The sequence below is a fragment of the Drosophila ficusphila genome, unplaced genomic scaffold (genome assembly GCF_018152265.1).
Source record: "Drosophila ficusphila isolate 14025-0441.05 unplaced genomic scaffold, ASM1815226v1 contig_106, whole genome shotgun sequence".
Lineage (NCBI taxonomy): Eukaryota > Metazoa > Arthropoda > Insecta > Diptera > Drosophilidae > Drosophila > Drosophila ficusphila.
This window is the reverse complement of record NW_025063993.1, coordinates 11,594,225-11,833,987: the sequence shown is the minus strand read 5'-3', so window position 1 is coordinate 11,833,987 and position 239,763 is coordinate 11,594,225. Positions and strand designations below refer to the sequence as shown.

The 239,763-nt window shown below is 41.6% G+C and overlaps 11 protein-coding genes and 1 long non-coding RNA gene across 18 annotated transcripts; 6 read left to right on the top strand and 6 right to left on the bottom strand.

Annotated features, from left to right (window-relative positions):
- The first annotated feature begins 37,342 nt into the window (after positions 1–37,342).
- Positions 37,343–97,889, top strand: LOC108093097. Its single transcript, XM_017193033.2, has 7 exons — positions 37,343–37,971; positions 60,431–60,452; positions 73,313–73,815; positions 88,104–88,206; positions 91,827–91,849; positions 96,116–96,447; positions 96,653–97,889. Exons 3-7 carry the CDS (start codon positions 73,431–73,433, stop codon positions 97,010–97,012), a joined length of 1,203 nt encoding a protein of 400 aa, XP_017048522.1. The 5' UTR covers positions 37,343–37,971; positions 60,431–60,452; positions 73,313–73,430; the 3' UTR covers positions 97,013–97,889.
- Positions 72,299–72,884, bottom strand: LOC108093098. Its single transcript, XR_001771465.2, has 2 exons — positions 72,587–72,884; positions 72,299–72,520 (listed from the first exon to the last, which is right to left on the bottom strand). It is a non-coding gene; the product is annotated as an uncharacterized LOC108093098 (long non-coding RNA).
- On the bottom strand, positions 97,869–99,997 carry LOC108093096 (zinc finger protein OZF). Its single transcript, XM_017193032.2, has 2 exons — positions 99,423–99,997; positions 97,869–99,323 (listed from the first exon to the last, which is right to left on the bottom strand). The coding sequence occupies exons 1-2, from the start codon at positions 99,930–99,932 to the stop codon at positions 98,460–98,462; spliced, it is 1,374 nt and encodes a 457-aa protein (XP_017048521.1). The 5' UTR covers positions 99,933–99,997; the 3' UTR covers positions 97,869–98,459.
- Positions 99,998–100,325: 328 nt separating this feature from the next.
- Positions 100,326–102,757, top strand: LOC108093182 (regulator of MON1-CCZ1 complex). The gene is made up of 7 exons (XM_017193137.1): positions 100,326–100,483; positions 100,542–101,025; positions 101,092–101,484; positions 101,540–101,798; positions 101,866–102,265; positions 102,322–102,526; positions 102,592–102,757. Exons 1-7 carry the CDS (start codon positions 100,376–100,378, stop codon positions 102,669–102,671), a joined length of 1,929 nt encoding a protein of 642 aa, XP_017048626.1. The 5' UTR covers positions 100,326–100,375; the 3' UTR covers positions 102,672–102,757.
- A 111-nt stretch (positions 102,758–102,868) lies between these two features.
- LOC108093181 (vacuolar protein sorting-associated protein 8 homolog) lies at positions 102,869–106,937 on the bottom strand. Its single transcript, XM_017193136.1, has 4 exons — positions 106,728–106,937; positions 105,357–106,664; positions 104,446–105,303; positions 102,869–104,387 (listed from the first exon to the last, which is right to left on the bottom strand). The coding sequence occupies exons 1-4, from the start codon at positions 106,827–106,829 to the stop codon at positions 102,966–102,968; spliced, it is 3,690 nt and encodes a 1,229-aa protein (XP_017048625.1). The 5' UTR covers positions 106,830–106,937; the 3' UTR covers positions 102,869–102,965.
- A 588-nt stretch (positions 106,938–107,525) lies between these two features.
- LOC108093108 (bifunctional heparan sulfate N-deacetylase/N-sulfotransferase) lies at positions 107,526–162,149 on the top strand. The gene is made up of 7 exons (XM_017193049.1): positions 107,526–108,326; positions 116,475–116,511; positions 135,315–136,415; positions 145,697–145,906; positions 156,278–158,162; positions 159,360–159,712; positions 160,738–162,149. The coding sequence occupies exons 3-7, from the start codon at positions 135,790–135,792 to the stop codon at positions 160,838–160,840; spliced, it is 3,177 nt and encodes a 1,058-aa protein (XP_017048538.1). The 5' UTR covers positions 107,526–108,326; positions 116,475–116,511; positions 135,315–135,789; the 3' UTR covers positions 160,841–162,149.
- Positions 162,150–163,125: 976 nt separating this feature from the next.
- Positions 163,126–206,636, top strand: LOC108093088 (calcium uniporter protein, mitochondrial). Of its 7 annotated transcripts, none has more exons than XM_017193017.1 (10): positions 163,126–163,189; positions 164,060–164,329; positions 175,220–175,334; positions 175,470–175,796; positions 175,856–175,951; positions 205,076–205,307; positions 205,364–205,469; positions 205,535–205,636; positions 205,692–205,895; positions 205,961–206,636. In XM_017193017.1, exons 2-10 carry the CDS (start codon positions 164,219–164,221, stop codon positions 206,195–206,197), a joined length of 1,530 nt encoding a protein of 509 aa, XP_017048506.1. In that variant the 5' UTR covers positions 163,126–163,189; positions 164,060–164,218; the 3' UTR covers positions 206,198–206,636. The 7 variants fall into 7 exon arrangements, with proteins under 7 accessions (XP_017048506.1, XP_017048507.1, XP_017048505.1 ...); XM_017193018.1 differs by having other exon boundaries at positions 163,133–163,261; XM_017193016.2 differs by having other exon boundaries at positions 163,133–163,294.
- LOC108093019 (protein javelin) lies at positions 176,351–193,394 on the bottom strand. The gene is made up of 6 exons (XM_017192923.1): positions 193,390–193,394; positions 184,774–185,282; positions 184,108–184,435; positions 178,562–182,219; positions 177,876–178,122; positions 176,351–177,502 (listed from the first exon to the last, which is right to left on the bottom strand). Exons 1-6 carry the CDS (start codon positions 193,392–193,394, stop codon positions 176,601–176,603), a joined length of 5,649 nt encoding a protein of 1,882 aa, XP_017048412.1. The 3' UTR covers positions 176,351–176,600.
- Positions 206,637–208,526: 1,890 nt separating the features above from the next.
- On the bottom strand, positions 208,527–218,193 carry LOC108093087 (serine protease nudel). The gene is given in 17 exon segments (XM_017193015.1): positions 208,527–209,043; positions 209,104–209,247; positions 209,303–209,410; positions 209,479–209,770; positions 209,827–210,296; positions 210,350–211,334; positions 211,398–211,511; positions 211,572–211,741; positions 211,816–212,213; positions 212,313–213,187; positions 213,249–213,582; positions 213,646–214,137; positions 214,197–215,260; positions 215,320–216,963; positions 216,966–217,124; positions 217,185–217,328; positions 217,884–218,193. Coding segments are annotated over 17 exon segments (7,830 nt in total). The 5' UTR covers positions 217,903–218,193; the 3' UTR covers positions 208,527–208,625.
- Positions 218,194–218,507: 314 nt separating this feature from the next.
- LOC108093183 (small RNA degrading nuclease 5) lies at positions 218,508–223,905 on the top strand. Its single transcript, XM_017193138.2, has 4 exons — positions 218,508–218,741; positions 218,812–219,042; positions 221,469–222,279; positions 222,342–223,905. Exons 2-4 carry the CDS (start codon positions 218,993–218,995, stop codon positions 223,632–223,634), a joined length of 2,154 nt encoding a protein of 717 aa, XP_017048627.1. The 5' UTR covers positions 218,508–218,741; positions 218,812–218,992; the 3' UTR covers positions 223,635–223,905.
- LOC108093184 (innexin inx4) lies at positions 219,232–221,044 on the bottom strand. Its single transcript, XM_017193140.2, has 3 exons — positions 220,644–221,044; positions 220,283–220,584; positions 219,232–220,206 (listed from the first exon to the last, which is right to left on the bottom strand). The coding sequence occupies exons 1-3, from the start codon at positions 220,918–220,920 to the stop codon at positions 219,682–219,684; spliced, it is 1,104 nt and encodes a 367-aa protein (XP_017048629.1). The 5' UTR covers positions 220,921–221,044; the 3' UTR covers positions 219,232–219,681.
- A 760-nt stretch (positions 223,906–224,665) lies between the features above and the next one.
- On the top strand, positions 224,666–234,464 carry LOC108093219. The gene is made up of 4 exons (XM_017193187.1): positions 224,666–224,838; positions 231,731–232,465; positions 232,723–233,371; positions 233,866–234,464. Exons 1-4 carry the CDS (start codon positions 224,800–224,802, stop codon positions 234,090–234,092), a joined length of 1,650 nt encoding a protein of 549 aa, XP_017048676.1. The 5' UTR covers positions 224,666–224,799; the 3' UTR covers positions 234,093–234,464.
- Positions 234,465–239,763: the final 5,299 nt, after the last annotated feature.

The window sequence follows — 239,763 nt, the reverse complement described above, 5'->3', positions numbered from 1 at the left end:
AGGAGTGCGCAAAAAAGGATGCTAAAGGATGCAGCACTTTAAGCTTAATCCTACCTGGAGCTAAGTCTGGCCTCTGACCTTAAGTTTAAGCTTGACCTCAGACGTTATTTGAACCACAAAGGTTCTTAATGAATTCAAAACCAATGATTCCCCTTTATTTGAGCAAGGAATTCAATAGTATTGGGAAATATCTCTCATTTAGCTTAGCAAAGTGTTAACATGAACTTTAAGGCTTAATTTCAGAGCTCATGTGTCATCATCTTGGTCATTTGTTGGCTCATTATATGGGCCAAAACCCATGGAACATTCACCAAGGGGCTGACCCAAATAAACGGACAAAACTGCCGCCGAAATGTGTCGCATTTAAATCGCATTCGCTTATGACAGCTTTAATGAAGTTTTTAGCATGGCTTTTATCGGCTCACTGCCAGAGGAGGAGGAACCACATAACCGAAAATTATAAAAAATGTTTTTATTTTAAAGCAACCAAAAAGTGCCGCCGTGCGGTTGCCTCATGTGGTGCATTTCAGCTTAATTTGTTCGCAGAAAAACCAAAGCGAAGCGTCCGTCGAAAAATATGGAAAAATCAAAGGGAGAAAACAAAAAATGAAATATGAAATATTCGTTAATGAAGTCATTTCGCGGCTAAGCCGATGCCCGCATCGCCTGCAGTTCACCCACGAAAATATTTAAGCCGAAATATGAAGATAAATAAATTCTGCCCCGATAATGTACGAAAATCAGCTTGCGGCACCTACGCACTGTGAGAAATTGTTATAATGTGAAAATTGATTGAAATTACCGCCGCTCTCCGTCGCTCGGCCCACATCAAATGGCTTAGATTCTTAAACTCTTTAAATACGTTAAAAACAATAAGAGTGCGCTATCGTCTGGAGGGTTTCCTGAAGCTTACGCCCACGCACCGAAAACTGATACGGAGAAACCCGCTTTGGAATCGAGTTCGGCATGGGCCAATAAATTACGAGTTTAAACAATTAATTTCCCTCGAAATGGGAGTCTGGGGGGGAACCGGAAGCCAAGTCGACAAACTTGGGCCCACGCTCTTGCTGGGGAAACTTTCGCCAGGTAACTGGGGTGCCACTAATTAAGTGTAAATAACTTGTAAATAGCTGGTTAATTAATAAATCTTGCTTAATCGGTTTTTCTTCTGCCGGGTGAAGCTACGGGAGGAGCTTGACCTTTGACCCCCGGGCGAAGTGTCTACTACAGCGATAAGCATCGCATTTTGGTCTTCTTCTGTTTTGGCCACGTGACCATTTTTGGCCAGCGTATTGGCCAAGCACACTCTCCTTGTTTCTAATCAAATGCAGTTGCTCCCGAAAAATTCAATCAACATATTTCAGCAGCACTAACGAATTTACAAAATAGGCAAGCCAAAGGATGCGCCGCCGCCTCGGCCAACATGGCCCAAAGATGATGATGGGGCCAAGAGTCTTCCCCCTTTCGATTCCTGTGCATACGCTGATTTTGTTCATTTTTGGAGCATCTGCAGACCGCAGCCGCCAGGCAAATCCGCTGACCAGTTGACCACCAGCCACCAACCGCTGATGGCCAACAGCCAAGGCAGCCAACGTCCAGCCAGCAGAGCCACACATCCCATCCACATACCCACACTGCGCCGCTCGTCTGCCAGTCTCGTGCAATTTGTAAACATTTCCATATTTGGCGTTTTCGCTTTTGCCGGTAAATTTTCTACCTTTCTTTTTTTCCCCTCTTCTTTTTTTCCTGTTAGCCAACAGCAGCAGCTTCAGCAGCTTCCTGGTGGAAAAGTTTACTGATTAGAAGCAGAAGTTTTCCCCAAGTCTGACCCGGCCATCGGGACTTATGGGAAAGTGACGAATATGAGACTGACAGAAGCTTCTTGGCCATTCAGGCGCACTTAATAAAATATGCATACAGCTGCGGTCAAAGGAAAGAATTCCCCCAAAGAGCTTTGTAAAGTTTTGCGTTTGGAAAGTGAATAGATACTTTTTCTGATCGAAGGAAATTATATTTGAATACCAAGAATTAAAGATTTAAAGTAAAAAAAGTACGAACCATTTTATAAAAAATACGACAATTTTATATCAGAATTAAATGCCAGTGAATCTTTTCAAAATAATTAAGAGCGTCATCCACCACTTTGACCGTTAATTAAAGGAGCTTTTAAATTCCTTCTTTATGTTATAATAATTATATATTATATATTCATATTCTATACTATTATTTTAACCCCGATTGTTCCAGGCGACGATTACCCAGTTCCCTCGCCATTATCTTTCATTCGGACGACATTAGCGAACCGGAGCGGGCTCGTTAGCAGATCATGGGCCATTTAACTATCCGGGCCCGCTCACCACGGGCCGAAAGACCATGGGCCTGGTCAGAAACCGAAGGCGAAATAAAATACACGCATTTTACATGCTCGTAAACGTGTGTTACATATGCATAGGACCGACGCACTCGCCAGGAGGGCTGCAGATAGATACTCCTTGCTGGCGGGGATTGGCGGGGATTGTCGGAGATCGGCGGGAATCGGGCTGGGGTCTGGCTGGCAAATATATAACATCAACTACTTTATGCATAAATTCAGCAAGATTGCGAAGCTACCCCATGGCGAGCTAATGTTGTAAATTATAAATATGACACCTACTCCTAGTCCGAAAAGGAGAGAGTGAGTTGCGAAAGCCGTGGGCAGAAGGCTTTGGACCAAGTTGCGCCTTGGGTTTCGCACACAGCTGCCTGACTGAATTTATATACCCTTCGTGTGGATACTGTGCAGCACGCACACACACCCAAAGCGGCATATCCTGGACTCCAGCCTCCTTCTGCCTCCTTGCGTCTCCTTGCGGGCCTCAAAATGGGTCTGGGAGCCAACTTAATTGGTTGCCAAGCAGCGGGAAATCGCCGTCGGAACGCGCCTAATTAACCGAAATGCATTTCGACTTTGGCATCGGAATCACAGTTTCCAAATTGTAATTTGGCATTCTACATTTGGTTTTCGTTTTGCCGAATTTCAACATTATCAAACGCCTATACACTTGGCTGGATGTGTTCATTGGCAAGAAAATGCAAATCAGAAATGCTTTAGGGTTACCAATACTCTGTAGAAAGTGTAAAAAATCTTTTGAAATCCTTTGAAAGGCATAAACAAAAAATATAGAAATACCTCCTAGATTTTTGGGATTATAAGTTACAAACAATTTTGAAAATTCTTCAAAATTAATATGATTTTTCCTTATTAATAAATAAATAATATATATTTATAAATGATATTTTGAACTAGTGTTTTCAAAGGGACCTAGGCCCAAAACCGAAAATTGTGCAGCTAGCTAGCCGAAGGCCTCTGCCATATCCACTTCCTTATCCATGGCCAACTGGCCAGCTACGCATGAGCCTGGGCCGAAAGTTGGCCCAAAGCATTGTTTGTTTGTTAGCGGAAGAAGAATGTAACGGGGCTTTATGGTAAGTTGGTCGATCGCTGCTCCTTTGGCCCGCTGAAAGGCGATGCGTGTGTGTGGATCGAACGAACGAGGCTCGTTTGAGTTTGTTTTCGGTAGCGAAAAACAAAGGCCAATTTCCAGGCAGATTTAATCACGCGCTAGCTGCCAGGCCGGCAACAATGGGTTAAGCGAGTGTGTGTATTGGTAAGTGGCAAACGCATTAGAAAGAAGCGCGGCGGGTTAAAAAAAAAAAAAAGAAGAAAAAAGGAAAAAAACTTACAAACTGCATTCTCTGTGGCATTTCATTTTTCCGCTTCGGCGTTTTCCAATGAAAAATAATAATAATTGACAGGCGGCCAGCGCAGGGGCAATGTGGGAATTTGGATTATTAACGAATTGTTTGCTGGCCGGGCCAACATCGAACACTGGACATCGAACAACATCGATGTTGGCCAGTAGCCGAAGTATTTGCAAGCAGACGCATAAAATTTATGCCCTAGCCTAGGAGAATCGCGGGGTCCTTGGCTCGAATGCTTCGATCACGTACGCGGCGCAATTAAATGACAATTCTTTAGCTACTTGCCAATTGGCATGCGCTGCCCCCAGATCCTCCAGATCCCCGAGATCAAAGGGGGGAATCCACAGAGGGGCAAAGTAAGGCATAAGAATGATGCCAACTATTTAGCGCATCCAGCAGATACAGTAGCTGCCTTCGCCGAGCGGCCCAGGCAATTAAATCTTTGCAGTTGTTTCAGTTTTGCCTCCGAGATTCCGCGACTGCCTCTGATTAAGGGCTTGTTGGCCATAGATTGTGAGCCGAGAACCCGGGACCCAGGAACCCGGCCAGGTCGGTATTTCTATGGCTTTTGGATTGTTGTCATCGGCGGCGGCGGAGGAGGAGGAGGAGGAGCTGGTGGAGATATACAAACACAAAGAAATTGTCAACTACAGCGAGCAGAACAACAGCTTTTGGCATATTTGAGCTGCCTGTGTGGAGCTGCCACTGCGTTTCCACAATGGAAAATGGGGATGAAGGAGCGAGGAGTGGGGAGTGGAGTATCCCGGTGCCAAAGAGATCCCAGCTGGGAATTATAGCCAAATAGGGCGGCGATCGCTGTTAAGCCAACTTTCCTTCCAGCGGATAACAAATCAAACTGATTCATATCTGCAGGCCTGCAACACTGTCAATTAAAACAGGCGAAAAGGCGAACCCAAAAAAAAAAACCAAGGAAGAAACATTCAACACAATTTGTAATTGAAACTTATCTCTGCCGGGAATGCGTTAAGTGCAGCGGAATGTCGAGATCCCAGAAACCCGAAAAGCGAAGTTCATTTAAAACCAAGTTCGAGGCGAGTCATTTGGCCCAATCCCAATCTCAACGACGGCCCCTTCCAGCGGCGTTTGCTTAACGGTTTTAAGTGGCAATCACTGGCACCAAGTCGCGCATTGATAACGTTAAGAGAGCCCCCAAAAAAGGCCGAAAAAGGAGGCAAAACCAGAAGGCGGCCGTGGCAATGCCAGAAAGCCAAAAAATCAGCAGAAGATCAGCAAACAAACCGCAAGGCCCCTTCGCAAGTCCAAGTCCAAGTCCAACTCGAACTGCAACTCCAGGAAAGACTCGAGAGCCGGCAATTACCAAATTCCGAAAAATGAAGAAATTTTCAAATAAACGAAGCCAAGTTGGCAATACACAAAGTGAGAACTTAACTGGCAAAGCTGGCAACTTTTCTCAGGTCGGCACTTAAAGAATAAGTATCAAATAAAATAATAACTTTTAATCCAAATTTAAGTGAAATGTCAAAGCAATTATATCACATTACATTATTATCACCTAAATTCATTTTTTAGTTCTAGAGATTAACAAATGATTTAAACCTTCAATTTATTTTATAGGCTTTTATTACACATTTTGCTTTTTTTTAAAAATTTTTTTCTTAAGCTTAATTTCTTTGAAAGGACTTTCTTGATTTTAATTACCAACATTTTTGTTTCAAGTGTGCTGTTGTCTGTTGTTTTGTGTGGGACCCGCGACCCAGACTCTCACACTGACAGAACCCAGACCAAACCTGGCCCAAACTGAGGCCAGCAATTACAGTCAAGTGAATAAACGAAACCAAACCGAGCCCAAAACTGCGAGGCACCTCCACCCGCTCCTCCTCCTCCACCTCCTCCGCCTCCGCCGGTTTCTTGCCTTTTACTTAGCCTTTTTTCGCTGGAATTCATCATCATGCGAATTATCCAGCCCCGGCCAAAAGGGTTTTTCGGCAATAGGTTTGGCCGGCAGGGTCTGCGAGTTGGCTGGAACTCGGGCCCCTGAGCTTATACACCGTATTATACCGGGTCCGGTCTGGTCAAATACGGCCATGGCAATTTAGTTGTCATAGCAGTGGAAGAATTATCGCTTGTGGCGGGCGGTCCACCAAAAATTTTGTTGTCAACTGGCCAATTGGCCGACCGTATGCAACGTCCAAAAACGAGGAAACGAGGGGGAGAATCGCTCCCAGACACGCAGGCAAGGTCGGATCGGGTGAGTTTATTATAAAGCACTGCAGGAAGGAAGCGTATTCGCAGGTATGACGGCTAAGGTGTTGGCGGTTAGCACTTTACATAAATTAGAAATATGACTCCTAGCCTTCCAGAAATAACTTAATTATAATTCGCATAGCACACCTATGTTCGCCGGGATTACTAGAAATATATAAATCTGATGTATATAGTGGTAATAGCTTACTAAATTAAAGGTAGAATAATCTGTAAGTATATATTATGTAAATATCTTAAGGAACTCCACTTTAAAAAAAAAAAATTAATATTGCAAAGATGATTTCCAAAATTAATAAGTGCCCAGAAGTTTAAACTCTTTTTATTTACAATTATCATATAATTAAAGAGCTACTTTAAAGTCCCAACGTCACTTAAAATTTACCAAGAGCATTTCAATTTCGATCTTTATTTTTTGTGTCCCTCTCCTTTTTGGCAACTTGACTTTGTCCGATATGTCCATCGGCTGAACAAATCCCGTCCGTATATTCTGCCATGTGTTTAAGTAATTTGCCACAGGAAAGGGCCGGGAATCCGTAGGTGTTGTTATTGGTCCTGCCAGCTTTCACAAATGATTATGTTTGATGTGCAGTTAATTTGTGGTCTTTGCATTGTGAATCGAACTCGAATTGAGGCGACAGAAGTGCGAAACCAACGACGCATTAGAGGCAAAAGGACCACGGATCCGATCCCAAACTCGCGATGAGTGGCCCTAAATAGCCGTTATACTGGATTATTGCGCCATATTTCATTAAGCGAGTTCTGGCCAGAACTCAGAACCGAACAGAACAGAACAGACTCTCTTTCCGACCAGTCCAGTCTGCAGTCGGACTTCGAGTTTGCGGCCTGTCCGCGCTGGATGGCATAATCTCTATAGGCCACATTTATTTCCATGGGTCACTGATAGTGCGGCTATCAAAACACGGGAACACTTTTAAAATCGCAATGAAAAGCGGCAAATGGGATGCACGCGCTAATAAAATGCCGATATTTTATGGCCAACTGAGGGACGAGCGGTTTGAGGGGTGGCAAGTGTGAATCTGCATACGGGAATGCAGATTCCCAACGAAGGTGGAGCGGTTCCAGAATCGTAGCTACACAGTGGGAAAAAAGTTCCTATTTCTTACAGGAACTTAATTTTAAAAACCAGCACTTAAAATCCCATAACTTTAATCTTTGTCATTTTTCCACCAGTCAACTAAAAATATGACTAATATTTCGATCTTTTTTTCTTCACTTTTAGATAATTCTAACACAATTTTTACATGGTTACAGTGCCAGGTTTATTTTTCTCTGTGCAGCTCTCAGCTCTCCCCTGTTTTTCGGCGCCAGTCGAGACTTCAGCTTGTGCCCACACATCCGCAGTCCAGATGAGGGAGAAATCCGACGAGGACGGACCTCCGAAAATGAATTGCAAGTCATTGGGAGTCGGGCCATATCCAGAACACACGTCACTCTGTCTAGGATAAAGCCCGGATGGTACAGGATGCACTGCGCTCGCTTAAGTGCACATTACTCGCATCATTTGTAATGCTAATCAAAGCCAGTCGCAGTCGCAGTCGCAGTTTGGGTCCCTCGAATGGACGCAGTTGGAGCAGTGCCACATCGCGTTGCGAGTATCTTGAGTTGTGCGCGGAGTTAACCTACATATAATGCAGATGCAGATGTGGCCGAGAGTGACCCGCCCAGCTTGACAAATCTCCTACGCCCACGCTGATTAACAATCGCAGCCGCAACAAACAACTGATAATGAGCGATTGACTCTACAAATGTGACTGAAGGGGGGGCATTGCACAGGATAGTGCTCCACTTGGTGGGTGCCTTCAATTAGGGCGGTGCTCTTAAGTGCGGTCACTGATTGGAGTGGATACTAGCTACAAGGCGGGTAATGGAGGAATATTTCACGTTATTTGAATTATAAATCCTTGAACTAAAACGTTTCCTTAAATGTTGCATTAGCTGTATTAGCTATTAAATACAATCACATATATTTTATACCTGAGATCAGAGCTATGATTTATCGATAAAACAATTGCTTAGCAAGGGGAAAAGAAAATGTAAATATCTCATTCGGAGCAATTACGATTGTAACAAAATTGCGTTGCCAAAAACTTGGTCATCATTCTCTAAATAAGCAATAATTCTTTGAAAATTCTTTGAAATTCAACACTAAGCTAAAATAGTTTAATTTGTCATTTGTGCCTCCCAAAAGCATTATTTTTAACACACCCATTGCCTTTTCACACACCCAAATTAAACTTTCCCTTTCAGTTCCCCTGTCCAGCGATAGAATCGATTTAGTAAATCAAACAAAAATCCCCACTGCCGACTACCTACCTACATGTGAAGTCATAACAGCAAATGTACCGTAAAGCAAACATGTTTCAGCCAAATGCCATATAAGCCAAACAAAACACTTTGTACAAACTCCGGCGGAAAGGCAAGAACAACAACAATGCCAGCGAACAATCGCGTCATAATCGTTTGTAGCGACTAATTTATGATCTTAATGGCGGCTAATTAACACCATTTTCCACAATTGAAAGATTTTCCATTAAATAAAACACTTTATGGAATGGCCCAGCAGCACGCAGTTCCCGTTCTCGTCTGCCGTTCGCCGTTCTCCGTCGAGGTTCCCGGCCAAAGAAAGCAGTCAACTCATCCACGTCCACATCGACTGCTCCTCGCTTCACTAACCTTAACCCCCCACAGGCCCCTGTCCCTCCATCGGCACTTTCTGTGGCGGAAGTCGAGCGGCAGTTGGATGCGTTTGCAGCTCAAATGGAGCAAAACACACAGAACTCCAGGAGGAGAAGTGCAAACAAAGCAGACCCCAAATGAAGGGCTACTAGCTGAAAGGGCATGGTCTGCAGGGGCGTAGATTGGGAAGGGGTAGCAGGGAAGGGAGCAGAGTAAAGGGGTGGGGATCTGGGCAGAAGGGTGAGGCAGCAAATTGACGGCGCTGCAAATCGACAAAAAGTCACTGGCGATTCTTAACGCATGAATGCCAAACTCAGCCCATAGAAAATACAAAATAGAAATAGAAACAAAAAAGTAGTCCCTTTATTCCATACCCTTACTGTGCATAAAAACCAATAGAACTCTTGGCAATAAATATAATAAAAAAAAATAGTAAAATATATACATACATTAAAATCCTTTCAAAAAATATATTACTTTCGTGTGAAATAATACAAAATATTTACTTTTAATCTCTTGTCCATTAACTTTCGATCTTTTGCTGTTTGTAAGTAACTTATAGGTATTAAAAACATTTTTATAAATACCCATTCGGCATTGAATTTTCTTTGTTCCAAAGGGTTAGCTTATGTGAATTCCGGAATTCCCTGAAATCAAGAATGCAAGCCACTTGTTCTGGAGCACACACTGAATGAAAACCCAAAGTCAAAGTCAAAGTTGAGTTATTGCCTGTGCCGAAAATTCCAGGAAAAAGAAAAAGTGTCGAGCAGGGAGGGCATTTGAAGTGCACTTCACTTTGGGTTCGATTCGGTGAGCTTGGTTGGTCGCCTGTCGCCGCCCGTTTGGCTGGCCAGGCCAGAATTGAAAATCCATTGGGGCAACGGAACTGGGCAATGGCAATAGCAATAGCAATGGGATTGGGACTGGGACTTCGATTGGAAATGGCATTGGGAACGGGTGTCCGATCGCCTGTGACGAACGATGCGATCTCCGAGGCGGCGGCAAAGTCACAGGCCCAAAGTCTCAAGCCGAAGTCACAGTCACAGCTGACAACTCACTGAGCGCGCAATGATTAATCGCACAATTGTGCGCCAACAGCCAAGGGGTTCTCTGCTCTTCTGCTTAGTTCTTTTCGGATCGGATCGCTTTGGTTTGGTTAGGTTAGGTTCTTCGATACAGATACATGACGGCGATAGAGAACCAACCGACTGCACTCGTCGGCGATCTCCTCTGTGCCCTTTTTCTGCTAGTTTTCCGTTTTTAATTGCGATCAAGAGTGTTGCCCGAAGCCATTTACAAAAGCTGTCACCAGACTGCGGCCACCACTTTTATCGGAATCAATCAAGGGTGCCCCGCCGAACACTTTACGCTCTGATTGAAGAGCCAAAGAGCCAAAGAGCCAAAGAGCCAGACGACGCATTAACCCACGCAAGTGTGGGGACCCCTAGCTTAACCCTCAACTCGAGCGTGGCATGTAATTGAATTAAATACCGACGGAGGCCTGATTAAAATTCCAGCACATCTGCCCCGCTGGCGTACAAAACTATGCTGGGGAATTCGCGGCATGTCCAAAATGTGGCCACGATCCGTGGCTGTGTGGCACCTGCAGCTAAGCCACGATCTTCGGGGCCGCAGCCAGTTGGCTTTGGCTTTGGCTTTGGCTTAGGCCAATCTTGTGGCTTATCAGCCGCATTGCAATCTATGTAATGCGCTCCCAATTGCCATGCCGAGTCGGGCCAAGGAAAAGCGAAGAGCGAAGAGCAGCTGATCTACGATCAGCAATCGACCGTGGATCGATCGATCGCTCCCATCGATCTAACCTTAAACGAAGCCAGTCAGCCAAAGAAAGTGATGGGACAAAAACAAAAAGCCAGAGACAGAGGAAAAAAACGATCGACCATCGAACGACGACTGCAAAATGTTGCTCGACAAGGACGCAACATGCCAGGCAACATTCTAGCCTCGATCCTCGCCGTTTTCCTCTTCTCGGATCGCCGGCGGTGACATCTTGTCAACTCAAAAATCATGATCAACAAAATGTTCGCAGAGTTTGGTCGCTGGACGCCGTTGGCCACGTTCCTCCGCCAAGAACATTTCTATTGGCAGGCGACAGGAGGACAGGAGGACGGCCTCATCGAGCGGCGGACGAGATCATCTTTATCGATCGGAGCAAACAGGCAGCGGCAGATATTGACAGCCGCCCGGTAGGTTCACACATAAGTGAGGCATCATTCGAGACGTCATTGGAAGCGATTAAAAGGCGCACACACTTTTTAAGGAGCTCCTGTCACCTGGTGGTCGTCGGTCAGCCAAACGAAATGGTTCACCTGTCAGCGGCGATAATCAGGGCAGTTATCTAGAATTGGGGTAGGTCTTCGAAAGGATCTTGGATCGAATAGCTGCAGGCGATAAATCAAGGTTATTTTCTATAAAAGTACAAGGAATAAACTCAAAGATAATCAACAGCAATAAATGCTTGTAGTTTCTGTTCTGTTTCTTTGCACAATATATATATGTATAATATAGCAATTAAGCTTAGGAATCCTAAAGAAAAAGTCAGATAAAAGAGAAGAAATTTTATTTCACAACAGGGAGAGCCATGAGCACTTCCCTTAGACTTAAATTATGTTATTAAAAACCAATTTTAAAGGAAATGATATGATATATTTAAACTCACTCAAGATTATTTTATTCACCAAGTTAATTAAAACATAAAGATATAAATAAGAACTAGCCCAAGTGCTTTTTTTATAGAAGGTCAATTAAAGGTAATGCATGCTTGTTCGCTCTAAATACACAAAATAAAGATATAAATTGCCGCGATAAATGCACTTCCGCGATTCGTTAAGCCCACAATAAAAATTGTACAACGGTTAGCATTTAATTTTAAGAGCGTATCACATAAAACGCCACAAGCCGGCCACCGAACTTGATCCCGCTCCCGATCCCGATCCCGATCTCGATCCTGATTTGGATCCAATCGGATGGCATCTCGATCCGGACTGATCTCCCTCTTGCTGTGCTCTTCAACGGTTATAAACCAGCTGGCAGGCTAGTTACCGATTTATTGATTTTAATTGCAACCCGAGACGTTTATTTGCAATAAGAATGCGCAAAAGGCCCCGAAACGGCGCAGCTGGTGGGGGAATCGAATGGCAGGATTGCAGTAGGATTGTGCCCATGACAGTGGCCATAGTTTTGGACAAGTTGAAAACAAATACAAATAGCCAGCCAAGCGGTGCTTGGCTGTTCAGCCATCCTGAGCTGAACCTGGGGTCCCCACCGAGCGTGGGGCATATCATGACATTTTATTGTGTTGTCAGACGGAAAAGTGCTTATTACGCATGCGCAACGGCGTCCAGCGAGTTGGCTTTAATTGTGGGGTGCCACTGCCTTGCAACGTGGAGGATTGCAGCAGTTGCAGCAGTTGCAGAGTTGCAGAGAGACTTACCAGCTTGCCAGTTGGCCAGTTCGGTTGTCGTTGTTGTTTACGCCGGCGATTGTTTTACAAATTAATATTATTTTATGATATCGCGTTTGTTTTGCTAATTGTTGCATGTGTGGCGTAGATTGCATTTACAAGCCGCCGCCAGCTCAGTTTGGATCCCATGGTACGCCGGTAGCAGCGGCCGGTGCATTTTGACAGTTTTACGAGCTCGGCCAGCGTTGAAATGAATACCTGCTAGGAGCTGGCAGTTGCCAGTTTGAAGTTGCGAGTTGCAAGTTGGGAGTTGCGAGTTGGGAGAGCTCAGGCCGCAAGATGGCACACCGTGTGAGTTGTGGCCATGTCCGCGGCCAGGAATGCGGCAAGCCACCCAAACATAGGAAGCACCTAATGAATGCCTAGGCAGGGCATCATAAATTCCCAAGGAGGGAATACCTAGAAGAACATACTATGCTATGTGCTTGGAACTATACAATTTACATATTAATGGTTTTCATATTTCTAATTTCTGAACTTATATTTTAAATATTTATTTCGAAGAAGAAAAAGTAATACTTTAACATCAAAACTATTTCATGCAATGATTTACTTTTCTGCTCATGATTGGAGTTTATTAAAACTCATATCTATCCTTTTACCCACTTCTGAAACCCATAAAATACATTTTCAAGTACATCGAACAATGGAAACCCCCATTTTCGGGTTAGTCACAAACATATGTCGCCTGGAAATTACTGATAACCCTCAGCCAGAACTCCCTGGGTCCCTTCTCAATCATTTGGCGAGGCGTCTCGCCCGTTTCATTGGCAGCTCTGTGGCGATAAGGTGCCACACTTTGTTTTGCTTTAATTGTCAAACGCTGGCCGTTTATCTTTATGGCAACAACGTTGCCACGTTGCCTTGGCAGACAGCTTGGCTCGGATCGAAGTTATGGTCCCAGTCCCATGGCAGGCCATCTCCCGCTCAGAGTTTGAGTTCCCTGGTCGTCCCTCGCTGAACTGTCAACTGTCATTCAGTCAGTCAGTCAGCCAGTCAGTGAGTCTGTTGGGCTGGCCGCTCCGTTCTGTGGAACATCAATATGTGACCAAGGGCCCTCGTCCATCGCCCATCGTCCATCGTCCCTCGTCGAATGAGCCGTGTTCTCGGTGTTTGCAGCATGTTGCTCCGCCTGCTGATAACTGATATTTGACAACTTTTGATCCACTGACAGTGACGGCGGCCCAATGTCTGGTCCTGGACATTTAAGAAATTGGACAGCTGCTTGGCAAAAAAAGCTACAGAATGGAAGGCCATTGGCATGTCCCTCGTCTATGCAAAAGAGTTTTGGCGCTTGATTTCCTTTTTTTTCCTCTCCATCCAACTGACAGGAAACGTTTAGTTGATAATACAAGTGGGCCGCTGTTCGACTTTAAGCACCGCCATATCCTTCCCTCGATTCGCGCAGATATTCTCACATCTTTCAGCGGTTTCCCTTATGCGAACGCAACTCCTCCCGGACGGTTTCACGCTCGGTAAGTACAACAATTCTGCGGGAATTCGCCGTGAAACATTTCAATAAACCCAGTTCACTGTTCACTGTTCGCTGTGTGTTCGCTGCGTGATCATTTCAATAACAAGCTCTCACCGAAGGAAGCCACAAAAAATGAAATGAAAACGGGGCCGAGGAGGAATCGCCTTCCGGTAATGGTTATGGCCAGGGAACCGCCGTAATGTGAGTGGAAAAAACACTTTATTGAAATGAGCCCCGATCGAATTGTGGTCTAAATGAACTCGTTTTCAATGACCGAGGAGCCAGCGATCTTTGGATCCAAAGCGGCAACGTGCAATTTCACCGGGATTGATACTTTGAAAGCCACCGCCTGTCCATCAATTTATGAGGTGGTCAAGATTGTGCCAAAAAACGAAGGTTAAAGAAAAATGTCCGATTGGGTAATTACATGCAAGAAGCTCACTTGGCTGCCATCAGCTTGATGAATATGAATTTTGATTTCACGAAAATTAGTCATTACGCACCGAGTTTCATTTGCACACGGGAAAAAAACTTATACTTTAACTTAAATCCGGGTTAAGAGGACTGAATCTCTTAGGAACGGCAAGCCATTTGTGTATGCCACAGAAAACTTGAAAATCTAAGAAAATTCCTTTTTCAATTATGTAAAATTCAGCAGTTTTTTTTTCTGTGCATGAAACTATTTTAGTAGTTGGAAAGTTTTCTAATTACCAGAGACACCCGGCAGCGGGCGCATGTTAATTGCCCCCGAAGAGTCAACCTAATTATTAATAAGCGCCAACGTGGATGTCATTGTCAGAGGGCCTCAAAAGGCTGTCATCATTTTAATGCCAACTCGTTATTTTATTTATCATCAACATCATTTCAAGCTCCGCCGCTGACAAGCTGCCAGTAGCTCAAAAGCAGTATCTGAAGCTGCAACTCCAGCAGGCCGCATAGAGGAGCCACCGCTGGAAAGTGGATAGAGAGGGGGGTTGGGAAAGGGAGGCAGAGGGGGTTGAGGGGATTTCCCGGGGATGGTAGGGAATAGGGAGCGCTGCCGTAACATCGACTACGGCGCAGATAAAAGCCTTTCCATGTCGCTTCAAATTTAAGTTTTCAATTAAAAAAGACATAAAATGTACAAGTATGAGTAGCTGTCGGTGCCTGTATATCAACGGGTGTGCGAGTGTATCTGTGAGTGACGTAGCTGCTGCCGACCGGCGACTTCATCAAGCGAGTAACAAATATTGTAAAGTAGTTTGACTTTGACAGAGACGTCATAACTGTTCAAGTATCCGACAGGGGTTAAGTGGGAGCTCAAAAGGGGAAGGAGAACCGCTCATAAACGGGGGTAAATCTTCTTTTAATTATGAGAACACTTATTGCACTTATGGAGGAAATAAAACGTTTTAAGATCTAAACATTTTTATATCAAAAAAAGAAACTATCACAAGAACAATCACTATTAAACCGTTAAAGCAAATGCGAACAATTGAAACATTTTTTTGGTGTTGAATTTCCATTACAGAATAATTTTATTTCCCTCAAACTTTTCCCCATAATTAACACATTACGAATACGCTTCCAACCACTCTCCACAAATTAAACTTGTAAACTTGGTTTTCATGATTATTCCCCTCGAAAAGCTAATGCGATCAATTTAAATGCGAGAAAAGTCTAGCGCTTAGGAAAGTTCACCGAAATGTGGAGCATTTATCAATTTTTATGGCTCTATTTGCTCGACGCGCTGATGTTGCCTTTGTCCGCCAGCACTCGCTTGATATGCAAATAACTGAATTTCTGTTTTTCAACACATATTTTTGAAAAGTTTATTGCCTCACGCTTTTCACACAAAATTAATGCAAACTGGACACCATTGAAATGGTCGTTACGAGCCTCCGCCCCTCGCTCTCTTTCTCTCCAGAGCCATTGTGGCCCATTGTGCGGGTCAGGCATTGGGAAAGTGTGGCACTCAACTTGGCAGTTCTATGGCCTTCATTGTTGTTGGCCGGTCCGCTGTTAAACGGAATGGAACGAATTCAACCGGGCCCCGGGCCGTCTTTTGAGCTAAAAAGATAAAGACAATTATTATCGCCATTATCGCCAGCATCTGTTCTTATTGTGGCCGTGGCCACTTCCTACGTTTGAAAATGATATGCTGGCACCGCACCGACTGCGTCTGTCTGTCTGCTCTTCTGTCCCCGGCCGAATACAAATTGGCAATAACCATCAATTGGCGGCCGAAAAGCGGCACTCGGCTTTCGGCTCTCGGCCAAAAGGTGTTTTCAGCCAGTGTTTGCATTAGAATGAGCTATTCCGGGCCAACAACAACAACAACAACGAGCCGAGCAGGAATGCCGATTACAGTTTGCTGATCGCTTGCTGCTCTCCTTGATTCGCTTTCTTTTTATTGCGGCATTGTCTCTGCTTTTGGCCATACTCTAAATCGAAGATGTTTTCTCGACCGGGGCAAACAGGTTCGGCTGTGCCACTTAGCAAATTTGTGGATACTTGAAATAAACAAATACATAATTTACTGAGCACACAAGAGAAAAGGTTCCCACGAGTCGTTGTTTACATTCGCAATAATTTTGTATTGTGTTTAATGTTTTGTAGATAAATATTAAATGAGTCAATACAAACATAAAATAATGTATATTATTGAATAAAAATCTCGAAATAAACTTTCCCAAATACCTTAAGAAAGGGTAGAGAAGTTCGGCTTTTATTATTTAATATGGAATTTTAAATTGCAATTTCTAGAGGAGATCGTGTAGCGATCAGCGGCCATAATTGTATTTTCGGCATTCGATTCCGGGCAACAAATGCGAATACGAATCCGATTACATGTCTTCGCAGTTCAGACAAATGGCACTCACACACTCGGCCAGAATCCGAGTCCGAATCCGAATCCGCATCTCGGCATCAGCTGGAGTTCGTAAGTGGTATTTGGTAAGATGCGGTCCATTGTTCCGGCCAAATGTACATTTGTTGCCGGCTGCCAGCGGCTTCTGTTGCCGCTTTTATTGAATGTGTAGCATTCCAGCTAGCGCATAATTGCAGCCTCTGGTATGATAATTTTCGTGGCATCGCATCGGATTGTATCGGGGCGCATTGATGTTGCAGAATGTTAAGCGAAATGTTAAATATCCCCCCAAATGGGGCGGGTTGAGGTGAAGTGAAGCGAAGCGGACATCTGCATGGAACACACAGCACAGGTTAAAGCGAGAGAGGATGTGCCATTAATTAGAGGCTCCAGCTCGGTTTGGCGCCTGTTTGCCAGCGGATATTTACCCGAAATAGACAATTCATCAATTCGGCGCCCTGTTGCCAAACCCCCTGGAACCATTCAGACTTTCAGACTGTCAACTGCAGTTGAGATGGGGACCCTACCAAGTGTCTCCCAGCCCCCCGGTGCACCTCGCTCCATTCGATTTCTGGCTCTCCGTTCTAGGCCCTCGATAATTGCACTGTCACTTGGCTGAAGACATGGCAATTTGTGGCCATAAAAGCGCGCAAATTTGTTATGAGTTCGCCATCTCGCTCTGACATAAAACACTTTGAAAAATTTGAATAATTTATCAGAAATTCATTCCGACGACAGCAAAAGTCTGTAATACCAAACAAAAATTAAACAGTTCAAGAAAATTTTTGAATTTCCAATGATTTTACATATTATTTTCTCAAACTAAGATTTTAGATAGAATGAAAACTATTATTATTATTGGTTTAGTTTATTTAATTTATTTATCATTTATACATTTTCGAATTATTATGTTTACCTTTTAAAACGTCATTGGTTCCACACTTTCCATTCGCATTTTTGGTTTAATTACTGAAGTCTCAGTCCTACTTTCGCTGACTGCATCTGTCTCCGTCTTTAAAGGACCGTTGATGAAATGGAAATGCAAAATACTCAGGACCGAGAGCTAGAGCCAGTCGCAGTCCGCATTGAAATCCATTTAATCGAGCCATCATTCTCTGGTTGCCTTCGTCGGCCGCTGTTGATTTATGAAATATTTTGCGCCGCGCTCTCGCAAATGAAAATCCATTGCCCATCGTCCGATTTCACGGAGACGGGCACGCGTTCTGCGTACGTTTATCTGAGTATCTGAGAGATACTTTGGCTTATGGATGAGTTGGCCAAGATCCCGATCCCGAAGCTCGTTCATTGCTAAGCAGCTAAGAGGCGTTGCACATAATTTGCTTTGATCTGTTTCGCATTTGGCCAGCTGTCAACTGGGCGATCCTCCGGGGAAAGGGAACCGGGGTTTATCCCCGATCCAAACTTGATGGCTGACAATGGGAGCCAGGAACTTCAGGGGATTGGATTATGGAGGGCCTGCTGTTTAGGCGTAGGTTTTTAATGCCAATTGGACAGATTTTTTGCAATCAACTTGCATGTCCGCATTAATTTGTTGCAATAACAAATGTTAAGTGCTTGGAATATTTTACGCCAACCCCACATATGAACGGAAATTACGATTTATATTTAGAATTTCCCAAACCAATTGCATTACCATAAAACCTTCGGAAGAACCTTCGAGTTTGAAACGAAATGTATGGTAATTCGAAGTGACTCTTCAAAATTGCTTCTAATAATGCTGCTCCTCTCCGTACTTAAGATCATCGATAAGGCCTAAAACAAACACTCAAAAAAAAAAAAAAACAAAAAAAATACGAAAGCGCGTCACGTTTTTTAACCCCAAAAAATTTGAGTTTTAAGTGCTCCTTGGAAGTGTAACAGTCTCGCTGGAAATATGTTAAGAAAACAAAAAGGGCATCTTGAGACTCGGATGTGTAACAAATTGAGGTTTGAAGCAAGACCAAGCCCACATTATCACTGTGATAAGGCCATCGATCGAGGAGAGTTGCCAGTTCTTGGCCTCCATTCCATCTGGATGTGGATCTCGGATCGCACAGCTGTCAGTGGGGATACTCCGAATCCGAATGCACTTGAGACATTTCTCTTGAACTTCAACGCCTGCCAGCCCGCTGTCAAAATATTTCAATGGGTCCCCGTTTCCCCGATCTCCGTTCGCTTTTTTTTATGGCCCCAGATCGAAACGACGCGCTGTGCGGTCTTTTGATGAGATCTCAATATGACGGCTGTCCAGGGCGATTGTCTGTGTTTGTTAGACAAATTAAATCTGCTGTTTTCAGTTTTCAATACAAACACCCAAAGGCAGAGAGTCAAGCTAGATGGGATTGGGATTGGGATCGGGATTGGGATTGGGAATCGGTTCGCTTCTGCCGACTTCTAAGTTAGTGAAACTTGTTCTAAGAGACCTTCCCAATTTGCCACAGAGCCGCATTCCCATGTCGCGTTTTGTAACCGCAGATGATCGGATCGGGGAGATCGGATGATCGCTGGATAGTCGGATGGTCGGATGGTCGGTTGGCCGGATCGCCGGATTGCTGGAGCGTCGCTTTCTGGCCATCGCGGCACTCGCATTTTCTTGTATTTATAAGGTTTCTGTCATTTCTGTTAAGGATTGAGTTATTTGCTTGCCGGTGTGTTCAGTCCTCAGTGCTCAGTGTTCAGGCTCACGGGTTTAGTTTTTTTTTTGTGCCTGCAGTGCCTTTGGGGATCTCCGCTCGAGTGTTCGCATGCAGAAAATGTGGTTGTTTGTTTTTGTAAGGCGATACTTTTTGCCGTCGATCGCACCGATAAAGATTGTCGCACTTCATTCCGACTACATAAAGCGATGAAATATTTGAATAAATCATAGATGGCATCGGAGTTTCATATCTTTAACAACCCTTCGAAGCAAACAAGGAAAAGGTATTTTAATCAATAACGCAAATTCCATCTAAACAGCTTAGAAGTCATTAAAAGCTAATAAATGGTATTGCGGATCCATTTCTGATAACTCAAATCCATGTTTGCAATAATTTCTAAAGAAGAGCGAAGCGTAAAAAAAAAAATTCATTTTTGCAAAGCAATTTAATCAACTAGACGCTTTTCGTAATTTAATTTAATTTTTTAAATTTCTGTATAGCCATAGCCTTTATTGCCTACAGAGCTTTACCTTTCCCAAAGGTACTTGTTTTCATTCCTATGCTCTCTAATTATTTTCCATACAAAACGAACAGCTCAGCAAATTTGCCTGGCAATTGCAGTTTCCTTGCCGACTCTTAATAGCATTAATTTTCAATGGATGACAAAGGCCTTTTGTTTGCATGCAATTGCAGTTTGTAAGCCATTAACTTTGGTCCTCCACAGAAATTCCCACAGCAATCAAAACTAATTTAATTCTGATAAATGACAGCTGCAGTCAACAATATTGTTATTACTGAACTTTGCCAAAGCTTAGAGAAGACAAACAATAAAATTGCAATTAAAGCAGCAGCCATAAACATTTGATTGCTATTATTATTTACCAATAACAAGGACAACTAGCCAATACAAACACACACGAGCCTTCATAAACACACAATGTACACACACACAAACACAAACACACACTGGAACAGGGAAATGGGAGAATTGTTTGCCAGCAAATTGATAAAATTGCAATAAAGTTAATTTTACATGGAGCAGCAGGAGCAGCCTCGCATCGATATCTAAATCTGAATTTGCCTTTATTGACAGTGTCTTATCATAACTAAAATCATTTGCATGCAAAGAGGGGAGGAACCGAAAGAAGGTGGGATGTCGCCCAGAATGAGGCAAACATGAAAATTCAATAAGCATAAGACTATCGAATTTACGAGGAAATTAAGAATAATATTGCAGTTGCTGAGGGCGCAACACGAAAACTGCCATCTGATGGGGGACACTTCTATCTGTCTCACCGCCGGTTTGCCCCCCCATTGAGAGGAGGTGGATCCATGGCCGCCGGACCAGGGGGGGTCAATAAAAAGAAAGGCACACGTCCAAGTGGGAACTTTTTTGATAAGAGTCTACGCAATATTTGGGTTAATTTGCTAGCCTATCAAAAAATGAAGCATAAGCTAGAATAGTTTCAAAATTTATGTTCCGTAGAATTTGCATCTGTAGTAATTGCTTTATTTAATTTTTGGTTAATTAAAATATGGAATACGATTTAAGTAAATTTATTTTTAAGTTATTTAAATTTATTCTTGTTAGGATTTTGATTTCAAATTCATTTCGTCTTGCTTCAAAATTAATGTGATCTGAAAGTGACAGCTAACAAGAGCATCCATTTTTCGAATTCCCAGACTGCAGCGCCCGTAGCTTCCTTTCTTATGGTTTAATGCATTTATTTAATAAATCCATATAGAATTCCGCACAACGCCGTCGGGCTGAGGCGAGTTGGCCACGGACACCGGGTTCCCATCACGCACACAAAAAGTGGCACTTGAATGGCTTTGCCCTGCCATTGAGGACCCCACCTACCGAACATCCAGGCCATCGACCATCGATTGTAAACAATTTTACGAGCTCGCTTGCAATAATCTACGCAATTTTATTGACACTCGGCTCTTTGTGGAACGAGTAATTCATGCGTTTGTCTGTGTGCTTATCTCGCCGCGGGACATCTCAAGTTAGCCGCCGGAGAAAGGGGGAAAATCGACGGGGGGAATGGGGTTAAGGAGGCCCTTAGACAAAGCTACGACTTTCTCCGGAGATAAGGCGACCCACTTGACTCGGGGAATGCGCCAGCTTACAGGTTGTCCCATTTCGGGAAAGGTCTCCCATGACCTATCTGATTGTCACCTAGCGGCTGACTAATGAACTGCTAGATTGGATTTGGATTCGGATTGAGATTAAATGGCAGCTGGATTTCGTTTGTCGCCTGTCTCCGGGAGCTGTCTCTCTCGGCCTTATCTTCCAAATAGGTAGCCAACTATCTGGCGATGGCATCTGTGTGCCACTTAAATGAGGCACTAAAACCACCAAATACCCTCGACCATTTAGCATTCTGCCCCTTCTTCCCGCGGCTCGTTTATTACATTTAATCGCTTGTCATAAACTGCAATCGTATTAATTTCCCGCTCAGCCTGACATGCAATTATATGTAAATAAATATTTATTTAAATGCTTACTTATTTATGGTTTTTATGCTTGTTTTTTTATTTATGCGTTTTGAGCACTGACTGGATTTTATGGATATCACATTCTATGCGAATGGGAACTCCCCCATTGAACTTAAATTCTTTAATAACGTACCTTTCTTTTTCACTTCTCTAGCTTTCCAATCAGCATTTTTGGGTAAACAAGCCATTTAAGACTCAATTAACCAACAGAAACATTCACCAAAAATAAACTGAAAAAAAATCCCAAAGTATTTTATCGATTTTTTCGACACACATCGACTTTCTGGTGTTTTCAAATTAAACAGCATAATTATTAACCTTTAACATTTTCACGCTTGAGCGTTGTGGGAAACGTAGAAAAAACACATCGCCCAAACGAGTATGAAAAATGTGCCGAAAATGAGCTCAGCATAGGGAGTAGCCAAAGAGTTTTTTTTCCTATATGTTTCTGGATATTATTTATGGGTGTCTATTTGTCAGCTGCGGATGCGGATGCGCAGGCAGCCGTGACTAATCAGGCCGCTCTGCTCGTCGGCATTCCGGGATACGGCTCTACGGAAAGTTCCGCCGGTTGCTAATTGCCGTGAAGGCGCCGCCAACTGGAGGGGGAATCCCCCGGTCCACGAGGCATGCAAATTGCGGCAACAAGTGCAAGAAATCCCGGCATTGTCCTCGCACTCTCGGAATCTCTTGGCCAGGCGATTCCAGCTTAATTATCATAGCCCATTCGGACAATCGGCATACACCGAAAGAAATATATTATATTAAATTTTAAAGTAAGTTCCTTAGTATATGAACTTAGAACCATCTGTTTAATTTAGTACAATGATAATACTAGTGGCATAAAAGTAGTGTTTATTGATATTTATAGTTTAAACTTCTACAAACTTCTTAGTATAAATTACTCAACAAACAGGTTGAAAAGTAAGTAGGCCGTTTTGATATATTCAAACAGTATAAAATGATTTGTTTTTTCCAAAGTGTGGGTTGTAGGATTAGCAAGTTCCCGATTTGAGTGTGTACAACCAATCAGCAGCTGCAAGTCGCCAAATGAGCAACCCGAGTCAGAGTCGGAGTCAGATTCAGATTCAGAGGCAGAGCCTCATGCCTCATGTGTCACCCGAAGGCTGGCTGCAACGTGTTGCGCTAATTTTATATGCAAATTATGGCAAAAGCGCGACTTGTATGCTAATTTAACTCCTCTTGTTCGGCAAGACCCCTCCCCCACCCCCGCTATCCAACTCTGCCGCCCCTGGTTAGCACTCCTTTATTTTAATGATCTTCGCAGGCTGGCAAATATTTGGGGAATGCGCCTTTGCCTTCGCGTCGACTGTTTGCGTTTTTATCTGGCGAAAAAGTGTGAAATTTTGACGCGACGTCAAGCCAATTTCCCGCTTCAGTTTGCCGCGATATGTGGATCAGACTTGGGGCTCAGACTTTTGGTTGGGAATCGCGGGAATCGAGAATCGAGAGTTGGGAACTGGGAACTGGGGAGCACTCCTTTCACCGCATCAGGGCCGTTAATGATTTTTGAATACATCATGCTGGGCCTCATTTTGGCACACTCGTGCATCCAGTATTCCGATGCTCTTATTTGCTTGTCGGACTTTTGCCACTTTACACTTGGCAGCTTGTCAGATATGTGTGTGTTGTTTTCTTTTTTGGTGCTGCTTGTAAGTCTTCTCAGCTGTGTCTTAATTAGATGTGCCAGCGGACAACAACGGCCAACGAGGCGAATGATAAACCCTTGCCTTTTGGCGATTTCATTTTTATAAAACAGCAAATACCAGTGGCTCTTTTTTTAAGGCCCAAAGACCCAAAAACAACAGTAGTAGTAAAAAGCCAATTAAACTACCAACTGGGTCAGTCTGAGTTATTTACCCTGCAGCCGAAACTTTGTGCAATCAGGCAATCTAAAACATATTTTTGGCCAACATATGGCGCGGGCAGCGAAATAGAAAACAATTTATGAAAATTTATAGGAAACGCCGAACGCAAATCAAGTGTTACTAAATTGTGAATAATGACTCCATCGCGGCCAAAAGCGACCCGATCTGGCTGCCCAATTTCTGAGCGCTACAAAAGACCAATACAAAGTCTAACGAATCTAATCAAAAGATAAACTCACGCGCATCGACGAGGAAAGCCTCCTAACGAGTATTTTAAAGTTTCAATCAAAAATTCGTTACACTTTGCATGGGGATTTTTGGTCTTCGAGATGGCAGCTCGTGCAGCTAATAAGCTGCGGCTTACAGAAATGCGGCAATAATCATCATTTATTTTCGGCTTCTCCCCACCGATTTTCATATACATACTTCGGTTTTTTTCTTTCGTTTTTTGGTTTTGTTTCGCTGGCCGCAAACATGAAATTATGATTTTTATTGAAGAATTCGCACAGCGGGCGGTGTAATTAATCAGCGGTCGATGGAATGGGAGGCGGCAGCGTGAAACGGGCGAGGTCGAGTGTCAGCAGAGGCGGCAACAAGCAAGATGCCCCAATCCCCCTTCTCCCCTTTTCATCTACCTTTGAATATGAAACCCCCCTCCAAGACAGTGGCTGCTGCAGCTTTGGGGTCAGCCACGTTGCGTATGAGTAATTTTTGTCGGTGCCGAAATCCCGCTGCGAAAGTGAGTTTAACGGTAGTTTCGACCGCCTAACAATTCCATCACGTTTAATTTGAATCGTTGCTATTGTTGGCCAACTGCCGCCGCTTTTGGGCCACACACAAAAAGACAGGGGGAAATAGGTTACTTAATATAGAAATGGCCTTTGGTAAAAGTAAGAGAGTTTTCTCTGAAAAAAAAAATTTAAACCTTGTGATGACCTATGAAAATATGATATATTATTGGAAATAATGTATTACTTTTTTATTTATTTAACAACTTTTAAGCTTAACGTTTTCTATCTATTTTGGCACTTAATATTAGAAACCATTTCTACCTTTGGCAAAGTTAAGCCCCAAAATTTGTCAATTTCAAACTCCATTGCATACTCCACGGCGCCTGGTTGCTACAATTCGATCCAGATTGTCCCGAACTTGGCCCAATCAAATTTGCCAGCGACCGGCGAAGTTTCTCGCTGGCTTGTTAGTCCGAGCCACTTAAGCCAAACCTAAATTACGCCAAAATCGATTGCAATTGCGTTGATTATCGCTGTCCAAGCTGCCCGTTGCCGAATTTATCGCCCGCAAATGCATTTCACGCGGAATTTATGTAGTTTGCTCTGGGTCCCCCCGAAAATACTGCTGCCTATATACACGCGTATGTACATACCTATACCATATATACGGGATTGGAAGCTGGATCCGAGTGGTGGCTATTTGGCCACCGGTTTTAGCCGACGGTGGCAGTCGCAGCCGGCGCTCTTTTCGGACTTGCAGCTTATCGTGGCAATTACAACGAGAGATTTATATGGGCCGAGGGGTAGGGGCAAAGGGGCGGGGCAAAGGGGCGGCTTAAGGGGGGCAAACACCCGCACGGAGTTCAAACGAACGCAGCCGGCAGCCAAAAACGATCCAACTAATCGCCAAGTGTTTCGCCTGTTGTGTTTTTTTTTTCCTTTATTTTCATTTTCGGGCCACAAAATGTCGAATTAAATGGATTTTTATTGAAATCAAGTTGCTGGGCGGCTAACTCCGGGGCGCGGAGTCGGTGGCTGAGGCGGCAAACAGCCGCTGATTGGATCTTAAAGGATCTAATTGGTCTCCGCCGAGTCGAGACAAGGCTAAATCACTGAGCCGCGGCGGTCGTGAGGGGTCAATTGAACTGGCCTGATCTACGACAATTGCAACGAGCTCTTGGTACCGAGAATTCGCGGTTAGAACGGCCGAGATATGATCGCTAAGGCTTCATAAAGTTCCAGCAGCCAAAGTCTGAGAGATTGCGAGATAATCATTTAAAGTGTATTGAGTAATTGAACCGAAACTGCAAATTAAATGCAAACCACTTTAAAGATTGCTATGGATACAACCTTTTCAAAAAGAACGATTCACTTTTAGATAATTTAACCATATGCATAATTATTTTTGAATATTTTTCAATCTTTAATTTTTACTTAAATGTTGCCAAAGAAATGATATTGTATCGAAAACAAGCTGAATATAGGAACTCAGCAAATCATCTTCTCTCATAATTTTTTTTTTTTAATCTGAGTACTTTTTTCTTTGATTCCAGGAATCAAAAGCCCGAAGGCTTTAGAGATTGGCGAATAGAGTCATAAGCATATTAGACGCCATCGTTTGCCATATAGAGTTATTCACGGCCAAGTGCATTACTAATTGGCAGCAGATTTTTATCTAATCCAGCGCCATGAATTACAATTTCAACTAATTACAGTGGTACCTGTGAGGAGTGGAACTTAGCAGGTGAAGGATGCACCGTGTGGGCAGAGCCACCGACTGCAGTGTTCAGAATGCAGAGCGCGGTCTCCTCGAGTGGCGGTATTCAATGATTTATTGGTTTGTAATTTCCATTCGAGCCCACGAGCTGAACACCAATGAGCTGGCTTTGCAGCTATGGAGCTCCACAAGTCTACAACTCTAGAACTCTAGAGCTCTGGAGCTGCAGAGCCTCAGAGCTGCTCCGGTTGAACATGAACATGCGACAGGAAAGGCAAACACGGACACCGTCTTAAAGACCCGCCAGCGGTTCTCCAAACTGGGCCTAAAAACGATGATGGCCAAGAAGTATCTGCTGGCCACGGTCGCCATCCGCCATCCGCCGGTTGACATCGGAGCAGCGTCAACTAATGAAGATGCGCGATGCATCATGCACTTCCTCCACGTCTCGAGTGCTGCAACTCGCTGCAACTTGGTGTGTGGATGGGGTGTGTGGTGTGGTGTGCCGAGGAGTCAAAGCCCAGAAGCAATTTTCGTAATCAGAGAAATTCATAAAAATTAAAAGAGTCATTTGCATGTTGTTGGCCGACGAGGCTGGGAAGCTGTGACCACTTTAAAAACAGTGGTATTCAAATAAAAAGAAAATATATAGATAGTAATAATATAAACTAATGTTGTGGAACATATTTGAAAAATATTTATTAATGAGAAAAAGTATTGCTCATAACACGATCTTAAGATAATTAAGACTGCACAATATTTTTCCAACAGAAAAGGGTGATTGATATAAAGTTAGTTTTCAACTTTATTACACGAAATATTAGTCATGAAATTTATATGCGCTTTCTGTAACACACAGAAATGTTTGTACAAAGCGAATATTAATCTTTACAAAGCGACTACCGCGCAGTCTCCCATTTAGCCACGTCCCACTGTACCGCAGTCAAGTAATGCAAGAAGGATTTGCCAAGCAGTGGCCATAGTCTTGGCCTCTCCTCAACTGGTTTGCGCCAAGAGCTCTCGGCATTTGGGTGTAAAATAAAGGAATGACTAATTTTTCAACGTTTCGACGAATGATAAATGTGGCATGTGGCGAGCCCGAGAGCAATCATGTTGCACTGTCACTTGGGGCACACACACTGTACACCGTACACCGTACACCGTAGACCGTACATTGGGGCACAAACCAACCCAGACACTTGCAATCACAATCGCAATCCCAGAACACGTCTCCTAAGCTCTGGCTGCCACGCTGGAATTGTTGCAACGTCATAATTATCCACCCAGAGCCACAACCCCATCCCCCATCCCCAATTCCGCACCCATTCCCATTCCCATTCCCATATGCAATCCCAACTCCAGTCTCATCCACATACTCGCCATCGTCCTCGGTCCTGAGAATGAGTAACGACTGTGCCAGTAAATGGACAACGACGACACGGACTTCTGCGGACCTTACAGAGAAGAAAAGTCCCGACGAAATTAAGGCAAGATGATTTATAAGATTATCTATTACATGGGAAAGTTAATTACAAATAATGATGAAACTATCTGATCAAGGGAGCTCGTAAAGGTTGATCAAGATCTAATTGATATAAATCCTTCGTATACCTATACTGTAATCTTTCACTTACTAATGAAAAGAATTATATATTTATTTTTAAATCAAACCCAAGACTTTTATATTTAGTTAAATTTATTACGCCACTTACATCTTTAAATCATGTTTACTCACTTTATATTTTCTTTCTCTGCATCCTAGACTTCTAGATGATATCCTGTCCCTCGAAACTCATCAGGCGGCTTACAGGAAAATTTACATTTTACGAGAGTGACGATCATCGCAAGTAGAAGGTTCTAGTCATTAAGCCAGTGGTCAGTGGGATCAGCTAAGTGTTGTCGAGGAGATTTAGGACTCTCGTCCCGTTGAGTTATGCGAAGAAGGATTCGATGTGAACGCCATAGGGAGCGACATGTAACCAAGGTGGTCTGAAAAATATGGCCCACAACCAAAACACCGGGCCACTGCAAGTGCCAAGTAACTGAAGAATGCCCGCGAGGAATCATTTTATAGTCATCATCGGAAGTTGTCCAAGGCCCAAGGAGCCAGGCAGCCAGGCAGCAGAACAAGTCGCGGTAAACTAGTTTCGAGCATTTAATGAAGTCATTAAAGGCCGCGCGTGTGGCGCGATCTCAAATTACTTCGCATAACCGAAAATTACATGCAAGTTGGGGGGAAACAGAGAGGGGACTTGAGGTACTGCAGGACCAGATACCTAGCCCTCGAATAGGACGCGCCCAGAAGTGCTTAAAATAAACCCAGGAAGGGGTCGCAGGCGCAGAAGGGCATTACTATGCAACTTACAAGCGAGGGGCAACTAATGGAGCTGCAAGCTGGACGCGGTCTCTGGGACAGAAAACTGGCAACCGAGAACTGGGTATTGGGTACTGAACACTGGATACTGAATACTTGGGTACTGGGTACTGGGAACGGGACTGGAACTGCGACTGAGCGACTGTCAAACCGGTAGACAAGAAGAACAACAAGAGGAACAACCTTCAGTCGGCACTGCATCCGCGAACTAATGGACTGTGCAAAAATGAGTGACGCAGCATCGGACGAGCATTGCACTGGCCAAAAAAAAATATAAAAATAGTTTAATAAATACCTAAGAAAATTATGGAATTCCTAATTAAGTAACAAAATCTAAAAACTTTCCAAAGATAATATTTATTTCTTTAAATTGGAAAGCAACCTTTGTATGCATTTTTCTTTATCGTTAAAATCGTCTTTCCTCTCGTTTATTTACTAAATATCATACAATCCGTAAATAATAAAATAATTATTTTATTTTGTTGTATATTGTGTATCTCCTTATTATTTTTCAGTGAAACCCAAGACAAGTAGACAGAAATCCTGCGGTGAACAGCTGCCCGAATGGATGGCGCGTCTTTATATGCAATGGCCATATTTAGATAAGGTAACGACAAAATTTTTACAATATAAATGCTAAGTCCGCGCCGCGTTCCTTTCATAAGAATGATGTAAAACGCATTGGGAATGAAGTGCAGTCAAGTGGAGTGAAATGAAGTGAGGAGCGGGCACGATGAGAGTTAAATTCGTGTTGAAATAAATTAATTGCGCTAACTTGCAACTCATGCGGCACCCGGCTTCAGGTTGCTCGAACTCCTCATCCTTCCCCTTATAAACTTCTCCCTCGCCTCGAAGATTCCTGGGCAACTGGGTACTAGGCCAAGGCATTCCCAACTTGAATTTGTCGTCGGAACTGGGGGAGATTGGCGGTGGATCTTGGTGGCTCTCGGTGGCTCTCGGTGGCTTTTGGTGGAAGCTCGCCTGCAGCATCATGAGTGCCATCGATCAAAGTCTGCGTGCAGTTTGAGTTTGAGAGGGTCTTGGAGGAGCCCCGTAAAAAACCCGAAGATGGCTCCGTATATGAGGTTGGTGTTTCTTCTTCGCTTTTTTTTTTTGCCGTTGTATTTTGTGTCTCGCCTCGAGTCAAATGTCCACAAATTAATTTTCTTTATTAAATTTCAGCATGAAAAATGACGCGAGAAACGCTTCCGCATGCGCACCGAAAAAATCTGCGACTCAGACTCAGACTCAGGTGTCGCGGCTACTGACCGACTGGGCCAGCTGACCAGCGAAAGATGGCCATTTTAATTTGGCTAAGACAATGTGCCGTTCTGGGAGATTCCACGCGATGGTGCCTGCCTGTTTAATTGATGGGAAAAGCTTAGATATAAGTGCCACACAGCTGAATTCCTCATTTCGTGTTGATTAATTCCTCGGCCGTCAGAAGCATCTGGCCATCTAGCTTCCTTAACGGGTTACGAAACGCCTCGTGGACTATTGATGAGCTGCATTGGATGCCGGATGGTTAATAAATAGGGGGGCTGAACCCCATTGATCTCGCACTAAGGCTGACAAACAAGTCTTCGAATAGATCTCGAGATCGTTTAACCGATCCAGCAGATCAACTAAAATGGCTACCAATTCGGGTCAGTTTAGTTAATTAACAGAACCAATTACCAAGCTCCGCTTAAGAACAGCACAGAGCACAAAGCGAACAAAGTCAAATAAAGAGAAGACAACGAATTGAAACCAAATTAAGCCTGAGTGAATACTTATAATGAAGAGATTAGAGAAAAAGGTCCAAGTCATTTCCACACACATACTATGCCATGCTGTTCAACTTCAATTAGGCCGAGTTGAATGCAAAAGGGGCCAGGGACTCCGGACTCCGAAAAGGAATTGGAAATAATAAGGCGTAACTAAATGGGCGCTTTAGTCTATAATCATGACACAATTTCCGCCGGAGTCTCGGGCTCACTCCAACTGCTATTGGTATATTTCCCGCCCGCGTTTGTCAGGAAGTTCTCAGACACATGACTCTTTGCTTTATGACTGCTCCGATGAGTCGGCACAAAAGCGGACTACTTACATGTGGAGCATCGAATTCCGCGTCACAGTTGAGAGTTCAACATGAAGGGAAGCGACTCGACGACTCGACAACTCCGCTCCGGACTCCGTAAGTAGCAGCCTAAATGAAGGCGATGATGATTTGTAATAAATTGAATATTAACCAGCATTTGTTCGGGCACTGGCAAATTGCCAGCCATATGAGCTGCACAGTCGTAATGGTAACACAGGGAAAAAATTATAGAACGTCTTTCAATTGAAATAAAATGAAGATTGAATTTTTGAACTCAAGCTCAAGAGGTTTACTCAATATGAAAAGTACAGATATAAGTATATAAGTGATAAACAATAATTAGAAGAATTAACTTTTTTAATTTATATTCTGAAAGTGCTAAAAATCTTATACCCTATGGATAACCTGTTTCATCCGAACATTGTGAAAATATTTAGTCAATAAAATAAATATTGTTGTAATAAAATTGTTTAGTAAAGTCTCGGAAGTAAAAAACTTCTGTAAGCTACAATATTTTTCCTTGTGCCATAAATTGAAAAAATATTATGGTAATTTCTATTGGTCGTGGAGAAGGAAGCTCGAGGAATGCCAGCCGCGAGTGTCACTCATTTGCACTCGTTTTCTGGACCGGAGCAGCCAGATATGACAGGTGCACCAGGTTGGCCCCTCGCCGATCCCGAAGTCACCTCTTTGTGGTGTGGCACACCTAGGCCTATAATTAAGATACCAAAGTGGTGTAATGCGCACATTGTTTCGGTGGTGCCGGGACAGAAAAAAAATACAGAAAGGGTATAGTATATAGGAAGTTCCCCGCTCTCCTGTATAATTTGTGAACAATTACGCTTTGTAATAGCATTTAATGACTTCATTTTCCGAAATAGCGGCGTCTGGCATTCCATTGCGATCTTATCGCACATCGTATCGCGTCTGCTTTGGCTATATGGAAAGCTTTCAAGTTATGTGGGAAAAGAGAAATTTTCCTGCAGCACAACTCAATTGAGAAGGGTAAGTTATTACACACCGCTTAATTCTACTGCGCCTGGGTGTTAAGTGCAAAATAACTTTGTTCAAATCGAGCCGGGCTCCAAAACAAATTTGTAGTGCAAATTGCAAAAAGCTTTTAGTATTATCAGTGCGGTAATCTGATCCGATTATCATAGGCAGTGCACATTATGGAGACCCCGCCTAGACAAACTTGTCGGATCAACTTTAGCCGGACCGGGCCCTAATCCCGGCCAGTGTCATTAAGACTATTTAGAGCCAATCCAAACTGGAATTGAAAAGGAAAAGGAAAGGAAACTGGTACTCGGCGACTGGGCGACTCAGATACTCGGACTGGGACAAGGATCCTCCGGCCCATAATCGTAAACATCACTTTGCATAATAAGAATGCTCCATCAATTTATGCACTATCTAAAGTGATATTAATTAAAAGATCATTTATATCGGTGTGCATAAAATAGCAAAATGTTCATCCTGCTGACGGACTGGGCCTCATCACTGCCAAATGGAATCAGGCTCTTCGCGTAGCAGACTGCATCGCATCGAAAAGAAGTTGTCGCTCGGCGCGTTGATATTTATTGGTACTGACAATGGAGCCTCTTCCTCTTCCTCGGCGGATGGTACGGGGATGACAAGTTATGCAAATCGCGGAGACACCAAGATCAAAATAAACTTTACGCATGCGAATGATGCTCGGTTCGGGCTCAGGTGAGTGGGCAGAACGCACGACAACAACAACAACAACTAGAGGATACAACAACCACAACAACAACTACCTGGACAAGGTCATCTTCGGGCTGGACACTTGCCATTCCTCAAACTAAGTGACTCAGGCAGATGACCAAGAGCGGCGACTCCGTCCGAAACGAGTGCAAAAGTGAAAGATTGATGGCGAAATTACTTTAAATGTTTGCGAAATGCCAGGAAGGTGGAGCAGCGATCAGGAGCGGATTAAAACTGCGAGGGAACTCAAATCATTGGAAGCTTTGATATTATAAAAAAATTATTTAATTTAAAAATGGAAGGAAAATTCAGAATTTATTATAATATTAACTCCTTTAAGTAAGATGCTTTTTGTACAATTATTTGAATATTAAGGTACCTAAAGACTTAGTAAATTCCGACCATAAGATCCACATCCCCTTATTATAATACAATATAGGCTAAACCCTCCCTGTAACTATCTTTACTATTCCATGACAGTGCAAACCCTAAAACGTAAACAAGGCAGGCCAAGTCTTAGGCAAACGTCCTGCTCTGTTGATCAATCTGCGCGACGCCTACCCAAAAACGAAGAATCCTCTTCGTCCGGCTAAGTCTCGGCCGGCTTTAGCTCCAACTTTAGCCCGAGCTGCATCCAGAAGTCCAACTCCAGATCCGCTCCCATCTCCTCCGCTCCGTTGTTGGTGTCTCGATTGGCGACAGGCGACAAACCTGTCTGGATGCGAAGAGTTCTTTGGGAGTCGATGCTTGGCCACTTGCCTACATTGTAGGCCGACTTTGGCTGCGGCTTTGACTTTGGCTTTGGCCATCAACTTGTCGCTCTTCATGGCTGAGCGATGGCGATGGACTGCACAGGGAAAATAATCTATTTCAGCTTGGCTTTCAAAGATTAAAATCTTTTAATATCGGTTCGAATTAACAAAATATTATTTCATAAAATTTCCGTTAACTGCCTTTCAAAAAGGTTAACTTTGATATCAAAGGAACTATTTTATTTAAAGCGATCCAATAAAAAAGTATTGAAAGAGGAATAATTTAAATGAATACCATTTTTTACAAGCCTTTTCTTCAGAGAGTTGCATGAGGTTTATCATTATGAATATCTGTTGAAAAAGTACACTTCTTTGTGACTTCCAAAAGCAGCTTTGTTTTTTATACAAGAATTTTTTTGAATATATATTTTGATCGATAAAAACCCATTAAAAACTGTCAAGGCATTTTTTCCTGTGTGCAATGGGATGCTATGGGATCGGATAGGAAAGGATGGGATAGGATGGGCTCTGCCTGGCTGGCTGCCTTCAATCAGTCGAACGCAATTCGAGTTGACAACATGTCGCAAATGCGTGAGTCTTCCTGGGGAGTGCGGGGGGAGGGATGTTACAACATGGTACACTCTTATGATTATATAGATTATATTGCCCGCCATCCCAGGCAGCCGCTCCTCTGCCAACCGCCATCCGCCTGAATCATTCATCCATCCTTTGGTCCAGTCAGCCGCATGTAATCCACATTACCTTCCCCCGATTCCTCCGTGAGTTGTTGGCGTGATTGAAAGATTGAGTGCCAGGCACAATTAAAGTGCTGCATGATGATGTATGTATGGCAATTGTCACAAGTCCTAATTTGGCTTCGATTGCTTAAGCCAAATGCAATGGAACAGGTGGGAGCAGGTGGCAAAAAAAAGGGACAAAGGATCATTCAAATGAATCAGAAGGGGATAATCCATTGAACAAAATCTGGAGAGCTTAAAGGTTTCCTCTTCGTCAGATATCGCCTAACATGCTTTAAGTGAAAAGCTAAAGGAATCAATTTCGAACTACAGAGAGAGGCATTTGTAACTAACAAAATGCTTAGCAAGTTTTCCTATTTAAAAACTTTTATAAAACCTTTGAAAGATACTTCTAAGTTCCCCTCAGAATCAAGTTCTGATTTCCGGATTTTCCATCGCCAATAAACTGTTTACTAAATTCGATCTGCCATTTTCCGCGTGTAACAGGAAAACTTTTGCCAACTCATCCAGCGTGTTTATGGCTAGAAGAAACCTTCATTATTTATACGCTTATCTCCGTGATAAACTCGCTTCAACGGCATTTGCCTGTGGTGGCCGGGCACTTCCCCTCGAATCCATTTTTTTTTTCTCTCCAGCGACTTAAACAAATCATTAAATACATCGCTTTGGCATCAGGTGGAGAAAGGGGTGACTCAATCAAACGCCCATTCTACGGACCATTTGTGCACCTGTCGCCGCAGCCAAAGGCGCCTGGAAATTGCGGAAATGCGCTTCTGCCGCGGCCAGAAGCATCGGTTATTGGTAGCAGCATAAAGGCAGATTATTGACACAACAATAAAACTGCACAACAATCAAAATAATACAAGATTTACAACGAACCAACGGCCAGTGAAATGAGATGGAGCTGGAGTTGCAGTTGGAGATGGAGATTCCGCTGGGAATATGGGTGTGTGTTGGGCTGGCACAAAAAGTGCAATGAAAATGCACAATAAAATAAATAAGCGCATAAAAGGTGAGCGGCGAAAATTTGCAGTAATTTGAGATTACGTTGGCATTATGAGCCGTTGGCTTGGTGGCGGCTTGGTGGAAAGCGGGAAGAATCGCCACGAGACCTGCCAGCGAAACGTTGCCAACTTTTACTGCGGCGACAGCAGAAACTCAAAAGAAACCCAGGTCCACAAAGCCGCAGCTGTTAATGAATGGCAATGGCTTTGTTGGTAATGAAGTGTTGGCCATAATGCCGCCATGACGATGACGACCACGACAAGACAAAGTCTTCCAGCAAGCAATGACGACTTTGGCACTGGCAGCGATACGCCAAGATAAGGAGGGTCCTTGCGCAGTCAGTGGTTTAGTTGGGTTTTAGTTTCGGCTTGTCTTAGTCTTGATTTTCAGGGTGGCAATTAACCTTGGCAAAGTTACGAAATAGTAAACAAAGTGGCAAGAAAAAAGATGTTTTCCATCAGGTCCAGGAAGAAAGTTAATAGAAGAATCATACAATAACTTAAAAAATAAATAAATAAAGTAAAAATATATTTTTTCTAAAAACTTCTTCTGCCATTCAATAAAAAATTTAGTATTTACAAACGTATGGAGAATTTCTCATAAAAAACCGGAATCACTGCCATAAATGGAATTTCCGTTCACTGAGGTAATGCAAAATACATAATGCATCCCATGCAACACATTCGGCCATTCCAGTAGTAAGCATAAATTATAAACATTTAGCCTAATGGAAAACTTTGATATGGGCATAAAAATATGACATAAAATACTTTACAACCCAACATGGTCATAAAGCGCAACTGCGCAGACAGTAGAAGGCCAGCAAAATAAATATGAATAAAGAAAGGCATGCAAAACGGCGAAGAAAGGCTTGCACTAATCGGACTTTTCTTTTTTTTCGGGTAGTAAAATTCACAGAAAATTCAATGTTCAAACTTAGGAGGGGGAAAGCCGAGGGAGCCACTGCTGTCCGTTTGCTGTTAAATATTTGTCTTTGATTTAAGCCGGAGTTTGGGACTTTAAGCGACACTTCTCCACTTCTCCATCTGCAGCCCCCATCTCCATCTCCATCTCGAACTCAGTTTCCATTTCCATCACCCTTTCTGACCATTTGCATTGTCTTGGCCTGTTGTTTTTACCAATAGCACGGAGATGTTGGAGGCTTGGCCATGCCAAACTGACATGCAAGACACAAATCATGATTTGCTGGCAATGTGGCTGGTGGCATCCAACTCGTTTACAGCTGCGCCTGCCGAGACGTCAACAATGAAATTGTCAAGTGTTGACAAATAAATTTGAGGATTTCGAGGAGATTTACTTATGCTAATGAAAGACACTTGTCACAGATACTCGTCGTATGAGTACGAGTACGAGTACGAGTACAAGGCGGCATCGCCTTGAAGTGCGAGGCCACGTTGGCTCGCATAAATATGTTTGCTCTTCGGGGTTTTCTTTTTTCTCACCCATGAGGTTGGAGTTTGGTTCTGGGAGCTGGCCAGTTTGGCTTAGAGCCGGAAAAAGTACCGTAACAAATTTGCAAAGCGAAAGAATTTGAGTAGAAACACTAAATTAGCCAAAGGAGAGAGAGGATGGGGATTTTCCTGGAATGGTAGGACTCCAGTTCGTCACATAAATATTTATGGATGTTAATGCTGTGAAGTGAATTGCCCACTGAACATTGCAGTTTTTTCCGAGGAGACTATGCGGAAGAAAAGTTTTCCTAAAAATACACCAGACAAAACCGTATTCCATTCAAAATTAAATAAAACATATAGTCCAACCACTGATTTAAAATAAAGTTGCCGTGGTTAACATTATTTTGTAAAGCATTTTACTAGATAAATTTTAATTGAATAATTTTTAACGTGTTAGCTTGTTTGAGAATTTTTTTCTTGTGAAGTTACTGCACACGGTAAGCCACTTAAGCATTTCAGGTTGATCGGAGGTCATATCCGTAGCTCAACCTAATTAGAGTCCACCTGCCCGACGGGATCCATCCATCGCGTCTATCCCTTTCGGATCCCAGCACTTCACACGCTCATCAAATTGACGCCTCGGCCATAAATCCAGCGCCAAAACATTGTAAAGAAATGAAAAATCTCAATTGCCATCTACCTGTGAACTCTGGCCGATAAAAAACAATAAATTTCTAAAATACAACCACTAAATTGCATATCTCGCACACATACTGGCCACATATCAAGTGCCTATTTTGGGGTACACCTAAAAAAAAGTCATAAAAACTAAAAGTTCAAATAATTCTTTTTAAGTATGGCATAAGAAATGGAAGAATGTTTTTTTTTTTAATACTTATGCACATCAATAAATTAATACAATTGTGAAACTATGCCTGCAAATTATATTTCCTAAACCAGACCAAGCAAATTATCTATTTATTATGCACACATATTTCTTTGAGTGCATTGCAGCATAATTGAGTAATTAACTCCGAAAGTCACTCGAAACGAAACCAGTTCTCCACTCCAATCGTTCCGCTGCCACTCAAACATGCGCAAGCCGGTTTGGGGAACGAGTGGGGCGGAACGGGACGGAAACTTGTGTCCATTGCCAAACGTTCCTCCATGGCGATGTTGTTGTCGACGCTGACGTCGGCAGCGCTGCCGCCGCTTATGCTGGCAAAAGATTCAGATACGTTCGGTTCGAGATACTTTTGGGTTCAGTTCAAGTTGAGCGCTTTCTGACGTTCGTACAACGCATTTCCGCGGCCGTCTGCAACTCGCATCTGCGGCGAGAATTTCGCGAAAATCCAACAGCGAATTTTCCCATCACTCGGTGTACAAATATTTAAAACCCATTGGGAAAATCGTGTTTTATTGAAAAACCCATTTGTTGTTTCGCGCGAAAGTGTGCTATCAAGTGCCTGCATTTACCGAATTAAATATATACACATCTATCTAACACACATGCAACATAGGATGCAATGTATTTGTTTTTAAAACCCCTGCAAGTGCCAAAGAGAAAAGTTTTATGCAAATAAAGTATATCGCAATAGCAGTAAATTAAATATTAAAATCCATCTGTCTGTATAAAATCCATCGGATGAAAAATTCACAACAAGTGCAACACAGCAAATTGAAAAATCTCTGCACCGTTGGAGAGGTTGTGGCAAAAGTTTGGCATTTGTTTTTGGCCAGCATTTTTCCCCGCCATTTTCCCCCCTTTTCGCGGTGACGCCTGCGCAGCTGTTAGAAAAATCTAATTGGATACTTTTCTGCCAAACGGACACCGGAAACGGAAGTGGGCTGCCATTCGCAATAGACTAACTACTACTAACTAGCGCGGCCTCTGTGAAGGTAAGTTCAACAGGATAATTAGCCGCTGCAGCAGGAAGAATCTTTTGTTAGATGAAAATAAATAGAAGCAAGTCATTATGAAAGAATTTCACACGATAATGACACTGACACCGATAAAGAAACTCAAGCTGGCGTTTGTCATAAGCCTCAAAACATGCCAAAATAATGTCAGTCAGTCAGCCAGCTTTTGTTTGCCTCTGCTTTGCATCTCGTATCTTGTATCTCGTAGCTCGCTTTTTATAGCCTGCGTTTTATAGTCTGATTAAATTTGACAGTTGACAGCATTTTGGCCTTATCTGAATGGCTCAAATCGCTCCACTTCCTCTCGCGTGTGTGTGTTTGTTAAATGTTAATTGTTGACAATTTCGTATAAATTGACAATTCAACTGGCGTTTTACATGGCTCGTAACAAACATATCGGCATTGGGCCGGCGATGAGTGTCTGATGTTTGGCCTAATGTATTATTAACTAGGCCAACAACTGAATGACTACGCACACATTAGGCCCACTTTACAAGGGCGTGATTTAATGGCCCAGTTGTTTATTTTCTTGGCGTTTTTTAGTGCAGATTTGGTTGTAATATCAGGCTTAATGAGCGGAAAACCTAGCAGGTGATTTACATTGACATTAGTTACTCTATTTGCGGTTATAATAAAGCAAACTTGTATATTTACTTGGCATTGAACCCAAGACAATTGAACTGACTTTAAGAGGTATTTTTGTGAATATCTCATCCATTTCAATATCAACAAGTGCTGACTTTTTAGAGGTACAATACGTTCTTAAATCCTATCTAAACTCTTCCCATAATTGTTTATCTAGCAACCACAGATTATACTGAGAGCCCTTAGTTTAAACGTGCTAGAATGTCCAAGAAGAGCTCCAAAGTGACAAAACTTTTTCTTTGGCAAACTTGGCTTTTTGCACATAAACACTTGCCCACAAAAAGTAAGCCAAAACAAATTTTCTTTTTTGCCACATTTGTGTGCCCGAGTCATGCAATGTTTCTTGCTGCAACAAGCATAAACATAAAAACAAAACTACCAAAAAAAAAAAAAAAAAAGATTGGGCAAAAGAAAAAGCGGCACAAGGTCAGAAAGAGGCACACCTCGATAAGCAGCTGCCCTTAGCCACCAGTTCTCAACTTTTAACTCGGTGCCCTAAGCTCACGAACGTGGCGACTTCCGTCCGACAAATTTTTAGATTTCGAAAACAAATTTGCAACACGTACTCTCTCGGCCAATCAAAGGTTTTTTTTTTTTGTTTTGTTGCCCCGACTCCGAGTCTAAATTTATATAAGCGAGAAAATGTCTTTGTCGGCCTGAGGTTTAATTTATGAAGCCTACAGCTATTATAATTCGCACTGTTCAAGGCATTTTGCATAAACAAATGTGTCTTTCATGTTTCGTTCTTTCTTTCTTTCTTTCTCTAATGTTTATTCAAATTCGTTGGCCGATTGTCTTAGCCGCTTGTCTGTGTCTGGTTTTGTGTCTGGAAGTCTAGACTCCAGCAGGAAGGAAGCCCAAGATGGAGACTGCACTTGAACTTGAGACCCTCACAAGTATTTGTTCCCCGGGATTCTGTGTGGGTTCGGTGGTTGGTGGCAACCCTTTTTTTTTTGCATACCATATTTCTTCCCTCGCATGTGTGTAGCTACTAAAAAACGAAAAAAAAAAAAGAAATGGGAAAACAAAAACATGCCACAGCCCATGAATGAAATAAGCCCGGTCGAGGGTGATATATCAGTAGACCGAATGCGACTCCCCCTAGAGCTAACCAGACCAGACAGCCATCATCCCGCTCCCAGACACCTTTGTTTGCCCAGATCTTGATGTCTGGGGCAAGAGTGAGCCGCTTAGTGGCTGGCTTCCCAGCAGTCCAAGTCCCCGGCTCTTGTCAACTATTGTCAAGGCTTTAATTAGAGATTTCTATTGCCATCCTGCCATCGCTATCTCTGCCGCCCATTATGCTGATGGATTCAGCTGAGCTTGCTCATTTATATTATAATTAATATATGTGTGGCAGACAGCTGCTGTAAGGGAATTGAACTTTGCCACTTAATTGAAACTTTTTCCTTGCCTCCTCTTATGGCCCGCATGGCGTATGCGTGATATAATTGCAGCTGCCAAAAAGTTATGCCAAGCAGTTAGTCTCTGAAACTTACTCAAGGCACACTTGAGTTAAATATTAATTACACGTGCTCATTGGCAAATTACATTAACCCAACCAGCTATCATGATGAGTTTTTGGGTAGAGGATCCGAAACCAATTAGGATTTATTACTCGCCTGCGCAAAGCATAGTTTTCTGGGTTCGTATCGGGAATGTTAGGGAGCTGTTTTACTAATACAATATCGATAATATCTACAAACTACAATAAAAAGCTTCCCATTTGTTAAAAAACGAATCTAAGGAATATTTATGGTATGTGGTAGCCCTAACTAACTAATTATGTAAAAGAATGAAAATTATATTCCTTGATATTATCTTTACTTTGCAAATATATTCCACAAGCAGAGATCATAAAATATTTAAGTGGGTGGGAAATGATTCATGTTATTTAAAATCGTTTGAAGTAATAAACTACTTGATCTCCATAAACAACAATCAAATAATTAAAGATGGTACACATTTAGTGTCATTTTATCTATGATTTATTTTAAGAATTATAAAAGGAGTGAAAGAATAGTTTTTTATAGATTTAAGGTTTTTCTAATGAGCACCATAAACATAGAGAATTTATGGGATCTGTCTAATCAATGCCATTTCAATCGACGCAATAAAAATTTCGTATAATCAAAGGAATGCAAATTTTGCTAATCCCATCTTATCTGATATATTTCAATATATACAAAGTATACTTTGTTTAGATAAGGTTAAAGGAGGAGCCAAAGAGTTGGCAGCCGAAAAGGGGCGACTGTCTTTTCTATATCTCCCAAGACACACAATAAAGAATACGCCGACGCCAAACGACGACTTTGATATGGGGTGATGATGAGCTCTAATTTCGAAATTATACAAGATTGGCTGTGAGAAGAAGAACTGGAGCTGAGGATGGAGATCTGAAGAGGCTGTCAGCTTGGAGGCCCGAGTTTCGGTTTCAGTTCAGCTCCTCGTCGCTTTTCTTGTTGTTTCTGTTGTTGGCCACATAACAAGTTAATTTTGATGTAAATTTCTGTTTTGGTACCCGAACGAACGAATGGCAAAAACCGAGACAACCAAAACGAAAAAGAAAAAATCGAACCGGTTAACATAATCACTTAATTTTGTGATTGTGTATCTGTATCTCAGATTCGGCATCTGTGTCTGTGTCCCAGCCATCGTTTTCAGCTCGTAATCGTCTTTTGGAACTCTATACCCATCGTTTGGTTTGGTGGGCTTTGTATAGAAGTGTCAATATTATTAAGTGATGATGTCCCCATCTGAGGCTCAAGCTTTGATAAACGAGCCGATGCTGTAAATAAAACAGAGCAACAAAAAGCCGGGGTAAAAAAAAAAAAAACGTACAAAAGATAAATAAACAGAGGCCCGCTAAGCTCTAACTCATCCGAGTTGATAAATTGTATCTATATTTATGTATGTTGCTACCAGCAAATAATTTACAATGTTTGAACGGGCAAACTAAAACCGGCAAGGGCAAAAAATGTGTAGAATACAAAAAAAGAAAATTGAAACAGCAAAGCCGGCAAAAGCAAAAACACACGAGCAAACACAAAAAGAAGTAGCTAAAAACAAGCGCAACATAGAGCCACAAAAAAAGTCACTACTAACAAAAGAAAAAATTCGAAACAAATGCTGAATTATTAGCACACAAATCGCCGGCAGCAATGGAAGAAGAAGAAGCAGGGTCAGTGGGTGGGGTTTTTGTTTATATTTTTATTTTTGCTGCTTATTCATGGCAGCAGTAGTCACAACAAAAACAAGAACAAATTGCCAAGAAAAAAACTTGCAGAATAGCAACACGTGAAAACCGCAACAAAAACCTGGCACTGCAAAAAGTAAAAAAAAAAAAAAAAAAACAAAAAGGGGGGTTAAAAACAAAACAGAACAGAACAAACTAAAGAAAAACCAGCCACAAAAACGCCACTCGAATATGACGAAAATAAAAACTAAAACACATAAACTCGCTTGCATTTGGCTCCACTTGAATGAGACAGATTGTTGGGGGGTGTATGCGAAAGTTCTGCCAGATTACCAGCAGATTGAGACTTATATGCGATCCTTGAGATTGCCGCCGCCGAGCGTGAACTTGTGGAGCGACCCTCGCAGATGCAATTACCCTGCATCGTCTGCATCCTCCGTGTGTTTTGTACATTTCGCCCGTGTGCTGCTCGTGTGTGGGTAACCATGCATTTATGACGATTTTAAGCTCGCAGGCATCATCAGCAATGCGATGCAGAGATGCGCCAAGCCAACCCAAGCAAGCCAAACAGGCGAGCGCTAAAACCAAACTAACTATAAATAATACCAAAAGCCAACAATAGCAAAAAAAAAAAATCAACAGGAACCGAGGTGAACCCGGCTGCAAAAAGGGGCTGGGAAAGGGGAGTTTCCTCCCCATTTACCACACAGCAAATGCACACAAAAGTAAATTATTTTCCAGATGATAAAAGATTAACATTCTAATGCCAAAGTCAAAGCCAACACAAAAGTGTATGAAATACAGAAGTATTTCCCAGTAAATACAAAACAATTATTTTAGGCTCTTTAATTTTTTCACCAAAACAATTGTGTTTCAAAATAGCAGTTTAATGGTTTTTTATGCTAATATAGTCTATTAAACATATAAATTTGGAAAGAAAATAGGTATGTGAAGCATTAACCAAATTCATTAAAATTTTTTTTTTTATTGTGGATAGATCTGAAATTAATTTTTATAGCTAATTTCGAATAATATTTCTTTCTCTGTAGGCAGCTGAGAAAACGAATGCTGGGCGAGAGAAAACAAAGCAAAATAATAATACAAATAACTATAGATGCATAGATAGGAGGATAGTTAGATGGACGAGCGGAGGATGTGCCATAGCCAATCGAGCTCCTGCCTCCCTCGTATATATCCCCGGAACATATATATCTCCCCATCTCCCTGCTCCAGTCTCTCCACACTCATCATCGTCGTCGTCCCCAACGTTGTTGTCTTCTTGGTTGTCGTTGTTGTCGCTGGGCGATCGCGTAGCCGTTGCCATAATTGTTTAGTTAGCCCAAGCGGCCAAAAGCGTCCCGCCCCAGTCGAGACTTTGGCCCACCTGAGAGCTATGCTATCGGCGGATAAGTCACTGTGGGCCAGAAAAGAAATTAAATACAACAAAAAGATAGGCTAAAATATAGAAAACATATCAATCATATAATGAGGTGTTATTTACCAATTTTAGAAACTGTTTTTATTTAGATCAGATGTACAGAAAATGCTTTTTTTAATTAGATTAATATTATTTTACTCACTTTCATAACAAACGTTAAGTTTTTACTAAGCACTCTTAAACGAACCCCTTTCCTTACTTAATATTTTCTAAAAAAATATTGAAAAAATGTTAATTAAGATTAAGGCAATCATTTCTGTTGAGTATTCAGGCCACTGTGCCTTGTGGCCGCTGCTCTTTTGTGCAATCATGCGCAGGCAATAAGCTCTGGAGCCGCCGACGCTGTTCGGCTATTCGATGTTGTGGTCGATGCTCGCAGCTTACTCTACTCCCTTTATTCAGGGGCCACGGATCCGGGCAAGAAGGCTCAGTTCGTGGCTAAAACCTGATTATGAGTGGCCCCAACTGTTTTGTTGGCTTACATGTTGTGTATTCTAACACGCTGCGGACGTCCTCATCATCATCGTCGCCGTCGTCGTCTTCGTCTTTGGATCTGCTGGATCTGCTGGGCAAACAAAATGCGTCTTTAATGCAAACATGCAGCAGCAGCAGCAACAGCAGCTTCCTTTGAAGTTGGCTGGGGAGGATTGGGATGAGGGCCAGGAGGAAGCTGGCGAGGCCATTGCATGTGCGTACAAAACTTTAAACAGGAATTTTAACAACTTGCTTTGTACTTTGCTTGTACTGCTTGGCTGCTTGGCTGCTTTGCTGCTTTTCAGCGAGCCGGCGAGCGATGAACGTTCGAACAACCGCAAACAACATTCAACTTGCAGCTACAACAACTGATTTATAAAGAAAATTTCTATGCGTCGTCGGCCGATGAGCCCAAAAAGGAAGTGCATGCCGTCGGCGGACGGATTATGGAGGGGTCAGGTGCGAAGTGGGGGGGATGGTGAGGGGGGGAAAGGGGTACAGGGGGGAGTCCGATCGAATGCAGGTAACTGCATGCCAGACAACGTGCCAGCAGCAGCAGCAACAGCAGCAACTGCCAGCAAAAAGCTGAAAGCCGTGGCAGCGGCGATCGCAGCCAATTAGAAGATTTCATATTTATGCCACTATGCATTTCAATTAGTCGCGAAAAGCGAAAAAAGTGTGCGAAAAGGTCAAAGTTGAAAGGCGGATGAGGGGTTACGAAAGCCTAACAGGTGCTGAAGGAATTTCTTATTTAAGTAGGCAAACTACAAAAAAAATACTACATGATAAAAAACTTTCATGCTATGAATGTTTACATTTTTAAATAATTAAAAGAAATGAAAAATTCATTCGTTTACTGATATTACTATGCAGAAAAGCATTTCTGTACTATTTAGCTTTCTCTTTCATTTTTGCATTTAAGTTTCTTGTTGCCCACAGTTAAATTCTTTGAACAAACTTGTAAATATATACGTAGGCACACATGTCTTTGTTTTCTATCCATTGAGTTCAAATAATAAAGTAAACCACAAATAAACAAGTTTTAAGGTAAACACTAAACAAAGCCATCAATAGTTGTTAAATGTGCATATTAATATTTAATTGCGTCCATTAAAGATTGCATTTTCTTAATCGAGGTCGTTAGATTAAAGTTTTAAATCAACTTTTTTCCAATAAACAATCAGTTTCAATGTAAACATCTTTATGGCTTCACCATCAATCATCCCACAGATTCCATCGCTGTGCATTTCAATTAGCCATCACTGGGGTTAAAGTTGAAGCCGAACCGGCACATCAAAGACAGCACCATCGATACGAGAAAAAAAAGCACATAAAAAATAAACAAAAAATATTATTAAACAGGGGCAGCTGGTATCAAAGATCTCCGGCAGTTCCAACTGTAGCGGCGAAGACTTGTTGCCTTATCGCGATAATTAACAAAAGTTTAATAGTCGCCCCCGGCGATCCTCACCTGCTACCTCGTTTTTATTTTCGATGGATCCACGCCGGGTGGTCAGACCTTTTTTTTCTTGCTTCAAACTACGACGGTTGTGAAAGAGTTTATCTGCTGTAATTAAAAATTGCCACTTGCCGCACACACATTTTAATTATGGATGCGAAAATGGCAGACGCACGCAACGATGAACGATGGAAAACGAGAGTCTCGGCCCAAAAAGAAGGTCAGGGCCAAAAGAGTGTTTTTGGCGGCTATTAAAACTGCATTACGAGCAGCCATCGATAGATGTCGAAGCCCGGCACTTGTGACAGCTGTTCCACATTGGGGCTTCTGTCAGCTCCCAAGCTGTCTGGCGCATCAACATCAAAGTCACGTCTGCTACACATTTCTCATAATCGTTGAACTCGAGTGGCTGGCGCAAAATGCGTTCGGCTGCCTTTTTGGCGAGCGTTCCGGCGCAGAACAGCATTGAGATGTTGAGCTGTTCGCCTTTCGGCTCCTAGTGCCGCTCTCGAGTGATGACACATCAAGGTGGCCACGGATATTCGCCAAGAGCAGCCCGTCTGCATCTGAAGCCGAAGCTGACGCTGAAGCTGAAGTGCATCGCGCCGAGCTTTCCTTTTACTTTGAGACGAGCACGTCCTAGATGGAGTGCTCAAAGTTGGCAGTTCAACGCAGCGGAGATAGTCTTGAGGGGATTCCCATCTTGGAAACTAAAAAGAGATTATTTTTTAGGATCAAATTTCTCTACGCATGTTTTAAAAGTTGCAAAAACCAACGATATAAAAATACAAATAGGAAAACTTAAACAGTTTGTACTAAGAAACGAAAACTATTATTTTATTTAACTCCCTAACTTACCAAAAGTTTTTTTATGACCTTAGCTTTGTGGATTTTATTAGTATATAACTAACTTTACCGTCAACATAAATATAATATTGTTAAGTCTTTTTAATACTTGTAAGATTATTTTTGTATCAGTTACTATGCTTTGTAGTTCTTTAAAAAACTGAAGGTTAAAATGCAAATTAAATGTTAATCATTTTTAATCAGTTTCAAATGAACAATTCTTAATTTAATAATAGATTTCAAGTGTGTTATTAAAGACAATAGGTTGTTATTACTATAAACCTCGATTGAATTCAATGGTAATTTATTGACAGCTTGGAATTATTGCTTGTGTTGTATTTTACGACACTATTTTCATTGCTATTTTCTGGTGTCCTTGACATCGCGATTCGCACAACAGAGCTTTTACAATGTTTGCCTTACATCGACGAATATCTGGTTACAACCCTGTGGAAACAATCTCACGCCAGCCCACACGAATCTATATGTTTATATATAGCATAGCTTGGTATGTTCGTGCCTGGGTGAAGTCTCTTCGACGGGCATTTAGCAACAATAAACAATAAACGTACACCAATAAATGACATCAGTTTTATTAAAAATAAATCCGAAAACGCCAGCCAGCTTTGACAGGCGACAGCGGCTAAAAGCCAATCATCGACGAGCCGGGTTTTGGTCAGTGAAATAGAAATAGGGGTCCACCGTAAAGCCAAGACACCTGTGCGCCAATCGGCGAGCGAAACGTGTTCGCACGCTGGCGACTTGGAGCGCTGGATCGCTGGAGCGGCGTGACGCCAACAATAGGCGATACAACAACCTGACCTTTCTGCAAAGAAAAAAAGAGAATAAATAAAATGAAATAGGAAAAGCTACGGTGGAGTGGAGTGGAGACCCACGAGATGAGAGGAGAACCCATGAACACACCCACCCAAGAGACTCCACATTCGTCATGCCCAAGGGAGTGCGAGGCCTGAATGGTGGGGAAATGGGTTCTCGGATGGAGCTGCGAATGGAGCTGGGGGACTGCCGAGCTCATCAAACTCTCGCATGTTGCCCTGTCAAACTGCAGCAGTGACAACGCCATCTGCAGCTGCTGTTCGCGCTGCAATTCCTTTGAAAAATTCCACCAGTTGCAGTTTCACTGAGGGAAACAATTACGAAAGGAGGTTAACACCATACAGAATGGTAAACAGTCAGGCATTCTACATACAACATTTTTGGAAGTGCTTTATAAATACTTTGCAATCTTTAGAAACTTTAATTCTTTGCAGAAAATATCTTAATCCCCTCAATTAATTGTTTGGATTTTATTTGCTCATTGTTCTGCAAGTTTGTAGTTTGATTAAATTTCTTGTGATAATTTATTTCAATTGCTTCAACATTTGCTGCAATAAACCTCTTTATCTCCCATAAAACTCAACCATTTTCCGTTTAATAAAATGGTAAGTAGGCTCTTTGCTTTCTCTTGGAATATCTTATTTCCTTCGGTGTAGTTTTCCTGCTTTTGTTTGTTTTTGCGCGCCTCCCCATAATGTTTTTATGATGACCCACGGCGCAACATTCTCCGCACAGCCTCTGTGCCCCAAGCCCCTTATTCCCCGATCCACCGAGTGCATTCTTCCAACTCCTGCCTTAATCCGCTGCTGTCTTTATTTTTGCAACTGGCTGCAATTAGCTGCAGTTGCCTGCAACTATTCTTGCCACACACGGACACACACGAGAGATATTACAGTCTATATGGGCCCAACCATGCCAGACTGGATGGCGTTAAGACGACCAAGCGTAAAATTAATTTTTAAAAATACATATATACTTATGCTTTTTTTATGAGAAATACCAGCAAAAGTGAACGGGGAAAATGCAATGAAATTTGAGCATCGATTGTGGGTCAGATCCATTGACAGGCCAAGCACAGCTGGCCACAAGCTCTGCAACTCCCTCGAAAAAGTCCATACAAAACTGAAACTGAACGTATATAAAACTGGCTCGGGCTCGGGAGACGCCACTTGGCAGCTGCCGAGCTTCTCCAGGTAGCCAAAGCCAAACGCGAAGACACCGCAATCCATTTCAATTGCCGCGCCGCGTTTAAGATTACGCAACCGATTAGCCGGGCAGCTGGAAAATGCTGGCCAAGGAGAGCGAAAAAGAGTTAAGAGCTAATGGGGCGAGCACGCGTTCCTTGGCCAGCAAACTTGTTTATTAGATGGCCAGTTAGGTGCGATTTTTCCGGCACGTGCCCGTCCATAACTCACGTACTTTTCGCTGGCTTCTCAAATGACAAAATCCACCGTCCGATCTTGACTCGGCAAAATCGAAAAATGCATAACTTGTTCAAAATTCGTGGCTTAGCCATTCTTCTATGCGGCAATTAAAAATCAATGTTACAAAAATTTCATTGCCAACAAAAAACTTGAAGTTCTGGCACATTTTGCGGAAAAGTTAAAGTCAGCAAGAATTTTGTGCTTCTTGGGTAAAAGTTTTCATTTATTAATCAGTGGCATAAAACGACAAGTTTGTCAATAAAAGTGCAGTTGGGTGGTGCTAGTGGTGCAAGGGTTGGCTGGTGGTGGTGCAATCAACTCGGAGACACAGACATCGTGCAAACAAACTGCAAAATGCTAAAAGTGAAGCTAAAACTGCATAGCAACCGGAGAAAGTGCGCAAATGAGGAATCGACGGAGGGATACTGAATCTGTTTTAAGTCATTATTATTAAATCATTGTTACAATATTTACTCTTTAAACTCCACCAAAGAAACATATTTGTGAGTCCTTATAATCGTTTTATTTTTAGAGAAAAATGTTTTCGACAATTTAAAAATAAATTGTCAAATATTTTCAATTTTTAAAATAAGTACTGCACTTTTATACATAACATACCTACATATATTTTCTAGGGTTTTTAACGTAATAGTTCTAGAATATTTTTAACCTCTTAAGTATAAATCATTTCAATTCCCTTCCTTATCCCCTCGAAATCCATTCTTATATACCTCATTGTCAATCCTTTCTCTATAGGGTATCACAACAACTCAAACAACATCCCATTGCAGTTTGCAGTCAAAGTTGACTCTTTTACGCATTTTTAAGCGCTCCTCTCCTCCGTGCCACCCCCAACCCACCCGATCACCCCTTCGCACACACGCCCCCTTCCCTCCTTCCATGCCTGGCTATATAGTGTGGGAAAAGTAGGCGTGGCCATTGGGCATTAAACGGTATATTTCAACTTTAGCTTAAGCTTTTGCTTTTGTTGCCGTCCTGGGTTCGTTGATTTCATTTGGTTTTACTTGTGTGTTTACTCGTTTTTGTTTTATTTTTTTGTGTGTTTCGGCTTGTGTTTTATTTTGCCTTGCTGCAATTAATTGAGGAACGACGACTAAAAAGAAGAGATTTGAGGGGAGAGGCAGAGAACAAACAAACAGAGACGTCATGTGAACTGTCTGGGACAGTCTTTGTATCCCATATCCTGTGAGCTTGTCCATTAATGGGCTCCCCTAATCAACTCAACTTAGTTCGCAGACCGAAATGGAGAACGAGGGGTATATAATCAGACAGTCATGCCTGCTCATCGGGGATAAGGAACTTCATCATTGAGTTAGTTGGCGGGCCCGGCAAATTGATTCATTAGTCAAAGTGACTCTTAGTTAGCAAAGTCTGAACTGCATTCTATGCGATTCGATTTGCGTGCGCCTTAGCATTCATTTATTTATCAAATTGCCTTTGATTTGTCAATTAAGTATGCTATTTATGCTTATTAAAGCTGGCGCCACAACAAAAAAAAAAAAGAAAAATACGAACAAAAATCGAAATGCAAAACACGCCCAGTGGCCGGTAAGTTATTCCGTGACCAACCGGTTGTTGGCCAATCTCGTCGGCCTCTGGCCAATAGACGTTCTGGCCAACTGGTTGATTGGTCTCCAACTGTTATCAATAAATGAGCCGCTTGCCGTTTTGATTGTGTCACATTTTGTGTTTATTAGCCTGCCCATATTTATGGCAACAAACTCTAGTTTTATTGCCGAATTAATGTTGTTTTAGATCGCTGGCAAATCAACAGGCGGTCTTTTGGCCAAATGAAACCAGTTATCCCTTTAACGGTCGCTCTCCCACACAATTTCCAAGCCTTTGGCCATTGGTTTTTCAACTAATTCCCACAGCGATTTCGCTATTTGGGTTGGTCAACACAATACAAGACTGCACCCTACGCAATAAACGGCGGCATCGCTAGGCTCACATTTATATGGCCATTTTTGGCCGAGTTGCGTGCAAATTGATGAAGAGATTTCCTGTTTTTTCCATGGAGTAGAAGTTAATTAGAGAGCTACAAAAGAGGATTTTTATAGCGGGTGAAAGTTTCCCCAGGGGGCTGTGTATCAGATTATTTATTCTGCCTATTAGTGGTTTTAATTAAAAGAGGTACTTGGAGATTTATTTGTGCCGCTATTAAGAAATACTTGTTGAGACATTGGGAAATTGCAAATATTTGCCATTTTATGGAAAGCGAAAAGACTGATATTTAATTGTTTAATTATTAAACACACTCCATAAAAAACTGAAGTGTTGCAACTTTTTGCAGTTTTGCGAACATCCCGAAACTTTCGGCAATTGAAGAATTCGCATCAGTGCACCTCGATAGCCGAAATGAAAACAACCAGCTACTTATTCCCCATACTTTTACTTTCCACCCCGGCAAAAAGCCAAAGAGTCAGCCAGAGATCAGCAACTGTACGATATCTATATGTAATCTATATATAGTGACAGCGACAGGGGAGCGGCCCAAACCATCGGAGTGTCACCTTTTGCGGTTCTCAGTTCAGTTCAGCTCCGATCCCCGATCTGCGATCCCCGGAACCCCCGATCAACATATCCCCGGATCGCCAGATCCCGCCATATAACCGCTCTGCGTCCGCTGTCAGGCGTAATTTTATACGATCAGCTTTCGATTTGGCTGAAGCCTGAGGTTAAAAATTAACATGACCAGAGCCGGCGATAAGTTGAGATTGGGATTGGGCTGTGGGCTTTTGGCTTTCAGCTCTCGGCTCTCAGCTTTGGGCTTTGGGCCACTACCACCGGCAGCCGCCGCTCCAACTCAATGTAATTTTGTGGTTTTCGTACCGAAAAAATATAAAAAAATAAAGGTAAAAAAGAGTATTCGGATGGGGGAGAATGCCAAACGTTGTCGGTCGGTCGGTCGGACGAAGTGCAATTGATATGGCCAAGGGACGCGAACGATGAAGCGGATTCGGATTCGATTGTCAAAGCCATGTAAAAATATACGTTTCTCTGTCCGTATGTGTGTGTTTGTGTGTGTGAATTTGTGTTTGTGTTGGTGGGTATCTGTGTGTGTCAGTTGCCTTGCGGTTATGCCACCCCCTCTCCCTTTCGCCAGCCTCTGATGAGCTGTCTTTCCCTTGGCTTTATGCGATATGAATTACACAAGTTTCCTGGCACTTTTGTGCGAGCGTTTTATGGTCGTTTTCCTCTTTATTATTATGCAGCTGTATGAGTGAGTGTGTACACCAGGATGTAGAAGTGTGCGTTATAATATAATAATTAAATGAATTGCCAAAGTGTGTCCGTAGCAGACGTGCGTCGTTCGTCAGGAGCGGAGAATGCAAGCTAGGGATGGGAAATATTCGTCTTTTTTTGGCAGGAAGTGACTGTTTAAAAACTTTAACAAGGAAGAAAAGTTAATGGAAAAATTCTACCTTAATACAGATATTAAATATTTATAGTTGTTGTATCATTCAAAACTTCTTTGGGAAAAATAGATGTTTTAAAACATTCTCATTCTGTTTTTAAGTTACCAACTTTAAATTTCTTAATGCTGATATTTGTAATAAAAACTTAATAATATATTTCGAGCCATTTAAACCTTTTGAGTACTTGAAGAATGTTATATTCCCCTCATGTTCTCATCTCTAGCTTTAGTACAGGAGTGTGAATATTTCGCTGAACTTTTTAGAAAGCCAGCAGGACGCACCGACCAAGTTCGCCTGTCGAAAAAGGGTTTTTATTTCAGCGGCCTTTATTTGTTTTCTCTTCTCTCGCCTTTTTCCCTCGGCTCTGTTCTTTTACACTCGAGGTGTCAATTTCAACGCCCTTCTTTTGTTTGGCAAGCCTGCGGATCTACATATATAATCATGTATATGCATATGGATATTATATGGCGAGTACATGGTTATGTATATGGATATTACCCTCGTTTTTAATTTCTGCCAAATTATGCAGAATGTTCGCTTGGCCTCTCGGGGGTTAACAAATAAACTCTGCACTGCGAGAAATAGGTGGGGGAAATAAATCTGAAAAGCTTAACACACCCACTTAAAGAACGTGGGAGAGGTAGACGCCCACCAGCATGTTTGCGAATAAATATTGGTACATATTGTGAATTAAAAACGAAAACGTTTTGTGGGAGGATATGGAGAGCAGGATACACAGGAAACAAGAATGATTTATTAGCTATTAACACGTTCAAATTAAAAGTTTTATTCTTAATGAAAGCCAATTAAAAGCAATTAAAACTTCAAATAAAGTGCTAATGGTTAATTTCGCTATTAAAAGCGGTTTTAAAACATTGATTTATTCATTTCAGTTGTCTGGCTTGAATTGATATTCATTTTTTGTCGTGTTTCCCATAAAGCTAGGCTGCTCTGTGGGGCGTTGCAGTATCAGCACCTCATCCTTCAGCTCACACACATGTGTCGCCTGTGCTCCTTTGCATGAATTATTTTCTTTTTTGGCTTCGCAGTTTATTTTCCTTTTGGTTTTTTTAATTTTTTGGGTGTGTTCTGCTAGTGGGCCGACAAAACGGGCTTGGGGGAGGCCAATGGGGGCGTGGCCTGTTGCATTTGCATGTGCTCCGTGCAACTGACAACTCAATAAAATGTCGCTATTTTAATTTCGCCTTGATGTCGTCACGCGGATGTGACATAAGGCCGCTCCGTAGCTTCCACTTTTGCTGATTCAGTCGCAGCTGCAGCGTTTTCGCAGATGATGATGATGTGTGCGAGTATATTACCATGGAGCATTATAAGTTTTATGGCTTTGATACCAGGAAAATGCAACAGAGTTGAAAATGTGGGGAAGCGGTTCATTAAATGAAAACCGCAGAATGGAATGAGGTACTAAACGAGAAACAAACTTAAGATGGTGAAGCTCTTAAAACGTTCGCCAAAACTTTATGCAATCTAAATTGTTGAGTAGTTTAGGGGGAACTGGCCAAACTTAAAAAGAAGCCCGTCAAGCGAAAATCTTAAGAATTAATAATGAATTTATAAGTACCGTGAAGATTCTAAATATCAAATTATAAAGTTCAGGCTCTAATCAGAAAAGCTAAAAAAGAGAAACTTGTGTAAGGAGTATGCGCTCTCTGATAATTATATTTAATATAATTCTGCCATAGAATATACTAAATTATATATCTGCAATCCCGCCATGATTATGTTTACTTACCTGACAGAAAACCTAGCACTAAGCCGACATGATTGTAATTAATATTAAATACATTCGCCGCTCCCCTCGATGATCAGGTGTGTAATTCCCCAAACGCTTCGTTTCCTCACTGATTTACCGCTTGGGTTTCGAATTAATTTTAATTACACCACCTAGTCGGCGGGACAGAGAGGCAGCTATTGTTGCTGTCTCATCAATTTGCGTCCCCAGCGGAAATGGCGGCAACAACAAGAATCGCAGGAGGTGGAGAAACTTGAATCGCAGCAAGTGAAGCATTTCGGTTTGGCTTTTTGGCACTCCGGCAATTGAGCGCGAACTTCTTGTCGACGGACTCTTTTTTGCATTTGCCATTTCCTTTGGCCTGCTTTGCTGACTGCACTTTTCCCTTTCCCCCGACGAGAGTTGCACTGTGTTTTACTCAATATTAATGAAGTCATTAAGACGACATCTTCCTCGAGATCGGCGCGTAATGCGAGCGAATTATTAACAACGTTCTCCGCACGAAAACAAGCTCAAAGCCCCAGCTTCGGCTTAAACTTCCAGCTCCACCGACTTCTTCTTCGGCTGAAGTGGCGTGTCCGCCGCCGTCCCGCCAACGGCATCAATAAACTACAACAACACAAGCAGCGGCGGCATCAGCGGCAGCGGCAGCGGCACAAAAATTAATACACGAGCACAACAAAAACCACAGAGGAAAGGAACACAAGCGGCTTTCATAAATTTGCATGTCGCTGTCACAGCCAAGGGATCGCTAGAGGGGGCCAGGTTATGAGGGGGCGTGACAACAAGTCAATTCGGCTCTCTGCGAACCCAAAATGTAGCACAGAAATCTGTTTTCGGCAAGCCAGGGAAGTGAAAAATCTTTAGCAGACAAGACAGCAGAAGGAAATTCAATAACGAAAACAGAGATACCCTTTTTATTAAATATATGTGTTACATAAACCGATAAACTTATTAAGATTATCTGAAAATAACATATACTTACATACTCTTCAAAATAATTTTAGAATTTATTTTACATTTTATATCTGAAATATTGTTTTAGCTGATATGCTTATTAATTTAACTAGTATTTCTGAACAGTCTTACAAAGTATGGTTGCACCTTGACTAAACCAACTTACTGAAGCCCCCATTTCAGTCATACCCCTTATCAAAAAGGGTACTCCCCACATTAAATGTAAACACCGAAAAACGCCAAAGTGGAAGAGGCAAAATTAACATTGGGGCATAAAGAACTGCTGGAACAGCGCAAAAAATTGTTGAACGCATTAGAAGATTGATGCTGGCGGCTGTTTGCTCAGGGTGGAGACTGTGGACTTGGCCGAAAGTGATTGCAATTTTTGCTCTCTTATTTCGCCATGTTTACTTTGTGCATGAGCAGATTTCCTTCTACTTGTCCGTTTTTTTTTTTCGTATTTCGGGTGGCGGGTTAAAAGAAAAGGAAACGAAAATCTGGCAGGAAGGAATGCAAATGCAAACACAAGACGTATTCAAGTTGCTGGAGATGTTGATTTTGGTGCTTCCTTTTGGCCATATTTTAGGTAGTCGCCAGGGAACTGGGTTAATAAGATCGCCGGACCGTGGGGCCACCGCTCTATCCGGCTTTTTTGAGCCGGCGCATTTAATAAATAGCTGCTTTTAGCCAACCAAAGCGACTCATTTATTATGCATCAAAGATAAACCTAACTGAGATTAATGTCTCACTTCGGCAGCGGCGACATGGGCAATAGATAGTTGGCAGCCACTGTTTGCCACTGTCAGTCAAACGGAGCTAATCATCTCACCTGGCCAGCAAAAAGGGGTAATTGATAGCGAAAGGGTGAGAATCGGACTGGGGATCAACCCGGGCAACCTGTGCCAATTATGTCCACAGGTTATAATAAAATAAGCTGCACGTTTCATTATTCAGATTACCGATCAAGCCGGGATCTCGGGCTCAGGCAAATCCAATTACCCGTCGTTGTTCTCGGTTATTGTTGTTACATGCTCTGGGTACTTTAATTTTAATTTGCCGGGCAGCTGCAAAAATGAAAAGAGAAAAGCTGGCCAACACGCAAAGTCAGAGCTGTTGAAATTGTGCTAACCTTGGATATCTCGAGCTGGTTCGTTTTATTCACTCTGCTAATTTGAATTAATTTTGTTGTCAACACGTAGTCATATAAGGATGTGAACAGTTAGCAGGCAATCAAAGGTGTAATTGGCAGGCCCAAGGAAGTTGGCAAAGCAGGTGATCTGAGCATGGGAAAGTAGCTGCCCTCAGATGGGTTAAAACAGATTTTTCGGAGATTGTGTAACCACTGGAAAATTCGATGGGGGGACCACTTTGAAAAAGGGAACCACAAAAGGAGGGAAAGTAAAAGAGGTACAATAAACCAAAAAATAAACAATGCAAGAATGGTACCCCTAGATTGTCAAAGGAAGTCAAAAAACTTGCTAACTCTATTTTAACAAATTTGTTGAAAAGGTTTTGTAACTATTAAGAATATATAACTGCAAAAATGTTATAAACAACAGTTCACCAAAGCAATCAAGGTCAAAGAAAATTGTATAATCTAAATAAGATAATATCCAACATTTGCAGATGGCCAGAAACTTTCCTTACTTTCCAATAACACTTTCGCAGCCCGCCTCTAACGGAACCCATTGAGCTGTACCCAATTTAAAGATCTCTGCCACAGATGCAACCAAAAATCTATTAACGATTGATAGTGCGGTTGTGCAGATTGGAGGAGTCCACCTCCCAGGTCTCTATGTAGGTTGCCTAGGAACGCCCAAAGATCTCGGCGAGCTCGTTGGGAATCGGTACCGCCGTTAAATACAGACCGCAGATTCTATAAATCAGGCGTATTTCTCAACACCTCGGTCGCGCAGTCGAACGAACACTTTCAACCCGCTCATTAAAAACCATTAAGGAAAATATTTCGCTTGGGAAAAATTATGGCGTAAATGATACCCAGGCCCGCCTCCAGCCAAACGGCCACCCCCTTTGGGCCAACGACAATAAACGACCTCCAAGCCTCGAGCCCGGCTCGCAATTCGGCTTAAACGCGTTCCGCGACTTAACTCGGTTTCTGTGTCATTTTCTTGTCTGCAGCTCGGGTTTAAGCGTCAAATAAATTTAAGTTTACACCTAAACAGCCGGCCGACCAAAATAAAATAAAGCACTAGGAAAACTAAAAGGAAAAACTTTTGCGTTGCTGTTCTTAGGCATTTTTTTCTTTTTTTTTCGTGTTTTTTTTTTTGGTTTTGTACTCTCAGCTTGCAACGAACATTTGCAACAATTTGTTATTGGCCATTTAAGCCGTTTGTTGTTGGCCGTTTGTTGCTTTTGGCCGTTGGCGCACCAGAAATCTGTTGAGTGTTAATGACATTTTTATGTTTTAACGCTTGAAAAGCTGCGGCCGCGTCCATTTTGGTGGTCTGGCTGGCCCCCTGGGAAATGTTTGGGCCAAACGGGGGGGTGGTGGAAAAGTCCGGTTGGAATTCCCGCACCTGGCTATGCTCCATTTTTTGCGTTTTCCATTCTTTGTTTTTGGATCGAGAGAGGTCTGGTTAACATTCGTAGCTGGTTTGAATTATTGACTCTGTCTCTGCTCATCCAGCTTTAATGGGGATCTGTTGTTGGTCAGCCTATTTCTGGTCGAAATGACAGGTGACCTGGCCGGCAAATGGTTGTATCAGCTTTTTAACAAATGGTTAACAAATTGAAAGCAACAAGCTAAAAAAAATGAATCAAATATATGTTATATGTCATACAAAAACAAACATATATTTATGTTTTTTATAACACTTTATATTTAAACAAACAACATTATTTTTAGACAATCTTAACCACCGATCAGAAGTGTGTTCACATTTTTTTTCAACCAATTTATCACCACAAAGGCCGGCATCTCAATCAGCCATCCGGCTTTCTCCTTTCTCCCCTCCTCGCCAAAGCAAATTCAATTCCGTTCAGTTTTGGTCTCAACTTGTGTCAACATTAATTAAATTTTCTGCGCGCATTTGCAAAACTTTTTGAGCAGCTAATTGGATTTTGGTTGCTGCATCGCCAGCAACAAAACAAAAATAAAGCAAATTCGCGTGCAGCCGCCGACTAATAACCGCCGAAGCAAAGCCGCCAAAGTCGCGGAGAAAAAAAGTACGAAATACAGAAAAACCAGTCGCCTGCTGCAAGTTTCCTGCCTTGGCTCCTTCCAACTCCTGCCTGCCTTTCCGCTCCTGGGGAAGTTTTTCAAGCGAAAAAATGTGTATAAAAAAAGGAAATACTCCTATTAAATGTATTCCTTTGTTTCAGGCTTCACTGGTGCCTGAAATTTCGCCAAATGTTTTCTGTGCCGGCCATTCGGCATTTAATGATTTACGTGGTCCAAACAATTCAAGGGAAACACGTAGAGAAAATTGGGTTTTCAATGTCAGTATTTAATTTTGCGAATAAACAATTTTTTGAAAATAATGTTTTCACAACTGTTTGAAAAAAAAAATTAAAAGTACTTACTCCAAGAACTTGAACAATTTTATAAGTACAATCACTACATTTTTTACCCGGAATATAACTTGATAATTTTTTCTAAGTGCAGGCCAAGCAGGTGGTCTCGGGCCGAGGACAAAACTGTTTGACTTTGGCCGGCGCGGAATGCGTTTGCGGGTGGAAAAAGTCTGGTGCGGCAATTAACAAGTGCAACGACTCCGCCGCTTCCTCATCCACATCCTCGTCCTGATCCTCATCCTGCGCCGCTTCCTTGGCAACTTCCTTCCCCGCCACTTCCGCCAACCAAAACCCGGCGATACAATGGCCAAAAAAGAAACGCTCCAACTAATAACACTTAACCGAAGCTTGGGCCTAAGCCAAAAGCCAAGTCTTAATTATGGCAAACAACTCTTTGTTTTTAGTTCGCTGCTAAAACGCTTCCTGCAAGACAAAAAGCTGCCAGCTACTGAATTTGCGTTGCACTCGGCTGGGCTGAGGTTTCCCCACCCGCCTCTCTTTTCCCCCCTTCTGAATTTTCCGTGAAAACTGCACTGTGCATGTCGCTACATATCAACAAAAGATGCAGCAGCCAACACCAGACTGCAGCAGCCACCTCCACACACTTGCCGTTTTGGCTCGGTTTCGGTTGCTTTTCTTTTTTTCGGTTTCTGCATTTTCATTTTTTTCAGACTTCAGTCAATGCACTCTCTATGACGTCGTCGTCGTCTGACTGCACAAAATGAAAAAGTTTCGCAAAAAAAATAATGAAATCCAAGGCCCAAAAGGATAAACTTGAAACAGAAAAAAAAAACCATGCATTTGGGAAGTTGTGTTAGGACTTAAAAAATATCCTTTAGTTAAATAAAATGTATGAAACATGTTTTCTGAATTAAGAACAGTAAACAGTTATAATAAATAAAGATCTGAATCTGAGAACAGATAGTCAATTAAATAAAGTTAATAGAAATTGTTTCTACTATTTAGAAGGGTATATTTTATGTTTTTTAAAATTCTCTTGAAAATCACATATCTAACTTATAAATTTTGTTGATCTATACAACCCAACCGCATTCATAGTTCCCAGGGTATGAAGAACAGCAGTTCCACAACCAGCAAAACAACACAAAAAGTTGAAAAAAAACACTCGTTGCATTTTGCTTGTTTTGTTTTTCTTTTACTTTTTTTTTGTTGCACAAAAAGCGAAAAACAAGAATGATTATTAACGCCTGTTGGGTATGCCACAGGACGATGTCTGCAGCGGGTCCAACTGCAGCCACAGCCACCGCCACAGCTACAGCTCCATCTCCAGTTCTGGATTCTGATTTCTGAGTTCTGGATGTTGGATACTGGCTGCTGGCTGCTGAATGCTGGGGCTCCCACTCAGACTCCTCGAAACCAAAGTCAGGCTACTGTGCAAACACTGGGCCGCATGGCTGTGTGTTGCTTTTTTGGTGCATTCGCCTGCAGGTTGGATGCAAAATGCAACCGGGCAAAAACACAACAGCCTCGGCAAGAACATGTCACAGACCCGCGGGCGGGAAAAGTTGGGGACTCACCGCCGTGACAGAGCCCCCGATTCCCTCACTCATTAGGCTTCGCTCGCTGCACTTGTGTCTGCACTGTATCCTGGCAAAGTCGGGAGTCGGGATTCGGAGCCCTGCATCCTGGACTTGGACTCCGTCTCAGGCAGTTGCAAATTACGCTCTCAGACTCAATTGTCTTGAGCCTTCGGAGACTTGGCTGGAGAACGGGGACCCGAAACGACAACAATGCCTGCATTTAAACGCAATCTTCGCAATGGCTAGACAGACAGACTCAAACTCCAACTCAAGCTCAGACACACATTCCCTTGGGGCGATACGAAGCACAACACAAAAAAATTGCATTGGGGCGTAAGGGCAGCTGGGGGCGTGGCCAAGGTGGCAAAAGCGTCGCGTCATCGTCGCGTCTGGCACTTGAGATTTTTGTATATGTTCATTAGAATGTTCCTCCTCATAACGATGAGGATGGGTGCTTGAACGCCCTGAAGTAGGCAACACTTTTGGCATGCACTTCTTTGATGCATGTGCAATTTCTGTGTGAGGTACAGTTGTGCGTGCAGAATTTTGTGCAAACGTTTACGCAATGCAAATTGTGAAGGATAGATGAAGATATTTAGTAAATTCATAAGCCTTCTTGTGTGAAAACTTGTTCAGTTTTATAAAAATTGTTATTGATTCAGGAAATAAAAGATTTACAGCCGAATAAAGAAAACTAAAATACAATTGCAATAAATCAAACATAGTTTTTTCCAAATGCAGATTGAATAACGACAATTTTCTTAAATGAATGACATTATCAGACTTGTAATAAATTGCCAACGCTGACTTTATTGCATTCAAACATAAATGCAATTCCATTTACTGCAATAAATATTATATCAAATTAATGTGTGGTATTTTTTTTTATTTCAGAACCTGTCCATGGATTTATGAGGTACGTAAAGCCCTCACCACCGCATTTAGCATTTAAATCTGTTCATGGGCACAAAAGCCGCTTACGATTAATGCTCGTGTGGCAAGCCCAGCCGAAAACAACCTGCATAAAAAATTTACAAAAAGTCGAAAAAAAAATCCAAAGCAAATAAAATTATAAACGAATCTATTATGACAAGTGCGTGGGCCGTACAAAGTATTTTTTTTCCGTCCGCATTTATTTTTTATATTTCCCATTTCGACAAAGGCCCCAGAATACGGGGGCTGCTGGCTGTCCAAATCATGTTGAAGTGTGTTTAAAGCTGAGGGAGACCCATCATCGTGTCAAACGGCAGCCGTGGCAGCGGCAGACAAGAAAACCTAACGATCAAATTAATAACGCCAACAAAAGAGACCCGATACCTGTGCCTCTGCCACGCCCGGCCAAGAAATGAAAAAAAAAAGATTGTTGGAGAAACAACAATGGGATACAACAACAGCGACAGCTGTGATTGACAACTATGTTGAAATATCAAATTATAATTTCATAAATAGATGGGAAATAAAAGAAGCTAAGAGGCTTTAAAATCGGGTAATTGCCTGATCTATTAGGGCTGGGTGTGGATGTGTATCCGCCGCAGAGATCTGTTGGCCCAGATTGAAGGTCAATGACAACACGTACAAGCATAATTGATTATTAAACTGACAACGGTCCCTAAACAGTACTTATAGGGTGCGGTGAACCGCGGAGCATGGAAATTCATTAACCAAGATTAAGAAAACATGTTTTAATTTCATGCCTCGGATATCGGGCATTAAAAGCGAAAGAATTTTAATTGCCACTTGGCCGGTGGCAGCCTTGAAATCGCTCGACTCGTGAACTAGAAAATAAAAACAGCAACCGCAATTGGCTTTGGCATTCACATGCTTCGTTATGGCCATATGAAAGTGCCACATAATTCTGTATATCTCCCAAAGGCCCGGGGCAAAACAATTTTCACACCGCACAACCTGCAATGGTAATATATATATATGTATATATCGATATATACACGAGTATATCCATCCGTGGGTTAGCTCTTCACCATTTTGGGGGCAGCGAAAATGAAAAACCAATCAATGCCCGACTGCAATATCCATTGCGGTTAATGCTGTTTTCTGGTGTCGGCTGTTTGGTGTCTGGTGTTTGGTGTTTGGTGTGTTTGCTGTTCGGGGCGTAGTTCTAGTTTAAGAGCGTCGCATTCGTATGTGGGCTGCCTTTTTTTTGGCCAGGGGTTCCGACCACGTTTCCCTCCAAACTTGAAAAGAAAGTGGCTAGGATTTTCGGTCAAAGCCTACGCTTTTTTCGGACTCAGTTTTAATGCTTGCCGATTTTTACGACTATTGAACTTGGGGTTATAGAAAACATTCTTGTTTAATTGATTCTTCCTCAAGGATTTCTGCGGGTGATCGTCAACAGTTAAGCGATATCTTTTTATTCTATCTTGGGGGTTCAAACTTTGTGGCTTATTTCCTTGGGGTTAGACATGAATAGATACCGTGATCTTTTAAATCACTTCGGATGCATCACCTGCAGGTGGCCATTAAAATGTGAGTCATATTTATATGTGAATTTTATGAAGGTTACTATTTATGGTTTTATTTTATTATATTTTGATTTTGTATTTATGTAGGAAATCTATGATAAATTGTAAAACTTTATAGTCAGGCAAACATTTGGTCGTGACTACAAGTAATTTTCTTAACTTGTTAAAGATTCACTTCACCTGACACTTGTTACATTGATCTATGATCCTTTTACTGCCCTAAGAAAAATAATAACCATTTCAGCAAAAAGCCATAGCATTTTTAGTACTCAATAAATATAAACCTAAGTATGTCCCCCGATAAATCTCAAGATATTTAAGCTCTTTCCAATCTTAGCTGGAAGCTTCGACTCGAAGGAACCTTTCTCCAGAGTTCTAGGAGGAAATTAATTTTAGATTAGTTTTCCTTAACAGCTCCGGAAGCGGTTTCATTAAAGATTTGTACTATATTTTTGCCCCATAAATCAGGAAGTGTATAAAATACAACCCATGACAGACCCACTCCACTAAGTGGCCGCTCCCACCGATGAGGCACATTCATACGAGTATACGAGTATATGATGCGGCATGTAGGGTAGCCAACCTCTTGGGCTTATAATTATTGTGAGGCAACCCGGTTTGCAAGCTGTGCAGAATTTTTAGTTTACGAGCACATAAATGTAATTGGATGCGCAAAAAATATTACAGTATCCAGAGGAGAGTGTTTATGAATTTGCACACTCGCACATACACTCGCACACACTGGATGACTAGTCTGCAATTTGCGGCCAGCTGCAGTTGCACAAGGCTCTTGCGCATGGGCAAAAGCCGAAACGTGTCATCATCGATTATATGGCCAGGAATAAAATGGAGGAGGAGAGGGGGGAGGGGCGCGGGGCTAAATCGGGAGCTGGGCAAACAAGTGGCTGTTACTATCGCTTTGTGTTATCGCTGACGCTGGCAGTCCCCTGGGCGCGTAACTCAAAGCGACAACACTTGACACTAATTAATACATACGCACCGACCTGGGAGCATTCTCTCCAGCCATTTTCCAACAACCAACTAACATCTACCATTCCATTCTCCGTTTTCCATTTCCCGCCTGCCACCCACTCGGCTTGTCGACGCGCTCGTCGCATTTCAATCAAGACCACGTCAGTCATTCACTCAGTCAGTCAGTCAGCCAGTCAGTCATTCAGTCAGTTGAGATTCTGGCTTGATAAAGTTGTTTGAAAGTGTTGCAGGTTGCACACACAGAGACACGCATAGTTGACTGCCTAACTGGCACATTGACTGCAGCAGCAGCAGCAGCAGTTGCAGTAGCAACATCAGCAGCAGCAGCAGCAACACTTGCTACAACAGCAACATTCAGGAGTAGGAAGCAGCCGGCTTGAAGAGGGTTCCCCATTGTACTGGGCGATGCTTATCAGCTTGTCGTCGTCGCGGTCTCCTGGCTCACGCAGCCCCTCCTCCCCGTTGGCACCACCCACTCAGTAACGCCCCTTTGCAGAACCACCCACCGCCCAACGAGGCGCTACTTGATAATGTTTACCGTTGCACTTCCTACGCCGATTAAGGTTAGCGCACTTTAAGTCAGAGATTCAGAGGCGACGGGGTGGCCAAAGTTCAATTAACACTTGCATGTTTGAGAGAGGGTGAAAAAGGGGATTAATTATCAGTTAATTAAAAAATATTACAACCTGCTTGAAAAAATTCAAAAGTTATTGCAATTACGGTTAGGAATCCCAACACAAATTGTTCGAGATATGGAATATGAAAGTGGTGTCACCTTTTTGAAAACCGTCGGAAACTTGGAAAATCCGGAAGAACAGGCGTAAAAAAGTCCACCATTAGGAAATGGAAAAATTTAAATGCATTTCGTGTACGAATCCCAGCACAAATATTTAGAAGTGAGCCACTTTGGAATTCGATAAAAATTGTTTGAGCTATTTATAAATAACTTCCCCAACGAATTGTTTGCCCAAAAACCAAACTTACCAGAAAAAGCAATACACAAGTGTTTTCCTTTATTCTCTTCTTAAGTCCAACCCTCGCCGTTTAAAGCTGTAACCTAAACCCTTAAGAAAATTCAAATCAGGCCCATAAATAGTTCCAAAATAAAAACTTATTAAGTAATTTGAGCAACATTCCCATTCAGGTTCGCGCTGATTTGACTTTAATATGAAATTTTACACACCAATAAGCCACATTTAACTGTCAAATTTCCAAAGCGAAATATGCAAATTAAATGCGGTAATTCTGGCATTTCCTCTGTTATTATGGCCAACGTGCCGCTTTTTATTGACCAATTAAAAATGCTTGGGATTTTGGGCCGTAGGCTGGCTGAAGGAGTGAGACGGGAAATGATTCATCTAAGTCGAGAGCTGTCTCTCAAGTCATCAAGGAAGGCATATCAACCATTTTGGGCCTCTGGCATTTTATTTGTGTATGCTTTTTTGACAATGCCACAGACAATGATCGATGAAGTTGCGCCTTGGACTTTAGCTTTATGGCCGAAATCGAAATCAGGCAGAGAATGAAATCGAAAATAAATTTTCAATTGATAACAAAGGAAAATCGACACAAACTGGCATTAATTTTCGGCTCTTTAGAGCCAACTTTGACACCCAATGCTGAATAAATGCTTAATTAACACTCAATGGCGCGCCTAAAGCGAATTTTGGGTGGGGGTTTTGGGGTAAAGGGGGTTAAGGGGGTGTTTCCAGCTAAATTGCGGCAATTGAAGGCGCAACGAATGCAACTCAAAAGTCCAAAGCTGAAATTAAAGGTTTTTTTGGGACAAAAAGTAAACAACGCCAAATTGACATTTCGCCTCTCGACAGGCAGCGAAAAATGTAGTTTTTTTTTTGGCTATTTCGTATGGTTAGTTGTGGTGGAAAACCGCAGCCAGAAGAAGGCAAGCCCAGCAGGTCGCCGCAGAAATTCGCGAATAGAAAATGACAGTTGCAGTTATTCGGTACGCCAATCGTTGGAATCAACAAAAGCCGCAGTCGTCGAGTCACTAAAAATGACTGACTTGACTGACTTTGTTTGGCCAATTGCCGATTGCCGATCCGATCGCCATTTGGAACGGGCGGGCGGAAAGTGAAAAGCGGCACCTGAGGGCAAAAGGAGTTGCGGCATTGCATCATGCCCCGCGGCCTTTCAGTGTAGTCGTGAGTGTCTGTGTGGGTGCACGAGCAATCGATGATCGGATCGCGTTGAAATCTACTCGCATGTAACGTTTAAATTTGTTGGAAAGTCCACCGATACCAACTGAGCTGTGGCTTTTCATGCCTGCTTCTCGTTTTATTTTTCCACAGAAAGAAATGCAAATCGAAATGGCAAACGAATATTACTCCAATATAAATCATAACCCTGCTGATATATAAATATATGAATCACATAAGGTTGTTCCAAAGAATCACTTTCATTCATCACAAATTTATTGACCTTTGTCACCTTAAAGTTTAACATTTAAAAATCTTTTAACACTACCACTTTTATATCTGTGTACTTTTTTGTCGCTCTCTCGGAGAGCAAACAAGAGTTGCACGATTTTCTTGTAATTTTCCGGCAATTTCCAAGTACGAAGAAACCTCGCCAAGTGCCGGGCCATATAAATCCTCAATGTTTGTTTAATTTCGTGTATTTTTTTCCAGCCCTCCTCTGTTTGTTTTTCATTTTGTTTTAATTTGTCCCAAAAAAATAAACTTGCCAGAATGCAGGCACAACAACAGCGAAATTTGGCTAATTGTGCGGCGATCATTGCTCATTACGGCTCATTATTTGTTGCGGCTTGTTGTTTCGGCTACAGGTTCTTGTTCCCAATTTTTTCGAGGGAGTAAAACCCATTTTATTGTCAATGATCTTGTAGCCAGATTAGCATAGATACTGTTTCCCATTCGCGATTAGATGGCCGGGCACGATTTTGTCGGGACAATTGGAATGTATGTAATGCGCTTGTTCCTAACGTGGAACTTAACAACTTTGCAACATTGTTACCGGCAGTAAAAGTTTTCCCTCCGCTTTAAACAGGAAGCGTCGTTGGCTCGGAATGCCCCGAAAACCAGTAGAGATTCCTATAAATTCCGTATTCGATCAGCTTATGATCAATTTACATATTTTTTCGATATATTTCAGAGGCTTTTTGGGGTGTGTTTATGACTGTAGAAGAGGCGCAGAAAGCCTTTAAATATATTTACATTTATTAGCAGATAAAAAAACTTTTGTGTGCCCAAAGTGATTTTTAAAAAACATAAAAGTTATGGTTTTTCTATGTAACCTACGCATTTGTATAATTTCTTAGCAGCTTTTAATTTAAAACTTATGTTTTCAACCAGATATTACATTTTAAATAAATTCTTGAACATGAAACTTATGTCTTAGCTATGATCTAATTTCTTGGTTATATTCATGTTAAACAGCCAACTCATTATGTGATACATACATCATTAAAGCCATGCCTAAATCATCTGTCATTCGATTCATGAGACAAGATTCCAAAGTTGGCATGATTTCATTGGCAATCAACAGGGCTCATAAAGACCATCACTAAATGGGGACATAAAAGCCTGGCCAATAAAAAGCCAAGCTATCTTCTTTGTTTCTCTGGCAATTTGGTAACTTTTTTCTAAAAGATTATAAGTATAAACAGGCAGAAACTTGATTTGGCATTGGAAAAGCGAAACTGGCCCATTCATCCGTCATAAACATTTCAGCGTATTTCCAACGTAATTCCTTTCGCGTGATTGGAAGATGCTATAAAATTTTTAGCCGGTCTCCAACGAGCATTTGGTTTGTGTTTTACGAGTCTGAGTGAGCGTTTCAAATGCCCGGCCATTGTTTCAAATGGCAGTGAGTAAATAAAATTAAGCAGCCCGAAGTTGGCTTTTCGAAAATTGTGTTGATTTTGCATATGAGCAGCGGACATAAACCGACCGTTTTTTTTACGACTTTCGCTTTTAATGGCCAACGGGCCCGGAAAGTTGGTCTGCTGTAGGTCGCGTCGCCAAGACTCAGGTTCAAATCCCAATCCTCAGTCCCACTTATTATGAAATATTCGATAGCCCGGTCAGTGCAAGGCGACGCCACTCGGACCTCAAATCATTGGAAAATCTATGAGGCACGCGGCACGGAACAACTAAATAAAATCAGTGCACAATGAAAGCGAGAAGAATGGGGTGCACTGAAAGAAACCCAGACTTTCCTGGCACAAAAAAATATTCTTCACATTATTATTTAGAAAATCATATCAAAATAAGTTATCGAAGACAATTTTTCTTGCATAATTTTATACTATGGGTAATGCTACTACATATCTTCAAGTGATTATTATTGCCTTTATACAATTTCTCCCAGTGCATTTGGAGGGGTCAGGGATTGAGAGATTGAGGCAATGCAAAGCGATACAAATCGAAGCGGGACGATCATCGACTGCCTCACTGCACTCGCCCGATCAAGTTGCACTTTCTGGCTGCCGATGTTGCTGCCGTGGCTGTTGATGTTGCTGTTGCTGTTGCTGTTGCCGTTGCAGTTGCTGCCGCTGCCGCTGCTGCAGCAGCATTTCGAATGGCAGGCAGGTCCTCTCCCCATGCAATCGTGTGTAGTTTGGAGTGTGCTGCCAGCGGCACAAAATGCTCAACATAAAGGGCAAGAGTTCAGGAAATTGTGACTGTGGCAAAATATTTTCGCTATTCTTCACAGTTTTCCTTTTTTTCGCTTTTGCCGGGTGAAACTGTAGCCGATGCCAAAGCAGCAGATGGAGATGCAGATGAAGCCGGCTTTGCATCACATCGCCCAAGGAGACTGCAGTCGAGAGTGAGATGAACATTTTATTATTTCTTTTCAAACTTATTTCTTTACATGCCGACCGGGGCTTTGGGTATGCTTGAAAGTTGGCGGAAAATTGAAAGTAATTGTCACCTTTTGAGTATTTTCATTTCGTTTTCCTTTTGTCGGTCGGTAGTGGCGTGGAAAGTGTGCCTTTTGTGATGAAAAAGAGAATGAGGTTGCTTTGGGGTGAAGGTGAGCTTCACTTAAAGATGAAAGTGTGACAAATGTTTAGAAAAGAGGTTTCTGGGTAGGAAATTTTATTGACAGATATATAACTTTCAGGTTGAGTTGGTAAATTGGAAGTTAAGAGGAAGAAATGTTGGTTAAACTAAGGCAATTTTTCATTTTAGTTTAAAAATAAAATATAATAATAATTTTTTCTCTGCTTAAATGGTTATAATGTTGAAATCTACTGCAAGGGAAGTTCAAATACTGAATGCATAATGAAAAGCACGTCCCACCTCTTTTCTGCTCCGTGTTCAGATAATTTGTAGGCTTCATCTTCCATTTAATGACTTCATTCCCGACTCCTCCGTCTTAGACACTCCATTTCATCTGGCAGATGCATCTCTAATCAGCAATTGTGGCTAAGAATCTCCGTACATGACACAACCAATTAATTTTCAGATGCCTTATGCAAGCTTATGTGTGCATGTAGGAAATCAACTCGACTGTGATTCCAGTTTTGTTTATTTTCCGCACAACCAATCTGCCGCTCTAATAGAGACCTGAAAGTCGTAGGCACCCCCCGCAAAGAAACACTCGACACAGTCACTCAGCTAGTCAGTTTCTCAGTCGTTCAGTCCGTCGTTCAGTCAGTCATTCAGTCAGTCATTCACTCAGTGAGTCAGTCAGTCGAACAGCAGGCGGGGAAATGGATTTACCACGCGGAAAGTTGCAAGTTAACATGGCTGCACATTTTGCCAACGGGATGCATGCGACTTGCAATAGCAACAGCAACATGAGCAACATTGGCAGCAGCAACAGCAACATCGTCGTGCATGCAACACTTACTGGCAAACAAAATTAAAGGCAAATCGCAACCAATCACAAAGATTACCCCCACACACAGGCAAACAACAAAATGGCTTAAGCCACACAAACCAACCAAGAAAAACGAAAAAAAAAAAAAACGTGGCCCCAAAGGCGCCGTTGCATTGGTATTTTAAACACTGCCAAGGCGCATAATCAAAACGCTTAAATTATAATAACTTTATTAAGTCTCGACTTGAGCAGCGATCCACCCGCGCCCTTGTTGCCTAGATCCAAACGAAAAAAAAACAGGTGTATTGCAGGAAGAAAGCAAAAACAAAAACCAAACAGCAACAAACAAATGGCAAACAGGTAAAAAGCAACAAAAAAAAAAAAAAGACTATCTGCTGGGCGCTTTTATTATTTCTTACGAGTGGATTTTACTCTGTACACACTCGAAGCATTGTTGGCAGAGCTTGCTGCCTGCTGTTTATGATTGTTTTTTCATTTTCTCAAGTGATGAGTAGGATATCTGTCTGCCGTGGCCACAGAGAATCGAGCAACAAGCTATTTGCGACTCACGACTTTTCATGCAATTTTGAATTTAAAATTCTTCACACACTCTTTTCATTATGTGGCTTCATTCCAGCTCCTCCAGATAGATCCCCTTCCCCCAAACAATCTCCCCCCCCCATTCCCTTTCGGAAATCCCCTTCTAGGGTAAAATCAACGGCCCGCCATCGAAGTCGAAGGCAGCGCAAAATAAGATGCTACTCTTGTGGCCATCTTTGAAGTGGTTGTTGTAATGGGTGTAGGTATGCCGGTGTGTACGTGTGTGCGAGTGGGTTAGGAGTGTGTGTGTGTGTGCTTGGAGTGTGTGCGAGAGTGTGGAACCGCTGAAGGAAGACGCCTCACAATCACGCGCCATTCAAGTTTGGATTGTCGCTCCAGAAACAATCACAGTGGTTACTTCAAGTTAGGCTAAAAATAAGAACAATTATACTGACAACACCTAAAAATTAGTATTTTAAGAAAATTAATTAGTTTCCAAGTCCTTTTAGTTTATATATTTTGCCTAAATTCGAGTTGAATGATTTCCTAGTCTAGTATTTTTTGTTACATTGAATCATAAGCTTAAAAAAGCCTTATGAAGTGTTTGAAAAAAGTTCCTTTTCTCAGTCTTTCATCTTGATTTCCCACGGCCAACCACTGTGCATCTTCTGGAGCTCGGTATTACTGCCAGTGCAACTGGCCAAGACAGCACTTGCGATGACGATGACTGGCCGCTTGGCCGCCTCAGTGAGTTGGCCGCGGCTCTGGATCTGGCTTTAGCCCTAAGTCTTGCTCTCGGCTCAGCCGCTCATGATGACTTCGAGCTGGCCTCGGGTCTCGGATTCGAGGGAACGAACGAACGGACCGCCGCCACTTGGTGGTCCAATTCAACGAATTGACTATAATCAGTCTAGTGCCAAGTACGTTTCAAGTGTCTACTCATGCACTTCTGTGTAGCGTGTGGTGGGCAACGCCAAGAGCCAAGAGCCCATGGCCAAGAGCTGAGTACTGAGAGCCAAGAGCCGATAGCCAAGAGGTGCAGCCGCGGATGCCGGCCGGCAGAGTTGGCTAAGCAAAGTTGGCCAGCGACTCGGCAAGTTCCAAGTGGTTTGCTCTCGTATGCAAATGGGGCTCCCGCTCCCGTTCCCGATCCCAATCCTCATCCTCAACCCACTCCACATCCCGCCACTCGACGCAGCTCTCACGAGTGCCGCGGCGCACAAAATTAATTTATTACAATGCAACAAATTACAACACTCATTAATATTTTAGCCAAGTTCTGTGAGTGCACGGAGAAAAAAAAAACCTGAATATTAACTCATCAGAGATTTTTGTTATTAATTCCCACATTTGTATTTAAAACAAATAAATAAATTCCAAGCCTTAGGAAGAAAAGGATAATTAAATTTTTACCTACATAAACGTTTACAATGCAATTTGTTGATATATAAAAAATTTCTTATAAAGGCTACTTGTTTTCTCGCAGTGTTTATTGCGTAGTTGGTCGAGAGTTGTAACATGTGACTGGTCTGGAATTTAATTCGCCGACAGGTCCAAGGAAGCTTGTAACCTGCATGTTGACTGGCCCGGCAAAAATGCCCACAAAGGAAAGGGGAAAAAGGGCGTGTAGTCGGCGTCTGGGACCGCGAGTCTCATACCTAATAAATCTGTAATTTGTAATTAATGTGAAAAATTGCCGCCCGAGACGGGGAACAAGCCTAAATTGTTACTATATGGCCGCAGTCCAAGTTCCAGTCTCAATCGAGTGTGGGTCAGACTCATAACTCTTCCACAAGTTCGCCAGTATGTGTTTCATAAATATAAATTAAGTCACTTGACTAACGCACAACGCGTGTTCAAGTTCCAGTCTGTGCCAGCCAAAAAAAGTGAAAACTTGGTCAACCGATTTACTTTGCCAAAAAAAAAAAAAAACAAGAGACAAGACATACACGAAAACCAGAAAAGATTTTTTATTGCACTTTCCGCCGACTCGCAGGTCGCTTAGATGGCCCCAAGATGATGGCACTTAGCTCCATTGTCTGCCGAAAGCAACTCATGCGGTGTGATTAATATGGAAGGTGGCCAAAATAAAGAGGAAGCGACTGGGCAACTAGATAAAAATACATCCAAGAAATAGTTATTTATAGAAGGAGAAACAACTCAATCAGGGAAGTAAATCACAAAGAGATTAGGGTTAATATGATTAAATGTAAGAAACTTCTTTGTACGTTTTAATAGCGATATGTTCTAGAAGTTGTTTTAAGTTAAAATTCTTTCGACAAAACTCCAGGGAATCCTATTCGAAGTAAACAATTTTCTACTCCCAAGTATTTTCTGTTCTCTATTTTCCTTTTTCAAGAGTTCTTCAAAGCAGTTTGCTTTGATCTTTCTAATTTTAGAGCACAGCTCTGCCAGGCTAAACCAGCATCTGGAACACAATTCATCCATTAGGTAAAAAACAATCAAATTGCGTTAAGGTCGCCTGACAGCGAATCGGGCGTAAAAATGTCTGCATGATTGATAATATTCGAAAGTCGCAAAACAACGAGACCGCAACGGGAACTTAGAAAATTCGAATATGTAACCATATTTGCGATATAAACCCCATTGCCCCCGCCGATTCGATGCGGATCGAGCAGCGGGGGCAGTTCAATTGGCTACCCGGTCAGTCACCGAAATAAAACAATTTTGAGATTTTTTATTTGGCCAAAAGGTAACGCAGCTGAGTGAGTGATTCAATGGAGCAAAACGTGAGCTAAAGACGTGATCCAACAACAACAACAACAGCAACAATTGTGGCAACAACCAAAAGCGTTTATACGCCTGATGAGCGAAACTGTGGGGCGGTCGAATGCTCGATACGGTCGGCCTTTTGAAACGATATAACAATTTTTGTTATTCACTTGTGATATTTTATTTTTTCCCCACGAATCAATCACAATGATTATGATAAATGATTTCGGCGTTTTTTATTTATTCACTATTTTCTTTCAAATTCCCATTGTCTGAATGGTATTTATATCTTTCAAAGTTTTTCGGTGTATGATTTTTTCATTTTTTTTTTTTTTTTGCATTATTAAGCCGGATAATGGACGATCAGTGAGCTGAGCTTGTAATTGCCGGCTTATAAATCACGGTGAAAAGATATAATTTTGGCTCCGATGATCTGTTGGCCGTTGGCCGACTCTTTGATTAGCACATTTGTCTGGGGTTTCACTTTTAACGTACTCACCGCTGACCCATTGAACTACAAATACTTTTGGATTTTGTTTTTTCAGGCCAGCTAAAGTTTAATGCTGATTTATTTCTGACGTTCTTTTATCAGCCGTTTTTAATCTTGTTAGGAAACTTCATTAGTGTCAACTGGCAGTTTTCCTAGGCTGATTAATGTGTGTCAGCCGGGAGGGAAACTTTTTGGTAGCCTAGGTGGAAAAACCTGTCTGCCACCCAGGAAAACTCTGCCTCAACGGTTACGCCTCTTTTGTGTTAGTCAGCGGCATTAAGTCTTTATTGTGTGGAATTATTAATTGGGGTGGACGTTGGGGGTGTGCATAGTAATAAGTTGGGCTTGTACAAATAAAATAATAAGGATAACCAAACACCGCAAATGGGCATTCCACAGTTTTGGTAAAAACTACTTTCAAAATACAGTAAGCAATCGAGAGATTGAATGATTAGAAAATTGTAGTTACCCAAAAGAATTAAACACAAATATCAGATATATTCTCTCTTCCGTATTTGTAAAATGTAGTTTTTTTTTGTATATAAAAATTCCTTTTTAGCTTTTTATTAAAGCAATTTTCCAGTGTCTGCTAACTAGCTCAACTTGCCGACCAGTTTTGGTCACCAAATTTGACAACATTTGCCAATATTTATGAATTATTTCGACTGACTTTATTTTTCATACAAATGACTTGTCTTGGGCAACCAGTTAACGAGTTTAACCGCTTCATTGCAGACTCGCCCAGACGCACACGACGATCCAGATCCAGATCCAGATCCATATCCAGATCCCGATCGAGATCGAGATCGATGTGGCCGGAGCCCACCGACTGAGGTCCGCCAGAAGGTAGAAAATGGTGGACATTTACCAGGATGCCAGCAGTACGCTGCGCTCCGTGTTCCCGAACTCCCGCCTGGATTCGCTGGCCGGAGCGGATCGCCGGATGGAGAGTCAACTGCCGGGACCTCCGGATCCGGATGCAGTCACCACGCCCTCGAGCATCGGCTACAATCCGCTGAACGACGACGACTGGTGGGCCAATGCCATCGAGGTGGACACCTTCGATTCGCCGCTGGCCTTCGATGCCAGCGAAAATGGTCTGTGGAACGGACACTTTGTACCGCCGCCGCCCCGCCCGCCCTTCCTGGATGAAAGCGTCGCCGCCGACGGCCTGACCACCTGTGATCTCTGCACGTGGGCCTGGCAGCGGAATGCCTACTCCCTGGATGGTTCCATAGGTGAGTGCACAGCATTAGTACCCATCCCTTCCCGGCTCCCCGAAAAGGGCGCTCCTGCTCTCCTGCTCCTGTCGTTTTTCAATTAAAAATCCTTGCCAAGACAATAATCTGGCGGCCGTGCATCGATCGCTGATATCAATTTATCAAACTGATGTTGGGCGTGCGTGGCTCGATTGCTTTTCGGCAAGCGAGATGGAGAGACTCCTCCTTCGCCGTCTTTTACACTAAAAAAAAAGAATAATAATAGTATAAGAAAAAACTAAATTTATGTGCATCAATGCATTAAAATCTGAATCAATCCTATATCACATGTTTTTTTTTTTTTAATTTAAAAGTTCCTTATTTGTAATATATTTAAAAAAAAACTTTTTTTGTACTTCATCTCATCTTTTTTTTTTTTTTTGCTGTGTGCACTTGCGTTTGCAAATTTAATTTGCACACATAACTCTTTGTGGCAGCTTTTGGCTTAGGCGTTGTTTCGCCAAAGTTACAACCCGCGATCCGGGGATCCACCAGCACTATCGCCCCGGCTCATCGCCAGTAATTTGTCTCTGCGCTTGTAAAAGAAATCGGGCGGGGAAAAGCGGGGAGAAGGCGGCGGCTTAGACGCGGAAAAATTTATGAAAATATGAAGCAGTGGGCGTGGGCAGCTATAGATGGGTTAGATAAGATATATCCAGCGCGCTTTTTAATTTATCCAAGAACAAATGGAGCTAGGCGAAGGACTGAACTACGGAAATTCGGGGAAATGCACAGCCAAACTAAAACTACTCAAACTCCACATTAAAAGCCGGCTTTCATTAACGTTAAATGCAAATTTCGCCCTGCGGTGGAAAACCTGTTAGAACTCACCCCATAACCCAAATAATATTCGTAACAGCACAAAGCGAATGCCAAATGACCGCTGTCCATACATTTCGTGGTAGAGGTGGCCGCGTGAGAGGATTTTTATTAAAGGAGTATAGAGTTATAAAGTTAACAAGCTTGAAATTTTGGTTTTTATAAGAAAAAATAAGTGTCAAAAAATACCTTGCATACCATTATTTTTAATTTTACACCAAAGACTTAAATAACAACAACATTTGAGTACATTTAACACCTAAAATATTATAGCTATAACATAAAATTTTTCACAGCACGCCCAAATTTACTTCACGAGCGAATCTCAAATAAACAGTCCGCACTGTGGGATGGGATATGGCATGGCATTTAGCCGTTTGCCGTATTTGATTTCCAGGAATCGCTTTCAGGGCAAATTGAAGTCATTATACATAGTAAAACTTCGCCGAGCCGGAGTTCGAGGTCCAAAACGCAGGCTGCGATGGTTGCCTGGCGTTATTAGGCTAATTATAGAGGCGGACTGGAGCTAGTGGCGAAACATTTCAGCTTTTCAGTATATACATACATATATATAAATGACTTTATTCATGCCGACTGGGCGACTGTTTGTCGCGCCGAATGTCTGGGATTTCCTGCAGCCCCAAACGACGTGTCAACTAATTTGCAACACTCACCTGGACGTGGGGCAGCACTTCCATGGAAGTACCTGCGGCAGCCTTTGGCAAATATTTTATTTTATTTTTGATTTTTTTTGGCGAAGGGATTAAGCCCGCTCTGAGAAGAACCGCAACACAACAAAAAATTTGACTAATGTCTTAATTTTGTGCTTAGGTGTTTGCTGCGGTTCGTTTCGGTTTTTTCACCGGGGTCCAGTCATATCGGCTATGGTGGTACACTACACTATAGTTTATACTCCCTGAAAAAGCGGAAAAGTCGTGCCTGGACTGCAGCGAATGCCATTCACTTCGCTTCATCTCGTCGGGTCTCTAAATTGAGTTTTTGCATGTCGTGCCCATGTCTGGGGACTTTGCTTTGTTTCTGCCCAGGTTACTGCGGCTCTCTGTTTCTGTTTCGGTTCTCTGCCGCACAATTGACAGCTGAATAAAATGTTATTATATTTACACCATAATTTGCATGGCAATTAATCAAATGGCATGCGAAATTCGACAACGGCAACGGAATGGTAAAGGCAATCCCAGGCGACACATTTAGTTGGTGGGTGCCGAGGTATTTCTGGGAATTATTCTAACAAAGTTCGCAAACGAAATAACAAAAAGCGAACCGAAAAGTTTCGACCCGCCTAAATGTCTTTATTAGGAGTTCAGCTGGCTGAAATGGAGCTCGTTAGGGTTAGCAAAAAATAAGGTATGAGACTTATTTCAAAAATAGTAGCCCCTCAGGAATTTGTTGTTTCAGAGAACCTTTTTGGGAAAAACATAAGAAGCTTACACACGTTTTGGATGTTGATTAAATGGCTTATTAATTAATGGATTGATACTGCCTCGTTTCCATGTTTTCAGAAGGAAACAATTATTTAAGTCTTCAAAGAAATGAGGAAACTATTTATTTTCAACCCCGCTGGTTTTTCCTTTCCCCAACAGACACTTCCATTTATCGAACCATTTCAATAATAGGATATCCCTATTTTTATGGTACTTCCTGCTAGCTTAAAGCACTCGTTTGGCCATTCTAGTCTCACATGTTTTTTGCTTTATGGCAGATTAACCTAACCGCTTGATTATTTCAACAACATATTTTGTATAATTTATGCCCCACTTTATGCCTCCCGTCGCACCCATAACAATAACAAAACGAAAAAAGAACGCATAAAGGGTAACAATTCTATATTCTGCAAATATTTACAGCAATTTGTGGCACAATAATAAAAAGGAAAGGTCTCAGAGTCCGAAGCCAAAGTCAGAGCAAGCCAAACCAAACGAAACCCAAAAAAGGACTCGTGTTTGACTTTGTGCGGCTGTTGAATAAATGTTTTATAGCAATAACAACGATATCAACAACATCGGGGGAACAATGAGTAAAGGCCAGGTCCGTCCAACAAAAACAGCAGCTGTTGAAGTCGACGGCTCCTTCCGCTTATTTTGATATTTTTATTGTGGTGGTGGAATAAATTCAAATAAATAAATTTAAGTTGCTGACTTTCGTCGCATAAAGCATTACATGGCAACGAAACGAATTCTGAAGTTCTCGCCGTCCTTTTCTGGTCCATTAGAGCCTTTGTCCTCCGGCTACATCATAAATATTGAAGGACCATAGACGAAAGCATTTATGGCCAGATTTATGCTAGCTCAACGCAATTCGAAAAGTTATTTCCCTACAATAACAAGATTAGTAAAACATATGATGCGATAAAAGCTGGAGTGGGAATAAGAGGCTTACAACTTTAACAGTTCCTTAAATGTTGATAAAGATCTGCATACTATTTGGCTAAAATACTAATATAAGCATGAAAAATTTATTTCAATTGGAATTCAACTCGCCATTGTTTAAAGCATTTCCCAATAGTTTTCGATCAACTTCCCATTTAAACTTTAATCCATCTTCTTTTATTTGCTAACAAATAGTTCAACATTTTCCGCTCCGGCTGTGTTCATTGACCATTGGATACCACTCGTAAACGCCAAGCTTTCGTCCAAATACATGACTAATCTGAAGATTATAAAGCTTATGCAAAACCGCAAGAGACGTGATTCGTTTTTTTTTTTCGGCATCTGTTGCGAGATATTCGAAATGTAAGCGGAAATGAGTGAATTTTTTTAGAGTTTTATTATTCGTTCTTGCCACTTTTTGTGATGTACTACCTCGCGGTTCCTTCTGTGTGCTCTGAGTCGTATAATTGTTGCAGCGAACGCACTGTGGCCTGAAGCCATAAAAAGTAAACATAACACACAGCCCCGAGGAGCTGAATGGGGAAGTGAGAAAACTTATTTGCTATTTTCATGGAATTTTCCATAATTTCTGCTTCGCTTGTTGTTGGAGTTTCCTCCTAGATTTGTTCGCTTTTTTGTGGCTTTCCCCCCACCCAGCCATGCAAAAATGTTTTAAAAAGATAAACAAGAACCGCTCGGGAAAGAGATCGAAAAATTATTATTACTGCCAGTGCATCAGAAAGATTATGACGGTACTGGCTGGCTCTTTTCTTCTGTTTCTGTCTTTTTGTGTGTGGGATTTTTTTCCACAATATTTTTAACTTTGTTTACATTTTGCATTTTTATTGTGGCGTCGTCGTGGACTCGCTCCCTTGCTCAGTTTTGCTCCGCTTTTGTTCCTTTTTTAATCAATTAGGGCGAGTCTTGCGTAGGGGGAAGAATCGGAGTCCCCGGGCAGAAAAATGAGATCACAGCCCCGAGAAACGTGCTGGACCACACACACTCTGTATAAGAAACTAAAAAATGCGGGCGCAGAACTAATAGAATTGCTGAAATGCTGATTAAAATAGTTTTCACTTTTTAATTACAATTTATGGGCTTAATTTCGTGCCATTATTCTTGGGGCTTCGTCTGAAACGCTTTAATGCAGTAAGAAAAATTTATTGAAAACCAAAAAACATAAAGTTTACTTTCCAAAAGTTTGATCTATGAACATCATACGTTATATGCTACAACATATAACATGCAATATAAGAGACAACTATGTGAAAGCACCAGTTGTTAACTTGAACAAATATTTTATTTAGAATAAACATATTATTTTTTTAGGTGTACTAATTATTAGTGAAACGATATCCGACTCCTCTTTTCAAGATCAAAGAGCCATCTCGCAAAACGTCAGACAAACATTGTCTCGTTCTCTGGCGACAACTTCAAAGGAAACCGTAGACTCACTTTTCCAGCGCCCAAACATAAACACTTCAGAAGGAGGAGTACACTATATTCGTTGGCGTTGAAAAATAAAAATTAAAAATCAATTTTTCCTAGACTTCTCCCCCACATAAAAAAAAACATACAGCTCATTAGCAAAGGGGGAGGTGGAGCAAAAAAATAAAAGAAAACCAAAACTAAATGGGAAACTTACGAAATTTTGCACCGAGGCGACAAATTCTGTCTGGTATATTTTTAGGGACTGAAAATCTAATTTACTAATGAGCCGTGAGCATTCGAGAAATGCACATAAATTTCGCCTAATTGAAAATCCATGCGCGGATAATTATGTGCGTCAGTCGGCATTAAATTTTCACCCGCTTGGATGGAATTTTGGGGAAAACTTTGTTTTGTTTCTCTGGGGAAATCCAGTTGGTGAGTGGTCGAGGTCAGTGTGATTGACACGATGGGTTGGGTGGCCGAAATGTAAGCCAGCGAAATTATTTACTGCCCCCTTGAAGATGCACTCAACACAACATTTTGCCCCAGCGGCAAGATTTAGGAGAAATTCAATCAGCATTTCGCCGGGAGGCAATTTAATTAGCTTCCCGCTTTAATGGCCATTCATCTAAGCCGTCAGCCCCCAGATGCAAGGCTAAACTCTCCACTTAGCGGCTCCGACTAGTGACCCCCAACTGTCATTCAAGTTGGCGCAAATTAAATTAAAATGTAGGTAAACTGAGGCCATTAAAGGCGAGACAAAAAGATCAGCGAGCCTGGCAATCAAATGGGTTATAAATTACGATCAAATGCGGTCCGGTTCTGCGGGAAAACAATTTACAAGGCAGGTGGGAGTGTGTACTGGCCTCTATTCATTAAAGAAAACCTCGCCAGATCAGAGCTCATAAAATTTTTATGAACTGACAACGACAGCAACGACACTCGTCGCTCCTGTCCCCCCGAAGCAATGTTTACTGTAACACCTAATGTTTAACTAATTTCAAATATGTTTTTACGACACACAGCCTACCTGGTCAGCCCTCAGAAATAAGCCAGAGTTGTTCCGTTTTATGAGGGAACGTTGCCTGTTCTACTGTTTAAATTTTGATTAGACGATTTGTGGCGTAGATAAGCTCCATGTAACTGTTGACTTTTTTTGGGTCGGACCCCGAGTCGTATATAGTGATCGTGCCATGATATCAATCCACACTAGGAGAAAATATGGGATATAAATGTAGATATCAACACTCAGTTGAAGTAAAAAGTATACCTACAATATGTTTAACAACTTATAAATTACTAATTTTAAAGGTATAACTGAGGAGTTTTTAGAAACTAAAAAGTATGTTAAATTTTTTTCAGTGCAGGCCCCATTCGCTCTGTAACATTTTGCATTTGCATAGGCGAGCGATATGAATCAACGAAAAACAGTAAAATGTCTCTCTTTTCGTCTCGTTTTCTACGTTTTTTTACGATTTGCCCCTTGTTTGTTTAATTGTCTTTTACTGTGGCATTTAAGGTTGACTTTCGTTTTATTATTTACGGCGTTGTGTCAACAGTTCTTTTTTTTACCCACGGAGATATCATATACAGAAGAACTTTTATACTTGCCACGATGACGATCCAAATACTTGAGATAGTTTTTTATCAGAAAGGGGGAAACAGTCTGATGGGAAAATAATCTATTGGTCACATGAATTGATCCTTACATAAGCCATAAAATGCCAGCAAAGTTTTCTTGCGGGGCTTACCACACCTCAGGCCCTTTGAAAACTATTAAAAGAACTTTAGACTATATACATATTTGAGATTAACCTAATGCGCCGTATAAATAATCAGCTATCTGAAGGAACCAGCGTTTTCCATTTGCCTTAAAAGAGTGGGTGTGTTTTTATGAAGTTTCGGAATGGCATTCCAAAAATAAAGAATATTCTTGCCGGCTCATAAATAAAACATCTCATTTTTATAAGCTCTGGGGGCGCATAAAAAATATTTCAAACAATAAAAAGAGCTTTCTGCACCAATTAACATAGCTCCTCGGGAAATGAGGCATTTATATGTCGCCGTTTCTTGGTAAATTAAAATTTGGCTTACGCTTCATTAAATCACAAATTTGAATTTGTTTACTTTGGTTCCATCATAACCAAATATTTTTCCTTTGGGCTAAAGTTTAGGGCCTAATTGACTTTGCCTATAAAGTTCGCGGCTCACAAAAACGCACACAAATATATGCCGACAAGATTTATATTTGCCTCAAAGTTTTCGTGGAATTGCAAAGGAGGCGAATATACAAAACTAATTAAAATTCAACTTGGCAAAAAGTTTTCGCCTAAGCAATAAATATTGTAAAATATGTACTCTGACACGCCCACGCCCCTCGTTTCACATCCGTTTCCTGGGAATGGTCGCATTCCTTCTTGGCTTTGCCATGCTGTTCCATTTGTCATTCGAGTGCCAAAGTTTTTTGGTGGCAACTGGGAAAACTGCCATCGATAGGTTCGTTCCCATTTGAAAGTTGCCAAATGTTGCCAGGGTTAAGACTCAACGAAAACTTGGTAAGCTCTCGCTAAGAATAAAGTAATACGATTAATCAGCCTTTGGGTTAACAGAAACTAATGAGAAGTCTGCGGGGAGAGCATTAAGTTTGATAAATTGCGTTCATTTGAATAGAAGGCTGTGCTGAGTTCGACCGCGAAGGATCCTATATCACAGAACAATTAAAATCGCTGTCCATAAAACTCATTTCAAGAAGCGACAACAAAACACCTGAGCATTACACAGACATTTATCATGCGGCACTAAAAGTCAAACAGGAACTGGAATTTTATTTACCTGTCTAGCCATGGGTATTACCTGGTCTTAGCCACGGGGTGCCCCCGCTGGAAAGGACAAACTAAAGAGGGAAGGTGAAATGTTTGCCCCAGAACGCGTGTGATAAACCTAATGAGCAAAGGGCACTTGGGAAACTCACGATAACGATCGGAAAACGCTTGCCTTTTTGGAGACACCGAACCCAGCCGAGAAAATCGTGTGCCGTGTGGCATATAAAAACTGTTGTCACTTCATTGCCATGACATTTAAATATTTCAATTTGTGATACAGCGAATCGAATGCCTAAAAGGTTTCCTCTTTCTAAAGAAACACACCACGAGATATAAAATTCAATTAAGACATTTCAACATTAAATGAGCCGCCAAAAGAGCTACGAATGAAGTGGCCCAGTGAAATATCTGAGAAATATGCAGACGAGATTCTCGGACATAATTCTGCTTCTAAATAATTACATGAATGTTTAGTAGATAATTTGTTGGCATTGTTATGCAAATTCGGTTCGGCACGAAAAGGAGCGAAGAGTTGCAGCTATAATTGAGACATTTGATTGTATGGAAATGCCATCTACATTCTGGATGCCTCCGCATATTAAATGAGAATTAAAAAAGCCACGGCTTTCGCTTCTCCTTATTAATAATGATAACTCTTATGTAGATTTTATGTCTGCCTTTTTTTTGTCGGTTTCAGTTTTCTGTCGGCCAGCTTGACAAATGGCGGAGGCCGAAAAAATTCCCTTCTGCTTCTGGTTAATTTGCCTGGTTTCTCTGCGATCCGATCGCTATCAAGTCGCGGGTAATGCCTAATTTATGTGGCAACTCTATTCGAGTTTAATTTATGCCTGCCACCAGTTTTCTTATATCACTCTTTTTCGGTGGTTTTTCACAAGCGTGTTAATGCACTAATTGTTTTTGGCAATTAATCAATGTTTATGTGGGAGAAAAGTTTCCGTCTCTCGTGCCGCAAACAAATAAATAATAATTTACGTTGACATTACATTAATCCAATGCAATGTCTAGGCCCAGAAACACCACCCCATTGTAGCATTTCCCATACAGATCCCAGTTGTTAAATTGAATTTCCTTGCTCTTTTGCATAATTGAATTTACTCTCGCCGGGCTTGGCCCGTTTCTATCTTCTGTGACAGTCAACAGATTTCGGCTTTTACTTGCCAAGTCAAAGGCATTTAATGGCATTATGCCAATATATCTGCATTGGGTGCCAAACGGCAGGAGGGGGCTCCATTTGCCTGGCTAAAATGTAACCAACAGCAGCGAAAAAAAATGGGAGTAATCAAGACAGGCAAAAAACTTGGCAGACAGCTGGGTTGGCAGCTTTTTTTAAGTTACAAGTTGCGTTTCCAAGTTTTTTGCTGAGAGAGGTTCAATTTAAGGTGGCTTTTAGGGAAATACTGCAGAGTATTGATTACTAATTCAGCTTATCCTGGAGAAGATGTCCTTTACTTAATGGATACCAGATTTTATGTATTCTACTACTAAATTCTAATACTAACTTATTAAAAGGTTTTTTGAAATAATATAATAATTATTAAGGGTAGCTCCCACTTTTTTTCAATTGCCATAGTTCTTTCATAAGACTAACAATATTTACTGAAGCTTGGACAAATAACTAAACGAAAAACACCCCCGCAAACGAAAAAATCCATGTGCAGTTCACTAAATTACCAACAATACCACTTGCCACTGCGGTAAAATTAAGTCATTAAATACACAAAAAAACGGCCACTGAAAACTCTGAATAAACAATGGCTAATGATGGCCACAGTAGCCAGTTTCTCTCACCTGCCACGAAAAAAATGAAAAAAAAAAAACAACTCGGAGAGGTAATTTTCCAACATGGTAGCAACTGAAATATCGTGTGGTATTGACCACAAATTAACAGTTGTAACCAAGCCGCGTTCCCCCCGCGCTCCGCTAGAAACGCAAAAACGCTGGCCATAAAAAAATGTTACCAACTCGTCTGCAGTGCGTAATTACGGTGCACATTACCAGCACACGGGGATACACATTTGCACTTAATTGTGGCGCTTAATTAGACCAAAAAGGTGCAGACTCAGGGAGACGAAACAGACGAAACCCAAAACCCAGACAATGGCCCAGAGCAACTGACGAGTGTCGAGTGCTGTTTGAAGAGTGTTTCACATGCAATTCAATTCAAATGTATTTACATGACATCCCATCCCACTCACCACTCCGCACTCCGATTGACAACTCAATTTCGCTTTAATTGTTTGTGCTCGTAATTGTTGTTATCGCTGGTAGCGAAAAGGGAAAAAGGATTTTCATTGCGCTAATGATACTTTTAAGCCCCCCAAGTCAACTGCAATTAAGTTGGTTACGAGAAAAAGCAAAAGAAAAGGAAACAAAACGAGAAACCTGAAAATTTGCTGAAATTGTATGCGAAATTCCTGTGAGCCGAACTTCTGTTGAAAATTTTCGGCATATGTCGCATCTTTGCCTTCATTCCCAATCCCAATCCACATTTCGTATCTGTATCTTGTATCTGGTGGCGCCGCCGCTGGGGGTCCTGTCAGTCCCCCGATTTCCCCCCGCTCTCGATGTCTCTGCGCCTGCGCATTCAGTTTAATTTTTATTTCATTTTCGCTGACAATTTGCAGCCGCTGACCAGAAAAAAATACTGCATATATATATATATAAATATATATATACATGCAGGGCAGGGAAAAAACATTTTTTCAGTGCGTTTTATTTAACGACTTTCGGTCGGGACGCATGTTGCACTTTGCTGTTGTTGCTGTTGTTCATTTGATTATCGCCACTGTCGCCATGTAATTTATTATATTGGCTTAACCGAGTACGCAACCTGGCCCTCTTTTTTATGGCTTTAACCTTTGGGCAACCGCCGCGTTGCTGACATTATTTAATTTGTCATTTAATTTTTGTACGCTTTTTTTCGTGCTTTCTTTCTTTTCGGGAATCGAGTTTATTCAGCCATATGTTCTTCTTGACAATTTGTAAGAAAGTTGGCAAAAGAAATATCTGCGCATATGCAGTGACAGATATATGTGCTTATTCGAGGTGTGTTTGACTTTTGACACACATCTGTTATTTCCTTAAAAAGATATGGCTTTAATTTAAGGGTTTTAATTAAATCTTGGAGGGTTTTTAATATCCATATCACTTATGTTTCCTCATCTTAAGTTATTTATTAAGAAACGGTTTAAGAGGAATGATTTCAGATAAATAAACTTTCATTTTTTGTTTGTTATATTTGATTTACTGAGCAAATTTCTCTTACCGTTTTAATTATCGCCTAATTAATCATCTCGAATTTAATTTAACTCGACGTATCGCCCACCGTCGTCGCTCGAAAATTCCAATGCCAAAAAAGTCGCTAAATCATTTCTTAATTGCTCAATTTGAAAACAAATGCGACCATTTAATTTAATTGTGTGGACTGTTAATTGAGTCGTAGTTTGGCCAGCCGATGCCTTTTATTTCTGCACGAATTTCCAGGCCCCTCGGCCACGCCCCCTGCCGCCCCCTGATACGTTGTTAGATAATGCCGGGGAAACTTGTTGTCTGTAAGCCCGCCTGTTCATTTTCGGCATTTTTGGCCATGCAATTAAATCCAAAAAAAAAATAAACGGGGGAAAAATGAAACTGCGACAGTTTTCGGTGCCCAAATGCTCAGCTGCATTGCCGTGGGCTGCCGATTTTAATGATTTACAGCAGTAGCTGGACTTTGCCGGCTCTCCCACTTTGGCAGGTGGGCTAAGCGGTGTCGAAATTTGCATATGGTATACATGCATTATGCGATAATGTGCAATAAACGTCGGGGAATCGAAATTATGTCGCTGGCTTTCGGCATTTGAGATACAAGCCTGTTAACTCACTGAGATAACTTGGCGATGGTGGAACCATAAATCTTGAGAGCATTTGGCCGAAACGCATCATCAATCATCTCGGCATGCAGATCGATTATTACAATTGCCGACAGACAGACAAACAGACGCGAGTTGCCAGTTGTGAGTTGGCGGCGGTTGCATCTGCGGGCCCTCATTTGTATCTGATGGATGTATCTGCGGCAACCTCCTGCTGCTGCTGCTGTTGCATGCACAGTTTCGCGGAAAACTTCGGCACAGCTGCAGCAACATTTGCTCGTGTCAAGTCCTAAAAGTTCCAAGAAAAGCTAAAACCACTGGCCATGTTCTATGCCAAAAATACAAAAAAAAAAAAAGGAAAAACAGAAAACAAAACTGAGGCATTACAGACTCCACTGTCCATTGTCCGGCACGAAATTATTTTAATGAGTTGCCAATTAGGTTCGAAAGACCATCGAAATAGATCAGTCAGGGAGAGGGTCTGCTAATAAATACCTGAGAGCAAATACCTGAAATCAGACCGATTGCGTAGAGCGGTGAGCTGCGCACACCTGTTGACTGCCAGCGAGTGGCATAAATACGAGCTCGACTGGCCGGATAAAAGGGTCCCCATCTTGTCCTCGGACGGAGCTTGATGTTTTAGCTATTTACGAGTCTTTTGTGGGATTACGTTCGGATCGGCCCCTGACAGCATCCGACAGGCCAAAAGTCCTTGTTCCAAAAGCTGGGGGAAATGCCGCGAGCTGGAATGCAGATGGTGCAAGCAACCAAGACAGCTCTTCCTGAACCGCAAACTCTTCCAATTTTATTCCGATTTTAAAATAGCACACCTTTAAATTTTAATTGATTTGCTGTAACTCTTTTTTGTCTCAAAATTCCATTTCTGGTTCTTAGTCATAAATTTTAGAAAACCATGCCAAAGGTATTAAACTATACTTTAATTAAAGGAAACCCGCCTTTGGCTTAACATTTTCCAGCTGTTAATTTTAATGCAAATCTGCAAAGTCATTTATTTTCCCTGGAGATTGACTCACGCATAGAAGTCATGTGGCGATGCTCAACCATAAGTCAGTAAAATGCTTTATTTCTTTTCTCTCAACTCGTTAGTTCAATTAACAACTGGAGCTCGTTATTCCCATCTAATTTTCCCAGTCTTTGTTTTTTTTTTTCATTTTTTTGTTTAACACTTTCTGAGGCGCCGCTTATTAACGCGTTTCCTGCTGGCCACGCCCACATCCTCAATTCAAGCGAAAATTGCTTTTCACTCGCTCCCATTCTGTTTGTTATTAATTACCCAGTTTTCAAAGACGTTACGCAGTTACCAGTTTTCGAGGTACTCAGTTCAGGGCTGCCTCTTTTTTTGGCCAATTGAATTATGCCGAAGCGAAGACAATAAGAGGGGGGATTCACCGAAAGATGCCGCGGGGAGTGGAGCACAGAAAAAACATAATGGCGTTTGCTTTCATTATAGCACCGGGCATAGTATAAATATTTAAGCAACTGGCAATGAGATAACAAACGACGGGGCGAAAGGGTCGTTGAGCAAGAAAATTTATAAGCGCGAAAATGAGGTCAAAGGCAAAAGGAGGAGGCGTGACCCACGAGTACCAGGCAAATGTTGATAGTCCATTCATCAGTTAGTAGCGGCTAAATTAGGTTCATTTTGCTGGCCACCCTACTGTTTTTGTTTGTTTGCTCCCTAGGTAAAAGTTCACGAAGTTACAGGTGAAATATGATACAAAATCAAACAATAAATTAAGAAATTAGTATTATAAATTTAAAAAATATTTAAAAAAATGTAGAAATGATCTAAAATTTAATCCTGATACTTTTTATTAATTATTAATTAAAATAATTAAATTAATATAATACTTTGCTTCTATTATTTTTGTTCTTTTGAATACCAATGTAGAGTATAAATATTTCGACCTTCCCCCTCTTTTGGCAATCTGTTTGTTTCATCTTCAATTTCGCTTCGGCTTTTATCAAAAGGATATAAAACATAGCGTAGAAAGGCTAAAGGCGGGCTGAAATATTTATATGCGTGTTGATTTCTGTTTGCTGAATTTAACCTTTTTCCCCTTTATATGGCCGACCGATGCCCACTTAGAGATAACGGACTAGGCGAAAAAGGGTCAAAAACGCAGCCGCATATGTTGGGCGGTCAGAAAGAGATACGAATACGGTGGATGGTGCTGATGTGGATGTGGATGAGAAGGAAGTGCCCCCAACTTTTGCCGCCACTTCACTCCCATTGCGCGCCTCATTTAACTGCGGCCATAAATATTCTAAATCACCAGCGGGGGCAGCGACGTTAACGGCGACGTCAGGCTCAAGTTGTTAAGATAATAAAGTTTGTAATTAATTTTGCATCGTTAAATGCGCCGCACATATGTAAGTGAGCATTTAAGAAAAGTTATACCGCTCTCCAGTTTAATTCAAGTTCAGGTATTTTCGAGGGCGAATTTAATATCCTACCGCAAGCCTAATTGACTTCACTCACGAATTAAAGAGTTCCGTCATTTTATAGAACCAAACATCTTTAAATAAGTTGGGGAAAAATTAGTTTTACACAGGGTTTTCGAAGATAAGCATAAATGTATAAAAAAATATTAATAAATTGCAAAAAAAATTTAAGTTAAAATTTAATTATAATCGTAATGCGTGCCACCACTGTTCCCTAATTTATATACATAATTTAGCGTTATATATATGTACATATTTCATACGCCACTACGCATTCATATTCATAACTTTTTATGAATTCATCATCTTTATCGCCATCGCTCCATAAAAATTGCATAATCATAAACGTAGTTTATACAATGTCGGCCAGGCCGATCATCCAAATTTATTATGCTCATTACACACACATGCTTTAGATATATCTACGCTTATTTTTACTAACTACTTTTTTTCCGGCTTCCTCTTTGCAGAAACCGCCGGCGAACTTGGATGGGCATTCACCCTAATCATAGTTTCAATCATATCGGCTCTCATAGGTGCTATTGTAATGGTCATAGTTCTAAGATGTAGAAGGTAAGTCGCCACTTTTAGATTATTTAGTATATATTATAATACATATATTTTTATATAATACAAAATTTGAAATATAAATTTCAAAATTTTTGTACCTCACCAATTGCCTGAATACGGAAATTAGCTTTATATAAAATATTACAGATAATCGTAAGCTTGAACGGCTTTTATTATTTATGGAACCGCTAGTCATAGAAGGCAATTTCCATAAAACATTTTTGGCTTTTCTCAAACATGTTCAATTGCGGACAATAAATAAATTTGACTCTTCCCCAACGGACCTCATAAATTGACCGTTCAAAGTTAATTGGCCAAAACAAGCGGCGAATAAATAAAAACGCAAATAATAAATAAACAGTCACATTTTGGCATTTAGCTAGAAAAATACCACAATTATTCATGATAAAAACGGCAAATTACACACATGAGAGTTGGGAAGACGCGAGAAGAGGACGTTCAACTCAACTCTTAACCCGTTGACGACCCCAGCGATCCGTCATGTTCAGGCGACGGCGACATTTACAACGCCAGACAAATTGAATATAGACACTCGTACGAGCAGGCGACTTGGGCCAACTCTCATATTTGCGCGAATATCTGTGCTGTGGGATCTGTGTAACTATAAAGATTTACAATGCATTGCCCACACGGGCGGCACGAAGCGGCAACACCAGCAATTCAATTAAACGCCCACCAAAAAGTAAATAAAACCTCTTAAGTGAGTCAACGGCGGCGCAAAGGCAACAACGGCTGAGAATAATCGATGCCGAAAACAAAGGAACATGAAATTGCTTTATTACTTAATTGCTCTTTAAGCGAAATACAAGCCGAAACACAGAGCTTTGGCCGCAGGCGTTCCTATATGGCCAAAATCGTAGTTTTTGGAGTCTATCAAAAGGCCGTGGAGAGTGGGTCACACACTCCGATCGCCAGATATTTGCGATTTTGAGTACATTTAAATGGCCATTCGATCGAAAGGTTTCTTTTTTTTCTAGAGGTAGGGAGGGAGGGGGAGGGGGAGCGGTACAGAACAACACACGCGAGTGCCAAATTAACAGAAATCTTTGTCCAATTCGAATTGGCGGTTGCGCAGGCGCCGCGCTTGTTATTCAACTGCTGCCGTGGGCTTCCAGTTTGAAGTGGAAACGCTGGCCACATGTCGCGTCCAATTAAATTGTCATGTCGTCTTATTTGGCGGCATGTTTGCATAAAATTAATTTTGCAAATTATCCGCCCAAGACAAAACAAACAAATGCGCAAAGCAAGTCCAAACAGGAGTTCGAATGGAGTTGTTTGGATTGATGACTAAATGGATACGCCATGAGAAGGGAAGAGAAACTTTTAAATTATATGATTGAAACATAACATAAGCGAAAGTGTAATATAATTATAGTTATTATAACATTTAAATTTAATGCAGCATATTTAAGTTATACCTTTCAGAATAGTTTAATGAATGCCATAACTATCAATCCCTTTTGCTGCTACCAATCTCAGCTTTCCTCTAGCTTGTTGACTCAATCAACTTGCAGTTAGACTGCTATTCTCACGCTTTTTAGACCAAATTTGATTTTGCATTAATCACCTGTGGACCCCCCCCTCACCTGTACCCCTTGTCGGCCCGAATGTCACGGTGTTTGCCTTGCCGTCAGCCTTAGTCACTCATTTTGGGACTTGTTTTCGCAACCGTTTTCAGTTTCTCAGTTTTCCAGTCCGTCGGTGTGTGGAGCATGTCACGTCGTGGTCGGACGTGTTGGCTGCCAAATTAGCAGCAATTACATGTAATATCGGTTACACTTATTTGCATATTGATGCAATTCTCGATCTGGTCGTAATGGTGCTATAAATTTGCTTGGCACATGTCCCCACCAAGTCACCATGCTTTGCATTTGTTTCTGTATTTCTCTTGGCTCGACTTGATTTGTTTGGCTCGGCCACCTTATTGAGCTTAAGTCTTAAGTGGCACCTGCCATTCGGATTTCGTGTGCTTTTTTTGACAATGTTTGCTCAACGTCTAGACGAGGTAATGTCTTTCCAATAGTCACAGGGGCTTGTCGGAAAATTTCAAAGTCCCACTGCAATTGAGTCTTGTTTTTGACACTTGGATAATTTAAAGGATTGGTAAAACTGGAGTGGATTTTAATTAGGAGAGCTGGGCTTACACAACATTCATTTTACATAAATTTTAATGGATGGATTTTGGACGGTTATGATCAAAGTCTTAGCCTATATAAGTCCATGTTTCATTTTATTTGTATTACTTTTTGAATTACCAAATTTTATGATCTTTAATTGTATTGTAATAATACTTTCATAATAATAAACTAAATTGATTGATTACACAGTTACACTTAAACTAATGATATGTATACACAACAATATCCTTTTAAAGATATTCTTCACAAATTGACTAAATTAAGGTAATTGTGGGTAATAACCTTTTTAATAGCGCTGACCCTTTTAATTTAATCTCTACTATAAATACTCCACCTTTCTATATCGAATCCATTTAAAAAAACAAAACCAAGGCCCGCTCCTTTAAAATTATTTTAAGTTGGTCTCTTAGCTGCAAAAACAAAAGTCAAGTTTAAACCGCTTAATGCATTTAAGACACAAAAAGGCGTGTTCAATTAGCATGCAAAAAACTCGATCAACTACGAAAAAAGATTATAAAAAAAATCGAAACTACAAGCGCAGAAAATTGAACATAACGCGACGATGGAAAATCGTAGGAAAATAAGCTGAAAAACCCGAGCTAGGAAAATTAGCGCATAGCCAAGGCCCCCGAGACTGCTTGTTCAATTTAATTGAATTGAGGAGAACAAAAACTGCAACTGAAACTAACACTAACACTAAAAAAAAAAAAGAAAGAGAAAAACGAATTGGCAGTTGGGGCTGGAGTTGAGTTAACATTATAATCGATCAAGGCAAAGCGAGGGGAAAATGCAGCTCATGCCGCACTGCACTCAATCAATTCGGACAGACGGTTAATTGATACGCACAGATCGAATATATACGAGTACGAGTATATCGAGAGGTATATGGCCATTTAGGCCCCAGGTTCGTGCCGTTCGATGTGACCCAGAAAAGCGGAGTCAGCAAGTGCAAATATGTAGTTTGGCGAGGGAAAATGAAACGGATTGGAAAATGTGCTCCAGAAAAAAGACATAGAAAGCTATGGCTAGCACCTGCCGATTCTTAGATTCAGACACAAATCACTCAGGTCCAAATTCAGTTTTCGAGGCAAAATCTTCCTCACTGTAATTTTTTAGTTTTAATCTAATCGCAACAAATGGCGAATATGTTCCCTGGCTGCTGGATAATGCGATTCCGTTGTTGCCGGTGGTTTTTTTTATCGGCCCGAACAGATACTTTATATTAGCTTTATCGGTGTGTCAGTTCGCGTCACACGCAACTAGCTTTTAAAGCACTTGCGTGGCTCAAGTTTGTGTCTTGAGTCATTCGTTTGCCCAAGTTTGTGTCCTAAGTCATTCGTTTTGGCATTTGCCATTTTGTCGCTCGACAAGTTTGACATTTACTTTATACAAATTTATGCCCGACAGTCTATTAAAATTCTGTTTATTAATTGGTACACATTTTTTCTTTTCTTATCTTTTCAGAATTAAATCAGCGAATGCCAATGGTAAGTGAACAAATGTTTTCCCTGCTTCGAGTCAATATTTAAATGAGGGAAATGATTTGTTGGGGGCGATTAAATGTGTATTAGCAGTTTATATGAATAATGTTTGCTTTTATGGTCAATTATCTTCTAAGTTAAATACTCATTATTTAAAGTAGTCGATTAGTAGAATAGGATATTAAGTTTCTATCAATAAAAACAGCTTATGTCGGTATATAATTTACCAATAAATGTTGTATAGTATTAAGCTAAGTAATTTTAGTTCCTGTGCTTAGTTTTCTTCCATAAGCTCAGTTAGAACTTTTTAATTTAATCATTTCCTTTCCCATTTGCTCTCCACATCCATTGATGTTATGCCTTCAATCTCACTTCCTCAAAGAAACCTGATCACTTTGGCGTTTTTTGCCAGTCTTGATTAATTAGCCAAGCCAAGTCAGGTCAGGTTTTTTGTTACCTCTGCTCATCATCGAGGGTCTTGCCTTCTTTTTGCATTTTCATTTCCATTTTTAATTGCATAATTCTGCCGTTGCATGCAATTCAAAGAAATCTTTCGTTTCGTTCTGGACTCACCGATTCCCCTTTTATTTTTTGTTGTGTGGCAACATTTTAATTTGTTTTCTGCGACTGCGGCAGAAGGAAGGCAACTAACAAAATGAAGACAAATTTTTGACGACAATGCATGAACTTCACGTTCGTGCCACAAATCAGAGATGCTGCTGCTCCTCCTGCGGCAGTTGAAACCGAAACCGAGAGCTGAGAGCCGAGGGGATTATATTGCCCCGGGCTACGTGCTGGCTAAAACTTTCGAGTAAAAGAAAATTTGTAGACAAATTAAGGCAAAGGCAAAACAATTGTCATGGCCGCAGACTTCGTCAAACACGTTTAAAAATCGTGCAAAATGGGGAGAGGAAAAAATACTTTTTTTTTTGTTTGCTATTTTGATTTAGTTGCTCTCGACTCTGTGATTCTGGCCCGACTTTCAGCAGTAGGCGAATTATTGACAATCGATCCCTTTTCGAGTCGGAGTCTTTCCCTTTCTTCAGCCCACTCTCTCTCTCGAAGGCTTGGCGCCAATTTCACTGTCCGTCTTGTGGGCCTGACAATCGACATGCAGGACAAATTGTTGACGGCATTTAATGTCACAGCAGCCAATTAGCTGTCCCCATGAAAATGCTCGTTTCTTGTTGGTTTCCGTTTTTTTTTTTTTTGCCAAAAACTTTTTGTTGCTCACTTGTTGTTTGTGTTGTTTTTTTTCGGCAGTTTTCGTTGGTGGTACGCACGGTTGCATGTTGAGCAAAAAGAGAAAAAAAGAAACAACCAGAGAAACAAACAATCGCCACAAATCGTTAAACTGTCAGCAGCTTTTAAAGCGCGTGATTATGTCCAAGTCAAAGTCGGACTGAGTTGAGAGTTGAGAGACAAGCGCCAGTTGCCAAACAGTTTTTTTGCGGATTTTTTCCGAGTCTTTTTGTGCCGAAAGAGAAAATTTTCAATTGCCCAAAAATGCACATTTAAGTGGTGTTTATTTGTTGCAACATTTCTCGCAAAGGTGAAAAAGTTTTTCAATTCAAATGTTGCCTGTAAATTGTACGAATTGGGGTTTTTAAGTTTTTAAGCATTTCATTTATTTTTATATGGAACCGTAAGGTGTGGCGTTGTAATATTTTGTTAAATTAAAAACTGAAGTGTTCATTAGAGGTACTAATAACGCTTCGGCACTTAAAATATAACTAAAAGCTATTTGTTGTTGTTAAAAACGTTAAACGTAACGTCTACGGATTTCCTAATTTACATATTTTAGCAATCATCGCAAACAATCCCAACAAATAGGAATTGCACCATTCGTAGGTGTCAATTTCATAGGAATTCTTTGCAATTATCTTTGAACAGCAGCCAACGTGTCGTATGCGTAACATGATTTTAATTATGCATACAAAAAACTCACGATAATCAAGCAACAGACAAAAAATATATATATAAATAAGTGAAAAATGCTTTGACATTTGTGTGCATTGAACGGGCAAGAAATCGTACTGCGATTGGCATTATCTGGCCGACTATTAAGACTTCATTACACATGTCATATTTGCCATTTGCCCAGCTACAAAAAAGCAAAAGTTGAGGATAAAATAAAAATCCACATACCACAAATTAAATTCCGAAACCGAAAAGCTCGTTATTTTTCGTTTATTTATTTTTTGATTTTGTACGCTTTTCATTTGAACAAAAGTTGACTGCGAAATATTTTGTTAACAACAATTTGCCGTTTGCAGTTTCGGCTGCTGCCGTTCTGGTAACTGCGATAAGCAGGCAAAGATAAGAGTTCTGCAGTGGCTGTTATAAGGCACTAAAATACAGTGAGGACTACAGAGGAAAAACATAAATGAAAACCCTAAGAAAATATGAAAGACTTTATCATACTATTTCATTTCAAAGTTCAAACATAATTTGAAGAGCTTAAAATGTTTTTCTTAAATTTATAGCCACAATTAGTACATTTTTAAGTGGGCTTAGCATGTTTTGTGGCAATGAGAGCCCCCCCAAAAAAATCGTAAGTGCATTGTGGTTTCAGCTCAGTTCAACTTGCCGCGGCTCGATTCAGCTGAGTTAGCTGTGCAGTAGCCGCGGCAACATCGTTAACACGGCGCAAAAACAGCCATTAAAGCCAAGTTCCAGTTGGAGCTCGGTCTTGAAGCCATGGACTCTTGGAGTCTTGGAGTGGGTCTCGGAGTCTGGGACTTGTGTTTGTGGCATTGGTGACATGCACAAAATGCATGTATATGAGCACCTACGTACGATAACTTCGGTTTGGGGGTAATAATCGCCGCAGTCAAAGCCATTGCTGCTGGACATTCGCTTAGTCGGAGTACGTAAATCATAAGCATAAAACAGACTTCGACTGCAACTTCACAAAGCAAAATGCACAGGGAAAAATTGTTAGCTCTGCTGATATAAAATTTTAATTCTAAAAAGCTTAGCAGTATATCAAAAAAATTTTTAAATAATGATCCAATTTATCTCATGAAATAAGAAAATATATTTAATTACTCATTTAAATACCAATAGTAATATTATATATCATAGAAAAAAGTAATATTCTGACAAGCTTGTCATGCTTACAGTATCTGGTATATTTTCTCAGTGCATGGGGAACTGCATTATGCATGTGCATAACTTGGGAAACCTTCGGTCCCACTGTCGCTGCAGTTGCGTATGCACAACGCTAATTAGCTGAATCGCCCCAAGTGGCTCCATCTTTGCCGAGTTAATGAGAGTGAAAGGCGAGTTAAAATATATATAAAAAATATATATATGCACATTTTTGCGAACAGCTCTAGGCAAATTAGCTGGGGATGAGTTGGAAATTCGAGACCGTGGCGGATGTTCGGATGTTGAGAACAGGTCTACTTCGTTTACGACCAGCAATTATACTTGTTTGCGTACTGCGCTTCTCAATGAGAGTTCGGCGTTAGTTGTCTATAAATTATGAGCTTAATGACGGGAGAGGTTTTATGGAATACCGGCGCTATTTGAGATTTTGAGTGCTTTTCCGTTGGTTGAGTCACTCACACACACCGAACTCCCATTAACCTTCCCATACCCACTTGGGCAATATGAGATCACATGTGCTGATATCGGAAAGGAGAAACATTTGGCATTTTCGGCCACTTGGTGGCAAACCAAAGACCACAAGCCACTCGGTGGTGCAGCGGTGCAGTGGTGCAGTTTGTTTGCCACCTCGCTGCCAGTTGACAGCCGTTTAATTTACGCTTTGTTTGTTTGTTTGTTTCTGTCTTTTGTTCGCGTCCTGAGGTGAATGTTTGATTTATCGCCCGATTATAAAGCGAAATGTCATAGATTTCTGCTGCGTTGGATTCGATTCGGATTCCGTGGACTCACCGCCCTCAAAAAAAATTCACAAACATTTATCTACTCAACGGTGTCCCTACTTTCAACAGGTGTTTTAAAGCAACCAATAAAAGACTTTGATATATATGTATAAAAATTATTTTTACTGATTTTTTTCAACGAATCTATTTATTTTCGATATACACAATTCCTGCAAAAAGATTTTGCGATATTTTTTAATGAAGCAAGTGCCAAAGATAAGTCACACAAATGGCAAACGTAATTCCTGTTGAATATTCAGCTTTTGCAATTATCTCCAAACAGCGGACAACGTGTCGTATGAGTAACATGATTTTAATTAAGCAAACAAAAGATAGCGAACTCGTGGCTCACCCCCCTGTTTATGATCTCCCCTTGCAGGTGGTCGCCCGCAGCCGTGGTGGTGTCGCAATAACCGAAACGGTGGCCAAAACCGATCGCCCATCTCGATCAAGCACTCGGCGGACAGCATCCGGCGGCCCACGAGCAACTCCGGCGTCTGGACCTGGCTGGGAGGCAGTCGCCGCTCGTCCGCCGGCCCCGACCAGATCGGTCCACCGTCCACGTCGCCGGCGGAGAACCACTACACCCACATGGACGACGCCTACAGTCCGGTGGGCGTGAGCGAGGCCCTCTACGCGGAACTGGATCGCGAGTCCGTGCGATCCGCCAATCCCTCGTATCAGAATACGGCGTACAGTCAGTGTGGCGAGGTGAGTATTCGAAATTATTTATAATTCCCAAGTGTAAACTTAAACCAGCACTTGAAAGTTCATAACTTTTTATAAGAGTGTCCGATTTTGAATTGGTATACTTCTAAATGATTCTGTCAAAGTCAATTGTTTATTGCTCAGTACTTTAAATAAAAACCATAAGCCCATAATTTACCCTGGAATCTAACTCTTCTCTCTGTTGCAGAAATATAACTACCAGGGCCACGAGCAGGACATTCCCATGGTCTCCTCGGCGCCGAGCAGTGCCTACTATTCGGACCTCTCGGTGACCGCGATGCCCGGCGGAGCGAGTGGCAGTAATCAGGGCGCCTACGAGATTGTCGGACTGAACGTGATGTCCCAGCCGCTGCCCAACTGGGATCACCACGGAGGAGGTGGAGGCGGCAGTGGAGCTGCCGGAGCAGCGGCCGCCATCCTCGGAGGAGGAGGTGGGGGTAATGGAATAACGCCCGGCGAGGCGGCGGCGATGACGCAACGGCGAGGTCCTCGACTGGCGGCCATCAATGAAACGAGCACCAGCACTGTGCCCTCGGACTATGTCTAAAAAAATTAAGAAACAAGGAGTTTAAAAACAAATTATGTGAAATGTTCAGCGAGCTTAACATGTTAATAGGATATAGGCATACGTTATATACACCCAATTAGTTATAAGGCTACGTTTAGAGTATATTTAACTCTTGTATACCACTTAGTGCTTATGGTTTATGTCTGAATTGTAATCTGTACACGTTACCGATATATATTTATACACACTTACAAGGCGAGAATGTATTATATGTCTAGTTTTTATATAGTCTCTAAGCAACGATTTAATCGTGGGTGATATTTAGCCTATAAATATGCTATATTCTTATGTTCTACGTACTTTAAACATTTTCTAAAAATGTAAAAACGACACAAACGCATTTTTCATAGGCTAAGTTAAGATGAGAAAGGACAAGAAGAAATCATATTTCCCCCCAGGATCAGTACACGCAAATATAGAAACGATATATAGGTACTTACGAATACAACATATTTATACACTCATATTTACAGATGCCGAAAACGCAATTAGCTCACCAATATATAAATATACATAAATCTATTACAGTAATAGAAGGAATCATATTTACAACGATTTTAACGCAACAGATTTCACCATATTTACCGGGGGAAGTGATCGTGGCACGTCATATCATTTACCACACCATTATACATATGTATGCATAGCTATCTATATACTAAACCATATACAATAGACAGACTCACGACCCTTAGCAGATGTACTTTAGTTCATAGTGGCTCTCGGCAGGATGCGAATCCTCGGCTGATTAATTTAACAACACGCAGCAAGCACACACACACAATTCCTGTACATTTTGTTTTAGTTAAAAATATAATTAAACAATTTATAGCTATTTACATTCTGAATCCCAAAAGGAAGTGGTTATTTATTGGAAGAATTCGATTTCGTACAGTAAGTATAATATCATACGTATAATATAATATCTCTTAACGCTAAATATTGTCCGTGGTTAAGTTGCGGTTATTTATTGGAAGAATTCGATTTCGTAATGTAAATATCTCTTAATACCAGTTATTGTCCGTGATTAAATATAGTAGACTCTTATTATTGTCCATGATTAAAAAACCCTCATTATTGTCCCAGATTAAGTGCTTTGGTTTGGTTATCCATATTGTCCTTTAACCCATATTTGTGACTTGTAAAATAGCATATGTTTTTTTCTTAAATATAGTAGACTCTTGTTATTGTCCATGATTAGATAAACCCTCATTATTGTCCCAGATTAACTGCTTTGGTTTGGTTATCCATATTGTCCTTTAACCCATATTTGTGACTTGTAAAATAGCATATGTTCTTTTCTTAAATATAGAAGACCATTATTATTGTCCATGATAAGATAAACCCTCGTTATTGTCCCAGATTATGTGCTTTGGTTTGGTTATCCATATTGTCCTTTAACCCATAATATTGTCCATATTGTCCTTTAACCCATACTAGTGACTTGCAATATAGCATATGTTTTTTGGTGACTTTCCTCCTCTATTTCGTGAACTTTTCGATGAGTGCGCAAGGCGGAGGGCTGAATGAACCTCTTACCGCACACATGACACTCGAAGTTCTTCTCGCCAGTGTGAGTCATCTCGTGGTACTTCCGGGTATCCGAGGTGGCAAACTTCTTTTCACAATAGCTGCAAGCATAGTCCCTTGCCTTTTCGTGAATCGTTCGAACATGCTTCTTGAGACTCGTCGAACTGTTGCAGACCTTGGGGCAATCCTTGCAGGACCAGGTTCTCTCCAGCGTATGGTAGTTGATATGAAGCCGAAGTTCGTTCTTTGTGGTCTTCTTGAGTCCGCAATAAGGGCAACTATAGTTCTTGATTCCCTGGTGGCGCATCATATGGATTTTAAGCTTCTCCTTGCTAAAGAATCGCCAAGTGCAGTCCGGCATTTCGCAAGCGTATGGCAATTGGATTTGGTCGTCGTGAGTGTACCGATGTTGACTCAAGGCGGATAGATTTTTAAAAATCCGGCCGCAGAACTCACAAACGTGAGTTTTCAGGGGCTTGCCAATTGCGTGAACCTTGCTTTGATGATGTTTTAAAGAAGCCTTGTGCCGGTAAATCCTGTTGCATCCCTCCACTTCGCAGATGAACCGAGTGCCCACTATCGAATGCTCCAATTCGTGCTGCCTGAGGTATTCGTAACGGTTGAATGCCTGCTCGCATCCTGGCTCAGAACAGTGGTACAGCATGTGGCCCTCGTGCTCTTTCTTATGGAGAATCAGGCGTTGTTCCTCTCCAAATTCATCTGCGCAGATGTCACACCTAAACTTCGGGGGTAAATATTCCTAAAATGGGAAAAAGGAAATATGATAGAAAAAGATTTGAAAACACATTCTTATTGTGTAAAGTTTTAATCATACTGTACTCAAATACTTCACACATACTTCTTGAGCTGCAGTTTCCGGTTCCGGTTCTGGTAGCGTTTCTTTGTTGACGATAGTTGTGCTTACCAAATTTGGCGGAATATTTTCGGGAATTACATTCGAATCGCAAATGACTAGCTCGGGTGTCTTTAATGCAGATATGATCTCCTGTTCATCCTCATCTTCATCTTCATCCTGCTCATCCTCATCCTCATCCTCCTCCTCCTCGGTTTCATCCACTTCAAAGATGTGCCTTCTTTTATCTATTTTCTTGTTGTGCACCTGACTTTTTGTGCGCCATTTGTGATCGGCGAAAATGCATAATTCCCGGAAGGAGTGGTACTTTTCCAGTAATTCGTAACACGCTGAACAGATTTTGCTGGGCAAAAGGTGCAACTCCTCAGGATCAACGACCAAATCGGTACACTCCGAAAACTTGACAGCCAGATCTGGAAGTTGTAACAAGTTATAGGCCTCCTCATCGCCCGTTACAACGCAGGAGCACACCCGGCACCTGTTCAGGTGAGCCATTTTAAAAAATTTTATGAAGTAAACTTCATTTTGCAAGTAACCGAAATCTGCACCGAAGTGCTTCTTCTTCCTTTTCTTGTTTTTGTGTATACTTGGAATTTTTCAACACTAACAGCTGATAGGGGTGGAGAACATACCTGTGCTAGCAATGCGCAAAATAACAAGGAATTTCAAAAAAAACCTTTTTTTCCGAAAATTGCTTTCAATCGATATTTAACACCAAGTTGGCAAACTATAAAATAAAAGGTAAATGTACCTACCTTATATTTTTATTAAGTTAAGATTATACAATACAAATTGTATTCATACGATATCTATGCAGTAATTAATTCAATTGCGTGACTCATTCGTGACCCATACTCAGCACCGTTTTTATTTTCCATCTCTAATAGGGGGTGTATGCTTAGCTGCAGTTTGTTATTAATTATCTTTAAAGCAAAACAATGGATAATTCGAATGGAATACACTATATTGAGCTATCACCAAATCCCATACGCTTCGATGCTGTGAGCCAGCTAACAAATGTATTTTTCGATGACTCTAACAAGCAGGTAAAGTAAAAGCAATCAACAAATAAAGAGATGCATTAATCTTAAATCTATTTTTCAGATATTTGCTGTTCGATCTGGAGGAGCTACAGGGGTGGTGGTCAAAGGACCCGGCTCCACCGAGGACACAGTCATCTCCTTTTGCATGAGCGACCGTGGTGGTGCTATTCGTTCCATTAAATTCTCACCGGATAATCAAATCCTTGCTGTTCAGCGAAAGGAAAATGCTGTGGAGTTTATATGTTTCCAGGGGGATCAACCCCTGCTACAGGAGATCATAACCCACCAGGTGAAGACCATTATCCATGGCTTCGTGTGGGTCCACAACAGGGAAGTGGCCTTGATTTCCAATACGAGCGTGGAGGTTTATACTGTGGTGCCGGAAAAGCGACAAGTGCGGTCTGTAAAATCCCTAAGCATCGGTATTAAATGGTTCGCCTGGTGCTGCGATGCCAATGTGGCTCTGCTCTGCACCAGCGAGGGAAACTCCCTGATTCCAGTCCTGGTCAAACAGAAGGTGATCACAAAGCTGCCCAAAGTGGACTGTAAGTATTTTACATAAACATTTTCTAGATGCAATCTGTATTAATCAAATTATGTTTTCATTTTAGTAGGCAGTCCAAGTCGCGATGTCCAGGAGAGCAAGGTAACTCTGGGTCAAGTGTACGGTGTCTTGGCGGTTCTTATTTTGCAGTCGAATAGCAGCTCTGGACTGATGGAAGTAGAGGTGCACTTACTAAATGGACCCGGTTTGGCTCCACGCAAGTGCCACGTCCTTCGCTTGAGCCTGGTGGGACGCTTTGCCATCAACACAGTAGACAATCTGATTGTTGTGCACCATCAGGCCTCTGGAACTTCGCTGCTCTTCGATATTTCCCTTCCCGGGGAGGTGATCGATGAAATAACCTATCATACTCCCATAACACCAGGTCGATCGATCAAACCTTTCGGCTTAAAGCTGCCGTCTCTGTCGCCCGATGGACAAATCTTGCAGTGCGAGTTGTGTAGGTACTATAAGTATTCAACAATATGTTTTATCTAATCATTAAAACCTTACAGATTCCACTCACTGGGTGCTGTTCCAGCCAAACATTGTTATTGATGCCAAGTTGGGTTGCATGTGGTTTTTAAACCTTTGCATCGAACCCTTGTGCCAACTAATATGTGATCGCATTCGGCTCACAGAGTTTCTGCTGCAGCGCAGCAGTGGCAAACAGGTGCTATTAAAAGTCGTGGGACAGCTAGTTGATGATCAATACAAAGGAACACTGCTGCCAGTTTTGGAGACAATATTCAGCCGGATCAACAAAGTATATGCGTAAGAAGCTTTACTTTACTTTATTCAACTCTCTATTTTTAAAATTAATGTCAATATATTTTCTTAGTTCCTGGGTGCAGTTGGAGCTGCAAAATCAAACCGCTCAGCCCTCGAATGTAAAGACTTCCACTCTGAAACAAAGTACACCACCCATTGTGCTTATAGAGCAGTTGGATATGGTGCAAATTTTCCAGCGCATTGCCCGTCGTCCTTATACGGAAGCTATTTTAATGCTTTATCTCCAATCCTTAAATAAGTATAACATTGCTGCCCAGGAGGAGTTGAGCAAAATGATTATAAGCGAGCTTATCAACAACCGGAGCTTTGACACCTTGAGACGTTTGGTCAGCTACTCAATGCTACAGGAGTCCAAGTCAGTGGCTTGCTTTTTGCTAGCCCATTCAGATGTGGATACGGCTATTTCCCAGGTGGCTATCGATATGTTGGGCAGAATTCAGGCACATGAGGTGAATACTATATTATCCACTATATGAGATTTATTTGTAACTAAAATGTTTTCCAGATAATTATTGAAGTCATGTTGGGACAGGGAAAAGTTATCGATGCTTTAAGACTGGCTAAGAACTCCATGGGTCTCGATAAAGTGCCAGCTCGCAAATTCCTGGAGGCGGCTCACAAGACAAAAGATGATCTCATCTTTCACAGCGTTTTCAGATTCTTCCAAATGAGAAACCTGAAGCTTTATGAGACTTTGTCTTTTCCAAAGGGTGAGAATTAAATTTTATTTAAATTTAATAGCTTCTTTCCAACACATTTGTCTCTATCTCAACAGCTGAACAATGCACGGAGTTTATACAGCATTATAACAACACTTTTCCTGCTGACAACCCTTCAAGACCACCAATTTGTTGAATGAAATAATTAATATGAGTAAAATGTGATTACTGTAATTCAAAGTGTGCTTGAAAAGTATGAATATACTATACTTTTGTATTAAATTGTAAATATTTCTATATAAAAAATATCCCACAAGTTAATTTTATACAAACTAAAACCTATTCTCAATTAAAAAGTATATTCCGAGTTCCCATATTTAAAAAACCGAAGCCTTATCATGCAATTGCTTTACTTACACATAAAATACACAAAGTTGTACAATAAATACATTGAGGAATAAATGGAATATACAAAAAAGCACGAAGCGAACTACGAGAATCGCCTGGGAGGTGCCTTCAACTGCAAAGCACCCATCTCCAAAGAGGAGGAAATGCTGATTAGATTTTTACTTGGACTCGACAAGCCAATGGTTTTCTCCGGAATTTTCGAAAAGCACCGTGGGCATTCTTCCAACTGATTCTCTGCCTCCTCCATGCACTCATCGTGCAGTCCGTGACCACATCCACCCAATATTAGCACCTGGCTGTGATCATAGAGCCTTTGTCGGCACACGGAGCACTTGGTGGTGGTCACCCAAAGGCCACGACGCGCCTGTCGATATCGCTCCGCAAACTTTAGGTGAAGATCTTGGCAAAGAGTCCCAGCAGCAGTTCGCAAAGCCTCCGTTTGATGCCTCGAACTCTCCAGCATGCCCATCAGCAGGTCCTTAATATCACCGTAGCTACTTGACACATTGTGGGTGTTCATGATCAGTTGAACCAAGTTGTGCAAGTCGATGTGCTGCGATGCCTCGTGCAGCAGAGATTTGGTGATGGACTGCAGCTCCTGATGGGGCAGAACATATTGCAATAGAGCAAACCAACAGCGTTCCAGTTCCTTAGCGGGTAAAGTCTGCACAGACCGAGCTAAAAGAGCCGAAATGGTCTGTGCCTCCGTGGCCGCTTCTTCGCCAGTGGCGGATTTCAGCAGTTCCATGGACAGTTCGAAGGCTTTCGCATAGCTCTCCTGCTTCTCATACAGATAAATCACAGATCGGTTTAGGTGATGGCTTTTGGCAATGGCAATGGCCTGCTCCAAGCGATAGCCCGAATTGGAGCGAAGGAATTCCTCAACAGCGGAAGCCGACTCCATTTTACAATGAAGCTCAAGCAGCAACTCCAATTGGCTGGGTTCCAGCTCGCTTTTACGATCGTTGAGGCACTTGAGGAACACATACAGCAAATCCTCGTCCTTTCTTAGAGTATCCAAAAGTTCGTGGATCTTTTCGGGATAGTGCAGGGCCAACAAGCGAGTAGTTTCCTTGGCGTTGATCTTCAGTAGCTCTCTGAGATGCCTCTTCAGCTGGCCGTAAATGCATCGTTTTGGGTCCACCACATGTCGTTCCATGTAGGCGAACATGATTTCGTGCCTCGCCTCGTTTTGAATATAACAATCTAGAATGGTGTCGTAGCGTTGCAGTTTCTCCAGCAGATACTCCACCACACAGTAGCACCTCGCCCGTTCCGCCAATCGCAGTTGCTCCTCATCGGTGCTGATCTCCGCTAGGCAGTTGGAGGATAGCAGCTCGTGCCAGGCGTTCTCCCGCTCGGAATGCTGGCGACTACTTTCGTGGGCGATCTCCTCCTGCGCAAGGTGACTTAGAACTCGTTCCAGGAGCTGCCTGTCCCGTGGCAAACACTGCATTGAAATCTGCTGGGCAATGAAGTTCAGCAGGCACCCAATCTCCGCCCACTGGAAAATAATAAATAATATGTTATGGAAAATCAAATAACTAAAGTATTACACTAACCGTTGCGTTCTCGGGCGTCATGATCTCCAGCAGCAGATTGATAATCCTCTTGCGATGGGAGAGACCCAGCTCGTTGCTGAACTCTCTTTCCTGAAACGCCAGCGATATAACGTTCAGCGTTTCCCGCGTATCGAACTTAAGCAGAGCCCTGAGGTACGGATACGGCAGCTCATCTCCGGCGTTTTCCTTGGAATGCTGGGAGGTCAAGCAGCGCAAGACATCGTGCTTAACTTGATGCACCAGCTCCACGGGAATTTCTCCGCTGGGATAACCCCTTCCAGCCAGACAACTAGATACGTAGACTAGCAGGCAGTTTCCCAAATCCGTTTCCTCGGGTGTCACCAAGGGCAGAAGTTCCGTCAGCGCGGCTGTATAATCGTTCAAGGCTTGGGTGTTGAGGTAGATTTGGGCTCTGTACAAACGATGCTTCTTAACGGCTTTAAGCACCTGATTGAGATCCAAGCACATCCAATCCAGCTTGAGGATAAGTTGTTCCAGTTTGGCAGGGGAATGTTCCAGCCAGTAATCCACCAAAGCTTGGGAGATCACGGGATTAACACTGTGGATTGTCTCCCGCTCGATGTGCTCGGAAATGTGCTGCAAAAAGAGCTCCAAACTGCTGTTGTGCAACTTCTCCCACAGCTGCGACCAGAGAAGATCGAGTTCGCCCACGGTTATTAGGCAGTTGACAATGGCACCGAGGCAATAGTCGGGAGCCCGGGCGGAATTGGCTATATATTCTTTAAAGAGCATGATGATACGCTCTTTGGCTTGGGCACGTTTTCGCGGACGATCCACGGAGGCGAGATAGCCATCTAAGGCTAATTGGCAGGCTTCCTGCCATCGATGGTGTTTTACCTGGAAAGCATATTTATTAGATTTTTAATTGTTACTAAGATTTGTCGCCTTACCAAGTAGCTAATCCTCTCGGACCATGTTCTTACTCCAATTATATGCAGTGACCTGGCTCCTAGGACGTAGAGCTGCGTTCCTCTCGAAACCACAGAGTTGTAACAAGCATTTGAGCCCGCCAAAGCGAAGGCAGGTGACACATTTCCACCGGTGGCTAGTCCTTTAAACTGCGCTGAGCCATAAACCAATCCTGCGTTGGCCATGTCCATGCATTCGAGCTCTTTACTGGACCTTACATCCACCAGGTGAAGGATTTCCGCTGTGTCCAGCGAGGCAACGCATTTTGGTCCCAACCAGTGAGCCGAGAGCAGACTTCCTTGCAGTTGAACATGTCGCAGATACAGAAGCGTAATCCTTCCATTCGAAACAAAGAGTTGGTGAAAGAATAACTGATTGCCGCGGCCGACAACAATCACAGGATCCACGGATCGCGAAGTGTCTGCCGCCTGAATCAGGACTAAATGCCAGGCTAGCAGGGGCAAGCAATCCGGAGGTCCCTGAAGGACATGGTACTTTATGACCCGCAATCTTGGTCGTACGGTCACTATAAAATATTTGGACAGAGTGGCCAAAGCCACAATACAGTATTGATCCAACTCATGCCGACCATGGGCATCCATAATCAATGGTTCCACGGCGCAGACTTCCCCGCGAGCACCGGAAAAGAGGCATCTAGACTGGCAACCTCGGATACCCAGCTTCCTTGTAAAACTAAGTGACCAAACGGATCCTCCGGCATCTGCGCACAAAGCTAGAGAGGATCTAGAGGTCCACTTCACATGCAGTACTCCAGTGTTCGGGGTTATCACATCGAACAACTCCCGAAGAACATCTCCTGTTTGAGTGTCCAGCATGGCGACCAATCCCCTTGAGTAACCGGCCAAAAGACGTGTTGAATCCGCATTGAAGGCCAAACTGGCCACTGCTCCTTGTCCATGTTTGTCCTGATGGGCCCACCTCAAAGTCTGAGTGACATCGAAGTTGAGAATGTGTCCATGTGAAGTTCCAACGGCTATGTAAGCGGAAACGGCACATGAACTTGCTGCACCGGCATTTACACGCTCCGCGGCGGAGGAAAGTTGGGCGGAGATGCCGTGAAGCAGGGTGTATCGCATGATGGACCCTCCACCGCCTCTGCCATCCGTTCTTATTGTGGCATCCTCGCCAATCGAAGGTGTGGGTGTGGCGTAGGGCACCGGCATTCCCAACTCGGAGGCCACATCCGAATCTGCCTCGAACTCACTGAGCACCGCCTCCAAAGAGGGTAGCACATCGGTGGGCGGAATGGCGAACTCGGCATCATCAAGCTTCAATGGTTTAAATAGTCAAATATTTTTAAATGGGTTATTATGTTTGCTGGCCAAACTTACATCCTCAAAATCCAACTGCAGGGATTCGGCCAGCAAGCTGTCCGTGGAGCCGCGCTCCGATTCCAGCAGCGATTGCAGCGACGGCGCCTTCAGCTCCGACATGCTCCACGTTCTTTTGGTCCTTAGCCCGCCCCCCGAACTTATAATTTAAAGCGATTTCGTTTTTATCAATGAGTTTTTACGCCCATCAAAGATTAGTGTTGGTAAACTGCCATTGATGGGGATGTCCACTTTTTAGTGACCAGATGTTCATAACATAGGAAATCTGTGCAATAGATAGTAGGGTTGTCCGTTATTTTTAAAATAGGTAGGTAAATAGGAAATTGATAGGCGGTAGTAGATAGAAAATGGATAAACCATTGAGAGTTAATGAGAATTATTTGTTCAAAGGCTTTAATTTTAAGTGGTACTTTGACTGTAGTTAGTAAAAGTCTACCTCCTTTTGGTAAAATTTTTAGGTTGCAAGAATATTTTGGACCCAGCTTTAGACACTTGCTCTTGGTGGGAAGACAGATTTTGTTGGAAAAAAGAATCACAACATTTTTTTTTTTTGTTTTGCCATTTAGAATGCATTACAAAGTAAGGCCAGGTATATGGATATGTGTATCAAAATTACAGAAATTCTTAAAAGTCCAAAAAATATTTAATGACCCCAAAAAACAACCAAATGTGTACCTAAGAATCACCCTAATGCATTTTAGAAATCGCACAGCGCTTTGGTATTAAGCTGCGTATTTTAGTATATTCCCATGCGAAATACGGTATCTCTGGCCAGTCGACCCGCGGTCACACAGTTCTCTTTGTTTTCATCGCGATTGGTTCTGGGCAGCGGACGATTTTATTGCTGCTCGCGAGGCCAGCAAATTAATTAAAATGCAATAAAATGTGCGTTTGGCAATTCGGATGTTCGCGGGAACAACAACAATAGGCTGCGCGACAGATTTCTAATCGTAATTGGCTTATCTGTGAAGTGAAGAAGCCAGAGTTCGGAAGGCAACAACAAAACGCGAGTGGAAATTTCGATTTTTGTATTGTTTGTTGCCGTGCACAAAACGATTGTGCAAAACGGGCATTAGAAAACTATATGATTATTATGAAGCACAATGTGCTTGGGCGAGAAATATAGATAAATTATTTGTTTATTTGAGCGTGCGGCGGCTTGCCAAATTTATCGCTCTCTTTCTGGCATTTCTACTCTCTTCTTTACGCGCCTTTCATTCAGTCGCCCGCGTGTGGGTGTACGTGTGCGAGTGACGTAAACAAATGCACAAAAGCGAATGAGTGCAAGAATTTGAAAAATGCGATTGTCGATTCACGTGCCAAAAAATAAAAACAAAAGAAAAGTAGAGAGCAAAGAAAAGAACTTAAGCATCAACAAATCGACATGACAGTATTGTTTTCGGCTCTCTGTTTTGTGCCCCGTATTCGCTGCATTTTCCAGGCTCAGCTGTGCAATTTCGCCTTGGTGTTGGTGAGCGCAACACGTTTGTGTGCGAGTGGGAGAGAGAGCGATTGAGTGAGCGAGAGAGTCAACATAAACTCCTCTGCCTGCGTCGCTGCCGCAGTCAACGTCGGCAGCGTGCGTCATTGATGCGACAGGTAAGAAGAAGCAGCAGCCAAAATATGCCCAATTTTCCAAATTACCATAGTTAATTAGGTAAAATTACCTTGAGAGGCGTAGACAAATATGAACTTATCAATTAGGCGAAAGGGCGGCACCTTTGCAGGTAATTTTCCGTAAAAATGTATAAGCTCTGCATACAGCTTCGTTTACGTTGTCTGAAATAAGAAAAACGAGTTGAGCGGCACGTTAATAACGCTCGCGGAACATTCTTGCACACGCTGCGGCTCCTCTTTCTCTGCCCCTCTTCTCTCCAATTCGCTTTTCCTCTGTCGCCTTTTCCCCCGTTCATCACTCCGTTGGCCCCAACTTGTCGATCGGAAATCGCTGGACATTGTTTGTTAGTCACAAGTCGCCAGTCGCGCTAGTTTTTCCACATTTGTCATACTCTGCCTATAAAAAAGGAGTTACCTGGATTTTTGGTTAAGAATGTTCAGGTTATATAGTCCGTTTTTAATCCTCAAATAAAATGAACAAGAACATTATTACGATGTCGTCATATCAGTAATCAACATTTTCGTTGTTTAAAATAACCAATTAACTTAACATTATTTTACGATGTTAAAAGGGATTGTTTGAATGAACTGAATAATTAATTAATCTTGTTGTTTGGCACATCCAATTAAAAATCTCTATGAATGTTGATTACCGAAATAAAAATAATAATTCAGCCAAATGTACAAATAATCTTATTTGCGATTAGACCTATCAGTAAAGGCGTTTTTTTTATTAATTAATCAACCTCCCATAAGTACAATTTATTTAATTGATGTCTGAACCAAGTACATGCTGTTACGTGTTGAAATCAATTGAAATTTTAAAGGAATTTAGTTGAATGACTTGATTGTGCTCTTGAACTGGTGAAGACCCAAATAAGATTTCTTGAGAGGGCATTCCATATTTGTTGGGCCTCCTCTTTCCTCTAATCGTTTTTGTTTATTATTGTTGACCGTGCGCTTTTTGTTCCTTTTGCTCGTCTGGTCTTTTATTTTCCTCTCGCTCTGTGTGTTTGTCGTTCATGGTCACAAAATTTATTGGTCAACATTTTATCTTGGCCCCGGCACCCACGTCGACTCCTTTTCCAGCTTGCAACTTGTTTGCTTCTCGTTCCACCTATTTTTCTTCTTTTCTTGGCCATTCTCTCGCCGGCCGCCCACATGGAAATTTAACGCTTCAACACGTTCAGATTTTTCCCAAAACGATGTCCAAAAAAAGCTCAGAGAGCGCAGCGCTCAAAACAAATATTTTTAAGATAAGTTATGGGCATATAGCTCGGGTTCCGTTTCTCCATCTATGAAAAGTTTAATGGGAAATATCTTAATTTTATAAACTTCTTGGCGGCGCACATAAATTATCGGTGCGGAATTCTTCTCGCGGCTTTCATGGTTTTTCGTTTTTTTTCCCGCTGGCTTTTTGTTTGTCTTGCGCATACTTTTCGTGACTTTCCGCTTTTGTTTATCTTGAGGCGATTGTTTATCTTGATGCCTCTCGGATATTTTCGGGTGCCACACGGCCCCATCCTTTTCAAAAAGGGCCTATACAGCATATAGCCACATCCAGCAAATTGGCAATTGCAGCTGCTGGTGCATAACTCAGCAGGCCCTCCAGGCATTAACCCTTTGTTGCCCACATGATAAACGATAGCTTGTTAATAAATCACAAGGCAAATGTGTGTGAGTTTGTGTGCTGGTCCTGGGTTGGTATATCCTGGGTGGCCATGATATGTGCAGAAAAAGTAGTAACAAGGTTGTCTACGTCCCTTAATTCACTGGAAATAAATCTAGTTGAAGGTGTAGATAAAATATAGATAGGTAATTCTATTTCTGAACATAAAGACACGGCAAACAAAAATTGATTGAAATAAATAAAAATAAAGCAATTAAAAAGGTAAACTTAAACAGAAAAACTTTTCATGTTATAATCATGCTTCCGAACATAACAATATATTCCTTTTAAAAATTAGAAAATATTCCCTTAAGCTTTAAAATTAAAAGTCCTTACATATTTATTTACCCACTTCTTTCGGTGTGCTTCATTGCTGCAACCCCTGGTTGTATGCAACATGATTGGCTCTGCTCTCAGCACAGGATACTCGTATTTCATATGCCTTTGGTAGATTTATGAAGTGCCGGACTGAGTCCCGGGCCGAGTCCTTAGCAGAGTCCTTTGCCTCGGCAGCCTTTGGCATTCTAATAATTTTTTATTGTTGTCGTTTAAGTGGCCCATTGTACAGCTGGCAACATATTGTGTGCTTGCTGCAACATCGTCCTGCCACTTGATTGCAGTAGGTGCTTTCCATTGGGCCATCCCTCATAGTTTTTGTTTGATTTTGGCTCCTGCCACAAAACCAGTTGTCCAATTCTGCATTCTTGGCCTGCAACTCGAGTGCTTCGAGTGACTCTCTGACTGAATACGTTTATAATTAGATGTTGTGATTAGTTGATTTTTGACTGTGGAACCGGAAGAACAGCTTTTGAAGCAATGTCATTTCGGGCGAGAGATTATTATCAATATTTTAACTCAATTAAACTGGAATGAGGAATCTGTCTGGTATTTGTGATGAAGAGATGATTCCACATTCTTTGAAATCAAGTATTTTGATAGGAAACTTCAAATAATGTGATTAGTTGTTAATTGTTGATTTATTAGTTTAATATTTCTTATTTAGAATAACACATTGTGGGTAAATTCAGTTGTGCCTTTTAGTTTCACGCCTTGTTTCACTGCTAAGTAAACCAAATGTTCTTCATAATTTTAATTAAAAATTTCACACGTTCTTGGCCAGAAAATCCACTTTAATGCAGAACTGTAAGTACAGGTATTGGACCAGTTTACTATTAAATTCCACGCTTCGTTCCACTCCCGAGAAAAGCCGATCTAGAACTTAATCTGGCCCATTCTTCACGGCAATCTATTATGTCTAAATTTCAGCTCACGCCTTTCTGCTGCTTACGCCCGTCTGACAAATCTCGTTTGATGCGGCTTAGGATGATGATGCATTGAGTGTCCCAGTTTCCTCCGGCTGCCTTTCATTCATATTTCTTTCATGCTCGCCCAGCATTCAGAGTCAGATGGATGCTCAGTGCATTCGGCTTAGCCATCATTCCGAACCCGCTGACAATCAAAGAGCCCCAAGAAGAGCTGCTCGCCCAGAAAAGGCCGGGCCAAGTGGGGATGTGGACTTAAGGGGAGGAAAATATGGTTCAGATGATGGGGCTTCTTAATAAATGATTTGCTGCTGCACGGTCTGTGAAAGTCCTTGTTTTGCTGCTTTTGTTTTTTCTTACGATTATGATTTGCCGCTGGGACAAAAGCAAAATGCCAAATAAGCCGCCTGAAAAGGTCGAGAGTCCGTTTGTTAACCGAATTTGCATCTGCGTTGGGTTGCCAGGGTTCCCCGAAACACATACATATATACTCGAAAGGATTATGCTTATATACGATTGAGTTCGGGTACATGGTTGGTCGTATGTATTTCTAAGCCCGCATCCGTATTGATTTCACATTGAACTCGATGTCGTCTTTATTTTTTTTTTGTGGCCCCTGCTAATTAGCAGGTTCTGCTCTGTGGAGATTTGTCCGGATTTGCTTTTGGTCTGGCGGGTCCAACTGTGTTAATGACTATGCTAATAATTGCCTCCGTTTGTTGTTATTGCCGTGGATGCCACACCATTGCAGCTGCCGTTCCGCTCTTGACTGCAGGATTTCCAATAAAAACTGGCAAAGGGCAACGCCGTTCTATTTATGGAATGATGTTTGCCTCTGGGATTTAGCATGGATTTCCCAGAATTTTCGGTGACTGGTAAACCAACAGCGAGGTTTTTGTTTTTTTTTTTTTTAATTTTTGGGTTTCGGCTAATGGCATTTATTGATGGATGCTTCGTTTGAAATGTAATTATTACCAGTGGGAATTGGGTAACACTCTGCCACTGCGAGATTTTTGGTAACATTTTTAGAATTCTGCTAATGAAGTTTATTTTTGAGCGATCGATTTACTCGAAATAATAAAATTATTTTATTTATGTATTTTGCAATTTGTTTGATCCCTTTAGAAATCTAATTGCCCTTCCTTTTTATGAAAATTGGTTATAAGAGAAGTTATGAACAGCAGAGTACCAAATTCTCCCTTTCGGATTGTAGCCCTATACATTTCCTTTTCTTATTATCCCTTTTCTACTTAATTTTTCTGTGAAACTGAAGCAGCCTCATTTGCTGCAGCTCAGTGTAAGCAGCTTTGCTGCTATCATTTCCTTTTTTTTTTTTTTTGTAAACCCTATTTTGTGCAGTAAATGTTTCTGTCAGTGAGGTTTTCTAGTCCTTGGGGCAGCTGGCGGTGAAGTTTGGTGGTGAGACCCCCTTTAGTTATTGTTCTCCATTAGGTAGAGCTTTGCGCCAGCTAGTTCCAAATCTTTCACCCCTTTTCCCTTTATCTCGAGCTCAGTGCATCTCTGTTTGTATTGTAAAATTTTAAACGTTGCAAATGGTTTGCAACATTTCGACGGCCTTAACAGCTGTGCTACTAGTATTCCGCTTTTTTATGTAGGTTTTGCGATTTCAGTTTGTTGCCGTTGTTGTCGTTATTTGGCCAACACACTCGCTCGGAATTCCACTAACATACACACACTCGCAACGCAGCTGGCCACACAATGCGGCTGCTTTTGGCCATTTTTCGCACACATTTTTCAAACTCGAAGGCTTTTCTCGCGTTGCGCTTTTCCGTTTTTTGTTCGGCGGAGCCCTTTTTTTCGCCTCGCCCGCAAAGTATGATGTGCATGTGCCTTTGTGTTGTTGCTTAACAAAAATTTGTAAGCGGCGTTAAAACCAGGAAAACGGAATAAAATAAAAACCCAAGAAATTAGGAGATTCGTTTAGGGCTGCAAAGCTCGGAATGCACTTGAAAACTTTCCCAGATGAAATTTAAAAAGCTTAAAGAAAAACTTTGTAAAAATATACTCTGTTTCATGCTACTCAGTAAATTGATTAAACATATAGGTTACTTTCAAGAATAGCATTCTTCTTAAAATGTTACTTCTGTTTGTAAGACCAAATTATAATAAGTATATTTTTTTTCTGTGCATTGTGAATTCGTAGGCAAAAATTACAACACCCTCCTCTAGTGTAAAAAAATATGTATATAAATTTTAAGCAACGCAAGCTGTAAAGCCTGGCATTTTGTTTATAGGGGCGTGGCATCCAAAGTTTATCCCGCTTAGTGCTTCCGAATGCTGCGGGCGCTGACTGCTTGCTTCTTGCCCATTTATTATTTCTTTTATTTTTGCATATTTTTTATGTTTATGCGTTTATTCTTGTACGGCACACACGCACGCATGGTTTCTGCTGATTGCTTTGTTCCGGGGCTTAAGCGTTATATATACCATACCCCCGAAATCCCCTTATCCCCTTATCACTTTGGAATTACGAGGAATTACGCCAAAGAACAACATGTGTATGCCCAGCATGCAATTTACCATTTACTTTTTCAATATTTAAGCTTGTGACAGTTGTTTAACTTATCAAATTAGTGCAGAGTTTTGTATTCTCAGGCCGTCAAAGCATCAAAGTTTGGCATGTGAAATTGAAAAATGGCAAATAACAGGGGAGAGAGCTAAAAAGAAATCAAATTACAGCATAACAAAATTACATTTTAATTGCATGTTGGTTGTGTGCTGTGTTCCCTGCTGCAATGTTGCCGTGTTTGCAGTGAGGGAGAACGGGGTGTGTTACTTTGGGGAGGTGAAAGGTGTTACGGGCTAACATTTTCGCGCATTTAGCTGTCGTCGACGTCCCGTCCAGTTGGAAAGTTTTTGTTTTGTATACCTTTGACAGAACGGAAAATGAAACGTTTCCAAAAGCCACGACGCTGCCAGGATAAAGGATAAAGTATGCGTGACATGTCCACGTCCGCCACCCAACGGCCACCCATCGGCCACCCATTGAAAACCCTTTCTATATCCCCCCCCGTCCATGTATCTCCTCTGCATCTGCCCGCTTTTGTGTCCACAACTCTGTTCATTTATGTGACGCCGTTTTTAGTTGCTAAAACTTTGCTCTAAGCTGCCGTTTTTGTGTGAATTGATGGGTTCGGTGAGGCAATGGGTTGGGAGGTTGGGGTTTAAATAGGAACCATGGATTAGGTTTTCAAGGGAGGGCAGGGGAATTTGGGGAGGATGGTGGGGCAATCGAAATGGATGGCATAAAGTCAATTTGTAAAATGGTGCGCCGGTTTGGTTGGTCATCAATGGACTGGAAAGCTCGTGCCGGATATGGACAGAAAGAGATATTAGTTTATCTGCCGGATTGTCGGGACAGATTTATCCACGGCGTTTTTCGACAGTTAAAAACAGGGGTTTCCCTAGTTCGATTAAAGTGATTGGATATTTGGTGGCGATTGTGGATTTGAAGCAATTTTGATATAAATTGGATTTGTTTGAGATAATTCGGGTAATGTGGATTTTTCCGAAAAAGTTTCGGTTTTCAGATACATAATAAAATACTTTATTGTGAAAAGCAACGAAAAACAACTGAACCCAATTAATTTCCTACTCTTAAACCCCAAATTAATTGATATTCACTGAGAATCTAGAAACGAGCTTCCAAATTAATGTAATTCACTTAGACCTCTTTTATGTCAAAGAATTTCGCTCTACGCTAGTGCAGTATTCCCTCTTTCGATTCTCCAATCCTTTGTGTACTCATTACTGTTCGTTAATTGCATATTTGAAATGCCCAAAAGATCACAATCATTTAGCCATACACGTGCCTCAATTACAAATTCCCCAAGGTGGCCCCGCCCCTTCGTCCTCCTCATCCCTCTCTTTTCTGTCTCTTTCTAGCACAATCAACACAATCACAGGCTACACCCACACATCCTTCCATAGATCCCTTGTTGACCCGCTCCTATACATGGCTGCTGGTTCAATTGGTTCGTTCCTTTTTAAAACGCATTGACTCGTTTTAAGTGTAATAGAGTTGCCTGCCAGATACAGATACATGCACAGATACAGGCACAGATACTCACGCACACAGCCGCATTGTTGGCCCATGCAAATGGCCGAAGTAAAAACCTTTGGCAATCATCGAAAAGCCAAAAGCAACTACAGGCCTACTTCTCTAAATCGAACTTGCTTTTGACAATTTTCAGCTACTAAACTAAACAATGGCTTTTACTTTCTTAAATTTGATATTTGGGTATAATACACTTATTATGCTTAATCTACGTAACTAACTGATTTTAAAACTTCCACTGATTATTAAAATGCAAATGATATTTAAAAAATGTATTATTAAAATACATTTGAAAACCCTTCAAAACGTTTTCAAAACTCTTCCTGGATTTTTCTTTTTAATTTCCATTTAGCCAAGTTAGACTGCACAACAATAGCCTTCCATACAAACCTTGCACCCAAAAATTTACAACAATAAAAAGCGTTTTAACACACACAAAGCGCTTGAACCCTGGCAAAACTGCAATGCGACAAGAGCTGAGCTGCAGTTGAACAAGGAGCGAAAGGGAAGAACAGATTGGTACTTAAGCAGAGTGAACGAGATGGAGCCACCAATATGACCATGGTCCGAAAGCGTTCGAACTTTGAATCCTTGACAAGTTCAAAAATTCGGACGCTTCATGAGTGCAGATGGAGAAAAAAGGAGAAGAGGGACGGCGAAAAGGGGACCAGGGACGGAGCTGATAGATTGTAATCCTTGTGTGCTGCTTTCAATTGGCTCCTCCCTTCTGAAAAGTCCTGTCGAATCCCCCCCCAGAGCATCCATACTGTCAATTGGCTTTGTGTGTTGGAGAGAACCAACACGAGAGTGCGAAACGGATGGGAGGATGCTGCTGCTGAAGGGAAAATCGGGGGAAGTTGAGCAGGACAGTAGTGATTCCATGGGTTTGTCCGGCTGCGTCTGTCCGTGTTAATTTAGTTTTGTTGTCATCGGGACAGGCTGGCCAAAAACAATTGAAACAATAACGAGACAACAAGGACATCCAGGTTTAACTGATTTACAGTAAAATTTAACTAAAGTGGTCAGGCTAATTGAGTAAACGTGCTGTAATCATTTCGGTGATATAAACTTTAAATTGCACTTAAATGTTTACCTTATTAACTTCTGATATTTCTTTACAGATTACCGCTGGCATCTTTAGAATATAACTTTAAATATGTAAGTGTTAACAAGTCATTTCGTAATGCTATGAAAAATACTTTTTAGGCTCCTTTAAAAAATATCTGTAAATCCCTTTTTAAGCGATTCAACTTGTTGCATGATTTGGGTTGATTTGTTGCCTATCTTTCCACTGTACATCTTATTTTAGCAAAACGGAACCTTTCAATGTAATTTGCTTTTAACCCCCAAAAGTCGACAGCCTTGTAAGCCGCAAAATGCGTTTTTTGTTGGCATTTAGCATTTGATTAATTGCCAGACAGCTCGGAATAATGATAATGTCTCGGCCTCTGTCCGTGTCCTTTTGGCAGGTCTGGCAACCCCGAAAGGATCCGAGGCCCTTTAACTTTAACCTGCCCTCAAGGCTTTTCGGGGGTTGATTCTAAGAGAGATTTTGTGCATAAGGGTGCGGGTGGTGGGGCTGGGTAGGTAGGCGTCGGCTATTTCGTTAACAATAAATAACGCTTGAGACAGGCCGGAGGGTTTTTGTTTTTGCCAGAGCCAGAGCCAGAGAAACCCCTCGAGTGCCGCCGCCAAGGAGGAGGACGAGGTCCTTTGATCTGCTGCCTGGCAAGGCGAAGGCGAAGGAAAACGTGCGAAAACGCTTTGGCCCGGCTGCGGAAAAGAGCCGGATTGATGTGGCGTCTAGTGGCGTCTACCTTGTTTGCTTTTCATAATGAATGCGGCTTGAGTCAAAAGGAAAAATAAGCCAAAGCAGCCAACGCTGGGGAGTGTAATTCAGCTGGGTTCAGGAACTCGGGGAGCTGGCAAAAACAGGATACACACATCATGGTGTATCCTGTGCTGTCCTGGCAAGTTTATTGATCAAATATCGCATGTCACTATCCAAAGCACACACACTCATACACAATGCATATACGAGAACTTGAAAAACCACAGGGGAGGCAATGATATAGATAGAGTTGGCTGGATGCGAAGAGAGAAACCATTATCCTTCACTGCTCAACCATAAATGCCAACTAAAAATGTCATTTAAATTGTCGTTATGTCCTGTTTACTGTTATCTGTCATTTGGCCAACTTCCCCCCACTCCTCATCCATTCAGTATCAGCGTTTTGTTTTCTACGCTTCGGTCATCATCATCATCATCAACGTCAGAGGCAAAAACTTCCTGTTTTTTACGGTCTTCCCGCGCTAACCGCAGGCTCCAACTGAAAAACGAGAGCATTAAAAACGACAAAAATAAATTGGCGTAAATTATATATACGCAAAAATAAAAACCAAAACAAAATGTGGACCAAATATTTCAGTGGCAAATCAGAAATTTGTAAAGACACCAGCGGGGGATAATTTGACCTCCGAAAGTTGGGCTGGCAAAAATTCACGGATATAATCCTCGGAGGTCGCACAGTGGTGAGGTGGCGCTGAAGTTGTGAAAATTTAATTAGCGTAAACTTGTAATTAATGCGGCTTTATAAGGGATAAGTCGGGTAATGGAATTCGCCTGATGAATACATTTATATTCATTTAACTGAATTCGCACTAAAATGATGTTATGAAAATTGGTGTTTATGAAGTGCTGGAATAAGTTAATAAACTGGTTTAATATGGGTGCTTAGAAGGGTTTGTGAATGATATTAAATATGGTTAAAATAGATAACGTTTTTAAATGTTTTGCTTGGGGTTTGATTACAGAATTAAATTTATGATTTCGATATATACAGAGTCTGTTCATTACAAGAATGGTTTAAGTAACAACCAACCAATATATTTGTTTAAACATTTTTTCTTCTTTCATTTTGTTGATTCCTAACGTGACTTATAACACAGTTTGCTCCACTGTGCATACCAGCATAGCCGCCCCCAACTCGGGCACCTAAAAATGCATTAAAAAGTTTTATTGTTGCTTTTTTGTCCGCCCAGGCGTGCGTCGGCCATATTTGTTTGGCTTCCGTTTCCGCCGCAGTAGGCGTCCTCTTCGTCGTCGTCGCCGTCATCTTCCTTTTCTCTCTCCGCCGTCGACGGAAGTTGCCACATTAAAAAGTCCTTTGGATTCGCTGCTTTCCGCTCCTCGGAAACATCCTGGGGCGGTAGTTTAAGAAGCGAGGGGGAGTGGCGTCGAGAGGCAAGTGTATAAACAACAACATCATTATCCGGCGCGTCCTTTGTGGCCATCAGCTGTTGCAAGGTGTTAAGAGCCAACATGCCGTCTCACAATGACCCTCATTAACTTAATGGTCAGCTCTCGGTTATTCCTTCTTTTACCATTCGGTTTGTTTGAGAAAATTCATTTAAAAAATTATTAATTTTCCGCTTGTGGAAAATAATATTTTTAATGGCCCTTTTGCCGCTGTGGTCTTTGGGTCCAATTAGAAAATCAATACGCTGCACTTTGACACAAGTTAATTCAATTTGTCGCCGGCAGCCAAATGTAATTAATGGTTTCGTTTGGTTCGCTTTGCTTTTTGGCAGCAGCTGCCTAATGAGTTGAAATGTCCCATAAAAAGCTTGGGAAACTTTTTTCTGTTAGCATTTATGGAGGGCAATAACTGACAGATTGCGTTGCCTGCCACTTGATTTATTTTAACTGACATTTAAATGTATTTTGATACGAGTTTAATTTTTATGTTTCTTTGAATGTAACATGCGGAATAATTAATTTGTTTTGCTAAAGTAATTACTTTGTTTATGGAAAGGCCAAAATTCACTTGAGTCTCCTCTCAAGTTGTTTAAATTCAAATTTGGGTTTTTATCAATACAAAAGTTAACAATGTGTATTAAGGTTTTCATAAAATAAGTACCAGAAACGTAAAGATAAATGGGACCAGTTTAATTAAATTGTAATGAATTCATTAAGCAAAATTGTATGCAATGCATAATTGCTGAACGAATCATCAATCAAGTGAAATCTGCTGTTAAGACCACTTGATGTTAATCAACATGGCCATTAACTCGCTGATCCTAATAAGCCTTGTTATGTGTCATTGTGCTCACTTCAGTCTGATTGTCATTATGATTACCATTACCATCACGAAGATCTCTGTCCGGGCAACACTGCGTATGTGTAATGTGGCTAATACCAACCGCAGACAGCTCAAAAAGACCAAACTAGACTAGCCGACATTTGGTGTGCTTTTTATGGGGTCAGGAAGACAACAAAAAAAATGGCACAACATCTCTAATATGAGAGTTTTATTTTATTACATTTTATTACACATAAGTTGGCAACAAAATGCGTTAGCACACACACACGCACACCCAAACACACACAAGGATCCACTGATAGACAGTTTCCATTGAAGCGAAGTTGGCAGTTTAGAGCACGTAGAACGTATCTCCGCTTCCGCAGATAAACGCGCTCGTATCTGTGTGAATAGGCTTTGGTTCTGTGTGTGGGTGTTTCCTTTTAACAAAATGTTTTGATTTCCATGGGAAGACAGGACGCTGCTAGTCAGCTCCAACTAATCTGTTATCCCTGAGCTGAGTTTCCTTTTCTTTTTTTTTTTGTATAGGTTCTCCTTCTCCTTCTTGTGTGCTGGTGTGTGTTGGTTTTTGCTTTTTCAATTCATTTTATTTATCAGAGCATGAAAGACGCCCTCGCATACACATTCCGGATTCGGATACAAATACAAATAGAAATCAGCAGATAATAAAAGAGCACAAAAACGGACTAGCAAATCAAAATGAGAAATCGCCACCCCAGACCGTTTTTGGGTGCGAAATTCTAGTATCTGCCAGGCAACATTAGAGTAACACAAAGTGGGGTATATGTATTTATCTGCTTCAAATGAAATTGGAACGCTTTGCACTCAAAGAAATGTCTTTGGGATGAAAATAGAAAAAGTAGAACCAATTCAAAATAAGAATTATATTGCTAAAGTATATTATGAACAGATAATCAATTAAAAAAGCTTCGCTTAGATTTAGATTACTTTCGTTTTGAGTTCGAACAGAGTACTTTGAGTTTAAATCACAATTAAGACTACTATTTCTTACTCTGTAGATGTGAAAATATAGTCGTCGAAATTTCTGCCATAGGATTCAGACATTCCATCAACAATAATACACAGAATACACAGAGATGCTGCATAAACATCTTTGAAATCGAAGCCGGCTCTCCACTCTCATTTGTCCTAATTGATATTCATTTTATGCATGGCTCTCGGCTTGGCCAGTTTCTGTTTACGAAATAAGCTTGCATTTCGACAGTTTGAGAGCCTTATATCCTCATCAATTTTCCCCAGACTAATTGCGATTGTGTAGAAGCTGGTTGCTATAGGGGTCCTACTTTTGTCGTAGCACACTTTTCAGCGCCAGACTAATTAGTCAGTCTAGATGAGGTTGTTGGGTCGGCAAATTGAGTTGGAAATTCAATTTGGCAAATCACAAAACGAAGGACCCCAAAAAGAAGTAGGAAAATGTACGCCAAAGCAATGCGAATGGCATAAAAAAATTGTCGGCAACGAAACAAAGCAGAAAAAAAAAACAAAGCAGCAGAGAACAACAATCAAGTTGCAGGGATCAACACCGGAAAAAATTATAAAAACAAGTGCTTAATAAACTATTGCTTTATATTTCCGTGTTATTTGAACTCAATTTATTATTTTTAGTTTGGTTGGGAAATATATTTCATTTTATCGAACCCATTTATTGTACAAAACTTTTGAATTCAACCTTATTTTCATATGGCACCTCCAAATTGTTCAATTGATATTTAAAACCCCAATCAAGAACGAATTGTCCCGATATTTCTTTTCTGTGCGGAAGAATCCCAGCGAGTGTTGACGACAACAAAATGAAGTTCACAGGACTCCTGTGGAAAGGAGTGGGAATGACAGTGGAAGGGAATCAGGACTTTAAGGACACCAATGAGAGCCACGTTAGAAATGACAACAAGGATGCAGCTGCAATGCCTTCCCACGGCCATTGTTGCTTGCTATTATCCTGCCACTGGCAATAAAAACCACCGCCGTCGTCGCTGCCATTTTTTTTTTCCTTTTCTAGTTTCCAGCACTGTGTCGCCCAGGATTTTTGCAACTTTCATGCCAGGAATTTCTCGGTCAGTGACATGGCCCAAACGACAGCAAACGAAACGCGGCTTTTGTTGCATGTTGCAAGCTGAGTTCCTATTTTTTTTTTTTTTTAACTTTTCGATGTTGATGTCGTCGCCGTTGTTGTTTTCAGCTGTGCTGTGGCCTGTGGCGTTCGCTGTGACAAAAAAATCTGTTTTTGGTTGACTGCCTAACATTGCTAAATGTGCATAGGCAACGACAGCGCCAACCTCCACAACAATAGAGAAAAGACTGAAAAACTAAAGTCGACTGCCTTGTTGCTGGTGTTGCTCTGCATTAGAAAAAAAATTATGGAAATAAATGTGCAAAAATGCGAATGAAATAAGGAAAGCTAGTTGTATAGTTTTAATGAGCAAGGCAAGATTCAAGAGCACAAATTTAAAGGAATATGATTTAAATTTTATTAAAATCTTAGTTAAGATTTAGTTTGTTATATTCTCACTAGCCAACTTTCATTTTATTCCGAAGAACGTTTAAAAAAATCAATAGGGAATTTCCATAAATATCTGTCAATAAAATAGTAATAAAAGCCGCCAACATTGCGCCAGCTTCTATGAATTGAGCCCCCTTCGGCAAAGTCAAATTTGCTTTTCATTTCCAAGAAAACTTTTCCACTCGAAGAACTTAATTTGCCGTCGTTTTCCCGCAATTACATTGCTCCACTGTGCATCGACATTTATGCGAAAAGCTGACGTCCATCCCACAGCAGCAGCAGAAGCAGCAGCAGCAGCAGCAGCAGCAGCAGAACATAAAAAGCTGGCGGAAAAGCGAAGAAAAAACTTTGCATAGCATATTTACACATGGCCTTTGGCATTGTTTTCACAGGCGGCGCGATATCAACATGCAAGCCGACTTCTTGTTGTTGCTGTTGGCTTTTTGGCATCCTAAAATAGTTGGCGGCCGTCTGTTGTGGTTAGCATATTCAACTTGCTCTACTATTTTTATACCCATTTTGCGGGTTGCGCTCACTCCTTTTCGGCCATGTCGAACGCAAACAACCAAATTGCTGAAAAGTGGCAAACCCCATGGAAAATCTTTTTGTTTAGCCGAGTTTCCCTAAGTTTGACAACGGCGCAGAATGTCAACCGGCTTGACTTTGTTTCCATTTATAGAACATTTTATTGCCATTTGGGATTGAATTTGGGTTTTCCACGGCTTCACCAAAAGTGTCAAACTGAAAAGTGACACTTGCAGCTGCAGGATGAAGCTTTTCCCGGGAAAACTAAAGCGAACTTTATCGCAATGCAATTGATTTCGAAGTGGTAACAACTTTCATTGACCCAAATTGGCGTAAATAACTTTCGACTGGCAGACAGAAATACAATTTCGTTAAATTCATTAGAAAATCTGCTACATCCTTTCAAAGTTGCCTTAACCCAAAACTTTTCGACACTTGACAAGAAGTGTATATAATTTTTTACCAATATCTGTCAGTTTGAGAAAAAGTTTTCTTATTAAATAGAGATGCGAACAAACGCCAGAAGAAAATTTTTAAAATAAATTTTTATCAATAATATTTGTTAACTGAATTGTATTAGCCATAGGAAAAAGGTGCACTTGTTTTTTTAATCAATAAAAATCGAAATTCTAAAAACATGACAAAACACTGTAAAATCCACGTGCGCATCTCTATTCTAAACGTTTACATTTGACAAAAAATCAAATGATTTTTATCACAATCTCTGAGTTTGGAAAAAACTTTTGTTATAAAATGAAATTTTTGTGTTGTTTACCTAACTTTGGCCGCCGGTTTAATTTGCTGACCGTCGTGTGTGCTCGGTATCGATAGCCTTTGGCCAGTTTACTGGCCGAAATCTCAGTCGAGTTTGGGGACTCAGTTCCGTTGGCAATTCGCAAACATTTTCCGGTCAATTTGTTAGAAGTTCTCCGGCTTCGATTAACTTTTGCCAGTGGGAGTTCAGGAAAAAGTTTCGATTCCTGTTCGCTCTCTTGCAAATAACACTCTTGTAGAGCTGAAATTTAAAGTTTGTTTGTCGGGTAGGTGTCTAAACTGTCTGAGCAGTAAGTTACTGGGTCTTATCTCTCCGCCCTAACTTTGTGTATTTATTTATACCAGCTCCCATAACTTACATTTACTCCCACACAAACTTGAACTTCTCGGTTCGCTCGCGCTTCTGCTTTATTAAGTCATAAAAATCTGTCAGCTGCAGCTATAATTTTTTCCGACCTGAGTGTTGTCAGCTCATTCGACAGCTCGTAAAATGCAAGGAGAATAAAAGCATTCCTTTGGTATGTTTATTTGAATTTTTCCACATAAAATGGTTGCGCGCGTGTCATTTATAATTTGTACATCTGCGGGAGTAAAATGTTAAAAATGTTTTAAACTTAATCATTTTGCTAAATTGTTTAAATCGCGTTGACGGGCTTGTTATCGTTAAAAAAAAATGCAGCGCAAGTGATTTTTTGTCACTTCTGTGAATATTTTAAATTTATTTTTCGCCTGTTGGGCTTTGACTCCTCTCCTAGTTTGCTTATCATTTCGGAAACATTTCCCAGTCTAAAAGCTTAAATTCAATAACAAATGGGGCGATTTTTTATTTGTTGCCAACAACAACTTTCAACGATTTATTTTTGACACAAAATTATTACCAGCGAGGCAGAAACACCCCCGTTCCCTCGGCACAACAGCTATCATAATTTTTGCCCTGTCAAAGTTTGCGACAATTTTTCACGATTTTGATGACAAAAAACATGCAGACACAACGGAGGAGAAGGAGAGAAAAATGCGTTTCAATATTGCATTCGCTTCCCCTTGGGGAAAAACGAGAAAAATGGGAGTCTGCTCGGGGAGGTCGTTATAATATATACTCGCATATAATGCAGCTGTTGCCCGTAATTTTGTTTGTTTGGTTTTGTGCAAAATTTTGCATGCCTGCTTAATTATGGGGGCAGATTTTAGGCATTAGATGATATTATTTATTATTACTGTTCTGCATGAAAATTGCGCCACCAAAGCAAACCATCATTGTAAATTAATTTTTGCTTTTATTTTTCTTTTTGTGGCGCTGCATTTTAATCGCTGTTCTTTAATGAAGCCATCATCGCGGGTCAAAAACAGGACAAAAATGCGCTAAATCAACCATAATTCACTTTAATTTATTTTTGGAGATAAAACCTGAAAAATTGATACAAATTTGGTTTATGGTTTGATTTAGTTGTTTGAATAAAATTGCTTAAATCTAAATTGTTTTAATATCTTCCTAAACATTTATTTGTAACATATGCAAAATAGTTTTAATGACTGCTCTAAATTGTATTTAAATAGGCAATCATTTTTATTGCTCTCGACTTTAAAAAATCCATTTTTACCACCGTCTCGATATTAACTTTTTACGCTAACCATAACCCCTTTTATAAAAAGGTTTAGTAATTTTACATTTCCTTTTCTTTAACAAAAACTTTGATGCTTTTCTTAGATAATTGAAGTTTAATGATTCGCGAAATGTTTTTGAGAAAGGTAAACTTGGCTCAACTCAAGTTAAGATCCTGCCTCTTTTTGTTTTCAGCCTTTCTACGCGGTTCTCAAATATTTGCCTGAGTACATTTGCATGGCATATTCTTCACCCTACTTTCTGCCAACTACAGCCGATGGCTAAAATAACAACAAAGACTGGAAATTGTTTAGTACCAGCGCGAAAACTTGCGGGTTAGGTTAGAAGAGAGAGAGAGACGGGAGGGGGAAGGGGGAAGGGAAACTTTTCGCGAAGACTGAAAAGCGGGAAAATGTTGCACTGGTGACGGTTGCCCCTCGGGTTCTCTGAGTCACTGCTGCGGTCCCCGTCAAATATGCAGAGTGGTCGTCTAGTGAACAACATCATAATGGCTGAAATCTCTGGGCACATTAACATAATCGGGCAACGGGCCCAGGAATGGTGATGCTTCTACTGATGCCGCTCTGATGCCTGGATGCCAGTGGCAGTAGTGGCAGGCGAACAACATCATTTTCATTTGCACCGAGAATTTTCCCAACGTTTTCCCCCATTTCCCTTCTCGTTCCCGTTCCTTTCCCTGCCCCACGGCAACGACAACAACAACAACTGCGCCGGGCGAATGGGTCCGCGATTGTTTGGCGTTGGCGGAATAAACAACGCGACGTGTCCAGTGCAGGCGAAATGAACGAGAGGGAGTGGCATTGGACAGGCGGGATTGAAGGGGCTGCTGGGTGGGGTAATGGGGGTCCAGTGTACGACAGTTTGAAACCCACAAAGTTTTCGCTTACCATGCACTCTGCTCCCTTTCGCACTAACCTCTTCACACTGCCACAAAAAAGCTGGCGTAAGAGCAAAGTAGAAATAATAGTGTCAAGCGAATTCCTAAGTAATTCAATTAAAATGTGGCAATCTTTGCTGTCTCAAAGTTAAGAGTCGGTTTAAAATTTATAATGGCCCTTGAACTTCGAAAGAGGACTTTCCACTGACCACACTTAATTAGAATTTCCAAAGTTGATTTGTAAAGTAAAGTGCATTGCCCTTAGAAGAGCTCCAAACTATTTCTTGATTTTGTCAGTATTTTTTTTTTTCAGTGCCTAGCTCTATCTCCCCTTTGGCTGCTCCCGTTGTGCTTGCGCATAAATCAAAACAATAAAGTTCAAGCGAAACAATGACGACGACGATGATTATGATTATGACGATGATGACTCCACGATGACGACAACATCGTTGACGTTTGGACAATGTTGACGTTGCTCCGGTGCCCCATTGTTTTGCGATCCACTGCTGCCCCACTTCCCACTCCCCACACTCCCCAATGCCAGGTTCCTCAATTTCCATCCTCCATCCTCCTCCCGCTCCCAGTCCCTGTCCACTCTATTGATGCGCTGCGACAAATTATGTCATTGAACTGCACTCGCCCTGGTTTCTGCCGCTGGTCCGCTAGTTCGCTGGTTTGCTGGTTCGTGTCAAGCTAGAAATGAAAAATTACACTGCCAAATGCCGAAATCCTCGACGATGATGATGCACGAGGCATGCCTATGAATAATATTTATTTGATGCAATTTTTCCCAAGCTCAGTATTTGCCTAGTTGATTTTTGATTCGCTGGCAGACGACGACGAATAAGCAAAGCGAAACTGGGACAAACAGTTGAGTTTGTATGCCCCGAAGTGTTGTTTATTTATCCGAAGATAGATAAATTGCGAATCCATAAACATTGATTTTGGAGTAGATGCTTCTGCATCGATGCAAATTTATTAAAGCCTTCGGCTTTGTTAAGTAATCAGGCGCTTTTCCAATTTGGGTGCCCGCACGATTGGCATCAAGTATACGCCACATGGCCGTAGCAATAATATGCACAAGTGAACTGCGATCCAATTCCACAGTTGGCATTAATTCAACAATTATTAATGGCCATTAAGCAAACTGAGGCAACAACTCAGCAGCACCCGAAGAGGGACAGTGTCTAATGGATAAAATATTTTTATGACGCCATACCCCGTAAACTGGGCCATTATTTATTGCTTTTACATGAGGCAGGGCCAAAAAGGCCGTGGCAATAACTCGCTGACGGAGCGAATGGATGGAAAAGTGGAAAAGCGGGGTGGTTCCGTGTGATAAAGCTTTTTGATGGGCCACCACAAAAGAGACTGAGAATGATGAGAGCGGGATGGTTGGGGGAGCGGGGAAGGGGGGGACTTGACTGCCAGGACGTCACAGGACCTTCACGGCGTATCCCCATTGGCCATCGTGTGACGGACACTTTGCGGATGACCCGAGCTTTTGTATATTAATGAACATTTCTACCCGGCAGACGCCTCGATCCGTTTCGCCTCCAGGACCTCCGAGGCCTCTCCGTCGATTATGCGGCAAACCACTTAACCGTGTCCTGGATCCACCGCTCAATCCGACGTCTCCTTCGTCCTTCCCCCTTTCCTCCGCCTCTCCACGGATGTTCATTATGATAATAAGTGTGTGTTGGGTGCCGGTCATCGAGGGGTTAACGTTGCGTGCTTAAATGTCGCCAATTGCGTGTATCTCAGTTCTCAACCGATATGGGTTTTCTATAAATATATAGCACACACATGTATATTCACTTCAAAAGAAAGCGAACATTATCAAAAATTAAATAAAACAAAAGAACACACATTACGTCATCATAATTATTTTAAATTGTGAATGAGTCTTACAGTGCGTAGTATTTTTGAATGACAAATTATCCAAATTGTGTTTCATAAATACTGTTTCCTTTTCTTTCAAATGAGTCATTTGTTTAAAAATATTTATTTTTGATACGAACTTTACGTAATTACATGTCGTATTCCGATTACAAAAGAATAAATTCAATAGTAATTAAAAGAAGCAAGCGTATTAAAGCGTTCTTTTAGTAATCCATTGACCCGTTTTGTTCCCGACTTTAATATGATTTTTGTGGAGTGCCTGTATATTTATTTCACGTGTGGCCACACAGCCTGCCTGCCTGCATACACAGTGGGTGCAGTGGGTTTGTGTGTGTTTGCTCCTCATAATTATGCAGCTGGCTTAATTATAAAACGTTACTCTGCAGTTAACCTGGGGAATTAATTTATACAACCAACAACAAGGCGGCAACAACATGGGGATCATGAGATGACGACCAGCCGGGGGATTCCCCATTACGGGGGACGTTCAATCACAACGCCAGTTTCAGTTTCAGTTTCTGTTCCAGAGTTTATAGCATGAGGGCGGCGAGTAGGGTTTTCCATTATTACATTGAGTCCGGGTTCATTAACTAATTTTAGCGCACACAAATAGCATAATAAATTGATGAGAAAACTGGGCAAAAGGGGGGCTGCGAATTTGCATTTGTGTGTGCTACCATAATGGGCGAAATTGGGCTTATATTTGCATGGGTTTGTTTAGGCGCAGGACATTGTGGCCTTTCAGGGGGTAACTTTGTTGTAATGCCAACAATAAAGCTTTAAGAGCGAAAAACTATTAGGCCAGAGAATTGGGATGAGACAGCCGTTTCCTCAGCTTTAATGACTTGATTAAACAGAACCTCGTTTGTTTTTTGTCCCCAGATAATTGATACTGCAATTAGGTATCTCTAATGGTTAAACAAAGCTATTAACTGATTAGGATTTACTGCAGACTCATTGCTCGTTATTGCTCTATCAAAAAAGCTGTTTTTTCTGTCAGTGCAAGAGGCACATGCCGATTAATTGAATTAACTTGGTGCTGTTGACATAGCTCAAGGCCTTTTCCGAGCTACACGCCCTGCGTTCCGGTGGCATTGGAATCACTTCTAAAGCTTCATTTGCTTCCATCCGCCGCTTATCGCGTTCCAATTGATTGCACACTCCAGCCATAAATATGTAAATAATTATGGAAATGAAAAATAAATAGGAATAGACACTGAAAAAATGGGAATCATCGGTAAAGTTAAAAGAGCAAATGGAAAAACCTTTAAAAATAATTTTAATTTGTGATTAGGAACATTTGTTTTAAAGCTCAGTTTTCATGTTTTATTGACGGCCTTTTTAGCTCTCAATCTAATCTTTAGTAAATATTGTAATAAATGTTTTAATATTTCTTACAATTTAAATTTTGGTTTTTTTTTTGAGTGAACAAAAATCAATAAAAAAAAACCTTTTCTTTCGGTACACAATTACCCATATTTTTGGATGATAAAAGAATAAGCGCGAGCCGCCGCCAGGGAGTTAAGTTGAGCTTGACTTTGTGCCTCGAATCTCCAGCGGCGCACAAATTGGGCCAGCAATTCGTTTTCTTTAAATGGACGCCCACGTGGCCGGACTCCAGCTTCCCCGGCCCACACTTTTTGCCCCGGATCGCCAGGGTTTCACTTCCCTCTTGTGAAACCATTGAGTCACAGGGCTATTGTCAATGTCTGCAAGTGATTCTGGCTCTTTGGAAGGGAAACCGAAACTAAACCAAACTCTTCCACATGGCATCTCTCGACCGCAAAGCCAGAAATCCATTCTGTGGTGTGGAACACCTCGCCCTCGGAAATCCCCTTCCCGCCGGCCGCCCAAATGTTGCAAGTGCAACCAACAATTTGGCTAAGATTTCGGCGTGGGTTTCGGTGTGGTGGCCCACGCATTCTGCCTTTTCGTTTGAGCCGCTCTGAGTGACAGTAAAGCCTCAAATTGCAGACAAGCGAGTCTGTTTGAAGGGGCTTGGCCGCAAAGGGAGGGGAAAATTGGTAGTGCAAGTCATAAGCGATGAGACTGCGTTGGTGTTGGCTTTCCCTGTTGTCTCGCTGTTTTCCCTCGATTTTTCGATTCGGTTCTGTGTGTAATTGACCTGGCGTGTAACTGGTTTTGACTTGTGGCGGTCTGCGAATGTTTTTTGCGTGATTCTGCAGCATTCAGTGTGTAACTTTCATATCTGACCCACAAGCAATGACTAGGATATATGGAAAATGGAATGGGAATGAGTTTGGGGAAAACGGGCAAGGGTTTTCTCCATGGGAATAGTATTACAAAATTGGTGGTTTATTTACTATTCTTTTGTTAAAAAAACATGTGGGTTTACAATTTATCTCATCTATTTCATTAAAATATGAGGTCAAATTGCTTCATATTTTTCAATTGTTTACTAAATGCGCAAACAACCTTGGGCCACAGTGTAATTGAAGTTAAAAGTTTCGTTATGTTCAATTTAAAAGCCAATTTATTTCGTTTGCGTTTTTCATTTAATGTCTTAGAATTTTCCCAAAATAAAAAGATTTTATTTTAGTTATCATTAGTTATAATTTTTAGACAACCAGAAACAGACAAGATAAATGAGTATGAATAAGATCTTAATCACTCAAAGTTTTTGTAATTAATCATGAAGTATACAAATTGATACATATAACGTTCCCAGTCTTTCAATAAAGACGCAGACATCTATTTTGGGTGCTGTTAAATTAGGTCTTTAGAGACCAAGAAGTATATATGTGCCATCCTGAGTTATTTCTTCTAAATTATGTGGGAATAATTTATATGCAATACACATTTCGAGGCTGCTGGCAGCTCCCGAAATAGAAAATCCCTTATTCCCCCTGCGATTTTCCACTCGCAGCCCTCATTAGTAGGAGACTCGAGCGCAGGGCAGACAGTTTTTCAATTGTGCAAATTGCTCACCAGAGCCGCAGCCTCAAGTGTTGAACACTTGAAGTCCTCGGATTGAGCTCCCCCTCTTTTAACCCGCCCTTGCCTTTAAACTCCCCCTCCGTTTAGCGAATTGAAATAAAAATCAAAGTGACGTAAAATACATTCAACCGCTTTGGACTGGCATTTTATTGGTGCCCGAGTCTTTTTCGACAAAACTAGGTCAGTCAGTCTGACAGGCCACCTGCTTTTGGACCACTTCATTCCCCTTTCGGTCTAAATCAGCACTAAAAATCTAGAAATGAACACATTGCAAGTGTCTCCTTCAACCACTTTGCTCTTCTTCTACTGAAATTTGTATTCCTTCGATCTGTGGCTGTCTAAAAAATTTCAAATAAATTGTCACTTGATGAAAAACCTTTACTTTTCTGGCCACCATAAAGTGCATTTTAATGTTTTGATACTTAGCCAATACCGAATATTCAAATGTGTGGGAAAGAAGCTGAATGTTTTATGATTTTTATGCCCACTTGAGAGTTTTTCGTTTGCAAATGGAAATTGTCAACCTGCAGACGAGGAGAGAAAGAGAGAGGGAGAGAGAAGCTTAAGGCCAAAAGTGAGGGTAAAACAAATATAAAAACCATTAGGCAAATGTACATGGATAATTGACAGAAAAAGGAAAACCGGCAAGCTGCACAATTAAGGAAAAGTGGCGGGGGAAATGATGGGAAGAACAGAAACACTTAGGAGACTCTTCGGTGACATTTGACATTCGCCGAGTAAGAACTGTGGGAACAAAGCAAATTGAGTTATGAACAAAAGAAACAATTATCCGAGAGCTGGAGAAAATCCCAGCGATCCAAGTTTAACTTACTCTCTAATTTTGTTGCATAAACAAATGCTTTTAATAATAAATTAAAAATGTTATCTCGTCCTTTTATTAAAGTCTTTAGTTTAGCTTAATTATACTGTACATTTATATAATAAAAATGAAATTTAATATTTTCTTGTTTATTTTTTGGTAGTTGGAACTCAGAATTTAATTGAGTTATGTCTGAATATGTTTGTGTGCAAATAAAAACTTTTTAATTTAATAAAATAGCGAAAATTTAAACTAATTTCCCAAAAATCGGAAATACATTTCTTTAAAATTGGTATTTGGCTGCTGTTAAAAGCAAATTTGTTTCCTACGTTTAATTTGTATTTAATACCTATCACAGAAAATGTAGAAAACATTTCAATTTGTTCACCTAATCACAAAAAGCGTCTTATAAGACTCAAATCACTCCCAGCGAGGCTATTAATCTGTTAACTTAAACAAAAACTAGAAATCTAAGAACAAACCTCAAATATACATTATGTGTCAATTTAATTGTCTTGCCTAACTGATTTATAGAAGCATTAATAATGAAGAGACGGACACAGAACATTGAAAGAACATTAGGCGATGGAAATTCCAAGACTCAGGCACACAAATAGAAAGGCGCTAAAGTGTGAAAAACTCATTAAGATACAAATTTGTTTATAGATATACACGTAACACATTCTGTTTTATTTTTTGGGAGTGCGGAAAGGGGGAGTTGTGAACTAGAAGCCCACGCATCTGGCTCGGAAAAAAGGGGAGAGACCCATACGGAAAAGGCAATCAGGCATGGCGTCATGTAATGGAAACGCAAAAGTCACATTCATCAGTCAAAATAATAACCAGACAGAAACAGAAACCGGAGATTTCAGACTTGAGGTCTTGTCTTGTCAGCTTGGTTAAAGCCAAAGTCATTTGTCCAGACTTTTCCCCTCCCTCCTGCATGTTTGTTTGTTGGTTTATATATGTACATGTACTGTACCCTGCATTCAATTTACTAAAGACAATTGATTTTTTTGTTGTTATTGCCGGGCACAAATTGAAAACGATTATCAATATGTTGGGCATTGACAGGCGGGGTCAACGGGGAGTACGGGCATGAATGCGCGAAAAACTAACAAGAGGCAAAAAAAAAAAAAGTAAAGAAAATACTACGAAAGTGAATGTGGTGGGTGGATGTGAGGGAAATGGGGAAAGGGGGAAACAAAGCCACAACAAACATTCGCTGACTGATAAATGGCCAGCACAAAAGGCAGGCAAAAGGGCCAAAACAGCGGGCGGTGGAAGTGGGTGGTGTGTGTGTGTGTGTGTGTGGTGTGTTTCGGTCGGGTATCTCGGGGGTGCCCTTCATTGTGCTACCCAAAGTTGATGCCATTGCTGTTTTGCCACACGCCTCAATGCAATTTGGGGGAAAATATGCTGAGGGAGCCTCGCATCGCCGCTCCACCTCGAGGAATGTAAACAAAATGTATCGTAAAATAAATAGTTTTTAAAACCGTTCTTCAAGCAGGAGCCAGGGGCCCCATGGAAAATAGTGTGGAGAACTTTAAATCGTTTTCCCCCGCTGCCGCAGTGAATTCAAAGTAAACATAAAACACTTTCGAGAACTCACACTGCTAATTTGGATAAACTGTGTGAAACATGTGCGATTAGCCAGATATGAGGAAGTGACAAGAGCTCCGAGATGGAAATAAATTTAAAATGATTAGTAGCATTACACAATTGCAAAGAAAAACGAACAAATTGTATTGTATTATTGTAGGAAATAAAGCAATAATTATTTCCAATAGTTTCAAACATTAATCATGTTTCTTTTTAACCATATACTGTGAATAAGCCTTTTTCAAGGCTGATTCTTGAGACTGGCTGATGAGCAAATCACCGGCAAACAAATAACAATTGAATGTAAAACTTTGGAAAACCCCAGAAAAGAAAACCCAAGCGAAAGACACAGATAGACTCGGGGGCAGGACAACTTTCGGTTTGTCTCGCTTGGTTTCCCGGGCAATTGAAGAGGAAATTAAACAAGTTTGCCTAACGAAGAAACGCAGAAAGTTTTTTGCCAGCGCGCCTTAAAGTATGCGGCATCATCAGAGAAAAAGGAAAAGAAGGGGGAAGAACCCCAAACGAAAGCTTTCCCGACAACAGCCCCAACTTTTTCTTTCAGCCCCTGTTCGAGTTTTCTGCTACTGCTACTGCTGCTGCTGCTGCTGCAGCATCAGCAATGAAAACCGGGGTCACTGGGAGTGGGCGTAGGCGGCAGGAGGGGACATGGGGGCGTGGCAGCATTGTCACTGCTGCTGCTCCTAAACTTTTTGAATCAATTTAAGTTTTGACATTTTAATGATAAATTTGTAACATGCAAGAGGAAAACAAGACAAAGAATGCCAGCGATGGATGTTGCAGGAACCCTCGTCGCTTTTCGCTGTAATTCCTGTTGCGGCTCCTTTTGCTAGAATCCAGTTTATAAATTGCTCTAAGTGTTTCCCAAGAACGAGGGCAAGCGGTTTGCTTATGAAGTGAAATGAAGTTCGAAGTTGAGCGTATAAATTGGAAAACTATGCTCAAGTGAGAGGACTTGACTTTCCGTTGCAAGCACTTCACACGCTTAGATTTGTTCTTAAGAGTTTCGCTATATGAAAGTGATCAAGTTGAGTTTATTTATTAAAAGTACAAATAAAGTATAAGCAGGTTAACACCCCCGACACTTGACTCTTGGCAAAGTTTTTCCAATATATTCTGGATTCCCTTTCAATCCACCCTCTAATTTAAGCCCCACATAAAAAGGAATTTATATGTTGTGCTATCGGCAAACACATGTTCGAGTGTGTTTATCGAGGATACAACATCATGACAAACATCGTTGGCCATCTAAAACTCATTATTGACTCATTTCGCCGGCCATAAAGAGCACCGAAGTATGTTGTCTTTATTTTTGGCTGACAGCCGGCAACCATTTCCAATTAAAGCGACCACTGCTGTACCCCAAACAAGTTGCCGAGTGCCATATAGTATGTGTAGGGCCATTAAGACCTTTGTAAACTGCGGCAGGCATATGCACTTAATGGCTAAGCACACACACTCCCAAGGACAAATTCAGGGTGGATCCCGGGATATATATTCGTATCTATGTCCCGGTTTGCGGCTTTGGCAATTTGTCGCTTTATTTGCGGCTTCCTTAGCACTTTGTTTACATTCCATTTGAGGAGCCCGCGCAAACAAATTGACAAGTTTCGTAGGTAAACAGTGAAGAACACACATTTTTGTGTAACCCAAAGCGGGGCACTAAAAATAAAGTGTTTGGCGCCAGGGAAGGGCAACCGAAATGCCACCATCCATTACTCGTGATAACGATTATCGATAAAGTGTGACACATATAATTAGAAAGGGCTGACAACCTATGGTGCCAGAAAGCAAATTGAAATTAGAGCTGTAAACAAGCGGTGGAGAAAATTTGTTTCAAATTCATGCATAACTATTAACAACATAATAACTTGTTTGAATTTTAAATTAATTACCGGGTGTTGAATGTTTATATTGCATTACAATTTAATCGGCCTAATTTCAATTTAATTACCAACGACTAGCACTTGTCTATGTATTTTCATATTTTTAATTAATTTTCTTTTTTGTGTTTTTGATAAATCACTTTCTTCCAAAGCTTAAAACTTATGACCTGAATAGATTATATATAAATAAAGATACAGAAGTTTTCTGGCTGATTAAAGATACCTTCTGTTCATTAAAATACTCATATACCTCTTGGGGAATAAGAACCCCACATTTTGTTGCTTACCAAACAATTCTCACGAAGCCAAGTATATATATTTATTATGTTTTCTATTTTGTTTGCTTTGCAGATAAGTAAGACGACCCACTGCGACGGCAGTCAATGTCTGATAGTGAGTGGACAGTCTGGAAGTGGGTCTCTACCGACGTCTTTATATGACTGATAATGGCCGTCTGCCCTGGCCGAAACCACAATTGCAGCAACAGTGCGCCACAATGGCCAAACAAAATGAATATCTGAAAATTTGGAAACATATCAAGTGGCGAAATGAAAAGTAAACAAAGCGAGCTAAACATTATAAAAACGAGATTTATGCGAAAGAACGTTAAAAATACACATGTTTATAGAGAAAAGTGGACAACTGAAAACCAACATTCATGCAACGCAATCGAAGTGCCATAGTGAAACGCGAGTGTTTGCAATTCGTTCTCGCAGTTTAGTCAATATATAGGTATCACACGACATATCGCCAATTAAATAGATATATATATATATAAATATAAAGTACAACCACCGACCGACCAGAGAGGCAGAGCAGCGACAATATGACAATATCGGGCGGCATTCAACATAATAACAATGCAAATCGCAAATATGAAAAACTCATTAAGCAGCCGCAGATGCAATTTGCTACGTCCGTGACCGGAACGCAAACGGATGTGAACTCCTGCCGAGATGCGAATGCGGATGCGGATGCGAATGTGAATGACGGCCAGGACTTTGGCAATTTCAATAAGCATTTCGGCAATGGTCATGCTGCCAATGCCACTGCCACTGCCTTTGCCACTGCCACAACGGATCGCACAATGCTGCTGCCTTTGGAGGACGATGTCGCCAGCGCCGGCGGCATTGTCACGTACAAGGGTAAATCGAACGGGAATGGGAATGGAAACGGGAGCATCGGGAGTTTCGGATTGGAGTTCAACGGCAGTCCTACCTCATCAACGTCAATTGGCATCGCCGGCAGTGGCAGCATCCACCTGACATCGGGCGGCGGCGGACTCGGCGGCGGGTCCTCCGAGGCAGGCGGCTGGATATGCCATTGTTGTAATTTAATTGCACGTCGCTGCTTTGGCATCAACGTGCGGCGCTGTGTCCTCGCACTCCTGGCCATTACGGTGGTTAGCATTTTCTACTACACGCATTATGTCGATACGGGCGTGTTTAACGGGTGAGTACTGATGATGGAACCGAATGAATCACAGAGTGACCCCCATTGTCTCCCTTTACCGGGTTTCAATCTGATTAAAAATGTGGATTTGTCAGCTGCTCAAATTAGCTTAGCATCTCTTTAAGCTTAAAATAATGTTAGGTTGTACAAGTTTAATGTAAAACCCTTACAAATTTAAATATATATTCTCAAAGGGGATCAGCTTTCCAAGCGGATCAGATAATATTGGTTCTGCACAAGTCTAGCCTGAGATCCCGCCTGTCTGTCCTTTGCCCCCTGATTTTTCAGGCAATTTCGACGAATTTTTATTGTGCTCAAGTGGCGTCGATGGCGAAAATGCACTTCATGCCTGTTTTGTTCCGTTCTGTTCACTTTTTGTGGACCATGAATGTGGGGGAAGCGTTTTGTTGTGTGCCCTGTTTGATTGGATTTTTTGTTCATTGTCGAGTGGTTTACGAGGGAAATAGGGAGGCGAATGGTTTTCAATATGCTGCAAATTAAATTAAAACAGGTGTGTGGCTGGCCAAAAACAAAAAAAAACAAAAACGAAACCGTAAAAGCTACGTGTAAATTGAAAAAATTTGGTGTGGAAAACCCTTTTTTTCTAGTAAACGAAAAGTCATGTTGCGCGCGCGGAGATTTAAAAGCATTTTCACTCGGAATTTTGGTTAGCTCACGCGAAAACTAGCACTAAAATTTTAATGCCTTCTATGCGCTTCCCAAAGTTTTAGGACCCATTCAATTTTTAGTACCCCAAAAGTTTCACCTGGCCGCCCTAAGAACCTTTCGCAAATCATCAAGCGATTTTTCTATGGCTTTTTACGCTTGCGACAAAATAAAAAAATAAAGCGTAAAAGGAAAGTTTCATTCTGCACATTGCTATCGACAAGTTCCACTTTTGCTTGAGTTCAGTTCAACACCTTTTTGGTTGGCTTCATGCTCAAAGAAAACCCGGCAGCAGCACCCGGGGTTTCTTTTTTCGGCTTCCCGGCCATGCTCCATGACATACTCGGGAATAAAACTCATTTGGTGCTACCATTTCGCATAGGGTGAATTTCGAAGTGGTCCTCGAATGGGAAAAGTGGGCGGAAAAGCGGGAAAAATATTGCTCATAATTGTGCGCGTAACTAAAGAAGCTTTTGCTGGCTGTTCGCACTAGTTTGCAGTGTGTTCCTGTTCCCTTCTCATTTTTTTCCTGTTTTTTTTTTTTGGGTGATTATTGTGCGAGTTCAGAAATTGCTCCTTTTCGGAATGGCGGGTGTATATTAAATTTTTTCCCATGAAATTTTTAGCTTGCTGCAGTACAGCAGTTATTTCGCTCACCTGGCTGTTAGCAGTTAGCTACTTTTGCGCGCAATTATGGCTTACAAACAGTTCCAACGAACGCCGAATACCGAACCCCATTCCATTTAGCCTGCAGTCGTTGCACAAACAACCAGCGAAGTTTTTGATTACTTTCATCAAGCGTTGCCGAGAAGATTGCTCCAGGAGTTAGTTGCGTGGGAGGGTCCTTGGCATTGTTTTCTTTTTCAGTTTCCTTCCTCCATACTTTTCAACACGCTAGCCAGCACAACCGAAAGCAGCAGCAACAGCAACCAGGAAGTGCCTTGTTCTTATCCGGCCAGATAAAATGCTATTTACATTTTCCAAATGCCGGTTGATTATTAAATATTTACCCTTACCCAGGCAGGGCACTTGAAATTTAATTTACGGTCCAAGACTGTGGCAAAGTTCATTAGTTGGCTAAGTGGGTTACCATCAATCAGGACCGAAAAGGACCTGCCTCATATTGAATAGACCGAGTCCGAGTCCGAGTAATTGTATGCGACATGGGGGAGTGTGGTAAATTTTAATGAATTCAGATGGCCTGACTACATGATTGTTGCATGCTTATGGGTGAAATGCGGGCGGTGCGTTAGTTGCTGACTGAATACACATGGGAATTCGTAAGGGGTAACGTTTTGGGAAAATTCTAAAATTCGAAACACTCTCTGGCATTATTTTTAGGAACGATTTCCTCTTTCAAAGTGTTATAATTTATTTGGTTGTTTTTTCAATTTCCTTTTTAAAATATATTCAATACATTATTTACCTATATTATTTCATTTAGGCCAACCGTATATAATAATATATTCCCTAAAAACTTTAAATTCTGTTAAAACAAAATCTACTGCATTTGTTTCTAGTGCTTGAAAGTAAAAGGTTTTCGCTTAAGTTCTCTACAGTTTAAAAGTTTATTTCGTTTGTCTTTGGATAAAAAAAAAATGTTTTTTTTTTTTTTTTTTTTAAGTGCATGCCGTACTTCTTTTGAACACCCGACTGTTACGTGCAAAATGCGGAAACAAGTGACGTGCCAAGTTTAAAGCCAGCCCCTCTCCTTGATCCCAAAAGTGTGTTAGTGTGAGTGTGTGGGTGTGTAAGTGTGGGTGTGCTGGGGCGGGCGCCTGTGGGCGTGTCCTGCATCCTGGCTTTTTCTCCTCCCCGCTGCTGAGGTTGCCCCTGTGGCCATAGACGCCAGTCAGAGTCTGATGTGCGTGTTTGTTTATGCTGTCTGTCATTATTTGCACTCGCACACCGACACACTCGCACACCCACACAGAAAGCCACTGCTAGGATCACCCACACAAGCACACAAACACACATTGGCATATGCATAAATGCATTTCTTGTTCCTGGCTTCCTTTGTAGGTGCAAAACGCATTTTGACAAAATGCAAACGTACGTGATTTGCATGAGACTGAGGAGTGACTGCCAGTGGGGCAAAGAGGCAAGAAGGCGTGGCGGCATTGGGGCAAAAAGGGCGGTGAAGTGGCAAGCGGATTGGACAGCCAAAAACACCATCCTGACACGCCGGCAATAATTGATTTGTAATGCAGAAACCTGACGAAGCTCACTGCAAAAATGCACCAATTTGCATGCATTTTTAAAAATATCTAATTTCTAATTCCGCATTTGAATGAAGTGGCAGTTGCAAATTGAGTTTCATCAAATGGAATTGGATTACACAACTTTTTAGTTGCTGAATATTGTAAATCCACTTTTATGCAAATAGATCGTTTGCATAAATTGTTTATGTTTAGCAAGTTTAAGTAGTTAATTGAATGCTAAGAGTCCGTTTATTGTATTTTGATACAAAAACCAATTGTGTTTGTGCAACATAAGGTTTCAAATCCCATTTTATGAACGTGGGCGCAATAACCATTTATGTCAAGTAGAAATCTGTTCTTTCATTAAATTCCCATCGCTTTCACTTTAAATGCGGAACTGTCTGTGATTCATTTCGCTAATTTCGCTGCGTAATGCATTTATTCAGCTGTTATCCTGCGACTATGCTTTCGACTATCTGGTCGCCTGTCACGTGCAATCACAACGCCTGTCACCAAATAAACACGTATATATAAACACACACTCTGCTCCACATATACTAAAACCGATTGTTTGTGTGTGTGTGTGTGTGTGTGCTTTAGAGGGACATTATTTGCTTTGCGTGCTAAGTGCGATAAATGCAATTTGATGTTAGATGTGTTTTTTTCCGCAGGACACGGTCTGCCACACGCTGAAAACTAAAACTGGGAATATACTATACTCTCTAAAAACGTAAATGTGTCTCGATAATCAACACATAAATTACTGCTGTCGGTCGAGTAATTTGAGCGTAAACAGTGCAGTGTTTTTGTTTGCGTTGAACATGACATATACGTGATGTGATTCACATTTGCGTGCATTAATTGACTAAATATTTTAATTGAAAATGCGATTATAAACGACAAATGGCCGCAGGCCAGAGCACCGCATACATCGATTGAATGGCGGATGCACGTTGTTAAAATACGATTACATATGCGTATTTGCACAAATCCATGCGGCAAAAGAAACGTTAACGATTCGCTTTCAAGGATTCCAGGACACCCAACTCGCCATCGTTTTCCGTCCGCCGTCGAGTGCTGCGAAATGCAATAAATAATTACATTTATTTGCTTTAAATGCAATTACAAACAAACAAACAAAATGGACAAGCAGACAGACACACAGACAGACAGACCGACAGACAGAAACTGGGAGACATTGGGAGCCTTTTGCATATCCCGCGCCGTCTGGCAATTTCCCGACTTTTCCACGTTCACAGTTCATTTGGCCGAGTGTCCAGTTCAGTCCCAGCGGAGTGTCCTTTCGCCATCCTGTGTTCGCCATGCCCTGACATTTTCCCACTCATTTCCCGGCTGCAATTCAATTGAACTTGCCTTGCTTGATTTATTTAATTAACTTTTTTTTCTCCCCATTTCCCCTGCGACCCTGCGATCCCACCGCAGTCGTTGAGTCGCCGATGTCGGGGCTTTATTTCAAGTGTTTCATCGGTTCCCATTCTGCAGATTTTCATTCTCATTGTTCTTAAGTGGCTGCCTGCCGGAGAAATTCTTAATGCTCGAGTTCGAAAATATGCGAGCCGAACAAAGGGAAAATACTTGACGCACAATGGCTGTACAGTATTATTCAATTTGCCATTATAGCTTTATTCCAAAAAAAAAAAAACTTATTTCTTTACGAAATCTGCTGGTAATATATATTGGATTGGATCACGAGACAATTTACATTTTATTTGAACAATACCTTTAATAATCAAGTGTCTAACCTTATTAATACTATTTCACAGTAGAACTTCCACTTTTCAGAAAATGGATTGTTACAATAGATAAATTCTTTCTCTCCAATCCAGAATGACAAATAATACGAAAAAACCATTCATTTTTGTAGCATTTCCTGTGGGTGCTCAAACCACAATGACATTGCTATATTGTAGAATCTGCTTTTGTAGTCTAACCCCAAAGTAAACGTTTTCCCTGCACTCCAGTTTAATTTACTCTGGCTGTGACATTGACAGGCTTCGACCACAAATCGCCAGCGATATTTCTGGCCAAAAGCTGCGCTTGGTTTACTCAGCCAGCTCATTTCGCTGGCTCGTGTCTCTTTGCTTTTACCATTTTTGTTTAAGTGGCCGCTTTGTCTCCTTTTCCCCCAGTTAGTTTGCTTTTCGCATTTGCCCAGCACTCGTCCTTTTTGTTTGCCATATTCATTTTCCTTCTTTTTTTTTTTTGGGAGGAACTAAATATTTTTTACGTCCCTTCTCTGTCCTCTCAGATATCCTTTTTATACCCCCATGCACACACATATCCTTGTGCTAGATTCGCATTTTATTATGCATTTGCTGCGGCGGCCGGGGCTGTCCCGTTTTTTGGTTTTCGTTTCGGTGAGAATCTGCATTACGTATGCGCCCCGTTGGTCGCGCTTCTCCGTTTTGCGGCTGCTGCATTTGCTACTTTGCAAATTTATTACAAATTTTTACATACGATTTATTGTCTGCGCGCTGCTTGGCCAGCAACTCGGAGTCATATTCTCTGGGCCCTCCTATTGTTACGAGGGAAAGGCTTTAAAGTCCCGAGCGTTACGTATACGTATACGTATTCGTTCGTATAAACTGAAATGTATGCGCTCACGGATTCAATAAAACCGCCCCGCGTCATGTCTTTCGTCTTGACTAATAAGCCTTGGCCACGCTCATGGCCGTAAGCCTTCTCGTCCGCTGTGCATTTCCCCTCGGTTTTTCATCCGTTTCCCCCGCCCCTCCCCCTCAGTTTTTGCCCACTTTTCTCCCCAGCTTCGTTGACAGCGCAACATTTGCAAGAGAGAGCAGCGAGCTGCTTGCCAAGTTTGTTGCACGCCCGCATAAATAACACGTCGCAAATGCATAAACTGACTTTTTGTTGCCTAATTTATGCAGCACAAAAGACGAAACTGCGGCCCTTCGACCCCGACCCGCCTTCTCTTTTTTTTTTTTTTTTTTGACCCCGCCCACCGCCTCTTCGGCAACGGAAACGGAAATTTTGTGCTGTGCACAAATAAATCAGCGAACTCGGAGGCCAGGCCAAAACAGAACAGGTTGCACGAAATGCAAACGAGAGGGCTGAGCAAGCAGCAGGAATTTCTTCATCGTGCCGCAGGACTCGGGGCATCAGGAGTCGCCCAAAGTTTTCTCCCTCACTGATCAACTATGAAAACGTCCTGTAACGGTTGCGAAAAGTACGAAATATTTACTTTACTAAAGAAATGAGATGAATAGCGGTGCCTAAAAGAAATAATAATCGATCTAGGGGAAACTGACATAAAAGATATAAGAGCACAGTTGAATGTGAAAAATAATTTTTGTTCTCTCTGGTTAGTTTGATTTTGTTTTACTGTAGCTCAAACTGCTAATGTGCGTTCTACAGGCTTATATTTCATAGCTTGTACTACCTATTAATAGTGTTATGAATAGCAAGTATTTTATTGAAAAAGTTTTCCTACAACCGGCTGTCAGTTCATTCAGAATTTATGGCTGATTAACACACCAGGGGAAAAGTTATAATGGCAGCTATACAAAATATTATGGATAAGAAAACTTCAATTAGGAAGTTAATAAATTAAGTAGAATTTCTGTTATTAATTTACAAAAAGATATCTTATGAGCCTTGTTCGTTAAAACAAAACAACAATCAAAAGTGCTAACCATAAATGAAATCTTGTTCACCATTTACAAACAGAATTGGTTTAATTAAAACAGCATTCTATACTTTAAACCAAAACCAAACTAATTGCGTTGGAATGCACTAGAAGGGAATGTAAAAGTTGAAATCGGAGGCAGTAAGCAACTTTTCCCCAGCTCACGTACAAAGTGGAGTTAAATTACGTTTTAGTTTCCGTTCAGGGGCCACGTTCTAGGTGTTCCCCCCGAAAATATTTCGTTAACTCGCACAAATTTCATATAAATTTGACATGCTCTTTGAAACTGAACTAAAACTCGTAAGTTTTATATTTATTACTAATGTTTTGATTTACCGGCTACTCTCGCATTATTCCCTGCACTTTTTCCCATGTTTCTAGGGCATTTGGGGTAGTAGAAAAAGAAGGAAAAGCACAACTTTCCTTTCTGATTTTTCGGTGGACCTGCCTGTTTTATGTGAACGTGTTCGGTCGTTCGTGTGTAGTTGTGTACATGCATACGTTTGCTATCTAAATATTTTGTTTTGGCAGTGCAAAAGTTTTGCCAGCCTGCCAGGATCTGGGATCCGTGCCGCCCACACGGCCGGCCTTTTCCTCCATTTTTGTAATGCAAAAAGTATTTACATTTTGCAAGGCAGCCAGGTGGGTCCTGCATGCATGTCCTGTAGCCGTAGCTGTAGCTACGGTACCTTTTGCAGATTTCGAGGGCTTGGCCTAATAGGTTTTTGTTAATTTTGGGGATTTCACTTGAAAGGCGCTCAGCAAAAGGATTTTACACATGTTGCCGCTTTTACCTAAGCGCTTTCACTGCCGCTTGGTTTTGTTATTATTATTTTCCTTCCTGTTGCAATGGACTGCCCGAAGACTTGCCTTGCCAAAGGTTACACGGAAGCTACAAGGATATGTGGAAATTGCATAAGCTTTATAATAAAGCGCTCCACTCGATGCCGAGGATAAAACACACAGAAAATGGGGTTCGGGGCAGCGGAGGTATGATAAAATCTAAATAGAAAAGTTGCCCAGGTCAAAGGTGATTTCCAGGTAGTTTTAGGGCACAAACTTTTCCACTCCTATGAGAAAAGTTCTGACCCACACAGCGACAGCCAAAAGGAGAGTTGAGACTCACAAACTTACATTAGACAGCTCAGTTTTCAGCTCGTTGTTGGTTTGTTAATGAGCCGCATTGTTGCCTTTTAAGGAGGAGGAGGAGGAGAAGGAGCATAAGGACTCGGGAACACCATGCAAATGAAGATATGTGAGACAGGCCTTGGGGTTGAGATACTGAGGGAACGCACTGTGCTGAAAATACTTATCTGTTTTTATAACACGAAAAAATAAAGTAAAAGAGAAAAAAACTTGTTTGGCATTGCAACATGCTTTCAGACATGCGTACATAATAAATTTAATTTTTAACGCTGCTCACTTCGTTTATAAAGTAATTATGGGTTACACTTTATCACGAAATAAAGGAGCGTATAAACACATGAAATTATGTTAAACCAAATTTATTAACCAGGTGCTCAAAAATTGACGTGCTTGTTTATCGCATTATCAGAGGTAGTAAAATTGAGGTAATGAAGCTTATTTAAATATACAGGCGAAAAAAAACAACAAAGAAAAAAGTAGGTAAAATGTTTAATTACATTTGAAATAATATTATGCACTAGATAAACAGACATAAATACCAAGAAAATGAAGTTTGTTAAGAAACATACCCCAATTGAGATAACAGATCTCAAAAGTTTTTTTTTTACGGTGTGTTATCACAATAGCGGTATGGAAAGACAGTTGGCGGTTGGCTTTTATCTTGTGGCAGCCAACAGGCACCGGCAAAACGCAACATCGAGCCAGCGCTAACGACAACCGCCAACGATGTTTGCATATTACGCATACGCAGCGTTGTCGCGTATCTCAATTTGGCTGCCACTGCCACTGTTCCCCTGCTACTTCAGTTTCGGCTCCAAACATGCGGTGTTGTGTCACAGCTTCTCCCTATTTTTCGCAAAATCCCCGCCGGCAGTCACTCGACAAAAGCAAATACAATAAATGAACGCCGCCAGCGACTCATCGTCATCGTCTTCAACTGGAGCGGAAGAACAGCTCTCCACTGGCAAGTTTGCCGCCTCTTGCTTTGCTTATCTACCCTCCGCTCCAACAAAATGTTGCATTTCGGTGCTTTGTGTGCAGCTTGCCATTTTATTATTTCCAGCATATTTTTTTATGCATGAGTTTTCCCTCTGACAGCTGCAAAAGTCAACGTCTGCTTCTTTACATCCTTTAATTGCTTTGGTAAATGCTTAAATATTTGAGCTTCGGAAAGGGGATTTCGGTTTGTTCAAACAGGTAACAAAACAAAGGGAAGCAGTAAGCTTGAAGTTTGCTTTGAGGGATCTTAGCAAAGGGTTAAAAAGCAGAAAAAATATTCATGGATTTAAGGGGATTACAAAAAGTTTTTATTTATTTTGTAGCAAAGTTTTAAATAAATACGTTTGTATTTGTCTACAAATGAATTCCGTTTGTTCTCAACTGCAGATTTTATTCATTTGGTTTGACATATTTGCAATACTAATTTTTAAGGGCTACAAATTTCCTCATTGTAATTCTTCTACAAACATTTCTAGAAAATGTGTGCAGCGAAGAATAAACTTGCATGCCATATTTTTCCATTACCAAGCTGTGATTTTATGTACAATTTCTTCCTTTTAAATAACCATAACTTATGTATAAAATATTTATATATTTTTCAGTCTCATCCAACGCGACACACATCCCGCTCCCATCATCAACTGCCGCATGATCAACTCGGGCGGCAAGCACATCCGAGATGCTTCCCCCGCGCCCGATCACCGGTCGGAGGCTCGGTTACGAATCGATCCGAAAGTCCTTGTTTTTGTGGAAACCACATATTCCGGCCTGGGCAGGGACATTGCCGAGCTGCTCGTCTACAATCGGATCAAGTAAGTTTCACAGGCCAAAAGAGAAATCATAGACAATTAGCTCTGGCAAATTTGCATAATTGCAAAGGCAGCGATGCGGCGATAATTATTACACTCAAAGTAACTGGGAAACGGAAGTGGCAGCGTAACCAACACCACGTTGCACGCACACACACAGATGCACACAAAGAAAGACACACACACAGACACAGAGAGATACAGAAGGGGAAATGAATGGCGAGTGGCAAGTGGGGTCCTCCGGACTCTGGACTCCGGAATGCTCTACTTTCGTCTGTTCCGTCCGTTTCCTTTGCTGCTGCAGGACCCGGCCATTGTCAATGTTGACCCAATTTGGGTAGTTGGCCATAAAAAGGCAGGTTATGAAATTAATGCCAAGCTATGCAGCTTCTCCGCTCGCTCCCGCTCGTTCTCTGTCTGTGTGTCTGAGTCTGTCTCTCCATTGGGGAGGAGCTCCTCCTGCTCCTCGAGCTCTTCGCTGCTGCGGGCAACCAGCAACCAGCAAAGCATTCCAGTTTAATTGGCAACTTATGCTTTTGTGGTCGAGTGGCCTGCCAAACGGCGCTGCCGTTGCCACCGCTGCCGCATCTCGCATCCCGAGCATCCTTGCTGGGGCATCCACATCCATCCAGCACATCCATCTGGGCCAGCTCAGGCGGAAGTCTCGTTTTCTCTGGCCAATGTCTCACCTGCCCCGTTCGTTACCTTCCTTCCTTCCAACCGAATCGGCTCACATGGCTCCGCTGGCCAAGTCAGCAGTTTTCACCCCTCTTTTGCCACCTTTCCCCGCTTTCCCTGGAACTCCCCCTCCTGTTCAGCCTTCAGCTGTCAGCCGACTAAGTGCTGAACTTCAAGGAGGAGTTGCGTCCCTTCGGGATGACTGTAAGCCATAAACACACAGAGTCTGGCTGCAATGTTGCATAATTCGAGGGGATTTTAAAATGTTAGATGTCCACAATTCAGTTGGGTTTGGGTTGAAAAAGGTATTAGGGCTTTAGAAATGCTCCAGGTTTGAATTTAATTAACCAATTTCGATAGGATATAAAATATAAATTCATAAATGGGGATATTTTATAGCCTCAAGCTCTTTACAAATTTGAGAACGTAGTATACATTTCATTTGTATAATATGTATATAGCTTACGTTGCGAAATCAATATTTAAAAATAACTGTTTTAAAAGCAACTTATCAACTTACAAACCAACTTGACTTTTCAACCTTTTCCGTGATTATAAACCATTTAATTTCCCATTCCCCAAGGGTATTTCGAATTCCCTATTTTCCGGCTCCCCTTTCGTTGCCTACTTTCTGGCGCACAAAGAGTTATTCTTTCCTTGGCCATGCCTTTGTAATTCTCCTGTCGGCTTGCCTGTGTGTGTGTGGGTGGGTGGTTGTCCTGTTCTGTGTAGGTGTGAGCCTGTGTCGAGACCGCCCAATTGGTTAACCGCAGTGACCGCAGGATGTGCAGCCTCCTGCGAATAACCGCAATTATTATACCAGCTGCACTTTGCCACCGGGTGGGCGTGGCAAACTTTTCAATACGATTTTTATTTTTATACAACTTTTTACTTCACACTCTTTTTGAAATGCACGACACACGAGTACATGTTTGTGAATTGTGTAAATTGCGGTTGTAGCCGCAGGGCAAGAAGAATGGTTTTGTGAAGAGCGGGAAAAGCAAGCCTGTGCTGCCTCCAAAAGTCAAAGGGCAAAAATTTCAATTTGCCGCAGCTTCTGTTGATGTTCCTTGGACTCCTTGCGCCTTCCCTTTGGCCTTTGTGTTGTATAATTAAATTTTGTCGTTATGGCAGAGGGCAAACTAGCTGCTTCTCCAGCTTCTCCATCGCAATTCGGCTAAGACTGCTTCAACGGCAGCAGACAAGTGCTTCAACTTTAATGAGATTTCAAGTACAAATAGCAACAGCAATGGCATTCAGTCGGTCGGAGAATCAGTCCCCTTGATTCCACACCCAACTGCAAACAAGTTGAGTAATGCCAGCCATTGTCTCCCGCGCAGTAACCAAATATGCAGGGGAATCGCTCTCATGACCTAATCAACTTGGCCATATGAGCCACGCAGTATCTGCTGGGTGGGCGGGTCCTTGATCCTGCCATTACTCCCGCTGCTTATCAATGACTTCATTAGTGTACTCTTCAGTGACTAGAATGTTGTTGCTGTTGCTGTTGCTGTTACTGCTGCTGCTGCAGATTCCAGTGCTGCTTGCTCGGGTTTTCGGGTACTCCAAACTTTGCCCGATGCCGAGAGCAGGGAGCAACAAATTTCATTAACATTACCATCTCATTATTGCTGATGACTTTTGTGAGCGAGTTGAAGTGTGTGCATATCACAGAATCGAAAAGAGGAGAGATGAGCAAACAGAACTCAAAATAGATGCTTGCCAAAGTTAGATCTTTAAGTTAAACACGAATATGTTGGTGTTTTAAAAGCTGTGGAAATAATTAAATCGTTTAAAGCTATAAAAGACTATAACTCGTATATTTAGAGTGTTTTCCAAACTAAAACCATATAGTAAATAGTTGAGAATATCTATAGTACATATTTTAAACTTTTTTGCTCTATCCAATTACTTTACCCTAATTAGTAGCATCATTGCGTTAACAGAAAACTTTTTAATGGTTTCTGTGCATAGGTGACTCTTAATTGCTGTCAGTTACGACTCGCAACATTTCTCGCTGTGCAAAGGGGGCAGCCTGATTGCTCCGGCATGGAATATAGTTTAAGTTTGTTGCAATGCCCGAAGCTCTGCAGCTGAACATCACGACCAATGCCACAAAGGCCGAGTAAAGGGTACAGGGTTCGTGCAGAGTGCAGAGCACTGAGGCCCAGGCAATCAAAGTTGTCGCTGGTGCCATGGCAGCCATTATTGAAATGCGTCCCTGGGAACGAAAGGATATCTGCGTGTGCGTGTGTGCGTGGACGGAACGCAGGTGCATTCCTTGAATGTGTGTGTGTGTGTGTACCTTCTATCTATCCCATGGAAGATGGCAATCCTAGAACTCGCTTTTCCCATTATCAATTATTTATGAACCGAAGCGACGCTGCTCATTGCTCCCAAGTTGCCACTCAATTAGTCATGAAAAATTCACCCGGTGACTTTCCAAGTGTCGCACTTGACGTATGCGTAATGCCGTGCGCCGAGCGAAACCCGAAGGGAGAGCTACCTTAAATTTATTCAATATTTGCCAGCGGCTCCTCTGCATTTTAAGTAGGTGGAATATCTGAGATTTGCCATCTTACCATTGGACTTGGGCCACAGCTTTTCTCGCTTTGTTATCGCTGCCCTTTTAGACGCTCCAATTAGCCTGGCCAATTGATTGATTGCCAGCTTTCGGTGTGCTTTTCCCTCGTCCTTTTTTCCGGAAAACTGGCTTCCGTTGTACATACAAATTTTCTGGCCAAAAGGCGCGCGCGCCAGCAAGTATGCAAAGTTTTTCGGGGAAAGTTTTTGCGCCCGGATTGCCGTCATTTGTGAGCTGCTGGCCAGCCTCCAAAAAAGAGGTCCTGGCGGAGGCAAGTTTTCTTCCTCTAATGCGCCGTGAAATTCTAATGAAATTTTCCGAGGTAATTACGCGGCCCAGAAGACATCGCCTCAATGGTTCTCTATAGTCTGCCATCGTTTATTAAATTGCCATTTATAATGTGCGTGTGTATATGCATGTAATAGCTACTTAACCTTATTTTCAATTTTTGATTCGGCTTCAGTCAGCGGAGGTTAAGGAAGCCAATTCGGGCGGCTGGCTGAAGTCAAGTCAGCGTGCGGAAGTCATCAGCAGCCTTGTTATCATTTGAACCACAGCCCCACCATCTCTTTTCCCTCCAAAAAACCACGACCCCCTGATGGGCATGTGGGTGGGTCTCTCTCTGTGTGTGTGTGTGTTTGTGTGTGAATAATGTAGCATGGTTTTGTGGTGGCTCAGCCCAAAAACTGCGCTCATCCTCTCGCTTATTCCGGGGCGCTGATTGCGCCACTGGGAGCCCGAACTTTTTAAAACGCGAAATGGCAAAAGGCGAATAACGAACACCGAAACCGTCCGCTTCTCTCCTCAACCGACGTCAATTCGCGCAGACACATGGCAAGCGCCATAAACAGCCACCACAATTGGAAGCTTGCCATGTTGGCTAGGACTTGGCTAAAGGACTTTCCCCCCCCCTCCCCTTTTCCCTTTCCTTTCCTTTCCCGGCTTTCCCGGTTTCCTGGGGCTTGCTGGCTCTTCTCCTAGTCGCTGCTCCTGCTGCTGGCTCCACATTTTTTCCCCACTGCTGGCTCGTCATAATCACACCCTTTTCGCCAATGTTTACTTTAATAATGTCGCGGAAAATTTTTATTTTCAATTTTTCACAAGTCAATGGAGTTTAACCAGCCACCAGGCAGCAGACTATCTGCCGTGCCACAGTGGAAATCAATGGGTTGTAAAATTATATAATTTGACAGGGCTTGTCAACTTGATAAATATGAAGTACTAGATTTATAGGGGCTTAATGTCAAATGCTGTGAATATTTAATGTTTAGAATAAGAAATTATAAGAGTACACTCTACCGATTAATAAAATTCTTCAGAATTAAATTTAATTACTCCGCAATTTATGTTTTATCTTACAAATGCTGCCAATCATTTGGCCTAGTTATCAATCTCAAATCATACTCGCGTTTTAATAAACAAACTGACTGACAAGTGAAGACTTCAAATTCCATTTCCTTTCTAATTAAAAATTCCGAAAATGTATTCCACAGAACTGAATTGGATAAATACAGAAGTTTGTGTGGGTCGCTCGCGGCGGCAGAAAGTTGCTTTTAAAAATTGAACATTCCATTTCATTTGCAATTAAAAATTCCACAAATCCGAATTCAATTTTATAAGAATCGTTTCATTAAGATTTCATAGAAATGTTTTCCACTGTTTAGGCCACGACAATGGCCATACAATATAGTCGACATACATACCATACATACATATATGCAGCCATATGTGTATGGTCTTTATACTTTTCCCTTGTGTTTGTGCAGAAAATAGAAGAGGAGGGGAGGGGGTGAAAATAAAAATAAAAAAAATATTTTTGCTCTAGCGCTTGGCACGTGACGCGGCAGTTCGAGTTTGTTGGCTGCTGTGCACAGAGATTGTTCCGCAACCTTTAACCCCCTGAACCGCCGAGCCTGAGAGCCCGCCCACCGAAACCCCCTCGAAATCCCCCTCAAAACCCCCCCTGAAACCCCAATCACCCCACGCTCATGTTTTGTGTGACAAGTTGGCTTTTTGGTTGTTGTTCTTGTTGTTATACCATCGCTTGTTGTTATACCATCGCTTCTCTTCTCATTCTTTTTTTCTCAACAAATTGGTTATTTTATTGAATTACTCAAGCAGCAGGAGGCTTCCCCCGACTTTCCTCGACTTTCCGTCGTCTGGCTTGCGTGATTATATTGGCCTAAACAGGAGGGGCGGAATGGGGAATGGGGTAGCTCACAAGTCGCGACTTTAAGGACATTGCCTTTGCGTGTCTCCTGCTCTCCATTTTCCCCCCATTTCTTTTCTATTTCTCTCTGTGTGTGTGTGTGTGTGTGGAACTTAAGTAGTTTCGCCGCGTATAATAAATTTTCTAGTTTAAACTCATTTATTGCCCTCGTCGAAAGGATGAAAGAATGGATTGCGGGCTGAGTGGGCGGGCCTAACGATTCCGGATCCTCCCAGCCGATGCTATATAATGGCCATTTGTTGTATAATTTTCACATTGTTTAGTGTCCCGAGCCAGAAGTAACTTCCGCCTCTCAAGCACACAGTCGCCTCTCGAGGGTTTTTATTTATGATATATAGATTACTCAGCGCGAGTTGCTAAAGTACGGAGCGAAGTGCTTTTACCACGGGGTAAATACTTCCCATTTCAAGTGACTGCCGGGGGGTGGGGTTAATTACGCTTGAAAATTATAGGCCACGGGGAAAATGGCTTAATACACGAGGCATTAAATTGAGAATTGGAGCCGAGTGTAGGAGGAACTTTAACCCATTATTATTAGTCAAATCGTAAATCTGGGTTGGATATTTGAATATGCAGTAATTAATCCACAATTTGGTATGAGCTATTAATATGCATTATGCACGTTTTGTAATTGTCAATCAGGATAACCATAAATATATATAATCATTACACGTAACAAAGAGGTAACACAATACATGGCTTTTGTTAAAAGCCAATTTATGTCGTATACGAAAACACTCATAATACATAGAAATATCCTGCAACACCTCGAGGTAAATAAATTTGATTGTAAATAAGGGCAAAGGTTACGAGTTTTCCCATTTCCCAATTCGATCCGACTGATAGAAATCAATCGCCTCCCACTCACCTGGCGGTTAATTGGCACACGTGTCTCCACAGCACATCTAATCAAGTAATCAGGCAGTCCATGGCCTCCGCCGTGCTAATTGCATCATTACTCACAGCTAATAAGCTGAAACTTTGCCTCACGGCGCAACTTTTGCCATCGCCCACTTTCCGGGGGCCATCTGTCCATTTGTCCACCTGTCCGGCCAAACGAAGCGGCTGATGGGCTCTTATGCCAGGGATAAGGCCACCTGGCTGACCACAAAAACCAGTCGACGCACGGCTTTAAATGCGTCCTGGCCTCCGGCAAATAAACTCTGTGGCCTTTGTTCGATTAAAGGAGGTGATTTTCTATGTTGATACTCGCTGTTAACCGTGTTCTTATGGGAATACATTGCGAAAAAAAACGAAGTTGAAATCTTTAATTGTTCATAAAAAATAATTTATTTATTGATAAATGTTTCAATTACAAAGCTGAGTTCATAGGAAGCAAGCAAGGTTATTCAATTTTGTTATTATTACTTTGAAATAATCTTTTCCAGAAATAAGTCCTCTTAGGCTTATTCTTTACTTATTTCTGTAGTTGAAATTTTCAACTTGCCATTTTAATTTAGAGAATGTTTTCTTGTCGTGGCTGGGATTTGGTAGCTAGTACCGGAATCTCCATTTGCGATTCGCCCTACAGCTTAATTTCCTGGCGCAAATATCAACAAGGCCAAGTGAGATGCGCCGCCAAGATGAAGCCGGCAGCCCAAAAGCGCCCTAATGAAATTACAACACAGAAGGCAGGGATGCGGGATCTGTGGGTGGAGAGGGGGGAGGGGGAGGAGGGTGTATAGCGGTGGTAGAGCGGAATGTGGCAGCAACTCGAGCGGAGTCGACACAAGACCCTGTAAGCCAAAGTGGCAGTGGGAAGTCAACTAAAACTAAGCTCATTTAATGCGTTGCATAAGCGACAAGCGCGAGAAGGCCAACAAACACAGCCAAACACCCGCACACATTCAGTTAGCCACCCAGACAGACAAACAGACAGTCAGACAGACAGACAAACAGACAGACAGACAGACAGACAAACAAACAGGCAACACCTACGAGCCGGAAACGGAGACAAGAAGAAGAACAGGGCCAAAAGGAAAACAAGACCTCGTGCGCACGCCGGAATTTGCACTTTTACGTTTATCCCGAGGATAATTTAACACCCTTTACAAATGCAAACAAATGAGCTCCATCCCTTTAAACCAACCACCCACCCACTCAACCATACATCCGTATTGCTCTCGCAAAAAAAAAAAAAAACAGAAAAAACAACAACAACATTTATTTACTTGCAAGTAATACCCGGTAATGGGTTTTTAAAACAAATCCGCTGCGGCCCTGTAAATGAACTCCTCGCTTTCCGTCTGGCAATTAAATTTCAAATATCAACACACTCGCTCGCACGGGGGGAAAGTGTCATTATATAGTTAATTAAACAAACATTTTGTGCGGATAAAACGCTTTAATTAATGCTCTTACAGGACTCGAATAATCTAGCAGAAGTTCGCATTAAATCTCCCCCCTCGGCATTCCCGAACCCGAATCCCCGAAACACCTGAAAAGTATGCAATGGAAATTCTTTTCGTGCCTGCGTGGCTCGTTTGTCCTGTCTGATGTGGGTCGTTTTGGGCTACTCAGTGGGTTCGCTGTTATCTCTGGCCGTGGTATACAATACAACAATTGGGGTTTTCGGAAATAATAAACAAACAAACGCATTCAGAGAATTTCGGGAAACACAATGTGGTTAGCAACTGAAATGGCACATTTCACTTGCACACAAAAGCATACGCATAACCATGTTATTATTATACAATTTATGTTAAATTGAAATGTAGAAATCTCTATATTTTAAACCCTCTTTTTCTATAATTTAATAATAATTTTCCATCATGACACTATTTAATATATTTAATTTAAAGCAACTCCACAGGTCATCTGCTTTTCGATCCGCAATTCGTCAGCTTAATTTACCTCCTTATGCATCCTTTCTTTTGTACTTATTCCCTCCACGAGCTGTCGCTGGGAGTGCGATTTTTCAATATCCGGGCGGGACATAAATGACCACTTTGATGGGCTTGCTGCAGAATCCCGCCCTTCACTCCAAAATGGAGACCCCATGCCGTGTGACACATGGTCTCGTGTTGACGCGCCATAAAATATGCAATGCATGCAGTGTGTCAGCGTTTTAAGCGCCCAACCACCCGACTACCCAGGCCAGTAAACCACCCAGAAGAGCACCACCACCATGTTGCCCCACCTGAATTTATTCTCCAACTGCAATAACCCAGGGGGTCAAAAGGGGACGGGAGGCCAAAAGTCATTTCGTTTTTTGTCAGGCCCATCGCACAAAACTATCAATAATACGCCACGCCCGCGAGAAAGCAGCCATTCCCCGGAATATACATATATCCACGATATATGAGGGGGGAGGGGGGGTGTAGGTGGAACAGTGGAGCACCACCACCACATTCAGACATATATAAACTGTTTTGCTTTATAACTTTTATATGCAGCCGAGCGGTTCGAGCGGTTGCGGGGGCAGTTGCAAATATTTTTAATATGCTTCGGCGAGTGCGGTGGATTCCAAAAAATAAAGAAATAAAAATGTTTACAATGGCTGGCTGGCTGCTCCATTGGGCTTTTTACGTTCCATTTTTTGGGTTTTTACGTGTGCTGGATGGGAACCCTTAAATGGTGGAAACACCGCTTGGCATATTGAATAAAGTGGACAACATTTTTGGCAAAGGATCGCCGAGTTTTTGGGTTTGCGGGCTATGGTTTTTGGCCTCGGTCACGAGCGCTTGGCTTGTTTAGCTTTAAAATCCACTAAATGGCCGGCTGGCTAACAGGATGTGGTGGATGCTGGACTCAGGATTCTGGATTCAGGATCCAGGATGCTGGTCGGCCGGCAGTGCATGCAGGATATACGCAAAACCAAAACCGACATTTGGTCCACATGCATATGCATTCGCCGCCCAGAGAGAAATGCACAGAGACAGACATGAAATTCAATCAATTGGAAATTCCATATCAGTGAAAATATTTTAATATTTATGCAAAATATTTACGCACAGACGAAGGGCGTCGCAATAGTTGGGATATACTATATATATATCTATATATACACGAATGTACGGCGGCGTTTAGCAGGTTTACCCAGCGAAAATAATAATATTGAAATTGATTTTATTCATAAGGACGTTGAATATTTATGCAACCGTGTTCAATGTAATTATGGCATTGGTTGTGTTTTTTGTCCAAGTGCCTGGCTATGTAAATTGAAATGAATAACGAATGGCATAGGTAAATAAATTGTGGCTCTAACGAATGGAAATTAAGCAGTTAAAGCGAGACTCCGAGATTTATGCCAAATACATATTTTTTTCTTTCTTGACAGAACAATCTAAGCTAAAACAAACACGAGCTTATCGTATGCATCTCACGTTTGGGTTTTGGGTTTTGGAATTGCAATTGCAATTGCGAGCGCAACCGAATGTCACCCGCGTTCTATGGCCTGTCATGGCCAACCGCCTTTGACATCCGGCTGTCAAATGCAGCTCTCTCGCTGCACTCCTCCAATCCAAGGAGGATTTCGTTTGTCTCATTTGCCCACACCCTCAATGAATGTCACTTTTGACAAGCACTCCGCATTCTTTCTCTATCTCAGCCGGCTGCTTCTTCTTCTTCCTTCCAACGCCATCTTTGTTTGCCATGTTGTTTTCGGTTTGACAGTTATGGCACACAGATATTTCATTGTTAGTGATAGGGCAATTGTTGCCATAATCCTGAAGGAGCAAGAAAAACTACTGGAGTGTGGAGCTTCAGTTCAAAACATATCAATAAATAATGCAAACACAACCCACCTCTTTATTTATTTCGTTTGTAAACTGTCAGAAACATATTTGCACTAGATTAACTGTTTATTGAATCATTTAGTAACTAACTTAATATCTTAACTGTTTCAAATGCTTACACATTTTCCATTTTCCTCCACTTGCAGATACAAAATTGAAGTGGCGGGCAAGAGCTTGCCGGTGCTCACCAATCTCGACAAGGGTCGCTACGGAGTGATTGTGTTCGAGAACCTGGACAAGTACCTCAACATGGACAAGTGGAATCGGGAGCTGCTGGACAAGTATTGCCGGGAGTACTCCGTGGGCATTGTGGGCTTCGTGAGTCCCAGTGAGGAGACCCTGGTGGGAGCACAGCTCCGAGATTTCCCCTTGTTCGTGAACACGAATCTGAGACTAAGAGATGCCAGTCTGAATCCCTCCTCGTCGGTGCTTCGGCTGACGAGAGCGGGGGAAACTGCATGGGGAGCTTTGCCCGGCGATGATTGGGCCGTTTTCCAGCATAATCACAGTACCTACGAGCCAGTGGAGTGGGCCCAGCGGAACACCCAGGAGTATCCAGCGGATAGTGTGGGTCAGGTGCAGCTGCCTTTGACAACTGTTCTCCAAGATCGAGGACAACTGGATGGCATACAGAGAGTTCTCTTCGGGAGCAGCCTGCGCTTTTGGCTCCATCGCTTGGTCTTCCTGGATGCATTGAGTTACCTTAGTCATGGTCAACTCAGCCTGAATCTGGAGCGTATGATTCTGGTGGATATCGATGACATTTTCGTGGGGGAGAAGGGCACAAGACTGCGACCAGATGACGTGAGAGCTCTGATTGCCACACAAAAGAACATAGCAGCCATGGTACCGGGCTTCCGGTTCAATCTGGGATTCTCGGGAAAGTACTATCACCACGGCACGAGGGATGAAAATCTCGGAGATGATTTCCTGCTGCAGAACGTGCAGGAGTTCAACTGGTTTTCGCACATGTGGAAGCACCAGCAGCCGCACCTGTACGACAACCTCACCCTCCTGATGGCAGAAATGCACTTAAACTACGCCTTCGCAGTGGATCACAATATACCCACTGACTCGGGCTACTCCATATCACCGCATCACTCCGGCGTCTATCCCGCCCACGAACTACTGTACTTGGCCTGGAAGAAGGTGTGGAACGTGAAGGTCACGTCCACGGAGGAGTATCCCCACTTGAGACCCGCTCGTCTGCGGCGGGGATTCATTCATCGGAATATAATGGTGCTGCCGAGGCAAACCTGTGGCTTGTTCACACACACCATGTACATTGATCGCTATCCTGGGGGCAGGGATAAGCTGGATGAGTCGATTCAGGGTGGGGAACTCTTCCAGACCATCGTGTACAATCCCATCAACATCTTCATGACGCACATGTCCAACTACGGATCCGATCGTCTGGCGTTGTACACATTCCAATCGGTGATCAAGTTCCTGCAGTGCTGGACCAATCTCAAGTTGGCCTCGGCTCCGCCCGTTCAGTTGGCTGAAATGTACTTCCGTTTGCATCCCGAGGAGGTGGATCCCGTGTGGGGCAATCCCTGCGACGATGTGCGGCACAAGAAGATCTGGTCGAAGACCAAGAACTGCGAATCGCTGCCCAAGTTTCTGGTGATTGGTCCGCAGAAGACGGGCACCACTGCTCTGTACACATTCCTATCCATGCACGGCAGCATTGCGAGTAATATTCCCAGTCCGGAAACCTTCGAGGAGGTGCAGTTCTTCAACGGAAACAATTACTATCGCGGACTGGACTGGTACATGGACTTCTTCCCCTCGGAATCGATGCCGAATACCAGTTCTCCGATGCCCACGCAACTGGGATCGCCACGTTTCATGTTCGAGAAGAGTGCCACTTACTTCGATGGCGAGGCTGTGCCAAAGAGAACTCACGCCCTGCTTCCACATGCCAAAATTGTCACAATCTTAATATCACCTGCGAAGAGAGCTTACTCGTGGTACCAACACCAAAGGTCCCACGGCGATGTCATAGCCAACAACTATAGTTTCTATCAGGTGAGTCACTTTCACTAACATAATTTTAGATCCTAACCAAGGGAAACTATTTGGAAGTTTTTGTTGCATGACCAAATAGTATTTTCAAACAGAAGCTAACCTCCTGCAAATTTGTTAGAAAAACAATTCGATACAAATGTTCAAGCCATTGAAAACTTTAATTAACTCGACTGATTGCTTACTATTAAAAGCGAATGCCAGCCCCCCTTGATTGATATGCATTCGTTATCAACTGGGTCGAGTACAAATTTCCCAAATTGCAATTCCTTATCTCGCACTGCGGGGGCAAATGAAAAGAAACATTTAAGCAAACAGGAAAATTCATTTGGGTTCACCTCAAAAGAAAATCGAGAAAAACCAAAAACGGAAAACAAAATAAATGTAGAAAATCCTGCTTTTAATTCGAACAACTTGTGGGACTTTGCTGCTGCTGCTGCTGCTGTTTCCATTGTGGCAAGTAGGTGGCTCGCATCCTGCAGCTTCCTCCTTCCGTTGATTCTTTGGCACATTTCATTTGAATTCCATGCCGGAAAATTTCTATTTGCACCCGGTCGTCGTGTCCCACAACTAACACATGTCCGAATGCCTCAGATTGCTCCGCCAGCTTGCTCTGACATGTGTCCAGGTCCTCGCCGAGGCACTCAAAACCCGTTGCCCACAGCCATGAATTGCTTACGACTGTTCTACACTTTGAAAATGAACAATTCAGAGGGGAATTAAGGGAAGGATTTATTTTCAAAAATGATTTGAATGAATTCAAAAATGCTGCTAGTAAAATGGTTAAGAAACAATGTGTTCATAATATGTTTAAATATGAGCCATATTTTATATTTCCATATTTCCTTTTGGAAAATAGCTAGAAATTTCTTTTAAATTCTTTGTTCACTTCTCATACACTAAAATGGTTTATTACCTTATGATTTAAATATTCCGTTTAAGAAATAATTTCATAAATTGATGAGTTTTTTAAACATATTTTCTCAACAATACAATTTTGCATTGTTATTGAATCTATTCATGAGATGAATGTTGGTTTATTTCTTTATGTAAATTGCTTATCTATCTTATAATTAACTTTTATCTAAGATAGAATCCCAATTTTTTTGGGTGCACATGACCAATCTCTGTGCTTATGTTTCGAAATAACACTGATTCAATGCTATTCCACTTGCTTCTTCCCTCGCACCACTTGAACAGGTCATAACGGCAAGCGATTCGGCACCGAGGGCACTGAAGGATCTGCGGAACCGCTGCCTAAATCCGGGCAAGTACGCGCAGCACCTGGAGCACTGGCTGGCCTTCTATCCCGCCCAGCAGCTGCACATCATCGACGGCGAGCAGTTGCGACTGAACCCCATCGATGTGATGAACGAGCTGCAGCGCTTCCTCAAAATCCAGCCGCTGCTCGATTATTCAAATCACCTGCGATACGACGTGAAGAAGGGCTTCTACTGCCAGGCCATCAGCGAGAAGCGCAATAAATGCCTCGGAAAGTCCAAGGGCCGTCAGTATCCGGCGATGGATGAGCGCAGTGCCAAGCTGTTGCAGCGGTGAGTAAAATCGAAATTCTGCCACGCCCCCCTTACAAACCAAAAAAAAATAGAGAGGAGACCAAACGAAATCCGAAAAGGTGGGAAAATCATGAAAAGTTCGAGCCATCAGTCGTGTGGGCGGAGTGTGAGTGATTTGGGACGGACAGACAGGACGAAGGACGAAGGAGCACAGGAGGCAGCTGCTTTGAGTGAAGGATTAATGAACATATGTGGGCATGGGTGTGGGGACCAAACTCCTCGCTACTATTTCCCCTTTCTCCTTTTTTCTCCCCTTTTTTTTTTTTTGGTTGGTGTGAAGAGTATGTGGCACTTTGCGGCCGCTAAAAGTGCACTTTGCTGTACTGCGATTTCGTTGGTATGCCAGCTGTTGTCAGTTGACAAGGAAAACGATTTGCTGGGCGGGGATCTTTCTAGGCCAACAACCACACACGGAAGGCATACGGAAGCGGAGATGGACAGATGGACTACTTTGTGAGGCATTCAACTGGAGTAAATGGGAAATATATCTGGGGAGTTTGGCCAAATAAAAGTGCCTGTAAGCTGGGGAAATTTGTTTCCTGACGAGATTTCGTGATGATGGTGGGGGAAGAAATTGCCACGAGAATATTTCACACAGGATGTGGGTAAAAAAGGTTATACGGAATTACAGTTGAAGTGAATGTGGCTTATTTTTGGAGAAGGGAAATGATATGAAAGCGATTTCTATGCGGTGAGGATGAGAACCATAAATTAAATGAGGTTTTGGAAAACAAGATTTTCTTGTAAAGAAAACCCTGCAAACAAATCTGTTGCTAAAGTCTAAGCCATCCAAATGGTTTATAAAAACAATCAAGAGATAGAAGACCGAATTAAAATATTCAGAAACTTAGCCAACAAAGAGGGGCTGTCAAGGTAAGTCCCTGTCGATCTGCATATTTGCTCGGTTTTTGAGGCGGGAACAGAGCGATTTGAAATTCTAATGGCGCGACCACTTCCACTGCATTTCTGATGGAACATTCCTCTGTGTTTTTTGTCGCTTGCAGATACTATCTGAATCACAATACGGCGCTGGTGAAGCTGCTCAAAAAACTCGGCTCGCGGCCAATACCGCAATGGCTCAAAGACGACCTCTCGACGGGCACGTGATAGCAGCTGTTCGGCGGCGGAGGCGTCGGCGGCATCGGTGGCATAGGAGGCATTAAGTATCGCAAATTGCGGGCTAAACTCAGGAAACAGTTGCATTGGCTGCATCTGGCGGCCGAAAGTGCGGAAAACACTCAGCGACGGCGACGTCATAACTGACAGGATGAAAATGAGGCAAAAATGCAAAGCAGAACCTATCAAACCTGTTCTAATTTTCACTCTCGGCACGCTTTTGCAAAGTTGACAATATTATGAAAATGGTTTTTAATTTAATATTATTTAATTTAAATTTTGAGAGTCCCTAATTTCGTTTTTATCTCCTATTACACTTTCATAATTGATAAACTGAAACGTAAAATGTGTATTTAATTTATTTTTAATTTCCTTTTTCTGGATAATCAAATGAAGTTATAAAACATTTTCGATTTTTGCAAACTCCTGCCGAAGTGAAAACCAGAAATGTCACTGCTCATAAACAGCTTAAAAACAGCTGCTGTAGAAAAAATATGAGTTAAGAAGTAAAAAACATAATTAGTCGCTTTTAACATGCATAAATCTTTTTGTTTGTTGCTATTGCAGCTAATTAATGTCACTGCAGTTGTCAGCTGAAGTTGTACAGTGTGTATGTGTGTGTGCGTGCGTATCTGTGTGTTGTTTATCTGCGAACGTTGTGTAAATAGGCGCGTGTGTGTGTATGTGAGTGCTTGCCCATTATAAATTATCATAAATAATATCATGAGGCATCATGAATAAATGCATAAATGCGCTTTGTTAGTTGTTTAATGTTTATTAGTTGGTAATGGCGAATTAAGCGCCTAATTAAGTTACGCATAGTCCAGCACTTTCGTTATTACCTCAGATACACCGATTCAGCTCTCCGCATCCTTAAGACTCGATCAAATAACTTTTGACAGCTCCAAACACACATATGTAACTACTACTATCCACATGGCAGCCACAGAAACTCCTGTGTACTTTAAGCATTTTGAATCCATGCCAAAACTGTGACTTCGTTTCAGCAGTAATAGAGTGCTACACAAAATCCATTCGTATCGGAACAGTACGTTAAGCATAAGGCTGCCTCTATCCCCTAAGTGTATTATAGATGTTTTTAGCGTAAGCCTAGTGAGTAGACCTAAGCGCGCTTGTCACAGGCCTCCATGTAAAACTGTAAAGCCCTAGTTGTATTTTAACGCAGCACTAAGCAAAGCTCTATTGTATAGTTGGATATATGCGTAAATGTACGAGAACTAGTTGAAGTTTAGATTGGTAATGCGACAATAATAAAAGCGAAAATTATTGCAAGTGTAAAGTTTCAGTGAGTTTTTGTTGGGTTTGCTGCTGGGTGGTGAAAAAATGTCAAAAAAAAAAAGCAAAGTGGAAGAAATTTAAAAAAAAAAGGGTTTGCTGAAAATGGTCCAAAATCCACTACTTCTAATACCATAACTTTTCTAATTTTAATCGGGTTTCGAAATGTCATACCTCTAAAAGTTTGTATTTCAATTCTCTTACCAACTGCATTATTATTTATTTTTCCAATTTTTATGTTTCAACCCATTTCCAAATTTCCAAAAATGGGTTTACTGAAAATAGACAAAAATTCACTACCTTCAAGTCCATAAATTTTCTAATTTCAATCCGATTTTGAAGTGGGATACATTTAAATGTTTCTATTTTAATTTTTTAACAAACTGCATCTTTCGAAAAAATTGTATTTTTTGGACTTAGCCCCTTTCCAAATTTCAATAAAATGGCTTTGTTAAAATTCGCTCTTAAATTCACTAATTCTAAGTCCAAATTGCATATCAAACTGCATCAAAAGTAAATTATTTATTTTGGGTCGATTTTCTATAATTATTCGAGAAAAGTCATCCTAGACCATAACTTCTGAAATGGCATACCCCTATGAGTTTGTAATTAAATTCCGTACAAAACCGTTAATTTCAAGACCTTTAAGACCTTTTTTTTTATCAGGTGTGATATCCAAAATTCAAAAATCCGTTTTAAAATTAGATCGTCCTTGGAGTAAGTCGTGGCTAACTGCGGATGGAGGTACTTGTTAAAGTTGGCGAATGTCTTCACTAAACTAAAAAGGTGGACACGGTAGGTAAGGATGGCGTATTGGCTACATAACTTAACAGTCTGTTAAAGTGGAGTCACCAACCACAAACTTTCCGGATTGGTGAAAAAGTTTGCAAGGGCTGGAAAGCCATCAATGTTTCGAAACATTTTTGAAACATCGATGCATCGGTGTTTCTATCGATGTTTCCCCACCCCTAGTTCGTTCTTTTTTGTCGTTCGTGACGGTTGTTTTTAGCTGTTTCGTCGGTTTGTCGCGGTCGGCGAGACTACGTTAGTTAACAATAACATGTTTTAATTTTAAATATTAACGTAAAAAAAAATCTTGACAACTAAAATATAATTGTAAAAAAAAATATTTACTTAAAAATATTAACGGTAAAGGAATTAGTTTGCGCGCCGGATTTAAATCAAGCTCCAAAGCTTTATATTTTAAAATTTATCTATAGGTCGCTAAACCACGACAAATTAGCACGTGCTACAGGTACTCCCAAATTAGCGACTGTAAAAAATTGTAATAATAATCGCGTGTTCAGAGAACCGGCTTAATAAAAAAGAAATAATTGTGGGCGAGGAGAGTGCGAAGAAAGTAAAAGAGAGCACCAGCGAGAGGCCCACTAAAACGCCGCTGGGTTAATTAGTTATTGCTAGAATATATATCTTTTCATATATAATCTTATTCTCAGTGCTTATCGTTGTGTTTTTTGCCCTATGTGCCGCGAATGAAAATTTAAAGAAGAGTCGCTCGTAAAACCGGTAATTCTCTCTCCCCAACCTCTCAGAAATTCTCCCATTCTCCCTTTTTGGCGCCCGTTCTTTGTTGTTTTTGTTGTTACTGGCGGCTTGTTGCATTTTCCGTTAAGCAACTTACTTTTGTTTTAGTAATCAAAATTAAACATTAAAAATATACCAAAATGTTTTGTGAAAAAAAAATAATTTGGTCTTTTTGGTTTGTTTGTCGCGAGCGCAGCAGTTTTGGTCTAATCAGTTTCGAAAGGTTATAACGGTGCCTTTTGAGTCCCCGAAGATAAAAAGGCACCGCTAAAGTTTTCGATGCGTACAAATTAAAGTCGATTATTTGATTTGTGGTGAAAAGCCTCCTAGTGCCTAATATTTTTCAAATTTTTAAACAAAACCCACAAGTTTTCCGACGTCCCCTAAAGATCTTCAATATTACTCATAATTCCCGACAACCGGTGTTTTTGTGATTCACAACCGTCAAAGGAATAAAGAAAAGTTTTCGGTGTGCTGTGGTGTTGTAGTGTCCAGCTGTAGAACCAGTTCCAGTTAACCCCGAGAAACATGTCCAGAAATAGGGCTGCCATGGTCAGCGCCTTCCGGCTGTTCCTGCGTCCCTCAACCACCCATCGAAGTCTCGCCCTCCGCTTGGCTCCCGTCACGACCTTTGCCCTGGTGAGTACTATACACAAAGTAGCTAAATAGTGCAGGAACGCCTACGAAAACTATCTGGGAGGGTGGCGCTCCGGGGGGCAGCTGTCGCCGCCGTATCGGATCTATAAAAATACACGCACTTGTTTTACGAATGTGAAAAAGCGCGTGCAAAACAGCAGCGGCTGAGTTGGTAGCACTACAAAAACAAGCCATGAATTCCAATAGTAATTAATAAATTAGTGGAAAAGATCAAAATTTAGGTCTATGTTAAAATATCATCTATCAAATATAATTTAATAGTGTTTTTTTTATAAATATTTTTGATTTGTTTACAAATCCAAAGAAGTAAATCCATTTTTAATTAAAAATCCCTACAATTTTGACCACAATGGTTGGGACCCAGATGTAGTCGGAGCATTCACATGCCAACAAACATATATAGAAACCCCTCAACATGAGTGCCTTGTCCATTTTCTTATGTGTGGGCCCATTTTGTGTTTTTTAAATTATTAAAATTTATGCAAAGAACCAGTCTGAAAATACAATATTAAGGCTTACATATATGCACGACATACATATGGCTCTCATCCAAGCTCTTTCTCTCTCCCCCTTTGACTGTGCAAACTTCACTTGGAGTTTTGAGCTCTCTCCGTCTTTTACTCTCCCACAAACTTTCACGCTCTCTCTTTCTCTCCCGGTGAGTTACAAGCTCCAATTCAGCTTGTTGTTGTTTTTGTACCTGCGCGAAAAAGGCTAAAGCAATAACAACAAAAACAGCTGTCAGAAATGTTTATCATCACATGACATGATAGATGGAAAGGGTGCCCAAAGGGGGAGTGGCGTTGATAGATGAGTGAGTGCCGTAATTTTGTTTAGAAAGAGAAGTTCGGAACAATTAGCACTCACTAAGGCATCCGATTGCCCATAAAACTGTAGGTCATTGATTTAATTAATTTAGGTGAGTCATTTCAATGATGCTGGGTATGATTAGTATTGTCTAACAATAAAAACACAACGCTGCTTATCAGTTAACACTTAATAGTTTGTAGTTTATGTGATTCAGCAAATGAGTAAAATATTTGATAAGCCTTCCGAAATGCCATGGAATGTGCAATAAAGTCATAACACCAAATATAAAAAAGGCGGAAATAATTTTTTCTAATCTCCACACCCTCGTCGGGTCAACAAAAACGATACAACTTTGTTAGAATTTTAAGATTCGCAAGTCTTTTAACTCAGTTTAATTCTATCTAACAAAATTTAAAAAACGTTCTCTACGTACACGTTTTACTGTATCTCAAATGCTCATTCAACCGGCGTGTTTTCTACTATTTCTTTTATGACAAACTCGATTTACATACGAAATGATTAAATACGCCGTTATTTGCTCAGCTCAAGTGTCGGCAAGAGCGGGCGGCTTTGAGCTTTTTTATTTGCGAAGAGAGCGGGACAAACAAAGAGCCAGTGTTGATGACATTGGGAGAAATGGGGAGATATATTTTGTACCCAGATTATTTACTTTTTAGCAGGTTATTTGCTCGACTTTTCGTACGAGCTTGTCACAATTTGCATTTGTTTCTCTTACGCCTTTGTTCACTGATTAAATCAAATAGAAAAGGCAGTAAAAAAGAAGTGTCGACAACATTTGATTGTCAAGCTCAAAAGTTTAGAAAACTTCTTGACCCGGATTCGGGATCTTGGCATCTTAACGTGTCACTGTGTCTCTGTAACACGCTCCAATTTTTTTACTGCACTTTAAATCTCTGGCCGGTTCAACAAAAAAAAAATAAAGTCCAGGGGCTTTGTACCATTTTTGGGAGAACTCCCCCCAATTTTTTTTTTTTTTTTCGTAGAGCACAAAAACTTTTATTGGCGCCATTTGGTCTGCCGCACAGTACACACAACATACACGCACACAAGCAGACGCAGAACGTGTGTTGTTACATCTCCCCCTTTCTTCTCTTCCTCTAGCTGTCTCTATCCGGCATTTCCTTTTCAATGGGATTTTTGGCTTGCCCTCGAATTTCGGCTTTTTTGCATTGTGTTGCCATTTGTTTTACTATATTTCTGTTTCCTGGGGCGTGGCGCACAAATATATATTATATGTGGAAGACAGTGACAGTTGGAATAATAGTTTACTCCAGCATTGTTCTTAAAAAATTGAAAAATGTTCTAACAAATTACACAATTGTTTTTGCTTTTGAAAAGTTTATCCATTAAATAATTCACATCATATGCAAGATATGTTGTAAAATAGCATTGCGAATTTCAAAATTTTCAAAAAAAAGGAAAAAAAGTATGATACTTCAGAACAAAAAAAAAAAACAGAAAAAAAAGACCTTTGCTTGTAAAGATTGGTGAAATGCTTTTTGATGTGCTCTTCATCATGGCCAACAGATAATCTAATTTGTTTATACTTACTAAACGCAAATAAAAAATAAATAATTTTATAACCCTAACTTTGTAACCGCAATTGTTTGTATGCAAACTGAAAATTTCCACCTCAGCAAACAATTATTTTGTGCGAATGCGAAGGGGGCAATGGGCGATCAATTGATATTTTATTAAAAACACGAGTGCCATGATTCAGGCTTTGAAACCGGCTTTATTTGTGCATCTCTGTGGGCCAGTATGTGAGTAAACACGGACATGCATGCAGAATGCTCGATTGTCTGGCAAACGAAAACATCACTAGTATTTATGCAAATGAAATTTATCATGTCCAAAGTAAACCTGCACAGGTTGCACATAATGCAGCCAAAGGTCAGCAGTTTAAAGCTTAAAGCCGGGGCTTATAGTGGTGTGGTATATGGTATATGGACTTTTTACCAAATCTGCTCATTAAATCAGGCTTAGTTAGTGACACTTAAAATTCACTTTTTAGCTGTGGAAGTTTTCGCACTTTTCTTCCTCACTTTTCATGGTTTTTTGGCTTAGCTCGGCTTTCAAAGGTATTGCACTGAAAGAAATCCGATTGACGTTAGTAGAACTACTTTTCATGATCGCCAAATTCACTTTTCTTTTCTAAGAAACGTTTTTCTCAATAAGAAGTGTTTATACCATATAAATCTAAGGATTTTATTTTCGTTCCTCAAGGTAAAAAGCTACTCTAACAATTTTTTTTTGTTCTTTTTAAGACTTGATTAACCTCATTCCCAAGTTTGTCCTGCTAATTCCCAGCATAGTCAAAGTTCTGCCAAGTTTTTTTGTCGGCTTTCATAGCAAAGTGAAGCACTTTAGTTATCAGCAAGTATTTCTTGACTTTTGCTAATCTCCTTCTTAAATACTATCAACTATTGTTTGATCAGTAAACTTCTGCGGCTCTCACCTTAAAGTCCCCTAAAAACATTTACTTAACCCGCATACAAACAGTCGAGCCGCAGAAAATCTGCATGTTATAGAGGCGGCTTTTCCCTAACACCCACTCACCCTCTATATTATCCATCTCCCCAGGGCTTTTCCTCGGAAACTTGTGCACGTTCTCGCACATTTATCAGCACTGCAAAATCTTCGCTTAGCTATCAGGGAAAACCGAAAAGCAAATTTCTCCGACAGACGTTGCAAAAATATTTGCATACATATATGTAGGGCGTGCAGATTGCGAGGAAATTTGGAGAAGAGGACGAACGAGGATTATACGCGTAATTAATGCTATCGTAAACTGGGGGAGCTGGCTGCTAGGATATTTCGCTAACAAGCAAAACCTCATTAGTACTGTCGCCGTCGCTTCATCAGCGGAACTTAAAGTTATGCCTCTGAAATTGCCGGCATAACTTTGTCGTAATATTACTCATCCGACAAATAGCTAACTACTTGAATATCGTTCGACCATACATAAAACTTACACTTTCAGAAAATTTTCCATCCGAAAAAATCCCTAAATTCTAAGTTTTTATATTTATATCAAGCAATGTTAAATATTCAGCTGCCGGAAATATCAAATGACTAACCATGCAACCCAACCTAAATAGATTCATTGGTTTAGAATTCCAAAAGCAAAAGTAAATAAAAATGACGTCATTTATAACAAAATATGTTTTCTTTTATTCATACAATTCAAGCTTGTGCTATTGGAATTTCGTATTAATTAAAGTGTATTCATATTTGTGTTTATCTTCTCCATTTCCCAGCCTAGGAGCCCTGGCGGAATAACTTCTGGCAACTTGGTCTTTGCGTGTTATGGCCATTGCTCCTGCACTTGACTTCTGCTGTCGGCAAGGGCGCCAAAGCCGAACAAACCCCACGTATAAGCCACATATAAAAACCCATCCCTTGCCATCGAATCCCCCGCAACTTGTCGGTTTCAATGTTCGCTTTGATGTTTATCTAATGACTGCACGAGCTGGGCTGCATGTGTACCTAATAGATACAAGTGGCCAAAAGCCCTCAGTATCTCGTTCGCCCCCTCATCCTTTACCCCTTTTCCAAGAGCACTTGTAATCCAATCTCCGAAACTATTTACAGTGCAGGTTAAACTGTTAGCGCCAGGGGAGAATCCAGTGCACACTTACCCGCTGTTCGTTATCAATTTGTGGCGTTATTTTTGATAGTACTTATCAGCACTCACTTTTTAATACATAATTCATTCGACGAGGCCACGCGACTCCGCGGCTCCTTAAATAAATTATTTGCACAATTCATAAAATCAACCCAATTCAATTTAAAGCGTTCAGGGGGAGATCCCACGATTGCGTTTAACCTGCCCCATAAAATATTTCAATGCTGTCCGTATTATTCTGTGGAAAGCCACTTGGGTACTTTGTTTATGCACTGATTTTAATTCAATGTATTGACTACCAAATGCGCTGGACAAACACAGCCAAGTGGCTGCTAATTTATTTAGCAAATATTTGTGGCGTTAGCCACTTGCAGAACTCCACTGCTAGTCCCCCATCTTTGAATAAATTCCAGACAATTTAAAGCCCAAACAAAGGCGAGCCTCGGCAACCCGGCCAAGGAGAACCGCATAAAAGGTTTGTTATTAATTCAGGGCACATTGCCGGCTCTGCGGGTGAGTTTTGAGTCCCAGGTTCCCAAGTTCCTAGACCCAAGTTGAGTGTCAGCTGCTCTCGGTTCGGCGGCTTTTCTTGTCTCATATCCAGGTTACTCCTATTATATGCAAATTTTCTCTGCGCTCCACAAGCGAAGCAAGCTTGCCTCAAAAATGAGCTACATAAATTTATTTTTGGTGTCCTACCCTCGGTGAGGGGTTCCATGATATCCACTTAAGGTTGTCACACGGCTGGCAAGCAGGGATTTAAATAACAAATTCGAGTATGTTACTAACTTTAAAGAAGTGGTGAACTTTAAAATATAGTTTTATATTCTTAAAAAACTATCTTTAATACACAATCTATTAGTTGTATTTTTATAGAGCAGTATATTCAAGGCAAACTCAATGTGCAAATCCTCTTTTGTATTTTTATTATTTATAACATAAACACTCACAGCTTGTCCATTAAAAAATACATCCAGCTAAGTCCTTGTAAAACTGCTGTTTTTGTTGTCGCCATTCTAGTTTATTTTAGCCATAAAAAGGGACTGCATAATGTTGTTATCATGTGGTTTTCGCAAAATGGAGCACTCAACATGCGGTTGCTGCTTTTTTGTCGCCTACTAATTACAATGGGATGTGGCCTCGGGTCTTTTCTGATAATCATTGGGGCATGGCCCGCAGTCTGCCCTTTCTCACTGAGACGTTTTTTATCGCCTTTTGTGAGTGTTAATTGTATTAAAATTAAAATTTCCTCCGCCTGCTCGTCTGGCAAGGACGTGTCCTCGAACTTTATGCACATGGCCAAATTATTTTCAAAGAAAATACACACACACGCTTTTGACTGGCAGTGTGAAGGGTCCTCTCAAGAACAATTTTTTGGAGAAAGTTTTCCCAGTGTTGGCAGCTGAGTTTTTCCTTGGATCACAGGCTGATAAAAAAACTTTTTAAACAAGAAAATATTATTTTTTTGCAAGAAAAACGTGTGTGCTTTGTGCACTTTTTTCGGGCAGCTTCATCTCTAGTTAAGTTTGACGAGGTTGAAGTGAATATGGTGGCCACTAATTAAAGCCAAGCAGCTCCCATTTCGTATACATTGACCAGAGGGTTAATGGGCCATTATTTTGAGTGAGTAATGCAATTACTGAGTTGGTTTTTATGTTGGCTCTGGTATCCTCCCATTCCTGATTCCTGGATGTGGTTATGTGCTCAACCCACAGGTTTATGGTTTCTCAGGCAATGGCTTCCTATTTTTTGGTTAAGCTTTGTATTGAATAACCTGAGCTTTTAGTGGCTCAATTTGTTACAGCTTTTACCACTTTTCTTTCCCATATCGGGCTATGTACATCGCTTTTCATGTGCATTATTTACTTCATGGCAGTCCATCACTTGAGGGCAGGCCACAGCCTCTATGAATATGGAATGTGTGTAATTGAAATTCGCTTGGCCAGCTTGCGGGCGTACAAAAGTAACGACGAGGCGAGTGTGTAAATGTGTGACTGTGTAATCCCTAAAGGATTTTCCCACTCCCCCTTATTACCTTTTCCAATTACAATTAAAGCTTAATTAACTGGAGTTTCGTATTACCGTTCGTGTTATTAATTAACGTCGAGTGAGTGACGTGTATTTTTTGTTCTACTTACAACACTTAGCTAACTTACTTGTAATTGAACCAGTGAATGAAATCCAATTCATTTATTTTCTTCCGGAGAATTTCCATTAACAGAATTGGCTGAATAAGCAAACAAACCCAAAGGCCACTCGCAATATTACGTATACGCAATTTAAATGAATTTTACTAGAAAGCCCAGACAATTCCCAGAACATGCATTTAAACTGAAGTAAAACGCTTACGAATGGGCATATAAAACTCACTTTTGGCCAACTCTTAGGGGAGAGTTAGAGAGCAAAGTTCAGAAGAAATGGCATTCAAGCAATGTTTGGGTAAACGACAAAACTTTTTTTGCCACAAGTTATATTTTTGGTGTGTTTTTACGGCTCTTCATGTCAGTTAAACTGTTACGCATATGTCTGCAGAACCAATTTTTTCTTTTGCTATCTGCAAATTATGACAGCCGTGACAAACTTGTGGCAACGTTTTTCTGAGAACCGAAAAATATCTATTTCCATTTCAGCGGTGTGTTCTTTGTATCTATAGGATGTGTGTATATCTATCAATATATATACATGGCGCGCAAACTAATTTTAGTCCGCCTGGCTAGTCTCTTCAATTTTTTCTCTCTGTGTTTGATTATTTTTGATAGTCGTTGTCTGTATCTGCGTTTTTGTCTGTGGCCCGACTTGTTTATCTATTTTTTTCTGTTTTTTCTCAGCTAAATATTTACTTGCAGAAAATCATTTCTAGCAAATCCATTCACTCTGCGGCAATGAAAAAAAGAAAATCGACAAAAAATTCTCCTGCCTACTGTGAACATGTGTCTAATTTATTAGCTCTCTCTCCGCTTTTTGTTTAATATATTTATAGACATTTATAGATGTGGCTTGAGTTGCTCTCGGGAGTCTGGTACTTTTCCTCAAGCTTCATCGTGTCCTCGCCTCGATCCTTCGATGTCTTTCCACTAATCTTATTTCCTCTGTGATTTGCTCCATCGTTCTTTTTTATGATTCATTGCCGGGAGCCTTAATTTCCAAATAATGAATTGCCTTGCAAGAGGATTCCTTTTTACGAGCTATATAAAATAAATGTGCGCGAATTCTCAATTGCATTTACCCCGGCGCCACGAATTGCTTTGATGGGGATTCATTATTCTATTTGCCTCGACTTAACGAGCTCATTCAGAGACAATCAAACGCGTGAAGAACAATATGCTCGTCGGCGTGTTGTTCTTGGCTAGAAGCCCGGGAATGCAGCACTTGACACGCGACTTTGTTGGCCAAGAACAAAGGGCTGAAAGGCGAGCTGTTGTCTAGGGCTTGTACGGTCTTAAAACTTTTCAGCTTGCATGACTTCCTGAACCAGGAACTTTCTATGCAGAATTCTTTGCGAAGGGCTCTTAAAATTTAATTTCAATCAATTTAAATATTCGCTATGGAGTTTTACAAAGTTTTAATACTCTTTAAAGGGGCCTAGATGTCTTCAAATGTGAGAAATGTAAATGTGTAGCTTAAAAATTTCAGGGGAATACATATATGTCAAATTTATATAACCATGTCACCTTTAAATTTGTTAAAGATTTTTAGAAAATTCCTTTTAGGTAAACATTTAACCTTCAAAATTATATTTCAATTTAAATTTGGCTCCCCAAGTGGTTTAGCCTGCCTTAAAATATGAAAAGTAATTTGGAACATTGCGGAGGGAAAAGTTGAGAGAAATGGAAATGTTATGCAAATTACACGAACCACTGTAATTTTATTTTTATCTCTAATGCTGAGAGACTTTCTCAGGGTTTTTCGGTGAGGTCCAGACGAAAAAGATTTGAGGAACCCAGAGACAACCACTCTGCTCGTCTTTGTTTATTGTTATGGCACCGGCCCTCCACTTATTTTTTCCTCTATTCTGAGAGTCTTTTTGTTGTGGCTTTGTGTTTGTCCTGGCGAGTCCTGTGTGCCGACTTGTTTTTCCTTGAGCTTAGGCCTAAGCGCCGCACGTGGGCACATTGTCGGGCTCATTAAGAGACAATTGCTGCAACATGTCGCAGACAGAGGCCAAGGATGTAGATGTTTGCATACGGCTGTCCCTTCACCTTTTAAAGCTGCCCCACAGCACAAATTAACTTAGAATGCTTTCGCTCAAGTTGCGGTCACAACTTTTAGGTTATCCAATCCCGGGAAAACAGCAGGTGTAATTTATGAAATTACATTTTCATTTTCATCTGCGAGAAAAGCTGAGCTGAGCTCGGCTCCGATTTCAATTTATTCGGATGATCGTAAAAACTTTTGCCCCCCCAGAAAGTGGAGCATACTCCCGGGCTTGGCTTGGCTGGAATTTCTGTGGCTGTCGGAGCTTGTTAAATTTATGTGCCGCCTAATGTTTCATTTGCTTCGCTGCAAACGCCGGCGGGGCAACTTTTTAACATTTGATGCTGCCTGACAGCTCGTCGTGGGTCATAACTTTTATTTTTGCCCTCCAGCTTGCCCAGATTCTCGGCATCTAGACTCAATTTTTGCGCAGTCTGTGAAAGGAGCCCTGGCCAACTGTCACAATTGTTCCATCGCATTGTCGTTGGCTCACAGGTCCATCAATAATGCGCGGCAACAAATCACAAAAGTTTCTGTGGAAAAGGCAGCTAACAAATTTGATCTACGGACTGCGAGGGCGTGCCTAGGGAATTTATTTGCCATTTAAATTTCAATTACTCGTGGGAAACATTTGATTTTGCTACATTTTTCAAACGCGTTTGAGAGGACCTGAATTATTGAAGCGCCTGATTGGAGTCGAGCGTGGAATCCAATCAGTAAAAGTTGAAATCGGCGCACAACACGTGCATACCATATGAGAAAAGCCGCAATTCCCAACTCGGGTCTAAAGGCAAACTAAATTATGTTTGTGTGCTCCCATGCAAACAAACACACATATACTTTGTCTGTTGCACCAAAAATTATGCAACGTTATTTGATATTTTGAAGCACAACTTTAAACTTCAACAGTAGATTGGGAAAAATTCTGTTTGTGAGCTTGAATAACTAAAGGAAATTAAACTGTCGGACTGGATTTCGCATGTCACATGCTCAGAGTTAAAATAATGGGATTTGAGGTTGAATATATATTCGATAGAGTGTTCGGGCTAAAGCTTGTTATATGCATCACGGGTTCTGTTTTGGAAACATTCATGAATTGAAGCATTTCTTATTCAGTTTACGATTTCTGGGCAAATCATTGCCTTGAAGTGGCTGCCTGGTTTTAAAAATATTTCACTGAGTTTTCTTTGGCAAACATATCTTGCATACTTTAAGTTTAATGTTACAAATTTTCAACTTTGAGTCTTACCAAACGTCTTTGTTGATTCTTTCTTGTTGATAAAATAACACAGTAAACGGTTTCGAATTCCTTTGCCATTTGTATCCTCCCTGGAGTGTATGTGTGTATTATTACTCATACGCAATGTTGCCGGCAGAAGGAACCGAATACAAAAAAGATGTTTAAAAAATGTTGCAGACGTAGACCGGGTTACTGGTTTAAGCCACACAAACTCACACACATCCATGGTTTTCCAACAATAACAGTATTTACGCATCCCATTTTCCATTCTTTCATTTCCTCCTCTGTCCCTTTTTTTTTTTGTTTTGAGTGCCGGTTCGTTGTCGTTTTCGTCGTTCGTTATGGGGAGCACGTGATTTCACTGGGGAGCATTTTAACTTAATTAGGTTGGGCTGAAACATGCAAAGAATGCCAGTCTAAAATGGGGAACGAAGAGGGAGTTACTAAGTACATAGAAGGACATACCATGCAATCTAGAGTGGACTTTAGTTTAAATTTCGCATTCTTAGTTTAACCTGGAATTTTGGTATCTTTGAATTTTATTCCTTGTCAGATTTTTTTAACTTGAAGTCCTAAAAAAATATATTTTTTTTTTTAAATCCCAGAGAAAACAGTTCGTATAAGTAATATTTTAACATTATCACTCATACGCACTGTTTTCAATAAGAATAAAAATACATAAAAACTTTGGCTTAAAATTCTCTGTAATTTTTTATTTAAAAGGTTTAATTTTAAATTAAACTAAGGTTCACTCTAAGGAACACACCCTCACAATCACTCCCACACGCACGGTGATGTTATCATGATACTTAACTTGGCATAGGCTTATAATTTACTTTTATACGTATGCATTATCTTTATACTGAGCACTTTTTCCCAGTAGGAAGATACATGGGCAATTTAAGCCACAATCAATAATGCGAAATGTAGTCATTAATGTTAATTTGCAAATATTTTCCTCTCTTTTTTTTCTCCCCAGCATTTACGGCCAGGTCATGAGCTCCATCAGCACAGAAGCTTTGCTTCGACGGCGGAGGATGACGACACGAGCGGCGGCAAAAAGTCGGACAAGCATAAAAAACCGACGACGGGAGGTAAGTGAAGAGAGTCTGGGAAATCGGGGAGATATTTACCTTTCAGATATATTGTAAATATTTTCCTTCAACGCGGATAACTGATTGGATTTTATATCTCTGGAAAGGGAAGCTTATCAATCATTGCAATCACAGGTCGCAGATCAAGTCAGAATGTGAATGAGCAAGCAGAAGTTAAAGCAAAAGTGTCCGAAATTTTATCAAAATACCATCAATATACGGGTAGTTACCGAGAAGAGGATGCCAAATCTAAAAACTCTTTACGGCAAGGAGATTGCACCAAGTCTTTCAGTTTGAGTGCCAGAATAAAAATATTTCAAGGTTTAAGAAGTTTTCATGGAAGTGAAAAGAGCACAAATCCAGATCCATGTGAAATAGGTTCCTCAGATAATTTAACAAAAAGAGTGCAAAACTTTGTCCACCGACAAAACATTCAAGAGAAAAGGTCGAAGAAATATAAAAGTACGTGTTTTATGTTATGAAACAACATTTTCATTTTAAATAAACAATTTTTTCCTAAGGTAAACTGAATCCGCTCAAGAAAAGAATTATAAACAGAAAAAGAAGAAAGAAATTATTAATAAATAGGAAGAAAACAAAAAAGAAATGTGGCGAAGGTAAGACTTGAACCAATTTTGCTATCAAATTAACACCCCACACAAAGAAAACCTTATTATTTGGATTTTCCAAGAAGATGTAATACATCTTAATCGCCTAATATTAGACAAGACCTGGCCTAATTGTTTAATTTGTAACTGATTAGGCGACAAAATTCCTTTCTCCTTTCCAAACACCAAATTATCGCCATCAAGTATTGGCTTTAAATCACCCATGTCTATAAATTATCGATTAATTAAAGATTAGTTTGACCAATTAGTGGCTGTTGTGGTCTCTCATTTATCTGCACTCTGAAAGGTAATAGAGGCAATAGATGATTTCAGTATACAAGAGAAAGGGGGGATTGAACATAGGCTTTCTGTAAATTAAATGCATAATAAAACATTAGTCGACACCTGTCCCAGCTCGTTAAATAAATTGCATATTTATTTAGGCATAAATTTATAATGTACAAGTGAACAAATGTTGAGTTGCGATTAAATTAAAATAATATATTATACTTTGGATAGTTAACGGTATAATCTTTTGGCTTTACCTGTAAAGCTAAATTACGCTACCGATGTGGACGCTTTTGATTTGTTCCTTAACCCAAAACCCCAAGAAGTCGTCGTTGCCGTCGTTTGTAGATGAATTGAGCATTAGTTTCGTTCACACTTTGTCGTCCAAGCTGTCGTAAAGCTCAGCATCTGTGGGTACTTTTTCGGGACCGCCCTCGACTTGAGGTGGTGGCTCCTTGCTGGGATCGTAGACCTCAAACTCCTCGAACTCAATCTCATCGTACTTGCGCCGCTCGTAGATGCTCTTATCATTGGCCACATAATGACGAACTACGGTCTTGTCCACCACCGAGTTACTGCTGCTGGCATTGCTCAATCGCCGTTCGGGAATGGAAGCGGGTGCAGCTATCGACGTCTGACTGTGAATATCCACGGGCACGATGATTTGTGGTGCGGCTGCCTTCGCCAGCTTGACACTCTTTGTCACGGCATTTTTGCCATTTTCCCCATTTTCCTCCACTTCACGCTGCTGTTTTCCAATTTTCTGGCGCGGAGCTTCGATGGGCTTGCCCTTCTGAGAATTTGTCGTTGGCTTAACCAACGTGTAGGCCAAGTCCACGTTTTTATTGCGACAAACTTTGTTGGCAGCAGCTTGCAGGCTGTTCTTATTCTCGGTCACATCGAGGCGAATGTTCATGGCCTGACTTTCGTATGTGGGCACCACCATCTCTGTGCCATAACCATTCTCCGGCTGCCCATTAAAGTTTTCAGCCCTTCCGAGCTCCTGGGCCACCACGTCCCCAAGCACATTGATGTGATTATTTACTGTCACTTGGCGTCGCGGGACCTCCTCCAACTCCTTCGCCGACGTTATCTGACTCTGACTGTTGATGGTCAGTTGGGCATCATTGCCCGCCGCTGTTCGATTCGCCTCGAAGTGATGGACCATTTTTCGAACCACTTCGCTGTCGGCGCTGACCTCATCTTCTCCGGTTCCGGCCAACTCCAGTCGACTGCTGCAGCTGTTGGACTTGACCAGCTTAAATTTGATGCCTGTACAGTGACAAAAAGATAAGAATATTCATTTGGGTTTAACACTCTCGTGGAGGGGTTTTTATGCTCACAATGTTGTGGGATTAAGTAATGAAAATGTAGATGTGGTGAAAAAGTATTGTTTGTAATATATTCTGTCGGAGATTAAAGGATTATGGGATTATCTGAGAAAGTGGCTAAAAGTTTCCAGAGCATAAGAACATTTAAAATTTTATTTAAGTATATTGCAAAGCTTTTTTAATTGGTTTAATTGGTGTTATTGGTTTTTAATCTGTTTTTTAACCCATCATTGTTTTGTTACCCAGTTTTCTTTATGTGTGAGGCAATTTAAGATTGGTTTTCGGACATGACAAGGACATTTCTGTTTACCCACCTTGGTACGAGTCCTGCTGCTGTTCTGCTGTCGTCTGCTTAGTTTGCAATCGATGTTCGCATCTCTCGCTCGGCAGGCATACATTGCAGGACTCTATTTGACGGATTCGAGAGCGGGTTCCGCTTCCCGTGATTGGCTGAGTGGCTTTTGTGGGCGGTGCTGTGCTGCTGGCTGCGGTCTTGTCCAGCACCCGTCCTCCGTAGTAGGTGACAGTTGAGCCGCATTCCCTTATCTTGGCCAGCACGTCCTGCAGAGAAACGGAAAAGATTAGTCGACGGCCTCCCATCAAAGGCTAATGGTCCATAAAGCCACACGCAAACGGGCCTCGCCCAGAAGGCTATACAGATATAAAAAGTATAAGCTTACGCAACCAAGCTTAATGAAATTCCTCCATCAACGGTGAATTCTTTTTTACAACTTAATATAAAGAAACTTTCGTTGCATATTTTAATTAATTTAGTTGTTGTATCAAAGTTCAAACTGGCAACCAAAAAAAATTAATTTTTTCGCTAATTAACATGTTTTTGTTTGATAAGATAATCAAAACTTCTTAAAAGACAATTATAAGATTACGTTTAATCGTTGAGAGACAAATTATCTTGCATTTAATGGGACTATCTGAAGTACTTGATAAGATTCGAATACAAAGTATTGAACAAAATGGAATGTTTTTGCGGTGTACTCACATTGCTGACGTAATAGTTTTCGCACATATCCTGGTCCACATCGTCCTCGTACTGGTCATCCTGTTCGTCGTCCTCTTCCTCCAGATGCTCCCCATTCTCCTGCTGCTCGGAATGTCCCAAATTGTTTTCATAAATTTGCCGATAAAGGGATTCATTGGCACCAGCTCCGCCAGGGCCTGTTCCCATGCACCAGGTGCGTCGGCTGGCTATTTTCGCTCGAGCCTTGGCATTGGCAGCATTGCTATTGTGCCTCCGAACGACATCCTGGACATGGACATCCTTGCAGGCTATTACCGGTGATTCCTGGTGAAGATACTCCCCGCAGGGTGAACTCAAATCACCACTGGAAATGCCACTCGACAGGCTGGCATTGTCCCAGTGCTTGGCCTTGTTCTCCTCCAAAAGTTCCATCCCCTTGGGCTGCTCTTCTCCGGCTCCTCCAAAGCTGGTATCAATGGTCAGGTATCGATAGCCTCTGGCTCTCCGGGATTTCGGACTCAACTGACAGGCGGAGCCACCGAACTTCTGCTGGGACTGCACTAGTAATCCCTGACCAGGAGTTGGCATGACATTCTGCTCGAAGAAACGACGAACATTGCGGACTGTATCGGGATCTGGTAGCTCATCTTCGTAGAGTTCTCTATTCACCCTGACAGGTTGGTAGAAGAAGTGTCTTTTGGCAGCAGCTCCTCCAGTTGGTCGGTTCCTTAGTTTCCGTGGCTGGGAACCCGAGGCATTTGCCACCCTAGGGGGTTTCGGAGGTGGAACAGTCGTAGTGCTAGAACCACTACTAATCCCCACTTGCAGAGGCCGCTCAATCTTTGTCCTCACAGGTTCTACTATAACCACATTGTTGTTGCTCAGCAGTTCCTGGAAACTATACTCCTGCAGGTACTGAATTAAACCATCGAACTGCGCCTCCTTTTTGTTTCTCGTGGAGAGGAAATTGTTGCGAATCAGTTGCTGAGATTTGAGTACCTTGTACCGAATGTGATCGAACTGATCCTGATCCTCGTCTGGATCCTCGTCCTGCTCCGCAGCAGCCTTTACTATCGTGGCCTTTTGAGCACCCTCACCGAGCTCCACAATTTCTATAGATGGATGCGGCATCATGCTGCAGAAATCACTGCCAACTGGGGATTTATCGGTGCATTGTGTTGTGGTCTCTCCACCCAACTGGAAGTTCAAGCCTGGCTGGCTTTCCTTTGTCGGCTGTTGTTCTGTTTTCGGTGTTTCTGGTTCATTTCCCGCCAGCTTGTTCCAGTAGCACCTGACTGCATCCACTTTTTGCAGGTATTCATTAGCCGCCTCGCCTCCTGCCGAACTAATTGTGCTCGCTATGCTCCTGGCACTGCTCCTCCTTTGCAGGCTGCCACCACCTGCTCCACCTGCGCCACCGGCAACTCCTGCCCTTCCATCGACGACATGCAGGATTTGGGGTCGCGACATTTTGCCCCGGCAGAAGCTCGAATCGCTGCTCGAGGAGGGCAGAACCTTGACGGGTCGAGCCTTGTAAATCGGAGCACCGGTGCTGAGGATGCGATGTTCCAGCGGTTTGCCACTCGACGAACTCACCGAGCGACGCAGTGGGCGTTGAATGGGATTACAAGACGAGTTTGAGTTTGAGTTTGTTTTCGGTTTCGTGTTCGTGTTCGGTTTCGGGTTTGTTCTCTGTCTAATTTCCTTGCTATCCGCAATGGCCTCCTTCTGGATGATATTGTTCTGAGCGTCGGTGACAATGATTTGAAAGGATGGCTTAATTTGCTCCTGTCGTTCACGGATTTCCTGGGCACGTCGCTCGATTAGCCTGCTGAAATTGGCCACCTCAATGACGGGCGCTTCTTTCGGTTGTTCCGGCTGTGAAATGGATTCAGATAGGTCGTCTTCCACCTCCTCCACTTCCGCTGGGTTGCTCTCTGGTTGGGGTTCCTCTGTCAAAGGTGGCGGCGGTGGTGGTGGAGGCAGTGGTTCCTCTTCCTCCTCTGCCTTTTCCTTTGGAAGTTCCTCCTTTTTCTTGATTACCTCTTGAACCTTTGACGATTCTTTCACTTCAATTTTCCGCTCCTGCGCGGGATATTCCTTGTTTATCCTTGGCTTTTCCCTTTCCTTATCCTTTTCCTGCAGAGCGGCTGATGCTTCCCGTTCGCGTTCCCTCTCCCTTTCCTGGTACTCCTTTTGCCTGGCCTTCTGATGGGCCCTGCCGAAGCGTCTGATGGAATCGTAGGTCTCCGCCCGGGTCACCTGCTGCTCCCTTTTGGCCTCCTTGCGCTGCTGCTGCTTTCGCTGGTTGTAGGATGACCTGAGCTCCTTGTCTATGTTCTCGCAAACCTTCAGGCTCACTCCGATATTAACATCCGGCAGGCTATGGTATTGATTTGCAGTGAGATTGGATTTGCTGGCGGCGGTGACTACAAAGGAGTCGGTGGCCTGTCGCTTCAGTTCCGGCGGTTGCTGCTTAACTTCCTCCTGTTTCAACTTGCGTTTCTCCACCACTGCTAGGATCTTGGGCTTGGGTGTATGCTCTACCTTCAGAACCTGCGTAAAGATCTGCGCCTCAACTTTCGCTGTGGTGGTTAACAAAGAGGCAGGTTGATCTTCGTGATTTACGCCTTTTTTGTGCTGCTTAGCTTGAGGTTCGTAGACCGTATCCTCAATGGAAATGTGGAGCAAGCTGCGTGTTTCCAACTCACCGCTTTCCCCGCAACTAGTGAAAGTTCTCTGCTCGAAGGATTCGCAGCTCTCGCCAATTAAAGTGCAATCCGAACTGTCTTCAGAGGAGAGGTACACCGAATCGTAGGCTATCAACTTGTCCAGCTGCTCGTTGTGGTTTTGCCTTAAAGTGCTATCACTATCGCTGGTCTGTGGTTCCGTGGGCGTGGTTAGACTCTCCACAACCTCCTCCTCCGCCTGGTTTTCCTCGCCTTCACCCTCCTCGCTGCTCTCGAAACGTGTCCTTGTTGTGGTGGTAAGACTAATTAATTCGTAGCTCTCCTCCCCTTCGTTGCCCTGCTGGTAGATCTCCTCGATGTGTGTTAAATCGTATTCCTGTTCCGACAGCGAAGGACTGTCCGTTTGGTCATCCGAATTACTTGTGGTGGTCTCCGGGAAAACACTGCTCTGACTGTGTTCCGGACAGGATTCCCCTCCCGTGTCCAAGTGGCGTTGCAAGCAGTTCGAGTGGTGCAGATTTCTGCGCTGCTGCTGCCTCCTGGATTGATAAATCCTTGGCCTCTCTTTGAGCAAATCAGTTGCCACTTGTTCAAGGGCGTCGAATTCCAAAGAAGAAGGTTGCTGCTGTTCCAGGTGATTCTGGTGCAGGGAGTTCTTGAAATAATCCGAGTTGAGGCTCTCCAAATCGCTCTTGTCGTTGTGCCAAGGATGCAATTGCTCACCGAGTCCCAAAGCCAAGGCGTCCAAGCGTTTCAGATTATCGTAGTAGACATCAAAGTCACGCGATTCTCGGTTAAGCCGCTGATGTTGCTGCTGCGGTTGTTGTTGCTGATGTTGATGTTGCTGGTGTTGCTGCTGGAGCTGTTGTTGCTGCTGCTGATGCGAATCGCAAGTGCCCGAGTTGCTTCTCTGGCTCTGGGTGTCATCCGCCGGCTGATCCGCTGGCTGCTCACCCACCAAGGTCGCGAGACTCGGCTTGCCGTTCAATCTGCGGGTGGGAGAATCGAAACGGGAGGATGGGCTCGTTAATGACGCTATTGTTTTGCATTCGGCCTATCATAAGTAAATTACATCTAATGGAATGATGACTGCCTGCCTGCCTGCCTGCACATCTCCCTACTTTGTTGGCCTCGTTCAAAGACCCTCAAATGCAAAAGTCTCGGTCATGTGATGTCTCAATCAATCAATCCACACAAATCAGATAAACAAACAGTAACCGAACTGAGAATGTCAGGCAGTCAAAAGTGGGTTCTTGTTTGTCATTCAAATGGGCAGCCAACTGCAGCAGAAAAAGAAAACAGCGACAGGTGATTGATAGAGTTGGGGGAGCAAACATGAAATTAAATGTGTCAAATCGGTGACGAAGGTATGGGCCTATACAAAGTGTTGCTATTGTAAAGTGAAAGCCGTTTAAATGGCTTGTCTAATTGTTTTCCGATTTTAGTTACAGGAAACTTAAGCTTCCTCCAGGAAAAGTGCATTTAATTTTGATAAAGAGAGGAAAGCATAGCTCAACTTTGAACTTTAGAATTCTAATACCCATTAATCAGTGCTAATGCATTTTATAATTGCTGTGCTCTTAATAACCTTAATTAAGTTCGAATAGCGTTTCTATTTCATTAATGATATTATTGTTATCGATCTGAATCGGGATTATATTTCACTCAGACTAAAAGCCTCCATTATCCCTCTTCAATGTTGAGCTGGGTGGGACTTTGGTCCGGATGCATTTCAGTTGCACGTTGCACTCGAGCGGGGAGGTTGATAGTTTACCCAGCCACTTGACGCGACGATTTGCGGCAAATTAAATAAAAACCGTCGACAGAGGAGGAAGGATGCGATCCTAAGAGCAATGGCAACGGCGAACGGCTGCAGCTGTCATCGCCAGGATGCGCAGGATAACGTGTGTGCTAATGGCAGAATGACTGGGGCGTAGCTAAAAGCTTTTACAGCTCCCTGTCACAATCCCCCAGACTCATACGACTCGAACATGCAGCTGTCCAAACAATTGACACTAAACAACAACTTTTGCAATTTTAATTACACAAGTTTACTGGAAAAATCGAGCAAATTACGAAAGAAAAACACTCGAGCTCTAAAGTTTTGCACTGCTCGTAAAAGCGATTCTTATGTAACGAGCTTAATCGTTCGATAGTTTGGACTTTGCAGTTGTCGCCAATCATGGTAAGGTTTAATCAAAAACCGCAGCCACCGGCACATTGACTATTTTCGCTTAATGCAACTGTGACCTCGGATTTTTGACCCTGACCGGCGGCGCAGTCAAAAAAAAGCACAACACAAACCACCGAAACCACCACCAGCACAAACGAAAAATAAACGAAACAGCGACAGTAAACCGACCGCAACAATTTGGCCAGAGGCTCGCGAATTGTTTTAACTGAAAATTGTGCCGAGACCTGTTGAGTTTGCGGCGAGTGTCGCTCAACGACTGACTAGCTGACACGGCCAGAACCCAGCTCAAATCAGCCGGCGTTTACGCGGCGTATGCGTGATGTGACGGCCGGGCCTTAAACACTCGAGAGCAAAGTAAAGATAATTTTAGCTTGTCGCTGCTCCACCTAAGCAAACCTTTAAGTTACTCGTTTAAGACGCAGAACGGAAACTCTTTAAAAAGCTCTTTAAGAAAAAACTGTAATTTGCATTAAAGTGAAAAGTTTACTATAGAAAAAGTAATGCCTTAAATTTAAACAAAATATAGCAAGTAGGTAAGAATAAAAAGAATTACAACTTTTTCTAGGCTTTACAATTTTTAAATCCATCTTTAAGTTGTTTTTAGTTGCTTGAGATTAACAAAAAAATCTCTCTAATTTAAATCCAGTTTTTTTTGTGTAGTTTCGTGTTAATGATTCACTTACCGTGGCGATTCACGGAAAAATCCGCGATTAACGAGCCGGGCACGCGGTATTAGCTGCGATCGGCGACGACTGCTGTTTGCCGATCCAATTTGCAGGTCGCTAAATGTCTCCTCACGTATTACGGCCAAACTGCGCGATCTCCTCAAGCTGCACGACTCGCTGCCCAAAATGTCCAAAAGGGCGGTTGCAACTGCAGAATTTGTGGTGGTTGTGGCACCATCATTTGATTTCCCGGATGCGGTGGTTGTGCTGGTGGTAGTTGCTTCTCCAGATCCCGATCCAGTTTTAGTTACTGCCGAAGGCTCGAATTTTCCGCTTATTGGAAGTACTACAAAAAAGAATATTTAATAGATATTTATTAGAGAAATGTGTGTTCTACAGTTTCAATAAATATTTCTTTACTACTTTAAAAATTAAATTTGGAGTTTAAAGATTCAAATATATAAATAATGAGATTTAACATGTATTGAGATATAATGAAACAATAAGATATCAGCGGTAATTTAGATAACAATATCAAATTCTTATTGTCTTGACAGTTGGGAAGTTATTAAGTTTTTTAACGGACCATCGAACTGATATCTCTATGATATCGTTTCCAAGTCCAATAATTTCTAGAATCGATATGGAAGAGTGGTTCCAATCCACCCGAAGGCCGTCACTCACCCGCGTAGCTATCGGCTTGGTCGATCGGAGCTTCCGCATCGAACCGCCAATAGAACTCGGCGATGTCCAAGGCGTTCTCCTCCCGCTCGAGTTGCGTGTAGTCCAGCGATCGCGCGTTCCGCAGCTGCCCGTTCCCGTTTCCGCTTCCGGCCACGCCCACCCGGCACTGCGTCCAGTGGGGCTGGGCGTGTGTGTGCTGGTGGTGCGAGTGCGAATGCGAGTGGTGCAGATGGTGGTGCCCCGGCTGGTTCTGACCCGCCTGGCTGTGGTGGTGCAGCGGCTGCGAGTGGCGACCTAAGCCAGTTCCGGCTGCTTCATGACAGCTGGTGGCCAAGTCGAGATGGGAAACCGATTTGTGCGTGTGCCTCCAGCCAGCGGCTCTCAACTGGGGACACCTCGGGTCATGGGTGGTTTGCTGGTGGCTGCTGTGGTGTTGGTGCCCGCCAGTGGTGTCCTCTAAACGCACCCGATCCACGTAGTTGTGCTGGTAGCTGTAGCTTTCCTTGCCCCTAAGAAGGATAAATGGTTCAAGTCAAGGACACCAATTTGCAAAAAGCCATAGATTATATTTAATGGAAATACAAATATGATTTGTTATGAGAAAAGGAATTCTTGCTTGTTAGATATAATTACACCAAAATAAAAGTTAACGTTTAATGTAGATTCTAAGATATAAGCACAACAATTAAGACTTTATTTATTATACTTATTTTCAATATACCATTTATAAAGTGATTTAATTATGGTATCCTAAATTAGATTTCGACTTATTAATTTCATTAAATATTTGAACAAATTGGTTGAATATGAATACTTTAAATTATACTGTCTGTATGAAGACGAAATATTTTTCTTTTAACCACAAATTGTTTAATGAAAATTGAGCAAATATGTTTAAGAACCACAAGCTGGGAAAATTTATGGCTGTCATTTGCAAATAAGCCAGCATATTTTCCAAATTCTTATTGTTCTCCATGAAAATGCCTTAAGAGCAGCCATGTTCTTATGCCACAAATCATTCCGAACTAAAAGATGCTTGGGACATATAAGGAATTGCCTCATAAAGAGCCATTGCCACTTGTCCGATAGTAAAATTAAGGCGCAATGGTGATTCAGGGATCGTAAACATTAGTTTTCTACCGCCGGCTGCCATTGCAATCATTCATTCGAGCGCAACTTCAACGCAGACGATTCGCAGACTCTCCTATAAAAGTCAAACAATTTTACGAGGCAACGAGAACGGAAAGTTTGCTCTTCGAAGCGTTTAAGCCAAAGGACTATTTGCTTACTACCTTTCGCCGCCACAATCGACGTGTGGGTGGGTGGGCTACACTCTTGACTGATTGGGGGAAAATTGCTTAGCCAGCAGCTTTTTTACCTGAGCCACCAAATGAAGCGTGAAAACCGCGCCAGTTGTGACTTTTGGTATTTCACCGGGTGAAAAGCCAGAAAAGCTATTCGCCATTTGTAAATGGAAAACGTCTGCCACGGATTGGCAGATTGATTGCGAAAATGGTTGCTGTAAGTTCAGCAACGGTCGGTTCGGGGAATTCTGGGTAGTCTTGAGTTATTGCTACCGCATTATATGCAGATTCTTGACTAAACTTTTTATACTGTTACTCAAGATAAATATAAAAATTCAACAGAAAAATTCAAGTAAATATTTTTATGGGTAATTTAGTATCCAAATTTTAAATACGGAAATTAAATCTAAATTTACTGAAAAACTTTCATATAATTCAATTTTAATTGCTTTACTAAACTTGCCCAAGAAATGTTTGTAAAACGAAAAATATGGTAAAAGTTTAGCAATTTTATGCAAGCGCCAGCGAACTCAATAACAATTTTACCATCCCACAAAGTTATAAACTGAAGTAAAAATGTTATAATGGCTGGCATACCATTAAAATTACTAGCTGTGATAATCCTTTTGGTGACCTAGCCTTGAACAAGTTTTTCGCCAATCTCCTTCTAATTTGCATCCAGCAAAATGCTTTCCAATCCTTTTGGCCAAAGTTCAGAGCTTGTGGGGGCAATTTTCCATTTCCATTTCCCCGTGACCGTGCTGCAATAGTTTCCGTGTTAATTGCAGCTGTCTCGACGACTGCTCATTGCTCCTGTGCATCCTTTGGCAAGGTGGAGGAGAAGGATGTGCTGCCAGCTCAACACATTTACCGGATGGTTGCATTTCAGATGCGAGACATTACAATTGCAAATGTTGCCAACTAATGTTTAACTGTGCGGGGATTCAGGCCGCCATCCTGGCGACTGCAGTTCGACCGTCTCAACTCTCCTGACGTTTGTCCTTGTCCTCGCAAAACATTTCGCAGCGGCGCCTCACTTTATGGACCAAGCAGCTGACATAAAAAAAAAAAAACTAAAAATAAAGAGCCAGAAAGTGCTGAACGCTCGCTCTCCTGCCAACTGCTTAGCATTGGCCTGGCCTCATTTGTCCTGCTTCCATTACGTTTTTGGCCAGCCTACATTTGTGGGCTCACACACACTGGCTCACTCATTCGTTGGAGGCTAAGGTTAATGTGAATGCTCTTTTTCACTATGGTTTCAGCTATTAAGATGTAGCACATTTTTGTGTGCTTTTCACTTAAAAGTTAATTAGGCGGATGTCAACACTGTGTGTGGTATGCCTGCAAATTGCTTAGTTGCGTGTTCCCTAACAGAATTGTTTCAAAAGATAATATCTCACTGCTTTTGCTTTTATTTTAGACGCTCCGAGTGCCTTTTTTTCCGCTTTCGCTTCCTTCCAATTGTTGAGACTCCAGAGCCTCGGATTTTAATTACCCCGGGCAATATGTTTGTTCGGCGCAGAATATAAAGCAACTTGCTAATTGCTTTTAATGCCATTTTATGACTGACAGCGGCGTTTATAAACATTCTGTTTCTCTGTTTTCGCACAAGTACAAATTTCAAATTCACTTTGGTTTTCCAGTCACGTGTTCGATTTTTGTTTCGTTTTAAACTTGATTTTATTGTGACACGCGCCGCGTTAAATTTCTCGTTTTTTTGGAGCTCAGGGAAAAAGTCAAACGCGATTTGCGTGCGATTAGCAAGCGAGTTTTAACGCGCTATTGGTTGTAATAAAAACAAACAAAAAACCATTAACTGGTTTAAATAAATAATGAGAAAAAAGCTAATTAAAACTCCACAAATTATTTAGCACAGCTCAAAAAAATACACTTACTTTGAAACTGGCAATTTGATATTTCCAACAAAGATGTTGGGACCTTTCAATAAATTTAAAAGTAGCTAATTAAATTATTCCACAACAAAAAAGAAATTGCAGTGCAATAGGCATATTCGTGCCAAAATGGAAATGGCAAAAACTCGCATGACAGCGCCAAATTAATTAACACAGATATCTATTGGGTGAAAAATAAGCAAACCGGCAAACCGCCGAACAGCGATTTACATGAAAAGCAACCGAATACAGTCAGCGGAGCATAAACTAGCAAAAATAAATACATAAAATCATTTGCAATCGGCATTCCCATACGGCCAGACAATAGGTTTTCAATTGTGCAAAATAGAATTAATATAAATAAAAGAACTGGAATAATCAGAGCGTATTGTTCAAGACTCGATCTGAATCTGCCCATCCATTGCGATTGTACCCAAAAAATAAAGAAAAAAAAAACCCTGTCGAAATAGTTACTAGAAGATGGGCTCCGCCGCCGGCGACATTTCAAATGACATTTTCCGAAATTTTCGCTTGCCGCAACATCATCGTTGCCTCAATCGCTGCAGGTCAGGGGAGTTGGAAATAAATGCTAAATCAATTTTCTGCTGCCATAGCTGCGGTTGCCCGCAAATTGCATTTCAGCCTTTGCACGCGAACTCCTCTTTCGATGCGGCTTGGGTCATAAATTAAGCGAAAACTTGGCTGCTGGCCCTGTCGGTGAGTGGACAAATAAGTTCGACCATTTGTCTCAGGACACTCAATCATCTAAAGTGGAAACATGGCCGGCGGGCAAAATATTCCCCGAATTAATGGTTTCTAAACAGTATGATAATTCAAAGGTTTTTGCTGGTCATTCCAATTTATTTACTTGAATTTAATCGAAGCTATAAATTATCTGCAAATTGTAAATAATGCAAATCACTGCAATCTGCTGATTATTTAATTCAATTTACTCATTTACATAGATAACAAAATGTGTATGATTTATTTATCGAGATTCATTCAGATTCCCATCTCAAAGTTAAGCCCATAACATCCACAAATTGTTTCCTCTGTGACAAATGCCTAACACATTGCTGATTTAATCCCCAGGTTTATCGTAAGATTTACTCCAATTAATGGTTAATTTCCCCAATCGCATTTCGAGCGTCTTACCCAAATGACAAATGAATTCCTTAAATCATTAATGCTCCCAGATTAATGGACCATGCATTGATTCCTGGAGGCTGTGTGCAAATGCTAATGATGAGATTGTCCTCCATTCAGCGCAAATATTGACTCGAACAGACAGTGTTTGTGTTACTTGGGGTTTTGTGGGTCACAACTTCACTGAGCAAATAAACATTCATCTTCTTCGCTTTTTGCCACATCCCATTTTAACCCACTTGAATGCTTTCTATTGATGGCGACCGCCTTTGCACAGTTTGTTGATTTTTGTGGTTAATGCAAAATGAGTTTATTGTCCATGAAATGGCCAAAAAGCAATGAACAAAAAAAGAGTAGAAAAACGCGCGCGTGATTTTTTTTTCTGTTACTTTTGATGGTATATAATTTACAGCCACCAGCTGCTTTCCACCGGTTTTCTCGGTTGTTGCCGCTTTTACGTCTCGCCGTCGACTGAAAAGCTGAAAAATAATGAGCGCATGCGCCGCTGCTTTTGAGGCAGGTGGCGACTGCGCAGCAACTGCGCTGCCGACGTCCCTCGAACACTGGCTCATTTGTTTGTTATTATTTTGTTAACCTTTTTCAGTGGCACGCTGCCACGCCCCCAGTCTTTTATATTCCCCTGTTATTGTTCGCCCGCAGCAACAATGGAGCAATTTCGAGTCTCGGGTTTCAAACTTTTAGCCACTTACGTCGGCTTTTATGACCAGCTTAGGTGCGTCTCATCCAGTTAATTAAATTTCCTTCTTTAATCGCAGTTGCAAAGTGAAAAGTAATTTGTTGACCAATTAAATTAGGAAGCAGTAGCGAACTTTGCTCTCATTATCGAATCAAGCTGTTGGCCCCGAAAATTACGATTGTCGCATTATCAAATAGAAATTTAAAATCCTCACGAGGGAACTGCGGCATGAGGTAAATGGCCGTGGAAAACCTTTCTTTCTCGGACCCTTTTTCCAGCTGCCTCTTGAGAGGATGCCCCTTGAATGACAAATGAGCTGGGTCTGCCTCTGTTGTGTTGTTTAACTCGGTGGCATAAGCTGTTAAGGCCATTATACAGTGGGCTTTCTGGTTTTTTCAATAGCAAACAAAATATGAAACAAATTTAATTCCACCCGTAGAATAAAAATGGTTGAGTTTTTGGGATTTTATTTATTTTACTCAACTAGCCAACTCATACTAAACTTTTCTATTAATTTCAACTCTAAGCACAGTATATTATTCCACGCAGAAATTTCTCAAAACATCCGCAAGTATTATTGTTCAGCGAAAGTTGCTTCTCCTAAATTTTCGCAAAAGTTTTGGCCGCCTCCCCGGGAAACCCACACTCGAACCACTGTGGTGAGCTACCATGTGGCAATGCTCGTGAATAATGCAAAACAAAAAGTTCCCAATGGCAAGGGGTCGACTGATGGGCTCTGGCTCTGGCTCTGGCTTTCGAGCCCCGGCAAATGAACTCGGGTGAACTGTGGAGCCACAAGTACTGAACACTGAACCCTCTTCCTCTCCCAACTCTCTCTTGTTGTTGAACTTTTGACTTTGCTGCCGCTGCTTTTGGCAGGTATTCCACATCCACAGCACATATTTCGTCATCGGACAGAGCGGCGTCACCTAGTTTGAGTTTGGAATTCGGGGTTCGAATCTGCACAACAACAACAACAACAACTACAACATCAACGCTCACCGCACAACAACAAAGCCGGCGGAAATGCGTTGCTCACTTGTTACCAAGTAATTCGAGCGGATGCCAGAGCATTGCTCATCATAAAGCAGCAAAAGAGTCTAGTTGCAACACTCTAGGTACTGCCATAAATTTATGATTTCTTTCTTAATAAAAAAAAAACTCATATATTTATTTAAAATCAAATTTAGTTATCAAATACTTCAATTACCCAAACAGAACCTCTTGCGACTCAAACCTAAAAACATAAAACTCTAATTAAAAGTATTTAGAAAATTTTATTCCATATCTTGTTTTTCTAAATTAATTCCATTTCATATTCCATTTTTCCGAATACATTTTTTTTAACAAATGTAAAATTTTTCTTAGTGTGATATTTGAGTAAGCAATTGAGGGAGTGAAAAGAGGGAGGAAGGGACGCACTGAGGCAGTGAAGCGCAGAGCAGCCGTCAAATTGATGCAAATACCGTGGACTCGGGCACAAGAAACTGCTCCCAAATGGTCCGAATCGCTCTCCCACTCACTCACTCACTCGCCGTCCCTTTCTCTGGTTTTGGACAACTCAAAATGACTTTTTAATGTTGTGACATGTGGCCGCTGGTTACGCGTACAGGCGAGTTTGTGTCGCCAGCAGAGTTTTCCCCTTTTCATTTCATTTCATTTTCCAGCGCGGTCGAATTGGTTGCCATGCACGCATGGCTCGGGCTTTTGATTGGGGTTTTCTGCCGGGAATGAGCTTCCTGTTTTGTCGCCTTTTGTTTTGATTCCCCCACAAACCCCACGATCTTTCCCACTTATCCAGCTTTCTGCCCAGCCAGCGTAACCAATGAAATAATTTTTGCTCTTTTCGAGCCCTTTTCATTGCCGGAGTGCAGCGGCCACAAAAGAATTTTTATTTATAAACATGATTTTCGGCGAGCGTATGGTTTTTTTTTTTGGCTTATGTGTAATGAAATAAGTCAAGTGTGACTGGAGATGCTTTTTTCGGCAATATTTCGAATGGGATTTGAGCGGAACTGGAAAATAAAAGTTCTAAGAGTTCAATGGCTGGATAGATGAAGTAATAGGATTTTTACTCGGGCTTGCGTAATTTAAAGTAGAGGATGACTTTTAATATGTTCCTCTGATATAGTTCTCAACTCATTACCAACAAGTTTCCTACCTTGAGTGCTCGTAATAGAAAATTGTTTTCTAATGGAATTAGTTTCTAGTAAAAATAAATTACGCCCGGGGAAAACTTTTTCTCCTAACCGCCATCAGTTTCTATCCCTTCTATAATGTTTTGGTTTGGCTCTCCCTAAAAAGGAACGTTCCTGCCAATTTATCCCGCATCAGAGGCAGCATCACGTCCTGCATAAATTGATACGAATTACACTTGCGCACCCCAGATGATCCTTTGAACTAGAAAGCTTCATACTCGGGCAAGGACTGACCCCCAGATCCCCTCTCTGCCCTCTGGCACTATAAAATTAAATCCTCCAGCGGAATATTTTATTTGAAGACGTGTTTCGAGAGGAAGTCCAATGTGAATGCGAAGAAACAAGGCAACAATGCATTTGGGCCAATTTGCAGTTGTAAGTGGTAAGAAGCAGAAGGAGCCTCTAATGCACTTGCAACGTGAGCAGTGAACGATTGACAGACATCTTTGCCACCCACAACCCTTTTTACTGCATATTTTCACTGACAACACTGATTTGTTTTCCCAGTCTGTCCATCAATATCAACATTTTACACCAACAAAAAAGGGGACACTTTAAGATAAACGTCCTTTTAAAAAAATGTTTAATTGAGAGAAACTTATGCTCAACTAATAGTAGTTATATAAATATGCTTTGCTATTTATAATTTCCCCGCTTTCTGCATTCAGTTTTTAATTAATTTTCCTCTAGGAATTCTTTTTTCCTTTTTTTAAAGCCATTCAAAGCAGATCAGAGGAAACATTTCAAAGAGCATATTGCAGATGCAACGAAATGGAAATGCGAAATTTGAAATTGGGACAAATGTTGCAAAACTTCTCGCACCATTTCCGCATTTTATATTACCCAAGTGCTTAAATCCTCAGTGTTTAGCGAATCATGAGCGTCTGTCAGAAGTTGTCAGACCCCCTTGAAGTCTGGAAATTCTGCAAATCTCCCGAGATGTAATCACTTCCTGTCTCCCGAACATTTATCCCCGAGTGCTTTCACTCCGAATCTGACTTTCGTTGGATTTCTTAGCTTGTGAACTTTTCTGCGCCTTTAAACTTGTGAAAAGTGCAATAAGGCGTCTTAAGTAAACGCTGAAAAACGATGCGAAAGTGCAGTCAAACAATATACAAAACAAAAACCTTCCGCCCCTAATTTTTGTTTCCACTTTGTTTATACAACCGCGCAGTGCATAAAAGGCTAACTTAGTACCTTGTTTTTGTTCGTTTCTCTCATCTTGTTTTAGCCTTTTTTCCCCTCCTTGTTTTAAGAAAATTGTAACCTTGTTTACGGTGTTTTGACACATAAACAAGCATGCATACATTTATGTAGGGAGAATGGGGAGCGTTCTCTACATCCGCAATATTCTCACACTGTTGGCAAAGAAAACCTACGACATCTTGTTAGGCAATTCTCAGGACCAGATGGTTGTTGCAAAGTCGGGACAAGTATTGCACGACAAGTATATCAAATGCACTTGAAAATTGTAGAGCTTCAGTTGCAGAAAAAGCTAGCTGAACTACTGAAGTGCAGTCTCAACAAGGAAATATTTCTATACGCAAATATATGTTTCAGAAATATTTTTAAACTTTAATATTTCTCTGGAATATTTATTATTATATAAAGTTCAGGCAACTCTTGTTGGCCAAACTTATCAAAATATTATAAATATTTATTTTCAAAGTCAGGGAAATGCAAACAAGTCAAGCTAATATAAAGCAGAGTGCCCATATACTCGGTGTATATGCAAATGTTATAGCTGCACACGTGTGCTTACTGACTCGACACTCAGGCGATGTATGTGTCCACGGGTGGATGGATAAATGCATCCAGGAGCGGATCCATTTAACTTTTCCGGAAAGTTTCAGTAATTAAAAACAAGATTATCAGTAATTAAAAAACTTTTCGTCGCTAAAATTGTGCATTAAAGACAGAGTTTAATAATTGTTGGAAACATTTTATGAGACGTGGAAATAGGTAAAATGTGAAACATTTATGCTACGCTATCTTTTTTCTATATAGTTTGTTAAATAATATATTTTGATGGAAAGGATTTAAAATACTCTAGTGTAAGATCCGCCACTGCTGGCATTTCTCCATTGCTTGTGGGTACTCCGATAAATTACATTAGTTTGAGCCTGGTAGAATGCAACTGTTTCTGTTCGCTTGTCAATTTGTGCATGGCATTAATCAATTGCATGTACAAGGCGAAATCTGGTGGAGATAATCGGACAGATGATGGAGGCAGCCTGCAGAATTTATCAGACAGCAGACACGAGACTGGGAAAACGTTATACGCTCCGCCAGACATTGACAATCTCAATGTCAGTGGAAACTGTCGGGAGGAAAGAGAGGCAAAATAGCTGGGTTGGGAAAGCGATATTCCCCGTTACGCCTTTTGCCAGTGCACAAAACACACACACATATACACACACACACACAAGTAGGCTGGCAATTTTTTGTAGCCTGCTTCTGGGCTCCTCGCTTTTCCTGCTTTCTGTCTCTGCTCGTTTGCGGAAATTGTCTCAACTCTTGCTTTATTTCCACCGCTTTTCTGCTGCCATCATTTGCACACATTCAGCGGCAATTTGTGGGCCCTCACTCATTCTTTCTTCGGGCTCGTTTCACTTCATTTAAGCGTCTTTGGCTCGTTACTCATTGCCACTTTTTATTCTCCTTGTGCAATTTAGTGTGAAATATTTATTATACAGTCACTCCGTCGACGTCATAAGCCGCAGGCGTTGCGGGAGTAGAAAACGAGATGCAATTATTTTGTACTTTATATTGACGGCAGACACACAAACTTTTCCACATTCTAATTGGTAAATTGTTTGAGGCTATTCTGCTATCCTTTTCCTGTCTCGTTCTTGCAACTGACAGTTTCCCCTGTTCGTCCCTTCTATTCTTGTGCCTTCAAATTAAATTTTCTGAAAGTTTAACTACCAATCGTCCTGTTTGTTGTTGTTTTGTAATTTTTCTGGTCTGGGGTTTTGCATGCCAAAATGTGCTTCAAACTTTTTTAATGAACATCGAACGTACATAAAAAAGTTTATGTCCCGGAAGTATGCAATGGGATTTGGATAGGCAATCCAATTTGTTCACTTTTTGCTTAGAAATTTATTGAACCTTAACAGCATTTCTAACGATCTCTTCTCCTTTTTTTGCTCTTCTATTTACAGGTGAGTTGACAGCGTAAAATAGGACTTATCAGGCCAAACAAAGAAAAATACACGAGAAGTATGCCTTACACGTAATGCTGAATACACACAAACATACACACAATATATGCACATTTGCACAATACACCAACTCGAATCCGTCACCCATATACACTGAAGAAAACATTTTAAGGTCTAAGGGTTGAACATTCATTACTTAAAAAACTTTTTAAACAGAGACATCTGTGATTTAACAAAAATATCTGCATTATAATAATATCTAATAGATAATAACCTATTTTATTTACGTGAAAATGAATTACTCAGTTTCAATAGGTTTTTTAAATACTAGACAGTACCAGATGCTGTAACATTTGTATTAAATACGGTTGAAATAATTTTGCTTTTGAGTCTCTACTTTATAAAATCCTCGTGTTTATTGAATTTTTTGTTGTCAGTGCCCCAACACAATACCATTCTTATATAGCAATTTCCATAAAAATGTAGAGCTCCAATGAAACGTGACTAAATGTTGGAAACGCTTTGGAGGCTGCCGACGGTTAATCTTAAAACACGCCCCCATTGACATGTTCCGTGCCCATCTGTACTGTATGCATAAATCGATTTGTTTATACCGGGCCAGTGGCCAAAAAAATTGTCATCGAATCGCTGCTGTATCCTTAACATCTTTATGTACACACTCCCGCCCACCTACCCATCCATCTTCCATTTGAGAGTTGCGAAAAGCCCGTCGATACATTATCGCCTCTCGGAACACGCCATTCTATATGCAAATGAATCGACGCCTGTCGTCCTGTCTGCCAGTCTGAAAGTTCGTGTGCGTTTTTCATGTGGGCGAAACAATACCGCCGAATTTTTGGCGGAAAATGTAGGAGAACAAAACAAGACATTCGGCTTCGACCAGGAACAATTCAATTTTTTGGCCGAGCCGAGGGGGATAAATCGTGCTCTGAAAATACGGGTGAGCGTTTTCCGACAGCTGCCAAAAATTGACACAGTTTTAGCTGTGGGATGATCTTTAAACCAATGGAAACTTTAAAATGGATTTTCGGATTTTGAAACTTAACTAATTTTAATGAGACTGAAACCACCACAAAATGTATAAAAATGTTATTAGTCTTAGACCGTAAAGAACAACTTTAAATAGTTTGCTAAACGTGACAAAACAAAAAGTTTGAAATTTGTGTTGAATGGGAAATCTAAACCTAAATAAACTCTACACTTTCTAAATGACTGAATGGTTCACTATGAAAGTTTGTGCACAATTCTATTATTAAAAAGTTTTAATTTCCTACGAGATCCCAGTTTGTATAAGCAGTTCATATTCCAGCTGTGGGAAACTAATGAAAAATACTTGGCAGAGAGTGCTTGTATTTATAAAATGAAACAAAATTTATCCACCCACACATTTGGGAGGAGAAATATAAAAATCCATTTTAATTGCTTTCGGGGAACCCTCGTCAGGTTTCCGGCTTATGCACTCCTCGTTCCGATGGCGGCAGATTGGAATTTTGAGCAGCGCCAACAGCTGTCAGCAGGGAGCCACAGCCACGCCCCCCAGGACATACGCTAACATCCACCGCCCCCCAAAGGGAAGAACACTGAATGAATGCATGCAGGACCACGCCCAGTCCATCTATTCCAGTATTTATCCATCTCATGTAGGCGCCGCTGGCAATTTTAATTGCCGCTCTTTTCGCCATGTCCTCGATTGCGGCCTCAATTTGGCTTGCTGGCATTTAATTAATTGGCAAAGTGTTCTATTTCCCTCGGACATTCAGTGCCATTTGTTTTTGTCTGCACCGGCAATTAAGTTGGATATCGAATCGATTTAAAAGTCATCGTCAAAGAAAAGGTCACTAATTATGTTTGCTAAAAACTCGTCGAATTTATTTTCTTCTTCCACCTTTTGTCAGTCAAAAAGTTTCCTCAGATTTTCCTGACCTTTTCGCGTTTGGGTTAGCGCATAAAACTTTTGACGGATTTATTTTCCTTCAGCTTCAACAAAAGCAAGGAATAATTTATTTGACTTCGTTTTCCGCTTTTCGCTTTTGTTTAAAACATCGAATATTTAGTTCTGCTATGGTTTTCCAGGGTTTGGATTTATTGCTTAAAATATGGGAAAACTTCATTGTGAGTCTAGTCAACACTAAAAAAATATTTAAAGCCATGGAAACTTTATCCATCTATTTATGATATGAGGTTTTCTTGGCAAGTCTTCACTTCATTAACAAGTAAACTTTATGAAAAGATTGCCAAGTCAGGCAAGTTAAAATGACTGACTTTTAAACCCCTTTGTCTAAGGCCACCATTTGTCACACCCACAAAATGTGTTGCCCCTCGACCGCAGGACATAAATATCGATGTCCAGCCGAGCCTGATTAGAAAACCAGATGCGGGGAGGCAGGAAACGAGGTCGTGGTTACTCACACGCCAGCAACTTTTATGGCTTACCAGGAAACCCTTCCCTTACCATCGCATTCACATACGTCGGCAAGGAAATTTTATTAGCTCTCCCTCCCCCGGGCTACTTGACCCAGAACAGCATCCTCGTTACACTCCGAAAACAAATTAGGGTTTTGTACCTCCATTTGTCTTGACGACAAGCGGACAAGTGTCAGAATTAATCGAAAAGTTTTATTGAATTTAAAGTCAACAAGCACATAAATCTTATAGGGAAGCAACAAAAGTCAAGAACTAAGTTTGAAAAAGGGCTTAAAACGTTTTCTTTTCCCATCAAATTTTATGAAAGAAAAACATGAATGTTAGAATGTGAGAGCGATTTGTTTGTGAAGAAATATAAAAGAACTTTAAGTTTTGTATAGAAGGTTATTCTGGTTTTTGTGGTTCTTTGTAGACTACTTTTGTGAATTTTTCAAGTGTAGTTATGGCAAAGCTCGGTGGCACTTACCGCTTTTCCCGCTGGCGTGACGACGACGACGTTTGTGACGTTCGAAAATATCCGTTGCCCATCGTGCCGCCATAGCAGAGGCTGTGACTTTGTCCGGAGCCTATTTTGACGTGCAAAATGTGCCGGACTCGAAGGCTGACGTTCCACTGGGGTCTCTAATATTTAGTAGTTTTTCGTGGTAGGAGCAGTGGACAGCCTGCAAGTGAAAGATAATAAAACTGCGGCTTGACATTTAATTTGCGTAAAGTTGTGTAATTAATTTAACTTGCTACGGGCGTCTAAAAATACACACAAGGGAGGACGCAACATATGGCGGTGGTGTTATCTATTTAATGAGCAGACATGTGGGCGGAGGGACGGATGGGCGGGAGGAAGGACCCTCCAGGCTCCACACGTCACTTGCCCCACTGAAAGTGTCGCCACTCGACGGCCGCAATGTCCTCGTTGACGCCACGTGAAGTGCTTAAAGAGTTCACCGAAGCGTTCCTCGGGTTCTTGTCTTGTTTTCCCACTGGCCCTGGGAGTTACACACCGTTCACACTGGGGGCAATCAGTGTTGTGCGAGAAAACACAATTTCCGCCCAGTGCGTCCAGAGTCCAAGGTGAGGGAAAAGTCCCCCTCGAAGGTTGGAAGGTCGATTCGTTTGGGCCAAAGGCAGGGCGCGTTAAAGTGGAGACTACACAAAGTACATTGTTTTAAAAAGCAGTATATTATGAAGTGCAGGGAAAATCGATTTTGCGGGCAGAGAAAACCCCTGCGGGAACTCGATGAAAATATATGAGGTATGAGTAAAATGTTTGTGTTCTTTATTTGTGTTTATTTACATTTAGGGAGGATATTTGAGGCTTGCTTTTGAAATAAATGTCATCATATTATTTAAGATCCTTTCATTTAAGTGAAATAGTATATTTTCTAATAATTTAAGACCCCATTTCTATTATGTTTATGTCTTATAAAATATGTAATTTTCTAGCAGCATCACTGCCTTGTGATTATTAGGTAGAATATTATAGTTAAATCTCAAACAGGAGAAATGCATTACCCACAATGGAGAGCATACCATATTCAGTGACCTTGCTAAGCCTACGCTGCTCGTATAGATCATATAAATTTTTAATGGAGTCTCTAAAAACAGATTCCCTTTACCTTGGAGCACATGCAGCAAAGTGCTCATGGCCATAAATATTTCCTATATGCGCCTTCTGCCAAATCCTGCTCTTCAGTTCTGCGAATGTATTTTTAAAAACAAAAATGCCAAAAGCATTGCCTACTTTCGTGCGCCAGACACTCGACCAAGTTGCATTGAAGTTGCCTGCATCTCTGTACTTTGTTACCCGCTGTTTGTCTTGGCCCGCACTTTCGGATGATTGTGCAAACTCCGCAGTTGCCTTTGGCTTATGGCGCAGAATGGGATCAAGGTGAATAAAATAAAAGCAAACGCAAGTAAAATATTAAAAGGCCTAAGCACAATGCGAAAACACAATGCCCGCAAAGCGGTTGAGGTTGCGGTTTCTGCGGCACTCGCTCCTTATTTATGCACACACACAAAACACCACCCACAAAGCCGCCCGGGCTTGTTGAGTTTTCCGCAAAACTCTCCACGCTTTTCGCGTCCCTTTTCCATTAATTAACTAGATACCTGGCGGGCCAAAGCAAAAATAATCCTGCTTTAAAATATATCTCTACAAAAGTGTATTGTCGTGAAGCTCAACGGGATACAAACTGAGAATTATTACCAGTCGGTGAAGATGAGCACCAATCGATTTTGGGCCAAATAATTCGGTTATGAAAATCTGGGATTTTACGGCTGGCATTGAAAGTAAACAAACAAGCTACCGAAATAAAGGGCCACATAAAACAAGATATTTTAAAAGATTTTTGTCCTGCCCTGCAATTTCATAAATATTTTATGAGCTTAAAGGCGCATCGATGCTTTATGGCTGCCCGAATGTTGGTATGGAGCTCTGAATCTGTTTGCCCTTGGCTTACGCATATTTGCCGCTTTCAAAGTTTTCCCATTTTATTTCATGTTTTGTTTTTCCCCTTCAGAAGATTCGTTCTTGCTTAATTTAAATAATGTGAAGCAGTACGAAGCGCTTTTATCCGCTTAGATGGCACGGAATTAAGTTTAAATGTGGCCACATTAATCAAGCGAAAGCTACGCCAGGAGTTTGTAGAAAATTAAATTAGTTTCTAGTAGCTAAATATAATGCAAGCGAAGCACTCTAAGTAAATTTTGCAAAATTGAAGCTTATAATAACACACTTTGTAGGGTATTTAAGGCGATTCTTAACATAACTGTTTTATTGCAAACTTAAATTTTATGGAGTGGTTATTTGACTGATTGTAAATATGTAGTTTAAAAATAGTATATTGTGTTAAGTCTGAAACTTTTTTAAGGAGGTTACAGCCAATTCTTTCGAAACAAAAAGTTGGCAAAAGAATGATTATAATATTCACAATTTCTGTGCGACATTTCGCTTGGGAAACCCTCTTATCTCATTCATCCTTTCAAGGCAATCAAACTGAAGCCATGCCTGCCATTCATTGTGTTAATTTTGAGGATGACAATGGCATTAAATTTAATGTGCCTGCAGTTCTTTTGATGGTCTACGGTCACGCCCACTCCGCACCCAATCCACCGCCCCTCATTTGTGTGTGCGTGTCATTTCCTGGTCCGATAAAGAAAATGTTGTGACAAGCCAGAGGCTCCCACGTATTTTCGTCTGCTTCCTTTCTTCCAGCGCGTGTCCTCTCCATCAACAATTTTTCGCCATTCACAACGTCTGTTTTTTCCTGCTATATTTTTATTTTGTTAAACACATTTTCGACTCGCCTTTTTATGTGCATTTTTTGCGGCGTTAACTGCACGTGCCATCATTTTTACTGCGCTTTTTGTGTGCCAGAGCTCCTTGGGCTACCTTTTTGTGTTGCTTGCCTTTTGATTCATATTTGCGAAAAAATAAAAATAAAAGGGAAGGAGCAGCCACTTTTGCACCTAGGCGAAGCCAAGTCCCCTGCCAAAAAGCCTTCTTTTGATGGAAAATTCTGTTTAATTTCTTTTTCGTATCTCCTTTTTTATTTCATCACCTACTTTTTGCGCCTCTGCCCATGCCTACACAATCATTATCATCCCAGATATCACGCGACTCACTTTGACCGAGCTGAGGACGCGGCTAAGAGCCCTCGGACTGAGTGCAACGGGTCGAAAGCAAGTCCTAGTCGAACGGCTAAGGCAAACAACATCTACCGACTGCGGTGCAACAACAAAGCCTGCCACGACGGCGATACACACAACAACAGGTTCCAATTTGTCGTCAGAGGTGTTCATTGGGGAGCTCGTAAATAATTCCAACGCGACCTCTGCCCCCGAAAACACTGTTCAACAAAATGGTAGGTAGAGCACGGGGAGTTCAGTTCCCCAAGCACTAGTTTACATTCTTTTTGCCAGTAAAATTCCATAAAGATTTCTTGGTGCAATTGTTTTTTCTGAAACATTGGAACTTATAAGTAAGCGGTAGAAATTAAGTTTCTACAAGTTAACATAATCATTTTGCAATGTGTTCCTCTGTTTACTTGCTTATAAACAACTGTTTCAGTTATGAAGGCAAATTTTTATTTAAATTTTTGTAAACTGGTGTAATCAGCAAAAGGGAAAATAAAAAACAGATGGAGCCCGGAGCACGGAAAACCTTGTGGTCTTCACTTTGTCATTCCCATCTAGCTGTTGTATCCGCCCCCAACTTACCCACTAATCGCTTGGTCCTGCGCGCCTCCTTTGTCCTTTTAATTTGGCGTGATTTTTCCTTTTTTATCGTTCAATTTAAGCGTATGTTTTTTGCTGAATATTTTATGCATGCAGTTCTTTAATGCTGTCAGCCTGGCTGGGGTGCGGCTTTATAATTTGATTTAAATGCAGAGGCACACAAAAACTTGCTGGCTGGAGGAAAGTCGGGCACGCGAATCTTGTTGAAAATGTACGAAAAAATTAAATCACGGAAAAATATGCAAACACGGGGCGGTTGCCGGAATTTTTAATAATGCACAAAGGACAATTTCTGCTGGTATTTCAGGGGGGATGCGATGTGCGGGCAGGACGAAGGCCCAGGTTTGCCATGTAATCATGCAATGCTCATGCACAGACACACGCACCCACACTTGTCTCAGATATTCAGCTCGCAAGTTTTCCTTTTTTCGCACATGGAAATCGCGGCTGCCAGAAAGTCTGCAACACATTTGTCAGGACTTTTCCCAAGATTGCGATGTGGACTAGAAAAATATTATTTAAGCTAAGAGGTAGTCGCCTTATCGGGAAAACGAAGCTTAAGTGCTGGGTGTAATTTTGAGAGCGATACCGATTCACCTTGATTTAATTCTATGTCGTGGTTTTCTTTGTACTCTTTGTTTGCATTTTCTCCTTTCAACGAATACGTTTCAAATTTAAATAATAGTTAATTGCAAGCAAAAGGGTTTTTACAGAGAGAAACGCAATTAAATTTAAAAGCAATCAACAAATAATTTGTTAAATATTAATTAATGATTTTAATGAATTAATAAATTTTGAAAGTAAAAACTTCATGTTTGGCTGTTTTGAGAGTTTAAAAAATTTTATATGATGACAAAACTGTATTCGATCAAAAACCTAAATTACTTTAAAATAATGTTTTATTATAGTAAAATCTTTTTCTCAAAATTTTCACATTTTAACGGAAAAACGTAACCCCTTCGAAACTTAATCTCAAATATTTTTTCTCAGATATTTTTTTCTTAAACTTTGTTGAATAATAAAATGCCTTAAACATTTTTCCCTGTGCACTTTCCTCATTCTAACATTAAGCAACACACAAAAAGGAGCCGACTGTTATAAATTTGTGGTCTGATTGCCGCTTGCATTTCCGGAGCGGAAGCGGTCGTCACGAGGGGGTCTTCAAGCCCACACCCTGCCCTCATTTGGTTTTCCAACCACGTGTTTTTACTCATACACTACACACTACGGCATCGTTTTTATGCGAGTTGCCTGACACTTGTTAGCCTTGTTTTGGCAGGGATGCGGAAACTGGCTATTAAGTTTTGATGAAGCAAAGTTGCGGCCTATCAAAGCGGGGCGCTGGGTGAACATCTGACATGGCATTATCAATGTTAGCACGTTTGCTGTCTGCGGTGGTTTGTGCTTTGCTCAGAACTTGTGGCACATTGAAGGTAGTTGTAGGGTTTTGCCATTTTTTTTCCTTTTGTGGGCCAACAAATTCTGTGACAGCAGCGCAAACTTTACTTCATTTTGCTGTGGCTGTCATGGTTTGTAAATTAAACTTGTTCGTATCGTAAATGTCCTCATCATATTTCACACGAAGAACGTCTCTTTTAACAATTGCTGTCCACACGAAATCAGTCCAATAAATCCATTTTCGGCTACCACACTTGATGGATATTTTCACAGCTTCTCACTTAATTGAGATTATTATGTTATAGTCAGCATTGATTGCTTTTTGGGCTGCCACGTACACACAAATTATCCGCCACTCAAACGTCGAAAGAGAGACACACACGTCTGCTAGCGCGAAAATCAGAAAGTTAACTGAAAATTAAAACAAAAATCTGAAACTATCAATAAAAGCAGAAGAAGCCTACGGAGGAGAAGAAGCAGCAGCGAAGAAAAAGAAAACATAAAATGTTTAAAATCCCAAAAAATCAAAGTCCATGAAAATAATCATCGTAGAAGCCAGCGAGCAATGAGCGGCGGCTTCTTCTTCGGCTTTGACGGTTAGCCAAGTTAAAACAGCAACAGTAACAACACTAGTTACCCACATTTGGCGCCGACTACGATTGCTAATGGGTTGAACAGACCCATCTAACACTTACAACCAAGCCCAGTTGGTGAAGGCGATTTAAACTCAACCACAGAGAGAAAAATATAAAATAAGGGAGATCTGAAATATTCCCAAAAATAACAAAAATAAGTTAGCCTTTTAATATCTGAGATATTTAAAAAGCGTCGCTTAATTTTTTTTATATATTTTAATATTGGGAAAAAAGGAGTCCATATTTCAAGTGATTTTTCTTTGTGTATCATATGAGAAGAAAATCTTCATAGAAGTTGATGGCGTTGTGTTGGTGGTTGCAGTGGCGTGTGGTTGCATTTGGTGGCTGCTTGCATGAGTGGCAGCGATACAGATAAATATATGTTTGTGCTACTTCATGGCTGCATAAATCCCACATGCGACAAAGTGAAAACTTTTCGTTGGCCGCACAGCTCGGAGATGACTATCATTTTTGCGATGCGATGCACCGCCACCTGGAATGCGATTAGATGCTGCTAATTGAAATGTTTGTCAAAATCCGCAATGTCATCCATTTGAAAGCCTAAACTGCCAGCTACCAGGCTTTGTTGCGTCTTTTTCCTAGAGAGACGCTGAAGAAGTCACGGCTCAGCAAGCAATTCGAACGCCTAACTGCATTTGAATTGAGCCAGCCTGGCGAATAACCTTGAGTGGCTTTTGGTTAATTACAACCTAGGAAAACTGCAGCCCAGAGTGGCACACATCCGAATAGAGAAACTGTTTGGGGAAGTGAAGGGAGTTCATAGAACTCTTTTAAAAAAATGCACAATCGGAAATGTCTGCTGATTTTCTGTCCGTTTAAAAATGTTTACAAAAATTTGTAACTTTCAAAATCTATAGTTCATTTGCGAAACGAAAAATGAATTTAATATGTATACAATGAGAAATTCATGAGATTCGTAAAGGTTAAAAAAATTTAATGTTTTAGCTAAATTTTTAAATTGATGACGATTATAACAATCGACCCAAAAATCAAAACCAAACACATGATGCAGTTTTTTAGGGTACTATGTCACAATCATTTTGTGGTATACCAATCCAAAATCGGATATGATTTAGAAAAGTTATAGGCATTCATGTGCTGGTTTAAGGCCTGTTGTGGCGTATTTTACATTTTACTAAATAAAACTTAACTTTAATTTTTTCCCCCAGACGACATCTACGTGGAATACGTGAATGGTATGCCACATATGACTGTTCGGCTTCCCAGTCGGAATGAACTCTGCCAGTTCGCCCTGAAACCGATCTCCCACAACGTTGGCGATCTGTTAGCCATGCTTAAGGCTGAGGACCGCGGCATCGATCGAGCTGCGGTGATCAACAAGCATGGTGTACGAATCGCTTCGTCCTGCACCATCGAAAGCTTGTTGGATGACTCCTTCAGGTGAGGGATTAAGAATTATTAGCGGAAAACCAAATATAAGCCATTTGCGTTAACAGCATACAAATCAATAACCGGACATTGGAGGTCAATCCACCGAAACGGGAGAAGATCACAGTGGAATCATTGGACAAAGTGGGTGACGTGCGCAAAGTTATTGCTCAGGTGAGGTAGAAACATTTTGAGACATAATTTTATGGAATTTCATCGATATGATTTTAATATTACAGCTCTACGAGGCATTCAATGTTGGCGAATATCAGCTAGAGAAGAGCAATCAACTGGCCAAAGAACTGGAAACCCTACGCTATGAACTCGAGCCACTGGAAGAGGTAACAACCATGCTTTTAAAGTTTTTCATTTCTATAAAAAAGTTGCTTCTTTTAGAAAAAACTGGAACTGAGCAAAAAGGCAGCTCGTCGAACAAACTTTATGACTTGGATGGGCCTCGGCCTAATGTCCGTGCAATTTGGCATTCTGGCGCGACTGACTTGGTGGGAATACTCTTGGGATATCATGGAGCCGGTTACCTATTTTGTTACCTACGGCACGACAATGGCAATGTATGCCTACTATTGCGTCACAAAGCGGGTAAGTGTATTGGCAAAATATATCTTAACACTCCATGAGCTCATATACTTTTATTTAACTCCTAGGAGTACATGATGGAGGATGTGAAGAACCGCGAATACTCGCTCACCCTTTATAGGAACGCCAAGAAGATCCAATTCGATGTGGAGCATTACAATGAACTGAAACGAAAGTCAGCTGAGCTGGAATACAATCTCAGAAGGATCAATGATCCGCTCAACATGCAGTTGCCATCGCATCTGGTGAGGACCCAGGAAAACACGCCACCAACCCAATACGAGGAGAAGACGGAGCGGAAGTAAACTTAAGGACTTCGTAGCAATCAGTGACGAGACAGGGAAATATGGAAACTCAAACTAATCTTAAATCCCTCAAGTTAGATAACGAATAAAAGTTCCCCCTTCAAGCTGAAGAAGTTCAGGTAATCAAAATGTTGTAGTCAACGTTTGAAAGGATTTTGTATACGCATCACATGTTGTGTAAAGTCAACTTTAGTTTTTTCTCTTTATGTTAATTATATTGTTTTAGTTGTTTATGTTACGGTTAATTAGTCTAAGCCAAAGTTTGACGATTCGGAAAAAACGCACAAGGTTATTCTGACGCCTGCAGTTTCACTACAGATATCATTATTTTATGTTTAATTTTTAGTTATTTATTGCAAGTGAGAGATTTGTTTTACGCCTAAGGCAACTATTGTGTGTGCAAGTTCTAGCAAAATATATGAATTATTTATTGACTATATTCCCGTTTGAGTTTTTTCAGTTTTTTTTCTTGTTTGAACAGCAATTTTCATGGAAAATAGCAGAGAGAAAAGTTGCTTACCTTTAGCATTGATCAGTAGAGCATGATGCATAATTTTAGGCCGAAAATTGGGAGAACTGTTATAATTTTAGTTCAAAGAACTGCTTGAATGCTTTTAGGCGGCAGCACCTATAGAAAGATTGGAAAAAATCGTAAATATCGTTAGACATTATTTAAATCACAATTGCCCAAGGGCAGCGAACAATCGCCATTACTTAAATATACAAATCATCTACTACCATCACATATTTACAACGACATTAAAAATAGTTCGCGGATATTCAGCTGAATGTCCGTGGTCCAATCTTTCAGTAAATCTGAACTCATCCAGTGAAATATACTAACTCTTCATAAGCTTTAAAGTACTATACACTATGAGAACAACTAGAACGAATCAATTTGTAAATAAAAACGCACCAACTATTCCATTAAGATTTTAGCAACAGAAAGTAAACCATTTCATGGAGAAGTCGTAGTTAGTAAAGTTAACGAAATCCTAAGCCTAATTTAGTAGGTATGTTAGATATGTAAATATATAAACTGCTGTGTTTCATGACAACGTAAACGAAATGTAAGAATCACGGAAATTTAATTGGCCCGCGCGAAACGAAACGAAAGAAATTGAGCATAACACTAGTTTAGACTAAGCCAGTTGGGCTCCAAAATTTACCCCTATTACGCTTTCTTCCGAACTCTACGAACCTAAATACTCTTAAACTTAGAATTGTCAAAGGTTGTGTTAAGAACTGTTTGCCTGTGCTACAAAACCAATCCTAGAAACCAATCAGTGGACTCCACTCTCTACCAACAATCTACACACATGCATCGCTTTTTAATGCGCTCACTATATACATAACAAAATGAAATTCAATGGTCGAGAAAACCGACTAAGATACCCGGTAGTCTTTAATAGATCACCTAAAGGGCATCTTCCTGCATTGCAATGAAAAATTAATTTTAAATTAAGTCCGACTTTTCCGAAAATAGATCTGCAATTTTTTTGTTGTCACAAACTACAATAATATGCATGACTACCGGGTAGGAAAACGCACACATGGTTCATATAAATCGCACACTTTACTAACTAATCGCCATTCGGAATGATTAACTCTAGCCTAAGCATTTACCTATGCATACTTATAATACTTTAATGACATTTGTGATTCAATTTCAAATTATAAAAGGAAATTATTTATTGTACAAAGAGATCTTGACATTAATCAAACAAAACCGAATAACTTTGAAAGTATTTTGCCTAACCCAAGTCCCAACTAACGTTTGCGTTTATCTAATGAATTATAAAGAAATTACCTCCTAGAAGTATTCCCAAAATCTTTATCCTAATCTGCGCCAAAGACTTATGAATACATTTAACTAGTTACTCTTATACATTCCCTTAAACTGACGTTAACGATTTTTAAGGTCCTAAAATTATAATTATTATATTACCAACGATGCACCCGAGGGATTAACTTATTTCCAAAAATGTTGCGTAACTACTCTCGAGGGGTGCAAGTACTTATAGTTCTCAAGTACCTTCTTTCATAAAAACTAATCTTAAAATACGATAACCTACGTCTTTTTAACGAATTTAAAGGAAACCCAACACTAATTAAGTGCTTTAATTGATTACATTGTTTGAATTTTGACATAACAAAGGCGATTTTTTACATTTATAAAAGCGAAAAACTCGTTTGTTAAACTAAAATAATGAATATACCCAAACTCCCAAGCTTAATACCAAAACCAAATGAAATGAAAACTATGCAAAATATGCGAGCGCAAACTGATAAAAAATAATATGAAATTAAAATAAAACCAAGTTCATAATAAAATGTGTACAGCTCTCGCATTTATTTGCTACTAAAACGCACAAAAGACAATCACGAGAGAACGATGGATCCACTTACGAGGTATGTATCGTCACCATTAGGCACACCGGATCTCCAGCCTATAACACATGCTGGAATCGGTGGCATTCCACCTGACCAGCTCAGCAATTGGTCGGCTGGATTTGACGAACAGAGTAAGGCGCTCATTTAATTGCAGCGGCGAGAATTTACTGATAATCAGGGCTTTTGTGGAATCTCGGTACTTTCCGACCAGAGATTCGTTACTAAAACTGCGTCCCTGTCTATCCGCAATCTCATAGGTGTGCACGGGTTTGTTTTCCTCATCGTCAATTAACCGATAGCTGGGCTGTCTGTATGGATTGTAACCCAGCTTCTTGCATATCTCACGCACTTCGTCAACTTGCGGGGGCTTGCTTTTGGGGAAGCATTTTGTATGCCAGATGCCATAGGTCTGTTCAATTACCTGTCCGTACTGAGGAGCTATCTCTGGCTGCCTAAAATAGATTATCTTCAAATCAACAACAGTTTGTAGATAATGAGGTTTGATAACTTACGTGTGTTGACTATTGGCCCAGAAATCCTTCTTCTGCTGCTCCAAAGGGTGTTCAATACCAAAGCAATAACGTTCATCTTCGCCATTGGGGCAATCTTTCTCTTTGTCGCACACAAAATCACGAGGAATGCAATCTTCAGGAGAGCTGTTTTGAAAAGTGAGTAGGAGGAGTAAATTATTAGAATATTCTAGTTACTTACGAACTACATTGGAAATGATCCGCAGTGCAATTGCACAGGACTGAACTCTCATCGCTTTTATCCCAGCAGTTTCGCTTGCCATCGCATATTTTTGAGGGATCCGTTGCTCTTTAACATAAAGATTAATAATTAATTTAAAAATCTTTAAACCCTTAATATTTTTGACTTAAACTCACTGCAGATAGGTAAAACAGCTGCAGATGGTTGGCTCATCCGTCATGTCCTCGCAGTCACGCACGTGGTCGCAAAACTTGTTTTTCGGCACACACTTGAAGCTGGTGCGACACTTCATCTCGCCGGGAGCACAACGCTGTTTCTGCTGGCGGCATTCGGCTTCATCTTCATCGCTACCATCATGACAATCGGACCGCTCGTTGCAAATGGCCGCTTGTGGCAGACAAGCACCCAGCGGGCAACGATGTGTGGTGCATTCCGGGGCTGGCTGAAGGATTTTGCAGCTTGGCTTGTCTATTCGGGGAATTTAAATTAGATTTCGAAACGATTTGCGAGTACACTCAGCACACCTATTATATCCTGCAGCGATTTGTATGCCAGTTCCAGGGTCCGAATGCCGAATGGCTGCTTGAAACTTTGGCAATCGGAATTGTTGTAGTTGAACATGGCCGTTGGGAACCAGCCTGTGTGCGAATCACGACATACCAGCACGCCCTGATCGCTTGGATTGTGATGCGAGTCGCTGGCATTTTTCAGGCCAAATTGATTGCAGCTGGTGAATTTCGTAATTGCAGGCAGCTCAGTGGGGGCCACCCCGTTAATGAGTTCTACCTCCTCCGAAATGGATGCCATGTCCTCGGCGCTCACATTCAGTAGGCGCATCAGATTAGCCGGCGGCTGCTTCTCCTGAAGTTTGTAGCAGGAATCGCAGTTGGGTACGTTGTCTATCCGGGCGATTGCCACAGTTTTAATTCGACCAGTGGCGTCGTCATGAAGTACACTGATGCAGTCCCTCGTTGCGCTTTTGTTATGATGGTAGCTGCAAGAAAACCATGTATATTGAAGGCCTTTAATTAAAATTCAGAAACTCACCTGTCAGGCAGGAAGGTGGGCAGCACTTGGTGGGTGAATCTCACCGGCCGCTCGAGGTGCAAAAGCAACACATTGGACTTTGCAACTGCCTCGAAGCAATCCACACGTCGGATCTGCTCGTGATTGCTTTTGTGTGCCGATCGCTTTGTTTTTCCACCTCCTAACAAGACGCTAACGTAGTGCGTCTCCAAAGCAATGCCAAACAGACAGCTCTCGTGGACCAGCACCCAATGCTTGTCGATAAGCACTCCGATGCACCAAAGGTCGCCATTGGAATAGACATCAGCCAGCCAGGGCCAATGCAGCTCCTCGATAGCCTCATGAAGCTGTTCATTCACCAAAATGGTTTTGTTCTTCTTACTCTTGATAAGATTGTCCAGGCGGTCAAGAATCTCATCCTTTTTATTCACAACCAACGGTTCAGTCTGCGGCTTAAAGTGCACATTCGGCCTGTTGTGGGTTTCGATGGTGGGCAGCAGGACCGGAATCTGCTCCTTTGGCTTTTGCTTCACAGGTTGCCCAGCACTGAAGGTCTTGAGGGGTGTGGTTTTATTGGACAGGGGATTGCACTCGACGTAAATGCCCACACACTTTCGAGGCAATAGACGATCCTTTCCCGGCCTTGAGCCGGTAGGTAGACCAAGCTCGGGGATTATGACCTCGTTATCTGTCAATTGGATATTGTCACCGACCATGGAACGAATTTGAGCCACCATGCGAGTCTTGCCCGCTTTGAGCTCCGGTGTAATGGACTGCATTTCCTGCTGGCTTACAAACTCTGAGCTATTGAAATAGTGAGCTCCTTTAAAGCCGAGGAGTGCACACACAGCATGCGCCGTGTTGGCCTGGTGCTCATGATAACCCGTCTCGTGGGCGCAGACAACACGCCAAACGCCGTGGGCGTTTCTGGAGAAGATTCCAGCGCTGCTGAACTTGGGCTGCTGGTGCACATCGAAGTGAACATCGTGACCATTGGTCAATGCAACTGGCAGGGGAAAATAGGTAAATAATTTGGAAATTTTTTTAGAGTGCCTTAATTTTTACTTACAGCAATCTTTTTCATCTTCCTTGAACTTACAATCCACTTCATTATCGCAACGTTTGCTAACAGGCAGGCAAGTTTTAGACAACGGGCAACGAAATTCATTAGCTTTACAATCAACTGAAAGTGAATAGAGCATATTTAATGCAATACTCTAAATAATTTTGTCATAGTTATTACAGCAATCCTGCTCGTCAGTAAGGTCCTCGCAATCCGCTTTGCCATCGCAAATAAGAGCGGCCAGGGATCCCTTCAAATAGTCCCTGCATGTGCAATTCAGTTCATCGGTTCCATCTTCACAATCCACTTTACGGTCACAACGCATCATAATATCCACAATTTGAGACATTCTTAAACAAAGAAAGAAATTGCATACATTGAAACAAAATGAATTCAAGGAATTTTTATGAAGGATATTACTCACTCTTTACATACGAATTTGTTGGGAATTAGCACCTGGTCGGTTTTGGGATGGCTGCTACTGCTCTTTGTTGTGGTTGTCTTAGCTAATTTTGTAGTGGTTGTTGGAGCTATTGTGGTTCTAGTGGTTTCTCCAGGGTTTTCAGTGGTTTTGGTAGTAGTGATTGTGGTAAAAGGCGTGGTGACGGTGCTGCTAATTGTGGTTATATGTTCTGTGACAGTGGTTTCCCTAACGCCCTCTGTAGTTACTGTGCTGGGTCCTTCTGTTGTAATTATGTGGGTGGAAGTAGATGATTCTTGTTCCTTGGTAGTTCTGTAAGTTGTACTCTCTACAAACTGAGTTACCAAATCGGTGACGTTCTTTAAGTCCTCAGTTGAAGTAGGAATTGTTGTAGCTTGTTCCTTGGTGGTTCCGTAGGTTGTACTCTCTATAAAGTGAGTAACCAAATCGGTGAGCTTCTTAAAGTCCTCTGTTGAGGTGGGAATTGTTGTAGATTGAACCACAGTAGTTGGAAGAGTAGTTTGTAAAGTTGATTCGAATTCAGATTCAATTGTAGTAGATGCAAGTGTTGATGTTTCTGCTGTCGTAGATGCGAGGGTTGTTTGAGAAATTGTGGATGTCATTTTAGTTGAAGGACTTGTGGTTGAATCAATAGTTGTAGAACTTTGAGCCGTAATCCCCTCGGTAGTAGCTATACCACGTAAAGTTGATGTCGTTATTTCTTCTGTAAAAGACAAATCCAACTGGGTGGTTTCATTTTCTTCCAAAGAAGTGGTGCTTTCCCAGGCCTCATCCTCGTTCTCTTCCTTTTTTAAATCTATATCTTCAAATGGAATAACCTCCCGCATTTTACTTTCCGCTTTACTTTCATGCTCCTTTACTGGATGATAGTCACTCTCGGTTGTGCTGCTCACATTCTGTGTACCACCAACCATGTCTGGTATAAAGTTGTAGGAACATCCCACCTCATCCTCGCCGCCGAGACAATCAACATTTCGGTCACAGCGCTGGCGTTTAGCTATACACCGTTTACCGCCCCAGACGCAGATGAATCCGGGACACAATTGGATCGGCTGTCGTTGGGGCAAAAGTCGCGGAGTTGTCGCCATTTCCAACCAGTCCAGGTAGAGAGTGACTCTCGTGTAGACGCCAAACTCTTGAGGACGAGCACAGCCGTTTCCGTGACTCACCACACCGGCGAGATAGAACTCCTCCGGCTGCGAAACGCTGCGACAGAAAAGCGGACCACCCGAGTCACCCTGGCACGCATCACGACCTCCGCTCGGATCGCCAGCGCAAATGTCCTCTGATGCCTGATCCTCTGGATCAACGCAGCGCTTTCGAATGGGCACTACTACCTGGCGCAGGGGATCACCTGTGTAAATATAAAATAAAGATATAATGGTTGATTGTTAAAATGTGTTAGTTGTGCTTACTGCTCGGACCCTTTTCCCGAATGGCTCCCCATCCCACCACGGTGCATAGAGTGTTCTCTTCAGGGCCCCATATCCAATCGTCCCCAAGCGTGGTTCTTCCCTTGTCCGGCAAGCAGATGGGCTTCACCCAGCGATTAAATTGAAGCGGGTTGACCAAGCGCAATAGAGAAAGATCGTTGCGCATACTCTTTCTCTCGTAAGCCTGATGGACCACCACATGGGACACGGACTGAATCTGGGTCGCGGGTGAGTAGCTTGTGCGGCGCAGGAGACCGGCACGCACCTCGTAGTAATATTTGCCAAAGTTGATAACACAATGAGCAGCACTGATGATCTTTTGGTACAATACAAGCAAGTTAGCTGAGTACCTAATTTATAAATTATACTATTCACTCACCCAACGGTCCGTGTATATGGTTCCTCCGCAATGGAATTTGCCATCACGATAAATGGCCACCACAAAAGGCCACTGCAAAGCACTTGTGAAACTTCCACCAACAATACGGCCATCGCCAACGATTTCCTTCGACTGCGATACTGCTCTTTTTGCTCTCTTCGAATGCTCCATCTTTGGAGGCTTGTGAATCACACCACACTGCATCGGTGGGCACTTGACATAGGCCACGTGATCCACCAACGAATCGTGGCTACTGCGTCCGTGACAGGCCTGTGCAAACAAGACTCCTGCATGCAGTGAAGGCTCAATAAAAGGTCCCGGCAAAGTGAGTGCCTTGAAGGTGACGTTCAGTTGAACTGGCTGAGCCACTCCCCCTTTACCACCCAGCTCACAGGCGGAAGCAGCCCACTTTTCGCCATTGTTGCACACAGGATGCCAATCGCCACGATGGTTGTGGTACAGAAAACCCTCAGAAGCAGATGCGGCGTGAGACTAGAAATGTTGAAATATTAGCATAACAGATTTTTCATCTTAGATCGTAATTCAAATACCATATGATCCGCCACATCAGTGACCAACATGCTGCACTGCTGCTCATCGCGTCCATTCAGGCAGTTCATAATTCCATCGCACCGCTCAATTCGATTGTAACACATGGAGATTGTAGAGCGGTTATGTCTGGCGAACTCCTCCGGGTTTTCATAGCAGGAGTAAGCCAGAGGTTCGCAGCCAAAGCAGCCCAGTTCGTCCTCACCCATGGGGCAGTCTGCATAACCGTCGCACAAACGGTCTTCATCCACCCGATCTGCACAGGTGCAAGCGGACTCATCACTGCCATCCGAACAATCCACAACATTGTCGCACCATCTCGAGGCGGCTATGCACTCTCGTTGACCAAAGCAGGACAACTGATCCGGCTCGGGGCACCTGGAACGCTCCTGAATCGGTTGTTGTGGCAATCCTGCATAGCTGGCGTAAATGATCTGGCCCTGTTTATGGCCAGAACTCGACTGATTGGCATGCCTCATCTTAAAGTTGGCATTGGAGAAGCTCGTCTGGCCACCCAGCGGCTGTTGACTGGATGTCTGCGATTGTCCTGCTCCCTGACCAGATTGATTCTGCATGTAGCTACAGTACACCTGCTGTTGCTGACTGTTCTGGGGCTTCTGCGGTGAGGCGTTCTTGGAGAAAATATTAGGTCCCTGCCCACCAGCTCCCGAACCGCCACTTCCTCCGAAAAAGTTGCCACTCGGTCCGAATTGCTGCGGCACAAAGAAAATGCCCCCGCCTGGGTTCGAGGAGCCTCCAAAGTGAGCACCTTGCATGCCCATAAATGTCGGAGTGCTCGACCACATGGGCATTCGGAAGTTGGCGGGAGTCATATAGAAGCAGACGGGGATACTGGGCATTCCAAAGTTCGGATTAAACATAAACTGAGCAGAGGCCTTCATTGTTTCTCCGGAGACTGGGAATCCACCAGGAGCTCTACTCGTAAACTGCACACTAGGCGACGCGGTAAAGGTTTCCCCTTTTTCATTGGTTTCACCTTCAGATACTTTATTGCGCATTTTCAGGGCCACTCGCTCGCAAAGGCTGAGGATCTGGGCATCCGCAGCTAAACAAAAAAAAACAATATTATTAAAGTTATTTTACTATGAAATATATAACTCTCACCATTCCAAACATGACCATTAAGCGGATTAATCTTCGGTCCCATTTTATCCAGCACTTTGGCATCCAAAGCTGTGCCAAAAGTATCTATCAGCTCGTTTTGATTCGGACTAGCCTGCTCCTCAAACTTTTTCAGCCACACCTGTCGTTCGTAGAGTTCCGTGGTGGCTTCCTGGGAGGATTCATTTCCATTCAGCACCCTGAGAATAGGCTTGTCCTCTTCGTGTTTTTCAAAACTGTCCAGCATGTTTTCGATGCTGCTCGGGTTGTCCAGGGGATGTGAGGAGCGTGCTTCTTCTGCCTCGCTGATCGCCTCTCTGGTAGTTAACTTAGGAAGGGTTGTGGTGGGGCTGCTCTTCTCATCACTAGCTTCCTCACCATCGATTATCCAGCTGATCTTCACTGCTTTTGGCTTGGTGGGATGGACAGTGGAGATCTGAAGCACTTCTGTCGTCGTACTAATTGGCATTGTTGTTGTTGTGGTGGTGGTGGTGGAGTTTTCATGCCGCTCCACAACTTCCTCCCCATCGATGATCCAATCGAACTGCAGTTTTCGCTGCCCTGTGGTTGTACCAGTGGCTTCGGTGGTGCTCTCGGACAAGGTTGTATTCGAGTTATTCTTCTGCTCCTTAACTTCACGACCATCGATGATCCAATCGTAGCTTATTTTCGGCTGCTCTGTGGTAGCACTGGTGGCTTCCGTGGTACCAATGGTTGAAGTGGTCGTCGTTGTGTTAATGGACTCTTCTTGCGGCTTCTTATCTTCAGCGCCATCGATTATCCAATCAAATGACAATTTTGGCTGGGCAGTAGTGGTGGTTTGTACAACTGCATCAGTAGTGGTGTTCAATTCCGAACCACCTTGTGTGGTGGCGGTTAATTTACTGTTCGTAGTTTCTGTCTCTGGTAATAAAGTAGTTTTTAAAGATTCTTCGGATTCGGAGGTTGCATTTCTAGTGGTTCGGTGCCTGGGTCCCTCAGTCGTGCGCACTATTTCTCTTGGCTTATCAAAGTGGTCCAGAATCCAGGTTAGATTCTCCTTACTCAACCCCTCGGTGGTGGTTTCTTCTAGTTCTGTTTTTGTATTATATACTAATTTAGTGGTGACTTCTGGCTTCTTTACTGTTTTCGTCTTGGGAGCATCATCAGTAAAAGTTTCGCTCTCATCATGCCCATCGATAATCCAGCTGATCCTGGAGGGTTTGTTCTTAGTTCGCAAGGGCTTTCCAGTGACATTCGCCACCTTTGTGATTGCTGTAGTTGTCTCTTGGATTAGATCACCCGAAGCAAATGTACCCTTGTCTCCTTCGGACTCCATGCTGCTCGATTCCAGCCTGGGCTGCTGCTCCCGCATTATGGCACGCATCTTTTCCATTTTCTCGGTCACCTCCTTGGCCATCTTGTACATCCGCAAAAAGGCGGACATGCAATCCTGTGGAGTCTGCTTCTTGCACCGCACATACTCGTGCTCCAGTTGAGTCAGAGTTTCCCTCGCTCTTTTGCTTCTCAACTTGGAGTAAAGATGCTGCATGTTGGCCTCTATTTGCACGGGATCAAGCAAATCCAAGCTAGACAACTCCCGGCGATAGCGATGCTTCTTATTTAAGCGGAACTTTACCAACATACGCTTCAAGTGTTTCCTTTTTTATTCTTGCTTTCATCTATTACATTGTTATTAATGTCCTCGTCAAGCAACTTAAAGTGTAAGGTTTGGGGACTCATAATCAGAGCAGACTGATCCTCTTCAAATGGCTGGTTGGAAAGCAGTTGGTGCCTTGCATTCAAGGCGGCAATCTGCTGCACGCGATCTGTAAATGGTGGTATCAATAAATCAATTCTTTAAGTAATAAGTTACTAGGTGAACCTACCCATTCTTTCCACGACAAGACCATGATAAATAAGGGAAAATAGCAGCACGATGATAACCAGAACCGAGATGGCCACGATGCGTTTGCCATAACCAATGCTCCACCAACGTCGGGGATGTCGTAGCAACCTGGTGGCCTCCAGTTCTAAAGAATTCCGGTTTCAATTACATTCACATTCAACAATTGCCTTATTATTCACCCAATTGCCTATTTAAAATTTGTTTACTTGTTTGGTTTTTTTGCTTTCCCCACTTCTTTTAAAAATAATTTTACATACTTTTATTTTAATCATAATATTTTTTTTCTCGGTTTGTTTGGGTCAGCACTTTCTGGCCTGTTCAGCAGTTTCACAATAATTTTGATAAAAATGCTGATCAATGTTCAATTGGAACTTACAACCAGTTTATGGAAATCACTTTCTTGCTTAAAATGTTCACATACGTGGGTGAAAATTGGTAACAAAAAAATCTTTGACCATCAAGTGCCAACGCGTACGGAAATGTATTTTATACGATTTATATTTTTTAAGGTATAGTTAAGTTGGGCGATTAGTTACTTTTTCAAATTAAAATCTTAGTCAACACAATACATTATCATATAAAGTTTGTAATAACAGTTTCCAAACGAGAAAAATGAAATGAAAATTTAAACACTTAATATAACAATTGGGACTTATATACGGCAGTACTTCACACATACCATCCATGTTGTAATTCATCTTCACTTTTTATTTAAAACTCTTAACGTATCACTTAAGCTCTGCACATTTTTTATTGTAGTTGCTTTTTAATCTTATTTTGCTTGCCACTATAACTTCAGCAACGTTTTCTGCCTTCTTTTGGTTATATTTTTATGTTTAGCACTTTGTTAAATTGGCTGGCCAACAAGGAGCGTCGGGTTACAGCAATTCACTCAAACAAAAATCCACAAAAAGCAATCGGAAAGACCGAACTTGATATCCACGATTCCACGACGATGATAACGACTACGACGACGACGACTTCCGCGCCATCCGCCCGGCGAACGGCAACTGAAGCCGGCGGTGGCCGAGTGCGCCGCTTATGAAGGCTTCCGGAAAGTGGATCACCGGGCGAACGACCCACTTCCACCGGCCACTGCTGCACTTTTCTGCTTCGTTTTGAACTTAAGCGTTTTTTGGTTAATGAAAATTGGCCCAGCAACTGCGTCGGTCAGCTGAAATGACCGCTTAAAAGTGCAAGTTGAAGGGGAATTTACAGAGCAACGAACCAGCCACCCACCTAGCCAACAATGTTGGCTTTGACTTCATTTAAGCTAAGCAGGCCCAGACTCCATTCCTAATTGTCGCTCATATTTCCAAATCATTTTTTTACAAATTTCGTACAACGTACTCAAAATAAGAACATTTTTGTTCTAAGTTTAAAACGGCCAACAAAAAAGGCTTGGAGCTCAAACATCAGTTACCAAAAAAAACATATTTAAAAACCACCAACGGCAGTAAAACAGATAAACACATGCATATTCTCTAGAAAAACGTAGAAAAAAAACTCTTATCAAAATTTTATTATCAGACATAATGTAAGTATCGCAGCGGAGGCGAAACAAAGCGAAATCCAAGGTCTAACCAAGTTTTCCCTTTAACCCGCAGAACTCAGTCAATAAAAATTGATGCGAAAGCAAAGAAAGTTTATGCCCCATCCATCCAAGAAGCCATCCGGCGAACCCGTGGCCAGCAGAAGCTCTGGCAGTCTGAATATTTTCAGGCCTTATAACGGCATGTGCAAGGCTGTTCTTCATCCTACACCTACCAACCCAAGATAACCGACAACATGTGGACCCGAACACGACTTGCTTTGCGAAGCATTGCTAGATCGGAAAGGTAGGTTCTAATGATAGTTATCGAATCCTTATAAAACCCACTGCATAAGTTCGTATGTCTTAATAAGAAAGACTGGCCAGATTTGTGATTGTCCGTTTTTAATACAAATGCATTAGTGAATCACAGCAATTGGGCAGAACTTCATTACCATTTAAATTGTATAATAGAATAATGGGGCATAAATAATAGTAATGTCTTGGAATGATCAATTATGAATTAACCAATCAGTTTCATTTTAATATATAACTTCTTTTTGGAAAATAATACAATTTTAGGTATTTCATTTTTAAGTATGAGAAGCAAGAAATTAACTGAGAGACTTTGAAATGATCAATTAACCAATCAGTTCAATTTCCATTTATAACTTCTTTTTAGAAAACAATACAATTTTAGGTATTTCATTTCTGAGTACGAAAAGCAAGAAATTGACTTAATCAACTGAAAATACTGTTTTTCGTTTAGAGTGAGTTTTAGATTAATTAACAATTTGATCGATAATATGTACATATCGAATATAGTTCTATGAAAGTGAATGAATAGTGTAGTCGTCATCTTAGTCTTCTACTAAAGATGTAATTTAGAAAAGAAGCAAACTTACTTCAGTCACATGAGATTCATTGAAGTGTCAATACTTGGATTTTAGACTTCATCCGCTCCTGGCGGGATCTTGGTCAGGGACTGTGCTTCATACATCTCCTCCAACAACTTGCGGAATAACTCCGGGCTGATGTTGTTTCCCACGCGCATTAACACGAACCAATCTCCGAAGCTGCAGTTGCGCAGGGCCACCTGCAAATGCGACCTGGGCAGGAATCGAGCTTTGGCCCGCAACAACTGGAATCGCATTCCAGGATGGAAAATGGTGGCCAGGCGGTAAAGGATCTTCAGGGAAACCAATCCAGCCACAAAAATGAACCAGATCCATAGAAAGGCAAATATCTTCTCGTTCAGCATGTTCAGTGGCAGCAGGCAAAGGTTATCGTACATGTTGTCCGAACCGCTGGGGCCTCCCTCGTACACCTCGCACTTGGCACACTTGGGGAACACCTGCATGGTGATGCTGTTCCACTCGGCAACGTTGCCAGCGTACAAAGCTCGTAAGGCATTCCAATAGCGGGACCAAAACCCGCCGAAAAATACGTCCAGGAGAAGGATGTTTAAGAGCTGTAAAGTAAGGAAATTCAAAAGTTAGTACGCATTAAGGTTTGTCCTATTAGATCCCCCAAAAGGGGGAACTTACACTGATGCCCAGATTAAGGATCTCGCACAACACGTAGCTGGCAAAGTAGCGAAAGTGAGTTTCCTTGTAGTCACTGGTGAAATAGTTGACCAGCACGCTGAGATGCGCTTTGCTTTTGACCTTGCAAACTGACAGCTTATGGAAATCGTCGCATAGATGCTTCAGCCGACCTCCCTCCCAAATCTTCCAAAGGAAGGCGGGCAAGTAGAACACGAAGGACTCCAAAAGCAAAACCAGAACAACCCATTGATAGTAGCGAATGTAGCGTCGATTTTCTGGGGCCACGCCGCGACCCACAACATCTGTAATATGAAATCTTTGCTTGGAAAAGGAGTTTTCTTTGGAGGATTACTAAACTTACCAGGTCGGCACTGGACGGCGCCATTAAAAGAAGGCGAAACGGAGACATTGGCCTGCACGTAGGCCCCATAGATCCAGCAATAGGCGTGAAAGTAGTCCATGTCCGAACTTTTCATGCATTGGATAGGATCCCCAAAATATTGTTTCGAGGAAAGCAGAAAAGTGCACGCCAAAAGCAACGCCACTGTGCATTTCGAGTGCAGGGTAAAAATGGCATCGTATATGTGCACCGACTTAAACTGCAGATACTTTGATAGCGGCTTCACAGCTGTATACATATTTGAGCGTTTTGTTCAATTCACTTTCGTTGATTTACACGTAATATATTTATTGTCAGTAAGCTTATTAAATTTAGAAATTTCATGTATTTCCAAAAGCACGCGGCATTCTAACGGTGGATGTGTACAGCTGTCGTCTCTTTTTAGCTAACATCGCATAGCAACTAGCTTGTGGTTGATAGCAAGAAAAGGTCACACCATTTAGCTTTCGGCGCACAATTCAAAAGTTGTTAATAAATGGTTTATAATGCAGAGTGCCTTTGATTTTATATTATGCTAGTTTGCTCTTGTAACTTTCGCTTTAAATCAATGTAAGAAATATAGAAGAATAATAGGAAAACGGCTACACTTATAAAGTTTTAAACCACTCAGCTTAGTGAAAGCAATGACCATCGATAACAGCGATGTCTTTACCATCGATACATCGTGTTGTTTTTAGAGCATCGATAAAATATCCAGCATGTGCACATGTTGAATTTTGGTGTTGACAAACTTGAAGACTGTTAATTTATTTAATTAAAACAAAATCCGCTAAATATTGCCCACAGCTTGAACGGAAAGCGCAGCAGCATGAAGGAGCAGCTGTCGGCCAAGCAGAACGAGCGCAGTGAGAAGAAGAAAAAGAAGCTGGCTGCGCTGGCGAATCTGATGGAGCTGAACGACAGGGATCGATTGCACGAGGCGGAGTTGGCCAAAAAACAGGATGCCGACGAGGCCGAGGCAGAGGAGAAGAGCCCAACTAAAGCGCAGGACGAGGACGATGGCTTTGTAACGGTTTCCAACAAGCGGAAGTCCCGCAACCGCCTTACAATCCGAAATAATCCAGACCAGGAGACGGAATCAGGAGGATCTTCACAGACTGCGACGACGACCGATTCCGTAGATACCGATGCGCCCGCTGCAAAGAGAAGTCGCAAACACGAGGCTGGAGGTGACACCCTGCCCGAAGGAAACTGTTCCCTGTCCGAGGAGCAGTACAAACAGCTGTCGGCGGAGTTGCGCCGTCGCAAGCGGCAGCTCGAGGATGTGCCCGGCCTGCGACTGCGGGAGATGGGACAGCGTGCCTCTCTGGAGACACCCCAGGACGCACGCACACCTATCTTTCTGGCCGACATCCAGCACCTGCTGATGTCCGCTCTGATTGGCCAGAAGAGTCCCTGCCGACCGGATCGGTGGTGCAGTGTGGAGAAGTGGGTCAGCCTGTCGCACAGCGTGGTTGTGATCCTGGAGGGACTTTCTCTCTACCACTACCTGTCTAACGAGAGCCGGTTTGAGGCCACCAACAGAATATTCAACACAAAGCTGGAAATGCTTCTTCCGCCCAAGGAAGAAGGTCAAATAATCGACGAAATAGCCAAGGTAGGGCTCTGTTTGAAACACTTACACAAGATCCAAAATGAACATATTGTTGATTATTACAGATTCCCCTCACCAATGTGCAGGCTCGCAAGTTGATCGACGAGCACGGTTCGCTGGAGTCGGCCGTTGAGCTGATCAAGGATCCCACGCTGTTTGTCAAGACCATCTTTCCCATCGAAAGCAGGGCGCCGGAGCCGGATGGCCTGCATGAGGACGACAAGTTCCCGCGCACCAAGCTCCTGCTCTCCGCGTTGCAATTGGTCGATGAGGGTTATCCCATTCCAATGCAGGGCGAACTGCACAATCGCTTCCAAAACTTCAAGATGACTAAGGAATCGTACGCGCCGGTGACCAACCGCAGTCCCATGTTCGGTGTTGATTGTGAGATGTGTCAGACGGAGGCGGGGGTCAACGAGCTGACCCGAATCTCCATTGTAAACGAAAAGTACCAGACCGTTTACGAAACACTGGTGATGCCCAACAACCGGATCACCGACTATCTGACCCAGTACTCGGGCATCACCGAGGACATTATGAAGAAGGTGACCAAGCGGCTGAAGGAAGTGCAGAGGGAGGTATCTGCCCTGCTGCCCTCTGATGCCATCCTGGTGGGGCAGTCGCTGAACTCCGATTTGAACGCGATGCGAATGATGCATCCGTACGTGATCGATACTAGTGTGTGCTTCAACATCTCGGGCGTGCGGCGGCGCAAGAGCAAGCTGAAGCACCTGGCGAAGACCTTCTTGAAGGAGGATATTCAGGAGAACGACGACGGTCACGACTCCATTGAGGATTCTCGTGCCACGCTAAAGCTCGTCAAGACAAAGCTGGCCAACAGCATCGAGTTCGGCGACGAGATCCTCTTGCAGCAGAAGCGATTGCAGGAGCTGTTGAACGCTTCCAGCGGAGATACCATCAGCAATAACCTATTTGCCCATGTGGCCAAGCGGGATAAGCGAACGGCCATCGTGACAGTCGGCGATTTGGAGCCCCGTCTTAAGGAAGTCATCGAAAAGGCAGGAGAGGCAGCTCCCAAGGATAACAGCCGGGCGGTGCGTATCCACGAGGTTTCGACGCCCAAGGAAGCTGTGCGCAAGGTCAACGAAATTGCACTTGAAAATGCCCTCACCATTACGAATCTGCGCGTGGCGGAGCAGGATTTCGTATTGGAGAGCGCAGAGCGAAATGTAGCGAAACTGGACAAGACCATCGAACGCCTGTGGAATACGGTGGCGCACAACGGACTCTTCCTCGTCCTAATGGGCGGATCCACAGAGTGCACCAAGGGCGTGGCCAAGATAGCCATTAAAAGGCTAAACGGAACGGAACAGACCAGCGCTCCCATCGGAAGCTAGAAATCCAATAATAAAATGGCTTCTTTTATTCACTACTGCACGATTCCACCTGCCGCTCGAAAAAGAAACCCATCCGGTTTTTGGAGTCACCGAAGGCTGAAAGGAATCCCAACGCAGTATCAATTTTGGCCTATCATCCCCAAGACATGACCAAGCATTTCTTCACTGCGCGCCCTCTGAAATTCACTTCATGCAACTATGCGTCAATGAAAAACTGTCAAATTTATAAAAAGTCCCAAAAAACGAATAATAAAAATTTTATTTGATTTAATTTCAATTTTTTAAAAGTTTCTGGAACAACATTTTATCATGATTAATTTACTGGGGTTGAAGAAAACATTTCTTTTTTAAAAAGAATGCATTATTTTTTCGAATTGAATGAGCCATACCATAAAAAAAATTAGTGCCAATAATATTATTTGAATTTATGTAAATACAATAATGAAAGCTGACAATTGCTTTAAAAATGTTAAATATATTTGAATTAGATTACATATTTTTTATACAATTAAGATGAATTGCAAATTAAACCATAGTTTATTGAACCGTAAAATCGTCGTGTCTGAAAGCAATTAAAAATATTTCTCCGACTTTCCCAATACATTTTCCGGATGGAGCATTCCAAACGGGCTGGTGGGATTTGACCTAGTTTCGGTTAGTTTGCATTGCCCGATATATGTTGCTGCCTCTCGCTGGCCAGGCCAAAAGTGTGTTGATAACGGCTATAAATTTCTTACCTCCCTCAATATTGTGCTCCGTTGTCTAGGGCCCGAGCCCGAAATGGGCCTCCCTATACACTATAGCCCACGCACTCTCGCTCTCCCTGGCTTTTCGATTTCCCTCGCTCCGGAAAGGGAAAGTCCCCGCGTGTCTGTGTCTTATCACACGCTCGAAAATGTTGCGTCTTCTGGCTGCTCATACGACCTGTGGGTCGTTCTCATGCGCTCCGTGCGCATGTCCGATTGCGGAAAAGCTGCTGAGAATTTTCCCCCGAACCCGGTGGAAAGTTGCCAGACGGCCGGGGTTTTGTCATCAACTGCCAAATATTTCAAACAAATTATATTTTGTTTAGGCCAAGCACTTGTAGATCTTGCTGATGTACAAGTAAAAGTGGAAAATCGAGTTCCTTGGAGGACCCTTACATTAAAGGAGTCTCTTTACGGACATGGATAAATACAGTGGCAACGCCAGCCCGGGAAATTTGGTATGTTTTCCTGCTGTCTCGTTTGTTTTTTTCCTCCTTCAATATTTTTGGCTTTGGCGCTCTTCGTACGAATTTTGTTGTATATACGCTTTTCGGCTCTCGAGCGGAGACGTTGTCGTTTTTGTCTGCCTTCCCCAATTCCGTTTGGCACGAGGCGCGCAAAACTCTCGGATCGGAACGATATACGCGAGTCGGTTCTATATAGCCCAAATATCTGTATATCCCCGAGTGCGGAGAGTCTAGCGAGCGGCCTCAAATTGGCATAAACAAATTGGCGTAAACAGAAATTTCATTAAAGCTTTGCATCGGGCGGAAATCGGCTAGGTGAATAGATATAGCATCCGAGAATTGGCAAACAAATTTCGAAACTAAGGATTAACTGGTCCCAAATGAATGCCATAAACTAGGGTAAGTCTGGCCACCGTGTGTAATTAATCAAAAAGAAAGAAATGCTGTATACAAATAGAGGCGAGCAATTGGCCAACATAAATTGTGTATCCATAAAATACACAGACACTGGCGAATGAAAGCCTGTTCAAAGGAAAGTTTTTCCGAGTGTGTGTGTGTGTGTGTACTAGTAGGTGTAATTATGTGTGTGTGGGCGAGTGGGAAAGTCGTTCACTGTGTCAGTGTTTCATTGTATCATCAGCTGGGCATCCATCGCGCATACGCCGCGTTGTCAATTGTTACGAGCCCTCACGTCCATTCCCCAGCTTCGCCCTTGGCACCAACTGGTTGTGCCAGCAACCCCAATCCCCACCCCCAGAATCACCTTTCCCATCCTCCTCCCCCTCCCCGATTCGAAATCCCAGAATCGCGTTCTTGATATTGGCTATTGGCCTATGCAAAATTCTGTGCATTTAGCAAAGGTCCCTTCGCCCCTTTCCGCCGGAAAACTCTTTCTTTCATTCTTTCTTTTGTCAGCAATTGCAAATTTGTTCCAACTGTTTGCCGTTGCCCTTCGCTGCTGCTCCAGTTTCATTCAGCCCGTTCGCCCTTTTGTTTTCCCCACCGAACATGGAACATGTTGCGTAGGGTTTTTCCTCCACTACGGTGCTTTTCCTGCGTGACGAGGGTGAGTTTTTCGTGTATTTTTTCGACTTTTACGTTTTCTTGTTTTGTTTGCATTTTGGGAGGCGTCGTCGCTTTTGTTAGCTTCAGGTTATTTCGAATGGGAAAAACAAGTTGGTGTCTTCCAAATTGGATTTTCAGAGCTGAATATAAGGGAAACTCAGTTTTGAAACTTGTAATTGCGTTTTGATCTTTTACATAAAATAAAAAAATATTGGTTTCCCCTTTCTGTTAGGACTTAAATTTATTTAAATTTTAAGTATCTTATCAATGAATTTTTTTTTGTCCGCTGTTAAACTATTTTCTATGTAAATATTTATTCATTGGTAATATTCTGGCGTCGTAAAGGTTATTGAACCTAATTATTAAGTTTACAATTATAACTAGTCATTTCATTCTTTACATTTTTTTTTTGCAGCACAATTTATTTATTATGCATAATATAATATCTTAAATATGTAGAATATAGTTTATATAGTGCATAATTTGGTATTTCCTGTGTTTAATTAGTGTGATGCTGTTCTTGTTTACCTTTCGCTCAATCACTTTCTATGCTCCGAAATATATTGGCTCATTTGGCAGTTGGCCAAAAGACCAGAAAGCAACTTCTGCGATTTTCAGCTGGTCATTATTGCCTTGTCCATTGCTGGATCTTTGCTGGGGTTGGATGAGTAATGCAGTTTTCCCGAGCCAAAACAAAATAACAAATTCCGTTCTTGTTGTATTTGTCTCACGGCATTTACGGTGCCAGCAATCAAATCAAATGATGTCATTTTCCTGTTGTGAAATGCTGTCCTGTCTGGGGGTGTACTATATATACTATATAGTATAAGGGTCCCCTGCCCTCGCCCACCCAAGAACAAAGGCCCAACGAGTGAGTCAGTCAGAGTCACGGATTGTAGGTGCCACAATGCCGCAGGCCCCTGGCAAATTCAATTACGCATCCGGACTACTGCAGTTACCAGGCTTCAAGTGGGAAGTTCAAGATCCAAATCGCATTTGTTTCAGTCTAGAAATGCTCATTGCAAACATGGAAAATATTCAACTGAACATTGATATTGTTGATACTGCGTTTTTCTGAACTGGCATTTGCAAACATTCAGTTGTATAGTAAATTCAATACTTTTAAAACGTCTTATTAAAATCTCTTCTTTTTATTATATCTTTCATTTCTGTAAGGCTTGGGTGCTTATGTAAATTTGGGCTCATCTGTTGAATGTGTTTCATAATCTCACAGTACTTACACTTTGGCTCGCTGTTTATGGGCTAATTTTAATAAACCACCTCATTAGGAGCGTATAAATAGAGGAGCCATCGTACTGGCTGTGAACTTTTCCTGGTCCACCAAAAGAATGTGGCAAGTGTTTTATTTTTGAACCGAGTGTGGCAATTGCAGGTAGAGTTCGGAGTTGGCAGCGGATCAGGAAGCCAATTGGAGTGGGATAAGATGGGCTGGGCTCGCTTCCACTTTTGAGCACCAATTGGTTTCCCATGGAATTCTGTGGCACCTGTTTATTTGCAGTTTCGTTTGTTCGATTGTTTGTTTTGAACTACGCATATTCCGTGCTGTTTACCGGCAGCCAACAATGTGAGTAATTATGTTAAATTCAACTAATTAAACATTTTCGCCCCCCGCCCGTTCGGTGGGTAAATATCGATTCTGCTCCACTTTGTTGATGCTGCTAATTAAATTTTCCCTTATGAATGCAAATATTTGATTCGGGCGGCGATCATAAACGGGTTATGGCGATCCGCAGATCGTGCCGATGCTGGGGAAATGCCTGTACAGTGGGCCCTGTTGTCGCCGACACCCCACCAGTGTCAAGGTCGTTCGTGAGGCGAAGTTCGAGCGCTAACTGTTAACAGTTTTTGCTGTTGTTCTGGCGGCTTTCGCATGTTTTTTGTATCATCTGCAGCTTCCGCTTTACATGGGGACTCATTAGCAGTCTTAGCTGCTCCAGCAGCCCCATTCAAAGTATTACACATGTAAACATTAAAATGGCCTATGCCTGGGCGAGGGCAGCTTGAGAAGTTTAGGGTGTTTCAAGAAAGGCATAATATACGAAGGAGGGTAATTTTCAACGCATCTCATTCACAAATTAAGCCTTACTTATACTATTATTTGTATTAATATCTTGATAACTTATTGTTTAAAGAATTTGGTTGTAATAAGATTGATATAAAATGCTATTTATGTCTATCAACTTGTTAGAAAGTCTTTTCCCATTCGTTTAGTGTCAACAAGTTGGAAAGCTCTTTAAGTTCTCAAGCGGTATATAAAAACTCGATAAAAGCGGTAATAAATACTTGCCAACCGACTTTATCTAATCGTGGTGGCTCTGGGCAGCCGACTTCCCCAACTTCTGTGGCAGCCCTCGCTGGCTGCATAAATACTTGTGCACACAACCAACTCGAGCAGCTTTGTCCTGGCCTTGGCCGCTGATAATAACTATTCTGCTGGGCCCTCGGTGTACTGCTCTTTGTTGCTATTATTACGCCCACATCTGTGGGTGGGGCAAGTACTTTTTGGTCTCAGTGTGCTATTTGCATTGCTTATCAATAAGGCGAATTTCGTGCGTACACAAAGCGCCTGCGACAATTACAGTTGTCAAATATGACACTCCCACAACACCATCCACCCACTCCAAAATCCTCCACCCACATACAATCGCCGTGCTAATTGGTTCATCCAACAGCAAGATCTTCGTCCAGCTGCCGATGCCCCCTTTAAATCAGATATTTGCCTCTTTTGGCACACAAATTGATTTATTTACTCGCCCGTTTGTCCACCAAATTGAGTTGATAACTCGAGTCATGAATGATGAGCGCAGAACTTGAGCTCATTTCCGTTTGGCCTGCATTTCCAATGCTTCTCTCGGGTTTTTGCAACTTCAAAGTTTCTCAAAATGCGGGCATCCTTAACTTTGATGGGTGTTTAATTGAGTTAATATTGTGTTTCTATCAGAATAATTATAAAAATAAAAATGTCATTAACATTTAAAAATTCATTTTGTTGATACATTTTCTTTAGGAGTATAAAATATTTTATTATTGTTGTGTTTTTTATTTTTTCAGGGAGCTTCAGTTTTGATTCTAATATATTTTGTATACAAGTTTTGTAGTTATTGCTCTTATCTCAAACTGAAAATAAAAGAAACTATTTAATTAATAAGAAAATTGTTTTTAAAAAATAAGGAAATATATTTTTCATTTTCATTATATATATAACAATATCTACAAAAAGAAAATACTGCCACGATCATGACGCATTATGCCGAACAACCCCAGGCGTCGCTGCCTCAGTTGACTTCGCAGTTTGCGAATGGGATTGAATAGCAGTCGATATTTCAAACTCGTGGTGTTCGGTTCGAAATCGTGCGAAAATACAGAACTCGCTGTTCCTTCTCGGGCCAACCAATTAGTGTGTGATTTACTACATTAGAAAAATATTACAAAATTCGAGCGTCAAGTATAAATCAAAAGGTTCCTGCAGAGGCAGCTCCAACATATCGCAGACAGGGCCAAGCCAAACTAAATCGCTTTCGATTGATTGATGGATCGGGCCATTCGCCGATAAGCAGAACAGCAACAAATAAAGTGTAAGAAGTGCATGATATAAATGATAATTTCAGATAGTGATTCGATTCGAGTGACATGAGCGTTGTAAAGTTCAAGAACGCGCGTTTGCAAGGTCTGGGTCTCAATTTGATTTATTTTTTATCAAAATATAACCCTCCTACGCCCTGAAAAATATTATATAGAGCAGGCTGATAAACAAAAGGAAGTGCTAATTCGTTGCCTGTGCTTTACATAAAACCCAACTCCCATTGCGGTTGCTGTGCAGATGATAAAGCCGTGAACAGCCATAAATTTATTTGCACACGATAATTAATTTATTGCACTATCAGGCTATCACAAGTCGTCACAGTTCTCCCAGAGGTTCCGTTGGTAAATATTTAAATATCAGGCGTTACGGTCTCCATCTGAACCACAAGCAGCGGTCACAGAGTCGACAACACTTCAAGTCCGATTCCGTCTTCCTTACAACTGTTCAAACACCGCCATATAATTCATTATTTTTATTAACATTTTCCCCACACACTCTTTTTTTTATTTGCTTGTGGCACCGCTACGAATTTGCTCGCAATCTTTCTGTGCCACAATTAATTTTGTTTGCATTGTACTTACGGCAATAACAAGAACAGGAACTACAAATCAAACTCCGAAAGAACAAACGTTTTGGTTCAGAATGCTTTTCTCTGAATTCTGCTTAGTGTTTACCATTCATAAAAAGGCATTTCTTTGTGGGGTTCAAGGGAAAACATTATCAAATAAAAGGGTAGATCGAGCTGTTAATCCAATCACATATGTTGCCGAACCTAGATAACTTAAATTTCTATTTTAGCAGAAAACTAAAAATGTTTTGGTAAAAACTGTTCAACTTTATTGTATCTACTTTACTTATTGGCCATAATAGGCGCATATCGAATTACAAATCTTATCAATTTCAAGCCCCTTAAAGGCTTCCTATTTTTAGGGTTTTTATTAACCAACCTTTAATATTGAAACCACGTGAAAGTTCTTATGTAATCAATCCAGCAATGTTATGTTAAAACAAAACATCAAAATTCCATTAGAAACTAATTAAAAAGCCTATGCCAACACTTGATAGCTAATTAAGTATTCATACCATATTTCTTTAAATCTTTTTCTACCATTATTATTCAAATAATGTGTCTTTAAAGACTTAGTAAAATAAAAAGAAGAATTAAGTTGGCTTTAGAAACGGTAAGGTATTTGTAAATTTGATTAAGTACTGCTTAAGTACTGCGACGATACGATAACTAAATCACTATGACTTTTTCTTCGTTTTTGTACTTCCAACTGTCCCTATCATTGGTTGATATTTTAGGGGGAATTAAAACATCACGCGCGGAATTCGACTGTCGAATTGGTAGCAGTGCACCCGTTTTCGATATGGGACATGATTTATGGCTATAGTATGATGGATTGCAGCCGAGTTGGTGGCAATCAAACGATTAGAACATATGCTAACTGAAAAAGTGACCAGCGAATTGGCTTGGGGCTCGGCTGGTTACTTAATTAGTCGGCATTTACTTTCAGATAGCAGGCCTAATTTATTGTCGAGTGCAAAAATCAGCGATTAAAGGCTGCTTAGCTCTTTAAACGATTTATGCTCTGAAGTGTGCCAATCGACTGATAAGCGGCCCAATGAATCAATCAGTCAGTTGGGAAAGTACTTACTTACAACGCCCATTAAAACAATTATAGATTTCTTAGCGTGGCGAAATCGTCGCCCGTTTGGCGTGACTAACTGGTCATTATGAAGGGTCGTAAATAATATCCACCGTTCGGCTGAGATAAAGAATGTATTTCCCACGGAAAATTTGTGATATGAAAGAAAGCGCCCTGTTCTTCAAGCTCTCTAAGTTGGAGCCACATTAAGCCTTGGTACTTGAAACTAGAGCGTTGTGCTGTTTTAACTTGTAATTCAGAACTAATATAGTAGGACATCAACAAGTGTTAATTTAAGATTAAACAGCAAACAAGTTAAAAAAGTTCAACACAACGTATGGCAGTCAAACCTTTTTAATTTAAATTGCAAACTATACTTATTATTCACTAATGATTATTAAGTTTGAAATCTTTGAAGACTGTTTATTTTATTTAATGCGATTTATTCATTCTATTTAATATTTTCTTACTTGGTAGGTAGACTTCTATTTATTATTTCCTTGGCAATCATATCTAGTTTTTTATCATAAAAGCCTAACCACAAACTATTTTGTTTTCCTTTCAGTTCTCCAACAAAATCACTGCCTTCCACGACAAGGACAGCTTAGAGCCTCGTCCCGGAAACAAATACCGCCAGCGACGCATCGACGCCCATTTGGAGGAGCAGCTGGTCAAGGAAAAGCGCATCACCAAGTTTCCGCTGGTGGGCGCCCTGGTCCACAAGGCACTGCGGCGTCGGGAGAGGGAAAAGGAAAGGGAAAGGGAATCGGAAAAGGATAAGGCAAAGGATAAGGACAAAGACCTACCAGATCCGAAGGACAGCACCAATATCATCAGTAACAACAACGAGAAGTGGAAGCTGAACAGGATGGTGCTACCGTTTGGACTTGGACCCGATGGCCACCACGTGGACGCCATACAGAGTGCTCCGGCGCCCAGTGCCCCGCCTGCCCACATGATGCCACCCGCCTATTCCCGGGGTCAGACCAACATCTACACAGGCGTTCCGATCATCGTGAATCCCTACATCGACTTCATCGTGGTGAATGGGGACGATCGCTACATGATCCGCTGCGAACGGAAATCGGTTCTCGAGAGGAGCGTGGAGCTGGCCAAGCTGATTCACGCCGGTCCCAACAGCGGGCGGAAGAGCGACAACCACTTCCAGATCCTCAACGTGGACAAGAACGACTTCGAGCTGATCGTCCGCTACATGGAGAAACACTTCATTCCCTATCGCGATCACAAGCACCTGCTCAAGATACTCGAGCTGTCCGATCGATTCAATGTTCCAGATCTGGTGAGTGGAGATTACATAACATTATTGGAGATAAAAATAGGTATTAATCGATACTGATTAATCATAGGTAGTGGAGTAAAAAACCCTACGCCTCATAATATACAAATTATTGTAATAATTTGAACTTAATCTTATGGGAAAACTAATCAATATGAATATTTAGTTTTCAAATACAAATATTTATGATAACCACAATCTAGAATATTCAGAATACAACCCAATGAATTTAATATCTTATCCCCTAATCTTTTTCACAGATCATCTACTGCATTCGGGAGCTCGATCTCCGAATCTCTAGTGCCACGGCGCTGGACATCTTCAAGGCGCTGTGGTTCTACCAGGGCATCGCGCTGACCAACCAGCACCAGACGGTGATCACCACCCAGGAGACGGGTCAGCAGCTGGCCAGGAAGAAGGCGACCAAGGCGAAGGCGGCGGCCAAGCAGATGGCGGCAGCCAAGGCAGCCCAGGCCACCGAGAACGGTTCCGATGGCGATGGAGCCCAGCTTAACCTCATTCCGAACCCGAATCCCTTCACCACCGAGGACTACGGAGTGGCCCTGCTGCACAACACACTCCAGCTGATCGACATGCACGCGGAGCTGCAGCTCTCGATGCCCGAGATCAGCGATCTGAGATTCGAGGAGCTGGAGACCCTCGTTAAGAGGGACACTCTCCAGCTGAGGTCGGAGGTCACGCTGTTCGAGTGCCTGGCCACGTGGAGCCTGGCGGAGTGTGCCCGCAAACAGATCGACGCCACGCCGGAAAACCGGCGAACTGTCTTGGGACCGCTCTGCCTTACGCCACGCTACTTGCGAATGACCGCCAGCGAATTCCGCCGCTGCTGCGACCGCCTAGAACTACTGCCCCCCACGGAGATATCACTCATCAGCGACGCTCTCGAGGGTGAGTCAACCCGCGAAGTGAAAATAGTGGTCTTATCTGCAGCTACAGTTCAGTGAACCTCATAGAAAGATGTTTAATCTTTATAAAGTTAACGAGAGAAAACTGCATTAACAAGTTAAATTTTATTTGCACGATTTGATAGATATTTATTTTAACAAAATTATGAATTTTATTTAATTGTTTCTTCAAGCATAATTATTCAGTATGAAAAAATAATATTATAACTATCGTTCCGTTTGTTGAATCATTAATATATGCAATCTACATAACACAGTGTAAAACTCTTTATTGCTTTTTTTAAGTTTATTCAAAGCGATCATTGAGTATTGTATGATAAGGTGTCTGTATACGATAACCGTTTTATTCAGCTTTAATTTTTTATAAACGTAAACAATGTAGATAAAATAATATCAGCAGAAAGGCGACTAATACTTCCTTTCGTTTACTGGATTCTGGAATTCCCGAGTAAAACCTTTTCCCTTATTTGATTGCAGGTAAAAAGCTGAAGAACCTCACCGATCAGCAGGCGGAGCTGCTGGAGAAGTTCCGCCAGCCCCGCGCCGAATATGCCAGGATGCCCGTGCATCTGAGCGATCGGAGCAGTCCGAAGAACTATCCCAAGAAGATGAGGCTGGCCCACGACGGTCGGCCCACGGAGGAGGGATGCTGGGAGAAGGTCGGAATGAACTGTCTGCGCGTCTTCGTCTGCATATTCGACTGATCCGAGCAGTCCGACGAGGAGGAAGAGGACGAGGACGAGGAGGAGGACGATGAGGATGAGGACGAGGACGAGGCAGAGGCAGAGGACGAGGATGAGGGAAACGGATCCGGGAATCTCCATAGAGACGACGGAGGATGAGATGACGATCCCACATAGACTTGTTGCATTAAACGAATATTAGCGCTTATGAATTACTTATACATAGAGTTAACGTTAACGATTACGTTAGTCTTATGGGGACAAGGACAAGTAATGGCCATTACCGTGGCAGTGATTTTATAGCAGCCGTTTCTAACAATACTATATAGTGTTATTTATATACACGCAGATATTATATATGCGGTGCGTGTAGGTTGAACTGTCGCCTGCGAATCGATTGGGTTTTTGTATTTACTCGCTAGTCAAATGGAAACAATGGAAATACCAAAACTTTTATACAACTTTATGCAACGTTTTGTAGCTGGACTCAAAATACAAACATAACATAACATAACAAAACCAAAAATAAAACCGATGAAAGTAAAAATTAATTACAGAACTTAGGAAATTACTGCATACTGCTAGGGATATCTCACACACAAAGTACATCAAAGTTAATCAACACACAAAAATTATAGTGCAAATCGTATTTGGGCCCGGCCATAGCTAAAGTCATTATTATTAATTGTTTACTATACTTTTAACTGTTGTGCAATTGTCGACAAATGGAATTTATATATACACTCACGAGCATTCATATTCACACGATACACACATATACTATATATACGCCATATATAGAGAGAAATGCGTTGAAATCAGAACTATGTTGCCGTTACTCGGTTCTTGGCTTTAACTCCTATAACGAAGTGCTATAGCTAAATCGCATAAATAACAATAACAATCAGATTAGCATTAATCATAGCGAATTACTTATGTAAGCACACCAGTGGAGAAAACACACAAATTGTTAACAGATTTATGCATTTTATTAGTTAATGTTTAGAACAAATGTCGCCTCGAATTGTTTTCTCCTAAGTTGCCACACGTTTTGTAGGCTGAAAAAGACAAATTCCAGTGCGAAATAAATATCAATGAAGCAAAGCATCAACCACAAAAGAGAAATACATTCAACAAAAAGTAGTTAAACAAATAATAAAGATGTACACCATTTTCTAAAATATTTTGTGGCCTTAATTATTTTGGGGAAATTAAACAAATTATATACCTTATTTTACTTTCAAATTTTTATTGAGATTTTAGCATAGTAACGAATGCCAGACAAAGCTCACAAAAAGGTTTGAGTCAAAATAGGTTGTGTATGTCAGACAAGCCAAGTTTCAAACCATCTCAAAGCTCAAAATATGTTGACAAGTATTTTAAGGGGTAATTCTTTTCGATGGTTTCAAGTTCTTTGAGTGACGATGGCTAGAACATAAAAGAACAATCTTAACCCTCCAGGATTGTAAGTTATTAATTCAACTTTTCCTAAATACACACATCTCATCTCATCCCATCTCAAGCCCATCTTTCACTTTTGTTCACCCTAACCCTCATCAACTTCATCAGCACTCCTGTTCCCCGCGGATTCCCCTTAAATCCGCATCGCCAGCTTAGCTGACCAAGTCTAGACTCTGGGCAGGACTTCACTGGCGGAAAATGCTGGCCAAACCGCACACACATACTGCCACTTTCGCCAAGTAGAACATTATCATTGTATGCATTCGGGGGCTTACCACAAATGCACTCACCCGAGTCCAATCCCCAATGCTCTGGCTGTAAGTATTCCTCCAACTCTCCATCTCGCTGGCATGTGCATACAAATGCCGTATAATAACAAAACAAACCCGCAGTGGAAACTCGCATTTTTCACTCCCCCGCTGGAAAATTTATGATTTTATTTCACGCTTGCTTTTCATTAACATTCCTCCTTGGCCCAGACTCTTATTCCCCCATTTTTACGGTTTCTGTGTGTGGTGGCCAAAAATTATAAGTTCTTTTATTTATTTTCTTTCTTTTTTTGTTTAGCTGGGAGGGTAATTCCCAGGACTTGCTGCTGGCCTGTCTGACGCTTGTTAACCTTTAGCCAGTTGCGTTTTCCTTTGCCGTTTTTTTCCGGCTTGCATCTTGCTTGCCACTAATTTTCCACACAGACGATGACAGTGGCCCTGGGGGCGGCAAAACGGGGGGGGCGTGTCCCTCGACCAAGGGAAATCTCCCCAAAAGTTATGCAGCAGGAACATGGAGCATGTAGCAGTGCCGCAAATGTTCTATATTTTTTTAGAAACTGCCAGCGAAAATGCTGCACTGCCCGCAGCCAGTCGACGGCCTTTTGGCAGCGACTCTGCTGACCGCACATATAATTATTTCATATATGAAACATGAGTGGGGCATGCCACCCCGCTCCGCCATGCCCCTCCGACCGAACCTCTCAAGGCATTTTTCGCATATTTTTTCACAGAAATCAGCAAAAGTGAATTAGTGCGGAGCCATGAAAAAATGGGGGAAAGCCAAAGAGAGCCAACCCGCATTGCAGTTGGCCACCTAATGAAAATTGTTGTGAAATAAATCATTTTAAATAATTTTCACTCTCCCTGTCTGCCTGCCCCTTTGTGGCACGTGTGTGTATGTGCTGGTTGGTTTGCCAAAGTTTAAATTGAAATGAAAGCCAAGTAGCTGCAATGGACTTTGCACTTTGCCTGTTACTTCAGCCGTGCCTAACTTTTTTGCAGCTTGCTAAATTGCGCTAACTGACCAAAGCGGAAGTTTCAATTACACCTACACCAGCATACTTACACACACACATGGTTAGAGTCACACACACTCACACACACTCGGCAGTGGCAATGGTTCTCGTTTTGGTCCAACAGCATTGACCTACACGGCGTATGCGTGTGCTGATATGACGCATACGCCCCATGGGCCACCGAACTCTCTACCAACAACCAAGGCCACAAATCTGTGTTAGACCCGCAAAACTGCTGCAGTCTGGGAGCGAGGAGATGCGGAGTGGGAATGGAGCACCAAATTATAGCCCAAAGTTGGAACATTACTTGCAGCAACTGACATTTTTTGTATACCTTGTACTTAATACCCCTTAATTATTCAGCTCGAGTTAAGGCAACTGCGGTTTTCGGGGTACTTCCGAAGTTTTTATCAAACTGTACTCATCTAAAAAGTAGACAATAAGCTGTAAAGAATTATGTGAGTTTAATTACCTTTCACTCTTTATAGATTAACTTGATGTGTAATTAAATGGATAAAATTTGCTTTTAAAAAGTTCTTAAGAAGCTTGTTATATCAATTTAAATTTAATCGAGCCCAATTTGCAAACATGGTTAATTAATTTAATTTAAAACTGTTGATTTACCCAGATAAAATGAACCAACCTATTTAATTGAATTTATACGTTCATTGATTTTATCTTTCACTTCTCAAAAGAAATTTAATGTGTTTTATGTTTTTATAAAACACACACTCACTATTTCATTGGAGCTATGGTTATTCGTTTTTAAATTTAAAAACAAAATTTAATTGGCTATTTCAAAAGATTTTCTTTAAAGTGGTTGAAGTTTGAAAAAGGTTGGCAACAGCTTTGCAATATTAAATATTTTACACAGACTTAATATTTGCATTTTAGGTCCTATTACCCACCCTTCAACTACCCAACTCGACTTTCTACCACTTTCTTGGGGCCCGGAGGGTATTGTAAAGTCCGCAAAAGTGCCGTGAGGTCTAGTTGGCGGGACCTACAACCGAGTGAACCTAAAACGGATATTACTTTATCAAGCAGCATAAAAAATGAGCCAGCGTAGATGCGAAGGGGCAGCCGAAAAAAAGAACGGAAGCAATCAGCGAAATTTATTGTGGAGTCTCCTTTTTGGCGTAACTGATGAAGTGAGAAACTGAAAGACAGTCGAGGCCAACTCGCGGCAGCCAATACAGCCGAGGGGTGGGCGGTACGGCAGCGACAGCTGCTGTTGAGCGGGAGTGCCACCCACAAAGTGCCACCCATCTCCTCCCCCAAAACGAAGGCCACTCACTCCATCGGCTTCGCCTTGGATTCGCAGTCGCGGCGTGCTGCTTTTTATTGCTTTCTTTCTGTGCTTTTAGCGGAGGCAAACGCCTAAATATAAAACCAGTTGGGAGTCTACTTATATACCGCTTACAACGACACCGAAACGCACACACACACATACACACAGATACAGATACAGATAGAGACACAGACAGTATTTCCCACACAGCCGCAGCGATTTGAATGCAAATGTTGCAGCCGGAAATGAAACCGACAATGCCACTTATTTATCTTTGTACTTGCGGCTTTGATTTTGTTGCGGCTTTAAGCGCGCTCCTGTTTTTTCGATTTAATTAAACGCTTTAACTTTGTTGACTTAGGCGGCCGCATAAATTGTGATTCATAATTAAATAGCCGGGGCGCACAAAAAAGGGCAATTAAAATTTATAGACGTTTGCATTAAATAATTGGACGACAGCAAGTTTGTTTTCGAGCTTATTAAATATAAAAAAGGAAATCACTCCAAAGACGTTTTTTTCATCTCCTCCAGCCTTCCATTATCCCGGAGAGTCGTGAAAATCGCAAGTCATAAATGTTAAAATGGTGCCATCCGAAGTGGAGGAAAAGGCAATAAGAGCTGAACAGCAAAATACCCATAATGCAGTCAAGGAAAAGGGAGAAAAAAAAAAAAAAAAAAAAACACGGAAGTACGAGAAAAAATATTCATTGATTTTCTTAATTAAAAAATTCTACCATTAACTTTTATGTTTATCGACTTGGCCCCTAATCGCAGTTTGCCATATAACTGAAAGGTTAAGTCAGGAGTTGTTGGCATTGTCCTGTTCTCCGCTTCTTCGCGGGCTTATCGCCAGCATTTCCTGTGCGCATTATAAACTAATTACAGATTATGATGAAATCGTACGCCACGAGAACTCGACAATATGGGCAAGCAGCTAGCACTAGAGATGGCAAAGGATCTCCCTTAAATATTGTTTTATTAGAGCTGGGATCCTAGTTTTGGTTATGATAACTTCAAACATTTTTGTCTTTTAATTGTTCTATTGTTCTATTATAATTATTTGCTACCTAGCTAAATTTAACAGCATTCAGAAGTATATTATTTACTCCAATCAAAAATAATAATGTGCATGATAAGTTAAAGATTCTCAAAGATTTAATGATAGGAACTATGTAATAGTAAGATGCTTTTTTGTAGAAAGCACAACATCACAATTTCCTATAAAAAAAATTGGCTAGTAAACAATAAATAATACTGCTCCCTATAAAAACATCTTGAACTTCAAAGATTCTCCAGCTCAGCTCTCTATAACATCCCTATTTAGAAATTCCGCAGGATGAGTTCCTTCATTCCCGGCGCACTTAAGTTTGTTGGGAAAATTAAAGCCTGTTAATGAGATTTCAGTGCGACGAGAGCCAAAGAGTCGCTCCTCCGGGCCGCGTTCTTCGTAATGGCGCGTAATTGACAACGTAATGAGATTTGTTAAAAGGATTGTTCGTCCAAATCATTCGTAATTACCAACAAAATAAAAACGCGGCGGGCGGAGAGAGAGAGAGGGAAGGAAAAACCCGAAAATGGCTGCCCGCCCACTTTTCCGGCGCCTCCTGCCAAGCTGTTGTTATCAATTATGCAGCCCAAAAACGCAGGCATAACGT

Coding starts and splice junctions, on each gene's coding strand:
- LOC108093097 (XM_017193033.2), top strand. CDS start 73,431: ATGGTGGACATTTACCAGGATGCCAGCAGTACGCTGCGCTCCGTGTTC. Junction 73,816..88,103: donor CTCCCTGGATGGTTCCATAG/GTGAGTGCACAG, acceptor TCCTCTTTGCAG/AAACCGCCGGCGAACTTGGA. Junction 88,207..91,826: donor ATAGTTCTAAGATGTAGAAG/GTAAGTCGCCAC, acceptor TTATCTTTTCAG/AATTAAATCAGCGAATGCCA.
- LOC108093096 (XM_017193032.2), bottom strand. CDS start 99,932: ATGGCTCACCTGAACAGGTGCCGGGTGTGCTCCTGCGTTGTAACGGGC. Junction 99,324..99,422: donor CGGAAACTGCAGCTCAAGAA/GTATGTGTGAAG, acceptor TTCCCATTTTAG/GAATATTTACCCCCGAAGTT.
- LOC108093182 (XM_017193137.1), top strand. CDS start 100,376: ATGGATAATTCGAATGGAATACACTATATTGAGCTATCACCAAATCCC. Junction 100,484..100,541: donor TCGATGACTCTAACAAGCAG/GTAAAGTAAAAG, acceptor TCTATTTTTCAG/ATATTTGCTGTTCGATCTGG. Junction 101,026..101,091: donor AAAGCTGCCCAAAGTGGACT/GTAAGTATTTTA, acceptor TTTTCATTTTAG/TAGGCAGTCCAAGTCGCGAT.
- LOC108093181 (XM_017193136.1), bottom strand. CDS start 106,829: ATGTCGGAGCTGAAGGCGCCGTCGCTGCAATCGCTGCTGGAATCGGAG. Junction 106,665..106,727: donor TGCAGTTGGATTTTGAGGAT/GTAAGTTTGGCC, acceptor AAACCATTGAAG/CTTGATGATGCCGAGTTCGC. Junction 104,388..104,445: donor TGACGCCCGAGAACGCAACG/GTTAGTGTAATA, acceptor ATTATTTTCCAG/TGGGCGGAGATTGGGTGCCT.
- LOC108093108 (XM_017193049.1), top strand. CDS start 135,790: ATGACAATATCGGGCGGCATTCAACATAATAACAATGCAAATCGCAAA. Junction 145,907..156,277: donor CTCGTCTACAATCGGATCAA/GTAAGTTTCACA, acceptor CTCCACTTGCAG/ATACAAAATTGAAGTGGCGG. Junction 158,163..159,359: donor ACAACTATAGTTTCTATCAG/GTGAGTCACTTT, acceptor CCACTTGAACAG/GTCATAACGGCAAGCGATTC.
- LOC108093088 (XM_017193017.1), top strand. CDS start 164,219: ATGTCCAGAAATAGGGCTGCCATGGTCAGCGCCTTCCGGCTGTTCCTG. Junction 175,797..175,855: donor AAGGTCGAAGAAATATAAAA/GTACGTGTTTTA, acceptor TTTTTTCCTAAG/GTAAACTGAATCCGCTCAAG. Junction 205,637..205,691: donor AACTCGAGCCACTGGAAGAG/GTAACAACCATG, acceptor TGCTTCTTTTAG/AAAAAACTGGAACTGAGCAA.
- LOC108093019 (XM_017192923.1), bottom strand. Junction 182,220..184,107: donor TTTTTCCGTGAATCGCCACG/GTAAGTGAATCA, acceptor TCCCACCCGCAG/ATTGAACGGCAAGCCGAGTC. Junction 178,123..178,561: donor AAAACTATTACGTCAGCAAT/GTGAGTACACCG, acceptor GTTTCTCTGCAG/GACGTGCTGGCCAAGATAAG.
- LOC108093183 (XM_017193138.2), top strand. CDS start 218,993: ATGTGGACCCGAACACGACTTGCTTTGCGAAGCATTGCTAGATCGGAA. Junction 219,043..221,468: donor AGCATTGCTAGATCGGAAAG/GTAGGTTCTAAT, acceptor TATTGCCCACAG/CTTGAACGGAAAGCGCAGCA. Junction 222,280..222,341: donor TAATCGACGAAATAGCCAAG/GTAGGGCTCTGT, acceptor TGATTATTACAG/ATTCCCCTCACCAATGTGCA.
- LOC108093184 (XM_017193140.2), bottom strand. CDS start 220,920: ATGTATACAGCTGTGAAGCCGCTATCAAAGTATCTGCAGTTTAAGTCG. Junction 220,585..220,643: donor CGCCGTCCAGTGCCGACCTG/GTAAGTTTAGTA, acceptor TTCATATTACAG/ATGTTGTGGGTCGCGGCGTG. Junction 220,207..220,282: donor TCCTTAATCTGGGCATCAGT/GTAAGTTCCCCC, acceptor CTTACTTTACAG/CTCTTAAACATCCTTCTCCT.
- LOC108093219 (XM_017193187.1), top strand. CDS start 224,800: ATGGATAAATACAGTGGCAACGCCAGCCCGGGAAATTTG. Junction 224,839..231,730: donor ACGCCAGCCCGGGAAATTTG/GTATGTTTTCCT, acceptor TTTTCCTTTCAG/TTCTCCAACAAAATCACTGC. Junction 232,466..232,722: donor GATTCAATGTTCCAGATCTG/GTGAGTGGAGAT, acceptor TCTTTTTCACAG/ATCATCTACTGCATTCGGGA.